We start from the raw sequence: 243793 nt of genomic DNA on the forward strand, positions 1-243793 counted from the left end.
ACAGCAGTTCTGGGCTCAGACCCTTAGGCAGGGGCTGAGCAACCCAAACAGTAATTTAAGCCCGAGCCCTGAGTCAGGGCGGGGCAACAAACAGCAGTTCACAGGCTCAGGCCCTCAGGCAGGGGCTGAGCAAAAACAAACAGTTCAGGGGCTCAGGTCCTCAGCCAGGAGCTGAGCAAACAGCAGGTAAGTCCAGACTTCTGGGTCTGAGCGCTGGTGTGAGGGGGAGACTGCCACCCATGAGTGGGGTGGCAGGGGGGACACAGGCCCACCCACTCCACTGTGTCCCAGCCCGGGGCCCTAACAGCGGCAGTTAGTCTGCTGCTGTGTCGGTGGGGTCCTGACCGCAACACACCGACATCGGCTCGAAATTTGTGGTAGCCATTCTCCCCCTCCATTGGTACCTGTTCATCTGTAGCGTCCTCCGCCGGGTCCCACACCATGGGCTCCTCGGGGTGCTGAGCACTGGATCGGTCGGGCGGCTCCTCCGGACTCTGGGCTAGGGGACGCTCGGGCAGCTCCTCGGGGTACCGGGCTCGGGGAAGGCTCGGCCAGTCCTCCTCAGGGTACCGGGCTCGGGGAAGGCTCGGTCCAGCAGGAGCTTGGGCAGCAGCGTCTGTCCTCTCCGGCGGTCAGGCAGCAACTGAGCGCTGGGGCCGGGCCTTTATACTTCCTGTCCCGCCCCTTGACTTCCGGGGGGCGGGGACAGGCGGTGGTGGCTCCGCCCACTCTGGCGGCTGCTCTGGCTCGGCCCTCTCAGGTGCGGCTGGGAGCCAGGCTGCCTCACTACAGGGAGAAATGGTAAATAGGATGAAATTCAGTAAGGACAAATGCAAAGAACTCCTCTTGGGGCAGAACAATCAGTTGCACATATACAAAATGGGAAGTGACTGACTAGGAAGGAGCATTGCAAAAAGGGATCTGGGGGTCATAGTGGATCACAAGCTAAATAGCAGGTTTCAGAGTAGCAGCCTTGTTAATCTGTATCCGCAAAAAGAACAGGAATACTTGTGGCACCTTAGAGACTAACAAATTTATTTGAGCATAAGCTTTCGTGGGCTACCGCCCACTTCTTCGGATGCATGGAATGGAACATATATTGAGGCGATATATATACACATACAGAGAGCATGAAAAGGTGGGAGTTATCTTATCAACTCTGAGAGGCCAATTAAGTAAGGAAAAAAAACTTTTGAAGTGATAATCAAGATAGCCCAGTACAGACAGTTTGATAAGAAGTGTGAGAATACTTACAAGGGGAGATAGATTCAATGTTTGTAATGGCTCAGCCATTCCCAGTCCCTATTTAAACCTAAGTTGATTGTATCTAGTTGCTAAATAGCAGTCAACCATATAACACTGTTTCAAAAAAAGCAAACATCATTGTGGGATGTATTAGCAGGAGTGTTGTAAGCAAGACATGAGAAGTAATTCTTCCGCTCTACTCCGTTCTGATTAGGCCTCAACAGGAGTATTGTGTCCAGTTCTGGGTGCCACATTTCAGGAAAGATGCGGACAAACTGGAGAAAGTCCAGAGAAAAGCAACAAAAATGATTAAAGGTCTAGAAAACTTGACCTAGGAGGGAAGCTTGAAAAAATTGGGTTTGTTTAGTCTGGAGAAGAGAAGACTGAGGGGGGACATGGTAACAGTTGTTATAAGGAGGAGCGAGAAAAAATTGTTCTCTTTAACCTCTGAGGATAGGACAAGAAGCAATGGGCTTAAATTGAAGCAAGGGAGGTTTAGGTTTGACATTAGGAAAAACTTTCTAACTGTCAGGGTAGTTAAGTACTGGAATAAATTGCCTGGAGAGGTTGTGGAATCTCCGTCATTGGAGATTTTTAAGAGCAGGTTAGACAAACACCTATAAGGAATGGTCTACATAATACTTAGTCCTGCCTTGAGTGGAGGGGACTGGAGTAGATGACTTTTTGACCCTTCCACTCCTATGATTCTATGATTATATATGGTATATAAGAAGACAGGCCTCCCAAAGACCTGTTCATGCTAGAAAATCTCTCTATCCCCTGAAAACTAATATGAGTATAGGAATAAACACTACCTCATTTTACCTATCACTCCTTTCCCCAGAAGAAGATCTGGAAAACAGGTGAGCTTAGCAGCATGTTGTGAAGGTCACCAAATCCCAGCTCTAGTGGATCAGGGAGGAAAATGATTCTCGAAGACCCGTCCTGGTTATAACAGTTGCGTGTGGAGATGGCTACCTCAAGCATCTCAGCTGGTTGCAGTGCTCTGGATATAGTGCAGAGGGAAAGGTGGTCTCTCAAATACCCAGAACCCAAACCACTTAAGACTTTAAAGGGGAATTTCCAATGGCGTTGAATAGAAGTAGCCATAGAAACCCACAGATCACCCAGTTTGTGTGCTGATTGCTGGAATATAATGACTTTCATTAACAAAAGGGTTCTGATCTGATCTATTTCTCCGCAGGTTTTAAAATGCATTTTATAATGAGTATTGGCAATGTTGGTTTTCCCCTTAGATGTGGGTTTTTCTCCGAACTTTTCTCTTGTTTTCAAATATAAATTAAAATATTTTTGATTTAAAAAGTAAGTAGTTATCGGTGGCAGCAAAACTGTAGTTTGGAAGACAAGCTGAACATATAGGGAAAGAAAGCTGCCATGTGCTCATTGTACCTCTGCGGTCCCCTGCTCTGCCCCCTTCCATGGCTGTTGCATGAGCACTGTGAAATGGCGGTGACTGGTGATTCAGAGCCTGCTCGTTCAGGCTGTGCACCTGTGAGAAGATCAACTCCTTATGCAAGTAAAACAGAGAGGTTTGGATACTCTGTGTTTGCTATTCAGCATGCACTCATCCAAGCTGAAATCACAGGGCCGTGCATCCTGGGTTAGGTGCCCATCCTTTGCTTTATTCAATGCACACTTTACATGATGCATAAATAAAATATAGCAAAATTCCATGTGACATCTCTCTCTCTCTCTCTTTTCAGAGGGAGGAATAGCTCAGTGGTTTGAGCATTGGCCTGCTAAACCCAAGGTTGTGAGTTCAGCCCTTGAGGGGGCCACTTAGGGATCTGGGGCTAAAATCAGTACTTGGTCCTGCTAGTGAAGGCAGGGGGCTGAACTTGATGACCTTTCAAGGTCCCTTCCAGTTCTAGGAGATAGGATCTCCATTAATTTAGCCCTCTCTCCCCCCCCCCAATAAATCTGTTGTTATGGGCAAAATTCAGCCCTGGTTTAAGTGGTTGCAACTCAGTTAACTTCCCTGAAGCTGAACCAGAGCTAATCTTGGTTCTTTGTTGTTCATATTCTATTGTGTCTACTATTTTAGAACCCAGATTCTGCTGTCATTACAGTCTGTGGTTTCATTTAAATCAATGGGACTACTCACCATGTAAGGTACTACTCAGTGTGAGTGAGGGTGATGGAACCTGGCCCTTAGGAACTACAGAAAACCAACCAAAAATAAAACCAGCTGAAAATCTATCATGGCTGGGGGTGGGTGGAAAGGGGGAAGTAACTTTTCACTCTGAAGCTGAACAGTGATAACTAACCACATTGTGAGAAATAGATGTTATTGGAATGAGCCTAAAATGAATGAATATTGTTTTGGAAGTTTGCAGCATGATTGAAAACACTTGTTACTGGGGTGACTTTTTACTATTATGATATAGGGCCTGATCCACAGTCAATGGAAGGGCTCCTATTGATTTTGCTGGGCTTTGGATTAATCCCACAGTACCTTATGTGATATGTTGCCATATCTTTACACATGCCAGCAAAGTGGCCCACTAGACAGGACCATAGAATGGGAGTCAGGAAACCTGCTTCAAGGTCTGACTCTGCCATTGACTTGCTGGGCAACCTTGAGCAACTTCATTTCTTCCGTGCCACCACGTTTCCATCTGTAAAATAGGAGTAATTATACTTACCATATCTCAGATATATGGATGAAAAGTGTGACTGGTACGTGTTTGGACTTATTATTACTCCTTTAAATAAAAATGTGTTCAGTTGTGTTTGAATTGTCAATAGCTGTTCAAAATCCTTGATGGATTGTCTGTCACAAAAGTCCTCCAATGTGGAGAGGAGGGGGAATTTACCTGTTGCCAGATTTGTAGTCATCTGTGTCTTAGATCCAGTAATGAAAAAATAGCACCATTAACCCTTATGGAAAATGTAACTATTTCAGGGGAAAAGCTGACTTTCTATTCTGCTGATACTAGAGCTTTTTATATTAAAAAACACTAGGCAAGGTATGCCTCTAGCCATAAACCAGGTTAAATAATATGCTTTTAAGCTTTGTAAGAATGACACAGTGAAAGTAGGTTTAATAAACCTTTCCTGCAACTGAGTAGAATGTTAGGGCCTGAGCATGCAAACCACTACGAACGTGAATATGGCTCGGTTACATATTGAAGTCATATTGAAGTCAATGGGACTGCTGACATTTAGTGAAGAGTTATGAGTATATGAGTTAAGAGTTTGAGTATGTGACTCAGGGTTTGTATTACCAGGGCTTCATATTGGATAATGTTCATTTATTGCAATAACTTTACAATATCTGCCCCCTTAAAACTCAGCCGGAGAACCCACTTACCCAAAGGATCTTGCTTTGCTTATTAGAAAAACACACATCCTAGCAGTAAACTCTACAAACTAGATAGGCTTGTGTTGTGGTATTTCTTTTGTATACAGCTGCTCACTTTGCCTCTGTAATACATGGGAAAAAAATCTTCAGTGTGGTAATTGATTAGTGTAGTTTCCTGTAAGCCAGCTCTTGTGGTTTCTGGTTTCCAGCCAGTTCTATTTTTACCTTCTTTTCTCCAGTTACTTTCTCTTTCTTAAAAGGATACTTCTGCCTGGTATTCTATTAACATAGCATTTCTTACACTCCAACCAATCTACAGTGTGCAAAAAACACGAATAAAGGTGTGAGGATAATGTGTGGTCTGATTAAACTCAACGCAGGTTTTTAAGCCCTGTAATACAAGAGGCATCAGCAGAGCAAAGGGCAGTAGAAATGAGAGGAATTTTGGCCACTCTATTTATAGATGTTGGGCAATGGCGGTGACCAAACAGTTCCGTGTTGTTGCAGCATAAATAATTTTGTTCCCAATCCTGCAGATGGTTATGAACATGCATATTTTTGCTTATATGAGTAAAGTTATGAATGTGCATAAGCGTTTGCTGTATCTGGTCCTCAGTGATGGGCCACAATGTTATCTGGTTTACATTGGTGTAGCTCCACTCAAGGCAATGGAGCTGCACAGATTCACACCAACTGAGGATCTCCCCTGAGGAATGCAGGGGTTGAAAGAACAATGTAAATTAACATGGAGAAGGAGATCTGAATTTACAGAGAAATGAGGAAATGAAAGTAATCCCAAGTAAGAGTTCAAAAAAGTAGTAGAGATGGTGATTTAGGTCAGATCCAACTCCCATTGAAGTCAGTGGGAGTTTTCCATTGGCTTCATTGGTAGTTGGATCTGACTGTAGGGTAGGAGGTGCTGAAAGCCCATCTCCATAGGTTGTTTCTTAGAGAGCTTTAGGATTCTGTGAGCCCTTCAAGAGAAGATTCATTGTCATGCTGGAGTCTGGGACATGGACACTATTTTAGGTTGATTGAAATCTTGCTTGGATAGCACCTTCATTGTCAGAAACATAGAAGACTAATAGAAGGCATATCAATTTAGTGACATGTACTGTTTCCCAGACAGGAGCTACAAACATTAGAGCATTGTGTTTTTCATTCAGATAATAAAATAAATACATAAATGTTGTTCTTTTCTGCACCTCACCCTCCCTGCCCCCATCCCCAGGCCACAGGTTGTTGTTTTTTTAGTCTGGCTCCTAAAGCCACATCTTCAGATGTGGTAAAAGACCCAGTTCATCCTTTTCCATTGAAGTCAATGCATCCCCTTGCACCCATGGTGAATTTGACTCTCTCTCTCTCTCTCTCTCTCTCTCTCTTTTCCAGCCAGACAGAAGATCAACCTTAACATGTACCTGCAAAAACTGGGCCTGTATTTTTGGCACCACAGACAGAATGAAGAATCATAATCTGACATGTAACCACTAAGATATCTGGTTTGCACCCACAATAAGGGAGTTAGATGTGTAATTACTAAGATTTGCAACCATGATAGTGCCTGAACCAAAACCCATTAAAGTCAGATCTGACAACAGTTAAATTCTCCTCCCATCAGATCAGGTCCTTGCACATTATCTGACTTCTTGTAAATATCTGCTAGGCTATCATTTATCTTCTACCTTTTTTAAGCTCTGATCCATCAAAGCTTTTAAACCCATGCTTAACTTTAAGCAAATACGTAGTCACGTAGCTTCAAAGAGACAACCCATGTTCTGAAAGTGCTTATGTGCAATGCTGGTGTGATGCCCTGATGAATAGCTTCCTCATTATTACATTAAGTATTGGCAAAGTTTTTCTGTTACAGTAAAGCACTAGAACTAACTAAAACCTTGGGAGGTTGAGAAGAGAGTGACTTTGAGCTGACATCACAGTATTGCACTATTTTATTTTTATTTATTTGTTTGTTTGTTTTTTGAGATAAAAAAAAGACAGCAGCATTCCCATGTTTTTACCAGGCACAGCGAGAGGGTCCATTGCTGCACCATCAGATTGAGTTGAATTTACAAAGTAGAAAATGCTATAAAGCATGTGATATTTGTATAGTGAACGCAAAATATTATTCATGAGAGTTCCAAAGGGAACTGCTTGGAAGAAAGGTGAAAATGGTGTTTGCTGTGAATCATCCCCAGTGTTAGTAAATTGATTGTAAATTACCTTTTGGGCTGAAGTTTCTCATGCTAGGCTTCAGCCCAGAAGCAATTATTTTGGTATGTGTGGTAAATTTCATAACAACCGGTGGAGCTGTTGTTGAGAAACTGAAATTTACTTCATGCTTTCTAAAGTTCATTTTGCACTCCGGTAGCCCCCCCAATAACTGTTTGAAAATATCAAATTACCCATGTTATTAGTGCTTCATGAAGAATGTTTGAAGGCATTTGTTTTTGAAGTAGCAAAGTTAGTGTATGAATGTATAACAACACTGCACTGCAAATGGACAGTACGTTATTTCCCATCATTTCAGAAAGACAGAGGATCCTGCGGAGCATTTAAGCACATGCTTAATTTATAAGCACAAATAATCTCAGTGGGACTATTTATGTGATTAAAGTTATGCACGCGCTTAAGTGTTTTGCTAGGCTGAAGCCAGAGCGCATTCTGAGTGATGATACTTGCTGTATGTCCAATTAAAAGTCTACCTATTCTGTGAGGGATTTCCTGCTGTGCAGACGGAATTCCATTTTAATTCCACCAAAGTTGTACAAAGAATGTTAACGTCCTTCAGGGCCAGTGGACTTTCAAAGTGAACAGAACAGCACGTACAATGTATTCGCATAGCTGCTATCGGCTGAAGCATCTAGGGCCGGCCACTGTTGCAGTCAGGAGACTGGGCTAGAGGGATAAGTGGTCTGATTCACTGTGGAAGTTCCTACATTCCTCTAATTTGTGCAGAGCTTTGAGACTGCCATATGAATAGTTCTGTATATTATTGATCCCTTTCCTCTTGTATTGGGAAACCCAGATTACATGTCAGTGATGGAAAAAGTATCTAAATTATTACCAGAGACAGGCATTTTATACTCACACAAAGCCTATTTCTTCCCAATTCTAGCACAAACATTTGAAGCTCTGAAATGGTGCAAATGTAACATGCCTGGACCCTTGTCTGTAACATTTAATTTCCGTTAACAAAACAACCCCAGACCCTAACATTTTCCTTGTCCTCAGAAATCCAGTTTTCTTCCATGACTGAAGGTCACTTGAGCTGTGGTGTTTTTCTTTCTTCCGATCATTTTGCACACTCTCCACGAGGGAGAAGAATAAGGAGTGCTGTTTATGCGGAGGGGGAGCACTTCAGGAGATCTCTGTGGGAAGATGAGGAGGGTGTGGAACAGAGTATCTCCAGGTGCTTGAGAAATAATGGATGTTTCAAGGAGCACATTTTTATTGGCACTTGTGTGGATGGCAGCCCATCGTACAAATGCACACAAGGTTGCACTAGTGCTACTTCAGCTGAGTAAGAAACATCAAGGGCTCTCTGGGGCAAATTCTCTGAGGTTCCCAGAAGCTTTTTAAGGAGGCAAATCATTGTCAGGACCAGTAGCAGGAGCCAGCCAAAGCCATGGCTGCAACCTGAATTATGGACCACTCTATCCTATTCACAGCCTTCAACCAGCTACCCGCTAGTTCACCAATACTATCAGTCCCCTAGTAGTCAGTCAGTTGCCTCCTTCATTGCATTTGTACCATGTGGCTGGCAGCTTCACATCCCCTTACCATAGCTTCAAAAGATTCCTTCACATCTCCTCACCCGATGCAAGACAGGAGGAGATGGGGTGAGTCCTGCTAATAAGCTGCGGTGTTCCATTGTGCTGCTTCGACTCCTTCACAGGAAGGAGGAATGTACGGCTGCAGCTGGGCCGTGCATAAAGGAATCACCCCCACCAGCTGACCCACCCACCGGAGCAGGATGGTGGAGGGAATTTTTTCAGGCCAGGCCTCGCCTAGCAACACATTCTCTTTGCTGGGAAGGGACTGGCAGCTGGCAAAGGAGCTGCCTTTGTTGGCTTTACCCATGTTGAGAGTTCCTGCTGAGGGAATGTCTAATTGGCCAGCCTGTGTCCCCTCTGAGCAGTGCAGGGAGGGAGCTGGGACTGAGAATCAGACTCTGGGACTGTAACAGTATCTTTATATGCATGTTTTCCTTTCTGCTCTGCAACTCACATTTCCCTGTCTTTTGTTCCTTTCCCCAGCTCATATATTTCTGATCCTTTCTTTAGCACTCACAGAACTTAGTGTGAATTCTAAAGCCAGCCACTTCCCCATTTGTGCATGAAATTGATGATATCTGCCTTTTTTGTGTCCTTTTTTTATTAGGACAGCGAGTACTATTTAATAAGGATATAAACCACACATTTTTATGAGTCTATAATGAGTTTGAACGTTTTATGTAAGGCATAAAACATCACATGGGAGCATTTTCCATTCAGTGGGCCTCATTCTCTCACTTTTTTGCTTTGCTGCAACTCAGGTGATTTCAGTGGAGTTCCTCCTGATTTACACCTGTGTGAGTGAGCAAAGAATGAGGCCCAATGTGAGCTCACTGAGGGCTGAGTCACTTATTCAGTCACTAGGTTCAGCAAAGTGCTTCCAGCATGCTCCTGAGTATATCAGAGATGTGCTCTAATACACCAAATCCAGATCTGAGTCCAGATTTTGCTTAGAGGGCTTCAGATCCAGGAATTTGCTTTGTCCCATTATAGAGGCCAGAGTCAACTTTTTCAGTTTATCATGGCCTAGCTCTGCTATTAAGTGACATGACAGACTAACATCCTGGAGAGTGTCTAATTTAACTTGACCAAAATCTTATTTTAAATGATACATTTATGGAAAAAATCCATTAAGATGTATGGGTGTGGACTGATGTGTTATCAAGTAGCTTGTTCGGTATTTAATAATACAGAGTTGTAAAATGAAGTAAATTTGCTACAATTACAGTCCTGAAAGCCATGACCTCTCTAATCCCATCCTTTTCTTCAGCTGCCACTTGTTCTGCGGCCTGATCCTGTGTGAGCTGGGAAAGGTTCTCCCCCAAACGTTGCTATCTTGTCTCTGGGGGCTGCCAAAAGGAATCTCTTTTATATTAATTCACTGGCCTCTTCTAGCCAAGATCTGGCCCTTTCAATGTCCCGTGTTGCTCTTTGGGGGCTGTTTGAGCACAACTCAATCACTGCTGCTTGTCCCCCTGGCTCAGGTTCCCTTCAAAGAACAGTTGTGTTGTCATGGTTGCTTTGATGGGTACGTGGGATGAGAGCCACTGAAAATGAAGCATCTCCACTGCAGCCTCACATGGTAGCTAGCATCTGGGGGGAAACAAATAAAAATAAAACAGCTCTCATCTCGCAGAAGTGCCATTATCATCAGGAAATTGACAGACGGTTGGGGGGTCTGCTGTAAATTCCCTGAGGGGGTCTGATATGTAGAAGGGCTGAACACTCAAGCTGGAACTGAAGTCACTGGGAACTGTGCTTTAAACATCTGAACAGTCACGTCCTCTGCAGCTCAAAATGGGCACCCAAATTACTGGACACTTTTGACTCTGTGCCTCATTCGGTCCATTTGTAAAATGGGGATAATACCACCCCTCACCTTAAAGGGTAAATTCATACATGTCCTGAAGAACTCAGGTACTGTAGTGCTGAGCGCCATCAAAAAGCTCAGGGCAAAATAACTAATTCAGGTTTCAGAACAGGGTTTGAACAGTGTCCAGTAAATAATGCAACCTTAATTCTGGCATTTCCTAACTTCTGAGCACTTGACATTGCAAACTCAATAACGTTCTTTTAATCATGTGTGTGTGTAAAACTCTGCACAGAGTACAGTTTTGGCTTGATTTAAAAGGAGTTTGGGGGTTAAACTACCAGTAGCTGACCAATTAATGCCATAGGAATTATCCATACACTTTACTCATTAAAGATCTCGATCAACAAATCTAGTGTTCACAATACAGAGCCACAGTGGGCTGCTACTTAATAGCTTGGCTGAGATCAGCAACTGGACGAAGCTCAAAGCTCAGATGGCTGGTGGGAAAATGGAAGCACTCCAAAGAACTCCCCACCTCTATAAGACTCCTGTCTGCTTTCAGATTGTCAAGACCCTGGACTCCCCTGGACTCCTTGCTGGTTCTAGGCCATGTCAAATGCCCCTTTCCCATTTGTGGCTGCCACTGGCTGCTGAAAAGATTGGTCCCCCTCTTGTCATGTTCCAGGTTGGCCATGGCCATTCATGTACATATGTCCTACAGGTTTGATTGTTGTCATTTCCCCGTGCCTAAGTAAGACATTGGCAACGTTAGCAACGCTACAGTTGATCCAGAACACTGCAGCCCAACTGCTCAGGAGCACAAGCTGCTGGGATCACTATGCTGTGCCCGCTTCACTGGTTTCCAATTAAATACCAATTCAGGCTACTGGGACAGTGGAATTATCAGCCTCCTGGGTGGGATTCATGCTTGTGAGGCAGAGCTTTCTCAGCAACGGGCACACACATTATTTTTATTATTTTATTATTAATTATTTATTTATTGTTTGTTAATGTATTTCTTTTATTAGCCCTGAGTCAGGAAAGTATCCCTATGTACTAAAGTACTTCCCTGAATCAGAGCCATTGTTGTTGTTTGCTATTTGTCTATGGTAGCGCACACTATATGTGCAAGGTCCCTTCCAGACACTCATGAAGGCATGGTGGTGAAGAGCTCAAACTCTCAGGGCAGATTAGGAGACAGAAGTCAGAGGAAAGGTGGTGGGAACAACAGTGGACAAAATGGGTCTGATCCAAAGCCAACAAGTCAATGGAAAGGCTGTCTTTGGATCAGGCCTCTTACACACATTTTTTATGAAAGTCAGCTTGTGTCAGGAACTCACCCTCAGACGTTCAGATAAACCACAAACCTCAGTGCCTGCAGAGAGCAGGATGCAAATACCACTTCTCTAACCCGCAAGAACACCACACTTAAAGAAAAGAGAGAACCCAAATAAAATCAAACCATACAACTTAAACAAAATCCAGTTCATTTTGATTGGAGGCAGCAGGGAGAGAAACACCTCTTCAGGGCTTTTGGAGGTGCTGCTGTGGGGACAGGGATGAGATAACAATCTAGAATGAAAGGAAGAACTCCTACATAATTGAAAAGTATGCCAGAACAAGAGGGTCTAGCATTGCAATTAGCAGGTATACAGATGCATGCACTGTACCTGCTGCTCTCATTAATTAATACACATGTACCTTCAGACTAGGCCGGATTTTTGTTCACTACTCCCTCCCCCCCCAAATGTTGTGAATTTTTCCTGAATGAATGAGAACTCCTAAATAACATAATATATGTAAAATTTTCTTTTAACACCAGCTCAGTGACAGCTGCCAACATCTGATCCCAATCAGCACCTTTTATGTACTGCGTGTAAGAGGTTTATGGATATAATACTCCATTTTATTAACCATTTATTTTCATAAAGCAAGGCCAAGTTTACTGTGAATCTGCCTGTGCACTGTATGATTAATACAGTTTGATGAAGTAGTATGTAACCAAAAGGAAGTAGAATTACAGCCCTGAATCAGCAATGCTTTTACGCATGTGCTTAGTTTTAAGTGCTTTGCTGAATAGGGATGGGCTTAAGCAAGTGCTTGAAGTTAAGGAGTTGCTTAGTGCTTTGTAACTTGGCATCTATGGCTTGATCCTGTAAGTCGCTGGCACTTCTTTGAACTCCAGTTGAAATCAGTAGTAGTTGAAGATATGCAGCACCCCTTAGGAGCTGGCAGGATCAAGCCATAAAAAGAAATGTGTTGATTTTTAACACTCTGGCAGTGTTTTGCTGCTGAAATGTTGTAAATAGAAGGGACTCTTGCCTTTTTTATAAATAATAATAATAATAATAATAAGGAGTTGGGGAATTATGGTAGCTTAAAAAATCCCGCATGGCTCTACCATGCAGGTGGATAGAATTTCCTACACCATCAATCCTGACAAGTCATTAAAACTGTCTGTATAAGTAAAATGAATGGTTAGGTCTTAAAGTAGGAAGCAGAACTCTCCATGGAAATCTCATTTCCGATCCATCCCTTGTAACAATTCTGACTGGTTATAAGCACTCTGGATGGTGTCAGTTTCAGCAGATTTACAGCTTTTCGTGGAATTGTACAGTTTAATATTATACTAACATTTAAAACACAGAGCTACTTTAAAAACCTTTACATGATATAGATCCTCGATCTGTTCTGTGCTTTTGGCTCCCACCAACAATTCCTAGCAATGAATAACAATTATGCATAACAAGATATGTAGTATTACAGAGAGACTGAAGCAACTACAGTTCCTGCATAGAAAATCTGGTAGTTAACTTTCCATGTGAATGATGGGATACTGGATTGCTTTGTTTGTTTAAAGTGTAATCTCTCTGGGGCTGGCTCCTTCCTCTTTGAAAAAGTATTTCCATTTTAGGAATAGCACTGACATCCCCTTCTACCCAATAAACAAAAATAATCAAAGCCCTACCCTAAGCAAAGGTTTTACCTCTAAAAATGAGACATGCCAGAGATTCCATCAGGTCCACTTGGGGCTTTGCTGTTAATTTTATATGAAAAGCATTCAGGTACTCTAGTGATGGGCAGCAGTATAAAACCCATAGACAGATCATCTGTTACTCCATTCTCAGTGGGTCCTCAGGTGGTACTGTAATAAAAATAATAAATAAGGACTATGAGCTACAGTTTTCAGCAGTTATGTGCAATGTACAGTGAGCCGTGTAATGATGATGCCCAATGAAATTAAATCCTATAGAAGGAAATCAAAGAGATTTGGAAGAGAACACTTTCTTTGGCGTGGGGGGAATAGACACAGAGGGAATGTAGAGGCAGGATTCTCCATTGTGCTGTACCATGTTCGTTCATTTACACCAGTAAATCAGAATAGCATTTTATACTGGCTTTGCAATTAGTCTGCACAGGTGTAAATGGTTACACAAGGAGCAGGGCTACAGAGAACTGAGCCGTGAGCATGCAGTGAGAGGTCAGGATCGCCAGGTGGACAGGTGACCATATCTCACAGCCCTCCCTTGCACAGTTGTCTCCCAGATTGGCAGTCTCTGAGCAGATGGAAATGACTGGAGTGTCCAGCAATCCTCCACCCCCAGGCATGGTCTCTGCAAAACAGGGTTCAGTAAGCATGGAGTGTAAGCCTGTTGTATGACTAAAGAGAGGATTTCAGTCCCCATGGTTATCCTTATAGCAGAAAATGATCTAAGGTAGGAAGTGTAACTTCACTCCCACAGAACGGTGATCTAAACAAGCCTATGCAGATGGATCAGAGCCGGGGGCAGCATTGTAGGGAGAGGGGCAATCCAGGGCAGGGGAGAGGGCTAGTCCTGATGTGTAATTAGGAAAAGACTTTGTTCATGTTATTTTGTATAACAACACTGGTGAAGCATATGGGTCGGTGCCTAGTCTGGAGCTAATAGAGGTGACTTTAATCTTTCTCCATGGAGCAAATCATTAACCTCTTCAAAGAATGTTCTTCGAGTCTGTTTGATTAGTTCAGTGGTCCCCAACCTTTTTGTGGCCAGTAGCACATTCATGTTTTCAGAAGAGTGTGGTGGGCGCCAACAATTTTTCAAGGCTTATTTTGTATTTGTACATTAAATAATACGAAAAACATCATATTTAATATTACATAATATATGAATCCATAAGATAAAAAGGGTAGTTTTACATGTAAAAGGTATTAATTAAATTATTCGGCAATTACTCTTTCACCTTACCATGCGAATTTGCTCTTTTTTATCTACCTCTAAGAAAAATTTAGGAGTTTTTACAAAATAAATATCATAAACAGTTTTCATCTTATTTATTTTAAAAAAGTAAAACATTGTTGAACTGCTGGTCCAAATATATTTATTATTCTTACTTTAACATAGAATGAAGCCTGCAGCCCTGGAGTTCTCTGTCCCCGGCAGGCGCGGGGCCGCAGTTTCTCTCCGGCTTAAGCCACAGCCCTGCGCCTGCCGGGGACAGAGAACACCGGCACCCACAGCCTGCAGCCCCAGAGTGCTCTGTCCCCAGCAGGTGCGGGGCCCCGGCTTCTCTCCCCTGCTGGGCACGAGGCGGGTGCACATAAATGCCCCGGTGGACACCATGGCGCCTGCGGGCACCACATTGGGGACCACTGGATTAGTTCAATATGTACAGTTTCAGGAAAGAAATCATTTGGACAACAGTCTTAGTTTCACTGAGATTTCTTGGGTTCGGAGAAAAAAAATGATGGCTGGAAGTTTTTGCGAAGACTTAAATTCAAACGATTTGCATTTTCTTTTCAGCTTTTTCCAGCTCCTGTTGCATTTCCCTTGGACTTGATTAGAACAATAGAATCTCAGGGTCGGAAGGGACCTCAGGAGGTCATCTAGTCCAACCCCCTGCTCGAAGCAGGACCAATCCCCAGACAGATTTTTGACCCAGGACCCTAAATGGCCCACTCAAGGATTGAACTGTTACCAACGTTACAAATGTTCAGAGGAACATGCAGAAAAAAAGACACACATTCCCATTTCCTGATGTCTGCTCCCCACCTCTTCCCCAGTACTCAACTGATCTCTGTGTTCACAGGACTAAAAGAGAGAATTGTTTGCCATCTAACCCTGCTGGAAAACAGGCCTCATTAAACTCACTGCTGAGAGGAGGGGTGGAGGGAATACCAGCATGTTAAATAGGTTCTCTGTCAGAACTTTCAAGGAGCTTATGTAACGTGGCATTTCTACCACATTAGAGTTATGAGAGCGAGGAACCTATCAGCTTTTTAAGTAACCTAAACTTTGAGCAGATACAAATGTCTTGAAATTTAGGGCTATCAAGATGATGTTGTGATAATGTAACTCCATTAACGGATTCACCACTTTGTTAATCCTGTTTTACGTCAGGATAATGGCATTAATTTCAGTTGTTACACCAGTGTAACACTGCCATAACATGGCGATGAATCAGGCTCTCTGTCACTTCGGTTAACTTACGGGTGAGTACTGGGACTGAAACAAAAACTTTATTATTTAATAGTGCCCTGCTATTGAAAAGGGTAAGGCTTTGAGATTCTGTCCAGGTTGCACATTCCAAGTGATGATTCCTATCACAAGGAGGGGGTCAAACACTAATCAGGTTAGGTTCTGCACTAGTGGGGAGGGATAGCTCAGTGATTTGAGCATTGGCCTGCTAAACCCAGGGTTGTGAGTTCAATCCTTGAGGGGGCCATTTAGGGATCTGGGGCAACAAAAAAACAATCTATCGGGGACAGTTCTTGGCTTTGCTAGTGAAGGCAGGTGACTAGACTCAATGACTAAGGTCCCTTCCAGCTCTATGAGATAGGTATATCTCCATATATGACTTTCATTATTGCCAGTACCAAGCATTGCAGCTGTGTGAGTGGGAATGCACTCTACAAGCTGTATTCAGAATTTTTCCCTCTATTGGTTTTAATACTTGAGTCTTAGGGCCTAGAGGACTGGATAGTTCAGGTTTTGGAAGGATGGATTTTGGACACAGAGTCTCTATCCTTAGAAGTTTTGTGGGTGGTGCTTTTCCGAAGTTTCTTTAATCATCTCTAGGTTCCTTTTTCTCTCCTAGTAAGCTTCATCTGCCTACGAGTGCTGGAAGACCTGGTGGTCTCTGACCTCTGCTGAAATGTGTATGTAGTGTGAGGACACAAACATAGAGCCGTGCTTTAAGCAGCAGCTAGAGAACTCCCTAACCCAGAAGATCCTACATTTATTAAGCTCTCTGATGTAATGCATCCTGTTCCTCTCTGGTAACTGTGGAGGACCAGGAATTCTATAACCGTCTCCCTTTCTTTATAATAAAATATTAAAACATATAAACCAAAGTATGTAAACACAACAATTCAGAATAAACTTCAGTTCCTTAAAACTGTTGACACTACACTGCTACCCCGATATAACGCTGTCCTCGGGAGCCAAAAAATCTTACCGTGTTATAGGTGAAACTGCGTTATATCAAACTTGCTTTGATCCACCGGAGTGTGCAGCTCTGCACCCTCCCCCGCCCCCCCCCGAGCACTGCTTTACCACGTTATATCCAAATTCATGTTCTATCGGGTCGCGTTATATCGGGGTAGAGGTGTACTATGTCTCTTCATCAATTGCATGTAAATAGTCTTGAACGGTATTCTAGAAATCACATCTTTCGAGGGCATCTGATTATCTTCCAGAACACTTTCTCACTTCTGTAAAGTTTGTGCGTGGAGTTCTTTTTTGTGGGGCAGGGGAGGGGGGTCATTTCCTGACAGAGTTACCTGCAGATTACATACCTTCTTTGTTGTGTTGGGAAATATTAAAGATGAACCTGATTTCTCCAGAGAAGTCCTTTTGAAATCTCCACTAGATAGTATCTGGGAGTTTCTGCTGAGTGCTAAACAGTTACAAATGTCTGGGAGCTTTTGAGCCAAACTTTGTTCCCTGGTCTCAATTCAGATAGACCTTTTGTTCTGTGCCAAACAGTGACATTTTGTTGCTGCCAAATTTTTATTTCAGCATTTTGTCTTTGCAATTCATTCAGGTTGGGCCTCTTAGGTTTCAGCTGTATCGGTGCCACAGGAAAAGTTGTCCTTTGTCATCTTCCCATCAGAAGTTCTGCTGGAGATGGTCCAGATGCAAGCAGCATTGACCGACATGCCAGGAGTGCTTTATATGGATCCACTTGCAGAAGTCTTTTTAAAGTCTTCACTGCTCTCTCCAACTCCCTATTGTTGTGGGGCTAATGTGGACTACAAGTACAATGTTCAAAATCAAAGTCCTGTGCAAACACTAGGGATATTTCAGAGATAAATTGAGGCCCATAATCAGATATGAGGACTTCAGGAACGCCATGTCTTGCAGATATTGACTTTAGTTTATGGATAACCTGTGCCAATGAAGTCTGTATATCTGAGTCAATTTGTCTGGAGAAGTAACAGGTATAATAATGTATGTGTGCGCTTTCCTACAAAACAAATGTGTGGCTACCTGCTGCCGAAGCCTGTAAGGCAGCTTTTTAGAAAGTAATCGTTCCGGTGACTTGTTTGGGGTTTATTTTTTGTTTTTTGTCTTGTTACATATTTCACAGTCCTTTACTAAGGTCTTAATTTGCCCACTCAGACTGGGCCACCATACAAATTGCTTTGCTTGTGCCTTTCACTTGTTCATACCTTGGAGTCCCTCCTGGGTTTTGGAGAGCATCTCTTTCTGAAGTACCGTAGGGATAAGAATGCACCATCCTTTCAGAAGCAAGCCATCAGCCATGTGAAGGTCATTTCAGTCCTGCCAATATAGTTGGAAGTCAATTTCTTCAACCACACCCTCTTTGGCAGAGTTGAGTCAGTTTCTGGCAAATTTAATCCTTTAGTTATTCATCTCAAACTTGCTAAAATCAGCTGACAGATGCTATAATTTCTGCCAGAACAAGGTCAGTATAGACTTTGATATATTTCACTAAAAACTTTTCTTCTTTTGGCAATTGCTCAGTTAGGGCTGTAGCTAGTGTTTGTTGCTATGAAGGCTTTCCTTGGTATGTATCCAGCGCTGAAAGAAAATCACATCAGCCGTAGTTGAAGTGTTTGAATCCTAGGTGAAAGATCATCCAGTGGTTTTGAACCCAATTATGACACTAATGGCTTGTGGTCTATTTCTGTGTTAAAATTCAAGCCAACAGATAGGCACTGAGCCGGTCACAGGCCCAAGTGAACGCTAGAGCTTCCTTTCCTGCTTGAGCACACCACTGCTCTGTTTCTGCCAGGCTTCTTGATTTGAATGCAATGGGTCTCTCATCTCCTTCTGGCTTCTTTTGTGTGAGCACCGCTCCTAAACTATATGAATATGCATCCTCTGCCACTGTTCTTGGATGTTATTGTGCCAAAACATGTGGGAACGTCCATGGATTTTATTTTATTAAATGCATTTTATCATCTCTGCTATATACCAACATATCATCTGCCTGGCAAGTCTGAGACATTCTTTTTGGAAATGTTCTGGTTCTGAGATACGCCGAATGGAAGATGACTGAAATAGTACCTTTCAAACAAGGTGATGAATGTTGTTAACAGTATGTATTCTTTAACGAGAGAAATTTTGCCAGAAGCATACTGTACCATCTAACTTTGAATTGACTTTAGCTTCTGATAACCAAGCTAATGTCTGGTCTACTGTGAGATGAATGTGTCTTTCTCTGCACATACTTTTTTAAAGCTGTGTAAAGTAAAAACGAATCTGGGTTTTGCCATTGGGCTTTTGTATTACAGCCATCCTGGCACCAATCACAGGGTTCTTCTATCTGGGAAATAACCTCCATATCTTCCATTCGCTTTCTTTTTTTTTTTTTTACTTTTCTTAGCAAAGGTATAGGGAAGCAGTATGGGGTTGCGAGAGCAAAAGAAGTCACTGATGGCACCAGTTTTATTTTGTACTCCCCTGAAGCTCTCCTAGTCCTGAGAAGACAGGTGGATATGCCTCCTGTAAAGCTTGCTTTTTGCTATTACTTCATTCCAGTTTCTCTACTAGGTGTAGCCCTTGTATTGCTGGCAACACTAGTAAGGGAGTTGTCAGGTTCTTGTATTACATATATTCTGTTCTTTCTCCAGTTCCCAAGGAACTGGCCACAAACATCCAATGTATACATCCAACTAGTCCAATATATACAATTTTATTTGGTCTTTGCAATCTCCACCTTAGGATCAATTCTAATTTATTTATTTTTTTTGCTGCTCCAATATCAGTTTCCATACCCGTGTACCAAGGTATTGTAGGTTCTATTGAGAGTGTCCCTGGAAATATAGACTCATTGTCATCTGATAACGCTCCCTCTTGGATTGCTGCCACTGCTCTTGGTGACCTGTACGCTATTGCAAAATGTCCCATTTTGTGGCATCTCCTACATTCTGCCTCTTTTGCATTGTTGCCAACTCTGGCTTGGTGTATTGCCACATCTTCCCCAGCTTTTCCAAGCTTTCCTGCCTATTAAGGTTCGTTGGTCTTCCACTCTCTAGTTGTGCATTGTTCTTATGTTATAAATTTGGTCTGACTTCTCCTTCCACAGCTGTGACTTTTCTCTTTACTGTGTCACTACTGTCTGATGCCCTCTCCCCTATGCTTCTAGCAAGTAAGTCACACTACTGTTTCTTTATGGTTTCTTACATTCTCACTTTGCCTGTACCTTTTGCTAGTGTGAGAGCTGGGTCTAAATGAAGCCGTGCCAATAACTTTGTATCTCTTATACCAGCAACTGTTCTCTCTCCAGTTAGTCCTTCTTTTAACGTTCCATATTTACAATGTTTAAGCAAGACTATGAACTGCAATAATAAAAGTCTCTGCTGTTTTCCCTTTTTCCTGGCATCTCCTGTTAAATTGGCCCTTTCATATATAATACTCCATCTGCCTATGAAATGGGCATCAAACGCCTCTTTCAATCTGAAGTATTCTTTCTTTTCCTCATCAGTGAGGGGTAGGGCACATAGGCTATCGTCAGCAGCATCACCCATGGCAAATATCAGGGCATTTATCTGGCATTCTTGTGCTTTCGCAGGTAAACCAGAAACCATCCAGAAACACTCAGATCTTCGGCTCTAGGAAGGTCAGCTGCCTGAGTTGCCAAAATTAAACTTCTCTAAGAGAGCCATTTGTGCTATGGGCTTCATTGCTGCGGTGAACCCAAGCTCTGTTTCCTTCCGGCTGCTGCTTTTATGTGTCTTCTACCTGATTTTCCACTTTCCCCACACTCACCTCTCTGGAGGTCTCTTCTTTCCTTTATTCCTTCTTTGGGGAGAGGGATTCACTCATTCCTGGCACCAGTAGGGTGAGGTTATAACCCAAAGAGCCAAGCTTTAAGCAGTAACTAACTAGGAAGTTCCTCTGTTTATTAAGCTCTCTGCTGCAACATATCCTGGTCCTTTCTGGTAACTGTGGAGGTCCAGGACTCTATAAAGACTTCAAACTATACACCCCATGATGCATTGCACATCTCAGAATATGAGGTTAGCAAAGAGGCTATACAACTGCTAGACTCAGAACAGAGGGAATGCTGAGGGAACATAATGCTGAGGGAACATAAACTGTGGAGGGGGAATGGTGGTGTGGAGGGGGAATGGTGGTGTGGGTTACTCGAAAATCACAAGAAAAAAGCAACTGTGTTGGAAACCTCTGAAACTGTAAATTGAGGAGTAAGGGATGGGGAACTTGTTTAGTTTGGGTAAAAGGAAACTCTGGGGTTCTATTGTACCATTCCATAAGGTCTCTAGAGTTTACCCTCCATGGTTTTGGCAGGATGTGAGACTCCCCAGACCTCTGGATGTCCCAAGACCCAGGAGGAAATCCCAGGAGTCTGAAGCCATCTTTTGAGTGTCAGGTCATTCTTGTAAGTCCACAGTGACTGCAAATTAGTCCTTGGGTTCTGCACAGCACAGCTCCCTCAGAGCCTCACGCTCTGGGGGTGCAGACAGGGACAGTATGGATAATATTTATTTACTTCACATATTCCCTCAAAGCTGTAAAAGCATCTCCAGGCACCCATTCCTTACCTGGGCATCCACCCTAGAAAGGAAAACATCACACAGTACTATAGAAGGGACATCTCATCCCACCTTACCACAAATACACACCCGCCCAGACCCATCCAGTCCTAAGAACACCCAAAAAACCCTAGAGTGGGGACAGAAGGGCTCTACAGCCTTCCCAGAAGGAAAACAAGTCTGAGCTCTCATGGAGCCAGGGAGGAGCAACATGGAGAACACACAGCCAGCAGTTCCTTTCTGTTAATAGAGAGGGAACATCCGCTCTAGTGCCTCTGCAAATCTCAGCTGCAGCTGTATGGCCTGGTGTGTGTGTATGGGTAGGTGATGCACCTACATGAGCAGTAATTAAACCAAATAGTATCCGACAATGTTTTAGATTGTGTCTGTAGTTGAGCTCACTTTAACAGTTCAGTGATTGCTTAAATCGGAGCTTTTATTCGGCATTGTCACAGACTATCCTCTGCTACAGACTACTTGGAACAAGTTGCCTTGGAGAATTGAATCTTCAGCTACTCCTGATTTAGAAGCCAGATTTTCTGGATGGTGAATAACATGTGCATATCCTAGCTTTGTTTCTGTCAAACTGCGATTTTTGTGTCTGGGCTGGGGGGAAAAGGGGAGATAAATTATTGTTTAATTTAAAGCAGCTACAGTAATCTACTCGAGACTGCCTTTCATTGTAATATGGCTGTTGTAATGCGAGGATCCTATTCTGGCGGACATACGAATGAATGAATAAATTATTGGCATCAAGCGCTTTTGTCATTGTGTAAAAACAAAAAAATGACTATTCGTCCCGTATAACAAATCTAGCTGGACTCCAGCACTAAATCTCTCTCACAGGCAAAGGTCCATGGAGCTATGAAAGGCAGGATTTCTAGTGGTAGATTTTGTGTGTGTTTTGTGTGTGTGTCTGGGATCTTAACTAGTAACTGTATCTAAATGTGTAGGTCTAATATCAACTCAAGATCAGTTTTATCATTAAAGCTACCAGTCATTGTTCCTTTAAATCCTCGCAGTATGTATACACAAGCACACGCATGGTCTATGAGGATTTAAGGAACAATGACTGGTTGGTTTAATGATAAACTGACCTTGAGTTGATATTAGAACTACACATTCAGATACATGTTCAGACTCTATTAGCTTATTGTTTTGTTTTCTAGGTAATTAATAGGTTCTCTCCTATCCAGATTCTTGGAGTGGCAGGGAAATTGCATGGCAAATCTTGCTGTGACTTTAGCATGCTAATTACTGTGCTGTATTCTCTGGGCTAGAGCCTCAGCTGGTGGAAATGATGGCAGCTCCACTGTGCTTGTTTACACAGGTTGGGAGTCTGGCCTTCTGCATTTCTATAACCGTTCATACTCCCAATCTGCGAGTGAGAGAAGCGCAGTGTGTTTCTGGTGCTCAGAATGCTGCAAGAGTTGTGTGACAGTGACTATGGTGATCTGTCACATACAAATACAAGGTGAAAAGGGGGCCACTAAAACAAAATGGATGCTGTTCACTTAGGAATTACACTTGCGAATCCACTGTGTTTGACACCAGTTTTGTGACATTAGGCTTTGAAGAATTATAAGCAGCAGCATCCAATTCAGCAGAATTTTTTTCTGCTCCTACTTGTAAGAATCTTTGTCTTATTTCTTCCTGAAAAACTGGATAACTATTCTATAGCCATTGTATCTCTTGCTAACAGCATAAGATATATGTGACCTGATAGTTGGTATAATGCAGCATGTTTGCTGATCCATTCACCAATTTATGTGTTTTAGTAATAACTGTAAATCTGGCAATCCCCATATCCACATGTAGCACGCACCTGTGGTTTCTATCAGCCCTGGCTCTGAGCAAAGGGATAAGGGAGGGTTGAGAAATGAAATAATAAACCATGAGTGGCTGATTAACAGGCTTGTGTTTCAGTCGAGGATTTACGAGAGCATAAGAAAGCCTGACAGTAAACTTTGAGTGGTTCATAAAACATTGCACTGGAGCTGATTCAGGTATGCAACCAATAAACCACATACTGCTAGCTCTCAAACAATTCAGCATTCTTAAACAACTCTTACACACAATTATTTACTTTAGTAAATCTTCACATCAAAAGCTTATATACATAATATTTAATATATATATATATATATATATATATATATATATATGAAAAGGTTCAGAAAAGGGCAACAAAAATGATTAGGGGTATGGAATGGCTTCCATATGAGGAGCGATTAATAAGACTGGGACTTTTCAGCTTGGAAAAGAGACAGCTAAGGTGGGATATGATAGAGGTCTATAAAATCATGACTGGTGTGTAGAAAGTAAATAAGGAAGTGTTATTTACTCCTTCTCATAACACAAGAACTAGGGGTCACCAAATGAAATTAATAGGCAGCAGGTTTAAAACAAACAAAAGGAAGTATTTTTTCGCACAATGCACAGTCAACTCGTTGATCTCCTTGCCAGAGGATGCTGTGAAGGCCAAGACTATAACAGGGTTCAAAAACGAACTAGATAAGTCCATCAATGTCTATTAGCCAGGATGGGCAGGCATGGTGTCCCTAGTCTCTGTTTGCCAGAAGCTGGGAATGGACGACGGGATGGATCACTTGATAATTACCTGTTCTGTTCTTTCCCTCTGGGGCACCTGGCATTGACCACTGTCGGAAGACAGGATACCGGGCTAGATGAATTTTTGATCTGAGCCAGTAGGGCCATTATTATGTACATACACATCAAATTCTACATGTATCGAATGCAGTGTTTATACATAGTAAGGACTTCGCTGTGGATATGGATTTTGCATAGAGGACGCTCAGATACTATACTGATGGGCAGCACTATAAACCCATAAGACACATAGAATTCAATCCCCATTAGAGAGAGTGAGTGTGTTGTGCAATACATAATGAAATGATCATGTAGATAGCGATACGTAACCTAAACAGCAACCAGCCATTTACAAGGAATTGTGAAAGAGGCAAAAAAGAGCATTATCACTACAGGTGTTGAATAAATTGCATTTAATGTTTAAACATCTAGGGTAAAGTATTGTACTGGCTGTAGGAGTGACATTGCCCTTTGCTGAGTAGCCCGCAGAGAGGAGGATAACCTAATGCAAGCAGCTACTGAAGTTCTTCTTTACTTGAAGTGGTAAAGCCCTGTGGTTTTGGAGCAGAACCACCAGTTAGGGTTGCCAGCCCTCCAGAATTGGCCTGGAGTCTCCAGGAATTAGAGATTAATCTTAATTAAGATTAAGTCTCCAGGAATATGTCCAACCAAAATTGGCAACCCTGGTGCCAGTCCTGGCTTCCCAAGAATGAATGAGTAAGTGGGTGGTAATTGTGTCCTGTGTGTGCAGATGTTTCTTCATTAGATTGGCACCCGACTGCTGTATTTGAAGTACAGTGAACCTCAAAAGTTCAAGATAAGCTTTGTCTAATGGACGGAGAGAGTGTAATTTACTAGCTTTGTGTATATGAGTGAGTAAAAGGTATTCCGTAGTCCCTGGCAACAGAAGATATAGGACCTGCTACTGCTACCAACTACAGCATGCTGAGATTTTAAAGACAGACTATAATCTAATCTGTCTCTCTATAAAACAGGTCGTAGAGGTTCATTATGACAAAGGATCTCTCGCAGAAAAGCATTCAGTCTTGATTTGTCTTTTAAGATCATGTGGTAAAGGCCTAATTTTTGGAATTGAAGGAGCAGGGTTCTAGCCAAGCCTCCACTATGATGTGTGTGTCATTTAGATAGTAGTTGTGTCTGCAGCCACAGCACTTGGATTCTTTATAGTAAGTAAACTCTGGCACTCATGGAGATTGGGGAGAAGGCTGAACTAAATGACTGAGGACATCGAATCTGTCCCAGCAGTCAGATTCAGTACTCTGATGTATTTTAATGTGGTGGTGATCCCATTAGAAGAGGTTTCTTTTGCTTTCGCAGAAGCTTCAATACACACACATACACACACTCACTCATAGGTGCTGACCCTGTGGGTGCTCTGGGGCTGGAGCATCCACGGGGAAAAATTGGTGGGTGCTCTGCACCCACTGGCAGCTCCCCAACCCGCCCCAGCTCACTTCCGCCTCTGCCCCTGAGCACGCCACTGAATCCTGCTTCTCCTCCCTCCCTCCCAGCGCTTGTGCCGCAAAACAGCTGTAAGCGGTGGGAGGGAGGGGGAGGAGGAGGAATGTGGTGCGCTCGGGGAAAAGGCAGGGCCGGAGCAGAGATTTGGGGAGGGATCCAATAGGAGCAGGGAGGGGGTGGAGTTGAGGTGGGGCCGGGGGTGGGGCACGAGCACCTACCGGAACCAAGGAAAGTTGGCGCCTGCTCACACACTTGGTTTATTTCTTATGTATTGTTAAGTCATGCTCAGGTGGGGAAAACAGAAAATTCACAACCACTGATGCTTCAACTTATTGCTAACTCAGATGTTAAAAACAGGTCTATTCAAAATGAGATGCCCTGTTAGCTTGTGCGTTCTCATGCTTCAAGGTAGGAGTAACTCATAGACTTCACTGGGAATAACTTGTGTCCTGTGGTGGAGTGCTAGGGCTTTTCAGTGAACCATTGAATTCTGATTTGTGTGTGCGCGGGTTGGGGGTGTTAGTTCTGTACTGGGTCTTTATGTGAACAGAATGTTTTTTCTGCTAAATAAAAACAACTTTTCCTTCACTTGAGCAGCATATTTCTTTAAAACCAGTAAAAAGCCACAGAGACAATGTCCATAGGGAAAACAAAATATTTCTAGACCTGTTTCTTCCCTTCAGATAACAACTCTTCCTGAAATGCTGTTTAACTAAACTGGGTGCATGTGGGATGCCGAAATTCCCCCTTTTTTCACTATAAATCATTCAGCTTTCCAAGCTAAGTCTGACTGGGGGAAGCATGCATCACCAGTGCGGTATTTCCTGAATACTAATGCTAATAATAACAGAACAGGGCCCAAACCTACACGAAGCCACTCGTGACTTCACTTAGCGGCATAATAGCCAAGTCTGTATAACCTCTGTCTTTATTTTGATACTGCTGACATGATGTCAGAAGGGATGAGAGACTGCCAAGAGCTTCTGAATGTATTCACTCCTCCACCCCTTCTTTCTCCTGCTAAGCAAAGGAACAGCACAGAGCACTCGGTGAGCCCAAGTAACATGTGGTCTCTAGAAGGCTTCGCTAGACCTAACAAAGGGCTCCACTGTGACTTTAGGCACACCCTCGAGTAAGGTGTGTAAGCTGCACTAACCTAGATGTAACCCTTGGAGGTGCTGTGCCTGAGACCCATCTGAGACGCAATTCTTCCCCTGTTTCCAGGAGGTGTTAATTTACTACCGGCCTACACTGGGAGCTAACAGCTATCCTGTTCACCCCCTGACCAAGCTCTGCTACTCTGGCTAGCAATCAGGAACCTGCATCCATTCCCCACCCAGCAGAGGGACGAGTAGCAGGTGAGCAGCCTTTCTTTCTCCTTTATGCCTTGTTCCAAGGTCCAGGTAGCCTGTGTAGGAGTATGAAGGGAGGGTCTTACTCCCTTGGTGTGGCTGCATAGTCCACATCACAATCTAGCCCCATTTAAATACATTCAGATCCATCGATCTGCTGTTATCACAAAGAAAATAAAAATAAGTCTTCAGCACGCAGTGGTGGAGGAGCATGGGGTAACAGATCTGAAGAATGGAAGCTAGAAATGTTGTAGATGCAGAAGACAGGACAGGACCTGGCAGAACTTGGGAGTTCGGGGAAAAGCCATGAGAGCTTTTCAAAGGTTACTGAGCCCTTAGAGAATAACCACGAAAGGATAGGTAGAGATTATTTGGATCTGTACACACTTGAAGTGTGAGATCCTTAACTGCTCGCAGAGCTATGTCATTATTGTTACAATCCTCAGTTCTGCCTATGAAACCGTTACCCTAAGGAGACAGACATGGATATAGTGTATATTAAAATGAAGTAACAGTTTCATGGTAATTGATATTGTTTTGTGACACACCAGTTACAGTTTCTGCCTTGTTAAACACTTTTAAAGCTGCTTCAGTGAGCACAGCTGCCCTTCCAGGACCTCTGGGAACCCTGGGTTTATTAATCTTTGCAGCCATGGTTGGGAATGCTGAATTGTTTCAAATGTCTCATTTTTGCCTAAGCAGTAGGCATCTTCATTGTAAAGTCAAAAAAGCAATTGTGGACGTAATCTTATGAGCTAGTTTGAAAACCCCACACACATTCACATGCATCTTTGTACATATTTGCTGTTCCTGTAATTATTAAATTCAGACTAGAAAGACACAGTGGAGCTTGATTTTAGTGATAATTTGCCTATATAGATTAAAGAAAATTACTCTTCAGTGCCATTTGATGTGCATGCTCCAAAATTATAGGGCCTGATCCAAACCCAGTGAAGTGAATGGGAGTTTTTTAGTGGGCTATGGATCTGTACTGATCAGTGGGGCATCTGGTTGTAAAGATCAGATTAGAAATGACTTCTTTGATTTTTCAAAGGTAGTGGGGAAAAAATCTTGAGAACCACTCAACTACAAATAAAGAATGTTAGAGCTAATGGATGTCCCACTGAGAGCTGCTAAAAACCTACCTGACCTGCCTTGGTTTTACAATGCCTAGCAAAACTTGCTGTGTTCTTGTAAGATGAAGGTTTTGCTTGTGTGTGTGTGTCTGGTTTGAAAAGTTCTCTTGGATCAGATGTTGGGCAATCTGGTTTGATTGTCTGATAATGATCACTAAGTCATTTCCTATAACAGGATTCCACTGTCATATTGTGCGGTTTGACAGGATAAAGGAGCTGTTTGGAAATAAAATTGGGCACTTGCTATTTATACAAAAGGACAAAAATGTGTGCGGATTCTCCTCTTTCTATTTCTTGGGGCAGTACATGATTTATGAGCCTGTCACTGTCCTTTGTCTGTTTCCTTCATCATGAAGATTCCAGTTAATGACACTCCACATGTGATTAATAGAAAGCGTTATGACAATGAAAATGAAGCCTCGACACCCTACTTAGCAGTCACATGGCTACTCCAGAACGATAGCAGTGGGGTGGAAAACTGTAAAGTGATAACTTAGACGTGAAATATTCTTTGCAAACTTTCAACTGAATAACTCGAAAGGAAAATGAGATTTATTTCAGTGAGTACATGAGTGGTATTCAGAGTTTAAGGTTACGTCCCAAGGCTGGAAGTCAGTTTGCCAGAAATAGTGACGGTCCAAGCTTTTAAGACAAACTTAATGCTGTGCCATAGAATCACCACTTTCCTCAATCTGTGTTTAAAAATAGATCCCTTACAGGCTTCTGTTATAGTATGATCCATTCAGTAATTTGCATGGCATTCCATATTTTAGGGTGAGAGTAAGGTGGGAAGAGGTGGGAGGGAGGAAAGACACACTGCCTGATCCGGATTCTCCTGCCTCTTCCGTTCATTTAATTCAGTATGGTTAAAGCATCATAATGCGGACAGATGGGTGTTTCACAGATGTACATTCTCTAGCACTTGATTCTATAGTGCTACACTGAGGCATTACCAGCCACCATCTGGCTGAGTGTGTGAGAAGGGGCAGAGGGCAGATACATTCTGCATGTGGAGGACAAGCAGAGGGGATGAGTGACAGGGGTAGTGTGAAGACCTTGTGCTCTTGGGGTGAAAGCACCAGAATTCCAGCTGTCCTGTGCAGGTGCACAAGAGGAGAGGGGGAAGGAGATGGTTGAATCATCCTTTGTGCAAGGGGCAGGTGGAAGCTGGAACTTTGTTTCATTACCAGTAACAAAACCAGAGCATTCCCTTTAGACTGCTCTGTTTCTGGTTTTGAGCCACTCTGTTTTACCCATTGAATTCTGCAGATACACTTACAGGATTAACTGCTGAGGGCCTGATTCTCACCTTTCACCAGTTTGATGTCACTGGAACTTCACTGACCTAGGTGGAGTTACACTCAGTTTGTACTTGTGTGAGAGGAGAATCGGACCCAGAAATGCCAAACCTTTGTTATAGCACAATGGGGCCCCAGTCTACACTGGTGAAAGTAGCGATATAGCCAGGGGAGGCACTGCTTGGGTGAGTAGAGAGCTGTGTGGGTGTATACACGGGTCCATTCCCACAGGAGTCAGGCAGGCCTTTACTCGCCTATGCTGGGCCTTACTGTCAACACAGCTATTTGTACCTTGGCTAAGGAGGCAACCCATGTACATGGGCTACATGCTGCTGGAAGAAGTGTGCCGTGTAGACATCTCTTTGGCAGCCATTGGTCCTCACTCAGGCAAAACTTCCACTGATGTCCATGGGAGTGTTGCTGAGTAAAGACTGCAGGATTAGCCTCGTTGATATATTCATTTCTTTGTTGCTTTAAATGTGTGTGTGTGTGTGTGTGTATGTGAGAGTAGGTGAATATGCTGTTAAAAGGCCCATTTTCGGCTTTTTAGAAAAGAGTCCTGTACTTTAGTCTGTAATCTGATAAGACCCTTGGAGAGGGAGAGGGGCTGGCTGACTCAGGGGGATTGGTAATGGCAAGTAGTTCAAATCCAGCTTTGTTTGCACCTACTCACTCTTCAGTTGTCTCTCGGAAATTGTTTTGCCATTGGCCCTGTTCTCAGTGCACAGCTGTCCGTACACAAAATTTCAAACAAGCACCGTTGTGCTTTCTCCTGTGCTGCCCCCATGCACAGGAAGAGCTCCCCATAAACATCTGCAAAGCTGCCTCACTGTCCTTCAGCTCCCTCCGTAAAACTCCTTCTGCTGTGATACCTACACAAAACTCAACAGTGGCTCACCAGTCAGAGTGCTGAGACCACTGCTTATCATGCTGATCAGTATTGTTTCCCTGTGCTCCCCCATCTGTCTGTAGCCACCTGTTTTCTCTTGTCTTACACTTACATTATAAGCTCCTTGGGCCAGGGACTATCTTTTTGTTCTGTGTTTGGCAGTGCCTAGCACAATGGAGACCTGGTCTATGACTAGGGTTCCTAGGTGCTACTGCAGTACAAATAATAATAAACCCCATCAGCACTGCTGGCAGTTTTCTTGGACGTTTCAGCAGAGAGGTCAAGAACTGAATGAGCATGGAAACTGGATGACTTTCTCAGCCCTTAGAAGTGGCACCTCCAGGTCATGGTTGAGGCACATTGACAAGGAGATGGTTTGGGGACACATCGTGATCTAGTTAAATTGGGTGATGGACTGTGGGTCAGGATTTTATTCTTAACTCTACCACTGATCTGCTGTAGACCTTGGGAAAGTCACTTCACCTCTCTGAGCTTGTTTCCCGTCCCACCCTCTGTCTGTCTTGTCTGTTTAGACTATAAGCTCTGATTGTCTCTTGTTATGTGTTTGTACAGTGCCTAGCACAATGGCACCCTAAACTCATCTACGGTCTCTAGGCCCAGGTAATATAAATAAATAACAATTACAATTGACTGGGCAGCATGAAAAATCTTCACCCGTCACAACCCTTGTTTTATTATCCCTCTCGATACACAGGGAGAGTCAGCACTTCTCAGAAATGTAAAATTAATACTGAAATGGTTTTTTTTTAAACAAAACCTTGAGCCATGAAATTAAATGGCAACATATGGAGATGTGGTGAATAAAAATAAAATTAGACTGAGAAAAGGCCTTAAGCTTTTCAGCTTATCTAGCTCTTTGTGTGCTCTGTCAGATGGCAAGCACCTGCTCAGTGCATGGGAATCGGGGACAGGCTGTCAGGAGACTGCCTTCTACAAATAACCTTTCCTTTCAGGGTGGAATGGCCGAGCTGGTCACAATTAGCTGTCTTGCAGGTTCCTGTGGTGTAAAATCACTTGCATTCAAAAATGCTGTGTTCTGTCGCCCTCTGTTAAACGATGGAGTCAATCCTGACTGAGTAGTATTTTCTTTAAAAAGGGGTGTGTGTGTTAGGGTGGTGAGAAGAGAAAAGATATCATAGTTTTATTGCAACTGCATAGTTCTCATCTGAAAAGGTATGTTTAAATCTTTCCAGAGCCATTCAAAAGAGTGGTTAGGACTAGCTTCTTTGTGTTCTCTGGTGGTTATTTTTGAAGGCAGTTACACAATAACAGGACTTGGCACGTATGTAGCACCTTTCATCCGAGGATTGAAAATTGCTCTATAAAGCATTAATTAACTGCCTCACAACACCCTTGTGGGATGGCTAAATGGGTATTATAGCTATTTGGGGTAAACTGAGTCATGGAACCATAGGAACTAGAGAGAGAGGAAACCTGTTAGTTCAGCTACTGGATTCCTTCCCCGGCCAGCCCTGAATTTTCCCTACATGACACTTTTTAGGGCTTTAGCCCATGTTCTTTGAAAAGACCCAAGCAGTGAGGCTTCCACTACTTCCCTAGGGAGATTGTTGCACAAACTAACATACTCAGGAGGATTTTCCTGCTAGTCAACCTCCAAAATCCCTTCCTCAGTTCCAGCCAGTTGTTTTTATTTTTACCCTCCCTCTCTCTTGCCACCCCTCTCTCTCTCCTTAGCATTTATACCTTGCAAGTATTTGTAGCATCTCCTCCCACTGCTGTTACTTAGCCCAGGCATCCACTACATATTTATCTCTCTCATTTTTCCTCCTCAGATTATCCCTTATGTCCCCTATTCCTTTGAGTTGATTTTCTTTGAACTCCCTCCACTTTGCCAGCCTTTCTGGTACAAACGGAGAGGTTAAGGGCTCTGGCCAATGCCACAGAGCGAGTCAGAGACAGAACCAGGGACAAAACCCAGGGATCCTGATTAGGCCAAGGTGAAATTTGTAGGTTTCAGGTCATGTGGGTTGTGTAAACCTAAACCAGCAGGGTCCATTGGCGGGTCCAGCCTGGGAGCTTTCCTGGGAGTTTCAGGTTCTGTGAGTTTTTCTCTGAACCAGAAATTCCAAAGTCCCCCCTCCCGCCGCAAACCTCATGCAGGCCTCCAATGCCCCCCTCCCAGCACACAGCAGCATGTGTCCCATTAACCTGGAAATCTTCAGACAGGTTGGATAGGAAAGCACCCAGCCCTTACCCTCCCCCCCCGTCCACCTGCTTTGTGCTTCTGCTTTTCTGGGTGGCAGGGGCGGGGGAGCTCTCCCTGGAGCCCCTCAGGCCTAGGTGCCTAGTGGGAGCAGGAGCTGATGCTGTACACTGGCTTTGCTGGTGTAAGCGAGTACCTGACAGTGTCCTCTCATGGCTGATCCTGCGCAGAGGGTATGTGGCCGATCTCCAGCTGTTCCCTCAAGGGACACAGGCCTGTGGTTTTGGAGCTGGGGGAGCCAGGATTCCAGCCTCGCTCGGTTGTTATGATAGCCGTGCCTGTTGTCTGCAGCCTGGCGCTGCTCCTTACAGCGCCGCTGCTCTGCGAAGCAGAATCCGCCCGCTGTAGCCCTGCCACTTGGGGAGCCTGACCCAACCACTAGGTAGCCCCACCACTGCCCCCTCCTCCCCTTTCCCTGCTGGCTGCCTGTGGGGCAGAGTTTGCTCCTCTTCCCAAGCCTTCGGCCGCAGCAGCGTTGGGCCTGGTCCTCCGACCCATTTCAGACTTGGCCGTGGCCTAGCCATGGTGAGGAGAGGAAGGAGGCAGGTGTGACGGGGGGAGGGAGGAAGGACTCATGGGGGGGCCCTGCAATAAGGGGTCAGAGGAAACGCAGCCAGGGGGCCTGTAACAGGGCTCTGAGCAGGATTCTGGGGTGCAGGGAGCGGGGTGGGATGACAGCAAGAGGGGCTGTCCAATATAGAGCCTATAATAAGATGGGGATGCAGCAGCGGATGGGTCTGTACACAGCATGGTGAGGATGCAGCAGCTCTGGGGGAATGCAGCATGTGGGTCTGGCAGCAGGGCCTGGGTGGGGGCAGCATCAGGGGCAGCTCTAGGTATTTTGCCGCCCCAAGCATGGCAGGCAGGTTGCCTTCGGCAGCTTGCCTGCAGGAGGTCCCCGGCCCCGCGGAATTGGTGGCACGCCTGCGGGAGGTCCCCGGCCCCGTGGATTTGGTGGCACGCCTGCGGGAGGTCCGCCGAAGCCGCGGGACCAGCGGACCCTCCACAGGCAAACCGCCAAAGGCAACCTGCCTGTCCCCCTCGCGGCGACCGGCAGAGCGCCCCCCGCGGCTTGCCGCCCCAGGCATGCGCTTGGCGAGCTGGGGCCTGGAGCCGCCCCTGGGCAGCAGACCTCTCTGGAGGATGTGGAGTTGGCTCAGTAAGGGGGGGTGGGGTGCGTGAGTGTGCGGGACACAGAGCTATTGCTGGGGCGCAGGTGGAAGAGAGAGGTAAGAGGGTGAGAGCGATGGTCAGTACAGGAGGGAATGGGGAGAAGGGAAGGCTGAAAGTGGGAGGGATAGAAAGGATAAACAGAAGGTGAAGGGGATAGAGGGGAAGAAATAGAAATACTACAGCAAACAGACATGGGAAAGAAAGAAAGAAAGACAAGGAAAATCTAGTGAGCTAATATTTTTAAATATAAAGGTTAATGCCAAAATGTTACAGAAAATAAAAATGTAAAATAGGGACTTTCTGCCCCCCCCACCCCCAAGAAAAAAAAAAGCTGGAGTAGAGTTGCCAATTTGGTTGGACGTATTCCTGGAGGGTTTCATCACATGACGTGATCTTTTAATTAAAGATTAAAATTTAATTCCTGGAGACTCCTGGACAATCCTGGAGGTTTGGCAACCCTGAGCTGGAGCCATACAGGGGTTAGAGAGGGAACTTGATCCTATATCCCAACATAGTAGCTACTGAGACAATGTCTTTTCTGCCCTTAACATCCATCAGGAAGTGGAAAGTGGGGGAAGAAGATGAGCAAATTTGATCTAAATGTTCATTATTTTTTAAACATTGAAAGAAGAAGAAGATTGGATTTTATACTTGAAAATCTGCCAGATTTTTAAAGTTAATTTGATGGTGGTGAAAACCATCCTTTGACTCTTAGGCCTGGTCCACACTAGGACTTTAATTCGAATTTAGCAGCGTTAATTCGAATTAACCGTGCACCCGTCCACACCAGGAAGCCATTTAATTCGACCTAGAGGGCTCTTTAGTTCGAATTCGGTACTCCACCCCAACAAGGGGAGTAGCGCTAAATTCGACATGGCCATGTCGAATTAGGCTAGGTGTGGATGCAAATCGAACTTACTAGCTCCGGGAGCTATCCCACAGTGCACCACTGTGTTGACGCTCTGGACAGCAGTCCGAGCTCGGATGTTCTGATCAGCCATACAGGAAAAGCCCCGGGAAAATTTGAATTCCTTTTCCTGTCTGGCCAGTTTGAATCTCATTTCCTGTGTGGACGTCGTGGCGAGCTCAGCAGCACTGGCAGCGATGCAGAGCTCTCCAGCAGAGGAGTCCATGCAATCTCAGAGTAGAAAGAGGGCCCCAGCATGGACTGACCGGGAAGTCTTGGATCTGATCGCTGTGTGGGGCGATGAGTCTGTGCTTTCGGAGCTGCGCTCCAAAAAACGGAATGCAAAGACCTACGAGAAGGTCTCCAAAGCCATGGCACTCAGAGGATACAGCCGGGATGCAACGCAGTGCCGCGTGAAAATCAAGGACCTGAGACAAGGCTACCAAAAAATCAAAGCGGCAAACGGACGCTCCGGAGCCCAGCCCCAGACATGCCGCTTCTACAAGGCACTGCATGCCATTCTCGGTGGGTCTGCCACCACTGCCCCACCAGTGACCGTGGACTCTGAGGATGGGATAGTGTCGAGGGGCAGTTTCTCGGCGATGTTCGCCGATGGGGAAGATGAGGAAGGGTTTGTGGAGGACGAGGCAGGCGACAGCGGTTACAATACTGCTTTCCCCGACAGCCAGGATCTCTTCATCACCCTCACAGAGATCCCCTACCAACCCTCCCCGGCCGTTAACCCGGACTCCGAATCAGGGGAAGGATCAGTCGGTAAGTGCTATAAACATGTAAACATTTATTTCTTAACAAAACTGGAATAAAAACTATATAAAAAGAAGGTCAATGCGTATAGGGATCGAACAAAAATCCTCTTGGGACAGTTCAAAGAAGCTCTCTGAGAGGTACTCGAAAAGCCTCCTTAGGAGGTTCCTGGGGAGAGGTGCCTTGTTGGGTGCTCCGTGGAAGCACACTCTTCCGCGCCAGGCCATCAGGAGGTATAATGGTAGCATCGCCTCGACCAGCATGGCAGCATAGGGCCCTGGTCTGTGCAGGGATTCACGCAGCATTCGCTCTCTGTTTGTCCTGGAGACCCACCTCAGGGTGATCTCGCTCGGCGACTGCTGCATCTAATTAGGGGAATTACTTTAATGTTACTATTGTAAATGCTTGACTTTTCCTTTGCATAACAATGACCGTCGTTTAACAGCCACGTGTTGTAGGCTGCAGAGGAAAAGCATACAGGGATCTTTCCCGGGGACAGCCGCGAGGGGCTGGAACAGGGTCAGACTTTATGCTTTCCAGATTGCCTGCAGCAGGAGGGCCCTGCTATCCATTAACTGTTAAGCAGCCTAAAGTTTCCGGCTTACCAGGCCTGGCTGCTACACGGATTCTGCTGTCCTGCCCCGCTTGTCCGATCTCCAGTGCAAGACCCCAGGCAATGAAAGCGAATGCCGAAAATTCAAACTTGTCCTGAGAGCACATGAGATTAGGTGCCCTGTATGGTCTTGTTCACAGAAACTGAGTAGACTGTGTTCAGTGTTCGCAAACATGTATCTTTGAAAGGAAATCACTTCCTTTTTCCCATCACACAGCTGCGGCTCTTTCCCGAACTGCCCCGGCATCCCCCTCACAGAGGCTGGCGCAGATTAGGCGGCGAAAGAAAAAGACTCGGGACGAGATGTTCTCTGAACTGATGGCCAGCTCCAGAGCCGAGGCGGCCCAGCAGAGCCAGTGGAGGGAGACCCTCTCTCAGCAGCAGCGCTCACACAGCGAACGGGAGGACAGGTGGCGGCAGGAAGACCAGCAGGCGACTCAAACGCTGCTTGGACTAATGAGGGAGCAAACAGACACGCTCCGGCGCCTTGTAGATGTTCTGCAGGACCGCAGGCAGGAGCAGAGAGCCCCCCTGAACTGTATCTGCAACCGCCCTCCCCCGCCACAAAGTCCTGTCCCCCCCTCACCCAAAATCACAAGAAGGAGGGGCGCTAGGGGCCGTGAAAACTGTCACTCCACCCCAGCAGAGCGCTCATGTACCAAACAGCTCTCATTCCCTAAAGTATGAGAATTGCTTGCCTTCCTGGCTCACCCGATCCCAAATCCCAGTTTCATCCCCCAACTGTGTAGTTGAGTATTAAAAATAGTTTGCTGTTCATTACTGTTTCCGTCATGTTTCTTTGCAGAAGACTTTGTGTGTGGGGGGGTTTGTTAATTGCATAGGACAGCCACCATTAACAGGGTACAGACATGGGGGCAGGATCAACAGCAGGTCACACACAGAGTGCAGTCACTAGGCACCCGGGTCACTCTGCAAGGTGTCTGCTGCCCCAGGTCAGTCTGGGAGGTGTATGCTGCCCCAGGGTCCGAGCGCCTGGCATCCACAAATGGCAAGGCAGGCTGCCCTTACCATGCCCTTCCACCCTAGCCATGAACCTCTCCGATGCCCTGAGCCCCAGCCAGAGCCATCATCCACCCACACCTACTCACCCTTCCCACACACTCCTCACCCCTTCCTGCAAACCCACCCCTTCCTGCACACCCTTCGGTAACCGTCTTCCCCCCAGAGACCGCTGTAGGAGCAGGAGCCTGTCATTCCTCGAGTGTAGAAGCGGTCTGTACATCACTGCACACCGTACCCACCACAGTCTGTGTCCCTGTTGGAACCCTTGAACGAGAATTCGTTAGTAAAGAAAACTTTGTTAATTAAAAATGTTCCAATAACTTTATTTTTAAACGTCTGTTGGAAGGGGGGAAACCTGGTGAACGGGGTATGTAACCGCTGAAAAAAGTCAATAGTAACTGAAACAGGGGCAGGTTCAGCTTCTCTGTAAAAAGACTGGACAGTAATAGGTTACCCTGCTCTCTGAGGAACCTAGCTTTCAAAGCCTCCCGGATGCACAGCGCTTCCCGCTGGGCTCTTCTAATCGCACGGGTGTCTGGCTGAGCGTAATCAGCAGCCAGGCGATTGGCCTCAACCTCCCATCCCGCCATAAAGGTCTCCCCCTTGCTCTCACAGAGATTGTGGAGTACACAGCAAGCTGCAATAACAATGGGGATATTGGTTTCGCTGAGATCCGAGCGAGTGAGTAAGCTCCTCCATCTCCCCTTGAGACGTCCGAAAGCACACTCCACCACCATTCTGCACTTGCTCAGCCGGTAGTTGAAGAGCTCCTTGTCACTGTCCAGGGCGCCTGTATAGGGCTTCATGAGCCAGGGCATTAGCGGGTAGGCTGGGTCCCCGAGGATCACTGTAGGCATCTCCACATCCCCAACACTTACTTTGTGGTCCGGGAAGAAACTACCTGCCTGGAGGCGTCTAAACAGACCAGAGTTCCTGAACACACGTGCGTCATGAACCTTGCCCGGCCACCCGACCTAGATGTTGGTAAAACGTCCCCTATAGTCCACCAGTGCTTGCAGCACCATTGAAAAGTAGCCCTTTCGGTTAATATACTGGCTGGCCTGGTGGGCCGGTCCCAGGATAGGGATGTGAGTGCCATCTATAGCCCCACCGCAGTTTGGGAATCCCATCGCGGCGAAGCCATCTATGACGACCTGGACGTTTCCCAGGGTCACCACCTTTGAGAGCAGTAGGTCAACGATTGCGTGGGCTACTTGCATCACAGCAACCCCCACGGTAGATTTGCCCACGCCAAAGTGGATCGCTACTGACCGGTAGCTGTCTGGCGTTGCAAGTTTCCAGAGGGCTATGGCCACTCGCTTCTGCACACTCAGGGCTGCTCGCATACGGGTGTCCTGGCGCTTCAGGGCAGGGGCCAGCAAGTCACACAGTTCAAGGAAAGTGCCCTTACGCATCCTGAAGTTTCGCAGCCACTGTGATTCATCCCAGACCTGCAGCACTATGCGGTCCCACCAGTCCGTGCTTGTTTCCCAGGCCCAGAATCGCCGTCCCATAGCATGAACGTGACCCATTGCCACCATAATCTCCACGGCGCGGCGTACCGTGCTTTGTGAGAGGTCTGTGCCACTCTGACACTTCACGTCCTCACCGCACTGCCGGAGCCTCCTCGCCCGATTTCTCAGCAGCTGACTGTGGAAGAGGTGTTCGATAAGGTGCGAGGAGTTGACAACGGCCATAAGTGCAGCGATGATCGCAGCAGGCTCCATGCTCGCAGTGCTGTGGCATCCGCGCTGTCACTGACCAGAAAAGTGCGCGAACAGAGTTCCCGCCGGCGCTTTCAAGGAGAGAGGGCGGGAGTGACGGTTGAATGACGACAGTTACCCAAAACCACCCTCGACACATTTTTCCCCCAGAAGGCATTGGGGGCTCTACCCAGCATTCCAATGGGAAGCGGGGACTGCGGGAACTGTGGGATAGCTGCCCAGAATGCACCGCTTCCAATGTCAACGCTTGCCCCGTTAGTGTGGACTCACAAAGTCGAATTAGTCTCCTTGGTGTGGATACACAAATTCGAATTCATCAGGTCGAATCCACAAATTCGACCTAAGTTAAATCGAACTACTCCTGTAGTGTAGACATACCCTTAGAAAGCAGAATATTTTGGAAGGGGGCTTGGTAAGAGGTGCTACCTTCGGGATTAGTAAGGTGTTTTGGCATCTGATAGGTAGGGCTTGTGGAGACAATCACTCTTGCCTGGAACATGTTTTGCAAGGAACTTTGATCCCCAAGACATGTGCTTCCTTACCAGTCTGGGGCAGATGCTCCTCATGTGACCTACCTCCCTGCTATTGGGGCTGGAACATTGGAGTCGGGGAACTGAAGCCAGGGAAGGAAGGTGGATGCAGGTAGCCATGGGAGAGAGATAATTTGCTATAGGGAGGGGGGTCAGAGTAGGGTTAATCAGAGAGCCTGGGAGGAGGTAGATCTTGTAAGATGGAGAAGAAGAATCAGCAGCTGAGGGGAGAGAGGCCTTGAAGAACAGAGGAAAAGCAAAGTGTGTGTTTCGAAGTGCTACAATGGTTAAACACAGATGACTGGATATCCAGTGCCAAGATATATTCAGTGGACACATTTTCAAAAACACTTGGCGTGAGTTATTTCTAGAATTCCTAGTCACTTGGTGCTCTAAACAGATGACATCTCGCAGAAAATATCAAATCTTAACAAAGGCTCGCACAGTTTTCCCAAATGTGAATTCTCTTCCAGTGGACTGAGCAAGCCATATCCAACAGGTGTTTGGTGCGCAGTGCTGCTTTGTGTATGTGAAAACCGTTCTCTTGGCATGAGCCTGATTTCAGTGTTTTTAATGAGCAAAAAGCCTGTCCCACTGTCCTTCAGATCACCATGTGTATAGATGAAATACCATTATCATCTATCTATGATACTTATACAGCCATATAAGTCACCATCATGTCTAAGCTTTTCATAGTCTCTTACGTATTTATCTTCATAGCACCACTGGGGGGTAGGGAAGCACTGTTATCCCCATTTTATAGACAAGGCACTGAAGCCCAGAGAGTCTGACTTGTCCAAGGTCACAGAGTCTGTGGTGGAGCAGAGAATAGAGCTCAGGTCTCCCAAGTCACAGCACCCTAACCACTGGACCATCTTTCCTCTCTATTATTTTGTTTAGCACCAGATTCTTCTACCTTACTCATATTATATAGCACCTGGCTGCATTTAGATTGTAAGCTCTTTTGTGGCAGAGGTTATCAATTATTATGTCTGTACTGCACCTAGCACAATGGGGTTGTGATCTAGCTGTGGCCTTTAGGGGCTGTTGCAATATAAACATTAAACAATGATAATAATGAGTTGTCTCTTTGGGTCTATTTCTCTCTTGCCTTGCACTTTGTTTAGTCATTTGGGATGGGATTTGCGCTAGGACCATAGGAAATTTGGCTCTCCTCTCCTATTAAAAGTAAATGGGTGCCTACCTCTCTTAGGTCCATTTGAAAATCACAGACTTACACCATTTTACCAGTCTGATCTGGTAGTATGTTATACCCACTTTGTATTCTCTTTACACTTGTGCAAATGAGTCCACAGTGCGCCTGATTTTCCTTATATTAAGCCTCTTTACACCATTCTGGCAGTGTAATTTACCCTCACTTTAAGGCCTTTTAACCAGAGCTGGAGTGGTGTAAAGAGGCCTTAATGTAAAGCAGAGTCAGGTCCAAGGTGTAGGGTAATGGAGAATCAGTGCTTCAAACTTCAGTGAGACTACTTAGGAAATAAGGTACTATTCAGTGTTAGCAGAGGCATCCAAAGCTATCCCTTTTAATATTAATATAAACAAGTCTCTGCCTGATTCTTCAAGACCTTAGAGAACTATTTACGGTGATGCGGTGAAAAGCTAAGTCTTTTAATCCATGACTTTTTAAAGTTTGTCTCTGAAAAATCAGATGGCGGGACAGAATAATTATTTCTTTTATTCTCCACGTTTCTCATCCCTTCGATAAGTCTCCACATAGTAGAGAATAAGAAATAAGCTAAATTGAGGAGGGAATAATGTTCCTTGTCCATGTGAAAACCTATTCAGTGATTGTGCTTTAAAAACAAAACACATGCAAAGAAAAGAGAATAAATCCTATAATGAAAATGCAATTCTTTCTCACTAATCTGTTGTCCTACGAGAGCTCATTCAGACAGAGGATTTATATGTTATGCTTGGCTGTAAGCAATAAAATGTTTTTAAAATATGTTTCAAGTTGGCCAAATTCTGTAATTTTAACTTACACCACCTAGAAAGCAAGAATAATACAAAAATATGGGTCCAAGCTTGCAACCTGTATTCATGTGTGTAAGGGCTGCAAGATCGAGCTGTATATTAAGGGTCTGATGTGCCACTTTATTGATGTCTTGACTTCTGTGCTTCATACACTATATGCCACATCCAATCTGGATCAGAGTTCAGGTGACTGTGTTGTGATTCCACTGGCATAGTAAAGAATAGTAATACTATATATGCCACTAATTTGAACATATATTTTAATGTAACTTCTTTAAAGGGGTTTGTCTTGTGTTTAAATTTTGAGATCACTGGTGAGACAACAGTGGTCATTTTGGGTCAGAGTTAAGGTCACTGTACTGTATTGAAATATGCAAACTTGATGCGCGATATGAATAATTTTATGGGTTGCTGTAAGATTTACAATGTCCTTGACTATTAATTTTGTTGCTTTAAAGTGCTTGGGGTTTGTAAATAATATGCTAGGAAACTAAATTATCATTCCACGATGTTCATTGATTTTTTTAAAGCGTTTGTTTTTGCTTTTGGAATATATATAATGGGACAGGTTCTCTGGCCCACTGCATGGATGTTGCACTGCTCCTGCAACAGAAAGAGAGCAAAACCCAACCCTAATTTCTCTGCTGGGTATTCACATGGTGTGGGTAAGTCCCCAGAAAGCATAGCAAGTTCTTATACCATTGTTCTAATAGCTTGCAGAGCAAATGCAGAGGTGCACTTCAGCTGCCCTTCAGTGGAAAGGTGGTCCCATAGGGAAATATAACAGTGCAAGCTAGAGCAACCTTCATGTTGCTCTAACATCAGCTGAGGCCAGGGCTGGGGAAAGGATCATGGAGCTGTAACTGGCTCCATGACAGCCTCCATTTCCCTCTCTGCTGTGCTCAGGGGAAGGAATACAGCAGAGAATTTGGCCAAGTATATCCAGGGCAGGGACCATTTCTCCATATATGTTTGTGCAGGGGTGGGTCAGGGCAATTAGCAGTCTTCAGCCCAGCTCTCAGGTTGGGGCAGACAGAGCCCTCTGGGCAGGGCCAAGCAGTAACAGTCTATGGCCCAGCTGCCTGGCTGGGGCAGACAGCAAACACAGACAGGCTGTCTGGCCTAAGGTGGGGAGGCTGCCACCCAAGGGGTGGGGTTGGCAGCACGGGGTAGAGGGACCCAGGGCCCAACTTACTCCACCGGGTCCCAGCCCAGGGCCCTACCAGTGGCAAATGGCTCCACCACTGGGTCAGCAGGGATCCTCCCGAAACATGGTGTCTCCATTCAGCAACACAACCGAACTAATGTCTAGTTTCCCTCTGCTGCTTCCTACCCCTACCTGTTCATAGGACTCTGTTAATTGTGGATCCTCAGTCTCCTTGGCGGCCAGCAGTCCCTGCAGCTCCTTGGGGTACTCGGCTGCCGGCAGTCCCAGCAGCTCCCCTCCCTCGGGGACCCCCTCCAGGGGCAGGGTTGCACAGGTTAGTCCCTGGTGCAGGGGCTAGCAGCAAGGCAGGGGTATCCGGCTCCCTCCTTGGCTCTGGCTCAACTGAACTGGAGGCCTTGCCTCTTATACTTCCTGTTCCGCTCCTCTGCTTCCAGTGTGAGGGCTAGGCCAAGCCTGGCTCTGCCCACCAAAGGGCGGGGAGTGCTTCCTCCATCAGCCTCGGAGGGAGACCACTCTGCCTCGCTACATCTCCACGCCATCCAATCAGAGGGCAGACTTTCAGACTAGCTCAGGGCCAGATTTTCAAGTGTTTAGCACCCACAATTGTGGCCAGATTTTCAAAAGTGCTCAGCTCCCATTTTCAAAATTGACCAGAGTCCAACAGCTTCCAGTGTGACATTTATGGCCAGAATTTGGAAAGAGCTCAGTGCTCAGTGTACTGAAGGTTTTTTGTTTTTTTTTTAAAAAGGAAGGCACATATTTTGGTGCATAAATGGGAACTGAACTGTTCTGAAAATCTGGCCCCAGGTCTGGATGCTGAGATCTTTTTGAAAATCTGGTCTATACTGACTACCCCTCTGGATGCTTTACGTCTCTCTGACTGTCTTTCACATACCGCTCATCCTACCCCACCACGGTGTTCCCGGTCCAGAGATAGCAGACATGACTTAGACAGAACAAAGAGTGCATGGCTTGTGTGGGGAGGAGCTAATGTGGGGCTCCATTCAAAGTTTATTTAGGGTTTTGCTTGGCTGGAAGGTAATAATCTAGCTACTGCAGAGCTTCCAAGCTCTAACCTCGCTGTCAAGAAGCTTTCAAGCCAGTATTGTACATCAGTGTATCATTGAGCTACCTTTTTTAAGAGAGGTCCCCAGATGAAGATTGTTAAGCTTGAGTCAAGATTGTAAATATTTATCTAACTTAACCTCTGAAAGCCAGAAAGTTTAACATTAAATGTATATTAACTAAAGATCCCAAATATTTAAAAGAATGGAAATGCGGAACTTAACTCTGCCTTCTGAAATGTTCAATTCCGTGTGTGATAGTATTGTGTTAATAATTGTACGATGTAGCCAACAGTGGGTTCCTAAAGCCTGTATTCTACCACTTCCCTTTGCCGAGTGCCAGCATGTGACACACATAGTCCCATTGATTTCAGTGGGAATAACCACAGAGTACGGTGCAACTCAGTATGAGTAAAGATGGCAGAGTTGGGACTATAATCTTAATATGACTGTAAATGAATATACTAGGAATAAACATTTATATATTGTCTTTCTCTGTGCTATTTGTTGCCTTTTTGTGTGAAGTTGCCTTTGCATTGTGTTATTGTGTAATATTGTGCATGCTGGTTGCATTTTTTCTCAATTCTTTTAAAAATTACAGAGTTCAGGAAATTCCTCTTGAAAGAGCTTGGTCCTGTTTAATTACTTGAGGAGGGGTTTTCAGAAACACTGAACACTCCTGATTTGTGAACTTCCCCTGGACTTTGATGGGAGCTGAGTTAGGTCAATATTTAATGTTTCTGAAAAATTCCTCTGGTGTATATATTGTGACAAAGTTCCTCCTCTACCTTGGTGGGTCCTGCACTTATTGGCAGATTTGCTCACCTCAGTGATCTTCCCCTCTGGTGGAACCCACAGTCTGGGTTAACTCCTCCTGTGTCTGATCAGGAGTTGGGAGGTTTAGGGGGAAGTGTCATTGTGGGGAACTAGATGGAGTGATGCCTGTGCCATGGTTTCAGAACACCCCACTGGTTTCTCTAAATTGGAGCAGCTTCTAAGGCTACTCTGAAGTTCTGCTGGAGGCCACGCCAGCCCATGTAATATGCAGAATCTGGATGGTGCAAAGATGTCTTAATGCCACCACTGTGCCTTTCTGTTCTGCATCTCTCAGAAGTCTAGTACCGAATCTACCTCCAGGTCCTTTGAGCGATAAGATACTAGCTGCCCCCAGTGTTTTCTTTGGTCAGTTTTGGGATGGAAGGTTTCCAAGGCAATCCCATGTGCAGTGCTGCAGGAAGTGGAATTAATGATTCAGAAAGCTTCTCTCTCTCTTATCTCTGGGTCATTATTCAACCAATGTCCTTGAGTAGTTTTAGGGGTCATTATTCTGCAGAAGGGTGCCATCTTTTGAATACATATAATACCAATATCCAGGCCACTTGTACTAATAAGAGATCTCAAGGCAATTTTTGAAAGAATGGGAGTGCTAACCCTCGTTTCCTGGCAGTATTCAGATTGGGTCCTTTGTCCAAGCCTCAATTAGCCGAAGGACTTCTTTATCCAAAAGAAGATCCTGTTCTCCGATGTATATCAAATACATTCAAAAGTCCCTTACTTATCTAGAACCCTGTTTATCCTAATTATTCTCACGACTCCCATCCCATTCTAATGAATCACGCTTGATTATGATTATGTTTTACCTTCCTAAAATATCCCTATTAATTTCAGTTGGGTACAATATTCTTCACTTCCTCCCCTAAACTCTTGTTGAGTGTTACATCGTGGTGTTAAACAGCTGATGCTTTTCACCCTAGAGGCAACTGTGTTCTGGAGGCAGGTGAAGTCATTCTTATGTACAAATAGCTTAAAAATTATTTTGCTTGGCACTCTGAGAGCATGGGAAATGAAAACTGCAATTAAGTTTTCAGGTCTGGGTCTCCACTCAGATCCATTTTACACTGGTGTAGTTACTCATGATTTCCACATGTGTAAGCAAAAGGGGAATCAGTCTCATTATGTTAATCACAGGAAATTTGCTTTTATGGTGACAAAGACAGGAATCAATCTCGAGAATTTCATGCATTAGCTTGCAGAATCTACTATGTGAATTTCAAAGCAAATGTAACTCCATTGAGATGTAAAGTCCAATGTAAAGTCCATTGAGAAATTTATGCAACGAAGTTATCCATGAAAGGAATCATCAGTAGGAAATGTGAGACTGTGTATATGGGATTAGAGTGAAGTGTTCATCAAGGCACTTTCATAGGGGTTCATGGTGCAGTGGACTGAACATAGGATGAGGGGCCAGGAACTCTTCTTTTTAATCCTTGTTCTACTGCTGGTTTGCTGTGTAGTGTGTGGTTAATTTGTGTTTTCACCTTGAAAATATGAAGTGCTACAGAGAAGCTAATATTTTTATGTAGACATTCACAGAAAAGTAAAGATGAAAGATAAGGGCTGAATCACATTCTAAATTGGAGATGGTCTAAAAGATGAGTGACTTTTTGCGGGGGAAATCAAAACTTTATTCAAAATTTTGGGTCCTCACCCCCCCCCTTTTTTTTTAATTTCCACCATTTCTTGAATTTATTTTGAAAAATTGACAGCAGGAATCAGGATACTGGAACAATTTGTATCATGGGTCTGCTGAGAGCCATTGCACCAAACTGTAAACCTTGTATATGATGGAAACCACTTCAAGCCAGGAGTGCAGCAGAACCCCCAGCACTCCTAGTTCCAGCACCTATGGCAGGAATCAGAATTGTTGATATTTGAAATTTTGAGCTAAAGTTTAACCATAACTTTAAAAAATTCTACTATCCTTAATCCAAATATATTTCTAATAATATGAAATATACTATGGCCTCTGATTAACCCAACTTGATTGGGTGTGTGATAGAATCCAAATCCTTCTCCAATATCATTGCCAGAACTTTGACCAATATTTTGACATTACTGTAAATAAGTGAAAATGGTCTGCAATTGGAACCTAGTGTGGCATCTCTTCCTGGTTTAGGAATAATTTATATTAGGGTTAACTTCTCCCTGGGGTGACTTATTAAATATTTTAAGTATCCTATGAGAGAGGAGGTCAAGAAGTGTCTATGGAATTTGGCAGGGAAGGCATGTGGCCTGGAGGTTTACTCCATATTTCTATTCTTAATCATCTCAATTAACTCATCCTTTGTAAGGGGCATGGCCAGGTTTCAATGCTGGGCTGCAGAGGTCTTTTGTCTTAGGTGGTATGCCAGCAACTTGCCAGCTTTTTCTCCCAATTCCTAGAAGTTCTGCCTGAGCTGAAATATGGCAAATTCAGGGTGCACCGAGTGCAGCTTATTGAGTTCATATCTACAGTTAATCAGAGGTTGCAGAAAATCTGGATATGGGGCTGTGATATGAGACAAATCTGAAGGGGTGTCATTTTCTCCACATTCTCTCTTCTTGGCAAATGCAAAATTATAATTCTATCTCTCAGCTAGGCCTTGAGTGTCTCCCACAAAAACCTGTAAGAAGATGTTGAGGGTTCATTTGTTTGGCGGAACAGGCCAAATTATTTTTCAATAAAAATTCTGAAAGGGGGAATCTAATAAGTGAAGAATTAAATCTCCATCTGCATGGCTGTTTCTTACCTTGATCTGTTGCTATTTGAAAAGTTATAGAGGGTAACTCAGAGACAGAAATTGTGTTTAATGGAGGAGTCAATTGCAGAATTAGCCAAGACTTGAGAGATCAAAAAGAAATCTATATGGGAATAGGACCTACCTACCAGAGAAGAACAGCTGCACTCTGCAGCACGGTATGGGGAGGAGGTGACCAGCTCTCTGTGGAGAAAGAAGTAGTTCGGGGCTATTTAGGAAAGCTGGACGAGCACAAGTCCATGGGGCCGGATGCGCTGCATCCGAGGGTGCTAAAGGAGTTGGCCGATGAGATTGCAGAGCCATTGGCCATTATCTTTGAAAAATCATGGCGATCGGGGGAGGTCCCGGATGACTGGAAAAAAGCTAATGTAGTGCCCATCTTTTAAAAAGGGAAGAAGGAAGATCCAGGGAACTACAGGCCAGTCAGTCTCACCTCAGTCTCTGGAAAAATCATGGAACAGGTCCTCAAGGAATCAATCCTGAACCACTTAAAGGAGGGGAAAGTGATCAGGAACAGTCAGCATGGATTCACCAAGGGCAAGTCATGCCTGACTAACCTAATTGCCTTCTATGACGAGATAACCGACTCTGTGGATGAGGGGAAAGCAGTGGATGTACTATTTCTGGACTTTAGCAAAGCTTTTGATACAGTCTCCCACAGTATTCTTGCCAGCAAGTTAAAGAAGTATGGGCTGGATGAATGGACGGTAAGGTGGATAGAAAACTGGCTAGATGGTCGGGCTCAACGGGTAGTGATCAATGGTTCCATGTCTAGTTGGCAGCCGGTATCAAGTGGAGTGCCCCAAGGGTCGGTGCTGGGGCTGGTTTTATTCAATATCTTCATTAACGATCTGGAGGATGGTGTGGACTGCACCCTTAGCAAGTTTGCAGATGACACTAAACTGGGAGGAGTGGTTGATACGCTGGAGGGTTGGGCTAGGTTACAGAGGGACCTAGACAAATTAGAGGATTGGGCCAAAAGAAATATGATGAGGTTCAACAAGGACAAGTGCAGAGTCCTGCACTTAGGACGGAGAAATCCCATGCACTGCTACAGACTAGGGACCGAATGGCTGGGCAGCAGTTCTGCAGAAAAGGACCTAGGGGTTACGGTGGACGAAAAGCTGAATATGAGTCAACAGTGTGCCCTTGTTGCCAAGAAGGCTAATGGCATTTTGGGTTGTATAAGTAGGGGCATTTCCAGCAGATCGAGGGATGTGATCATTCCCCTCTATTCAGCACTGGTGAGGCCTCATTTGGAGTACTGTGTCCAGTTTTGGGCCCCACACTACAAGAAGGATGTGGATAAATTGGAGAGAGTCCAGCGGAGGGCAACAAAAATGATTAGGGGGCTGGAGCACATGACTTATGAGGAGAGGCTGAGGGAACTGGGATTGTTTAGTCTGCAGAAGAGAAGAATGAGGGGGGATTTGATAGCTGCTTTCAACTACCTGAAAGGGGGTTCCAAAGAGGATGGATCTAGACTGTTCTCAGTGGTAGAAGATGACAGAACAAGGAGTAATGGTCTCAAGTTGCAGAGGGGGAGGTTTAGGCTGGATATTAGGAAAAACTTTTTCACTAGTAGGGTGGTGAAGAACTGGAATGGGTTACCTAGGGAGGTAGTGGAATCTCCTTCCTTAGAGGTTTTTAAGGTCAGGCTTGACAAAGCCCTGGCTGGGATGATTTAGTTGGGAATTGGTCCTGCTTTGAGCAGGGGGTTGGACTAGATGACCTCCTGAGGTCCCTTCCAACCCTGAGATTCTATGATTCTATGAATATGACTAATCCCTACCCATTGGTGATGAAATGTTTGTCACTTGCTGTATTCCATTTCATCCCCGCCATACAGAAGCCCATGAGGGCGGGGAATCTACAGATGAAATGTCTGACACTTATTCCCCAGATTTCTGATTCTCTTGCCACCTGCCAGACTTCCAGGGAATACTGAGGAGAAGGCTCTGGGGAAAGAAGATAAGTTAAAGCAAAAACATAAAAACACACAACCTACATATAAAAACGTAACTTATTACCAAGCAAGGTACATCACAATGAAAAGGCAACAATAATCAAACATCTAACACTAGAAATAAAACTAAACCAATCAGAAGTTCAAGAGTGGATGGGCTGGGGAGACACCATCCAGGCTGGGATCTCCACCAATATCCATTATTTTAATTACGGATTATTTATTTTAACTGGCATCCTATTTTTCCCATACCACAAAGTAGTAACTCCATTGAAAGGACAGAGGGAGCCCACACTCCACAAACGTAACATTTTTTAACCTGGTATGTCAAAGATATGCCTGTGTATTGTCTCCTAACTTGTAATCTTTTTAGTTTGCCTAACCCAACAGCAGAGTATTGGTAATACATCTGAGCGCACTGAGTGGGACATGGTGTATTGTGAGGATTACCTTCCCAGAGCCACATGTCTCCTCCTGCTTCTTGTTTACAACCAAACATTGTTTTCCTTCCACATATTAAACAAATATATTGGTAATAAGGGAGAAATCTAATTGCTCCCACAAATTGCAAATGACTGCACCAAAGAACAAAACAAACAATCCAGTTGTGACTCTTTTGCATTAACTTCATACTTGGTGTTCATGAGCTCAGGGTTTGAGCTTATAGAATGTGTTAGGGTGGGGGGAAGTTGAATGGGGCTGGGGCAACAAGGGGAAAGACTGGGGAAGTAGGGAGGGCAGGGTGGGTGAGGAAGGCAGGAGACATGGGGGGAAAGGGGCAAGAAGGGGCAGGGCAAGTGAGAGGAAGTTGGAGGTGAGAGGGGAAGGTAGAAATGGCTGTCCATTTATCGCCAGAACCTGCATTTGTCTTCTCCCCTACTCCATTGATCCATGGGGGTATAACTATATTGTTCAGCTCCTGTGCAGCTTTCTGTGATGAGAGCAGGGAGGAGAGCTGCCTCTCACACTTCCAGAACAGGGGAGGTCTAGCTGCTGACCTTTGAGCCCCGCTAGCCGTAAGGTTAGGTGGCACAACAGGGTCTCCCACTGGCACCAATTTTTAAAAGTGCTATTGGAACCCTCAAATTTCTACCAAGCCATGGGGAGCTGCAGTGCCACAAGTGATCTCTCTTTGGTGTGCATCGGTGCCAGGCTACCACACAGGCTTCATATAGTCCTGGTCTACACTGCGGGGATCGGTCTAAGTTACGCAACTTCAGCTACGTGAGTAACATAGCTGAAATCAACCTACTTGGATCTACTTACTGTGGTGTCTTCACTGCGGTAAGTCGACTGCTGATGCTCCCCTGTCGACTCCGCCTGTGCCCCTTGCTCCAGTGAAGTACCAGAGTCGACAGGAGAGCACTCGGCGGTCGATTTATCGCGTCGTGACTAGACGCAATAAATTGACCCCGACTGGATCGATCGTTCCAGAGGTAAATGTAGACATGCCCTCTGTCACAAACAAATGGTTTGTGTTCATCCATCCAGTTAGGGGTATTGTCCAATGTTTCATTAATTCCCCAGCACAAATACAGGAGCAAAGGCACTCAATATTTAAATAAATCCTTTCCACAGTCAGTGCACTCCCGTGAGATCAATTTGGATGAGGTGTTCCCTTAATTCCCCTGCTGGGGCACTTCACATTCAACCATTTGATAAGATCTGATATATAAGTCCCAAAAGTTAAAGTATGAGCTTTGAACAGAAGCGATAACCCAAGTAAGTAGGTTAGTCACAGTAACTGGATAAGTTCAGAGCACGTAAGGCAGACGTAACACCTGGGAAGTAAACTTGGTGTAAAACACAACAGGTGCTCAGTTCACTGAAGGCTACCTAAAAACCATTCTGCTTATATATAGATGCATATCTATGTACGTCTTCCTACTGTATTTTCCACTGCATGCATCCGATGAAGTGGATTTTAGCCCACGAAAGCTTATGCTCAAATAAATTTGTTAGTCTGTAAGGTGCCACAAGGATTCCTGTTCTTTTTGCGGATACAGACTAACACGGCTGCTACTCTGAATTCTGCTTCTTGTGGCTTTGGGATCAGATGAACTCCCTCACCAAACTCTGATGTGAAACTGAGCAGAACCCTCCCTGCTTGGCAAGTTCCCTTGCTCTTCTAAAGGCCGGATCTCTGTTCAACCAAATTTTTTGCAAAATCTTGAAAAATTATTATCTTGTTTTGGGACCTCCCCCAAAACTTTTATATCTCTCCCCCGCCCCCTCCCTGTGAACTAGTTACACTATTTTTTCTTTTACAGTAAATCTGATACATTTGACAATCAAGTTTGGTATTTGAGGCTGGCTTAGAAACCAGGGACCTGTGTGTTCTCTAACTGGCTGAGCATTTCTGAAAGGCGCTTGTGGTTCTAGGGGCTGGCTTCCCTTCCTCTGATCTTTCAGGTACTCCTATAATTCTCACATTATTATGGTGAGACCTTCTCCTTGCCACTGTAGATTTAAGAGAAGATAAATCTGTGAGGCTTCTCTGCACTTGGGCAGAAAGGCTTTCTACTTGATCTTCCACAGCTGATACTCTCCTTTCTGCTTCATTTACCTGTCCTGCCAACGCTCATGGAAAGGAGTGCCTCGAGGGAAAATTTAGTTGTGTTGTGGCTATTGTGGCCATGATATCTATCGCTGCAGCAACTATTGCCAGCAAGGCCATCATAGACACAGTGTCCTCAGCATCAGCCATCTTGTTCAGGGGATGGAGGGCCTCCATTCTCTTTGTTTGTTGTTTACTTGTAGAGTTCTCAGTAGACAAATCTGTGCCTGCTGACATTCCAGAGATTTTCAGGTACCTCTTCCTTTATTGGGCGGGGCCGGGGGGTGGGTGGCAGGGTCAGTCAGAGCCCTGGACTGTGAATGGAAATTGATATTAGCAAATGGTTCTGGAGCCCTGGTGTTCTAAAATGAACCAGTTAAAGTAGAAGAAGGAAGCGTTATGATTTACCTTTACAGTTAGTAGAGTACTGACATTGCTGGCCTGCTCATTTTTTTAAAGGGAGGATCGAGACCCGTGGAGAAAGAGAAGCAGGCAGCTTGGTCCATCAGATAGGGCACTGTATTAAGTCAGGAGGCCAGGACCCCAGTTCAGCAAAATACCTGAGCATCTACATGACATTAAGGACCTGAGCAGACCCACTGAAGCTGATGGGACTATTCAGGTTCTTAAAGTTAAAAATGTGCTTCTCTATCTTATTGAGTCGGGGCCCAGGTTCTGTTCATATCTATCACTCTGACGTGGTGTCTGACTTTGGCCTGGTTACTTCTCCTTTCTTTGCTGCAGTTGCCCCACTAAATAGCTGTTGTGATGTTTTTTATTTCAGAGTTGCTAAACTGGAGGCTTCCCTTCTTACACGGCCCAGTTACTGATAATTCTTGCGTATATTTCTACTTGACTGCCTATGTTACATAAAAGTTTGCTAAGTGAGAAATTGTTCAAACTAATTCAAGTAGATGTTACTAACATGTTATTTCAATTTCTTTTGCTGGTTTACTTGGTCTCACTGTCAAGTAAGTCACAAGTCATCTGAACGACCACTTGTTTTTAATCTCTTGAGTGAGCGGGTGGATATGGAAGAAAATGTTGAACTACCCAGGGTAGATACTGTGTCTTAAGAAGGCATCAGTTTAAAGGTGGAGAACTTTGTATCTCAGATTCTCAGCTGCTGAGCTGAGGTTGCCAGCTTAAACTGGTTTATTGGCATAATGCAGTGCAAGATCAAATGCCATGACAAGCTTGCAATATGATCTCCAATTCAGGAGAGCATCCTGCCCTTCAACATGCGCTAAGTCCTGTAATGTCCATTAAGTAAATGGAACTTAAGTACATGCTTGTAGTTAAGCATGTGCTTAAGTGCTGGTCTGAATAGGGATGGACTTAAAGTACATGTCTGTATGTTGTCATGAACCTGGGGATGGAGCAGAACAGATAATGTGTATGTTTTGCATTGGACTTCTTGATCTGTGCTCATTTAAGGTCATGTCAGCTCAAGTATTAGTTTTTAATTGTATGCCATGTGAAATCCGATTTAACCAAATGATTCAAGCTTTTCAAAGATATTTTATTTGTAAATTGGATAGAGAATAACAACAAGCTGGAGCTCTCAGGATGAGGCATGACAAGACAATTAATTAAACATCATTAGGTTACATAGTAAATGAAAGTAACAAACTGAACTGACATTTAAGGAAACAGTTTCACTATAATCTTTGATATCTTACTGCAAACTCACTTCTGTTCTGATTCTTCCTCTAATAAAAGGATTGGAGAGAGAAATGGATGGGGAAAATAAATATATTTGTCTGATAGCTTCAAAGGATTCCATGTGGCATCGGTCACCCTGTGAGAAGCATTTTTGGGAGCGTTTGAGTGTTTTAAATCTTTAGTATTGACTTCGGCAGTAAAGATGAAACAGGAAAAAAATGGAAATCAGAGATAGATTTAAGAAATACCTAGAAAGTTATTTCGTTAACGAGGGTCATCTTGGATTCACAAAAGGGAGCTCATGCCAGAATAATCTGTCTGACAGTTTAAAAAGAAGTAACCAGCTGAGATGTCAAGGAGCAAAGGGTGGACATAGTTTACCTAGATTTTAAGATCCCTTGTAATAATACTGTGCTCAGCTAACAACGAATCTATGAGGTCTGCAGATATTCTCTTGGGGGAACAGAGAACTGGCTTAGAGAGCCAAGGCCAGAGGTCCATGCAGGGAGGCACTGTGAAATGGAGATGGGTGACTGGCGGAGTGCCACCAGGATGAATAATGGTACGAATGTTTTTTTCATTTTGTCAAGAGCTTGTGAGAAAGAGCATGTAAGTACCAGCAAGATGACAACATTTGCTGAGGGTACAAAACTGGAGGGTGTAGTCAGTATAAAGGAAATGGACAACACGAGTCAGAAGGCCCTGGATAGACTGGCAGCATGAGATGGGCAGATAAGTTTGTGCATCGATTCACTGTAAAAGAAATTAAAGTAGGTGGCTAGGGACAAAAACCAGGGCCTCTTTCAATCCTGAAATTTTCCATGAGTTTTTAATCTTCTGCTCCTTGGTACCCGCAGAAGCTGGTAACTCAGGCTGCAGCTTTTCCTAGCTCCCCGTCTCCCATCACTGCTTTATTTCTATTTTATCTGAACTGTACCAGTAACCATGGAGATACCTAGTGATGCTGACTCCTGCCTCAACCTTCCTCGCTGCAGAGCCCCTTTGAAAGGTTTTGCAGACACAGTACGGGGCATACGTATGCCTCTCAGAATTAATTCATTGCCTTCAATTTAGTTTCCTCCTCCTAATGGAAAGAGAGAGAAATCCCAGATCCTCTCCCAAACTGGCCCCCTTGCAGGGCACTGTAAAATGGGCATATTCTAATGTTTCTTACTATGGCAGAGAAACTGGCAGTGCTGGGATTCCAGCTATGCCCTGGAGCTTTGGGGCTGAAACAGCAGCCCCTGAAGCCATCCTTCCATTAGTGCTTAAAATGATCAACCAAAAAGGTGTGAAAACAAAATAGTCAGGCCTGTTGAGGGCTGCTTTTACCACCAAGGTACAATTTCTGTTCACAAGGCATCTTCCTTTTAACTGACAGTCAAAATCATATTAGATGCCACTTCAAGCACCACATAAAATGTTAACCAGATTCACACACAAAAAGGTTAAGGGATGGGTGCAGGCAGACGGCAGTAGTTTGCATGGCGGGATGGTCTTGTGGTAATTGTACCAGACTAGGATTCAGGAAATCTGAGTGCAATTCCTGACTCTGCCACTGACTTCATGCGTGGCCTTGGGTAAGTCATTTATTGTTCTTTGCCTCTAGTCACAGTCTCTAAAATGAGGGAAATAATCTAATGGGAGCTCAGTTGGGGCTTCTAGCTGCTACTGTAATAGAAATAATTATAAAAATTAGCTAAATTTAAAAAAGAAGCTTATTACGGGACATGTCACTTAGTGCTGGTCCAGCACCTCCTCCTGGTTACTCTGGGGATTAGCTTGAGGCTGACGCCCTCCCACCCAGGGTTTGCACACCATCACTCTGTCCCCATTGTCTGCCTGCAGCCCCTCTTGCAGCCTCAGGAACCACAGCATCTTCCTTGTGACTCAGCCCTCCGGCATCACCATCCATGTTTCCGCCTTCCAGGGGTTAATGTCTCAGTCCAATAATCACACCACTTCCCCCGTTTTGAGTGTGGGGGGGGCCTGGGCCCATTACTCTGGGTCCCACCCCAGGGACCCTGTGGATAGCAGCCTCGTGTTGCAACTCCTTAACTTCTCACCATGCTGCTGTGTCTCGCTGGGCCACTTCCCCACATCCCCTGCACCTTCTTCACCCTTGCCTCAGGGCATGCAACTACCCAGTGCCCGCAGCCAGCCCAGAGCTCCCTCTTGCTCCCCTGGTCTTTGCCAGCAGATGCTCTGTCCAAGGTGCTGCAGGTCTCTCCCTGCTACAAACACAGTCCTCACTCTTTGAGCTTCCAACAGCAACTAACCAGCCCTGCCCTGCAGCTCCTCTTATCTGAGCCTGCCGGGCCCGGATTGGTTGCTCCCTGCAGTTCCTTCCTGATTGGCTGCACTGGTGTGGATCACTCGGAGGACTCCTCTCCCCTGCTCCCTACTGAGGTTAACCCTTTACATGCCAGTGTGGGGCGGATGCCCCATCACAAAGCTAAAAACCCAGAAAATGCAGAGTTACGTCTTCACTGAACAAACAAGGCATGCAGACTATCTTTCTTGCTCCTATATGGGGTATGTTTACATAGCAGCTGGGAGGGTGCATGGGTAGACAGACACACAAGCCCTGCTTGAGCTAGTGCGCTAAAAATAGCTATGTGGTATGAGTGGCAGGGGCTAGCCACCTGAGAGCATAGGGGCAGGTCAGGCAGGATTGTACTCAGGTGCCACAGCCATGTACTATACCATGCTATCTTGAGCAGAGTTAGCCTGCTTCTTTCAACCTCTCCCAGATGCTGTGTAGACGTACCCATAGATTGTAGCTTCCCATTTTTCCTTTTTTATGGGTAGGGCACAGAAAATGTGTAGGACAGAACATAGGTTTTCTGATTTGCTTCATATATTTGCATCTCCAATGCTAAGTATGATGATTTATTGCCATGCTAACCTTTGCTCATCTCATTTAAGTGCTCTAATTTCATTATCTTGGGATGCGAGGATCATCTATGGAGACAAGCTAGCTTTATGTCTAATGATATTTGGAGAACTGGTGCATACATGCATCACAGGGCTCGATCCTGGAAGGACATAAGCACCCCCCATGAGATGCTGAATGCCCTCAGCATCTAGTTGGATCAGGTCCATAGTGACTGTGGATGTTATCTGTCTGGTCAAGAATTTGTGAAATTCTTGCATATGTGCATCATATGACTGTAAAGAAAGCTGGAAGGGAGCACACCCACTACATGCTTTATGTGTGAGGCACTCTGGTTTTGGTGAAGACTGATTAAATGAAACTGTCTGCTATGGAGGCATTTAATGGTTTATTTTTTCTCGGGCCTGGGCAGAGTTGAGGTGGTTTGAATGCCTTGTTTGAGAAGTGCAACCTCAATTCTGCATTTCCTGGGCGTCCAAAGGGTTGTATTCTGATCTCTAATTTTCTTTAAAGGCAATAAACACTCACTGTTGATCTGGGCCTACAACCTTAAATTCCCATTCACAAAGGTTCATAATTTTTTTAATAGTTCTGATCTGGAACTCAGGAGCAAAGGAAGCTATAAGTTGCTTGATTTCCTGAGGACTGAAGGAGGGAAGCCTGACTTCACCATGCCTTCTAAAGTCCTAGCAAAAATAGGACACTGCCTGGGGAAATGCATCGACCCTCCACTGAGCCATATGAATGAGGCTTCTCAGAGCCATCTGCACTCAGTTCAGTCTTTAGGGGGGTTTTCAGGGGTCCCTGTTATTCTTTCCTCCATGTCTTATGTTTATGGGACCCCCTAGGAGCTTTGGAGGAGTCTGTGGAGGAGCAGAGCTGTGGGGAGAATTGGAGAACTATGAGGGTACTGCTACTAGCCGATGGGGGCTAGGTGGAGGAGCTGGAGAGCAGCTCCATCCTTTGGGAGAAGGCAACGAAGCACTAGACTGGAGCCTCTCTGGCTTCTGCAGATGGTGAACCTCCTGTAGCTGGAAACTGTGAGACTCCCTTTTGATGTGTCGCAGGAAGCTTGATGGGAAGAGAAGTCAGGAGAGTCCTAGTGCTTTCCTTGTTTGCATCTCTTATGCATCTGTGCTGCTTCAGGGGTTCCCCATCCCCCATAACTCCTAGCAAGACACCTGTTCCACCCCATATCCTCATGCTCTCCCATAACCCCAGTCCCATGCATGCCCTCATCAAACTAGCTTCCTCCATTCCCTCATGCCTCCCTCTTACTGGAGATGTGATTTGTGAGGAAGAAGGGCTTCCAGGAAGGCCTGACCTCTAGGTGTTTTGTTGCCCAGGGTGGAAAATATTTTTCGCCTCCTCCCCCCACCCCCAGTTTGCTTTGGCAACTGCCCCAATCGCCCACCCCTAAGGCCAGCTTTGATTCCAAGAGGAGAGATGGGCTGGTGTGGGCACTTGGAGCCAGCTCATGGGCACAGGAGAATGCAGAGGGGGAAGCATTGGTGAGTGCCAGTTATTTTTACCTGACTGACTGCTGTGACTCTTGGAGGGAAGGCAGTCAAAAGGACCTCGGGGGGGGCCCACAGGGAGTGGGGAGTGGTTGAGAAGAGGGGGTTGGGAGGAGGCGGTCAGGCAGGACATTGCCCCTCTCCCTCTGGACTTCCTGGACTCTGTGGTAGGGGAGACCCCTCAGTGAACCTTAGGATGTTTCTCAGCCCTTTTCAGAAGCTCCAGGCACCATGCTGGGTCCCCCACATCAGCCCACAAGACTTAAGAGGCTTGTTGGGTCTCCTCAAAAACCTTTTTTGGGGCTCAATGGCCTCTGTTCCATTGACCAGACTCCCCAGAGACAGGGCTATACTATGGGGTCTAAGGAAAAGGGACAACAACTTGCTGTTTAAAACTGTCTTCATCTTCCATTTGACATGCCTAATTGTGCGCTTATCCAGCAAAATGCTTAAGCATGTGTGCCGAACTCTGCATTCATGAGTAGTCTCACCGGCTTCAGTGAATCTACCCATGTGCTTAAAGACAGGCATGGGCCTAACTGCTTTACTGGATTGGGACCTCAGTTCGCCTTAATTGATGTTTCAAAAAGAAATTAAACTTTTATCAACTAAATGTTAGTCCTGGGCACTAGATAGCCAGGGGAGTTCAGTCTATTAAGTTTGATCTCTTCTTCTGTCTTTTTTGCTAGGAAGTTGTCCTCCCCTCCTGGAAAACAAGTTTGACAAGTTTCGAAACTCTATTCAACCCTTTTTTCAATTTATAGTGTATCATAATTCAGAAGCGCCTAAACTGATTCTGTTCAAATTTGGCTTTTTAAAAAAATCTACCCTAGCTCCTGATCTAACATATGGATTTTGAGCCCAATATGTAAACTGTGCAGCAGTGGGGGCAAAATTGGATTTTTTGACAGGAGCTTAGTTGCAAGCTGAACCATGGAATATTGGTGACAAAGGTCCCCCACTCACAACATTTTAGCTCTGCTGGAAATTTCTCGTCTTTCTCGGTCGCTGGAAATAAGCAAACCTGGGGCTCAAATAACGGAGCTGACAATGAAACACCAAATAGAAAAATAAAGGGGAAAAATAAAAACACTCCCCCTCCATAATGCAGAAAATGAGACCTCCTTTTCAGCATGTACAGTACGTAAAACCCGTGTAGGATTTGGACTGGTATAGCTACAGAAATACCGCATGCTGCTGCCTGTGTGCAGTGGGTGCATGTGTGTGTGTGTTTGGCAGTGGCACAAAGGAAACCCGTTGATGAAATTCATAGGATTAGAGGCCTGATTCCTGGGGACACACTTGGCTGAATGTAATTAAAATGCCTGTCAGGCATTTGATACCAGAAACCCCTTGACGAACTGCTTAAGCAGACGCAAATGCAGTATCCTATTGTAAGTGAATGATGGCGGAGCTGGCTGCCTTGTCATCCTTCTCGAAAATTCTGTGGCCAGTGAGCTCCCTCTTCCTCTCCCACTCGCCCTCTTTTCCTTTTCACCACTGCAGGGACTTTTTCTAATTTGCCGTTTTCCTTTTACCAATGTACACATGGTAGATGCAAGCTGGTGGCTTGCAGACTGCGTCTGTCTGGAGATAGGCAGTGAGCCGATGGATAATAACGCTCCGGGAGAATGATTATGCATCAATTAGTTAAGGATAGGCTTTTGTGGTATGGCAGCATATGAGCTGGTAATGATTTTCTTTTTTAAAATGTCAGCTTTGTGTGATTTTTTGGAAAATTAAAAGAAAACCACCATTGTGTGGTAGCATTCCGAATTCAGACTGCTGGGTATTAAGTGCTGCATTAGTGCACATTGGATCAATTCAAGATGTGTATATAGTACATGCAGTGTGTGTATATGTATCTATATATGTATCCATGTTAGTATAACAAAAACATTTAGGTTTTTTTCCCCGTTAGCTGAAGAAAATATCTTGTTTCATCAAAAATAAAATATTATCACTTCTTTTTTTTTTTTATTGGCTTATTTTAACAGATTCTCCAGCCTGTTGTCTCTGACGAGACGCACTGATTGGGATCTGCTTATTCCACAGATCAAAAAGGTAAGGCACATTATTTTTTAATATATTTATAAACAGATAGGAGTATGGTGTTAATGCTGATATGATCTTCTAGAAACGTATGTGCTTCTTCATTCTGTCATACTGTGCTACGTTACAGCTTTACTTGGGCATGAAATCTGATCTCAGTGCAGACTGTAAAAGTTACTTTTCATATGTATGTATAAGCTTAGATTGCTTGATCTGTGGTGACTACCTCCTCAGGTCGGTCATTTCAGCCACAGTGGCCCCCAAAGGGGTGAATACTAATGTCTGTTTACCTGCTTACATGGATTTGGAACCCCTATGAAAGCTGTACAAAATCCTCCATCCACACTGAGAGTTAATAGCGTTAGAAAGGGGGTCTTTTTAATATGGGTTTTAGTATAACTGAAAGCTACATATGATACTAAGAATGGGGCTAAATTCATTGGCTTGCTTTAGCCAGGTAAGATCTATCACAGAACTCAGACCTGGAAGCATAGAGATAGCTTAATACTGTATCATTTTCATGGGTGGCAGGGGAAATGGCTGTTAACCCCCACCTTGCTGCCAGAAAATGCCTTGGCTTAGGTTTTGGTGCATGGAATTTTAATGTACCAGGTATATGGGGCAACATTGAAGGAGCACATTCCCCGTTTTTATTAGATACGTCATTCAGCACAGAAGCGGCTCTTCTTACATGTTGCTACAAAAGCAGCAGAATCTGCTATTTATGAATGTTTTCTTACTGAAACTTAAATGAGAATATATATTCTCCTTCTCTTTCTTGTTTCTGTTGTTTAATCCTTTGAGACTGCCTGCATAGCATAGAGGCCTGCTGGAGAAGTCACTGGAGAAAGGAGGTCTTTTGTGAGAGGGCCCTCAGAATGAGGACCTTGCAAACTGTGCGGGATTTTTGAAAGGACCTAAGTGTCTTAGGAACACAAATCACATTGATTTTTCAATGGAACGCATGGTCCTAAGTCACTTGGAAGTTTTTTCAAAACTGCCTGTGTGTGTCTCCTGTTTGGCTGGAGATAATGTGCGTGATCATCACTCATTAACCCCTAAATGTGCCACACTTCTCCCAGAATCTTCCAAAGCCAAACCTCCCAATGGGCATCCACTCAGTTGTCATGAAATTGATCAGGGTCCTTTAAGTCTATATGAATACCTTTCTTTTAAAAAGAAAACAAAAACGAAAAAACAGATGTTTTGGAGAACTCCAATAATCAAACAAAATTCAGAAGCATGTTCATTTTGCTTAACTTCTGCAGTTATATCTCATCACAAACCTACAGTAGCCTCCTAGAAGTAATGGGATTTCATTCATGTAATCTTTACACAAAGTCCATTGTCCTTTTACCTGTTAAGAGACTGGTTATGCCAATATCAGTGCTGATTGAATGACTGAAATAAGAAAGGATCCAAATCTTTGCTCAAAAAAATGAAGCTGAACCAAACCCTGAATCAATGTAGAATTCAGAAAAGTTTAACTTCTTTTAAAAATTAAGCCTCTAATCATGCAAATACTTACACATATGCTTAACCTCTATGGGATTACTCAGGTGCTTAGAGTTAAGCATGTGTGTAAGTGTTTGCAGGGCTAAGGTCCATACTTGCACATATGTCTTCATTATCCTGTTTCATGATGTCTTCTGGGGATATCAGAAGCCCCCCAATCTCCCCCCCCCCCCACATGCACACACACAAAATTCAGCAGGAAAGGGAGTTCTTGTGGTATTTCCAGCCTGGGTGAAAGCAGGAATAATGGAAACTTTGTGAAAAAGCCCAGTCGCCTGCGATTTCCAGTGCAGTTTCCAGGTGTCAGATATTGGGACGAGTCAGAAAACACGTGAACCCAATGGAACTTCTGGATCTTTGCTCTCAACTAACAGCGACCGCTGACGGGCTTCACTGTGAATTTTGGTTTAATGTTTTCATTTATCATGATCTTAATGAAATTGGACTTCCTGTACAATCAAAGTTGAGTGATAGATGCTATTTCTGAAATAAAATGAGTATTTTTTTCAGGCTGTCATCATGCCATTCTGACACTCTCGATAATTATTTTTTGACCAGAATCTTGCCTGTAATGGATATTTTATATAATATACGTATATACATTCTTCTACAGCTCTCTCTGTTCTGAGAATCATATTTCTTCTGTCTTTAGGGGGATTTCTGTTTTTCAGATTTCCCTGGGTAATACATTTCTTCAAGGAAATGTTTTGTTTTCTTATATTTTGCATAGATGGTGTTAATAATATTTCCTCCCTGATCTTTATTAACATGAGAACTTGTTATAACTGAAAGGCGTGGAGCAGCAATGTGTATAAAATTCTTTGATTCATAAAAAATATCTTCAACAACTTGTTTTAGGCTAAACACAAGTCATTTTTCTCTCCCCGCTCCAATCCTTGCAATTTCACTCCCATGATCCTAGGGCAACAAGCCAAACTGCGGTACCAATCTGAATTAATTAACGCTTTCCAAACGGTGCTTCAAGGACTAATGCTGCTTACTAGTCTTGATGTCAGCTTTCAAGGTTTTGCTGCAGTATTGGAGAATTGTAAAGGAATGTTCTCCACCAGGATAAAAATAAAGAAATAGAAGTGAGGTCGTCATTAAGAGACCATGTTTGACTTGCATGGTTTTTCACCAATTAGTGAATGATGAATCAAAATCTCAGATTATGCAATTCCTTTGGATATAAAGCTTTTCCTCTCTTATGGAAATTCTTATTGAGGTGTGCAGCCATTTACCAAATATTTTATGATCTCCTGAATGCAGAAAAAATCAAGTTGCATCTGTTTGTTTATACTTCAGAGAGGAGATGACTTAAAAATAAACTTATATCTATTTTATACCTCCAATTTATGCCGATATAATTCATTTGAACCCTGTAGCTGTAGCCAGCTCCTTGGTACTCGTACTGCAAATTGTCCCTTCTATCTACAGAAAAGAAAAGTAATAGGCTACTATACTATACATTATGTATGCTGTTTCAGTTATTACATATTATATATCATTTATACTGGAAATAATCGTTTGAAAACAATGTTACTTTCTCAAAGCAGCAGTTGGGTTGCTTACTGTATTAGATTTGTGCTAGGTTGACAGGAGGCATTTAACTGAAGTTACAAACCAGTGGGTACAGTGGAGAAATGGCAGAAAGAAGGGAGTTTTGTGGAGCGATAAGAATAAAGAACAGAAGCCAAAGAGTAGAGCGACAATGACCTGTTAGGTTACACTTTCTGAACTCTTGGGCATGAAGCCGGAATTATGTGATATTTTGGCATCTGCTTTATTTAAACAGATGACAGTGTGGCCGCATTCATTGACGGCATTGAGAAATACCTAGTGTCACTTTTACTGGGAGTTGCACCAGTGCTGGGTCTGGGCCTGGCTGAATTGCTGAATTGCTGAAATGGACATCTAGTTCTTAATACTGTTTATTAAGAGGCTTATCATAACATAAGCACAATTCGGATTCTTACCGGGCCCCTTTTTGAAAGAATCGACAATGCTGGCAAGCAGGGCTTCTACTTTAGAATTGTCCCAGGAGGAACCTCCATTTTTTATTCAGCTTCCCAGACAAATTCATTGCACAGTCCACCAGTATCAGTGTTGTCTTTTCTTAAATCATGTGAAAAATATCCAAAGCGGATTAAAGCCAAGTCGCTCTTCTTTAGGACAGCTGAATGCTGAACGTAAGTGTGCAGTTTGGCCATTTCCTTATATTTTAGTGGCAGTAACATACATAGTTCCCTCTGGGCTGATCTTTTTTCTTTTTACCTTTCTGTCCTAGACATTTATATGGCCCCGATTGCCTTGGTATGTAAGCACCTCGCACTCTTCAATGTAGTTATCAAAACACCCCTAGGTAGGGCAGTGCTCTTATCCCCATTGTACAGATGGGGAACTGAGGCACAGAGAAGCTAAGGTCACCCAGGAAGTTTGTGGCAGAGCAGGGACTTGAACTCTAGTCACCCAAGACACTGGTTAGTAGCCTAACCACATTAATCCTCCCGTATTCAGTGGAATACACCCCCTTTCCTCAAGGCCCTCTGGCGATGGGTGAGATGGACCTCTTATCGGACACAGCCCATCGGTAACACTTTCTCAGTAGCTTGGCTACAAAGTGCAAAGTGAGACTGGGTCAAAAACTAAACCCAGATCTGTTGCATGGCATTAGGCACCATTAACTAGAGGAGGAAAGGTGATTAAGGCACAGGCCTGGTAGACAGGAGACCTGGCTTCAACTGCTGCAGGCTGCTCCTTGTCACTTTTGAAACAACACATTATGCGTCTGTGCCACACTTTTCTCATCCGTAAAAAGGGGGATGGTAGCATTTGTCTGCCTCCACGGGGAGCTGAGTCTGAAGTCCTAAAGTTTGAAAAAGGCTTTGAGATCCTCTGGCAGAGGGAACTGTGTAAGTACAAAGTTTACTTAAGGAATCTAGATGCCAAAGTAACGGGAGCCTAGATAGTATATTGACCTTAGAAATGGGTGTATTAGTAATAATAATTAATTAATAGCACAGATACATGAGGCTAAAATTTTATTTTCCCAGGAATCTAGTGGTTAATGACTTGGCTCCATGTAAGTTTCCTTTCAATGTAAATTACATGGTGATCCCACAGTACTGAGTGAGGGTTAAGGTAGACATGATGAATAGAGGTGAGTCAGTTCCCTAGTCCAGTGTTGTACAAGATATTGCTGCTTACTTATGGGGGTGTCAGTAATACTTAGATTGGAATGTGGGAGCAGGGAAAGCCAAAAAGAGATTGCACTTGCAGGAACAAGCAAAGAATACCACTGACTCATCATTTAAAAACCTGTAACATTCTCTGAAAGGCCAGGTACAAAAGCTAACCTCTTCTGCCAGTCCCTCTGATGGTCAGAAGACAGTTTTTTGACTATTTATCACCCAAAGGAACCTCTAAATAGTTGCGCAGTGCAGCATTGTCAGTGCCATTTTGGTAGTTCATTATTGCAAAGCTTGTGAGAAATCATGGGCAATTTATTTTAGTACATTGGGTGACAGTCAACTCTAAATCACAAAAGCGTTTTCTGAGTCATCACAGTTCTTGCAAGGAGGTGACTTTCTAGGTGCATGTGGTTGTTGAGTCAGATTAATTTTTTTTATACTGGCAGCTTGAAAATATTAAAACACTGCTTAATTGGATAAAACAAAAATGAGTCAGATTTAAGGAAGCAACTTACCACTTACACAATGAAGAAATGTTCAGAAGCTACTAGTGGGAAAGGAAAGTAATGTAGGATGAGAGCAAACATCCTAGGGTTGTATGTTATTCACAGGGTAAAATTTTCAAAAGCGCTTAAGTTCCATGGATTCCGAAGTCACTTACGTTTGAAAATATTACCTCAGCCTTTGTGCAAAGCTCTGAGGAATATCACTGGGAATTACATGTACAGAACAAAATGGTTTGATGTGGCCCGTAACTACTAAGGAAAACACTGGAAAGGACAGTTGGAAAACCAGATCAGCAGTTCATGTAGAGTTAGGATACTCAACAGTGTTTTACCTCATTCTTTCTCTGCTGTCTTCTCCCGTGCTAATGTCCAGGGCCGGCTCCAGACCCCAGCGCGCCAAGCGCGCGCTTGGGGCGGCATTTTGCTGGCAGGGTGGCAGGCAGGTCCGGCGGACCTTCCGCAGTCATGCCTGCGGGAGGTCCACCAGAGCCGCGGGTCCAGCGGACCTCCCGCAGGCATGACTGCGGAGGGTCCGCTGGTCCCACGGCTCCAGTCGACCTCCCGCAGGCATGACTGCGGATACTCCACCGGAGCCGTGGGACCAGAGAACCCTCCGGCTGCGGGAGGTCCACTGGAGCCGCGGGACCAGCGGACCGTCCGCAGTCATGCCTGCGGGAGGTCCGCTGGTCCCGCGGCTCCAGTGCACCTCCCGCAGGCATGACTGCTTGGGGCGGCCAAATTCCTAGAGCCGCCCCTGCTAATGTCATATCAGACTATTTTGCTCATTCAGAGAAGGGCCATTAGTTAGGGTTCTTCAGAGTCATTAACACAGACATGTGGCAAAGCTACTCAGTTATCCACCTCTAGTCAGTGTCTTCCATCTCCTAACTTTTTATGGTCACTGACATTCTCCAAAATACTGGAATAAAAGAAGGCAGTTTGCAAAAATATCTCTTGGCTCCAATTCTGTTCTCATTAATCTGCAAAAGGAATCTGATTGGGTCCTATATCAGTCTTCAGATAATTTAAAATGATTTGCACACTTTTTTTTTTTTAATACAAAAGGGTGTTCTGCTAGTAGAACTGTCGTTACACTGGTGACATTACAGCGCAAAACTATATGGCCAGATCTTGATGTGGTGTAAATGAGCCTTGCTCCATTGCAAAAACAGAGCTATGCTGCTTCACTCAGGCTCCGGCCATAGTGTGAGGTTTAAGACCTGGGTCTTGCACAGATTTATGCATGTGTTTATCGTTATGCTCCGTGAGCCGGCCCATTGTCTTTAATGGGACTATTCACTGTGTGTAAAGTTAGGCACACGTAAAAGTCCTTTTTGCAGAACTGGGGCCTAAAATTTTGTTTTGGCAGCAAGGAAGCCATAAGTTAACTAATGATCACTTCTTTCTTGCAACTGTATTTTATATTTTTCTATGAATGCGCAAATGTAATATTAGGGTTTTGTTGTAATTTCTATGCTGCTTATTAGCAGAAGGGGAAAAAGTAGGGTTGACTTCATTTTGTTTAAATGGTGGTTTGAAGCCTTTCTTGTCTGGTAGGATTTTAAATGTCTATCAGATATGGAGAGATTTAAAATGGAGCCATGTAGGAGAATGGCCATTAGGGAGAAAAATGGCAGAACTAAAAAGGTTTGAAAAGTTGTTGATGAGCATGTGTGTTACGGGACAAATTCTGCCCTTGGATTCACTTCACTCAGAGCCACGCTGTCACATCAAGGAGTTTGAACTACAGGATATTTCCTGTCCGTGTAGTATTACCACGGACAAATGGGTAATCTTTGAAAACTGTTATGGTTCTACTTGTGAATGTGTTTGAAGACAAAAGTGCCCCATCTATTCCACCTGAAATCAATGACAACATTCCTTTCACTTCACTAAGAGGAGAACTAAATCATTGGATTATAAATTCTTTAGGGTTGGGCAATGTGATTTAGGATTTGTCTACACATAAGTCAAACTAGCTGCAAAACTCTGCAAGATCCTCCTCATTTGAATCAAGAATGGCTTATTTTTATTTCGTTTAAACCTGTTCCTAATTGAGTTAACTCTCTATAAACCAGGTTTATATTGATTTCAGGGGTCCATGCAACCTTTTGCACTGATTTGACCAACTTGATTTTAAATCGCACCTGTTGTTAAACCATGGCTACTAAGCATGCAGACATGCCATTACTCACAAGGCCTGACTCTGCAAGATGCTGCATGCCTCGCACCAAGTGCTGCACACTCTCGTGTAACCTCATGCACACCCTCATGGTCCTCTCGGGGGTGGGGGGGTGGCTAGCACCTTTCAGAATCAGGTCTTATAGTCACGCATATTCCCTTTCCTAATGAGTTTACAGTCTCATGGCTTTCTTGTGCTCTCAGAGAAGTTAAAGAGAGTGCTGCCATTGATTTCATATGGTTATAAAGTGCAGTGTAAATCTGTAAGGCGGGATACATGCTTTTTATTATTAACAGTAATAAAATGTGCTTAAATTAAGCTTGTTATGGAGTCATAATTAGGAATACATACTGTTAACGTGCATTTGTAGTAGGCAGCTGTCACACTGTATCGTCTAAATATAAGATAAAACACAGAACCGCTGTTACATTATAGTGGATTTATTTATTAACATACGTCTAAAAGAGCTTTAGACTTACTGATTCATAGATTCTAAGGCCAGAAGGGACCATTGTGATCTAGTCTGACCTCCTGTATAACATAGGCCATAGAACTTCCCCCAAAATCATTCCTAGAGCAGATCTTTTAGAAAAATATTGAAATCCAATTATATCCACACTTGATTTAAAAATTGTCAGTGATGGAGAATCCACCACAACCCTTGGTAAATTGTTCCAAATTGTTCCACACTCAAAACAATGTGTCACATTCACACAGTCATTTATTTTCCTTCTTTCTTTTTATAACCACAATTAAAAGTGGAGGAAATTAAAGCAAAAAAGCTACAATGCTCGATATTGTTGCGGATGTGATTGGCATCTGGAGAAGATAAACAACTGGTTCCGTGTGGGTATTGGAGAGATTTCAAACGTTTACCCCACTCATTCAATGGCTGCAGTGGTCTGCTCACGCAAAACTCATTGCAGAATCAGGGCCTTTGTGTGCTCTACCATGCAATGACTCTGATCCAGCAAGCTCGCCATGGGAATTCCATAGTTTATACTGTAAGCTCTTTGGGACAGGGTCTTTTCACTCTGGGGGTATGTGCACACTGCAAACAAAAACCCATGGTAGCTAGTCTCAGAGCCTAAAAGTAGCTGTGTAGATGTTCCGGCTCGGGCTGGAGCGCAGGAACCTGCAAAGGGAAGTGCCCTTCAGAGCCCAAGCCAGAAGATTGACATGGTTGTTTTTAGGCCTGAGTCTGGGCCTGAGACTTGCTGCAGCAGAGTTGGTTTGTTTGGTTTTGCCGTGTTTACAGTGCTTAAAACAATGGGGTCCTTTCCCTTGAATGGTGGCCCTTAGGCACTGCATTAACATAAATAAGTAATAATAATAACAACAGCCACAGAAGACTTGTTGAAGTGGATCCTACAACTATATTTCCTGCAACATCTAGGAATGAAAGTTGGGCAAATACAACAAACATTTCTGCAAATATTCATTTGAGTCTTAAATGTATATACTAGGACTGTGTTCGTGCTCCTTTTCTGTTTGCTTTCCACACACTTATTTTCAAGAGGATTTTTACCAGTGGCAATGATCATGAAAAGTCAATGTTTGGCTCTAATGCTCAATCATGACACCGCCTGAAAGCAAATGTCAAACTGTAACTAACCAACAACAGTGTGACTCTTGGATTGCCATTGTCACTGTTGCAGTTAGATAAGGAAATCAAGATTAGCACTGTAGGTGGATTATTATAGAAGTCATCTGGTCAAGGAATAGAAACAGTACCACAGGATTTAAGTAATAGCTTGCTAACAGTTTACAAATCAGGAATAAACGGCTGAAGACATTTGCAAATAACATTTGAATAATAAAAAAAAAGAAATTTCTTTGTGGACATCTCACAAATAGAAAACAAAGGCAGCGTTTGACAAATAAATTGTTTGTTCTGAATTTTTCAGCCCCCACTAATTCTGAATTTCCTTGACTTAGTGGGGTTATGTCAGACTTGACATTCATAATTGAATGGGTTTAACATAGGTCTGAGTCCTAGATTGGGAGCTCACTGGGACAGGAACTGGCTTTTTTGTTCTTTGGACAGTGCTAGTCCAGTGGGATCCTGGTCAGAATCCTTAGGCATTACCAAGATAAAAACATTTTATCATAATAATCCATCATTAATTTATGCTCAGTGCCCCTGGCGTGCTGTTGTGTCTCATCCCATATACAACAATATTCTGTCTATCTACCAAGGGCATTTGTAGACTTAATTGGTCTCCAGTTTTCTGCCACTACTTTTCATTCACCATAGTTCTAGTCACTAACAAATCAGTAACTGCAGCCTGCATCTCTGTGCATAATCCTGCTTTGGAAAGGAACAGTCCGATCCCCATAAGAGCGTCTGTTGGAAGGCACTAGAGGGGGCCTGAGGAACAGCTCAGCAAGTCTCTCTGGCTGCCTTGTGTTGTTTTTGTAATTGCCTTTACTGGTCAGCATGCACAGGAGGTAGTAGTGGGAGAAGAGGATATGCTAAAAAGACACATTTAGGCCTTGCGCATGTAGCAGGGGGTAATCCAAATATGGGTACCACCAGCATAGATTGATCACCCTAAGGCACTTCTGGTAGTGCCAGCACACAGCCATCTGCTGTACTGACATATTGGTCTAGTTCAGACATGGAAATCAGTGGAGGTTGTAGAATTGAGCCCTGGAACCTCTAGGTTTGGCAGTTCATAGTCCCGGCACTTCTGGGCTTGTTGCATCAGTTATGAATGTAAACAAAAAAAATTTGTTTGAGCCCTGGCACGTAATTGCTTGAGCCCCAGCACCTCTTTCATTACAAATTAAGCACTGTCTACACTGCAATTAAACCCCCAGGGCTGGCCCATGGCAGCTGACTGAGGCTCAGGCTAAGGGGCTGTTTAATTGCGGTGTAGATGTTCGGGTCCCTCCCACCTCACAGGGTTCTAGAGGCCAGGCTCCAGCCCAAGCCCCAGAGTCTACATCTCAGTTGAACAGCCCTTAGCCTGAGCCCCACAAGCCTGAGCCAGCTGGCACAGACCAGCCACAGGTTTTTAATTGCATAGTAGACGTACCCTCTAAGGGTACCAGCGTCAGTACTTGGGAATTTGCACTTGACAGACTGGCAGTGTGGAGAGCAAAGTAGGACTAGTGAGAAGCAGAAGGCAGAAGTCTCTCTCCCCAGTTATATTGTTGCTTTTGCTGCATTTGATTGCACAACGGTTGCATTCATTTATGTCGTTGTTTGCATAAAGATTGGCACACAGTTGAGAGTAGTCTACATCTTCCAATTTATTTATGATCTCAAGTTCATTTTTAGATTTCTGATTTGTTCATGACATTTATTACAGTGGTTCTTAACAAGGGGTACGCATACCCATTGGGGTACGCAGAGGTCTTCCAGGGCATACACCAATTCATCTAGATATTTGCCTAGTTTTACAACAGGCTACATAAAAAGCACTAGCAAAGTCAGTACAAACTAAAATTTCATACAGACAATTACTTGTTTATACTGCTCTATATACAACACACTGACATGTAAGTACAACATTTATATTCCAATCGATTTTTTTTATAATTATATGGTCAAAATTAGAAAGTAAGCAATTTTTCAGTAATAGTACGCTGTGACACTTCTGTATTTTTATGTCTGGTTTTGTAAGCAAGTAGTTTTTAAGTGAGGTGAAACTTGGGGGTTTACAAGAAAAATCAGACTCATGAAAGGGATACAGTAGTCTGGAAAGGTTGAGAGCCATTGATCTAGAGCAGTGTTTCCCAAATTTGGGACGCTGCTTGTGTAGGGAAAGCCTCTGGCAGGCCGGGCCAGTTTGTTTACCTGCTGCGTCCACAGGTCCGTCCGATCGCGGCTCCCACTGGCCGTGGTTCGCTGCTCCAGGCCAATGGGAGCTGCTGAAAGCGGCGGCCAGTATGTCCCTCAGCCCGCGTCGCTTCCCGTCGCCCCCATTGGCCTGGAGCAGCGAATCGCGGCTAGTGGGAGCTGCGATTGGCCAGACCTGCGGACGCGGCAGGTAAACAAACCGTCCGGCCTGCCAGGGGCTTTCCCGACACAAGCAGCGGAACAAGTTTGGGCAACACTGATCTAGAGGCCCCAACCAAGATTAGTGTCTTATTGTGGTGGGCACTGTACAAATGCATAACAAGAGACATTCCCTGCATGGAAGAACTTACAAAACAAAGGATGGGACAAGGAGGTAATTATTATCCCCATTTTACAAATGGAGAACTGAGACACAAAACAGTTAAGTGACTTGCCAAAGGTCACACACGGAGTCTGTGACAGAGTTGGAAATGGAACTCAGATGACCTGAGTTGCAAGCCATGTTTTATCTGCGAGACCATCCGTCCTCTTGTTTTTTCTTAAGTTGCAGTGTGTGAGACTTAGAGAAGGAAATCACTCCATCTGCTGTGGAAAGAGCAGTATATTTGCCTAATTTATCAAGACAATCCATATTAGAATATATGCAGAGGAGGAGCCAGCTCTGGGAGGAACAGGGAGTTGTGACACCTGGTACATGCGATGGGAAGGATGATGTGGGCCCTGCTTCTGAGGCTCCTGCAGTAGCCTTGTTCTGGAGCTGGTTGAAATGTTCTGAATTTTGATTTTTTTTTAAAGATATTTTTCATTGACATTTTGAAATGTGACCAAAAAATAAATGTTGTTGCTTATCAAAAACAATTTGGTCTTTGGGCCTGAAATGCATTTTCCATGAACAGTCAAATGAACAAAACTTTGTTTCCTTAAATATTTAATGAAAGGGCAAACCAGGATGCCTGGCACATTGAAATGTGGTTTTCCCTTTGCCAAAATGTTTGCAAGTGATTTTCCTCCCCAGTGTTCACCAAGCTCCAACTAAATCCACGAAGAAAAGAGATAACAATTTGGAATATACACAATGTCAAACAGTTATATCTGTGACCAAGTATTTGCTTTCCGTATATTTTCTTAGCATTTATGTTTACATTTCTCAGGGCTCTTTTTATGCCCTCAGTAGCCATTTATGAGCCTGTAATAAAACTCTGATTGCCCCACAAAATGCCTTGTGCTGAGGTATTAAGAGAGTCAGGGGACATATAAACACAAACTCTTGATCCTGATAAAAAAATAGAGCAACACTGGAATTCAAATTATTGTTTAAAAGGATGTTGTCAGGATAAAAATCCTGGGGCAAATTAATTCCTGGGGTAACTCAGTTGACTTCAAGTATCAGAGGGGTAGCCGTGTTAGTCTGGATCTGTAAAAGCAGCAAACAATCCTGTGGCACATTATAGACTAACAGACGTTTTGGAGTATGAGCTTTTGTGGGTGACTACCCACTTCGTCAGATGCATGTGACAAAGTGGGTATTCACCCACGAAAGCTCATGCTCCAAAATGTCTGATAGTCTATAAGGTGCCACAGGATTCTCAATTGATTTCAGTAGTCAGCGATGACTTTGGCCCAATGTATGTGTGTACATGTGTCTCTATGGTATGTATTTTCAGGTCTATTTTAAAGCAATATCTTTTTATTTTATACTGAAAATTAAATCACTTAATTGAAATAATTCATCCTGCACTTTGCCCGGCTTAAAAACAAATACAGACTGGTTCTTTTTTAATTGTGCTAGCACCAAGGTGGTATGTTTAAGTTTCCATCACTGAGAGGGACTGTTTAAGTCAGTGCTTTTAAATATTAATCCTGAAATAAGATTGATTAAAAAGGCATGAAAAGGGTTCTGTTGAGCCTGATCCAGAGCCCACCGACTTCAATGGAAACACTCTGATTGATTTCAGCAGGCTGTGGATGGAACGCAGGAGGAGCTGTGATCCCCTTCTCGGGCCTGGCCTCTTCACACCTATGCCACTGTTTATTTAATGTATAAACCTTAATGGGAGGACATAGCGGTTTGTCAGCATCCCTTCAAAGGAAAGTGCTCATTCGGCATTGCAGTCTTCGCTGTCCTCCTTTTAACAAAGTCCTTTTCTTCTTTAAAAGAAATAAGAAATCGCACGATAAATTGCCCCCATCTTGTGAAGGAAAACCATGTGTTTTAACTCAGTACCTCAGAAGGCCTTTACAGATTTGCCGGCCTGTTTGTTTATAAGATTCAAAGACAGAGTGCTTTCATTTCCTAGCTATGTTGTCTACAAAGATCCTAGGAAGACGGATATATAAAGATTACGGCGTGTTGAACATAAATCACGTGTGCAGCAGTCGCAGAAACAATTAGTTGCTAGAAATGCCTGAAATGCTGAACCTGCCGGGTTGGAGTTGCTATCAGTCCTGCTGATACACTGTACAGCAGCAGTGAGGCAATGGCACTCAAACTGTGTGAAGTTTTGCTATAGGAAGGTTAAGCCAGTGGATTGAATATTAAAACCCACATATCCCCAGAGGAGGGCCTGCAGATTGTAATGTGGTGTAAGAATGAAAACTTGCTGAGGTAATCTCTCTCGCTAGCCCTCCTTCAGTTCTCTTCCCCGTCACCCTCCCCTGCCCCACCCCCCAGTTTATCCTGCTGCCCCTTGCTTCTGATTTCTCAGTGTCATCAGTATCTTTTGTCAGTGGTAAGATTCGTCTAACAGCAGAAATATCACTAAAATTGGTCCGAGATCAAGGTTCCTTAGCTGCTTAGTGGGGATTAAGTCTTATCCACATCATTCAAAATTCACTACAATCTGTCCACTCCCACCTCCCAGGCTGATACAGCAAGGTCTGTAGTTTTCTGTTTATTCCTCTCTTTCTGGCCTGTTTCCTTCTCCCTCTGCACAGGAACTCTGCTTGGGGACAGTCTGCCTCTTTGAAGTGGAAGTAGATCAGCAGTCATTCGTATGGCCTCTGCCTTCTACATGGCAGCTGTCTCCTCTGTGGCTCAGAAATCTCTTGACGAAACATTGAGTTTATCGGGTCAGGCACTTTGTGTCTAACTCCATGCCATTCTGCCTCTCACGAACTGCATCACTTAGTCCCGGAGCTCTCGAAGGCAATCAGAATGGATACACTCTTTATTTTAACCAGTTGAAAGCAGCCGTTAGATGCTTTTTGTTAGTTTTGGCTTGTCAGACAGAATAGGCAAATTGTAAATGATAAAGTGGAAGGAAGAGGCATGCCCTTGCACCTTCCTCAGAAGGTTAAGAAGGTTCTGTGCAAAGAGAGCATGTGCTTAATTTAACACACATCCAGAGCAGTGCTGGGGAGACTTATCTATTTAAATAGAGTTGATGGCTATTGTGTGGTTGCCATCTGTCCTCTTTCATGCAGAATAACTTATCTTCTTTTTTAACCACATCTTATTGGACCTCTAAATCATTGGCCAGTCCCCATTCGTTGCTGGATAAAAGAGCTGTCAATTTTTCGACAAAAAATGATGTCTCCCTGTTGTACTTATACATGGCCCCCTTGTTTCCACAGAGTCTTGCACTGTTAGACAATTGTGCTTGGTTTACAACACAACGATCTTTTGAAATTCTGTCTGTCTTCTTATTCACGTTGAGGGAATTTATCACAATCGTTATCAGCAAAGCACTTAGCACGTACTTAAGTCCATCCATATTCAGCAAATCTCATAAGCCAGTGCTTAACTTTTCATTGGGATTTAGTGCTTTGTTGAATTGGAGTGTATAGTGTATTGGAGCTATCGCCATCTGAATTATTATGAATGGAACTGGGAGTCAAAATATATTTTATAATTAAAAAAGAAATTGGTAGAGAAATGACGGCAGGTGTTGGGGGATGGAGTAAAAGGGTAATCCTTTGAAGTGTATTGGAGCTATCGCCATCTGAATTATTATGAATGGAACTGGGAGTCAAAATATATTTTATAATTAAAAAAGAAATTGGTAGAGAAATGACGGCAGGTGTTGGGGGATGGAGTAAAAGGGTAATCCTTTGAAGGTTTCACAGGAAGATTTTGCTAGCAAGGAATGGGAGCATCAAAATAATTTCAAAACAGACTAGCCACAATAGTTAATGTAAAGCAAATGTATAGTGCATTAGACAAAATGCAGTAGTTAACAGTGGCTTAGACTTTGTGGCTAGCACTGTATAAATCCAAATCAGTCAGGGAGCAGTCTATTGACCACTGTCAGCAGGCGCTGCAATTGCACAATCTGTAATTATGCCAGATCGTTACTACCATTGCCTACGAATGGTGAATAGACTGACGTTCTCCAATTCCTTGGGCCAGACTGTTCTAATTACATTCAGGCCGCCCTAATAGGATTGCAGGTGTCACACAGTTGTAGATGACGGTAGGATTTGGTCCATTATATATTTTTATCATTACATTTTTAGTAAAATATTTGCCACATTAACAATAAATGGCGTACAACTCACGTGCTCTAGGAATTGTTTTTGGCAAGTTCTGTGGCCTGTGTTGTGCAGGAGCTCAGACGAGATGATCACAATAGTCCCTTCTGGCCTTGGAGTCTATGAATCTTCCTCAAACATTCAAACTCCCAATAGAAACCCCTCCCCTTCAACCCATGAGATCTTTTCTGAATGCAGGAAGTTGAAAGATTTCAAAATATTTTCCGAACGTGCTTGTAGTCTCAATCCCACTCTGGAGATTAGGGTCAGATTCTCTTCTCAGTAGCAACTGTGCAAATTTGGAGGAATTCTATCGACTTCAGTGGAGTCACTCTGGTTTGCACAGGTATAAATTCAGAATCTAACTTCTTCTATTTTGGGAAAGACAGGATTGCCCTTGGGCGCCTAATGCAGTGTATTGTTTTGTAGACCTTAGAGTCTGTGAATTAAAAATTCAACATAGCCTTTGTTCACTGGGTAGTGAACTGCTGTACACCTTGCTGAGATGACATGCTCAGTGAGAAGGTGTGAGTCCTCCAGTACATGTGGATGCACTTTGCTGGCCATGAAAAGCAGTAACAAGCTCGGGTCATTACTTTCCTCATAGCAGGTGAAAACTGGAAGATGGTTGATGCAAGAGAGGAGTAAGAAAGTAATGGAATTTCAAGCTCTTTACTGTAGTGTGTTTGTATGGTTTCATGTGATTTCTAATCTGTATGTCCCATAGACATCTGAACGCTATTGCAGAGCTTGGGAAAAAGGATTTGAAATGCCCTGAATTATATGAAGTGCTGCATAAATTCATTTCTTAATATAGCCTAGACTAGAGCAGCTGCTATGGAATAGTCTTGCAATCTCCACATTGAATCAGCAAGGTGGTAATCAGCATGCACCGTGGCTCCCTTTCTGCATAATGACAAGTTGCACATAGTGATTTGAAAGCCAGTGTCATCTCCTTATTACTACTGCAGCATGCCAGAGTCCTTCCATTGGACATACCTCTTAGGCAGAGATGAACGTTATGTACAAAACATAATTAGGAGTATGCATGAAACAAAGACTTTTAAAACATTGGTACTTCCACTTTTTGAATTTTGGTTGAGGCTTTCTGTTAGTATTGTTCCATTGCAGCCACCACCAGTTTGATCTTCATAGAAAGCAGGCTTTTAACCCTACTGAATAAAAACACTATGCACATCCTTCAAAAAAAGGTTTTAGGGGTTGGGGGGTTGTTGCAGACTCGTTCAGCCTCTAAGCAAAAATAACAAGCAATTATGCCATTGTAAAAGCAAATGTAGGTAATTATAGTTTGGGTAATTGTACAGGAGAGCTAATGTCTGCAAATCCTGAGACAGAACATTGCCACCCATACTAAAATAGGTTCTGAGGGTGTAAGGTGATAACCATGCAAATGAAGTTAGGTTCAAAGTGATGGAATATGATGGTTACCCAAATAGGTGAAGAGGAAATATATTCCTTCTGGGAAAATGATTTTTTCAACCTACACTGAATTTATTTTGTAAGTTATAACAAATTAAAAACAGAATGTAGGCAAAATCACTATTTGTCAGATCCCTATTTATTGTGAATTTATAGTGCTTTGCATCACAAAAGGTGTGCATTAGAAAAAGAGTTTTTAGAGGGACTTATCAGAAGATTGATGGTGAGGGACAGTTCTGTAAGCTTTGCTCAGGAAGACTGTGCAGCCCATAATATTGGATAGTTCCTCAGAAGAGCTCAGACATTCATGTGTGATTTATAGAAATATCTGGTTGACATAGTGTAATGCTGACAAACGCCGGTCGGCGGCGGGTGGGATCGAACTTGGGACCTTTGGAACTTAGTGCATGAGCCTCTACCGCATGAACTAAAAGCCAGCTGGCTATTAGCTAAGGCTGTAGAGCAGACCCCTTTTTTATCTCTCTCTAAGTCAGGGGTTCTCAAATTGGGAGTCAGGATCCCTCAGGGGGTCACGAGATTATTACACGGGGAGGGTCACGAGCTGTCAAGCTCCACCCTAAACCCCGCTTTGCCGCCAGCATTTATAATGGTGTTAAATATATAAAAAAGAGTTTTTAATTTATAGGAGGGGGTTGCACTCAGAGACTTGCTATGTGAAAGGGGTCACCAGTACAAAAATTTGAGAACCACTGCTCTCAGTGGTCTCGGTGCCACTAGATGGGACAGAACACCACACCCAGAGGGTGTGTGGGTTACAATAGCTCTGGTGTGTCTGTTCAAACCAACCCCTGATGCCTTTCCCTTGTTTTACCACTACTTCACCCATTATAAACAAAACCCCACACCACTAAAAAAAAAAAAAAAGGGAAGAATAAAACTAATATTAAATAGCAATTATTAAACGGATCTAACATTTGCCAGCCATTTCTCTGATCATTCTGCCTGTATGTTGCATCCCCTTTTCTACCTTTTGTTTCATCTTTTTAGGGTCACGTCATACAGCTGATGATCTGTGAGGAGCCCCATTGATTTCAGCAAGCCTGCATGCTATCGGTTGCTGGAATGGAGCTCCTTAGAGTTTAAGCTCTTTGGATCATGAAGCATCTCTTAGCATGTGTTTGTACAGCACCTAGCACAATGGGGCTCCAATCTCATTTGGGTCCTTTAGGTGCTACTGTAGTGTAAATTGTTAATAGATGTGGCAGTGTGAAAGGCAGCCTTGTCCAGTGTATGGAATGTGGAAGTGGGTGTCAGGAGACCAAGCTTCTTGTCCCAGGTATGCTGCTGATTGCTTAGCGCGTTAGGACAGGTCACTTAATCTCTCTATGATTCAGTTTCCCCAACTGTAACACTGAGGTTTCTCTGCACCTTTAAACCACAATTTGAAGACTTCAATAACTCAGACATAGGTTAGGGGTTTGTTACAGGAGTGAGTGGATGAGATTCTGTGGCCTGCATTGTGCAGGAGGTCAGACTAGATGACCATAATGGTCCCTTCTGACCTTAATTCTATGAGGTAACAATACTCTTTATTTTGTGAGGTCCCTTCAGATGTGTGGATGAAAACTACTAAATAAAAAAGCGAAGTATTATTATGTAGCTAACCAAAGCTTGTGCTTCCCCTGTGTTGGCTTAAACCCATGGTGAACTGGCTGGCCTCTTCTCAAGATTGGGTATAGATTTCACAGCTGATTTCAGTTTTCCCTTCAAAGGAATGCGGCAGTCAAAGGTATCAATCACTGTGTGAACACTAATGGAGTAAATGCAAAAGAAATAATTAAAACAGCCTCCGTTGCAAATTAATAATTCCAAGCAGCAGCATTAGGATGAGTTTGTTAGGAAGCACTTGGAAAAGCAATAGCCAATTTTCCTTTTAGTGCTATTCCTAATAAATGTGAGAGGGATCCGCTTGATTGACGATTGCTGTTTTAAAAGCACCAGTTCTAAAGGCCTCCATTGGTGCTGAAGAACTGTTGTCTAGTGTCTGTTATATTAAAGTGCTGCAGGCATCTTGGCTCATGAAGCTGTTAGGAAAGCCACTTCAGAGGTGGATCTTATTTGGGTGTTTAATAACTTTAAAAGGAAAGGCAGAATTGCCAGGATGTCTGCAATTAGTAGTTTCCTGGCACAATAAATGGCAAGTTGTTCGTACTGAATGCTGACGTGGGGGGAAATATTTCTAGTTTGCACAATCAAAATCTGGATTCCAGAGAATGAGCTCATGGGGCCATTTACGGATCTGTGGCCATTCAGGAAGGTGGGACCTAACTCCTGGTATTATTGTCTTAAAAAGCAACCTCATTCAGCCATCTACAACCCTAATTTGTCTAAGACTTAGAAGCTACGTGGCCACGTTCAGTGATGATTTGCAATCCCTTTACACTAATTAGACTCCCTCAAGGCACTTGTCTATGCACAAAAGTTGTATCACTTTAAATATACTGGTACAGCAAAAGTGGTCCAACCCCGCAAGCATGGATGCAGTTATGCTGGTATAAAAGTGTTTATATGGGTATAGCCTGTCTGGCAAGGGGGATAACCTATACTGATCTAAGACACCTTTATACCAGTAGAACTGTACCTACATTAATGGTTGTACTGGTACAGCTAGTTTGGTAAAAAATCACCCCCTAACCAAAATAGTTAGAGTAGAGCAAAAATGGTGTATAGCCCAGGCCTTGCACTCCCCTAAATCCTACTTATTCCAGCTTTACCAGTGTGTAAGGGAGACTATACTCATGTCACTTAGGGTATGTCTACATTACCTGCTGGATCAGCGGGCAGCGATCGATCCAGCGGGGATCGGTTTATCACGTCTAGTCTAGATGCAATAAATCAACCCCTGAGACCTCTCCCGTTGACTCTTGTACTCCAGCGCCATTAGAGGTGCAGGCAGAGTCGATGGGGGAGCGGCAGCGATGTTAGGGTAGGAGGCGCATACATTTTTCAGCCGACTGTGGAATTTCTGTTAAAAACTGTATCACTCATACTAGGGCAGAGTGACCCAAATGTGATAATGTTACATGCTTGGTGTGTGTGGTTTTCATTAATGCACACAGATCCTCTCTGCTATGTGATCCAAGAGACTCTGAAGTTTCCTTCATTCTAGAGCCGATTTCCCGCTTACTCCTTTCCACCCTGTGGAGTTGCTCAGGACAAGGTGTTTTCATGTTGTTGTCCGAGTTCCTGTTTGGGATTTTATTTCCGAGGGTGTATTTTCCCCTTGATAAGTAATAGTAACTCCTATGGCTGCCAATGGGAGGTACACCAGTGCACTGATTGGACAAATGTTATACCAATATAATAAAAACCAGCAGGGTCTTATAAAGAGGGATAAGGCAAAGATGCCACATTTATTGTAAATATAATAGTAAAGCAAAACACAAAAGCAAACAACGTTGTTTTACTACTTATTTCTATGATTACTTATATATATATATACACACGCCCACACACATATATATATTCATTTACACAATCATTCATTCAGGTTCTGTATAGGTGTTATAGTTACCAGCCTAGATGTTGCTCATGCCAAGTTACTGGCCAGGTATCTTGGTCATGAGGATGGAGCTGAGTCTGTGTCAGATGCATCTGATGCTCCTGGAGGCTGGCAGCAGAACCATAGACTCAAAGTCCTCAGTCTTCAGCGTCCAGTTTTATAGGAATTTATTCCTATGTCAGTCCATGAGAGTTGCTTCATTCTACTGTTGCTAAATCAATCAGCAGGTGGCTGGCTTCATGTTGTCAGATGCTTGTTTTTGCCTTCCTTTGAGGTGTGGTGGGGTGGATTCCAGTTTGCCCTCCGGGGGTCATCTGGTTGATCCCACTTGACATCTTCTTCAGCGGACACTGAATTCTTCAGGATGGTAACTCCCTAACCATTCATTTATTATTTAAACTAGGCACTCATTCACATACATTCTTTATCTTAATTACATCTATTTTACTGTCTTTTTACCTTTTGGGGTGTTACCAATTTATGTGAGACTCCCTGTCTTTTAACAATTAAAAATAAAGTGAGATGAAAACTTACAGAGGGTGGGGGTCTCTATCTATATACTATAACAGCTATTGTTTTGGCTTACTTAGAGTCAATTGATGTCAATTAACCACTTAACAGCTTACAGCCGCTGTTACAAAGTAAAGTAGCGACTACAAAGTTTTACTTAGAGAACAGGCACTAATTGACGTTTAACAAGTTTTATACAAAGTATTTTTTTGAGCAGGCTTCACACAGACACAGCTGGTGGCTTGCAGGTTGGAGGCTAAATGTTGGGAATCACAAATTTACTTCTAACATAAACCTTCAGTTATAAGGTATCAATTAACAATAAATCATTTCTAACAATAAATCATCACAAATTTACTTCTAACATAAACCTTCAGTTATAAAGTATCAATTAACAATAAATCAATAAATTATTTTTCATATAAACCATGTCTAATATAAACCTTCTTTAATATCCCTACACAAGAGCTCCATTTATAGCTATGGGGACCCATTCTCAACCCGCTGCAGCTGCTATGTGCTGCTTCAGCAGAGCCAACCAGCCAGATCTGGCCCTCTGAGGATTCACCAAGTATAATTCCCGGGTGCATACAGCCACCATAGCATCTCAGTCACCATTCAGCCTCTCTGCCCCTGGCACAGGGAGTGTTCCTTGGGGAATGAGGGCGTGGATAGGGAGGCGTTATGCCCTAGCAATCTCCAAGTGCCAGAATGGCCCTTTGGGATGGAGGGCTGGGCATCCTGTAAGGAAACATAGGGGTAGTTTAAAGCCACCTTCTATCTCTGTCTCTTGTTCTTACGTTGAACACAGCTCATCCAGAGCAAAGAATCAGGCCCACAATGCTTATCATTAGGGCCAGGTCCAATGCCCAGAGAAGTCAATGGAGTCTTTTGACTTCAGTGGGCTTTGAATCAGGTTCCTACCAAGCTGTTTTAAGCAGAAAGGAAAACATAGATTGGCTCCGTAAAGGTTTGTCTGATAAGGTGAAGGGGAACTAGTATTACTGAAGACTCTGTATTCTGTTGTGGTATTGATCCAGTACAGGAAGATGACTTCTCTGTGAGATCATTTGCACTGCTGAAAGAGGCAGCATTCCTCCAGGGCGACAGGTAATTTGGTCTCTATGTTCCAGCAGCACCCAGGCCGAGTGATGTATTGTGCGGTGAGTGCATGCTGTATCGGACAGACAAAACTGAGATAACTTGACCCACTTGACTTAGAAGAAATCTTCATCCACGTTGCTCCGGATCATGTTCTGAAACAAGACATAGTAAAATGTATTTTTAACAGGTACTACTGTGAAGTGTCAGATTATTTGAAGAAAGTTAATTAAAGCTGTCACTGCAGAGCCTCTTGCTAGTGGTAGTTGTTTTGTTGAATTTTGATACCCTTTGTGATATTGTCAGCATGAAACATTTTACTGCTAAATATTAACCAGTAAAATTCCCCTTCTGAGTAACTAGTGTTATGCTGGTAAAGCTCTGACAGTTATTTTGGGTTCCTTAGTTCCCAAACTGCCAGTTTCCACTAACATGCTTACATTAACTACAGATGTGCCTGGAATAAAACCCCCAGAGCCAAAGAACCCTAAACTTGGCAAATTTTAGAAATCTGAAACCAGTTCCAAATGTTGTAACCCATGTGTATATTTCTAAGTCTAGCTCCTCAGCTGGGGTAAATTGGCTTAGCACCAGCTCCACTGGTAGCTAAAATGTAGTGGTGTTGTGTATGTATATAGTTAGTGACGTGTTTTGGGGTGAAAGGTTCCTTAATAATGTTTTGCATGTATATAATTATCATTATTATGCAGGCAGCTCTTACGCACTTTGCTGAATGTTTACAGTTAAAATGATAGGCCACAAATAGAGAAAAGACTGTCTGGAAAAAATAAAAGCACACATTTTCTTCTTTATGGTTTAATAACAGCCGACAAATTGTGTGGGCACAAACTTAGAATTTGGACTGCATTTATTTCAACGTTAAAACAGATTTGTGTGGTTTTATTGTCAGGGTACAAGCATTAAAACATATGCCACCAAAAATGAGGGCAACATTTCCTATAGTGCAGCTCATCTGCATATGATTTACTCCGGTCTTCAAAAATCCCATTGGCATAAGTCTGTGCATAAGTTCCCATAAACCGCACCAAGGATGTGGGTCTCATCCAGCATGGATCACTCTGATGAGGCTAAGCCCCTATCACTTGCAAGCCCAGGGAAATCACCCAATTACTCAGGCTCCACACCTCAGGGATGAGTAATTGTATAAGTAGACTGAGGGAGGTCAGTTGTGGAGCAACTGCTCAGGAGACAGGCTTCTGTGATGGAGAGAAGCCCTGGGCTAGTGTTTAACAGGCCGGATACAAAAAGGGAACTACGTGGAGCCCGGGAGCGGCAGAAGAACTATTAATACGAAGCTACAGAAGAACCTCAGACTTACGAACACCTTGGGAATGGAGGTTATTTGTAACTCTGAAATGTTCGTAACTCTGAACAAAATGTTATGGTTGTTCTTTCAAAAGTTTACAACTGAACATTGACTTAATACAGTTTTGAAACTTTACTATGCAAAAGAAAAATGCTGCTTTCCCTATATTTTGTTAGTAGTTTCATTTACTGTATTTGCTTTTTTTTTTCCCCTTCGTCTTTGCTGCTGCCGTATTATATACTTCTGGTTCCAAATGAGGTGTGTGGTTGACTGGTCAGTTCGTAACTCTGAGGTTCTACTGTAATTTGAATCTTTATTTGGACTTGTTTGTGCTACCCCAGAAGCAGCTTAGACATTTATGTGTCTTGGCTGGGAATCAAGCCACAGCATAGCGCCAGGGGGCATTGAGAGTGGTCATTGTAGCTGAGAAAGTAGTCACCACAGGGGGTATGAGAGGCAAATCCTTTGCAATGCCATATCCAGCGAGAAGGAGGCACCCTAGAGGTGCAAACACATGTTCACAGTCTCATTAGCGCAGTGAATATACAGCATGTGTTTTTGAGCTGGCGTTTAGCCTTGTTAAATGCATTTAGGATCACAGAAGCACAGAAATTAGATATGATTGATTCATATTAGGTCATCTTCTGCACTAGGATAGGATGCTGGGACTTCAGTGAGACTTGCCAACATATATCCAAGGGCAGAATGTAGACTTCCCTAAGGGATTAAATGGCCGAGTCCCATTTAAATTTACTGGGAGCTGGATGAGTAGCTCCGTTAACAATTCAGTCTAAGGGCTTGTCTTCACTACGGAACTAAATTGGTGCTGCTGCAATCAATGCAGCGGTATCGATTTAGCGGGTCTAGTGAAGACACGCTCAATTGATGGGAGAGTGGAAGCAATGTCGGCGGGAGAGCATCTCCCATCGACATAGCATAGTGGGGACTCTGCAGTAAGTAGATCTAAGCTACCTCGACTGAGGCTACTAACGTAACTCAAATTGCGTAGTTTAGATCGACCGGCGGGTATAGTGTAGACCAGGCCTGAGTGTAATTCAGGTTGGTAGTAGCTTCCTTGTAAACTCTTTGTGTCACATTCAAATCCATCATTAGGATCTGCAAATAATAATAAATATTACAGTCGTGAACATTTATATTATAGTAGCCCTTCTCGCTGGAGGCCCCTTTGCCCTGGACACTATGCAAGCATAATTAAGAGGCAATCTCTCAATCTCATCTGCTGCTCCTGCCTCGGATGGGTAGAATAGCAGCAATCCCATTGTGCTACATGGACAAGGATGGCTCAAAGTGAAGGGGCGTGAGGAGATCCATGGAAGGAAGTGGCTACCTTTGCTGCGTTCCTTTCACCTCAGGATAGCTCATACTGTACATCATTGCTGGGCACCTGACCATGCTCCTTGAGGCTGTGCTGTGCTAACAGTGGTGTAGTAACAGTGGCTTTCTTGTACACTAGATAGGCACCTATCTGTGTATCTTTCTCTTAGGGACTTGTAGGACCACAGTTGCCATAGTGTCTGGGAGATTATCTATACTATAACCCTGTATGCTATGTAACGAAAGAGGCTGCCCATACTTACCTCCTAACACACACCTCCAAACCAGGGCAAGATTTGGCTTTTACTATTCCAAAACTCCATTGGTGAGGTGAATGAATTCAAAATGAGTGAATTTCTTCCACAAGACATTGTACCCAAGTATCAAAGGTAACTTTCACCGTTTGACTTATTTTTCTTAGTAGTAATTAGAGTTGAATGAATAATTCACAACAAATAACCTGTAAAACAGATTAAGGACCCCATCGATCAAAGCACTTAGGCAGGTGCTAAACTTTAAGCTCTGGTCACTTTGCAGGGTTTCCCACTGAAGTCCTGTTCCTTGATCATGGGATGAGAAGTGTGAAGACACAAGGCTAGGAGTAACCTGACATCAGTGAGAAACCTCTTAAAGTTAAACACACACTTGAGTACTTTGCTGCATTGGGGCCTTTGAGTAAAATTTCCAAAACTACCTAAGTTATTTAGGAGCCTAAATCTCATTTTCCATAACGACTTAAGTTTTCAAGTCACTTAGCAACTTTTGAAAATTTTACCCCTAATTTCTTTTTGGTTCATAGGTGTTTCCTGAGCAGCTCATGATGTCATCAAACTTATTCATAATTCAGAAATGTCTGACCAATTTTTTTTTTAAACTTGGGGGATGATTGCAAACATTTCTCCAGTAGTATTCAATTTGAACTGTTCAAGCTTTGTTGGTATGTTGGGATTGGGCAGGTAAGTCACATGTAACTGTTCCTTTCCCCTGATTGGATGAATCTGTACTGTAGGCATTACTGTCACAAATACGAATGATTTTGATATTCGCTTTCTGAGAACATCTGTGTCTGTAAAACTAGATCATCATGTGAATGTTCATGGAAAGTAAACACAAAAATTGAGCGTTGCTGAAGGAAATTCATCACAAATACTTTAAATATATATGGGAAATTTTGTCCAGCATTCACTTGTCTAACAATACATTTCCTTTCCTTAAATAAATGGTTTCATGCTGGATGTGTGATGAATCCTTAACATCCCCACTGTGGCTCGTGATATTTGTATGGCTCATCCTTTCCCTCCCGTGATTTTAGGCTGTTGCTTGTTCTACTATTCCATGTAATTCATAATATTCCATTCCCACCCTGCATTAAAAGGACATGATGAAAGTTGCAAAGTGAACCACTCAGACATTAGGACATGCCAAAACTGAGGTTGCATTTAATAATCATTGATATGGAAGCGTGCCTGCTTCATTAATTTTCAAGATGCCAGGAATAGGATTCTTCTTTTTTCATACAAGATGAACTGACAGCAGGCGGATGCCGTCAAGTTAAGATAAATGAAACTAAATTGATTCTATATCTTTAGATCTTTGACTCCAAGTATTTCTGCTATCTACCTGGGTTATAAAAGTAACATTTGCCTCTGCTTCCCAAACGGTATGACCATGCTCTGTGACCCTTACTCATGTTGAAGAGCATTTAACTCCATAATGGTCCCATTGACTTCAGTTGGACTATTAGTGGAGTGAGGTGCTACTGGGAGTGAAAGTGAATAAAGTCATCAGAATCTAGCCCTAAATAAGTCAGATACTAATCGTCGGTGGTATTATTTCATTATTTTCATACCAGACAGCTACTTCTTACCCTGTTCAGTTCCTGTGGGCATAAAGACTATTCCAAAAAGTTGGGGCTATGCAGAAAGTTCTTCCCGGGGAAAATACTCCCATGTTGGTGGGATCCTACTTCTGTCCTTTAACATTACATTTCATTCTGTTGTTTGAAAGGTTCAGTAACCATTTTCATTTTACACTTATTTTTGAAGCATTTAACTTTGCCTTTAAAAAATCCACTCCTGACTGAAATTTGAGCTATATTGTGATTTTTAAAAATTAGCGCATGGTTATGGGTTTTATATTTCTCTCTCAGCCATAGAGAGTGCAATATGGGGGAGTTGTTTTGTTTCCTTAAATTTCACTGCTATATGTCATTTTTTTAAAATCACAATTATACGAGCTATGGTTACATACTGCGAATGCTGTGCCTCCAATCCATTTGCACAGTGAGAATTAAAACCAGTTCCAGTATCTTGGAGAAGCACCTGCAGTGCAAACAAATGGTGACCCTTGAACAACTGAAATTTCTTGAGGTCTTTTTGGCCTGTATGGGATTGCCAGGCATGTGATCTAAGGTGTGCCTAAGTGCTCTCTAAAACAGAGCCCTTATGACCAAATAGGTCAGTAATCTGGGTTTTCTTTAAATCCCTTAACAGGGATTTATATAATACAGCACAGTGCTTCTAACAGCGCTATTATGCCCTTCTGAGTAAAGAACGCCCATTTTAAAAATCCCTGCTTGATTTGCATGATAGATTGTAATAGCTCTGGAAAAGATGTCACAATCCATTGGGTAAATATGACATGTTTCTCAAAGTCCCTCCATACTCATTTTAAGAATTGCCTAAATAAAAGTTTGACCTATGTGCCATGAAATTTATCTGCTCAAGGTCAAAACACTATTTTTGACTTACCTTTTTCTGTCTACATGCAAATACTGCAACCAGCACTGTCGGTGGTTGGAGAAAGCAGTGCGCTGAAAAGGTATAAGACGGCCCATTACATAGGCAGAACCAGGCCAGCTTCCAGCCTTAACTGACCAATTTCCTAACTTGGGTCAGTTTAGTAAAAGCAACGTTATCTTAACATATTCTGATGCAAATGAGAAGCACCGCTTTTGGGCGGACATAGGGTATATAATGCTTTCCACTTTCTTGTGCCCAAGCTTCTTATCATCATAGACATGTCTGTTTTTGCTTACCTGTAAACCAGTTAAAGTATAATAACAGAACACTGCTGAACTGAATACAAAGAGAAGGAACTACTATAAAACAGCATAGTAAGAGACCAAGGGGGGAAATTGCCAACATTTCAACAGGCACACGATACATTTTATGCTGCCTATTTGGGTTAGGACATAGGACTGGAAGGGAACTCCTAAGTCATTGAGTCCAGTCCCCTGCTGTCTCAGGCCACCTCATCACATAATCCTATTTGTTGGGAGGAGGGAAGTTGAAAAATGGAATAAATATAAATAAAAATCAGGATCTAGAACATACATAAGCAATAGGGATGGGCAAGTAGAGCTAGAGATTTTCCAAAGCACAAACAGCAATGAACAATTTAACATACCAGGCTGAATGAGAAATATAGAAAAGGTTATTGGGGATAGTTAATGGGGGAATGGGGAGAAACATACCGGTCCATTGTAACGAACAGTTGATTCCCAGAAGGAGGGAAAAAACTATTTGAGTTAATAACTGCTCTTCAGCTGAAATTTATCCAGGGTCCTGTTTTTGTTGAAGGACTGTAACAAAACAAAAACTATAAAACAAATGGTTTGCAAAATGTATACAGTATATATAATTCATATTGTACCTGAAGAGTTAAATCATTTTATATTTGCTTTTTTCCTACATTTTTTCTTTTTGGTGTGCAACAATATGATGGCTGTTTGCCATTGGGTTTTCACTGTTCCTTGTTAGCTTTTAACCTAGAACCAAAGATAAAGAGATCAATTTACTTTACCTTTGCAATTTACTTTACCTTTGCAGTTTAAATGTTTAAAATCATCACAGAATTGACAATTAAGGTAAATGGATTTTTAGCGGAATTTTTTAAAAAGCCAATTCCTTGTACACATACCTTCCCCTTTAATTGGGGTTTGATGCTTCTGGGAGTTTTTCCTTTATATTTTGCAGATGCTGACACATTTAAGCTGCTCACATTTCGAAACAGCAGTTTCACTCAATCATTTTTTAGTTTCTAGCACAAAAACTTAACAAACATAATTGTATTGATCCTGGTGGTAAGTGGCATCCAGCACCTTCCATAACTTAACACACAACTTTTAACAGAACAAGTCAAGAGGTCCCTAATCATTAGCATTAGCAATGACAGCATTTTATCAAGTGGGTTTGTGGGAGTAGGGAGGAATGCAAATCAGGCTCCTGAAAGAGACGAATTGGGCAAGTCCACAGTAGTGCCCATGCGCTTACGTCTTCTTAAATACTCTATAGTTTGATTTCACATTATGTGTGTGCACAGATCACCATTTGTTTTGTCTTCCCATAACTGCATATTCTGTGTTGCTTTTGGTTTCTCACTGTCACAGCACAGTGATTGATTTTTATCAAGAGCAAATACTGCCACAGCCTCTGTTTTTAACTTGTCCCACTGCCACAAAACCATTAAATAAATATTTTCCATACACAATCCCCTTTTTTGGGAGTTTTTATATTTTTTCTTAACTTAAGAATGGCCATACTGGGTCAGATCAATGGTCCATCTAACCCAGAATTCTGTCTTCTAACAATGGCTGGTGCCAGGTGCTACAGAGGGAATGAACAGTACTGAAGAAAGTACCTGGCCACGGCCTGTGGCCAGAGGTCTCCATGGCTGTACATTGCACAAGCACTAAATTCACACAACACATTTATAAGGAAAGGGGAAGAAAGTATTTTCTCAATGAGAAAACTCTCCTGTGTGTGAATGATGGTAACCAGTATTTTTCAAAATTGGTGATTTGGTTACAGCTTACATGGGACCTAGCCTGCCTGCAGAAAATGGGGACTGCGTGCGAATGACACTGAAGGGCTTGGAGGATGAAGCTCGCTGGTCCCACCTTCGCAATTGCTCATTTCTCCCCTAAAACAATTTATTTCTAACCTACTTTTCAGCAGTACTGGCACTATGGGCTCTTCTTTCAGCTCTTCCAGGGTTCCTCTTCTCCTAGGTCCTGATTCAGCCAGGTACTTAAGCATGTGCCTGACTTCAATCAATGGCACTACTCAGATGCTTAAGTTTAGGCATGTGCTAAAAAGTACCTTGAATGAATCAAGGTGTTTAGCTGAGCCCGGGCTCTGGACCTCAGTTCACAGCTGATGCTCATTTCATAATAACGCTATAGCTATGCCAAGCCCCAGTCTTATGACCTACGTTCCATTGTACGTCACAGGCTGGGCATGGTTCAATGGGAGGCAGTGTACCCTGGCTGATAACACTGACAACTTAATCTAGTGAACTGTTACAGTTGCCCCAAAACAGGTGGGAGCCCTGTGCCAAAGCACAGCGTATCTGCCTCCTGGGCTTTCTGAGTCAGTGGATGATGGTGAATCAAATGCAGGGAAAGGTGACCTTCATCAGAGGCTCATCTTAATAGCCCAGGTGGCTGTAAAGGATGAAGAGTTGTTGATGTCTTAAGCTCTTTTAGGCACTGAAGTCATTGGAGATTTTTCTGAAACACAGTGACTGCAACACAGTTTGTGTTTTTTAATATGAAAATAGTTTCTGTACTTCTTAGCATTGCATTGCACTGAATGGCAGAAGGGTGTGGCCCTGATTAATAAAACCGAAGGGCTAATGTTTTCCTTGTTCTTGCAAATCCCAGTTATTTCAAACCATGTGGCATGAATACTTTTTTTTTAACAAAACAATCTGAAATGAATACTATAAAGAGAAAACATTCCTGATTTTTCAACATCCCTACGAATTGAATAAGGACATGTAAAAATGTGCATTCCTTATGGAGAGGCTGGCCCCAAGTAATCAGCTGGAAGCCTACTTCTTAATACTGTATATGCTGCTGAATTTAGTTAAATTATGGCTTTCGCTGTCAACTACTGATCATTCAGTGCCACAGGGACTGCACAGTTTTTAAATAAACTGCATTGCATGAGAGAGAGCGTATATAGTAAGCTCGTCTTTTAAATGAGAGAGGGCAAAATTCTGCAGTAGTTTGCGTGGGAGCTGGGTTTAAAAATGAGTTGGGGCTGCATCTCCCAGGACTCATGAAGGCTAGCAGCACTGAGGAACTAATGTTCTTGGTTCCAAGGGCATGGGTGAGGGAAGGGAAGAGACAGAGGTACCTGCGCTGAACTGGGACACAGATGCTTTCTTATGGCCAGTGTTTTAAAGGAGATCAGATTAGGTGATTATAATTGCCTTAAAATCTATGAATAAAAGAACTGTACTTGTCTTTCTCTCACTGAAGCTGGTGACCCTTTCAGTCAATGTTCAAAGCCTTACCCAGCCCGTTTGATGGGTGTGCATACTTTACAGCGAGAATCCAAGCATTTGTTTGTGAGCCTCCCAAAAAGCACTCTGACTGCTTTGGAGGCGCTAGTCCCTGTTTGAAATCCTGTTTTACCGCAAAATTGTGTCCGATCCTGCCAGTATATTTATAGCTTTGTATAATTCCTCCTATACCTGCCTATGATGAGAACATGTGAAGCTTGACGTTTTCCTATCAGCCCAAATGGGCTGGCTTCACTGTCATTTGGGGGAAATGTATTCGCCAGTATTTTTTCCAAATAATGAAAATTCAAATAAGGCTCCCTGTTATGCAGATTCAGGCCAGGGTGGGTCTCAGGGATTCAGTGACTGTCTTTCTGCAACCTGCCTGGACAGAGCTCACCTCTTTTCTTCCTCAACACCACTTACATCGGTGCAGTGACTGTGTGCAGAACCCACAGCCGTGCTGCTAATAAAAGTCCAGCGATTTTGGCAGCAGTGTACTGGGAACCACCCTAAAAAACGCATATGGTGGGACTTTCATTGGCAAAAGCTATCAAAATGTTCCCCTCTCTCCACAAGCCTATCCAGTGGACATTAAGAGGAACTTCATTGTGTGGGTGTCCTGGCAGCAGACAGCCGACACAACACCACAGGCGAGGGAGACTTTTTGCTAGCATCAGCCTTCAACAACCAGAGAATAAAACAACATCATTTATCCTGATCCTCCCCCAAAATGCTTGTTAACGGACTTTATGGAGGCATCACTGGCAGCCTCCGTGCCTTTCACCCACAGTCTCCTGTCAGTTTCCTCAAGTGCACAGAGCACTGGGGACATTCCTTAGCAGAGGCAATGGAAGTGCATTTTGACAAGTGCCTTAGCAGCATGTACTGTGTCTGACTGCTGCGCTGCATTTGACTGCCTTTATGATGCTTTTGCTGTGGGCGGCCTTACTGAGACTAAGGTCACCTCCTTTTGTACAGACATCTGTCCTGACCCACACACTTGCCTCCTCAAAAAGGCCCAGCTATGTTTCTCCTACCTCTGCCCTGTTCTGGGTTGTCTCTCCCATGAAGCATTCTCACTCCAGGTGTTAGGCTCACTCGGATGGTTCTATGAGGCAGTCACAGCCTCTGGGTCTTCCAGTGGTTTTGAGATCCCTCACTCAGCCTCTTGAAGTGTGGATGGTAGGTCAAAGAGATCTTTGCATTAAGGCCAGTCCAGTCTGCCAACACAGTGTCTAGAATGGGTCAGGTACTCTTTTTATTGAATGCAAACATTGATTTTCAGCCTAACATAAAAGGAAGCCAGCAAGCTCTTCTGTCAAATTCCTACCTGCTATCTTCCCTGGTCCCGTAATGGAGCACAGCGAAGAAAAGTTCAGAGGAAGTGTGGGATTGTCAACACCTCCTAGATTGCCGCAGTACCGCACACCTGAAATAAACTTTTATGCAGTTCCTCAGCCAGGCAATCAACTCCAGCATAAAGGAGATTACTCCAAGTCTGAGGACCAGGACACAGTGTCTAAGACATCATTTGGGAAGGTCTCTACATTCCAGAAACTTCTCTAAAGGTTTCTGAAGTGTTTAAAATTGTGTGCACTAGGATGTCCGTTCTTACGCAAGGTGAGACACACTTGGTCAGGTCCTCAGCTAGTGTAAATTGGCCCAACTCTGTTGCCATCAGTGGAGATACATGGATTCATATCACCTGAGGATATGGCCCACATCTTTTAACTGGTGTTTCAGTTGTCAGAGGGGATAAAGCCTGGCCATATTAGTTGGATTTCCAAAAACCCAGAAAATTCAGGCAATTCTATATCAAAGAGATAAAGAAGGGAGGTGATATCTTGAGACCCTATGGGCCCTGCTTTGAGCAGGGGGTTGGACTAGAAGACCTCCTGAGGTCTCTTCCTACCCTAATCTTCTATGAATCTATGAAAGATCCACAGACCTGGAAAAAAACAGGAGGCTACAGTTCTTGGCTCCCAAAGAGCCTTTCCTTTGATTAACTGCTTTGTCCCATGGCAGAGCCACTCCCCCGTTCCAGATTGCTAACGGAGACAAACACTTTGAAGGTGATTTACAAGCTCAGAGATTTAAACCCTCTCAGCTTCTCTGCAGTTGCTAATTTACGTGTAGGTAATATATGTTAGTGTGATGTGCTATGGAATGAGTACATTATGTAGTTCCTCTCAAGTGAACTCAGTAAAACCTGTGTGTCACACCACATTGTGTTCTGTATCTGCCACATATTTTACAGAAGGAGGAGCTTCGGGCTAGTCTACACTGGCAACGCTAAAGCTTGCCATGGCAGCGCTTTAACGTGGCGTGTGTGGTCGCGGCGCAGTGCTGGGAGAGAGCTCTCCCAGTGTTCTGAAAATACCTCCACGAGGGGCGCGGCTCCCAGCGCCGGGGCACTGTCTACACTGGCACTTTACAGCGCTGAAACTTGCTGCGCTCAGGAGGGTGGTTTTTTTCACACCCCTGAGCAAGACAGTTGCAGCGCTGTAAAGTGCCAGTGTAGATCAGCCCTTAGATGATGTGTAGAGAATATTAGAAATATTTTTTGTGTTCCTCTACCTCTAAGCTGGGTGTCTTAGGCTTTGCCATAAGTATAGCTGCACCAGGGCGAACCTGTAATGTAAACATGGTGAACACTGCTGCAGTGCAGTTTGCCCAGGTGCAGCTCACCCTGGTTTTACAGTGGTGGCTAATATCTGTGTAGACAAGACTTAATTACCATAAATTCCGCACAGGCCTTTGGGTGTGAGAAAATATATAGCCAGATGATTTTAAAAAAGCTTTAGGTATTCCCTAATTTAGCTTTCGCACATATTCCCAAACCTGTTGAAGATTAACAGTAATTTGTAAATGCTTATTAATTCTATAGTGCAGACTATAGTATTGTGTATTCTCTTCTTCATAAAATGCAGTTTGCATTAATGCACACGCCAGAAAAGACTGAGTTTGGAATTATACACCGCATCGCATAAGAGACAACTATGGGGTTGTGTATGTTAGCCTATTGGTAAGAGCAGGGAACTGAGCGTCAGGAGATCTTGATTCTAGCCCCAGCTCAGACAGTAACTCACTGTGTGAGTGAGTGCAAGTCACTTAATCTTTCTCAGTTTACTCACCCATAAAATGGGGATTTTTATGTTTTCATTACAGTCATCTTGTAAGACTTAATTAATTAATTCTTTTAAATTGCTGTTGTATCCTTCTGATTAAAAAAATAAAAACATCTATAGAAGTACAATGTATTTTTACCCTTTCTTACCATTTGGCATGTATGTCAGGTCACTGAAATATTGTTCTCAGTGTGATATACAGCAATCCGAAGAGCTGCCTACCTTTAAAGTCGGAGCATAGGAATCTCTGGAGAGAAGAAGAAAAGGATGCTCAGGAGAGGGAGCCAAATCAATGAAGCTTCTGTATTTCCCCTCTGAAGTAGTCTTGCCTTTTTCTCTGTCTTCTCTCCTTCCTCCCACCCTCCCCCCCCCAGCAGAAGAAGCCTTCCCCCCCCAAATGAGTCTCCTCCCCCAATCTTTCTTGAGAACCTCCTGCATCCCCAGGCATTGACAATGCTACTGTGAATATTCAATAGGTTTGGGAATAGATGAGAGAGCTAAATTAGGGAATATCTAGCATTTTTGAAAATCAGCTGGCTATGTATTTCCTTTTACCCCAAGGCCCGTGCAGTTGGATTTATGGTACTTCTTCCCTGTATGAGTCAGGGGCAGGAGCCACAGGAGCAGGAAAGGGAGCCAGCATCTTAGGATACGTCTGCCCAGCAAGCAGGATCCTGCGGCAGCCAGTCTCAGAGCCCAGGTCTCCAGACTGGAGCTTGGAGGGGCTCACGCTACAGTGCTAAAAAGAACTGTGTAGGCTGCAATTGGGCTCAAGCTGGAACTTAGGCTCTGAAGCCTAGGGAGGAAGGTAACCCTGGATTGTAGACTTGGGTTCTGAGACTCGCTGCGGCGGGATCCTGCTGTGTAGATATATCCGAGACTTGTTAAAAGAGAAAGGAGGGTGATTTCCAGCTAGATGGGAGGTAAGGCTGGGAGTGGCACTGCCCAGAAGTCCCCGTTCATTTCTTCCCAATCATAGATCTGTTCTCTTTCCCAGCACAGCACCCCCTCTTGGCGTCCCAAGATGTAGTCTGATCTAATCTACTCCATCTCTGGACCTCCTGCAGTAATTACCATGCTATCTGAGATGGCAACCGTCCGTCTTGAAAGACAATGATGTAAGCACCAAAGTAGTTTGGTTGCTGCGTGTCACGCTGCAGCATCACAAGTGACTAAAAAGTCCGCTTCTCAAGTGACAGTCCTTGCCACGGCGGGGGCGAGGCACAGGGCCAGAAGATGAACCAGGCACATTCCTGGTGCTTGAAGCCTGGTGCGTCTTCCTCTTTGCTCACTGAGCTTTTCTCTCTCAGGCACCCCTCTTCAGCCTCTTTGATTCCCAGGCGCAGCACAACCCTCCTAAAGGCTGCTGCACGTTCATGAAAGTGGTTGACATTGGCGTATTTTCTTTGCTGCTGATGTCACTCACGGCTCAGACAGCGAGAGCCCTGGCGCATCGCAGCTTTATGCACCAGACAAGCTCTGTTTAAGAACTTCCTCATGTCAGCGTGAATTTTGCTTTAGCAGTCACAGCCTCACCGAGGATTATCATATTTCAGAAAGGGTTCTCAGCCCAAGGAAAGATTAAATATGGTATTTAAAACTTCTCTAGCACAGTTATTCTCCCAGACTTAGGGTTCTTACCTCCTTTTTAATTATACAAATCGAACATGTATGCACTCATTTCTCATTAACCCCTTGGTACTGGAATGTTGGGAGTATTCGGTACTGAGTGGTAATGCAAAAATAAGTGAGTGGCCAGACATGAGGAATGCCCACAGCCCTGAGGTGGGGTTTCTGGCTCCAGAAGTGGAAGCAAAGTCTTTCCAATGTGTGGCTCTGAGATAAGTACAACATGGCATTCTGATGGTAGTGATTACCCAGATTTCTCTTGATAACCTAGTCTCAAATAATCACTTCCTCTTCCTGATGCTGTCAAGAGGAATCCAAATACATTACTTGAAAAATCTGCCACCTGCTATTTTATTTCTAGAATTTATTGTATAATGAATGCCTATAAATTCCTATGGTAGCTCAAGAGTCTAGTAAAATGAATTGCTGACGCTTTTTTTCTCTGTTCATCAGCAAACCAGGAAGAGTTCAGCTCACTTTAAGCTCTAGTCTACAGCACTACTGTAGGGATTCATTTTATGTGTGTGTGTGTATCTCTCATTCTTCCTCCCCCCCTCCCCCTGAAAAGGAGTTTCCAGGGAATTTTCTCTTTCACCCTATGGAGTTATGCTTTCCTGTGAGATTTCCATGGATGTCGGCACAGTACAGCCTGTATTTCCTGGGTCAGGGAATATGAAAGTTTACCTTAGTCCTTTTTTTTTGGTATCCTTCTGTCAAGGTTTCCTCCCCCACTCTGAACTTTAGCGTCCAAAAGGTGGGGACCTGCATGTACCCTTCTAAGCTTAATTCCTAGCTTAGATCTGATAGCGCTGCCACCAACCAGAAGTAGTGTCTGGCACACTCCCTGTCCCCCCAAAACCTTCCCTGGGGAACACAGACCCAAATCCCTTAGATCTTAACACAAGGAGAAATTAACCATTCCCCCCTCCCTTCCCCCCCACCAACTCCTGGTGAGTCCAGACCCAACTCCTTGGATCTTAAAACAAAGAGAAATCAATCAGGTTCTTAAAAAGAAAGCTTTTAATTAAAGAAAAAGAAAAGGTAAAAATTATCTCTGTAAAATCAGGATGGAAAATATATTACAGGGCACTTAAATTTATATAGCCAGAGAAATCCCCCCTAGCCTCAGGTTCAAAGTCACAGCAAACAGAGGTAAAAATCCTTTCAGCAAAAGAAACATTTACAGGTTGAGAAAACAAACATAAGACTAACACGCCTTCCTGACTAGGTACTTACAAATTTGAAACATGAGACTGATTCATAGAGGTTTGGAGAGCCTGGATTGATGTCGGGTCCCTCTCAGTCCCCGAGAACGAACAGCCCCCAAACAAAGAACACAAAACAAAGACTTCCCTCCACCAAGATTTGAAAGTAACTTGTCCCTTCATTGGTCCTCTGGTCAGGTGTCAGCCAGGTTTACTGAGCTTCTTAACCCTTACAGGTAAAAGAGACATTAACCCTTAACTATCTGTTTATGACACCTTCCTTGACTCGCTTTCCTCTACCCCAGATAGATGCCACCAATTTCATGGCCATCTCAGGTAAGCTAAGGCTCCTAAGAGTGAATGGCAAAAATTGCAATCCACTCATGTATCAGCAGTGGCACTCAAGTGGCAGTGAAAATCTTATGATACTTTTCTCTAAGAGACCAAACATATATTGGGACTCCTAGTGCGAATGTTTTTACTTTGTCTCTGACCAAGGATTTAAAATGACTTAAACTCTTCCTGGTTTGCTGATGAACAGAGGGGAAAAAAAGTCAGCAATTCATGTTACTAGTCTCTTAAGCTACCATAGGAATTTATAGGCATTCATTATACAATAAATTCTAGAAATAAAATAGCAGGTGGCAGATCTTTCAAGCAATGTACTAAAATCCCTCTTGACAACATTTGGAAAACAGTCCCAGACCTATGCTGGCTACAAAGGGGAAAAAATTGAATGTTAATGATCCATCTACCTTGCTATACATTGCAAAAGATTGCAAGTACATTTGTACTAATTATCATCTTTACAATTTCCTTTGCTCCTCGTTATAAAAACTGATATACACCTCTACCTCGATATAACACCACCTACTATGACACAAATTTGGATATAACACAGTAAAGCAGTGCTCCGGGGGGAGGGAGGGCTGTTCACTCCAGTGGATCAAAGCAAGTTCAATATAACACGGTTTCACCTATAACGCGGTAAGATTTTTTGGCTCCCAAGGACAGTGTTATATCGAGGTAGAGGCGTACCATTTGTAGAAAGCAGACACCCTATAGTTTCATTTACTGCAGCAGTTGTCTGTGTCTCTGTAACACAGTGAGCATTTCCTAAAAACTCCAGTCCCCTCGGAGTCCTAGCTGGGCTGTTTAGGCAAGCTGTGAAAAAAACTGATGTACTCATTTTACCCTTTGCCATCCTCTTCCTTCTCCGTTTCATTTCTTTGCTACTTTCTCATGGGTTCCCACTAATGTAGCAAAGTTATTTCCTGCCAAGAGGATGAAAAAAACCATTCCCCCTGATGCCAGTGTCGCTGATGGTACTAGCCTTCCGTTCGATAAATGATTAAACACTGTCTGCAGCATATTTCAGGCTGCAGCTGAGGGATTCTTGGGTGCCAAGAGAGCTTTGAATCTTCCACACCATTGCAACCAAACTCTGCTTCAGTCTCCTTTGCAGACTCTCAGTCACTATGTGGTCAGATGAATAGTAGTGGTGCAGAGGTGTCTTTTCACACCAGCAAACTTTTCTCAGGTTTCTTGCCTGATGAAGAATTTTCCATGGATCACTTTAGGGTAAAGGGGATTTTTAGACTGTATCCTTTTCCCGTCATTGGACAAGTGGTGCTGCTTCACCACTGGGAATGAAAAAGTGTTTGAGTAATCCAGTCATTTGTAACACAGAAGTAATTTAATAGCTTTTAGAATAAATAGATTTATATTGGCAAGTGTTGCGCTGCTTGTTTTCGGAGCATTAGTGCTTGAATAAATTGGCTGAACAGTGAGTATTTTCCAACGGTGTTAACAATCCAGCTCTCAGTGGCAGAAATGTTGGTAACAAGGAGAAGTGCACTGAATTATACACCCTTCATAAGCCAGTAGAGTAGATTTGCACAGCAAATGGGTGACAATAGTTTCCTTGTAGATCTGACTCTTTCTCAGACTGGATGGCACTTGGCACTGATCTTTGGTTCAGAAGTAGAACCGAAGGTCCCACTGCAAACCTTTCCAAAATTCAGGGCCAGCTCCTCAGCTGGTGTAAATCTGTGTATCTCTCTCAATTTCATTTGAACCTCGATTTATACCATCGCTGTCTGGACTCCAGGTCTAAATCTTTTGCTGGAGCTCTCATCAGCACCAGCTGAAATTCAGATGTGTTTGACCTTCGTTTTAGTGCACTTGGCAAATTAATTAAAAATAACCGTTTATCCTAAATGACGTCCTGCAGGTATAGGAAGGTTTTTACATTCTGTTTGAAAACGAAGTTTTTCACCTCGGTCTAAGCTCTCTGCTACTGTGAGGAAAAACAACAGCGCTATTGCAATCAGTCTGTACTCTGGGGAGGATATGATGGAAGCTTCTGTGTTAATGGATCAGAGCCCATTTGCTGCCCCACTTTATAAAGTATTGTTGGATAAAAAGTTATAAGATAAGCAGTAGTGATTTCATGTTTTTTATTGTTACTTATTTGTATATCACTCTGCAGGTGGAGTATATACAATGACAAAGTCCCGGCCCAGAGGAGTTTACAGTCCTAACCTGCAGTACTGCAAGCAGCTCTGTGAAGTTAATGGAGCTCTGCAAGAGTGCAGAGATCCAGCTGTATGGAGCAGCTTGCAGGATGAGGGCCTAAATTAGACAAATAGACTAGTGACTAATGACAACACACCATGTTTCCAAGGGGTGCAAGGGGAGTAGTGGGCAGATAAGAATAAACAGCCTGTGTAAGCTGCATTATGTGTTTGGGTACTAGGTAATTCTGCCTGTTCGTTGTTTGTTGAAAGGGGTGTTACAGTAGTCCAAGCGAAAAACAAATGTAATGATGTGTTCAGTATCTGTAGCAAAGGATAGATGCTCTTTTTTTTATTGAATGAGCACATCAGTGGATTTCAAAGTGCCATAGAAACGAAATTAGAGAGACAAGATGAGTGAGCTTGTATCTTTTATTGGACCAGCTTCTGCTCATGAGAGAATCAAGCTTTTAACCCACACAGAGCTCTTCTTCAGGTCAGGGGAAGGTACTCAGAATGTCACAGCTACATGCAAGGTGGAACAGATTGTTTAGCATAAGCAGTTAGCACATATTGTAAAGGGACCATTCAAGGTAGAGTGGCCCATTAACCCCTCTGCAGTCATAGGACAAAAAGGGGGTTAGTGGGTTACAGATTATTGTAATAAGTCATATATCCAGGATCTCCGTTTAGTCCATGATTTTTAGTGTCTAGTGTAGTAGTGAATTTTAATTCCTAGGCTTGTCTTTTGAAAGTGTGCAGATTTCCTTTGAGGATGAGGACTGATAGGCAACAACTACACTGCATTAGAAAGGAAGGATCATTATTCTCATTTTACAGATGGGGAAACTGAGGCACAGAGCTGAAATGACTTGCCCAAGGCCACACAGCAGGGTGGTGTCAGAGCCAGGAACAGAATACAGGTTTCTTGAGAACCGGTCCAGGGTTCTACCTACTACGCATTATTCAGCATTATGCTTCACAGGCACACAAAAATAATCTGTGTCAACAGATCATCTGCTCAGTGTACTGAAATAAAGTTATTGCATTATTTGCAAGCAAAACTTTGGCAAGGTTTATTTCATTGTGGTAAGTGAGCAAATCTTGATAAAGGAAGTTTTCATTTTCAAGGTCATAGTGACAGCAGGTCATGAACTCTTTGGGGTGGATCATCAGCTGGTGTACATGGTCACAGCTCTATTTGGAGCTGTACACCATGTACACCAGCTGAGGATCTGCCCCATTGTGTTCAAAACAAGCTTACGGAATGGGTTTAAGGGAGGTGGGTGATAAATTATAGCCTGGCACATTTTTGCAGTCCAGGATTTCCACTGTTCTGATTCAGACAGTTTATCAGTGCAGTAAATATTTGCAAGTGGCAAGAAATAATATGGACTTCATACCGTTTAGGGCATTTAAGAGCATATGTCCAACTCTGGCCTTAGGGACAGCTTGAAAGTGCTAGTTATTTAAACCAAAAGCCTGTTCACCTGCCATACTAATTTTATCGTTAATGCCGTCCCGTGACTCAATTTACAGGTTACAGATCTGTCCCTGCTTTAGTTTATATCCTTGTCTAATATCTTGGTCTACCGTTTATAGCTATTCACATAGGTATATATTCCCCCTCCCCCAGATCAGACCTTTTAGCCTTATTTTGCATCAGCCGTGCATCAGAGTGCCTAGTAGGGCTGTAAGTGCTGACTGTGCTCATCTGTCTCCACAGCATCGATTGTTCTGCCAAGCCAGAGCAAATTTAATTAGTTTATTATAAAATTCCTCTGCATCCAGTGGATGGGTAAAATCAATGCAGGCTGGAGCCTTGTTTCAACGAATTCCGCTAATTCCACCCAGTCGAACAGAGAAGTCTCTTGATATTAACTTGCTGCCTAAGTTTTATGAAACCATCCTCTTCAAGGTATAATATTTAAGAAACCAAACCTGTCAACTGCTGGAGACCAAAGCTAAAAATTAATTAGACCAATTGGTATAAAACTGTAATTGACACAGACCTGTGCCAAGAACATGAAACAAAACCACACACACAAACCTACATTAAAAGTGCATTGAAGATGTAGTCAAGCACTGAAAAGTTAGGAAACGCCCAAATTAAAGCTGCCTGTGTGGCTTTATTTCTGCCCCTTTTTATTTTACGATATTGTCTTTAAGGACGTGATCACATGCTATGAGGCAGACATCGGACATGGAAGATTTTAGCGTGATAAAGTTTATTTTAGTTTGATAAAGTTATAAGCAACTGAAAACAGGATCTTATCATGGGAAATGTTGGCCACCGGCTGAGGTATGGCCCAGAATGTCAATAGGCATAAAATACAGGAAAGCTGACCCCAATGCCAGGAGCTGCAGAAGAGAAGGCGGTAACGGCAGTAGTGGTGAGATAGTAGCAAGGGAGAAAGAAGAAGCAGGGGATAGGTGGGCAAAGGGATGGTGAAGGAGAGAAAAAGAGTCCCGGAGGATGGCTAAGGCAAGTCCAGGGAGGAATTAAGAAAGAACAATGGCAGCTGTGGATGTGGAACCTGAAATGAATGGGAGAGCTGGTGGCAGTGGTCAAGGGTGGGGGGTGATGTTTTCATCCTCACTTCTAGTATTAAAAAATAACAGGAATCGCAGCAGGCATCCCCTGCATCAACAGGACCTTCAAGAGTAGCAAACCCAGTCAGCTGTTCTACACTTCAGGTTTAACTTCGTACCTGGCCAATGTAATGAGCCACATACTAAAGTCAAAGTACAACAGATCTGCGACCAGTCCTGGGTGGTCTTCTAGTAGGACAACCCAGACCAATAGGAGTTATGTGAATCTGAGACCTCAGCCTGATCGTTTCCTTCTGTGCTCTGCTGAGGAAGCAGCACCATGCTCAGCCTCCTGTAGGGGTGAGGATACATCTCAGATCATTCTCTCAAGAAGTCTAACTAAGCAGCAGCAGGACTGGACCCCAGTGGGAACTCTCTCCGGCCCTTCTCAGCCAGCAGGCTAGTTAGTGCAACGTGAGGATTTTGTGAGTGGAGGAGAGTAAAGGGATAGTTGGGAAAATGATCCTTCGGCTTCTGAGAGATTGCAAAATATCAGGCCAGGATGTTGTCCTCTGCCACTCTTTCTTTGCACCATAAAAGGCTGTATTGCCACTGCCCAAGATTCCCCTGAGATGGGAAAATCCTCAGACAGGATAGACAGTTCATAGGCTCCCCAGTGTAGGGGCATGGCTGGAGCATGCTGGGCTGCAGCCGTCCCCATCTGACAGATGTCTTTTTGGAGACATTACCAACTGGCTTCCTTTAGAACAGCTCTTAGACGTCTCTACCAGAGCCAGTCTACAAACAGCCCCTTGGTGCTAACCCCACTTGCTGCATTCAGAGAAGGCTGGGCACAGCGGAGGATCTGGGTTATTGTATCTTAAATTACCAATCTTTGGAAAATAGTGGTGGGGAAATGGCCTGGGCAGGGAAATTATTAAGCGTATATAGTATCAGACACCCTGTGATGTCATCTGAGAATAACTGGAATATATCGGTTTATATTTCTTCACAGGAGCCAGAGAGCCTTCCTGTTTCTTTAACCACAGGACACAGCAGCCTTGAAGCTTTCCCCTCTGCTTAAGCAGGTAAGACCTTTTCACTTATTAACTGGGAGTCCCACAGCCCTGTTCTGTTCTGTTCAATATACTGTGCTCATCACCGTAGGTCTGAGCCTGAGTGGCTTCCATTAGTACATGGGTAATGTGACTAACTCCCATCTCGTTTGTTCTCATGGTTTCACAGGAAGGGAAAAATTGTGAAAGGAGGCAGCAGAAAACTCCTCATGGCTTCTGGCATATTTTGTTTTACATTGGTTCATCCCTGCCTCTCTGCCCCCTCCATTTTATTTTACTTGAAAGACCTTTGATATCTTGCCGGTGGGAGGTGTCGTCACACCCACTGCAGTCTGAACACTTATCTTCCCTTCTTCAGCCTAGCAGCAACCTAGTTTACAGATCTGCAGGAAGAAAACATGAGACATCTTTATTCACAAGGGCTACAATACAAAAGAGGGGGCACTGTTACTGCCTATGGCACTTGTTTAACCTATCTGGAGTGCCCTATCCAGCGGTAGAGACCAGTCAGACCACAGAAAGGATTTCAGTTATTCTTGGAGAAGGCAGAGCAAGGACAATGGATGTTACCTGATCTCAAGAGTTTAATAACGAGGCTAATTAAATGAGCTGCACTTATTCTCCTTCTTGGAAAAGAAGAAACTTTGAGGCCAGTTTTTAGGATAATGAGGATATATCCTATGCTGCATATGTTCTGTGGATAAGTAGAGACATTAGATTTCTAGTGCTGCCACCCTACATGACTATCAGTTCAATTTAGATTATGAGCAGAGAGAGGCCTTGTTCACACTCGCAAATGGGATCAAAATCCAAGGGACAGAATATTAAACTTTAGGAAGTGGAAGAGGACTTGGACTGAATGAACAGCCATATGCACCTGTGCCAAGCAGGTGCAAAGTGCTGCCATTCTGTTTAAGTAGCATTTTGCACCCCCGTTGCCCTTGCTTCGTGCAGGTGTAAATGATGGCATGAGGTGCCTGGCAGTGGAGGAACAGGACCCAGAGTATAGAGGTGTTTGAGATGCCTGAAGAAGGGAACACTTGGGCATGTTGGGAAAAGCAGGAACATAGAATGATCCAAAGCAAGGCTGGGCTAGTTGGTACTTTCCAATGCCTAACACGTCTTGTTTTTGCTCAGGAAGGTTAGAAACCCGTGTACTCTAAATCCTTTAAAAAGTCACAGTAAAAACAGGGAGCCTGATCTTCAGCTAGGAAAAATAGTCATAGTGGCATTTACAGTAGTGAAGTTATGCCCATTGATTCCAGCTGACGACCCAAGCCAGAACACTGGACATCTCTTTGTGAAGTTAAACTTAATAAATTGTTGTAGTAATTAACAAAGAAGAGTTATTCAGGGGTCTGTAGAACAGAGACAGCAAAGGCAAGCTTGGTTTTGCTGAAAGCTGATGGGTTGTGTTTTGGCCATCGTCTCGATTTTGCCAAATCCAGCGTAAATTGAGTCTTCAGTTGATGGACTATAGGATTATGGAGTATTTTATGTCTTGCAAGTTTTGTCTGCTCACTGGTGACTGAAATAACACTTTCCTACTCCCCGTTAAGTAATCCATGCCCTACTTCTCAGACTACCGAGAGAATTAAAGATTCAAAATGGCAAACAACAGCTCCAGCATTAGAAAAATGCAAGTATGGTATTGACAATAAAGAGTGAAAACACTTTAATAACATAAGAGCCATTCAATATATATATGGAGAGAGAGAGAGAGAGAGAGAGAGGAGCCTAGTTGACACAACACCAGACTCAACATTGCAGAACTATATTGAAGAACAGACAGAAACCCAGCCATTTGTTGAACAAAAGAAGCAATCCCCCTTTGCATAGTATTTTTTCTGAATCATTCCCATCCCTTCAAGTTCATAGGTGGCATCAAGGCACAAATTTGGCTCATCTAAGTATTAAGGGATTTATTAAACTGATGCACAAGGAAAAGACAAAATCTCTCTGCATTCCCTGACTCCTCCCTCTGAGCCGCCACAGTAAATGAAGCAATGGCCCCTGACATCCTCTGCACCATCCAGTCCTGTCTCCTTTTGTCATAGTCCCTGCTGGAGCTTCCTATGGGGCGTGCAACTCCACACCTCTCAAGATGCACCTGTGCTTCCCTGGCACAATCTAGCCCTAATGGAGTTGGAGCTTTGTTTTGATATCATCATTTTCTGTGTCCCAGGTTCTAGGATTCTTTCATTAATATGCTGTGGGGAAGGTTCTGTGCTACAGCTCCTGAGAGGGGAGGAGGGGAGATGCGTCCTCTGGATTCTGGGTTGCTGCAGAAAGTGCAGCTGAAACTGCTCTCGGCATAAGCTCTAATTTCTGACAGTCGCCCCAGGGCTGCCAGTGGGCTGCTCACAACCCAGAATTCCCATAGACTGTGCCAGGGGTAAGGGCAGCATACGGCAGCTTACACTGGTCCTACACTGCTCCTGTCCATGGTAATTCTTCCTAGCCCTGGCAGATCCTGTCACTGGAGTAGTTTATAGGGACTGGAATGAAGGCCAGAATCTGCCTATAAGTGTTGGTATTAAAGTAAAGAACAGGCAGGTTTATTTCATGCATCCTTCTTTCGTCGCTAATAATCTGCACAAAATAAACTCCAAAAGTGTCCCATCCCAACCTGCACTGGTTCTCATACTAAATCTAAATATGGCTCTTCAGATACTAATTGATTGCTAGTCTGGAATGTAGAAGAGATATGGCCAGAAATTCATAGCATTCTCATTGAAAAAGATGCCATTAACAGGAGGCCATTTAAATAGTACACAATTGCTTTTCAAAACGTGGAAAGAACAGTGCCACAGCACTTACCCTTTTTGCACAGGTCACTGTACCTGTGTTAAAGAAGAAATAATGGAGCTCAGACAATTTATAGCAGCTGAGATCTCATTTATGAAACTCTCAGGCCAATTTAATCTCGCTGAACATCTTTTTTGTTATACTTGAAATTGTGCAGTGTTTTAGGTATCTTTTGTTCCTGTAGTAGATATTTTAGTCCTGACAACAGAGACAGCATCCTACAGGCAGGTACTTGAGAAAGCTTGTGGAAAAGAGGCTAAAAACCCAAAGAAAGGACAGTATGTACTTGGATATTGTACAAGGGTAGCCCTGGTGTTGGGTGATAGCAAGATGGGGGAAAACATAGCGAAAGCAGAAACGTAAGTGTCTCTTTAAGTCACAGACCTTTCAGCATGGAGACTCAATGCAGAATCAAGTTCTAGTAAGTAAGGATCAAGGCTTTCCTCAATAGGGAGAGTGAAGGGTTTTAAATATGATGACAACTTACTTACCTAAATGTAGGCCAGGTACCCAGCTGCCTGCAAACCATTTCAAGATAACAAGAAGAATTGTAGCACTTTCCAAAGCTATGTCAGGTTGACACTGCTAATGTCTTTGGAAGGGATTATACTTTTATTTATGTATTGCTTATACATGCATATCTTTGTTCCTGTCTTGCTGAGTATTAGAGTCACAGGAGCATTGATGGAAAGGTATTAGCAAAAGTTATTCTGAGTTACAGGCTCCAGAACACCATGCGGCCAAGATGTGTCCAATTCCATCCTTGAGTGAGGGTTTTTATGTATCATATTTTTGTCTGAGTTAGACTGTAAACTCTTTGCACAAGAAACATCTCTTTTTTAGTGTTCTGTAAACTGCCAGGTACATATACAGCCTTTAAGAGAAATAAAACATAACTTTCATTACCGGTCTAGTGGTTCCCCTTCTGTTTGATTGGAGTGATGCGGCTGTCAGAGAGGATTTTATGTCGAGTGGTTAGAGCTGGTTGTCTTGAACTTTAGTGAAATGACGCTGATTCATGCCAGCTGTGGATCTGGCCCATAGTATCTATATAAGTTTTCCTGATTTTTAGGGAAAGAGACTTCTTGAGCCTTATCCCACTGTGCCTTAGGTTGTACTCGTAAGCATTCAGTGTCTCTGCCACAGTGTGATGGGAGGTGGGGAAATGACATTGAGGGAAGGTGAAAAAAGAGCACAGAGCAAAACATAAATTATTACTAAGTTTCTGCTACCAACATTTTTCATGCATTTCCCACCACCCCAAGTGTCCCCAAACCACCCTAGGGCAAGTTACTGGCAGCAGTACCCCTCTGGCATGTGTTACTTGTATTTATCAGCTAATAACCCATCTGCCACACTTTGAGAAGGAATCACTCATAGTTGTCGAGAGACAGAAAGGAGGAGGAGTACCTATGTCTGCTGATTCTAATAAATAACAACAATAATGATTATAACTCTGCATAGTAGGCTGAGTCACCATCGTATTCACCAAACTTATTTACAGCTGGGAAGCAAGGTTGTTTAGGATAGAATTGTACAGGTAGAGGTGGTACCACTGCTGCAAGTTCTTCAGTAAGTGCCACAATAGCTGATAGAAAAAAATACGTCCTTGGGTGACAGCGGAGAGGGGGGGAGCACTCTCTTAACCCAGTGTAATCAAGAGAGGAATTTGGCTCTGGGTCTTGTAAGAGTTTTCAGCTGGAGGGTGGGGTGGAAGGGTTGTTTGATTGCTGGTGGTGCCTTCAACAACAACAGCTTTTGTCAGAGTAGGCGGTCAGCTGCTGGGCAGTCTGCTCATGGCACTGGGTAGAGAAGCAGCAGAAATTGGCTCAGGACTGGTTGATGTATTAGTCTTATCTACTAGGACCTACTGAATCTGTGGTTTCTTGTTTTGTTTTTGCATCCTCGCAGGTGAAGTTCACATAATGCTTCATGGAAATATGATAACCATTTGCGACATTAATAATGGGGTTTGCACACACAAAAAATACAGTGGTTTAGGATGAAGTTCTGGCTCTGCTGTAGTCAGTGGGAGTTTCCCACTGACTTCAGTAGGGCGAGGATTTCACCGTTAGTTTTTAGAAGAAATTCTGTGTACTTTGAGGCTTTTACAGCATCAAGAATTGGGTTAGAAACTTATAGAGAAAACAAGGTTATTCAGAAATAATAGTATGAATTTAAGAACAAAATGCACTAATTTTGGAAGGAATACAATGCCGCATGCTTCAGGGCATAAGCCAACCACTAACTGCTAGGAATTAGGAGGTATCTTTGCCTGAAGGCAGGTTATCCTGTAACTGACCACTGCAGGGTTTCTTGCCCTTTTCTCTGAAGCAGCTGTTATTGGTGGATACTGGGCTGCTCTAATTGAATATGGCAGTTCCCATGTTACTTTGTTCTTAGCAGGAAGCATCATGGTGTAGATGGAAATAATTATTATCTGGAAGCAAAGCAGAAAAAAAAAACCATGGAAAAGAAGTGGAGTTTTTATTCCACTTTTGAAAAAACTTGAAATGGCTTTTTATATTAAGATATTCATTCAGTAAACCATACAAAGAAATCTATTCATTGTAGAAAATGTGATGCTCTGGACTAAATCTGAATTTCATAGGGTTAAGCAGGTATATTAGGAAGTACCCCAAATAAATGGGTAGCAGTAGTGAGAGTTGTTATAGGTGTTCTCTTAACCTTCCCCCATTAATACAACATATTAGAAGAACAGATGTCTGAACCCTAATGTTCTTTCCAGAATAGTAGATGAAAGGAAGCCCTTCATAGTCATGACAAAAAGTCATAAAACCATCCCTCTTAAGACCAGTTATTTTCTTCATTGTTAATACCTCCGAATCTTTGTTGGTCCCCTCTTCCTATGTAGGAAGATGTGGGTTGGGCCAGTTTATGGTTAAGACAATTTCAGCAACCAGAGAAGGAAAATAAAGGCGGGGCGGGGGGAGGGAGGACATCATTATTCTGTTTCAGCTGATATCTACACCGCTTTCTGCCACACTGACGTTAAGGCAGGTTATTTGCCTGAAATTTTGCTTCTTAACGAGTAATCACATCCCTCCCTAAGAAGTTGAACTATAGGGCTTTGTGTCATTCTTATACGAAAATTGCATGTCTGGATGATGATGAACCCTTCCCTGTCCCCTGGCATGATGCAGAAGATCTCAGATGGTTTTCATGATGTCTTGGATCATCTACCCATATAAACCACAGGCCATTCATTCCCTTTCTCGCAAATTGATGTGTGATATTATTCACTACCATACTATCAGCTCTCTCTGCAGTACTTCACTACCAAAACCTTCTCTCGTTTGCCCCCATTTTTTTTTTAAATGATTGAGCCCATCTTTTCCTGGGGATAAATATTTGTTTGTTTTTTACAAATATTGCCTGACTTCGTTTAAGCCACTTATACAAACATAGACTGCCTTTACTTTGTTCTGTGTGATATTAATTAAAACAAAACCAAAAAGTAGTCCACCAGATTAATCACGGTGAATCAGAAAACCGGCTACTGTGAACCTTTCCCCATATTTTTTATTATCCCTTATGATTTATTGCTGCAATAGTTTTATTATTATTATTATTATTATTATTATTTGAATTGTGGTAGTGCCTAGGAACCTCAGCCATTCAACAGGACCCCATTGTGCCAGCTGTTGTACAAGCACGGAACAAAAAGACAGTCCCTGCTCCAAGGAGCTTACAGTTGAAGTATAAGGCAAGAGACAGCAGGTGGCAATAGAGAGACCAATGGGCCAGCTCATGTCCAGTATACCTGCTTCGGCTTAAATTGAGTTACCTCAGGGATTAGTTAGGTCTAATGTCGCAATGAGCCAATTATTATCACAGCTCCAGAATTTTGCATATTGACCAGATACATTAATAACTAACCTAAAGAGTGACCCAAAATTTGAATCAAAATGATTTTTTTGAGATTCAGCATATTCGGTGAACTCATTTCCACTAGAAATGAAGGTACCAAAAGGGGCCAAGAAAGGCTGTTCTTGTGCTATTTTTGGCTTGAACAAAACATGACAGTAGTGGTAAGGTCATGAGAAAATCTCAACAGAATGAGCCTTTCAACCTGCTTTCCAGCTCAAAGATGTTCAGGTAAATCTGTGCCGCTTGCAAATAAGCATCTGTATTGTTGAATGCCTGAGTCTACAGCTTGGATTCAAATCCAGTTTGAATTTATCCCAGCACTAGAGACTTTGGTGCAAAACATTTAAACACATGACTACAATATTTGTGGGCAGATAGTTTTTGACTCCTTGTATGTGCAAAAACGTATATATCTTGGAGTGTGGATCAAACAGGAGACTCAAACCACCATTAATAAGACTCGTTTTAAGGTGATGAACAAACTTTGAAAACCTTTTATATAATTGTGGTGAAGGAGTGGCAAAAGGGAAAGTTCCATAGAGACAGTGCAAAAGGAGCAAACCAGTGGGTCTTGATCTAAGGAACAATCAAGAACCCTCTCAAACCTGAAATAAAAATCATTCTTACTACTTTGTATTACAGTAGCATCTAGAGGCCTCAGCTGAATTGGCAGCCCTAACACACACAGTAAGAGACAGCCCCTCCCCCAAATAGTTTACCATCTAAAGAGGCAAGACAGACAAAGTAAACATTATTATCCCCATTTCCTCAAATGGGGAACTGAGGCATAAGGAGACTTGGGGCTTGTCTACTTGAATGTTTAGTTGGCAGCAAGCTTGGGTGTAAATCTACCCTGCACAGGCCTCCCGTGCTTTAGCTGTCATGTGCACCCTGCCGATGTGCATTAACAGTTCATTAATGCACTTTGATCTAGACCTATTTCAAAGACAACTAGATCAAAGTGCATTAACAGTTTCAGCAGGGTCCACATGGAAGGTTAGTGGGGGTAGATTCACACCCCAGCTTGCAGTTCGTGCAGACAAGCTTTCAGTGATTTGCTGAAGGTGGCATAGCAGGTTAGTAGATGAACCCAGATCTCCTCAGTCCTGCTGCAGGGCTTTAACTATAACTTTATCCTTCCTTTTCTAAAGATAAAAGATGTGTATATTGTATGGATGAATACAGTAAATATACAGTGGCGTAAGTGGGAGGAACACCTTGCAAAACCTTCCATTTAAAAGTGACAATCTTGAAATCAATTTAATAGGTGCAAGGCTTTCAGCAGAGGATGAAAATACTCAGTTGTCTGAGAATCCTTTGGCCAATTTTGGTCAATTACATCCGGCTGACGCCTAACAGAAGAAGGCAAATTACCAACAAATCATAATCTCAACCATCTAGAGATAACAAAGGGGAAACCTCTTTAGACACGGTACCTCAAAATTGCTAATGCCATTAATCTCCTGGAAAATCCATGGCTAAGAAAAACAGACTGGAGGTTTTTTCCTTGACCACAAGAGAGAAGAGAACTTTGTCTTTAAACATGCTGAGGCCCTGGGAGATTGTAACATTCTCCTACCTATCGTTAACCTAATAAGGGCCTGATCCAATGCTCATTGAAGTCAATAGGAAAACTCCCATTGATTTCAGTGGGCATTGGATCAAGTTTTGATTATGATGATAGGGCCCAATTTTGAACCCAAGTGATATCTGGGTGTAAAGCCTTTAGAAGTCAATGGAAATAATACCTATGTGTAGCTGAGGGCAGAATTGGGCCCATACTGTAGTTACAAGTAGTAACCTGGTTCCAGATTCTAAGCTGGTGTAAATCAGGGTAGCTGTATTGTCTTCACTGGCTCTGCATTGATTTACACCAGTGGAAAATCTGGCCCCAGAGTTTACTACATACCAAGAAGACTGATGGTGGAAGTGTTAAAAATTGTCTCCTAGCTGCATAATTTATAATCTTGCCTAATTTAAAGGGTTCCCATTATTTTGTAGACCATCAGAGTGTAAATTTAAAAAAAAAGTTCACTAATAAATACTGTACTTTCAGTTTAAAAAACAAACAAAAAACCCCAACACAGAAAAATTAGCAAATAGAATAGAAACCAGAATGCATCATACCTATGACATAGCTATTGCATCACCAAAAAAAATACGTGTGCCGTTCTGACTGGCTGTCGGATTTGAGAACACCATTAGCATGAGCAATAGCCCTTTTGTTTTCAGATCAGATCCTCCATGGAATGTGCGTGTCTGTGTATATGCCTCGTAAATGGAATATTTTGTGACAGCATTGGATGAAAGCTGTTCTGTCAGCTAAATATTTTCCAAAAGAAGGTATTCAGCAAAATAAATCTGTCTCGGCATTTCTTCTGGCTGTTACTGCAGAATGTTTTGGAGCTTATGAAAATACTGCAATGCAGCAAGTGTACTATCACTGGCTTTTCCTTAAAGGTTAAAAGTGAATTTTTGTTGGTGGTTGTTGTTTTTTTCTCTACAAGCACGTGGGTGGCATTTTAATCAAGTTCTCATGGTAACCAACATAATTTAAAAGTGCTGGATCCAACAGAAAATTGGTCTTTTTCAATATGTTTAAAGCGAGTGTTAAGTCAGTGTTGTCATTTATTTCAAGTGTCTCTGGTACAGAGATGATAAGAAAAGGAAAATGGGATAAAGTGTTACTGAATGCAGAAAATCTTGATGATCTGTTCACCAGGTCTTATTGTCACACTTTTTTAAAGAGCGTGTGGTTAAAAATAAAACGATGTGCTACTTAAGTCTTTTCTTCTCGATGGATTCTGGCACTACAGGTACAGCATACAGTAGGTCATGTCATGTCTTTTAATTGCTAGAACAGGCAACTTTATGCAAAGGTATTTGCGTTCGCTACTTGAGAATATGGGCATTCATCAAAACTAATATGTAAATGCTTGGAACCGGAGAACCCTACTTTAGAGTATCTTTTTATTATTTTTTTTTTAATTTTTTTGCTGTTTATAAACAGACGCACACAGAAGCAAATTGTTGTGAGCAGTTAAAAAAAACAACACAAGAATTGGAGTATGCGGCACATAATATAAATGTGTTAAATGTCATTCTGTGCTCTATATGTAGAGGGAAGGGGTTAAACACTGATGTTAAACATGTTAGTTATTCTGCAGTGAAAACCCACCCTTTTGGACAAAGCCTACATCTTCAGAAAATGACCACAAATGGGATTTACAAAGATATTAGACTAGAACAGGGGTAGGCAACCTATGGCACATGTGCCAAAGGCGGCACGTGAGCTGATTTTCAGTGGCACTCACACTCCCCAGGTCCTAGCCACCAGTCCGGGGGGCTCTGCATTTTAGTTTAATTTTAAATGAAGCTTCTTAAACATTTTAAAAACCTTATTTACTTTACATACAACAATAATTTAATTATATATTATAGACTTATAGACAGAGACCTTCTAACAACGTTAAAATGTATTACTGGCACGCGAAACCTTAAATTAGCGTGAATAAATGAAGACTCGGCACATCACTTCTGAAAGGTTGCCGACCCCTGGGATAGAAGATGTGGAAGAATACAGCTGGTTAGGGATTGGGGAGGGACACCACCTGTCTTGAATTCAAGGAATATAGCTCCCCACACCTGCTTGGGCTCCTGCATAGCAAACACATCGCTTTTCTCTGTGCAGCAAGACCCCAGATCCATTACCACGGGTAATCCATTATCATGGGTCATCTGCTTATGGCTCATAAGGCAGAACCAGATCTGTCAGTCACTGGCAAGGGAGGAGAGATCCAACCCTCCTGAAAACCTCCACTTGTTCTGTTCCGCCTCTGCAGCGACGCATGGGCTTTTTAGACCCTTATCTAACTGCTGTTTTTTAACAAAATTTTAAATGGGAATTCCCCTGTCCCCACTCACCTGTTCCAGTTTTCTCCTTAGCTGTCAGTTTGTGCCTTGTGGGGGGATGCCGTCCCCATTGATCTGCAGAGATGGGCACTTAGCAAATAATAAAAATACTGAAGCACTTGTCATGCATATTGTACAGTAGTTCTTTACTAGAGACCTTTGTGCATCCAAGGTGTGGTGTCTTGTGTCACTGGAAAGAATCCCTCTATAAAAACTAGCTAGTTGGGCACTTTTTCTTTGTGATGGAAACGGAAAATATTTCTTTTGCATTTAGGAAGCTGCAACTGGGCCTGCACTAAATAACACTGTGGCCATGGCTGTGCGGCATGTCTACTTTTAAAGTCTGTACAGCCAGCCTTACAGCCTTACAGCCTTCAAAGCAAAAGCATTTGGATGGTTGACATGTGAAACCCAACTATGTCTGTTATGACTTCGCAAGAAACCTCAATCCCCTAATAAAACAGATGTTTTATGTCAAGTCTGGAAGGTGTGGGTTTTACGTTTTTGGTTACCCTGAGCTTGGCAGAGGACTTTCATTTCTTTACCTGAAACATGTGTCACTTCCCATTCTACCCAATGAAAATCTCCATACATTGCTCTGAACCAAAAGAAGCCTGAAATGTGATGATGGCTGAAGAGTTCTGGCCCACCTGCATCAAATGAGGTGACTTTTTAAAGGAATAATAAGGAATCACTTCAAGACAAAACTTCTAGCTCTTGGAACCTTTTCACAGAACTCTCACAAAGCACCAATTTAAATCCTAAACCCAAATTGGAAGTGCTCAGCTTGCATGGAATGAACTTTGATGTCCACACTGCTTCAGAAACAGGAGCTTTACATTTTCATTCACCCTTATGTTTAGTGCTATGCATTATATAGTTTGAATCAACCTACCTGAGAAACAGCTATGGAGACCACATATGTGTATATGTACTTTCCCTCATTCTGAATGGGGTAGCGATATGCTTAGTGTAGGGTCCCACACAAGGCCATGATAGAAAAATGTCCTGCCACCCTCCAGCTCTGTTTCCTCTGAAAACCTCCCCAAGCTTAAACTTAGGCTAAGATGATACCAAAAACAGGTATGGAAGCAGTAAGACGAATTTTGCAGTCTGTAAATTGGGCAGAAAATTGTGATGCTCATCTCTCTCACCAACAGAAGTTGGTCCAGCAAAAGATATTGCCTCACCCCCCTTGTCTCTCTAACATCCCGGGACCAACATGGCTGCAACTTGCTCCTCTCCAGAACAGCAACCCATAATTCAGATGGTGCAAGCTCACAGTAAAACAGGGCCATACGCTCAGGAAAATAATTGTGCTGATTTGTTAGCCCAAAAAGAAGCCTGTGGTGGGATTCTATGGAAAGAACCCAGGCAAATGAATCCCATAGCAAATTCGAATTTAACCCCAATAGAAGCAGCAAAAGAGGAATTCAATGCAGGGGTACCAAATCTAAAAGCTTTGCAGGCAAAGAATCAGAAAATAATGAAAATCATCAGATAGTTGGTAAAGAATTGTTAATAAGCAAATTAGCATACTGCAGGTTTGTTTTCTTTTCAGGCATTTCATTAGATATTCAAGCTGCAGAAAGTCTATTATGAAATTCATGCAGTGATTCGCCTTCCCGTTGTTTTATGTTAGCTGCCAAAGTAACTTCTGCCTGGCCAGGGTGCATATTTCTTTCTCACAGCCACATAGTATTCCTGAATGATTTTTCCCCTTCTTGAAATTCTGGTGGCAACATATTCCATAAGGCTCTGTCTACAGTTAACTGTAAAATCTTAACCAAATCCTCTTTATCTAACTGGAACAACTTCACTACTGTTTCTAAATGTGCTGCATTGGAGCCACTGGATCTCCTTTTTTCCACTGGCCCTACCATTTTTGCAATGGCTTCCGAGGTTTTTACATTTGTCACAATGACTATTGGAGAGACATGATTACTGGATTTTACTGGTTTCACATTAGAAACTGATTCTTTCTTCTCCTTCACGGTTATATTGGGGAGTCTGGGTATCTTTTCCTCTAGAGGAATTGGAGTCTCCCAAGTCTGGGCAATTTTAACAGTAGATAATTTAAGTGTAGGGTTTTGCCGTAACCCTTTACTGGGATAGATGCCTGTACCTTAGGACAGTCTGGCATTGGCATGGGTTTCTGTGGAGATTCTGGTTTTTGCTCTAAAGTGGCTTGGGGTATCAGATTCAAAATGAATTATGCCACTTGTTGTTATTCCTTCTGACTTAATTGATTTAGAGAAAGCAAAAATACTTGCTGGAATTTCAGGTTGGCAAAGACTTTCGTCTTTCCTGAGAGCTACTGATATTTAAGATTGCCTTCTTACAGGCCTTCACAGCAACTTCTGTAGTTTCCTGAGTTTCTTGTAACAAACGGCACAATTGCGGATGGGTTTCTGACATGGCTGGCTTACTTATTCTTTGTCCCTCTTTCTTCTCACTCTCACAATAGCTACTCATTGCTGCTTGTTTCATTTCTAGTCTTAAACCGGCAATATTTAATTTCTTACCAAAACTTCCATCAAGACAGTCTACGACTTGCTTTTTCCCTGCTTCACTACTGTCAGCTTCTTTAAATTTCCCATTCTCTTCCCCCGAATTTTCTGTGTCTGTGTCTGATACTTCTCTATTCCTAACCCTCCAGATTGTTCTTGTTTGAGTTTAGCTCTCAATCTAGTAAGTGGGGGTGAGATTCGACCTCCACTTGTGGGTAGTTCTTCCCCGGGTCCCACCATAGCTACTGGAATATCTGGAATTATATTTACAACATACACATGTGGCAGCTCCATCTCCATACAATTATCCTCCTCGTCTACTTGAGATATCCGCTTATTCTCACCTTCAGTGTCTATTACCTGACAATACATATTCTCCAGAATGTCACAAGTTTGTTCTAATGCCTGTGTTCTCTGAGCTAGCTCTGCTATTCTCGCTTCTTCCCCAAATGAACATCCCTGCCCCATTGCTCTGTCTCTCCATATCTTGTTACTTGTTGTAGCTTAGGTTTCTTGCCAAACTGTCCTTTGATCAAGGAGTATGGAATTTACCTCTCTTGTCCTGCTAAGCTGTTCTCTCAATGTGTTATTAGTTTCCTGCTCTCTGGACAAGACTTGTCTCGCCTCTTCCAGTTGCTCAACCTTCCTCTTAAATCTTCTCCCCAGGATATTACATGCCATGTGTACGCGATCCATGGCTATTCCTTTCATCTCTTGAGATTTTTTCCTTTACTTTTTTCTTCTCAAAGAAGGAACACATTAAATTCCAAGGATCTCTATGGGCCCACAGGATGCCACTGCTTGGTCTTCTAGCTAATCCTCCCCCATGGGTTTTGATGTAGTCTCACACAAAGGCCTCCAGGGACGTTTGTGGGTCTGTTAAAACACGTCTGAATGGATAATTTATTCTGTTCCATACTTTCCTTAGAAAAATAATAGAAGGCATCCCTGACTTGCCCCTGATAAATATCTTATAGTGATTTCTCGATTTGAGAAGGGCTTATGGTGCTTACTTCTCCTTCAGCTGTTTTACTGCTGGAGTATACCAAGAGGAGGGGCGGTGACCACGGTAACCCCCCAAAGTTTTCTTTGATCCTCCATCAGTGGCGCAGTCCAGAGAAGTCTAAAATTCGGGGAGCTTATTAACAAATTTGGGGAGCTTATTACTGACAGATGACGGTGAACCATCTGACTCACTCTGCCATGCCTGATAGGGTTTCTACCTGTATGTGAGTGCTCAGATCCTTTTACACAATTGCGTTCTTCCTGTTTCTTTCCCCTGAGCTCAATTCTTACAACATCACACAGACACACAAACAAAACAACATAAAATGCAAGCAAGCATAAGCGAAAGCAGGAACTCTCCCTTTTAGTGCACTATAACTTTTGACCTGTATATATATTGTTTTCCCTTCAGACCTTTGTTTCTTATTGGTTTCATGTGTTCTCTATGGTCCTGCTGTCGGGCACCAAATCTGTAGTCTTTTATTCTATTTAATGTTAATCATACTTTAGTGAGTTCAGCTCTGGCAGCTACAGTCTCAAGTTCAACAGAATTATCTCTGTTGTTCTGGATCTAGAGTTAATAGGAACACATAAAACCATGAGCAAATAACAACACGCAATTATCAGAGCATCTATTTGTAGTAGTTTTATTAAAGTTACCGAGAAAGCTATAAATGTCACAGCATATACAATTCCTAAAGCTAAATACAATGTACCAGTTATACCTACAGACATACTCACATCCTCCTAGATGGTGTTAAAGTCTGTTTGCCCTCTTATGGATTGATCATCAATATGGGAGTGGTTCCTGCTGGAGTTCCACCCCGGAAGCTCAATTTTCCTGTTCTGGGCACCCTTTTTTATACTGTGAGTCTGTCAATACCTACATTCTGTGCATGTACTCAAAAGTGTCAACCCTCTCTTTCTTATTGGTTTGTGTCCGCTGGAAACACAAGAGACCCTGAATTTTATAGGCCGGGTAGGTTCTTATGAACATTGACGTACCACCTTTATCCTGCGGTTAGGGCACATGTTAGAGACAATATTTGTTGTTACCGTATTTTATAATTTAAATTTAATTTTTCCAGATATACTTTCACAATATTACTGGTTGGTACCTCTTTCCCATCGGGTTGTTTCTCGGTTATTGACATGCACCATCATTTCTTGTCTCCAAGGCCTAAAATAACTAAGCTAAAGTCTTGCAGGCCTCACCCTACAGAATTTTGCATTTCAGCTTGTTTTACTTATGTCTATTACATAGTTTTTCTAAATACTGATCAATGTTATACTTTTACAATTCTACGAATCAACTCTGATAAACATATTTATTGATCATAACATCACACGATAAATGAATACTAAACTAAAATCATTGGCTACAGGGAAGAGGGAGTTGGCTGCTGTAGCAGCTGGAGGGGATGCAGCCTGTGATTGCTCTGTGTAGGACAGGGTAGAGGTGAATCACATTTTCTTCCCTGTGAAAGGAGCATAGACATCCCAAAGCACCCAGCTTCACAAGGGGCTTCGTACCTAGCTAGCCCTCAGCAGAACAGTTCCTCCAGCAGAAGGTAATGGGAGGGGAAAGGAGCCGGAGCACCTGTCCCAACCATCCATCAGCCAGCAGGGAACAGATTCAGCCAAGGTGCCTAGGTCTGGACAGAGAAGAGCAAGAGTGTCCCAACACTCCACAATCCAGAGGGAACTATTATCTACGAGCCTCACCGCCCAGGTTTCCCTTTCATCAGAAATGAGGGGAAGGTCAAGGTCTGAGCAACACAGGACCTTCTAGAGAAAGGAGGAGGAGAAATCACACTGAATACTGTGTGCCCTACTCTGTTGGTTAGGAAAGAACTCGAGCGTGAGCAAAGATCCAGCCTGAGGGACTCAGTTATGGTTGGGCCCAGACAAGTGAAGTATTACCCAGAGTGAAGAATTGTCAGGCTTGCTACCATTATCAGAGCTCCAGTGCAAAGCAGAGGCTGCATATCATCCATCTGAGATTTGCAGGTAGGGGTGCACCTGCTTTTTTTATCCTTGTGGGATTCTCATGCGCGTTAATGAACTTCCACATGAAGAGAAAATTTAAAGACTGGGCCTCTTTCGAGAGGAGAGGAGTAAGAGGTCATAAGATAAAGATATAAAAATGGTAGATGGGAAACTTCTAATCACCCTTTCTCACAATACAAGGAAAAGGAGGCATTCAGTGAAACTGAAAGGCAGAATATTTAAAACTGCTAACAGTGGTACAGCACATCAGCTGGGTCACCTCTGCTGAGAGCCTGCTATGGAATCTTGGTCACTATTTAAAACATTCCCCTGGACTTGAACCAATGCATCCCTGGAAGGTGGATCAGGTCCTGAGTATAAAAGTGAAAAAATGCATGGGCATTCATCTTGATCTTCCACCTCTAATGCAGAACAAGTCTTCCTAGAGTTCTTTACACCTTCCATTTCACATCATACTGATAGACTCTGGTCTGCAATATGACTTCCAGAGCACTGCTAGTAGTCACCATGGTTCCAAAGATCTTGTCGGAATGTGGCAAAACATTTACCTTCCATAATTATCCATGAAATAAAAATACTGTATCTCTCTCTCTTCCATTCTGCCTTTTCATGCTTTTCCGAACATACTCGTCTATTCAAATACTTTCCATGAACTTAACATTGCTTTGTAAGTGGCCCAATAGCCCTACCTATTTTTAAGGTTGCTCGACACTTCCTATTAGAAGACCCTGTTTTCAGTTGCTTATAAATTTGCCCAACTTTAACTGTTTGGGCTGAAATTTTCCATACCAGTGTCTGCCTCAGATTGATTTTTTTTTAATTTCATCAAAAACAACCCAGCTGTTTCTGAGACTGAGGCCAGGGGAAACTGTCACTGAGGAGGGGGAGACTGGGTCTGGTTGGGGGAGAGGGGAGTAAAGACTAGGATCCGAAGCTGATGAGGAAAACAGGGAGGGGACTGGGAGCAAGTTAGTTTGTGGGGGAGCACTGAGATGGATGAAGCACCAGGGGTCGGGGTTGGGGGGGGGGAGATCTAACAAGGAGCTGGTTGCAGGGGGAGAACTTGGACGGGCTGGGTAAAAAGATTGGGACAAGGAACCAGGGAAAGGACGGGGGAGCCTGGGAGGTCAGGGGAGGGAGACACAGCTTAGACGAGGGACAGGAGATGGGAACTGGGACAGGCAGGACAAGGAGACTGGAAGTGGGTGCAGGGAGGGGGGAAAGCACTGGGGGTTGGGAGGGAGGGAGGTTAGGACTTGGACAGCAGACCTAGGTGTGTATACTAGGAGTAGCTGGGCAAGGAGATTGGGACTGTGATGAGAAGCCTGAGGAGTGGAGACTGGGACTAGGTACGCAATGAGAGTGGGATTGGGGCAAGGAGGTAGAGAGATGGGGAAGAGACAGGACTAGGACAGGGACAGGTTTGATGGCAGGGCGCAGAATGGGTCAGGCTTGAGCAAGATGGGAAGAAGAGTCTGTGCCCACTAGAGCGCATTCCCCTCCAGAGCCACACTCGGCACCCAAGATCCCCAAGTCCCACCATTCCTCTGCTGTCAGCGAATATCTGTGAAACCCACCAGCGAAATGTGTCCCTCCCTCCCCAATGCTCGTCCACAGTGAGGATGGCAGCCTACTATTGTTATCATTTACACCGGTGTCTCAGTTAGCAGAGATCTGTGTGGTGGATCTACAGATTCCAACCCTTCTGATGACATGTGTGGGCATCATATGATAACACATGATGGAATTGTTCTGTTTTTTCAGTTTGCTTTTTTCATAGAAAATTACACACCACAAATAACAATGCCTCAAATTGTGCCCTGCCTCAAATTGTGTGTCCAGAAAAGGCAGGGCACACAATGAGTGACCAGCTGTGAAAAGTTTGGTCTAAATGACTTCCCAGTACCACACAGGCAACCTTCATTCTGGCATTTCCTAACTTTTGAGCACTTGACTTTGAACCTTAATAATGTACTTTTATTGTTCATAGATTATTATTGTATTAATTATATTATATTATATTTATTATATTATATTATTATAATCTATGAACAATAAAAGTACATTATTAAGGTTCAAAGTCAAGTGCTCAAAAGTTAGGAAATGCCAGAATGAAGGTTGCCTGTGTGGTACTGGGAAGTCATTTAGACCAAACTTTTCACAGCTGGTCACTCATTGTGTGCCCTGCCTTTTCTGGACACACAATTTGAGTCCCTGGTTTGTAAAACTGAGCACTCACAGCTGCAGGTGAAGTCAATAGGAACTGTGCTTAAACTTTCGAAGTGCCATATAATGCTAAATACTCTGAAAAATCAAGGCCTAGGTGTCTTACATTGGGTACCCAAAATTAGTGGATATTTTGATGTTAATCTTTCCATGCCTCAGCTCCTCACATGTTGATAGTATCAGCCTCCCATCTCACATGGGTGTTGGGAAGATAAATTATTTAGTGTTTGTGAAGCACTCAGATATTATAGTTGTAAGCATCCTAGAAAAGCCCGTGAGGAAATTAATCGTTCTTTCTGCAGGATTTGGAAAGTGTGAAGGAAGTAAGGCCTGGGGCCAAACAAGGAACAATGATGAGAGAACAAAATATTGAATAGCTGCTCATTAAGTGAACACTGTTCACCGATGCACTGAATGAGACAGGGGGTTCTGTGGGGAAAAGCGTATGTGACCACGCTATAAAAGACTGCATCATAATACATGCTATTACTCCTGAGGGGAGTCTGTGCCAAAAAATAAAAAATTCTGCACACACTATTTTAAAATTATGCAGATTTTATTTGTCAGATAAATGTGGAGGCTCCAACATGGCACTGGGGAGCACAGGCCACCGGCTGCACAGAGGTGGGAGATCACTCTGCAGCTCCCCACCCCCTGCCCCCGGCACACAGACTCAGCGATGAGGCTGCACCCAACCCTGACACAGCGCAAGGACTGGGCCTGCCCCAGAACACCCCAGGGCCCTGCCCCTCCCCCCGTGCTAAGTGCACCAGGTGTGGGCAGGCAGGCTCAGCAAGGCAGGATCCAAGTATGGAGGGGCTTAGTGTGGGGGGATCCAGGTGTGGGTTGAGAGGGTTCTGTGTGGGGCAATCTGGGTGCAGGCAGCTCAGTGGCGGATCCAGGTGCGGGGGGAGATCTGGATGCACAGAGGCTTGTTGGGGGATTTTGGGTGCAACAGTAATGGGACTCAGCAGGGGGGTCCATGTGAAGGTGGTTGGGGCTCAGCAGGGGGGCTGGGTGTGGGGGGATAGAGCTTGGTAGGGGGGTCTGGGTGTTGGGGTTTCAGTGGGTAGTCCAGATGCTGGGGGAATGGGGCTTGGTGGGGTGGGGATCCAGGTGTGGGTGGCTCATGAGGGTGGTCCAGGTGCAGGTGTAGTGGGGCTCATTGAGGGGGTCCTGAGTGCAGGGGGGCGGTGAGGCTTAGTGGGAGGGTTTGGGTATGAGGGGGTCTGGATGCATGGGAATTGGGTGGATGGGGGAGCAGCTCCCTGTACAGAGTTCTCTTCCCCTGCAACCGAGGAACAATGGGTGCAGGAAGTGTGTGGGGGGGGAGTTTACAGAGCTTCCTGCAGCTGGGGAGAAATCTGGGGGTGGGTCTGACCCAGCCCCAGATGTCGTGCAGGGGAAGAGGAAGAAGTCCTGTCCTCCGCAGCCCAGCTGGGACTAGCAGCTGAGCCCAGCGCAAGGGTCGTAGCCAGCAGCCAGTTCTTCCCCAGTCCTGCCCCCTGCCCCGTGGTGATTTGCCTCTTTTGGATGCCCTGGGAACTGGAAACATACTGCTGGGGAGGGTCATATGACTGCTCTTGTGGCTTCCCTTTGCTTCCCCATCAGAAAGTCATTTTTTCTGCAGGGAAGCAAAGAAATCTGTGGGGGACATAAATTCTGTGCTTGTGCAGTGGCACAAAATTCCTCCAGGAGTAATGACATACACACAATGTGGCTAAAGTAAGGTTTCACAGGCAGCCTGAATTCTAGCATTTCCTAATTTTTGAGTGCCTGACTTTGAAACCTGAATAATGTTCTTTTAACATAATCTTTTGTGGGCATAAGTCAATTAATATTAAGAATACTAATAATATGTTTTTACATTTATGTTTGTCCTTAATGTTCCTGATCAACAAAAAGAATAGCAAATATTTTCTTTTGTAAGTGAATAAAGTTTAACACTGGACCGATTTGCATGCTTAAGTGATTGCCACAGCTGGGTTTTGCAGCTAGATGGTGATTAATTTTGCAAGTTTTGTGCCCAGAGCCTTCAAGAAAACTCTATGTCTCACCCTGAAAGCCAGCAGAAGTCTAGCATTAATAATTAGCAAGCCATAAAAATCGACCTGATTTGTGAGAACCACTGAAGGATGCAAAGAGACATTTCTGTTCAAGGATATAGGAACAAAAGTGCATGGTTACTGACCCAGTCATGTCAGACCTGAGTTTTAAGGGAATCCCAACTGATAAGTGTTCCACAGTCAGAATACTGCCTATTCATCCAACACAGCTAACATAGTGCATGAATCATCTTTGAACCAGAGACAGTCCCTTTGGGTCATAGTTGAGGTCATTGGCAGGGCAGTGCTTCAGATTGCCTGCCGTCGGTGAAAAAGAAAATATACACGAGAGTGCTTCCATTGCTGCAGCTTCAGGCTTTGCAGATATAAAACATTAGCATTTAGCGTCTCATCACAGATCTCTTGCAAGTAGCAGCTTGGGTTGCATAACCTAGACCTTCTGGAAGGGTTTCTTGCCCATCTGTCTACCTACGTTTTGTCTTTACAAAAGACATTTTTTTCCATCAGCTGATCTTTTTAATATACCCAACCAACTAACTACCTCAGTGCCTTCTTGAATTGCATTGGCAGGATGAAAGCAAGCTGTGTCTGCAGCACATCGTCACGCCTGCTGACACTGCCCTCTGTCTGAACTGTCTGGAACTCAAGCGAGAGAATGTAGTCTCTAAAGTGCTCTTTTTCTAAAAATCCCAAGACAAACAGTGGGAGGAGAAACTGAGGCATAGAGAGGGGAAGTGATTTGCTAAGGTCACCCAGCAGGCCTGTGGCAGTGCCAGGAGTAGAACCCAGGTCTCCTGAGTCCTTTTCCAGTGTCCTTTCTACTAGTAGACACAAATTTAATGCCTGACTCTCATGTACTCTAAGGCCTTTTTACTCTTGTGCTGGCAGGGTAAAGGGGGCTTACTGTAAATGAACACCAGGCCCTCCATAGCTGCTGAATACTATATGACTTGACTTTACTGGCCACAACTAAAATCACACAGCGTATCTGAGAATGAGAGTTTATAATGCACTGGAAAGCTAGCCATGAGAAGAGCAGCGTGGTTTAGTATTTGGCTGAATAACAGTAATTTTACCATACTACTCTAGACACTTTAAACCAAAACATGAAAGCTGTTAAAGAACCCCACGGAACAAAAGATAGAGAATAAAACCTCAAAGATGAATAGACTCATGGTATGCTTTTTAAATGATATAGTCTTTAGAGCAGATTTGAAACAACTCAGATCCATAGCACCTCCCAAAGCATGTGTCAAAACCACCTCTATTTATACATGCCAAAGTGAATTACCAGGATCAGACAGTGCTCTGCATTCACCACCTCTCGCAGTCTCTTTCACTCACTGCTCAGTGACTCAACTCCTTGTTGAAGCTCTAACGCCAATGAGTGCAAGGGCTACCTTAGGTATAGGAAGCGCTTGCTTTCATCGGGGAAATGGTCTTGACTGATGGCTTGTGGATGCACAGCATATGCTGCAAGGGTATAATGGCATTGGATAAAGACTTGTAAACATGTTGAGAGTAGGCTGCCAGTTCCACCCATCCTCTGCAGAGCTTCCTGCACCTTCTTCCTGTGAAGCAGGTTGTACTGGTCATTGTCAGAGAAAGTATGCTGAACTCCTTGAACCACGGGTGTGATCCAGCCGGGCAATTCCTATGTTTCCTCCCACTGTCTGCCAGTCTCGTGTTCAGAAAAATACATTTGATGGCTTGGGTATTTTTTCAAACCTGTTGAACAATATTGCTGTCATAATATATTGTGACAAAGTCCCTCTTCTACCTTGGTGGGTCCTGCGCTTCTTGGCGGATTTGCTCACCTCAGTGATCTTCCCCTCTGGTGGAATCCACAGTCTGGATCAACTCCTCCTGTGTCTGATCAGGAGTTGGGAGGTTTGGGGGGAACCCGGGCCCACCCTCTACTCCGGGTTCCAGCCCAGGGCCCTGTGGAATGCAGCTGTCTATAGTGCCTCTTATGACAGCTACAATTCCCTGGGCTACTTCCCCATGGCCTCCTCCAAACACCTTCTTTATCCTCACCACAGGTCCTTCCTCCTGGTGTCTGATAATGCTTGATTGTATGATAATTCCTCAATCCTCCAGCAGCACACCCTCTCAGTCTCAGCTCCTTGTGCCTCTTGCTCCCAGCTCCTCACACGCACTTCTCTCCTCTGGCTCCTCCTGCTTGACTGGAGTGAGCTCCCCTTTTTATACCAGGTGCCCTGATTAGCCTGCCCTGATTGGCTGCAGGTGCTCCAATCAATGTAGCTCTCTCCGGTGCCTTCTAGAAAGTTCTTAATTGGCCCCAGGTGCCTTAATTACCCTGGAGCAACTGCCATTTTGGTTCCCATGGTACTAGGGATTTGCTTAGCCTGGGGCTAACATACCTGTTCCTGAGTACTTTCCTGTAGCCATCCGGCCTTGCTCCATCACAATATATATATATATAGAGAGAGAGAGAGAAGATAATATATATGTCCCGGATAGCCGCACCCCTGCTCTCGAACTTCTGAAGATTATTATATGCAGCTCAGAGGGTCCGTAAGTTTGGCCACCCCGATATATATATTAGTCTGCATTAAGGACAAATGTCATAGCACTTATATAGCCTAAATTGGCCTATACATTTATTGTAATCCTGTTCTCCTGTGCTAACTATCCCATAACACCTTGGCTTAAATAGATAGGAAAGCTGTCAGGATCAGGACTTATGAGTATTTTACCATAGCAACAGATAGGGGGTTATTCTCACCGGCCAATACTGGAATGTCCCAAAAGAAGAATATGATTGTTCTGCCCTAGAACATACCCAAGAAATGCCTTCATGCTCTTTGATACCTGGAATGCATGTGTTCAGAATAAAGAGATAAAGGGTATACTATGGTGCTAAGTAGAAAGCTGATCAGTTAAATCTTGTTTCAGATGATACGTACAGTACCTTTTCTTTGTAAACAGGTAGGGTATAAAAAGATGACTGCAGGGGTGTAACTTTAGGAGAACACTTTCTGCGTAAGGTGATTGTAACAACAGTGCATGAGACCACTTCCTAGAGACTGGTATCACATTGAACCTTTGTCCTGTACTGTAGACCTGACAGATGTTGATTTATTTGGTCTCTGGAATATATTTCATAGAAAACCCAAATGTGGTCAAGCAGCTGACTATAACATTTATCAACAAACCTGTCCCCACTTTCTGAATTTGTTTATCCATCATATTGTATCATTTGTTTGTTTGTTTCTTGGACATTCTCTTCTTTTTTCCATTCTGTGCAATTTTCTTACTCTTTCCCTCTCCCGTGCCCCAGGCTCTCATTTTCCCTCTCATTGAAAACCCAATAAGAAAGCCATTTACTACCTATGTGAATGTCAGGTCTTCAGAACTGGGGGCGACAGGTGCACCTTCAGAAAAATAGAGCTGGTCACAGAATCCCAAATGGCTACACAAATCAGGTAACTGCCTGTGCAAATGGGAACGTACAGGGAAAGCCTGCAAATGCCCATTGGAAAGGCTCAATGTTGTGACAGTGAGTGCTGCTTTGACCAGGCAGGTGTGATTTAGGAGAGGTCATATGTCTCCGATGAATTAGCTCAGGTTGCTCAGCAGCACCTCTGGGCCTGAGATGCCCAGATTTTCTTTTTAAAAATCTTTACTAAAGATCTGAGAATGACAACAAAATTACAGCAAAAAATGAATCATCAGAGTGCAAATATAAAACCAATTGAACCAACAATATGATCCATGTAAGCATAGGCTACTCCATTCCCAATACCCATCTGAGACCTGATCTTCCAGTCTTAGTTCAGGTAAAGCTCCCATTGAGGATGAGGACTGCAGGATCAGCCACCTCCATTTCAGATTCCTCTTGCTTAATTATCTGCTCTCCCCCCACATGCACACACACTTCTGAAACTAACTAGAAGAGAAACTAATTTATTTGATTTTTGAGCCGGAAGTAAATATGGTGGGAAAAGGTTTGTCAGGGGAGAAATACCACATCATAGAATATTCAAAATTCTATGCTTGTTTGCTTGCTTTTCTTTTTTAAAGGTTTTGTAGCACAAAATATCTACAGATACTTGGTTACAGTTATAAAGATATGAGAGTTTGTGCGTGTGTCTGTGTACAGACATGTTCACAAGTGTGTGCATGTATATATGTGTAGCTTATAAAAAGTAGTTTTTCTTTAAGTGGATGTTTCCTGTGTGCTTTTGTTTGTCAGAGATCAATGGGTGGACGTGTTATGACCCCACTGTTTTTATAAGATCAGAATGTCATGGCACAATTATTGCTCAGTACATTCCCTAGAGAAGAAAATTCCAGTACTCACTCATTGTGCCAAGTTTACTGTAAATATAGACGCATGCGTGCTTTGCAAATGGTTTCTTTCCCTTCAGTTTTCCAGGCCTTCATCTTGTCTCTTTTTTAGATTTTTAGACTGCAGTAAAATAGTCTCGGGTTATTGTTCTCCCTGCCTTTCAGGTTTTCCAATAGCGTAACTGAGAAGCAAAGATGCTTGTGATTCTGGACATAGAGACCTGAGAACAAGCTTCCTTCTGTTGGATGCCCTTTTACAGCATGAATAAACAATAAATCTGTTAGACAGTAAGACATTTCTGCTTCCACTGCTACCCCTAGAATGACCGCCCAGCGTGGCTGAGTATTGCTAAGTGCTGCTGAAAGCATTCTCAGAAAAAGGGCCTTTGATCTGGGTGGAAGTCTCATTGACATTAGTGAGAGTTTTTTGCACCCAGCAAGGCAGCGCACATGCCTTAAGGGTCCTTTCTTGATATCACGTACATACCTCATCTCTGAGCTTTTAGTAAAACTATAGGGTAATTGCCCTCAGTCACTGAGACAAGGCCTTGTTTGTGAAACCCAAGACTGGCAGGAGACAGGAAGCCTAGGAAAAGATAATCATGTCACGCTCTTTGTCCCTCAGTTCTCCTGCCAATATTTTCCCCAAAAGTGTTGGAAGAACTGCATGACTAAGCTTCCTAATTAGCTGTGGGAGTGTCTTCACTGCAGAGTTAACCTGGGTGTTCAGCTCCCGGATTAGCCTGGGAGCACGCAGCCACACTGCAAAGCCCTACCTGAGTTACTGTGTGCTCACTGGTGCTGCACTCCCCTTTGTGTGTCATACGGACTTCTAGGGGCACAGCCCATGTTTCATTGTGCTGCAGTAATCTGAGTCACTGTGTGATTCTTTTCCAGTGAATTGTGGGAGAACGTGTCTGTCCTGGGCACACAGGGGGGATGGTGGGAAGGCATTGGGGGATTATCAGCATCTGAGTGATTTAGCCTGCATCCTCACAGCAAAATGGGGTGGGTTATCATCCCGAGTGAAAGTAGAACCCAGGGTCTGACCCACACCCCCCAACTGTGTCAGCTAGGTCAGGTGGAAAGCACCATCAAACTCAGGTGAGAGGTTTCTGTGTGTAGAAGAGAGGGGCATTTGGGCCAGCACAAGTATGAACCTGAGCTAACTGCTGCAAAGACATACCCTGCATATACAGATTGAGAGACTGGCTCATGGGAATTATGTGTTTGACAGTTGCAAATTGAAATCAGGTACAAGTGTAAGTTACAAAAGAGAACTGAGCAGGGTCTGTTGCTCTCTTTGGTGTCACCATCTTGGATTTTAATCCAGAGTGTGACACTATGAATAATGTTCAAGGCGATCTGTCATTTAAGGACACATGTTGGTGTTTACATCTGTAGAGTCTGCTGTGGCGCTCAGGGGAGGTAACCTGCCAGGTGCGTGAGGGGAGGCGAAACTGTTTAAAGAGTTGGGAATGTGGCTCACGTGAGGGAGTTGTTGCTCTCTAAAAATGTTTCAAACCTTGTAATTATATATCTGAAGTGGCTCCTAGGTCTAATTAATTTTAATTAACGTTCATGCATTAATTTCATGGGCAACAGATCACCCGGGGTCCCATTTACCAAAGTGATACTTTCACATAGAGGAAATATACTTAAATATTTTTTTCCAGCATGTTGGGCTCATACAGACTCTCCTTCAGGCTCTCTTCCCTCTAAGCCCAGAAATATGCACAGATTCATGGTGCAGAAGCAGTAGTAATGTGAACTTCTATCATAACCAGCTAGAGTCTCATGCACTGCACTCTCTCCACAGCCCACACTAAGCATTCGCCCAAAGGGGAGGAGTAATCTTGGGGGACTAGGTCAGGGAGTGTACCCCCAAAAATGCTGACCGTGCCCTTGACTCAGGCGTCTCTCACAATGTCCCACAGTAGTCCAGCTGCCATGGGATTTGTGGAGTGTTAGATCTATAGGTTTGCAGGGAAAGTCTGGAATGAGTGAAAAAGTTGCACATCAGAATTCTGCTCTGGGCTTATGGTTGCAAGGTGTCTGCACCCTGAACACCTCGGCCCCACCCCGGAGCCCACTCCCATACCCCAAACCTCTCATCCCCAGCCCCGCCCCAGAGCCCGCACCCCCAGCGAGAGCCCTCATCCCCTCCCACACTCCAAACCCCTCAGCCCCACCTCCTAGCCCCCTCCTGCACCCCAATCCTCTCATCCTTCCCCCCACCCCAGAGCCCACACCCTAACCTCCTGCCCCAGCCTGGTGAAAATGAAATATATTGTGTACAGTGAGACCTCATTGGAACTGAAGGAAATTAATTCACATAAACAGGGGGTTGGGTAAGAATTTTCAGTGTAGTTAATGTCCTCATTTTGGACTCAAGTAAGTGAGCATTTGCTTATCATTAGAATATGCAGCAGATCTGCAGCAGTGGCCCTGTTTGCCTTCCCGAGGAGAGAAATAGCTCCCACTGAAGTTAATAAGAGTAACTCCTGTTCTGCAGGGAGAGAGCGGTCACTGGAGAATATATATTAGCGCAATTAAACATGTTCAGAGCAACCAGACCCAAGCTGCTATGGATCCTGGAGCCTCTTGAGTGAAAAGACACAAAATCAAATCAACATGCCTGAGAAAAAACAATGAAAATCAAATTTTCAAGAGCGTGTTCCAAAGTGTCACCCTTGCAATTGTTCATGCTCCCCCTCCCACGCTCCATCTTCACAAATATGCATTTGCATATGTAAATTGCAAAGCTGCACAGCTATTTAGCTAATGTGCATATGCAAATGTAAATACAATTTTGTTGGCACCATTTCAGAGGCCACGCTGGAAAATGTGGGCCTGAATGTTAGCAGGTACTAGGCTGGGAAACTTGTACAACTCGTGCCTACTGTACCTGTCTGGTGAATAAGCAGAGGACCGTTATGTCTCCAGGGTTGTCAGTGTGGTAGCTTTCACAAGCACTAAATTCCCACGAAAAATTGTAATCAAAATATTCTTTTTGAAAACCCAATTTATGTTCACTATTTCTTAACAAGCTGATGTTTGTTTCAGGCAGGATTTCAGCTGGCAAAAATGTTGAGATCTTGGAAGCCAGACAAAACATTTTGCTGTTGTTTTAAGTGTAATGTATTTGTCAATATTTCTAGAATGGTGAAAAATGTCACCTAATTCAAGATAATTAGTGGGAGGCACAAATTATAAATACAGGGCCTGATCCAAAGCCCATTGACTTCCATGCTTTTCAGACTCTTGAATGGTTTTTCTATTGATTTCAATTGGCAAGGCATTAGGCCCCAAAAAGCATTTGATGTAGGCTCTTAGGGCACTCTCTTTTATGGAACGGTGGCTGCCCAGTTCAGTTGTTACTGAGTCAAGCAGTTCACTTTAAGAAAAGGGGGCAGATCCTGAGCCGGTGCTAATTGTCACAGATCCATTATGGTCAGGGGAGTTATTACAATTTGAAATAGCTGAGCATCTTTCCCAAAGTGTAAAATGCTTTATCACGTTGATGGTGAGCAAGAGAATGCAATATTGATGAACGTCATGCAGTGCTGAGTCAGGTTCTTTGTAGCAGCATTGCGCTTATACAGATCCCAGTTCTGTTCCCGGAGATGTCAAGTTTTATCACTGAAAGATTTGCCATTGATTCTCTTGAGAGCAGCATCAGTCTGGCCATATGCTGAATTGTCCCTTGATTCCTAGATAGGCTCCTGGACAAAGCCCATGTAATAGGGTTTTGTGCAGGGTGTGGTAGGGAGGTGAATTTCACTCATAGAGAACTGCAACTGAATATCAGTTTTCTCTGTGAACAGAGAATGAGACCTTCTCGTAACAAAATACCTTTGCGTTTTCCTATGTGAGTCTAGATATTTTTCCGCAGGTTTATTTCTGTTGTGAAAGGGGCAAGAACATCTCAGAACATCCTTATGCTCTTTTCCAGGGCGGTAAAGAAACAGCTTATTTTAAGCATTTTCTTTTATCTTGCATATCCCATTCTAAAGGATACCCGTACCTGAAGTGCTGCTGTTCAGGGGCTGAGGCTCAGTTACGACATTGAAACGGAAAGTATAGTTTCTCCTTGCCAATGTCCTAAAGTGACCATTTGGGGAGGATGGAGGCATGGGAAAGCAGAGGGCACAAATGGCACGGGGACATGCTCTCTGACTGGGATAATTGGATCTTTCTTTATGGAAACTGGTAAATCTGTTTAAGTGAAGGGGTTTTGCTCATTCTTCCCAGCTTTTTGAAAGCATACTTTACAGTAAAGGAAGCAGGAATCCTTTATAATTACATCAGTAGTGAAAAACAGCCAAACTGTAAAATTGCAAATAAGGACTAAGTCATCAAGACACATATTTATTTAACTAAGACCTTAATGTAGAATTGAAAATCTCCATGTATTCATTCTGTACAAGAAACCAAATGTACCAGGTAGAAAGATTTAATTTCCAATTAGACTATTCCAGTACAGGCAAGTGGGGAGTTAGGCAAAGAACACTAGAGCATTTCTAATCAGAAAGTTCACGTCTGGGCTTCTAGTCCCTTTCTGGCTGAGCTGTACTGTATAGCAAACTGGTTAAGAGAGCTTCTTTCCCATTTCAGTTATTGGTATGTAACCTTTTTGTTGTGTTTGTACAGCCCCTAGCACAGTGGCGGTCCTGGTCCATCACTAGGGATCTTAGGCACTATTGAAATTCAGATGATGGGGAAGAATAATGAATAAGTTCAGATTAACTAAGAACCAACCTAAGAATCTTTCACTGAATTTGAATCCAAATTTGATGCTGTGGTCAAGGGTTCTCAACCAGTGAAAGACGATCTTCATCCCTTCTATTCTCCCCTTGGCACCCACCGTTCATTTTTTGCGGATGCCTGGGTTGCAATTACCACCAAGCACTGACTCTTAGAAATCATCTGTAAAGGATATTCCGTATAATGTCAGTCTATGTCAACTCCCTGTCAGGAGTTCTTGTTTTAATAATGATTGGTTCACTTACAATTTGTAGTTTTATGCCCTTTTTAAAAAACAAACAAACAAACAAACAGACAAGTGCATCTGTATTTCAGGTGCTCATTGCACCTGATATTTCCACCATAAACAATAAGTAGGTGAGCCATAAATATATGCGGGTCTGATTCCCATTTACAATACTGGCAGTGTAAGTGGGCCTTAGTGGAAATGAGACTTAGGACAATGTAGTGAATCACAGAATCGTAGAATCAAAGAGCCAGATTCTGCTCTTACACCAGTGTAAATCCATAGTAACTCCCCTGACATTAATGGAATTACCATGTTGTAAAACTAGTGTGAAATCAAAATAAGGCCCCTAGTAATTAGATTTGAAGGACCTTCTGTATTGGGGGGAAAAATCAAATATAGTCTCCAATTTTGTGCCTTTAATTTTGTGATTCGGGAGGAGGACACTTTGACACTTTGCCTAGGTTTTAATGTTTGGTTCCCTGGTTTCTATTTTTGTGCTTTTCTGTACAAGGGGTATACTCAGTTTGGGCCTCATCCAATGCCCAATAAGAATCTTTCCTTGGCCTTCAATGGACTTTGGATTCGGCCCTTTGTACTTGAAGGAAAGACAAAATAGCTAGTCTAAAAGAACAGCTCTGATTGTTTCTAAGCAAGCAAATGAAAAACAGTAGATTATATAATGTAGAGCAAACACACTGCACAGTGATTAAACTCTGTACCTCATCAAAAGATCAACAGAGTATTTAATGAACCAACACATCCAAAACCCATTAAAAGAGACTTTTTTTAAAAAGCAGTATGATTTGTTTTCCTTTGGTTTACATCAACTATTTCTGTCTTTTTAAAAGGGAACAATCTTAATTGGAAAGCTGACTTTTATTCCTTCATTGGCAAAAAGTCTGACTCCAAGTCAGAAGACTAGAGCAAGTTCCACACCTCAAGTCCATGGCTACGCAGACCACATAGATAGAAACACCTGTGTGACACTGACCCCTCCTCTACCTGCCTTCATGCACTGCTTTCTAGACCCATAGAGAGAAACATAGGGAGGGATTTAAAGCTTAGGATGCACTAAGAGGATACCTCTGAAAGAAGGAGAAGAAAATCACTAGAAAATGAGTAGCAATTTGTTTGGCTTCCTAACTGCTTACTGTAGTGCCTATTTACAGGTCTCATAAACCACCTGGGAGATTTGAGCCATTCCTTGTTTTCAGCTCTGGTAAGGATAGAAATTGCAGTAAATGCTCTTGGTCTTTACACAATGAGGTTCTTTTCTTCAGCCCACAATTCAAGCATCTCTGCATTTTTTTGCATTTATGTTATAGTCAAAGGAATAGTAAAAATAGAGAATATTTTAAGCATAAAATAGTCTATGAGACATGCACAGTTATTGGTTAACTGTTTACAATTACAATTTCTTTGAGGCAAAACCCTCAAAGAAATAATCATAATTGAAGCAGCAAAGAATCCTGTGGCACCTTATAGACTAACAGACGTTTTGCAGCATGAGCTTTCGTGGGTGAATACCCACTTCTTCAGATGCAAGTGGTGGAAATTTCCTGGGGCAGGTATATATAAGCAAGCAAGAAGCAAGCTAGAGATAACGAGGTTAGATCAATCAGGGTGGATGAGGCCCTGTTCTAGCAGTTGAGGTGTGAAAACCAAGGGAGGAAAACTGGTTCTGTAATTGGCAAGCCATTCACAGTCTTTGTTTAGTCCTGAGCTGATGGTGTCAAATTTGCAGATGAACTGGAGCTCAGCAGTTTCTCTTTGAAGTCTGGTCCTAAAGTTTTTTTGCTGTAGGATGGCCACCTTAAGATCTGCTATTGTGTGGCCAGGGAGGTTGAAGTGTTCTCCTACAGGTTTTTGTATATTGCCATTCCTAATGTCTGATTTGTGTCCATTTATCCTTTTCCTTAGAGACTGTCCAGTTTGGCCGATGTACATAGCAGAGGGGCATTGCTGGCATATGATGGCATATATTACATTGGTGGAAGTGCAGGTGAATGAACCGGTGATGTTGTGGCTGATCTGGTTTGGTCCTGTGATGGTGTTGCTGGTGTAGATATGTGGGCAGAGTTGGCATCGAGGTTTGTTGCATGGATTGGTTCCTGAGCTAGAGTTACTATGGTGCGGTGTGCAGTTGCTGGTGAGAATATGCTTCAGGTTGGCAGGTTGTCTGTGGGCGAGAACTGGTCTGCCACCCAAGGCCTGTGAAAGTGTGGGATCATTGTCCAGGATGGGTTGTAGATCCCTGATGATGCGTTGTAGGGGTTTTAGCTGGGGACTGTATGTGATGGCCAGTGGAGTCCTGTTGGTTTCTTTCTTGGGTTTGTCTTCCAGTAGGAGGCTTCTGGGTACACGTCTGGCTCTGTTGATCTGTTTCCTTATTTCCTCGTGTGGGTACTGTAGTCTTGAGAATGCTTGGTGGAGATTTTCTAGGTGTTGGTCTCTGTCTGCGGGGTTAGAGCAGATACGGTTGTACCTCAGTGCTTGGCTGTAGACAATGGAACTTGTGGTGTGTCCGGGATGGAAGCTGGAGGCATGAAGGTAGGCATAGCGGTCGGTAGGTTTTCGGTATAGGGTGGTGTTGATGTGACCATCACTTATTTGCACCGTGGTGTCTAGGAAGTGGACCTCCCGTGTAGATTGGTCCAGGCTGAGGCTGATGGAGGGGTGGAAGATGTTGAAATCGTGGTGGAATTTTTCCAGAGTCTCCTTCCCATGGGTCCAGATGATGAAGATGTCATCGATGTAGCGTAGGTAGAGAAGGGGCGTGAGTGGACGGGAGCTGAGGAAGCGTTGTTCCAGGTCGGCCATAAAAATATTGGCATATTGTGGGGCCATACGGGTGCCCATAGCGGTGCCACTGATCTGGAGATATATATTGTCAGCAAATTTGAAATAGTTGTGTGTGAGGATAAAGCCACAGAGCTCAGCAACCAGGTGTGCTGTGGCATCATCAGGGATACTGTTCCTGACAGCTTGTATTCCATCAGTATGTGGGATGTTTGTGTAGAGAGCCTCTACATCCATGGTGGCCAGGATGGTGTTTTCTGGAAGGTCACCAATGCATTGTAGTTTCCTCAGGAAATCAGTGGTGTCACGGAGATAATTGAGAGTAACATAAACATTCTTTGCAGGTTTTACAGATAAGAAATTATATTTAGGGGCATAGTCTTGCTGGTATTGTAAAGAAACAGGGAACTAACTGCAAACTAGTAATCTGAATGGTGGGAAAGGAAGAAGTATAATATAAGTCTAAGTTACTATAGGAGCCAGTTTGTCCCCGGTGGTGCTCGAGATGAAGAGGGTCTCAAATTGTGAGCAATGAATAATTCTACCCAACAACATATTTGTTCACAGAGTCCTGACGTCCTCTAACTTTAGGATCCACTGGTAATTTTGTTAATTAGCTTGCTTCTTCTAGATCGTGAGCAGAGTTAGGCCAACGCTGTGTGCTTTTGGAAATCCCACCCTGGAAAACTGTTCTGTTAGGAATGTGATCACAGAAGACATTTTAGGAGGGGTAGCATTGGGAAGAACGAAACCCCGAGTTCTCTCTGGCTCTGCACCGTGTGCTTTCATTACGCATTTGTCACATGCTGGGTTCAGAGCACTTTGGTTTGATAGAGCTTGGTGAGGAGACTGGGAGTAGGTGTCATGTCAGAAAATATATGGGGCAACAAAAATATATACACTCACGTTAAAAGATGAGATTGCTGCAAAGCACCGTGTCAAGCCACTAACTCCTGGTGAGTTTCACTCTTTGTGTTAAGTGCAAAATGTTTAAATTTCTTCCGCCACAGTGCTGATTCCGACAGATATTAGGGTGGTTATTTATTGCCATAATTTGTGTTACAAGGCCAAGGTTTCTCCTTTAGATGGTGTGACACCTAGCTCAAGGCCAAATAGCTGGGGCATGTACTTGGGTCCGTGAAGAGCGTCGCCTTGGCCACTACTGTATCTAGGGCTGCCTTTGTGGTTGCATCATGACCGTTCCATGGGTGGATCAATCAGAGGATCCATAGTGGTGTATCAGCTGACCCCACCTTGCCCATTCTGTCTGCCATCCGTGCTCCTCCCAGTAGTCAGTGCACAGGGCATCACTGCTGAGATCTGCTCCGTGTCATGCAGGAGATGCTGTTCTCACAGGTGGACTCTGGTGTTACTGCTCCGCCCTGTGTAATGGCACTGTGACTCCTTTGTTACTGCTGTGGAAGGATGGGAAGGTTGACCCTACAGCTGTAACTTGCTCTGCAAAGTTGTCTTTAGTTACCGTTTTAACAGGAAACATTTAATTAAATACAAGTGTTATATAATGCTGCTCCTGGTACAGTGTGTCGCTTACCTGACCGAGCAGAGCTCCTAAAAGGGAAGGATTATACTCTTGTGAGATGAAGCCCGGATTGCAGGAGGGTTGGAATTGCTTTGGAGTAAAAGCAAAGCCTTTCACCTCTGGTTTCAAACACAGCTGAGGTTAGCAGTAGCTGAAAGTTGTTGCCACCCAGTAGCTGTTTGATATCCTTTGAGTGTGGTGGGCTCAGTCCATTTCCTTGTGGAAAAACATCCACTTCACAAAAACTACTATCACAAGCAGCAATAATCAGCAATCCCTGCAGATAGGTGAGAACCCACTGGCCACAGAGACTACAATACACTCTTTTCCCTGGAGATAGTTCCTTCAGGTGAGGGTTGAGGCACACTGGTGTAGCAGCACGAGCCAGCTTCTACAACCACCAGGGCTGTACCTAGTCCAGGTCATTTAGGTGTATTACAATAGTGCCTAGAAAGCTTCAGCTGAAATGGGGCCCCATTGTGCTAGGTGCTGTACATACATATAGGATAAGAGAGTCCCTGCCCCAAAGAGCTTATATTTTAAACAGACAAGGGAGACAAAGGACATAAAATTACCTTCATGTTATGAATGGGGAATTGGGTCACAGAGCGATTATGTGCTTTGACCAAGGTTACACAGGGAATTTGACAGAGCTGGGAAGTGAACCGAGCTCTCTTGTGTCTTATTCCAGTATCCTAGCCACCCCACCACTACCTCTCCCTCTCTCTTTCCCACTCCCAGACAGCTATTCTGTGGGGAAACAGAGGATTTAAATAGCTAATTCTGTCAATCCAGACTCTTCCACCACCAATACATTCACCTGAGGGAGCAGTGGGGGAGAGAACATGCCCTTAAGATTGTTGTAGCATATTACATCATAATTAGATAACACTGGAATCAGAAAAGAGTAAGGGGTGATAAATGTCACAATTAATTTTAACCATGGAAGCATGACATTTCAAGAGGATGCTCTGTCTGTCTTTGTAATTTTCAAAGGCCTTCATAGCAGTTCAGAAAGGAAACCAGAAAACTATAGTGGAAAAGGCAAAGTGACTTAAAATTTCTAGCAATGATGTGTTTTAACTATATGATTGATGGACCCTTTTATTCTTTTCATTTATTTACATAACACTATTTAAACACTGCCACAGTGATTAACCACTTTGCACTTTTTCTAGGCTACTACTTGAATTAACTAATTGAATAATTAATTTGCTATTGAATTAAATACATTCAATGGTAAAAGCGTGATAAAAAGTGCACGTGGGCATGATGGGATCTCTCCTGGGCTCCATTTGTCTAAGGGGTACAGTGTGTACATTGGGGATAGTAGTCATCCCTGAAGTGAATACAAAGACGTATTGTGACTCACTCCCAGTGTTTCTACTAGCATTATAAACTGTGAGAGCACTTTATGAATAACAGAGTCTAGAATGAATTCATCAATGTTTCACTCTCTAACCATCTATTATGCATACCGAGCCAAGTTCTGCCCCCAGATACACATAATTCCCATTGAAACCCACCCACTATATTTACTTTTAAAGATGAAAGCACTTCTGTTACTGTCATAGAGGACTTTCTGTAGCATGGATAAGAATGCAAATACCCTTCCCACAGAAATGGAAGAGAACAAAGAAGTGTGTAACTTAAAGGGGAAGCGACACTTGGAGACAACAGCATTAGGAATGTTGTGCTGTGATTGTAACCTTCACTTTTATCAAAATGTGCTACTGTATACATTTCCCTGCGTTTGCTATTGTATAAACCCCTCTCAACAAGATGATTCTTGGTATCGTCTTCACTTTTGGAGACAATAACCTCTGGAGTTAGAATGTGATATATGGGCCGGATCCAAACCCCTTAGAAGTCAATGTAAAGACTCTCATTAACCCCCAAGAGCTTTGGATCTAGCTCTAAATGCCTTGAATGGATGGATGGAAACTTTGAGTCAATATTTCTGTTAGCTTTTGTTCAGTTTAATAAAGGAACACAGCTGGGTATATACTTTTTTTTTTTTTTTGGACAGAACAGGCTAAATTCTGCCCTCAGATACATGACCCTCCTTAGTGAAGTCCATTGATTTTTGCAGTGCGTTAATGTGTTATCTCCAGAGGTCAGAATTTGCCCCATGCTCTCATGTTTCTGGAAAGAACTTTGATCACAAAATGTTTTTAATTTCATAGCATGAAAAGAATTAAAGGCAGATGACTGCCTGAAGTACACGAGGGCACCAACCTGTACTTTCTCTTCCTCCATTCCACCAATAACATTTTCCAGGCTGCTGGTTGACTTGAGATGACTGCATCATGGCTTCCTGGCACTCATTGTATGAGCTGAAATCTCTTAAACAAGAAACCTAATTGATATGACTTACAATAGAGAATAAAGGAAGAGGAGGAAGCAGTGGTGGTGCTATCCCATTGGGGGCCCTAAGCAGGAATATTTTTGTGCGCCTCCACACACATACAATACTAAAACAGAGAAATTCTTATGAAAATAATAACAACAACAAATAAATTGGGAGGGGCCTTGAGATGCTTGCGGCCCTAAGCAATTGCTTAGTCTGCTTAGGCCTAGCACTGGCTCTGGGAGAAAGCACAGGGCACGGACTAGTTAATATAAAACAGTATCATATTTTTTGTGGCTGACTGAGATGCATAAATCCTTCTGTCCACCCCAATGTACCTTGTGATTTTGCTAAGCTTCCTATTTTCACTACAGCAAAGAGAAAATATTATAGGGTCTTTACTCAGTCCAATGTTCCCCAAAGAAGTATGCTATCTAGTACCTAATATACACAATGCTATACTTCTGCAGGTGAGTATATATGTTAGTCACTTTTATATGGGAGTTAAATAGAGTGACTGATATTTTTATTGTAACTGAACACTAATATTCTTATTTCAACAGGATTTTTCATTACAAGAAAAATTAGTAGCTCAGAAAGTCAATATATGAGTAGAGTGGAGGAAATTATTTGCTGGGAATAATTTATCAGACAATTTAGCCTTTTGTTCTGTTTGCAAATCAGCTACAAACTGATCCCGATTCCTGTGAATACGTTTGTTTATCCTAACTATCTACAGAATAGTTTTGACAAGCAATTTTCAGCCTATCTGTTGTTCGCAAACTGCTTTCTTAGACTGTTCACTCTTTGTGATTGGCCAACTATGGCTTTGTCTTCACTGATAAAAAAATGTGTGTTCTTTGCATCAAGATTTTACATCATAGTGGAGATAAGGCGCAAGTAATCTTTAGCCATAACGTAGCTGGTTAGCTAATCAAGGTCAGCCTGACGCCCTTCCCACCTGGGGCTTAGCTCGACTAGCTGTATCGAGGTTAAAAACTACTGTGCCTTGTTGTCGCCGCTAGGATTGTCCATTAAGATCGCTAACTCTTGATATAAAACCACACTTTTTTGTACAGTGAAGACAGAGCCTAAGTCCCATGGTACTTTTTCTGCTCCCTGATGGGATGAATGAAGCATTTTTAAACAGGAGAATAGCACATGAGGAATAGTGTTATATTATTTGTGTTCATGCATAAATACCTTTATTCACAAAGGCTTGTATGAAGAGCAGCAATTCCCCAAACATTTATGTGAACAGAAGAAATGTGTGTGAATGTTTGCAAATCATGAATAAGAAGGGATCTAAATGTGGTAAAGGCAAACATAGGGTCAGAATCCAAATGAATGTTCCTGAATATTGTTTCTGCCATGTCTGGCAGTATATGGGGGCAGGGAGCATCTTTTTGTTTTAGCACAGTGGGGTCCTGGTCCATAACTGGAGCTTCTAGTGCTACGGCAATACCACTAATCATTAATAATAATAGCTGTAGCTAGAGTCATTATCACATTCTCCTCCTCCCTCACCAGGAGGTGTCATTGTTTCCATGAGGAATGAGTCATTTGCCATTACTTATGTCCAAATGTTTTTGAACTCACTGAACCCAAAACTGATTCATGAAAGATCATCCATCAAGAAATCAGTGGCAGAAACCAGCGTAATCCATTGAAGTCAATCTGAATCTGGCCCGTACAGTTTAATAATCTTTTTTAAAGCAATTCAGTCATGTGCAGAGTGACCTTTGATTTACTTGTAAACCCCTTGCCTGGCAGTGGTTTGGGGTCCCCTGACAATGTAGTTGAGAAATGTGTATGTGCTATGCTAGGGTTGTAAACAATGAGCTGGGGAAACCATCCCCGGATCACTGCTGATCTATCTTACTAATGTAATTACAGGACAAAGAAAGAGAGGAAAAATGGCCGATGATAGGAAGGATGAAGCCAAGGCACCGCACTGGACTTCAAGTCAACTAACAGAGGCTTCTTCACACCCGCATTCCCCTGAAATTAAGGAGCAAGCTGGGGCAGGTGCCGGATTGGTCAGAAGTGCCAATGGATTTCCATACAGAGAGGATGAGGAAGCAGCATACGGTGAACGCGGGCAACAGGGCACATACTCTAGAACCAAAGAGAATGGGATCAATGGAGAGCTATCCACGGGAGACAGAGAAACAGCAGGTGACAAAGCCAGACTCCAGCCCACCCTCCCTTTCTCCTATAATATCTTGCTTTGAGGTCACTTTGGTCTGAAGGTGAACACACTGCATTTTCCCACGTGTGCAGTGCAAGCTCTCAGAGGGCAAAGCCATGGTGTTTGCTTTTTATACGTACTTTCTTTGCTATCCTTTTAATTGCTCCACTGCAGAAAAGAGACTTATAACATAAAGCTTTGGGCTTTGACGGGGTAGCCCAAACCCTTCATGATAGGGACCGTGTGTTTTTCATCTGTGTAGGTACCGTGCTCACCATAGCAGGATCCTGATCCTAATTCAGGACAGCTGGCAATGCGCTATATAAACATTAAATAATATATGACATTGGGCCTGGTTTCTGACCGGTGAAAGTCAGGTGTAAACCCCAAGGAGCTCCGTGGATATTCTGGTGTAGGGGAGATGAGAGTCAGGCCTATTGTGATATCATGAAGCAAAAAAACCAATCAGTTGCTGTGTGATAATGTTCTCCTTTTCCTAGGGGAAATCCTGAAGTCTTTTCTCAGGAAAAGTCACCATTCCATTGAGTAGTATCTTACTGAAATTCATGGAGAAAGGGACTACTCACATTAGTAAGGGTGCCATATTCTGGCCCTCTGTGTTTTTTCTGTCTTTATACAGGCATATCTGCCCTTGCAATCACTGGGAGTTTTATTGGTGTGTAAATTGGATAAGGACTTTAGGATTCGGCCTGATGAAAAAAAATCTGATAGTATCAAAATTAATGAAATATGCAAGATGGGCTTCTTATTTTCGAAGCAAACAGCAATCTTTCCTTTGCAAAACTCACAGTTTAAGCCCTAAATGCACAATACACGGGAATTTCTCTCTTTTACAGACACTGCTGCCCTCAATGCATGCATCCATGCATGCTAAGAAGATCATTTTAGTACCATTTACTGGCCGTTGACAGCACTTTATGCCACCCATAATTTCTCAGCAATTGGACAGTTTTTAATCTCCAGACCCTAAAGTAGTTTCATAAGAGATTGTGCTGGAAATGATAGGTCTGTTAAAAATATATAGATTTAAATGTTGAAAGATTATCCTTATGGTTAGCAGCAACTCAGAAGCCCGGAGATAAAGTAAACCTGATGTGCAAGCACTAGTGCAGACATGTTCATGGTTGTCCGTTGGGTAGAAGGATCCCTTTCCCTTCCCAGTAATCTAACTTCCTTCTATACTTAGCGACAAATAGTCATAATGTAGTCAGGGCCTGTCAAGGTTTCCTCCCCCACTCTGCACTTTAGGGTACAGATGTGGGGACCTGCATGGACCCTTCTAAGCTTAATTCCCATCTTAGACCTGGTAACACTGCCACCAGCCAGAAGTTAGTGTCTGGCACACTCCCTGACCCCCCAAAACCTTCCCTGGGGAACACAGATCCAAATCCCTTAGGTCTTAACACAAGGAGAAATTAACCATTCCCCCCTCCTTTTCCCCCAGACTTTCCCCTCCCTGGGTTGCCTTGAGAGGCTTCACACAGATCCAAAACTCCTTGGATCTTAAAACAAAGAGGAATTAACCATCCCCCCTCCTTTTTCCCCCCACCAATCCCTGGTGAGTTCAGACCCAATTCCCTGGATCTTAAACCAAAGAAAAATCAATCACGTTCTTAAAAAGAAAGCTTTCAATTAAAGAAAAAGAAAAGTTAAAAATTATCTCTGTAAAATCAGGATGGAAAATGCATTACAGGGTACTTAGATTTATATAGCCAGAGAAACCCCCTCTAGCCTCAGGTTCAAAGTTACAGCAAACAGAGGTAAAAATCCTTCCAGCAAAAGAAACATTTACAGGTTGAGAAAACAAACATAAGACTAACACGCCTTCCTGACTAGGTACTTACAAACTTGAAACATGAGACTGATTCAGAAAGATTTGGAGAGCCTGGATTGACGTCTGGTCCCTCTCAGTCCCGAGAACGAACAACCCCCAAAACAAAGAACACAAAACAAAGACTTCCCTCCACCAAGATTTGAAAGTATCTTGTCCCTTCATTGGTCCTCTGGTCAGGTGTCAGCCAGGTTTACTGAGCTTCTTAACCCTTTACAGGTAAAAGAGACATTAACCCTTAACTATCTGTTTATGACAGGGCCAGATTTCCAGTTAGGCACAGTAGACACGTGCCTAGGGGGTGTCTGCATTCTAGGGGCACCTGCCCTCTCTAAATCGTGTGTGACACAAAGGTCAGCTGTAGGTGGGGGCGGGGGCACTAAAGATGGTGTGCCTAGCGGTGCATACGGTGAAAATCTGTCTCTGTACATAATGCTTTTCTAATCACCCACAATCTCCGCTCATTATATTTATTATATTGTATGCTTGGCACTTTACAACAAGTACTAAAAGAAGGATGGTCCAGTGGTTACAGGGCTAGTCTGGGACATAGAATTGTAAAAACGTAGGGCTGGAAGGGACCTCAGAATGTCCTCTACTCCAGCTCCCTGCACCGAGGCAGGTCGATGATCCCTGACAGGTGTTTGTCGAACCTGTCCTTAAAAACCTCCAGTGATGGGGATTCCACAACCTCCCTTGGAATCCTGTTCCAGTGCTTAACCATCCTTATAGTTGGATAGTTTTTCCTAAGATCTAACCTAAATCTCCCTTGCTGCAAGTTAAGCTGATTTTTTGTTGTCCTACCCTTGGTGAACATGGAGAAGAATTAATCATCAGCCCCTTATAACAACACTATACCTATTTGAAGGCTGTTGTCAAAGGCTCTCTCAGTCTTCTCTTCTGAAGGCTAAACATGCCATATTCTTTCAGCCTTTCCTGATAGGTCATGTTTTCTTGGGAGGTCAGGGTTCAGTTCCCGGCTCTGTCATAGACTCCCTGTGTGACCTGGGGGAAGTCACTTAGTTTCTCTGTGCCTCAGTTCCCCATCTGTACAATGGGGATAATACCACTGCCCTACCTCACTGGGGGGTTGTGAGGATAAATACATTGAAGAGCATGAGGCATTGAGACGCTACAGTGATGGGAGCCGTGTAAGTACCTAAGATAGGCCATATAATCTAATTGTACAGTGTCCAGATGGGGAATGAGATGGGACGAGGCTCTGGCAGTGCAGAGCGGCAAACATCTTGCTAATTCCGTGATTTCTCTTATATTTTAGGTAATGCTTTCGGAGGCAAGGGGTTGGCCAATAAGGCATTTAAAGTTGAAGCGGTGTAGTCCAATGGCGGGAGCATTAGACTGAGGGTGGGAGACCAGGGTTCAAGTCTTGGCTCTGCCACTAATCTGTGTGAGGTTGACTGGGCCTCTTTACTTCCCTGCACCGCTATTTACCCTCCCATGCTTTGTCTATCTAGGTATTTACTTTGCAAGCTCTCTGAGGCAGGGACTGACTCTTGTTACATGTATCTACAGTTTCCAGCACAATGGAGCCCTGAGCTCAGTCAGGCCTTCTAGTTGCTACTATAATACAAATAATTAATAATAACCTAAAATACAACACACTTCTAAGAACTTATAGTTGAAAGTGCACAGGGAGCCAAGATAAAGCAATATAATTAAGCCAAACTGGGGCTTCAGATTTATTTATAGTGTTTTTCTCTGGGGCAACCACGGTAACACAAAGCAGAAGAAACCCTGGCTGTGCTGTCTTCATGCTGTAGTCTATAAGTACAGGACAAAAGATACCTGAATGGAAGCATAAGTACAAACAGGACCTCTCTTCTGGTCACTAGACACTTGCCTGATCTTTTCTGAGAAGAGCTCAGTTCCATTTTAAGGCTTTCAGCCTAACTAGGCTCACCTGCCTCTGATTAACTCAGGTGCCAATAAGAAATTGAGATGTCGCCCTCAAACACCTGTGACACTGCCTGGCATGGTGTGGCCTCCCTCTGCCATGGCTGTGGAGTCTCCTCCACTCCTGCACTGCCCCCCATCACAGAGCTCATGCTGTAAAACTCAAGGGCTGAGAGGAAAGCCAGCATTAGAGATAGTCAGCTCAGACAAAGGCACCTCACCCAACTCTGAAACTGAAGGGGGGAACAACCGTTATCACTGAAGCATGTATAATACCTCACCACAAGTGACATTCTTAGGGTTGCACCGTTAAAATTTACTGTTGTGTCTCTCTTTTAGCATCTGCCTAAGATTCACTGAGCCTGACCTCAATTTTGGAATCCCCTGTGTCAGCCTGTTGCAGTGGCTTTGATTAATCTCCCTTGGTATCGTACTGGCAATGGCTGAGTTACAAAGCAGGATCCGTGTCCCCCTTGTAAATGGAAACAAAATCAACAGAGGGGAATTTCAGTGAGGGTACTGCAGCGGGGTGGACTCAGGGCCTGATCTTGCCCCCCATTTAAGTCAGTGGCATAAGACTGAGTGGGGCAGGATCCAGCTTTAAGCTTGTGGAATAGTCCTTAGAAAGTCGTTTTGTTGTAGAAAGTGTAAGGAAGGGCAATAGCATAGCAGATCCCTTGAATATAAAGGTGTCCACTTCAGCCTTCTTTCTTTTCTCCCATTTAACACGTGCTTCACTGATACTCTGTAGTGCTTATTTTGTAATCAGAAAGTCATGCAATACTAAGCTACATCTAAACTACAGCCGGAATCAACACTCTGAGATCGATCCACCAGTGGTCGATTTAGCGGGTCTAGTGAAGACCCGCCAAATCGACAGCAGATCACTCTCCAGTCGACCCCTGTACTCTGCCCCTGACAAAAAGAGTAAGGTCCCGTCGACCCCCCCGCAGTGTAGACCCCGCAGTAACTCAACCTAAGATGCGTCGACTCCAGCTACGTTATTCATGTAGCTGGAGTTGCGTAGTGTAGGTTGACTTACCGCTGTAATGTAGACATAGCCTTAAAAAGTCTATGTATAATACGTCTATACAGAAACCTTTATCAACCAAATTTGTAATCTAAAGAAAGAATGAAATCAGGCTTGGTTGGCCAGCCTTCGTGTTGAGAGGAGTGATCATAATGATGAGATACTGTGAGAACAGTGCTGTGAAAGTCAGATGTTCTGGCAGTCCAAGAGCACCGATTACCCCACTCGTAACCAGCACAGAGTGCAAGTGTTGGCAGTGATATTTTATGAATTATTTCTGTAAAATGAATGCATTCTTTCATTATCAGTTATTGAGAATAGAATAGATCCAGAGATCCCTGATTTATGTATATTCCTGGAACACCCAAAATATTCATATAAATCAGTAAGTGTGTGTGTGTGCACACACACCCCATTAATTTCAAGGAATATATTGGGTGCTCCAGGAATACAGGATCAGAACTGTAGCTCTCATGAAGCTAACTGTTGTTATGTGAAATATGTGTTCTAAAGGGAGTATTACTGTATAAACTTTATAAATATGTACTTCACTGTCGAGTGGACTGACTTCAGTGGGCTTTGAATCAGTATCTGCACCTTCCTGAATAATCTTGGAGTGTCTTCTCCCAGCATGCACATGACTCATTGTAAAATCTGTGATAGTAGCATTTGGTCACTGAAAAGTCCTGGTCAGGAATTTGGAAGGGATAGCTCTGGAATCCTGTTGATGCCTCACAACACCATCAGTAGGTTATTAATTCAAAATCCAACACATATTTAACTTGCAAAGGACTTTAAATGATCAGGCTTGTTTAGTATGTTTAAAATGTATTTGTTATTGAATTTCTTTTTTATTCAGTAATGTGATGACTAATCTGGCCAATTTATATAATTGGAGGTAAAAATAGCTGGATTCATTGTAAAGTCTTTTCCTTATAAGCCATTTTAATGTGTCATTATGTATAATGACTCAGTTAATTGATCTCTTTCTTCATGATATACCTAAAGTAGGGCTATGCCGTAGGGGGTTTGGATTGCTCATGTAGTTACCTGATGAATTACTTTTTAACAACTCGATAGAGTTCCTGGAATGACATTATCAGAACCACAGGATAGTGGCCTGAGCTGGGGTACGTTGTTGTCTTGTCCCATGTCAGAGAAGAAATGGCTGTTTGCCAATGTGCCGAATGCTGGTCCTGGCAGACTGACAAACATGGAGTGCTTCATTGATCTGCACAACCCCCAATATTCGGGGAGAGGACAGGCTGCTGAAAAATTGCAACGGAGACCATGGCCCAGCAGTCAGACAAGGGACTAGCCCAGCCTCCCTCTTCAGAGAATATAAATCCACCGGAGAGGTGTATGGGAAGGAGTACATGACAGGTGGTTGGACTCTGCGGTAGGGAGTGTTTTGGTGGGGCCCAGAGATTGGTAAACTATAGGCACTGGGTGACACAGGAGGAGAAGGGGAGTGTAGAACTATTAGGGGAAATTGGGGAGGTAACGGGAGGGAGTGAACTTGGGGGTCGAGCGGAGAGTGAGGCTGAAAGGAAGGATTAGGAGGGATACAGGGCCTGTGGTAAGGGAATGGAGAGATGAGCATAAAAGAAAGGGACAGAAAAAGAGTTTGGTGGCAGAGCAAGGGGGCAAGGAAGAGGCAGAAAACAGTAGAAAAACAGACGAGAAACACACAAAAAGGAAGTAGTGACAGTAAAAAGAACGGGATGAAATAACATCTGCCCTGCTAGAAACAATGAGCACTGCCTCAGGGGAGCTAATTCAGGGCAGTGAGGGCAGAATGGCCTGAAAAGAAACCTGGAGAGAAGCAAGTCCTGTTACCCTCTGAATTCACATACTCCCTGATTGGGCTGTTCGTTTTATAGAGCGGTTAATCGTGATCACTGCTGCATGGAGACATTTAAGAAATATGTTTACAAAACTCCTCCCTGACCCATTAGTCTGTAAACAGGCATTAACTCTCTCCAGAGAAGCAGCTGGGGATCCTGCACCGAAGGGCCGTCCTGGAATAGTTACTAAATCTGAGGAACAGAAACAGTGCGTACCTGCAAGTCGGCTTTGAGACTCGCATTTCCCAAGGAGAGAGACGGTGATCGAGAGCATGCTCACGCTCACTTTAACCACCATACAGTATCACACGGCCAAAGCCCCCCACTGCCCTCGGTTGCTTAGGCTTCACAATTCACAGATGTCAGGCCACAACCCCCACGGAAAGGCACCCGTAGCCCGTTCAGCATTCTAAGGGCCTGCAAAGCGAATACACCATGCTGGGAATCAAAGCTGGGTCTCCCACATGGCAGCACTCCATGGGCACGTCTACCCAGCCTGCAGCAGTGAGCCTCCCAGCCCATCAGTGGACTCAGTCTCCCAGGCTCACGCTATCATTCTAAAAACAGCTGGGTAGATAGATGCTCAAAAGCTTGTATGCGCAGCCACTTTTACAGCTGTCGTGGGCTGTGTAGATATACCTGTCAGGACACTGAACCACCAGTCTGCCTGGTAACACTGTACTCCTTGGGTCAGAAAGAATATCACCGCAATAGAACTAAGTATCATGCAGTGTAGGGTCTCATGTCTGTGCCTGGCCCCGGCACTCCCTCCTTATAAACACTGTAATCTTCCTCCAGGCAGTGCTGAGCGACCGCACTGCCACGTGGATTCCGAGCCCAGTCAAGTGGAGCGATTGCTTGTGCTGACTCTGCAGTACAGGGGGTGATTCAGAGACTTGCTCAAGTTCACTAGCACTTAGTACTCAGCTGGGGCCTGACCCAGCTCCCACTGAAAACCAATGGGGAAACCTTCCATTGACTTTGATGGGAGCTGGACCAGGCCAGCACCCCAAAGAGAGCCAGAGCATCCTCTCCCCACTTTGTCTCAGGCACCTCTGCAAACCTGCTTCCAAAAGCTGCTGCATTTGTCAGGCCTAATTGGGAGATTTTGGGGGCTCCCAGATGTTATACAACTCCGGCTGCAGCCTCATGAGCATGGTAGGATGTGTATACCAGCTTCCTTCACACTGAAATTGCCTCAGCCTGGTAATCAATTTGTCCTTGATACATTCATACTTTTTTCTCTCTGATCCCTTCCCTAATTTAATCTTCCTTTCTCCTGCCCCGTCTCTCTCTCACTCTCTGAGACACACACACACACACACACTCTCTCTCTCTCTCTCTCTCTCTCTCTCTCTCCATTGCTGGTACTAATCATGATACTTCCACAGCACCAGCAAGCAAGATAACGGGGCTTTTGTTGGCATGAGCCTTCTGCCCTCCAGGGGAGCTTGGACAGTGGGAGTTGATGACTTTGGCAGTCCCGCCATTACTGCAGCATTTCTCCTCTTCATTCAGCTATTCACACTGCACCACAGCCCTTGCAGTTTTGAAGCTGACATAGTGTTAATAGAATTAAAACAGCATCTTCAGGCTCCAGCCGGAGTTGTATAACATCTGGCACGCGCAGGGCAGGGGGTGGGCCTCCCTGCCTTTTGTTTCAACTTTGCATTTTCAGTTGGAATACATTTAGATCAAAGTACAAGAGGTAGGAGAAGCAAATGAAACAGCTTGGAAGAAGGAAAATCAGTGAGATCTAAAGATAAATCTGATTTTTGTGTTTACTCCCTTTCATTCGTTATTTTTAAAAAGCTCAAAGAATACTTCTTATCATTTCATTGGTAAGTCCCACAGGGACGAAGCTTTAATTAAGCATGCCAGTCTCTCTCCTTTTCCCCAGGAAATTGTGATAGTAATTACTATACACCGTGCATCTTGCTTGCTGATAGACACTAGCAAACATACATTGCATTTCACAGATCTGAAATTCATGCACTGCATGTTAGAAGTAACATGAATCTCATTCTCTGTGACATCTTGTCTGAATATATCAGACGTGATCAGATTATGTTGTTGGAGAAGGCATAGACAGAAGCTTTCGAGTGCAAGCTCTCTGGGGCATTCCTTGGGAAATACTTTTCACCATTCTCTGTTAAGACTCTTGTATAGCCCCTCCTCAGTGGTTCATTTGGAGGAGACTGGGAATGAGGCCAGGGTAATTCTCCCTCCCACCTTCTAAAATAGCTGTCCCCTGGCTCTGTTTGTTTAATAACTGCTGCAAATGCATTTGCCGTTGCCTCGGTCTATTTTTTTGTGGCTTTCATGATCATTTGCTAAGTTTGGTAAGATGCTCAATCCTCACCCATGTCTGGTTTTCCCCCTTCCTCTGAGGAATTTCATAAATCAGTCACTGTCTCGTTTAGTATTTGGGGAGCTGTATTTTAACTCTTTCCCACCCCTTTTCATTACAGAGTGCAGTTTTTAAGATCATGTCTCTTCTCTGAGCTGACAAGCCTGCCATGCTGCCCGGATGCTGACTCTTCGTCTGCTTCAATGTTTAGAAAAGCGTTGAAGCAGATTTTCGAAAGTCCTCAGCCAGACTTTTAGAAGGGGTTCAGCTCCCATCTAGGCACCTACAAGAAATGTCCAGATTTGCAAAAGAGCTCAGCACCCAATAGCGCCTGTTGAGAGCAGCGAGAGCGGCTGTGTGATGAATGCCTGCTTATTTAGGTTCCTACATGGGAGCTGAGCTCTGTGGAAAATCTGGCCCCAATGTAGGTACTGACGCTTCTGAAAAGTCTGCCCATGAATGCCTAAGGGAAGGATTTTCAAAAGCTCCTAAGTGTCTTAGGAGCACGAATACTTTTATGGCTGGGATTTCCAAAGATGCCTGAGGGAATTAGGCACCCATTGAAATTCACCTGTCAATCATCTAATACCATAAAACTCCTTTTAAAATTCCACCCTATGCTCCTAATCATTCAGGCACTTTTGACAATCCCATCCTACACCAGCCTTCGTAGAATAACTCCACGGAAGTTACAGTCACATACATCAAGGTTGAATCTGGCTGGAAGAGACAACGAATGAGTTGTATCAGTTAAATAAATAAATAAATTGGCCCCATTTATTATTTTAATTAGTTGTAATGTGTTCTTTCTTATAATGTTAGCATAATAAGAGAACCAGAAATAAATAGCTAAGATTCTTTCCGGATGGAGATGTGAGCTGAATACAACTCTGTAGTCATGGCAACAAGAGGGCTAACTTGTTGCCGTTGATGTTCCCAGATAACATCATCAGTAATGGCATTGGAGAGCCCATTGATATAACAACTGGAATAGCAAGACTGACGTGTGGCTGAAAAAACTTTGACAACATATCATTCCAACCACGCTCTTAATGCATGATGTATCCTAAAACCTGTATTCACTGAAACGGCCTTTTAAAAAATTTCTAATGATGCTCTTATCATTCTGGTATAGCCAGCTTCTACTGTGAGGGATGTGAAATTGACAGATCGCTGCTGCTTTTGATTCTGTGCTTCATCCTTCACTTCTTGCGTGAAGAAGGAATATCCTGTCCATTAAAGTACACTCAGCAAAGGCTTGGTCTACACTGGAGGAGGGGGTGTCGATGTAAGATACGCAACTTCAGCTACGGGAATAGCGTAGCTGAAGTCAACGTATCTTATTTCAACTTATCTCCCGTCCTCATGGCGTGGGATCGACGGCCGCGGCTCCCCCCGTCAACTCCGATACCGATGCTCGCCCTGGTGGAGTTCCGGAGTTGACGGGAGCGGGTTCGGGGATCGATATATTGCGTCTAGATGAGACGCGATATGTTGATCCCTGATAAATCGATCGCTATCCGCCAATCTGGCGGGTAGTCTGGATGTACCCAAAGAAGCAGACCCTGGCTATAGTCACTACTGTGGGCTGATTTGTTTATTGCTGATAATTCCCATCATCCCTCCTTGGACAGAACTCTGCCTTCCAGTTTTACTGCCTCTGTCCCACATTAGTGACTGGTCTAGTTGGAGTTTTGAGACTCTCCCCTCATTATGTGCAATGGGCCAATGTGCTTCTGCCATTACTAGAGTATCAGAAGTAGTATGATTGATATTACAGTAGTGTCTTGAGGCTTTAATCAAGGTCAGGGCTCATTGTGCTAGGAGCTGTACAAACACATCGCAACAGACAGTCCCTGCCCTGAAGAGTTTAATCTAGGTAGACAAGACCCACAAAGGTTGGGAGGGGAAATTGCAGCACAGAGAGGTGAAGTGACTTGCCCAAGCTCACATAGCTGTAGTGGCAGAGCCAGAAATAGATTCCAGGCTCCCAGCGCTCCATTTGCCAGGTCACCCTGCCCCCCCACAAGAGGTGTCTCCATCTCTGTCTCTTACAACTGTCTTGCTCATCGTCTGAGGCCAACAGCAGTGCTCCTTAGTGGTGCCAAGAGCATTTGTACTGTGAACGGCTACCTGTCTCCCTCCTCAAACCCCTCTGCTCATCACCTGAGCTCAAATGACCAAGGAGCAGTAGCGCTGACGGTGCTCTTACTCAGCATCTCCTGTACAGGGCATACTGCCAAGTCACTTTGCTGATTCTTCACTTGCATAAAGAAGGCTGAGAATTTTATAGTGATTATTTTTAAGTTGTAGCACAGCAGCAGCCAGGGCCTCGTGCAGTTGACCTCATCAGAGATGCCCTTTGTGCTACATGCCACAAAACACATAGGAAAATGCCATCTCCCACCCTGAACTTGCAATCTAAGTTAGGGCAAGATACACAACAAGAGGAGGGGAAGGGGAAAGGTCACAAGGATACCAGAAATTAGAAAAAGTAATTATATAAACCAGCTGTGGCCCTGATTCAGGAAAGCAACCCAATTCCAGAAGGGCACGTAAGCATGTGCTCAGTTTTAACTATGTGGTTAAGTCCCTTTGGAGTCAAAAGTTAAGCAGGTGTCTAAATGCCCTTCCTGAATCAGGGGCCATGTGCATAAGTTGGTGGTGAACAAAATGTCATCTGAGCCTATTATGGCTATTTTAGCTTATTTAGCATTCGCCACATGCCGCTGAGAGAAGCTGAGGCTGGAGTGACTTGTCAGTTCTCCATCAGACGTTGCTAAATTGATGGCTGCCGGTGGCTCCAAATGACACAGCTGGCTCAAGCAGGAAATATAGCTGTCATGACGCACCCTCACTCCCACTGTACCAAAGGCAATGTCTTTTGTTTCTCTCATTCAAGCAGAACGAAACCTGTTTGCTTGGCAGCATGGCAAAAACACAGGTGTGCATTACAAAGTTCAGCAGGGAAGGATGGTGGCAAGGGGTCTTTAGATTATCATTAAACTTCATTATCATCTTGGGCCATGCTAGGGTATAATCTCCCATTCAAGTGCAGATCTGAGGCCAGAGGATTTGGCTGATGGTCAATTAAACAAGCCTAAAGCTTTGCTTTGCAGTGGTTCTGACAGTTCTTCTTGTAATCTGAGTTAAAATAGCTAGGTGGGTGAAATATTGCAGGTTTTCCTTTATGACTCCTTCCAAAGAAGCAGGCAAATTCATCCCTGGAGTAACTCCACTGGCTGATTGTGCCCCAAGAGGGTTTAGTGTATATTGCTTGCCTCATTTTAAAGTTTCCGTGTCCTTTGCTAGCAGCCTCTGGCAGTTATGAGCTTTGTGGTCCCCGAGGATCCTGGTGGGGGGAAGTTCTGCCAATGTTTACCACCGCCCCTGGGCAGGGCATTAACCGAGTCACCTATATTCATTTCAAATCACTGTCTCTCATTTTCCTTTTATGGTGACTAATGCCTGTGGTTTTGATGCACTATTAATTCACTGCTAACCACAATCACAAACCCAAATGCAGGGCACTGCGATTTCGACCAGCCTCTCTCCAGCACAGCCAGCTGCACATACTCCCCCTCCGCCCAGCCCAGATGTGTGTCTAGTTAAATGCAGGTACACCATGGCATGCAAAGATTAACTATATGCCTATTCATACAAAGCAAGATATGCTCCCTAATCTCCCAAGCAGAGAGGGCTGCCATCAAATCGTTTAAAAAATAACAAGTCACATAAACAAGCTGCTGTTGCATCTAAGAATGCCGGGGGGTGCAGATTTTCTCTTCCACGTTGCCATGCCAACATCTCAGTGCACTGTCTGAGGTTTCTTTTTAAGCTCCGCTGAGAGCAAGTATGTAGTCCAGGAGCTTATTTAGCATTCAGAAGTGAACAGCCTCTCTGCAAAGGTTCTGAGCTAGATTCAGACCGTCTGACAAAGGAAGTGAGAATCTTTTTAGACGTTTGCTTCTCAAGGTTAGGGGAGTCAGGGTAGATGAGGAGAGAGATTGGGTAAGCATGGCCATTGACTCCCTGTGTGACCATGGGCAAGTCACTTAAACCTCTCTGTGCTTTGGTTTCCCATCTGTAAAATGATAATAAGGGCATTTTCCTCTCAGAGTTATGAAGCTAGGTTAGCTGTGTTTGTAAAGCACATTCAGATCAGGCACTGCAGAAATGCAAAGCCTCGATTTATTTATTATTATTCCATGCATGAATTGCATAGAATATGCCAAACGCACTGTCAGGTGCAAGGAATTGTTTGTGGACGTGCACAAAATCAAGACACCAGGCCACAATTGTGTAGATCAGATTGTGTGAATGAACCTCCTCCTATCTTTGGAAACACACTTAGTGAAAACTTGAAAGCTATCTGCTGTGCAGGCAACCACACAGAGGGATGAGATATCATCATCTCTAAGAAAGAAAACTGATAACTGCTTTCAGAAAGTCATTTTCACTGGGCACTGAGTAGATTCAATACTTTACAGAAATCAATTTCACTCAGAGCCAGTGTATATTTTAGCAGGGTGGGGGCTGGGGGAGGAAACGGGTCACGTTTCATTCCTTGAGACTAACTCATGCCAGTCCATGATCACTTTGGTGCAGTTTTCAAGTACAGTGCTGTCTAAAGTGTTGATAAAACTAATTTCAGGTTCCTGCTTCCATACAGTGCATGCTTCTAAATAGAAACATTACTAAAGAACAGCAATTTCTGCCGCCTGTGCTATGGAGAGGTGCTGGTAGAGCTGACTATCGAAACGGTTTTCATAAGTGCAACAGGTGTGTTAGACTGTACGCTAGAGACGGGGTCAGTTCAGCCACAATGATTGCATCATGTCAGTGCTGAGCCCAGTGCAATGGTGCCCTTGCTGACTGCCGGGCAGCTGTAATGTTAGGAGAAACCAGGCAGGAGAAACTGTTCTTATCTGTCTATTCCCTTGATACAATCCCCCCTTTCTATTTAAATATACATTGATATTTTAGTTGGTTATCATGTCAGCCCCTCACTCTCTTCTTTTCCTCTCAGTTTTCTCTCCTCCCTTATCACCTGTTACTCCCTGCTTTGTATCCTGGGGCTTTCATAGCTCTTCTTCTCTTTGTTATTCCTTTCCCCCCCTCTAATATCAACATTCAAAATGTCCCTCTAGGTCAACATCTCCCACTGCTCACAATGAACCAAATCCCGGTCTCAATAAACTCCATTGTACAGAGCCCTCCTAGGCACCATGGAGATTGAATCTAGTGCAAATCCTGGGTGCGTGGAAGAAACGGTTCTGCCTGGGAGGCATGAAGAGTTGCTTAGATTTGGCACCAAGGAAGGGAGATTTGCACCTCCCCTCATGGAATAGATGCAAATCTCCTTGCCTTGTAATGGTGCAGGACTCACCCCTGTGGCGCCCCCTGCTGGTCATTGGGAATTTGCTCTTTTTCCAGCCCCTGAGCACCCTCTGCAGGCCGGTTTCCCACTGGCCTTCATGTCCCTCCCAGACTCCAGTGCCCCTTTACCTGGTGGTTTCCCCCTGGCAGTACCCCCACCAGTCTCTATGGGTCTCCCCTCCCTGGGAAACCCCCAGTCCTCTAATCCCCACCTTGCCTCAGTCTGGGCTAAGCCCCCGCTCCCTGGGGCAGACTGCAGTGTAAAAACCACTCCTCATAGGCCAGGGGGTTCAGACCCTCCCCAGCCCTGCTTCACTCCCAGTACCCTTTCTGCAGGCAGCCAGGCCCTGCTCTCTCCCAGCCCGGAGAGAGAGTTCTTGTGGGCCTCTGGCTCCCAGCCTTTTTATACAGGCCAGCTGGGGCCTGATTGGGGCATGGCCCAGCTGCCGCCACTTCCCCCATCAGCCCAGCTTAGCAGCTCTCAGCCACCACCTTCTCCCAGGGCTGACTTTAACCCTTTTTCCTTTGGAGTGGGGGAGCTGCCCCACTACATGCCCCTATCCACACTGGACCTGGACCTCTTCGGGATCAATCAGCTGTGTGTGAAGCTAGTTACATGCTGTCTGAGGTTTATATGCTACAGCCTGTCAGATTAAACAAACTCAGAATTTGACCCAATGTTGCTTTTATTATTGCCTTGGCTGATCAGCCATTTCCCCTTCATTTGCCATACAGGATCCCCTTTATTGAATCAGGATCATAAATTATTTCTCATGGTCCCTTTACATTGGTTTTAATCTTCTCTGATCCTTTTTTACTTAGGGATGGGCGTCAATTGTACTAAGCCGCGGGCTGGGAAACGGCATTGTAAAAAGTCTGGGATCAATCTGGGTCAGGGATAATGACCTAGCAGGGCAAACTCCTTAATGAGTCCAGTCTCGTGTGGACAGAGCCAGCACAGAGAGACAGTACAGAAAACACGAACAGGACAGAAACCTCAGAAGGGAGAAGAATTGCTCTATAACATACTCAACTCCTTGTGACTTTGGATTCTTCCATGGGATTCCAATAATTTGTATGCAAAATTCTGATGGAATCTGCTCTGCTGGATCTACCCTCTGTGCATGCGTATAAATATGCAACATCATTCCTTGCAATCAGTAGGAGAGGGACGTCTGCCTTGATGCAGTTAGGGTAGTACTATGGGAATTAATTCTCAGAGCCGATTAGCTGTGCAGCTGGTGCTGCATTGCAGGGCTAGTTGCTTACGCAGTGTCTGACTGGTAGTGTGAGCCTTAAGGGGAAAAGGGCATTCTACTACGGCATTTACATGTTACCATACCTCTAATGGGAAGTGTCAGAATTATGCTGCATTGACAGAAAATGATTTTCAGTCACTGAAACAAGGGATAACAATAAACCATGTGTGCTGGGCATTAATGTCAATGTTACCTTTTAACCTAAATGCAAGATGGTTTGTGTGACATTCTTTTATATATTTTTTAAAAAGCTTGTAGGAAACAACATGAAATGTAATTATATTATCTATGCAGGATAGTGAAATTGAGGTTTAAGGGTCAAATAATCTGCTCAGGTAAATGGCTGCAAGTCCAGTGACTTCAATGGCAGTTCATCCATTTGCATCAGGAGACAGTTTGGCCCTAGAAATCTGTTTATTTCAATAAATTAAAATTCACCGAGGTTCAGAAAAGTAAGTGTAAAAGCAAGATGTTGGTTTCCCATATTTAATCTCCCTCAATGGATTAGATATCAAATTCTGTATCAGATTTGCTGTTTTAAAGTCAAAGCATTTTTTCCTTTGTGATTACTGAAGGCTGGTCTTTGTATAGAAAAATATAGCTGTTTTCTTATATATTAATGACACCTTTAGCTAGCATAAATCAACATAGTTCTGTTGAAGTCCATGGATCTGTGCTGATTTGCACTTGCTGATGGTCTGGCACGAAGTGTTTTTGGTATCACACTTCAGCTGGAAATTGTGTTGATGATGCATCAGACAGAATAGCATACAACTTGTTTTTCCTGCATTCGTATTGGCTCTGGAGTGCTGGCGATAGTAAAAATTTTGTTACAGACAGTAAACTTAAGAAGATATGACTCAGAAGACACAGGGAACAAAATATGTACAATAATGAGCAGCTATTTTTAAAGCATCATTTTATTTAACTTTTATTTGACCTTTGTATTTTAAGGAGATGGTAAAGGAACTAACCCTGTGATGTTGTTTTGCAGCCAATAGACAACGTTCTGGGGGCGTTTGATTAATGAACATACATTGTGTGTGTTTGGGGAGATGGGAGGCGTGGTTAATTAAAGCTTTCAAGATGGTTCCTGGCACACAGGATGAGTGGTCTTTTGTGTATTTGGCCACTTGTGTGCCTTCAGATTTGGAGTTTCCATTGTAAAATCTTAAAATAACTGTTAAAGAGTCGGACATTGATCAGGGAAACACACAGTATGGGCAGTGAAGCTGAAACACACACTGAGGAGAGCCAATAGAAGATGATGGAACCAAACCAAGGAGAACTGTGATCACAAGGAGTTCAAGTTGAACGAGAGGGCAACTCACTTGAGAGCAGAACTGGAGACTTAGAATTGAAGAAGTATAACTGGTGAGAAAGAAAGGAAGGGAGATTCTAATATAGGAGGTGGGATGAACTAAACAACAGAACAAAAGAGAGGGAGTGGAACCAGGACTGGAGCCAGGACATATATAAGAGAGAGAAAGGGAAGAAGTGGCTGGTGAAAGGCAGACACTGGGAAAGGAGATCGGGTGTGGGCGATGGAGAGGTGGGCAGGAACAAACTGAAGAGGATTGTGACTTCAGGAAAGGAGAGCAGTAGGGCAGGAGATGAATCTTGCAAGAGAGACAGACAGAATGTCCGAGACTTCGGGGAGAATGGAGGAGATTTTACCAGAATGATTAATTAGGTTTTTAGGCAGTGATCCCACATATTAAGATTATTGAGATCATAAGGAGAGAAAGTTAGGGTCAAGATTCTTTCTTCAGGGAATCAAAGTCTGTCAGCCTCAGGAAGTAAACTTCAAGGCATCCAATAAAACCCCGTGATACTTTCACCGACGTCAATTGCAAAATATTTAATTTATCGATAAGGGCCAAGAACTCTGAAGAGCAGCGTAATTCATGTCGACACCTCCATCAAATGCGAGACACAATATCATCCTTTTATAAATGCTATATTGTATGAAAATTGTTACATTGTTACATCAGTGTCTAAACCGTGTGATGGGCAGTATCCCACACAGTCTAACCCAAAAGGGCCGGTTCTCTGCCAGGTTCATCTTGCAAATAAAGTCAAAAGCCTTGGAGAAGTCATCCAGTGCCTCCCATTAAATACTGTAAAATAAAACATGGGGTGCAAAAAAGAGTCACCATTGCCCTGCATCTTGTGCCGTCAAATAGTTTAAAGTGTTGATTAGGGAGGGGAGGTTTGTTGTGGTGCTGTTTATTAACAAATAAAAGTTCTAGTTTAGGAGGCTAACTTGAAACCCTACATTCCCATTATTTGCCTTTCACATCCTCCTGCCAATTATTGTGTATGTTACTGACATCAAAATCGAGGACCTACTTATAGATACGTATTTGCTCCCACTAAATCCATTTGAGAGCAAATATGTGAATTCTGTAAAGTTATGTTAATTTATAAAAAAAATTAAACTCAATCATGTAATATGAAGGAAATGTTGGGTTTTGTGTTGTCTGAGTAATTTGTACTCTTTTTGAATGCTACTCTACATTTGTTGTTTCAATATAACATCAGAACAAAGGGGCATATTCTCAGTTGGTGTATATCAGCATAGCTCCAGTGACTTCCCCAGATCTATGCCCATTCTATACCAGCTGAGAATATGGCCCATTGCTTTAAAAAAGTAGAAGCAAAAAAGCATTCTTCATCACAAGGTCGGGGAAAAAACTCTTCCAGCAATAGGACTAAAATAAACCATGGCATTCTAGGATTTTTTTCCATAAGCACATTACAGGGGTGTTTCTTTTGTGTGCTTGTCTGGTTGTTTGTTTCTATTAGAGTCCTGGACTGGAAGTCAGGAGGCCCGTGTTTTATTCCTGGATCTGCCATTGATTCTCCAAGTTAGGCAAGTCACTCACTGTAAAATTTTCAGAAGTAGCCTCTGGTTTCAAATGCCTTGATTTTTGGGTGCTCAGCTTGAGACGCCTTGTGGCATGGTCTTCAGAGACCTGGAGCACCTGACCTGCTGATTCCATTGCCTCCACTTTGAGCGCTGGGTACTCAGCACTAATGAAAATCAGGCCCCAAGTGTCTCTCTCAAAAACTGAGGTGCTCAGAATCATTGGCCTCTTTTGCCCTCAATCTTCCTGCACCTCTGTTCCCTTACCTGTAAAATTGGGGTAGTATTTCTTACCTGTTTTTGTGATCTATGAATGAAAAGGGCTAAGTATTATACACCCAGAGACAAAGATAAATGGGTAAAACTGCCCTTTACACTATCTTAACTTTCCTTTTGCTAGCCTGTGGCATAAGACTGGTGAAGTCTTCATTTCAGTGTTTAATTCTCCCCTTCCTGCCTGTGGCATTTTTTTCCTGATGTTTTCCCTCCGCTGGAGGCGTTGATAGGCTTTCGCTTTTTTCTCTGGAACGGGACATTATATGTCACATAGCTAATTCCAAATATCACTCATTTTTGAGGGGGAAAATAGCCTTTAAAATTAATTAGCTGGCAAAACACTTGTGCTAAAATCAGTCCTTTGGGGCAAGGCTTGGAGCAGTGACTGCTGAAGAGAGAATTCCTGTGAGGGTGGCTTCCTGAAGACCAGGAGGTTAGAGACAGAAGGACAGCAACTGAAAGGAGAGTCCCTTATTCAGAATTCCAGCAGTGCAGTTAGTCTGTGAGGTTTTTTGAGTGTTGCTTTTTAATCTGAAGATACAGGGAAGCTGAATTCCCAACAGGACAAAGTCAGTTGTCATAGAAACTGAGCACAGTTGCAGAGATGACTGGAGGAGTGAGGCTGCAGGCACTCCAAAACCGGAGGAGGAGGAGGAGGGGGATTACATCCCATGAGGAGCACCCTCTCACTAAATCCATTTACTCTGGATTATCATAGGGGAGAGGATATTGCCCTTAATATGGAAAAAACCAAGGTGTCTGGAGTCCAATATTTATCCACAGCACACGCAGTCCAGCATGCGGCCTTTCCCACAGCACCCCACTAATATGTCTAACCACTTAGCTCAAGGAAGGAAAGGCTAATTCAGACTCTAAACCTGGTCAGTTCTTGGCTGCTCTGGTGACATTGCAGCCAGGGATGCCCATTAGCATATAGTGTTTATCATGATGTGAACGCTTGACCTCTAGGAAAGAGACTGAGGCAGGCCCCCAGTTTATTTGTCACAGGCCACCAAACAACCATCAGATGGTAACCACCTTCAATCACCACCATCTGGGTCAAGATTAAATCAATGAGTTAAAGGTGAAAGGCTCGGTAACCTATTTCCATCCCCCTGATCCATCCTTTTCCCTGGTCTGTTGCCTCAATGTGTTTGAAGCCTCCAGGATGTTTAATGCCATGTTGTATTTTCACATATTACAGGGTCGCTTGATGGAGTTGCAATAACTTATTTTGTAGCCATCAACTAGCAGGTGAAAACATGGGGCCAGATCCTCAACTGGGTAGATCAGCATTGCTCCTTTCAAGTCAGCAGAGCTAGGCTACTTCACAGCAACTGAGATCTGGCCTGTGATTCCTATTTCCTGTCTGTAAATGCTCCTACCAAAAAAATCTTTAGATGAAATCCTGATCTTTTTTCACTGTTTGCTCAGTCTTTACTCAGGCAAAACTCCCACTGACTTCAGAGGGAGTTTAGCCTGAGTAAAGACTTCAGGCTTAGGCCCTGGGTGAACGTCTAGTAATGTTGGGTTGCTAAACAGACTAGCTCTCTGGTCTTTAGGCCTTCACTGTGAATTGCAATACAGCAAAATAGGAATTCCACAGGCCCCATTTACATTTCAGATTAGTCAGAGACGGCAAATAGTAACTTTTCTTCTTTCCTTATTCAAGGAATTTATTTAGGATGTTTGCTTAGCTGAGAACTGCAAACTACTCAGTCCCTTCATTGTTGACTTATTTCCACCTTGGCAGTAATTAGCGCTGGTTACCTAGGAAACTGTTCTGTACCCTATTGAGATTCTTGACAGGAGCATTCTGTCTGAAATTTTTTGTTTCCCCAGTTTCACAAGCACACATACAGCTGATTTCTTCACCATGCTTTTCTTGTGTTTGCCTAAAATTTAGCAAAATTGGGGGGGGAAGGAGGGTGTTATTTAATTCTTTGTAACTATTTGCATCGTTCCTTAACCCTGTTTTAATTTCTTCTTGCAAATTATCAGCATGAATTCTCCTTCACTTTAATCCAAACCACTGTTAATTTCTTGTTGGTGGCATTGTGAATGCATATGCTATCTGACATAGGCCTCTGTCTCTTTCCGTAGAAGATCAGTTTCTTTCCTAACCTTCCCTCCTAACATCCCTCTCTTCCAGTTTCTTCCTAGAGCATTCATCGTGCCTTGCAGCAGATTAAATTTAAACTTCTGCACACACCATAAACAGGTCATATTTCTATAGAAGCTACATGGAATAGTCCACTGGTACTGCAAGCTCAAGATCCATTTTCATCACACTAGTATAAGATAGACTTGTGGATAGAAAGAATAGCCAGAGATGGTTCTTCTCTTATATGAGGAGCCTAAGACCGCACACTGATAGCTTTAGAATGATCTGAAATACTGCTGGCATATGGGAAGATCCACCTCTCAGCATCTGTGCTACATCCCTGCTTTTAAAAGTCTCTTGGAGGAACCCTTTCAGTGTCCCAAACCCACAAGGGGTGTCACTCTTCCTTCAGGGTAGGCCACGTGCAGGGGTGCTGGAACAATTTATATCATGGGGATGCTGAAAGCCACTGAACCAAGCTGTAAACCTTGTCTATGATGGAAACGCCGGACCTCTGAGACTAGGACGCTTACCTCAGAACTGCCCTGTACGGACTTCTACAAAGACAAGTTCCAGCTGCAGCCACTCCCGGCTTTCCTGCCCAAGGTGGTCTCACAGTTTCATATGGGCCAGGACATTTACTTACCTGTCTTTTTTCCAAAGCTGCATAAGTCAGAGGAGGAGCACTGGTTGCATTCCCTAGAAGTCAGGAGGACCAAGCCATTCTGCCATTTGACGCAATTGTTCGGCGCAGTGACCGACAGGACGAAAGGTTGTCCAGTGTCCGCTCAAAGAATTTCTTCTTATATCACTGCCTGCATACTCTGCTGTTACGGTCAGGCAAAGGTGCCCCCTCCAGTGATTGTAACCACTCACTCAACCAGGGCGCAAGCCTCTTCAGCAGCTTTCCTAGCACAAGTGCCTATTCAGGACATCTTTAGGGCAGCCGCCTGCTCATCCATCCATATATTCACATCCCATAACGCACTTATCCAGCAGGCCCGGGACAATGCTGGCTTTGGTAAAGCAGTGCTGCAAGTTGCTAGGCTGTGAACTCCGAGCCTACCTCTGAAGATACTGCTTGGGAGTCACCTAGAATGGAATCAACATGAGCAAGCACTCGAAGAAGAAAAAATGGTTACCTACCTTTTCGTAACTGTTGTTCTTTGAGAAGTGTTGCTCATGTCCGTTCCATTACCCGCCCTCCTCCTCTCTGTCAGAGTTGTTGGCAAGAAGGAACTGAGAGGGCATAGGGTCGGCGATGCCTAACATACCAGCACATGGGCATGGCTCTCAAGGGAGCGCCACAACCAACCCTACAGATACCGCTATCTGTAAAAAATCATGGGTGCGCACACACCTAGAATGGAATGAACATGAGCAACATCTTGAAGAACAACAGTTACGAAAAGGAAGGTAACGATTTTTTTCTAGCCCAGCAGCACAGATCCCTGACTCAGTTGAGCTTTAATTTTGTTTTAAATGAATTTGAATTAAATAAAAGTGCTCCTGAAACACACCAGCACAGCAGATTGGAGTTCTGTGTTTGCTATCTAGAGAGCAGCTACAACATCATCGGCAGCAGCCGTGCAGACTTCCTCACGGTGACCTGGCAATATGCTTCAATCTGTATGAGAAGTGACAACTCTGAGGGTGAGAAGGAAGTTCAGTCCTCATGCCTATTAGTTCTTGGCCTCTCTGCTGAAACTGCTAGTTGTCAAGTTGGTTTTTAAAAGAGCCATCAGAAGGTAATTCATAATGTTGTATATTCACTATTGAGTCCATGATGGAGGGCTATGTATTAACCGATGATATTGAGGTAACGCTATCGCAGTCCCTGTCTTCTGTATCCTCCATGCTCCATTTAGCTGTTTCATCTCTTCCTTAGCTAAATATATTCTGGACCCGCTCCTCAGCTGGTGTACATCAGTGTAGCTGCATTGACTTCTTCTCAGTGCTTTTTTCTTTCGTGAGCCCATCGTTTCTGTTGACATGTTCTCAAAATTCAAACTTAGAAAGTTTACAAAGAGAAATTCTAAATCAACATCCCATCAGCATGAGCATCCCTTCTCCTAATAAAAAAGGGAAGTGGCTGATTGAGAGGAAAACATTCTGAAGCTGTGTTTTTGCTGTTCCATTCAAGTAAAGTCACACACTACGCTGGAATCTTTAGTGCCTTTGAGAAACTCATCTTCTGCATCACTCGGTACCTGTTGCTGTCATTTCAGTGTCAAAAAGTAGAGGAAGACAATGTGTTTCTAGTTAAACAGGTGGGGGAAAAGATCTCTGAAGAAACAAAAGCTCTAACAGAAGCAAAGTTCTCATGATGCCTGGCATCCTGACGGGAAGGATGGACTCTTCTTTGTTGTTGATATTTATCATTCCTCTTCCTTGAACTTTCACTGAACCACGAGGAAATGATGAAGAGTCTCAATAGCTACCCTCCAAGTATCTGACTTACCCACTAGATCTGCTATTTATAGGATCCATTAGTACAAAAGTGTCTGTCCTTTTCCAGCAGTCGTTAACAGCAAAAATACTGTTCCTGCTGAACTGCCTGTATCTCCCATGTCACCAAAAATATCCATCAGTGGAGTGCTGTGAAGTGAGCCTTACTTGATAAAATCCTTGGAGGCAATTTATATAGTTTGGTTATTTATTTATTTATTTATTTGGGGGTATGTCTGAAATTAAGCTTCTATTATTCAGAAGGGCAGTCTCTCTCTCCCTCTCTCTCTCTCTTTTCTCAGTATAATACTTGCCTCTGGGAAATGGAATGAGAATAGGAACTGAGATGGTAGGAGCTACCTGCAGTCCTTTGGATGATCCCTTCACTCTGTTGAGAAAGATTAAATGCAAAGAAGTCTAAATTTATAGCAAGGAAGGTAACTTTTAATAGGGCTTCAGCTTATATTGCTGGGAACAGTGCTATGCTGGGTGGGAGATGGACAAAGAATGACCTGTTAGGTCTTTCCTCTCTCCAACTTTTGTGCTTTGCTGATTATAATCCACAGTGCCAGCTGTGTATTCATCTCACTGTGTGCTAGTGTTTGCATCTGAAAAATTAATCTCTTGTGGTCTTTCCTTAAAATGTTATTCTGAAAATAGCTCCTGTTTTCTACCCTGTTTTCCCAGAATAAGGCATGCAGCAGCACCCTGAGTTGGTTCTCTGTGCAAACTTTCCCAGTACAGGGATTGATTTGAGCTAACAGCACAACTTTGTAAATGACTCAGTGATGTTACTTGCTTCAGTGGGATAGTAATTACTGAGAATTGCCACTTCATGAAAACTCCGGACAAAGGAATTTCTTCCTGGGCTAAAACCTGTAAAGGGGTTAAAAAAACAATCAAATGGGCCAGGATTTACTGCTCTGTGTTGATGACTGAGTAACTGGCTCGTTTATGCAGTGGAACCCAGGACACTATCCCCCCGCACTCACAGATCGATGGGTATCTGTAAAGCTCCATGCTGCTCTTCACACCCACCAAGTCCCTTGAAGCCTGGCTCTTTATTGGTGTCATTAATTTCCTACCCCGAAAAGGTAGGCAGGGGAACATGTAATATAGAATGGATGTTCCCTGGTCCCTGCATACCCAACCTACCTATACAAAGTATCCCAGAGCCTCAACCATATGCCATTGTGATGGGGGGGCTACCAGAGGTTGCCAAGAAGCAGGTAGACTGTGCAGTTGAGCTACCACTCCCCTTTTCCTGTCTTTTCTGAGCAGTTCTTCCACTTTGCACTCTGTACATGCTTCAGAAGGGAAATCATGGGCTCCAAATTAACAATCCATATTCTCTAGTCAGTGGAAGCAGCTATGTGCAGGGGTCAACTTTGGAAGATGAGTTACTCTCATAAACACACACACACAATATTCATAGAATCATAGAATCTCAGGGTTGGAAGGGACCTCAGGAGGTCATCTAGTCCAACCCCCTGCTCAAAGCAGGACCAAACCCAACTAAATCATCCCAGCCAGGGCTTTGTCAAGCCTGACCTTAAAAACCTCTAAGGAAGGAGATTCCACTACCTCCCTAGGTAACCCATTCCAGTTCTTCACCACCCTACTAGTGAAAAAGTTTTTCCTAATATCCAACCTAAACCTCCCCCTCTGCAACTTGAGACCATTACTCCTTGTTCTGTCATCTTCTACCACTGAGAACAGTCTAGATCCATCCTCTTTGGAACCCCCTTTCAGGTAGTTGAAAGCAGCTATCAAATCCCCCCTCATTCTTCTCTTCTGCAGACTAAACAATCCCAGTTCCCTCAGCCTCTCCTCATAAGTCATGTGCTCCAGCCCCCTAATCATTTTTGTTGCCCTCCGCTGGACTCTCTCCAATTTATCCACGTCCTTCTTGTAGTGTGGGGCCCAAAACTGGACACAGTACTCCAAATGAGGCCTCACCAGTGCTGAGTAGAGGGGAATGATCACATCCCTCGATCTGCTGGAAATGCCACTACTTATACAACCCAAAATGCCATTAGCCTTCTTGGCAACAAGGGCACACTGTTGACTCATATTCAGCTTTTCGTCCACCGTAACCCCTAGGTCCTTTTCTGCAGAACTGCTGCCCAGCCATTCGGTCCCTAGTCTGTAGCAGTGCATGGGATTCTTCCGTCCTAAGTGCAGGACTCTGCACTTGTCCTTGTTGAACCTCATCATATTTCTTTTGGCCCAATCCTCTAATTTGTCTAGGTCCCTCTGTATCCTATCCCTACCCTCCAGCGTATCAACCACTCCTCCCAGTTTAGTGTCATCTGCAAACTTGCTAAGGGTGCAGTCCACACCATCCTCCAATATTGTGTAACATTGGTGAACGGTCAGTATTTCATTGCTATGGTTATGTAAGAGGTTGGGTGGCAAAATGGAGCTTTGCCTGGTATACTCTGGATGCATTTTGGGTCTGGCGTACTCTTCCATTGTCATTTACTGCTGGCTGCAGTCAATAAAACTGTATTATCATCAGTTGCCCTTCTGGCTACCAGTCAAGAGGGGAATAAATTCTGTCAGTTATGAAGACCAACAATTGTGAGGGAAATATTCCTTGCCTGCAGGTGTCTTGATACCTCATTGCATATGAAGTTTCTGCAGTAAAGAAATTAACGTTGGCTTTGTCCCAGCATTTTTTTAGACTCAAGTGACTGTGGAAGGCAGGCAGCCATATCTCTAATTAGACTCATAGACTCATAGACTTTAAGGTCAGAAGGGACCATTATGATCATCTAGTCTGACCTCCTGCACATCGCAGACCACAGAATCTCACCCACCCACTCCTGTAACAAACCCCTAACCTATGTCTGAGTTATTGAAGTCCCCAAATTGTGGTTTGAAGACCTCAAGCTGCAGAGAATCCTCCAGCAAGTGACCCGTGCCCCATGCTGCAGAGGAAGGCGAAAAACCTCCAGGGACTCTGCCAATCTGCCCTGGAGGAAAATTCCTTCCTGACCCCAACTATGGGGATCAGTTAAACCCCGAGCATGTGGGCAAGACTCACCAGCCAGCACCCAGGAAAGAATTCTCTGTAGTAACTCAGATCCACCCCCTATCTAACATCCCATCACAGACCACTGGGCATACTTACCTGCTGATAATCAAAGATCAATTGCTAAATTAATTGCCAAAATTAGGCTAGTTCTCAGAAGAAACTCAGTCTTGTTGAAGGAAAAACACGGAGAAAAAATGATTATTTTAGAAACCTTTTGGAATGTTCATTTGAACTTTAAAGGTGACAGTAGGTCAACTGTAAATCTAATAGCCTGCATTACTTGCCCGTGAAAGCAGTTGCTGTAAAGTTATGTGCAGGGCATTGACTTAAATATACGCCCTCTCCACCTGCTCACCCATGCTAAAGGAAATTATATCTGGTGTGCTATCATCCTTGCCCTCACTGGATGCTCCATGGTGTCATCATCATTGGCAGGGCCGGTGCAAGGAAGTTTTGTGCCCTAGGTGAAACTTCCACCTTGCGTCACCACCCCCCCAGCTAACCCCGCCCCCCCACCCCGTGGCAGCTAACCATGCCCACACGCCCCTCCCACCCGAGAAGTCCCCCCCACGGCAGTTAACCCCACCCACCGTGGCAGCTAACCCAACCTGCCCCCCACCTGGGGAGCCCCCCCACAGCAGATACACCCCCCCCTTGAAAGCCCCCACTCCATGGCAGCTAACCCGGCCCGGGGAACCCCCCGCCCCGTGGAAGCTAACACCACCCACCGTGGCAGCTAACACCGCCCGGGGATATTCCCCCCCGCGGAAGCTAACCCGCCCCCCTCCATGGCAGCTAACACCTCCCGGGGAGCCCCCCCACAGAAGCTAACCCCGCCCCGGGGAGCCCGCCCCAGCTCTCTTCCGCTGAGCACGCCAGCGCTGCTCTAATTCTCCTCCCCTCCCAGGCTTGCGGCGCCGATTGGAGGAGACTTAGAGCGGGGGCTGTGTGCTCAGCGGAGGAGGCAGAGTGGAGGTGATCTGTGACAAGGAGCGGTTCCCCCGTGCATAACCCCCCCCCCCCGTTACTGCGGGCGGCCCTCCCCGCACCCCCCCGCCGCAGCTCACCTCCATTCCACCGCCTCGCCTGAGCAGCCTTTTAGCCCCCCCCCCCCGCCCCACAACCACTAGACACTCTAAGCGGCCGCCTAGTTTGCCTAAATGGTTGCACTAGCCCCGATCGTTGGACACTGAGGGATTGCATTTAATTTGTAGTAAAGCAATTGGCATCCACAGCAACATTGAATTTTATGGGTGTATAGTGCAAATGCTTGTATTAGTAAGGCTCTGAGGGGCAAGTCTGGGCCATGCATATAGTGAGCCTGAAGCTGCAAGGCATTGAGTCTGCTATGATTTCAGTTGGCTTCAGTGCGTGTGAGGGCACTCAGCACCATGTAGAATGGCCCTCAGTGTCTGAAAGTAATTCTCACCTGCCGACAGGAATACCCGGGGAATACAGTGATTATGGCTGTAAGTAGAAAGGAATATGGATGTGAATGAGCCAGGGAGTGTAGATGTATGCAGATGTGAAACCCACAACTTTTCTCTGAATTGTATTTTATTGATTGATTGTATTTCGGTCACACCTAGAAGCCCCAGTCAGGAACCATGACCCCCCTGTGTTAGCTACTGTACTAACATAGAACAAAAAGACAGTCCCTGTCCTAAACTGTTTACAATCTATGTATAAGACAAGACGAAACAGCTGGAGAGAGGCATATGGGGAAGGACAAAGAGACAATGAGACAATATTCATCAGCACACCAGAAGACAAATCATTCTCAAGTTTTTTGTAGGCCTCACATGGCAAAGTCAAGTTTCAAGGAGGGTTTTGAAGGAGGATAATGAGTTAGTTTTGCAGATATTTATGAGAGCTCCTCCCAAGTTTGAGGGGCTGCATGGCAGAAAACATAACGGTTTATTTATTTTGTAAATGGTTCTTCTGCCATTGGATGCATGAACTATCAATTTGCTATTTCATTAAAGGCCAGATTTTTAAACATATTTAGGCATCTAACTCTCATTTATTTCAGTGAGATTTAGGTGCCTAAATACCTTTAAAATCTGGCCCTACGCACCTAAAACGGCAACTAGGCAGATCTTCCTGGCTGTTTCCATATGTAGTTGCATGCCTGATTACATCCCACTGCACCCCTGTCAAGGTTCCTCCCCGACTCTGAACTTTAGGGTACAGATGTGGGGACCTGCATGGACATTTCTAAGCTTAATTACTAGCTTAGATCTGGTAACACTGCCACCATCCAGAAATTTCAGTGTCTGGATCACTTTCTGTCCCCCCAAAACCTTCCCCTCCCTGGGCAGCCTTGAGAGGCTTTTTCACCAAGTTCCTGGTGAACACCAATCTAACCCCTTGGATCTTAAGACAAGGAGAATTTAACCATCCCCCCTTCCTTCCCCCACCAATTCCTGGTGAGTCCAGATCCTGTCCCCTTGGATCTTAACACAAGGAAAAAATCAATCAGGTTCTTAAAAAGAAAGCTTTTAATTAAAGAAAGAAAGGTAAAAATTATCTCTGTAAAATCAGGATGGAAAATACTTTACAGGGTAATCAGATTCATATAGCCCAGAGGAACCCCCTCTAGCCTTAGGTTCAAAGTACAGCAAACAGAGGTAAAATCCTCTCAGCAAAAAGGAACATTTACAAGTTGAGAAAACAAAAATAAGACTAACATACCTTGCCTGGCTATTACTTACAAGTTTGAAACAGGAGACTGATTCAGAAAGATTTGGAGAGCCTGGATTGATGTCTGGTCCCTCTTAGTCCCAAGAGCGAACAACCCCCAAACAAAGAGCGCAAACAAAAGACTTCCCTCCACCAAGATTTGAAAGTATCTTGTCCCCTTATTGGTCCTCTGGTCAGGTGTCAGCCAGGTTTACTGAGCTTCTTAACCCTTTACAGGTAAAAGAGACATTAACCCTTAACTATCTGTTTATGACAACCTCTAAGGCCAGGTTTGAGATATCCGTACTCACAGTCAGTAGTATTAACTCCATAGATAGTCCCATTGACCTCAATAGGACTTCACGTGGAGTAAGGTGCTATTCACTGTGTGTAAGAGTTATCATAAGACAGCCTTTAACAAATCCTTTGCAAATTTAGGCCTGAATCCTGCAGCTGCATTTACAGTTGCCATTTCAGTGTTGGGCCATTAGCCTAAGAAGTATTATAAAATCTTCATGCATATTAGCACTAAATTAATTAATAGGCAGCAGATTTAAAATAAACAAAAGGAAGTATTTATTCACACAACGCACAGTCAACCTGTGGAACTCTTTGCCTGAGGATGTAGTAAAGGCCAAGACTATGACAGGGTTCAAAAAAGAACTAGATAAATTCACGGAGGATAGGTCCATCAATGGCCATTAGCCAGGATGGGCAGGGATGGTGTCCCTCACCTGTTTGTAGGAAGCTGGGAATGGGCGACAGGGGATGGATCACTTGATGACTATCTATTCCATTCATTCCCTCTGGGGCACCTGGCATTGGCCACTGTCGGAAGACAGGATACTGGGCTAGATGGAGCTTTGCTCTGACTCAGTATGGTCATTCTTATGTAAATTCATTGGGTAATAGTGTACCGTCCTCCAGGCCACATTTTTACCAGATGTGGAAGTCTCATGGAGTCCATCTAAAAGCACTAAGTTACAAATAGGAGAAGTTTTTGCAGGTATTAAAGTGACTTGAGTGTGGTGTTTTCAAAGCTGCATGAGAATTGTCAAAGATGCATGTAGGCTCAGTTCCTCTTCAGTTGAATAGGAATTGGGCACCCAAATCTCCGAGATGGCTTGAAAATCCCATCCTCAGTCACTAAAAGCAAAAAGGAAACATCCGTGCTGTCAATTGCACTGAACGGATTTCTTCACCATTTCCTTGTCGCTGCGTTGTACAAAGCAACAGATGCTGTGCTTGAAAAGTACCCAACCAATTTCTCTTCAGTGATCTTCGTCCTGTGATAGCATCGGCCGTTCAACCAAAACGAATGTGCCTTATGTGTAACCGTATGGGCGTTCATAGTGGAATAAAGTTCTGATCCAAAGCCCTTTGAAGTGGAAAGACTTCTGTTGACTTCACTGGGCTTTGGATCAGTCCCTAAATCAGGGTCATGGCCCCACCTCAGCATCCCTCCACACAAGTCCACGTAGCATGCAGCATCTCATCAAGGAGTGCAGCAGCAGCTCTGCTCCTCCGGGGGCAGTATAGGCCCTTAGTTTTGGATGAGCTTTGATGGCACAACTGAGTGGTCAGGAGGCAAAGTCTGCACCTCAAACACATTGCTATGAACCTCCATCATCCCAGACAGTGGTGTCCCATGGAATACATTTGCATGCTCTCAGATCTGTGATTCAAATGTAGAGTTGCCTGCATTATGCAGCCCTGAAAAAGGTGAAGTGGATAAATTATACATCTTAATGTTGTCGAAATGTCATTGGCCCTTCTTTCTTAAGTCCCTCATCAGCATACCCTTCAATGGCTTCAGGTGCAGTGCCCTGAATGCATACTAACTGTATGCTAATGAAGGAAAAATGCAATCCAAAGCACTTGTAAAAATAGACCACTCAGTATATTAGATGCTAGAAAATCCATCTCAGCTTGTGTCACAGAGTCCCCGGGCGATGCTCTGGAACTGCTCCCCACAAAGCCAGTCAGGATTTGGGGAGCCTCCTCTCCCTTGGAGCAGACTGTCTTCAGGGCAAGAAGCTAACATGGCTTCACCTTCCTGGGTCTGACCTTGGAGCATTCAGCATATGCCCCCTCCGTGCGCTTCCCACAGCGAGTCCGTCCAGGCGAGGTCCTGGGGAAGCCAGAGGGTCCTGCACCCCCCCCCCCCCACTTCACAGTCAGACGTGACTCTTAGCCAGCCAGTAAAACTGAAGTTTATTAGATGATCGGAACACGGTCTAAAACAGAGCTTGTAGGTACAGAGAATGGGACCCCTCAGCCAGGTCCATTCTGGGGCCCAGTGAGCCAGACAACCCCATCTGCCCTCACTTCCCGTCCCCAGCCAGCTTCAAACTGACCCCCCCCAACCCCTCCTTTCTGGCCTTTGTCTCTTTCCTGGGCCAGGAAGCCACCTGATCTCTTTGTTCACCTTTAGCCATCCCCTTGCAGGGGGGAAGGGGCCTGGCCATTTGTTGCCAGGAGACAGAGTGTCAGCCATTTATGCATGCTGGAGACTTAAGAAATGCATAGGGGAAACTGAGGCACACACACAGTATTCAGAGGAAACATTAAGAACAATCCCACTTTGTCACAGCTTGTCATCCTGGCCATGTTTGGAAAATGCCATGGTCACAAAATTGCACATGAAAAATCTTCCTAGACAGTTAATAAACTCTCACTTTAAAATTCTGCCATTACTGCATATATCTCCCATACCAAAAATGAGAAGCAGTGATTAATAGTAATGTCTTATACTGTCCTCGCTCCAAGGAGTAAGATTCAAAATTACTTTTACATTTACAGATTCAGGGACAGATTTTCAACACCCAACAGTTCCCTCTGAGAAGAATATGAGTGCTGGGGCTTGAGATCTTTTGAAAATCTGGTCCTTTAATTTCATTTGTAATGATTTCCCTAAATATTTGAGAGAAAATAATTTTTTTAAAAATCTGAATGAGTTTTAGCCAGACTCAATTTCATTTTTTTAAAAAACCCTCTTTTTAACGCACCGTTTTTGTTTTGTTAATTTTGCTACTATCACAGAGGAAGTGTCTGCAAGGATAGTCCAAGTAGTAACAGCTGAAGCTGTAGCAGTCCTGAAAGGTGAACAGGAAAAAGAAGCCCAGCACAAAGATCAGCCTGGACCATTACCTTTAGGTAAAACGAAGCATTTGCAAGAGTGCTGAAGGTATCTCTGTGTGTGCAGATGTATATACATATAATTATTAATATCAGGTCACAATATATAATGCATGTAGATCACAAAGGTGGTGCTGATATTCATGGATAAATTGTAGAACCCTGGAATAAATTCTGTAACCAGATAATAAATAAAATATCACATTTCCCCAATTTATCATGCACCTTTGACTGCCTCGCTGACCCTATCTCCCACCAGTCTATCTCCCACCAGGCCTGCATTACATTCTCCGAGCAACTTCAACCATTATTATTATTATTGTGTTTATTATGCTAGTGGCTCGTTAACTGAGGTAGAATTTTGCCTGAAAGTCCCCAATTCAGCAAAAACACTAAACACATGCTTGACTTCAAGCATTTGCTTAAGTCCTATCAAGATCTATGGAATTTAAGCGCACACTTAACTCCTTCGCTGAGTTGGGCCTAAGTGAGGGCAGAACTAATTACACATCCTGGGTGTTGAGACATTCTTCAACATACTCTGAGAAACAACGTATGTGTTTGCAATGATTTCTGTTACAGCGTCTGTAGGTACGAAAGTACATCTGTGAGTTATTTAAATGTGGTTGTATGATCTGCATTGGGATCAAAAAGCCAGTCTGGAGAGGAAGTATTCAAGGCACTGGGCCTGGTCCAATATCCATTGAAGTCAATGAAAGTCTTTCCATTGATTTCATTGGTCTGGGGATCACGCCCTAAATCATAAATTGAGACCTCATTGCTTGCTGGAATCATTTGCAGCCCAGGAAATACTGTGGCATAAAGTTTAAAAAACCCGATAGATGCCAGTACTAACTCTGAAGAAATACTCAAAACTATTTCTGTGAAATCAGATGAAGAATCTGAGTATACTTAAGAGAGACCTTGTTTAGGGCTTAATCTTGCTGCTACTGAAACCATTGACAAAACTTCCTCTGACTTCAGTGGGAACAAGATAAGACCCTTAATTGGGAATTAATCTAAAACCTTAAAAGATTAGGCTTCAATACAGTGCCTTCCTCTGTTGAAATACCATGATCAGATGGCTGACAGAAGTTCCCCATTGACTTGTTTTCCTTCCTTGATGATGCTTCCAGCTGGTACCTTTCATACTTTGACAAGGAACATTTGCATATATTATGTAGCTAGCCCTGAACTCAGCAGAAACAAAAAAAATCCAGGTTGTAATAATGTAAGAACCCAACAAAGTGCTATTTGTCCAGCTACCCAAAGGTAAACTAAGCTTGGGATTGGGTGCCTATTTATCCCTTTTCCAGATGATCGAACTGAATCTTTAAAATCTCACTGATTTAAATATGTTGCCATCATAGGTTTGTGAATGAAGCTTTCTCAAAATCACGAATGAACAATAGTATTGATCTGGCTAACAGATGGGACACAAACACAAAGGACTGATACTTTTTTATTTTATTTTATTTCATTTTGCTGTACCCTGGGACCAGACTCTTGAACATAAGGCAGGGCACCTGAAAGGAAATGTTTTCCTTTCATTATAGGTTTAAAATAATCCATTGAAAAAGGGAGTATATCTGAAAATCCATTAGGCACAACTTCCATTGAGGTATTCTCCGAACAGGCCAGAATTGCAGCTTGTACTCAGCATCTAATGGTTTCACAGGAATTAATTGCTGTATCTCATTTTCTCCTTTGTATTGTTCAATCTCTAGCAGTTGAAGAATCAGCTAATCTGCCTCCTTCCCCACCTCCATCACCAGCCTCAGAACAGACTGGAACACTGGCAGAAGGTAAGGGTCCACTGGACATTTCAGAGTATATCTATCAAGGAAGGGAACAAAAGCTCAGATGAAGAGGTGGGGGAAATAGTGAATGGAAATACTTCCTGCCAGCTTCAGCTTAAAGAGTAAGCATTCTCCAGCAATGAAGTGCCATCTGCAAAGTGACCGTAACACACAAATGAGATATATACATAAACACAGGGATAATTGGAAATAAGCAAAAATAAATACGACATATATATATATGTATGAAAAATAATCATTAATAGATATTACAAGCCAAGATGTCTAAATAGTGAGACTTCCCAAGTGTGAGCCTAGAACGTGGTGTTAAAGATTGATTACTACAGTCTGTTAAGAGGCGTTTAGTTGGAAATTAACCAGCGTTAATGTTGTTTCACAATCCAAGTCCATGCAAGCAAGGAGATTCAGAGTTTGATTATTCCTTCTGCTTTCCAAATTTAATTCACATTTCTGTGCCTTGGTGTATATGGGGATTCTGTACAAGGGTGCCAAAGTGAAATTCTACTCTTAAAGCAAATTATATTCTCTGATCCAAACAGTAGTACTCAACGTCAGTAACCCAATAATGTCCACATTCTTCTGTCCCTGAAGCCACAATTCAGAAAGCATGTAATCATGTGCTTAACTTTAAGCATGTGGTTAAACCCCATTGAAGTCACGTGCCTAACATTAAGCCCATGGTTATGTGTTTTGATGAATAGAGGTAGACTGTTGAATCAGGGTCTGGGTGTCTGAGTCTCCCATTAACATATGGATCTGAGAGAAAAATTCAGCCCTATGAATTCCCTTGTCTTTGTGAGCTAAATCAGACATTTGACATTATCATTATAGTATGAATATAGTTTTCATATATCACCTTCTTTCTTGTTTTTTAAAAAATAAATATCTTGAAAATTAATGTGTCATAGTAATAAGCTATTACTGTCTGTTGAGTACATACTGTGTGTAATTTATGCTGCACTAGTGTTGGAAATGTGTATTTTTTATGTGATGTCCCAATATGTGCTAGCTCTCAGTTTACCATGACGTTCTGGAATGAGACACTTTTTTTATACCTGATCTCCCTGCGTTTTGGATCAATCCATCTCCTGTATACATTGACAAATGTCACATCCTTGGGTACTTTGTATTGAAAATACTTACCTGGCATGTGCGGTAACCAATATGCAAACTTTGATTTCGTTGTCATTATTATCGTAACATTCACATTCCTGTTGTTGAGCAAATACTACAATGTCTACTCAAAAGTAATGGTAATCAAATAAAACCACTCAGGGAAAAAAAGGAAAAAAGAAACCAGTACTACACTGGCAAAGATTTTTAGGATTGCTAGAGGCATTTTGATTATTTCACTGCTCTTTTTTGTGTTGATTTATTTGATTATCTTACTGTTCAGGGGTGTGCTTTTTGATTTTTGGTAACAGAATGAAAAAGGGGCTTGTTGATCTGCCTGAGACCAATTTTAAGATCCCTTTACCTTGGGTTTGGCATTGGCTTTGCCCAATGTTTTCACTAACCGTATTATTGCTTATTACTTTGTGGGTTTTATACAGTAGCAAAATTGATTAACTGACAGAATGTTATAGGTTAATCACGTACCAAATGTCTTTTAAATGGAAGCCATTTTGTTAGTTGTATCAATGCAAAGAAGTGACAGAACAGTAGCCGTCTCTTTGGCCTAAAAGTAGTTCCCAGCTCTGCAAATGACTCAGAAAGTCACTTAACTTCTTTGTGTTTCTCTTTCCTCATATGTAAAAATGAAATAATCTTGCTTGCTTGCCTACCTCACAGGGGTGTTGTGAGGACTTCAGAGTCAATGATGGTAGAGTGGCTGGAAGATGTAATGTATTATATACTTGCTAACTATGATAGTTTTACAGCATTCATGTTGTTTGCTTTAAAGGTTGGATTTAAAAAAAATGTTTCTGTGATAAACTTTTCTACTAACTTTCAGTTTGAGAGCAAACTTCATTGGACTCATTTATAACCTCCTGCAAATACAGGTTTATAAGGGAAACATTGTCAGAGCTCCTGTACTGTAGTTCCTCAGTCACTGATGGCCAAGGAGTTCCAAAGTGCTGTAAGCGTCTCTTTTATGTTTGGCTCTTGGGGGGCAGTTCATATTAGAGTTAGTTGAAAAAAAACAAAGGAAATAGTAGTAAAAAATGTCACCAATAATTTTGTCTAGTTGTTCATCGAAATTTGAAAAGTTTCAAACAGCTCTAGTTAATATTATCTTGTGCTTCTTTCAGAGAATAATTCCTTATTCACCTGATCAAGGCCTTATAGCTGGAAGCTATATTGAACTTTTGTTGCTTGGAGTCAGGATTGCCTGATAACATTAACTGCTAATAAGCCAAATCCTGCAGTAGTTAGTCAGGAAAACTCCTATTGACTTTAGTGGGAACTTTGCATGAGTAAAGACTGCAAGATTTGACCCAGTGTGTACAATACCTGTTTAAACCCTCAGCCCCTCATGCTACTCAGTTGTCTGTGTGTACCTTTTTGTGTCTGTCCGTCTGTCTGCTCTGTGTAATGCAGTGGTTTTTACAGAATTTAATCCAGTTCTGAAGTTGTTGAACAAAAAGTTCTGTATATATACCTTAGTTTTCCTTTTCGTTGTTGTTGTTTTCCTCTTGAATGTTTTACCAGTGCTGTTGTCAGTGCCTTGCATTGCTTTGAAACCAAAGGAGATTTCCTTCAGTCATACCAGGGTGGAAATCACTGTGTTGTAGATATGACAAAGGTAGATGTGGCCAGCCATGCAGCAAACACAAATTAAAAAAAAAAAAAAGATGAAGACAGAGGAAAGAGAAAAGAGGAAGGAAGAGAGATTTCTGGGTCAAATATATTTCAGGAGAGAAAAGAGTCAGTGAATGTAGGTTTGATTCTTTAATTCAGCCACAGACAAACGTTCAGATGAGCAGGTCTCTTTGCAGTGCTGCTGGAGGTAAGATAACTAATTTGCTCTTATTGAAATTATTTTGGTGATTGCAAATATTGTAATGTGATTTTTTTTCCAGGAGTTGAAATTTTCCCAAGTGCTGTCTTAACGTTTTATCAAATGGATCTGGACAAACAGTGCTGCTGCTGCCTTGTATTCCCAACATGGCAGTTTCTGAGCTCAGATCTTTGTAAGATTGGCCCCTAATTCCATTGTCCTGTGTAAAAAATGAATCTAAATGCCTTTGATAGACTAGCTTACATTTTAAAGTATGTATTTTGGGATAAGCTTTTTTAAACCAAATAAGTATATTTTAAAAATTGAAAGGAACTAAGTGCTGTAAACAGAGATTATTTCCAGTTAAAAATGACTTTCTAAAAGGTATTTTCAAAAGATACCCAGAAGCTAAAACTGAATTAGCCTTTGTGTAAAAAAATTGTATCATAGACTTTAAAATACATTATCTTTTTGCCTGAGCATGTTTAGAAGGGACAAAAATAATAACGATTACATTTTTGTTATAGAAATAAAGAAGGAGGCGAATCAATCATATTAACATTTAAAGACATTATTTCCTTTCTTAACAAATTGTGTCATAAAGCTGTTATGAATAAACAATACAAATCTACCAAAAAACAAAAACTAAAAAACAAAACCAACAATATAAGACATGACAGACCTTAATAAAATAGTAGCAACAAAATAATACATATGAGCCAGGACCATTACTGTGTTGTCTCCTCCAGTTCCATTAATATTTCAGACATACTCTAAGCAGGGCCTATATTTTCTTGCCTATAACCAGTTAACAACCTATAAAGTAGGTGTTCTCTGTCTTCTTTGTGCTTAACAGACAGATTGTCACCTGGACCATTCCTGCCCACACTAATCCGTGGTCATGCAGGCCATTTCCCTTCCCATTCATGATTATGTAACATCCCTATATGGTAACGACAGCGATTGCTTACATAGAAAAATAATCTTAGGAAAGTGTTTGGTAAGGGGATTTTCAGCAGTGCTCAGCATTGACCTAACTGCTTCCATGGGAATTTTACCAATGACTTCAGTGACAGTGAAGTCAGACTCATGCTGAGCGTTTTTGACAAACTCACCCTTTAATGTATTTTTGATGCCTTTTCAAGCATTTTAGCTGTTAAGTACAAGGAGAAGGAGCCATCACCATGTGACCAGCCAGCTTTCTTTGGACTACCAGGAAGTGCTCTGTGTACCACCTGTGATGCATGAATCATTGTTTGAGAACCTCTGCCATAAAGACTAATGGCTGGTATTGTCAAAGTTAGGCAATCATCTTCCATCGAAACTCAATGTGAGTTGGGTCCCTAACATCCCAGCCTGTAATCTAAAATCACATAACTAACATACTCAGTTTTAGCCATGTCAGTCACTTCCCTCTATCTATTTCTTATCACTAGAATGTAATCTCTTTTCCACCTTCTCAGAATCTATCTTGTGATTCAGGAGAAAGTAATAGCAAAACATTATCTGAATATTTTACTGATTGTATTTGTCACTGAAAAATACTTCAACAAATATTACTGAAATATAGATGCAAATCTCTTGTAATTTGACATTTCCTCTATTTTGCTCTGTGCCCTCTCTCAAGTTTGCTGTTTTGAACATCATCAATTGTTACAGCAGTGAAATTCTGGTTACCTTGCATAATAACCTATGAGTTGTTTTGTTATTCCCAAGCAGGCCCCGATTCAGGAAAGCACCTAAGCATTCACTTAAATCTAAACCTGTTAAGGTAAGAAAAGCAGTTAAGCACATGCTTAACTTTAACTTGACTTCAATTCAGACTTAAGCACGTGCTTAACTATATAATAAAACGAACTGGAAATACAGAGTGAATTAACTGGCTTAGCAGTTAAATTAATACACACATCACAGTAGTGTTCATTAGCAGCATCCCTTTCCATCGTGCAAATAAACCTTTGTAAAGACATCAAACATATTTCTTCTTTATATCATTTGAATACTACAGAAACCTACAGAAATCTGGAATCATCATTAGCTCCCATCAAACTGGCATCTTAGATTTGAGCTCCTTTTACTTATTGTGCTATCCGTATATCATCTTTTGAAGTTACCGTGGCACAGAGTTAACATCACCACTTCGGAAAGTAGTTTTCCAAGCAAGTAGCACTGCCCACCATCACAGCTGATGTTCTGATTGGTTGAAGCAATGTTTCTTTGGAAAGTTGTTTTCCTGAAAGTAGTTCAGATTTTTTCTTCAAGGTGGTAAGCGGGTTCAAAAAGAGCAGCCTTTAGAGTCAGATAGGCATCTTGCACCATATTCATCCTAGGTGTAACTCAATACACTTACAGCAGAAGTGAATTTGGCCCACCTGAATGTAACCTGCCAGTAGGTTAAGTCATAGATACTTGCAGAGTCTTACAGCATTTGGCATATTCAGAGTAATTTATTAGTAGGAAATACATTTAGAAGAATCAGCAGCCAAATAATCCTAAATATTTTACCCTACTGTTGATTTTTAACTCTCTGGTAACCTATTTGCCCTGATGAAAGAATATATGTTAAAACGGTCCATTTAAAGCAAACTCTGTGGGAAACAGACAGACAGATAGATATAGTCACCTCAACAGAGACTCCACAGGATGCAAATAACCTGACATTATATTGTGGACAGTTATATAATACAGTATGCCACAGAATCTTAACCCTGGATAATCTTCCTATCAGATGCAAAATACTGCAGATTGGAACTAACGGTATTGTGATCAATGAATAGTTTGTCCTCCCATTGTGAGAGAATAAGCATAAATGGGTCCACATGCTGCATTCTTCCTGCAGCAGGAGGGAATAAATTTCATTCTATCACAAGTCAGTTGCTACTACTTTGCTGCAGAAAGCAAAAAGTACCTCACTGAAAATAACAGACGTTGGGTTCTCATGGTGTCCTGTAAAAGGAATCCTGCATTTGAATGCATTGTTTAGTGCCTAAAATGTTTACTAGAAAAGAGATTCTTCAACTGCACCAAGTTAGGCATTTTACATTTCAAAAATAGGTGCTTGGAAAATTAATATAGATGGCTGCAAAACATAAGTTTATGGAGACAAGGAAAGACATTGGAGACCTTGCTCAGAATCTAAATCCCCAAACCTGCCAGTGCTTAAGCAGGTAAGTAAGTATCTGGAGAATTAGAGCCTATGATTCTAAATGAAGTGCAGGCGGCATGACAAAGTTCTTACATATAAGTTTTTTTTCTATTCTGTATATACACAAATCTGCAAAAATATTCAAGAATTTTAAATACAGGTCACCGTTATTAGCCAGATTGAAATCTACAAATGAGCTAAGGATCTTAAGCCAAATGACTGACTAGGATCCTAAAGCCGGAAGAAGATTTATTTAAAACTGCCTAGTACTTGCCAGGAAAGAGCCGTGAGCAATTACAAATGGAAACCACCACATTTTATTATTATGCTACTAATAATCCCCCCACAGATATATGGAAGAACTAGGTCATAATAATAATAATAATTTCTTGTTTTAAAAATGTCTGTGTATATGTATGCATGTATATATGTACATATGCATACACAAAGTATCTTTTTATCTTTTTTAGTAAGAAGAAAATATATCAGCCCTCTCTAAAAAACACCAGAACATTAGCCTGGCATTATCTTCAGAGGTTTCTCTTTGTCCACACCATAATATGCAATGATATTTCTTCCCCAATGTTCCCCTTATGCGATTGTAGTTGCATATCATACACTGAGGTAGTAGCTGCAGCTCCAAGACACATGCTGTTGATGGCATGTGATAGTTTGATGAGCAATACGCATTTCATAAATCAGCAAGTGTAACCTCCCCATTACAGAATACTTGCTGTAAGAGGCACGGAGAGGTGCAATTAATGACAAAACAGGTTCTCTTTGTTCTTTATTGACTATAGTCTTTGAATTAGATTACCTCTGAAATGCTGTGTGATAAGTCAACCATTTGATGAATAAGTGAGATTTGAATGACCTTGAAAAATGGAGTAACAGAGGTAGGATGGAATTTACTAGTGCCAAATGCAAGATCAGCCATTTAGGGACTAACAATAAAAATTTTACTGTAATCTGGGAATTTACCAGCTGAAAGTCACAGAGGAGGAGAAAGACCTGGTTGTATTGGTTGATCACAAGATGACTATGAGCCCTCAAATGGATATAGCTGTGAAAAAGATTAATGCAATCCTAAAATGCATCAGAAGAGTATTTTCTGTAGAGATAGGGAAGTATCATTACTATTTTACAAGGCACTGGTTAGACCTCCTCCAGAATACTGTGTGCAAGTCTGGTCTCCCATGTTTAAGAAAGATGAATTCAAACTGGAACAGATGTAGAGAAGGGCTACTAGGATGATTAGAGGACTGGAGAACCTACCTTATCAGAGGAGAATTAAGGAGCTTGGCTTGTTTAGCCTAACAAAATGAAGGCTGAGGCTGATGGTTCTCTATAAATACACTGAGGGGCAAACACTAGGGAGGGAGAGGAGTTATTTAATTAACAAATGGATATAAACTGACCATCAACAAGTTTAGACTTGATATTAGGCAGACAAAGGTTTTTAACCATCAGAGTAGTGAAATTCTAGAACAGCCGCCAAAGGAGAATAGCGGGAGCAAAAAACCTAACTTGTTTCAAGACTGAGCTTGATAAGTTTATGGAGGGAATGGTATGATGAGGTTGCCTACAATGGCATATGGCCCATTTGTGTCTGCTCTTAGGAAATCTCTCCAATGTCCAGAGATGGGACACTAGATTGGGAGAGCTCGGCGTTATTACAGAGAATTTTTTCCCATGTGTCTGGCTGGTGGGTCTTGCCCCATGACCAGGGTCTAACTAATATTTGGGGTTGGGAAGAAATTTTCCCACAGGTGAGACTGTCAGAGACCATAGGGGTTTTTCACCTTTCTCTGCAGTATGTGTCGCTTGCTGGTTTGAACTAGAATAAATGGTAAATTCTTTGTAACATAAAATCTTTAAATCAAGATTTGAGGACATCAGTAACTCAACCAGAGGTTATGGGTCTATTACAGGAGTAGGTGGGTGCAGGAGGTCAGACTAGATAATCATGATGGACCCCTTTGGCCTTAAAATCTATGAGTCAAGGAATATGTTAATATGCCTTAATAAAGCTATATGGGGCAATTTGTGGAAGACAACTTTATTATGTGTTTTACAGTTGATGGGCTAAATTTTTATCTTGGTTCCATGGATGCAATCATTCTGACAACAACTGCTTGCACAGATGTAGCTGAGAGCAACATGTGTTCCAAGCTGAGTACCAGGTTGGGAAAACTCCCATTGTAAGAGAGTCTGGAACAACTAAAAACTCATGCAGACAAGAGAAATGTAATTACTTAATTCGTGCCAGACAAGCTGCTAACTAGCATCTCAAAGCTCTGCATACATAGACAAAGAAGCACATCCAAACTGAGACTGAAAAAAGCCCCTGGAATCCCACTTCATTCCTCATCTGGGTCTGCTTAGCCAGATGTGTCCCATCCTGCAAGTAGGGAGTAGTGCTGATTGGGCATGTCATTACTCCAGAGGGAATTCTGCACCAACAAATTAAAAATTCTGTGAACAATATTTTAAAATTCTGCAAAATTCTGCAGGTTTTATTTGTCAATAATTAAATGTCGATGCTCCAGCCTGGCAGAGGTCAACAGGGACCACTGGCTGCACAGAGGTGGGAGATCACCCTGCAGTCCCCACCCAGGATATGGTGAGGCTGCGCCTGACCCTGGTCTGCCCCAGAAACACCGGGGGCCCTGGCCCCTCCCCGTGTGCCAAGTGCACCAGATGTGGACAGGCAGGCTCAGCAAGGCAGGATCCAAGTGTGGAGGGGCTCAGTGTGGGGGGATCCAGGTAGGGGTTGAGAGGGTTCAGTGTGGGGCAATCTGGGTGTGGGGAGTCCGGGAGCGGGGGGGGATCTGGATGCACAGGGGCTCGTTGGGGGAGTTCTGAGTAAAAATGGGACACTGCAGGGAGTCCAGGTGAAAGTAGTTGGGGCTCAGCAGGGGGGATCTGCATGTGGGGGATGGAGCTCGGTGGGGGGCTCAGTGGGAGGGTCTGGGTGCTGGGGGAGTGGGGCTTGGTGGGGTGGGTGGGAGTCCAGGTCCAGATGGTTGGGGCTCAGTGGGGTGAGGGTCCAGGTGCACAGGGGTTGGGCTCAGCAGGGGGGGTCTGGTTGCAGGGGAGCTCTGGATGCAGGGGTGGGGCTCAGCAGGGTGGAGGTTCAGGTATGGGAGGCTTTGTGGGGGTTCTGGGTGCGGGGGATTGAGGCTCAATGGGGGATCTGGGTATGAGGGCTCTGGGTGCATGGGGATTCGGCGAATGGGGTAGCAGCTCCCTGTGCAGTGACCCCTCCCCACCAGCTGAGGAGTGATGGGGGGGCTGCAGAGCTTCCTGCAGCCAGCATAGGTTTCTGGGGGTGAATCTGACCTGCAGGGAAAGAGGAAGTCCTGTCTTCCCCCACCTCCAGCCCAGCTGGAAGTAGCAGCTGAGCCTGGCACAGGGTAGGAGCCTCCAGCCAGGGAGTCCCTAGCCCTGTCCCCCACTGCCCCATGATGATTTCCTCTCCACTGGCTGCTCGGGGTGCCTGAAACGACATGCTGCACTGCTGGGGAGGGGTGTGTGACCGCTTTTGCGGCTTCCCTTTGCTTTCTCGTCAGTCATTTTTCTGTGGGGGAAGCAAATAAATCTGCAGGGGGCATGAATTCTGCATGTGTGCAGTGGCCCAGAATTCCCTCAGGAGTTGCATGTGCTGTCTCCAAAGCCCATCAAGGAAGCATCTGCTGTTCGGTAGCATTCACTAGCAAATTGAGTCAGGAGGCAATTTTTATTCTCATGGCTTAGCTGGGATACCTTGGTCAGTCCATGATTTTTTAAGTGCACGTCCTATGAGATTAGTAGCTTGTTGCCAAATGGGGGAAGGTTTATGCAACCCTTCCTCATGTCGCTGAGACCTCCCTTATGTGAGCAGACACACCAAAGTCAATGAGGCTAGTGGTGTGCCTAACTGTTCACCAATGTGAGTGAAAGCCGCACGGCCTGGCCTTTATAACTAACTTTTCTGTACCCACTTACTCATCTCCATATAAAGGGAGTGATATACTGTAAATGGAAGGACACAGCTTGTTCATGATTACAGCGACTGGTAAATTAATATGCTACAGCCTAAAATGGAATAATAAGTGAGATCGATATCTGGGGGTGGGTCATGACTCATGCACATTCCTCTGTCAGATTTTCTTTTCTTACTTCAGGTGTTCACCTAGGTTAGGTTTCATTGCTCGAGCTAGCACTCTGCAGCCACGGTGGTATTGCTTTCTACAGTGGGATGCTCAGGTACACAGATCTGGAAACTTTCACTGGCTTGATTAACTTCTTTGTTATTGAGGTGGGGTAGGTTCAGGACCCTATATCAAAGAAGGAGAAGAAAACGAAATTATTTTGCAACTTTCATGCTGACAGAAAACCCAACAGGTAATCTACACTTACAGATACTGACTGAAGAGTATATCCTATGAATAAAGTGGTCAACAAGTCACTAGCTATCACACTCAGAGGATGGTCAACCCGAGACTTAATTTCTAGTGGTCAGAAAACTAACATTTTAGTTCTTCATGAGTTCACTCAGGTTCATTGTGCACCACAAACCATGTGAAATCTCAGATCACTCCTGTTCCATTTAATAGGTTGGATAGTTGGCTATTTTTTATTGCAGCTGTGTTATTTTGTTAACCTGTGTTACTAGAAACTGCACGAATTCTCCTCTTGCTATCAGTAGCTGAGCTAACCTGAGATGATACACTAACTTTTCAGTGGGAGATGAATAAAGCCTTCATTACAGTGCATTGGAAAACTCCCAGCAGAGAGCCAGGTAGGCTACAGGAACATGGCAAAGCAATATATAGGGCAGGAATGGACACTAAAAGAAACTGCTGAAAGGCAGCTGTACGTGGGAGGATTTTACCACAGAAAGGATAGCCACCAGCTTAAAACAACTGTCTTTCTTTAGGTTAAATTGTCATTCATTGATGTGTAGCTGAAAGAAGTTACAGAGGTTGAAAAAACAAAAACAGCATCTACCAAAGTACAGTAAATGGATTTCTTTAAATGCAAGTAGCTTTTTAGATTTTGTACTTTCAAATGTTCCAGCTATTTCTGAAGGGATTATTCAACTCAGTCCTGGGATGCACCAGGGCTATCTTCTACCCTCTATCTATGTTTGTAACCTCCTTTGACTTCAATACAAGTTGTCAGTTTTGGATTGAGTGCAGCATATAGCCCTTCTATAACTAAGAGTGATTTTGAATTCATTGATATGTTTGATGCTTGGGTACTGTTACTATAGGCACTAAGAGAGACAGGAAATAAATATATAAATGATACCTTAAATGAATGTAAACCTCACGTCTTCCATTGCTTAGCATGGCTGGTTTCATCTACTCCATTGTATGACATAGTACAGTGGTTTTCAACCTGTGGTCCATGGACTGCTGGGGGACCCGCAGACAATGTCTAAGATTTCCAAAGGGGTCCACACCTCCATTCAATTTTTTTAAGGGTCCGCAAATGAAAAAAGGTTAAAAACCACTGACATAGCAGCTTGATGTGTCTGTGCATGTGTCCATCCTGTCTTGTCTTATCTTTGTCTGTCCAGTTCTCCCTGCAGTTTCTTCCTGTGTGTGTCTGTTTGTAGATGAAGGGGATGAGGAAAAGGTGGGACCTCTACACAGCTGCCCATGCTATAGGTCTGCCGCCAGTGGGGAGAGGCGTAAACAGCTAGCACCCTCCATTTCAGTGTCTGTGCCCGTTGAGGACCCCTGCCATTCAGATGAGGAGTACTTTGAGCACCCTCTGTTCAGCTCAGAGTGGACTGATTCTAGTACATTCCCCAGTGCTACAGCGCAGAGTGCAGAGGCCTTGTTAGGCCGCGATGAAGGTGAACCAGGCATGGTGCCTCTTTGTTCTTCCTCCTTTCCATCCTGCTCCATGATATTCCATTATTGTGCATCAAGTAACTTGTTTCTGTGGAAGAGAGCCCTGGGGGTTTGTTTGTTTTTCCACATGGAGGTGAAGTATCTCTGGAATCCACACACCCCGAGGGGAGGCTGCAGCTGTAGAGCCAAACGCAGCACTGCTGTAAATGGACCCAAGTCCATGGTGGCCAACAGAGATGCAGCCACTTCCACCAGAGTTGAATTTAGTCCATAATTTGTAGTAAAATGGCCTTGGTTATTGCAGTGAAAGGAGCAGCTAATTAAAAAAGCATAAATTGTTCCCTCTTCTTTTGGGAGAGGATCACTGCCCAGGAAAGTGTGGGAAGTAGGGCGATCATTTGATACCTGAGTTAAGCCAGTTGTTAATGCTACAGAAAAAAAACAACACCCATCCACTGGGACAGCAGTAGAAAATGACTGATCACCTTTGATTCATCAGGTAGGGCAAAGGAGGCCAGATTCATCCCTAGTGTACCTCTGTTGACTTCATAGGGATTAGCTTGACCTATGTGTCTTTACCAATATTCCACGTGTCCAACTGACAATGTGTTTACCTGGTCATCAACAAGATGGCATGTAAGACAGACATTTAAGTAAGTTTGTTGCAATCATTCTGCGTCCCATCTCTTATTAGGCTGAGCCCCTTATTGAGTAAAATTAGCCATATTATTTTATCAAGATGGTTGAAGAAGGGTGGAATGAATTTTGTGGAGTCTTTTCACTATCTGGAGTAGGAACTGAGTGTTGGCTTCTTAGTCAAGACCAAATAGACAATGTCACACTCAACACTGTTGTGATAAATCAGCCTGGGACTTAAACTGGATCTGAAGAATGGTTACAATACAACATTCTACAGAGGTTTAAGTCACAGAAGAATAGCCCTGAATATCTGTAATTGTTCAGTAAAACATATGAGAAGAACTGATGAAATCATGTCAGTGATGAGCTTACCACACTAGAGAATTTAGCTTGATATTGAAGAGTGTATTGAATAGTATAATAGTATTGGATCAGACAGGGAAATCTATTTCCTAGAAAGGGGGGAACTTAATAGAAAAGTCAAGTGTTTCATTATATTTTTAGGTGGAATTAGTATTTGACTTTTGTGTGTGTAGTTATTGACATCTGAAGATACAGTTGCTTGTCCGTTCAAGTAGAAAATCTTTTTTTTCTGCAGCTATAATTAAGACGGTATAAATGTTTCCATTATAAACCTCATGTTTTGGAGATTGTAACCCAGTGGTAAAATTTTGCTCAGCAGGAAAGCAAAAATCTATGATCTTGGTGAGTAGGGTGTTTTTCCCCAATGTAAAAACATATGAGAAGATATGTCATGTAACTTTTGTTTTGGTAGTGTTTCTTTTTTAACTGTATACTCAAAATAATATTGGTATGATGGGCTGTAATAATACTGAAAGAGCCATTATGATCTATAATTTTGACATTTATTTACAACATTTAGCAAATTATACTTTCTTTGGACCCAATTGTTCACTTTATTCCACCAGTTCTGCAGCCGTGTTATTTGCGTGATAGCAGTGAAGTTACACCAGCACAAAAATGGGATAGAGAATTGCATTTTTTATCTAAAATTTTAAAAAGAGGTATAAATGCAAAAGAAAATGAAGCCAAAAAAAAGTTAAGTATTTAAGCAAGGAAATAAAGATTTTGTAGTTGAACACCGTCACTAACTTGCCCTTATTGTGCCAGTGTATTATATTTTTATGTTAGATTAAACCCACCTATGCTTAAAGATCCCTGTAACACCTAGGCACCATGATCTGGTGAAAGACACAGTTACAGGTCAAATTCCAAATCTTCTGGCTTCTGTTAATTTGAGATGAATTACGTAACTAATTTCATTGTTATAGTTTAATTAATAATGCTCTACTTTGGATAACTATTTTCTCAGTACAGGTTAATGAACACGTTCCTTCTTGTGATTTATAAAGGCGTAAATTTAGTTATTTTTACCAAACCAGCCTCAGGAGAAAAATCACATCTTTACAGAGAGGTTTAGCATCAATAAAACAGAGCCAGATACAACCACTGTTATTCAGGTTCACTAACACCTAACTCCAACCTGACTCAGTGAGGGACTTAAGCCTGGGCCTAACTTTGAGGCACACAGGTACTCCTGTTGACTTCAATGGGACTACTAAGCATGTGCTTAAGTACCTTGCTGAACTGAGGCCTGAATAATCCCAGTTGTTATCATTGGGAATGCTCCTGGGTAAAGTCAAGATTGTGGCACAGGGATTTTTATTAAAATTCACGGGCAAGATGTGAGCAATAAGCAATAAATCGCAGAAGCCCTGGGCCCCAACACCCGAGGCTGACAGCCGTTGCCCCACAGCTGCGGGGGGCTGACTGCCTGAGCGGGGGGATTGAAGCTGAAGGCAGAATTTACAGTGATCTGTTAAAGTCACGGAATCTGGGACTTCCGTGACAAAATCGTATCCTTACTCATGGGGTAAGGTGCTATTCAACCTGAGTATGAGTGCCAGAGTCCGGCCCATAATGAACAGTTCATTAATCACTCTTCAATGTTCTTCTGCTGTGGCAAGAGAAGAACCAAAAATATGCTTAATATTAATATAATTATATTAGCACCACGCCAAACTAGGTGCTTTGTAGTAGGTTAACTTACTGGGCAGTTAGTGCTCAATTTCCTCAAGGTCAGGGAGAGGAGTTACTTTCTGCACTGGAGAAAAGAGCACATTTATAAAAAATTTCAATGCACTTTGTGAGTACATGGATGCATCAGACTTTTCACAGCCATTTACCACAGAGCACCATCTCCATTTCCCATGAGTATTTGGGATGTTTGATCTACAGTCATCTCCGTGTTGCAAGGGCAGGTCTGTAAAACACTTTCAGCTCTCATTGTACAACCTAAACATGCTTCTCAAGGAGGGAAACAATACCGTTAAATGTTGCCATGCAAAGCGCAATTTGGCAACCAGAAAATAATTCATCCTTTTTCGTTCTAAGGCAAACTCACTTGCGCCCCTCCCCCCCCCCCCCCACACACACACTTGAAATGGGATGGAAGCTGACTCGGCCTTGAGGTTGGCAACCTAGCCCACCTTTAGAGCTGAAAGTGTTACTGTAAGAACAATCCTACTGAACTTTGTACTTTGTGTTGTCTGCTGGTGTTGATGTCACCTCCTTTTCCATCCCCCAAGAAGAAGAAACAGTAGAGAGTCCAAATGCAGAGGGAGCGAAACCAGCAGCTCTTCCTGGAAAGGAGCTGGGGAAAGACAGTGGGTCTGCTAAGCCTTCAGAGCAGGCAGAAGGCCAGCTGGATTCTGGTTCGGAGGCCAAAGTGTATCATGAAGACAGTGTGCTAAGTGTGGCACCTGGCGGGAACCGCATAACAGTTGTCGAGGAGGTGCCCCTGAAAGCAAATATACCTTCCTTGGCTGAGGAAGGTGTGTGCTCCTTAGGATTGCATGTGTTTGCTGCAAATGGAGTTCTTCTCCTGCTTTCTCCAGTGCTTTCCAAGGCTGCTCCATTTCCTCCTCCTCTCGTTTATTATTATTATTGTTCTTGTTATTATGCTTGACGAGTATGTATCGGGTAACCCAATTTGCATAGATGCTGTATAACAAAAGATTTCCCACCACTGCAGCTGATTCCTGATTTTTTTTACTTTGCCATGATACAATGTGCTTTGCAGCTAAGCTGATACTGCCACATCAGCCTTTTTTTCCCCATCTCAGATGTGTTTGCCAGTCACATTGCTAATCTATGTATATACTTTTTTTCTTTTTGGTGCAGAGATTCATCTGCTTTTCTTTTTTTAAAAAAAGGAGATTTATTGACTTAGACTATGACATAAAGAGGCTTAAACTATAGAAATATTTTTGCTTGCTGTGTGCAGTGTTATTATTTATTTATGCTTCAGTGCATTCTGGTTTTGTTTCCGTAAGGCTATTGCTTCTTATGTCATATCCTCACCATTCATTGCAATCAGCTTCCCTTCCCTCTTTGACCATTGCCAAAACTTTGAATTTTCATTTATTTTAGCTTATTACAAGTTTATGGCCCAACCTGCAGTCCCTGCTCAGGCACAATTCCCATCGATCCCAATGGGATTTTTGCCTTCGTAATGAAGTGTGGAATTGGGCACTTAGGGTAAAATCCTAAGGTGCTCACTTAGGCAAAACTATCAATAGTTTTGATAGTTTTGATCAAATTGAAATCAATAGTTTTGCTTGAGTAAGAAGTAAGTAAGTCTTCAGGGTTTGTCCTTTTGACAGTATTTCTCATCAGTTGTTTCAGAGGGAAACGTAGAGGTAATGATGAGCCATACACTTCCTAATTAAGAGATTTTGGGAGTTGGAGGCTTGTGTTTACAAAAAAGCCTGTCCTAGTAATTTTATTTGGCCCAGCTGAGCAAGATGAAATTCTTTTGGTGTTGTGTCTGCTAATATCATGTGGTATGTGCATCAGCATTACCAGCAGAGGTACAGTACTATAGGTGAAGAAAGATGGCATGTAACTAATTTGTCTCAGTGACGCCACAGTGAAATAAGCTAATGGGCATTGCTTTTGCATATTATATAAGTTGCAACTAATCACCACCATCACCAAAACACCACAACAACTTTAAAAATAGAGAGGAGGAAGAAGTATAACAGTTGTCGATGTTTTTATTTGCTACTTACAATGTTTAGAAGGGTGGTTAATATTTTAAGCTGAAGATAGCCTATCTAAATATTTTAAATAACGATGAACAGATTAATTCAAATTGCTCCAAAAATGATAATGGGCCCAGACCTGTGTGCCATACTCACACAAACGGTTTCATTGGCTTCAACTGGAGAACTTCTGTGAGTATGGAGATCCAAATTTGTTTGCCCGAGATTTGTTGCAGCATGTTTTGGAAACATGCATAATTTATTTTTTTAAAGAAAAACTGACTAAACAATGTTATAACACATTTTGGCATAGATTTCATTATTCTTGTCTTATAATGCACAAGGGGAAGATCAATCTATTAACTACTAATAAATCATCTATAAATTATATATTAAAATGTTACCAAAGAATATTAACTATGCTAAGAATATAGCAGTAACAGGTGTCAGAGTAACATTTTGATTAATTTTAAAATAATCCAGGCCCTCATTATTCAGTGATGCTGAACACCCGTGGTTTCCACTGACTTCATTTGGAGCTGTTAGTGCTCTGCATTTCTGAAAGCTAGGCCTCTCAACTTTGGAAATACAAACAGGTCCATATCCCGTGCATGTTGTGTGAGGTCAGTTTCATGAAAATAACCTGCTTTCTGCTTTTTTGCTAAAAAGCAAATGTAAAAGATCAGTGATATTAGTCAATGAGCTCCCTCGGTTTACACTTAGCCCATGTACTGTGTATTTTAATATTTCCTTTGATTAAGCTAGACACACAAAAGCTTGTGATTTAAAAAGAGATGTAGCATTACGTAAATGCATATATTGTGTATTTCAAGCACATATACAAGGATACTGTTACTTGGCCAAATCTTGCAGACAATTATCAAAGCAAAATTTGTATTGACTTCAGAGTCTAGCAAAGCATTCAAATATTAATTGAGGGATATTTATGATTTTACTGTTACAAGTAATGAGTATGAAGAAATCACATGAAACAAAAGGGTATATTTCTCATTTCAGTGGAGACAAATTTACATGTGTAACTCATATTATCATTAATGCACTTATAAAAGCTTGTGCATCAAGATGAGAGGAGTGTGCAACACTTTAAAACAAATTTCTAACTGAATAGCCTTGCTGCATGGTTGCATATTTTCCCCTCTCCCTTCCATTAATCATACCAAGATATTGTTGTAAGCTAAATGACTGTCTATAAGTACTTTAAATAATTTGTCATAAAACCCAACCAAACTACTTCAGATTTACTTACAGCCTCGAAGATGGAAATCCGTGACCAGGAGGGCACAGGCCCTTTCACAGCTGAGCCATTAGACACAAAGGAACGTGAGTCAGAGAAAGACAGTAAGACTGGTGAGCAATCTAAACATGATGCCTTAGTTCCACAGCCAGCAAAAACTGAGACTCTAGATAAAAAGGAGTCATGGAGCAAAGAAGAAGAGAAAATGCATCCAACTGTGTCGGGACAGACTTTGGATGCAGATCTGCAAAAGAAAGGGGAAGTAAGTTTTGCAGACCCAGGTGCTGATTCAGCTGCAGAGCCTCTTATATCTCAAGGACACAGGGACTTGTCATCTGACCTGCAGAAGGAGAGTAAAACAGATGAAAGGAGTCCAGATACCCAGATACCATCTAACCAGGCTATACCCCTGAAATATAAAGATGACTTTACAGAAACCCAGAAGAGTAATCTTGCTCTTTTGCCTTCAGAATCTAGAATTGATGTGTCTAGTGCTGCCAGAAGTGAACCTCTTTCAGAAACTCCAATGACTGTCTCACAGAAATCACAACTTGAAGACAGTTGCAAAACAAAACAAGAGTTCCCTGACAAAGAGATTGCCAAAGATCTTTCGAAAGATGAAAAGATCCACAAAGACCAAACAGAAAAGCCAGAGGCAGGAGAAGTCTCAGCAATGGCTGCAGATGCCCCCAAACCAACTACAGAAGAAAGACCCATCCAGAAAGTTTCTACGTGGGGGGAAGAAAAGGACATGACAAGGGACGAGAGTGATGAGGAGGAAAGATACGGCTTCCTGGATTGGCAGCCTTCCAAAGTATTAGATGATACTAAACTTTATGCAGAGCAGGAAGATAAAATAGTTGTTCCAGACAAAGCAGTTGTTAGTGAAACTAAAAAATCATCTGATGGTCTCAAAGCAGAAGAAGAGACTGATCGAACTGGAGTCTCAACAGTAGTAGATGCCAAAAAGGAAGAGCAGCAGAGCACAGAGACCCCCACTGGCAAGTTAAGCCATGAATCAGTTCCTGAGAAAGCAAAAGAGCCTATAGATACAGATCACTTATCTAAAGCAACAGAAAAAGCTCCTGATGCACCAAGGTTAACAAGTGAAAAGGGCCCAACTCATGAACTTTGTCAAGACAGAACTATTGAAAAGGATGCTAAGGAGGATACATTCCATATCTCAGATTCAGCTACTCATGAAATACAGGTAGAGGAGGATAGGTCAGGAATGTCAAAGTATTTTGAAACATCTGCTTTGAAAGAGGAAGCAACAAAAAGTGACACACAGCAGCAAGGCAGTGATTACTATGAACTAAGTGACACTAAGGAAAGTGCATATGAACTTTATCATGCAGATCCTCTACTATCTAAAAAAGAAGACAAGAAATTACAGCCAGAAACAGATCAACCATCCAGTGACCCTGCTCATGAAATAGGATATAGTACTCTTGCTCAGAGTTTTCCCTCAGATAAGTCTGAGGAACCTAGCTCTCCACAGGAAAGGATGTTCACTATTGATCCCAAAGTGTATGGGGATAAGAGACAGATCCATAGTAAAAATAAAGATGATTTAACTCTAAGCAGGAGCTTAGGACTTGGGGGAAGATCTGCAATAGAACAGCGGAGTATGTCAATTAACCTGCCAATGTCCTGTCTAGATTCTATAGCACTAGGATTCAGCTTTGGCCGTGCACAGGATCTCTCTCCCCTCGCTTCAGATATTCTAACAAACACTAGTGGGAGCATGGATGAAGGTGATGATTACTTGCCAGCAACCACCCCGGCATTAGAGAGAGCCCCTTGTTTCCCTATAGATAGCACAGAGGAAGATGAAAACGATGAGGAGGAAAAAGCAATGGAAGAAGAAAATATTCAGGTTGAATCCTTGTGTGAGTCGCCCTTCCTGGCTAAGGATTATTACAAAAATGGGGCTGTAATGGCCCCTGATTTGCCTGAAATGTTAGACCTAGCAGGCACAAGGTCTAGATTAGCTTCTGTGAGTGCTGATACAGAGGTGGCACGAAGAAAATCGGTTCCTTCCGATGCTGCTGTAGAAGACAGTGGTGCGTCCCTGCCTCCTGTGACTGATGAAAACCACATAACTCTAAAAGCTGAAAGTCAGCTAGAAGACTTAGGCTACTGTGTTTTCAATAAGTACACAGTCCCACTACCTTCTCCAGTCCAGGACAGTGAGAGCTTAACGGGTGAAATCTGCCCCTTTTATGAAGGCGATGAAAAAATGAGAAGAGGACTGGCAGCTGACCTCTCTTTGATAGAAGTGAAGTTGGCAGCAGCTGAAAAGTCTAAAGAAGAATTCAGCAGTGAAAAAGACTTGAGTCCAAACATCTCCAGTGACACAACGGTTCTGGGAAGGGAGTTTGAGCAGGAGAAAAAAGTCTCTGATAAGCTAGATACCGTGCTAGAAAAAAGTGAGGAACAAGTTGATTCCAAAGAAATCCATTCCCTTGAAGATACAAAACATGAGAAAAAAAGGCCTGATGCAATTTTAGAAATGAAAGAAGAAGGTACAGTTGATAAACTTCATGTAGCCGGACCAGAGAGTGATACTGCAAATGACAAAGCATTAGAAAAAGAGGTAACAAAAGAAAAAGATCTTGTTTCTTTACTGACTCAGAAGGAGGAAAAGTCTCTTAGCATTATACCAAAGGTAGCTGAGATAGAAACACCACACAGGCCAGACTACGATGCTATAAAACACGATATGGATGTTGCTGCCAGGACAGCTGACCAAGAATACCAGACTCAGCTGCATACTGAGATCAGTGAGTTTGCTGCAGCTGGTTCAAAGCAGGACACAGATTCTGTAAAAAAAGCAGAGCCTGAAGCCCAAGAAGCTCAGCAGCAGCAAAAGGACCAGGCCTCTTTGCCCAAAGAACCAAAGGAGGCAGATGTTCTTTCAAGAACTGAGCCTAGTCAGATGAAGGACAGCACCAAACTATCTGAGTCTGAAATTAAGGAGAAAGTGCCTAAGCCTGATCTGGTGCATCAGGAAGCAGTAGATAAAGAAGAATCTTACGAGTCTAGCGGAGAACATGATCAAATCCAAGAAGACTTAAATGGAGAATCTTTGAAACCTGATGACGGCAAAATAGAACCTCAGAAACCACCTGTATCAGAAGAAGAGATTACGTCACAGTTGCCAGTGGAAGAACCTTCCATCGAGCTTGCCATTTCAAAAGCTGATTCTGTACAAGAAGAGACGGCCGACATCCAAATGGAGAGCATACCACAGCCTAAAGAAGAAATTAAAGAGATGACTCCAGACATAACTGTGAGGCCCGCAGAAACCACGGAGCAGCTACTGTGTGATTTAACTCCTGAGTCTGTAGAAGGCAAAGAGCATGAAGAAGATGATGATGATGATGATAAGCATCAACTCATGTCAGACATGCACCAAGAAATAGAGTTGGAGGCGCCTGCTGGAGAAGAAACATCGACTGAGGCTGGCCCAGAGGAAATGCCTGAACTGAAAGGGGTTATTGAGTCTGTTGTGACAATTGAGGACGACTTCATCACGGTGGTGCAGATGACTGTGGATGAGAGTGAATCTGCCTCTCACAGCGTGCGCTTTGCTGCTGCACAGCAGGAAGAAATGGAAAGAAGGGACTCCCTGCCTGAAGAGGAAGTGGAGATGGAGATGGAGGAACCCGCTGACATCCAGGCAGAGCCCAAAGAGAGCTCGCTGCAAGCTCCCTCTTCACCCGAGAAGGAGGAGATCCTGCTAACCGATTACAAGACAGAGACATATGATGATTACAAAGATGAAACAACTATCGATGACTCCGTCATGGACACAGACAGCCTGTGGGCGGATACTCAAGGTGTGCATTATCCTTTTTTAAAAAAAATGTTTTTGCTTCCCAACAAACCATGATTAAAAAGCATAATAATAATATAATAGTAATAATAATTTCAGCACATTTCAGAAATGTTATAAAATAATCTGCCATTTATTTTAAACAATCTGCTGTATTTTCAAATTTCTTTCCCCTCCACCAAAGCGTTGTTAACATTTGTTACTAATTTTCTGTTTGTTGTTATAATTTGCTCTGACCCTACAGATGATGATAGGAGCATCATGACAGAGCAGTTAGAGACTGTTCCTAAAGAGGAGAAAGCAGAGAGAGAATTGCGAAGATCATCTCTTGATAAGCATAAAAAAGAGAAACCTTTTAAAACTGGGAGAGGCAGGATTTCTACTCCTGAAAGAAAAATAGCTAAAAAGGAACCTAGCACACTCTCCAGAGATGAAGTGAGAAGGAAAAAAGGTTCATTTAACACTCACTATTACCATATTTTTGCTGTTGTACAGTACTGCCAGGTTACTCTGTTGTAGAAGTTGAATGTTGTGATAATACTAACTAATACTATTTAATCAGACATTGTACAATTACGTCAAAACAAAGTGCTAGGCTCACCCCTCTGTTACTCCAGCTTTATGCCCATATGGCGGACAAGGCAACACATCTGGGGTTAATGCACTACTCCTTCGCCTCTGCAAACTAATTAATTCCTCAATTCAGTCCAGTGCAACCTAAAGCATCAAACTGGAATAACAGAGCAGTGTGTCTGGCCAATGGTTGATTTGTTATCATGTAAAACTGTTTGGGCTTTTCTCCTGATTGTGTGCTTTTGTGTTTTCTTGTCCATAGCAGTGTATAAGAAAGCTGAACTTGCTAAAAAATCTGAAGTTCAGGCCCACTCTCCCTCCAGGAAAATCATTTTAAAACCTGCTATCAAATATACTAGACCAACTCATCTCTCCTGTGTTAAACGGAAGCAGACAGGTGACTGTGCTGTGTTCAATTATGCAATGTGGCTGGCAAACATAGACACTTTTTTTTTTAAATCTCATTGCTATAGCAGCTTCTCTATTTTTTTTTTTTTATTTTTCCTCCGAGAATATCAACCTTCATGAATATTACTACTTTTCGGTGTTTTGTATCATTCTTCTTTTTCGGTATTTCTTTATTTCTCTATTTGTTTGACAGAGGCCATGATCATGTATGCTTGTCATTGCTCGGCCTTCCAAGTGCCGTGATTGTATCTTGGCATTGTGCTTGAATGTGGTGTTGTAGGAATCTCTATTTTCATTATTTGTATTTGTTTATTTATTTTGTGGTGAATTTATATGGTGGGAACGTGTTGACAGCTTAAACCATGGTATACATATCCATTATTTTGCTTTTTTCTCTCATGCATAATAAGAAGACTTGTATATTGCTCATTTATACTTATCTGCATTGGCGCTTCCAAATCTGTTACTGATGTTTATGACTTCAAGCCAAAACCCACTGGGAGAATCTGGAATGCAGAGTACGACGCTGAGAGAGAAGAAATCTGGGGTCAAACGACGAATGCATTTCAAGCAAAAATGGTTTTCAAAATCTTAGTATTTGATAGGGGAAGAAAAGAGAGAGACAATCAGTGGTTCTCACAGTATCTAAATAGATATATCATTATACCAGAATTAGAACATCTTCACTCCAGTCTCTCAGTACCATTCTTGATAGCACTGTCAGATCAGAGTGGAAAGAGAAGTATTGGACTTGTCTGTTAATTTTTTTTTAAAGGGATGGGACATGATTTTCCTATAACACAGTTTGACACCTCCATGTACTGCAATGCAGTTGCTCCTTATTTATATCGGAGTAAAATGAGAAGAGAACCATGCCCCACTAGTTTACATTCAGGGTATAATATTCTAAAATGGAAATGTTTTTATGTTTCTTGGCTCAGAAGTTAAAAACGATGTTTATTACTTTGGTTAGCAAGATATAAATTAGAGTAGTCTACAGTGTGCTCCAGCTAGCTCCAGACGACAACTGGGAGAGTAAAGGTGTCTTAAACCCACTTCTGCCTCCTACCTCCTCTGCTCTTTCACAAAGCACAGCTTAATGAGACCAGAAGACCATAATTCAAAGATTCTTCAAAGAACCCAAAGTGTGTTGTGGGATTAGGGAGTAGGTGTCACAAATTGGTTTAATGCTTTAGTCCTTCACCTTTGCAGACCAGGTTTCATATCCTGCATTGGTCATAAATGAATTTTTAAACTATTTGGCATGATTTGATTGCAACTTAGGGAGGCTTAAGGCTAAAACAATGAGATGTTTCTTCATGGCATAAATTATTGGCTTTACAGATTTACAGTCTTGCTAATATCCACACCTCTTTCTTATGTATACTGCTATTGTTCCCTCCCATGGGCTACCACTACTAAACCTCTAAATATTTTTGCTTCCTATAGCCTTCTAGTCAGAATTGAGGTGTGCCAGTAGAAAAACCTAGGGAAGCCTGCCCATCGCTTAGACACACTCATCCTGGCTCTAGGTAGTGCTATCTGTCCCTCATTGTAATGTATAACGGAATTCACTCAAATTAAAAACAAACCCAAAAGGTTGCCAAAGTGTAAAATATAATTTAAGGATAAACTCCAAATTTATTCAAGCAGTAAGAGTTGAGATCAAATAAAAACCCCTCGTCCAAAACATCAGCAAACTTTGAGAGAGTTCTGAATCAGATTAAATTTCGTGCCCTTTATAATGCGTGGAACCAAAACCCCGGATCTGAAATTTGGGATAATTTTGGTCTGGAACTGAACTTTGAGGTTTGGGCTCATCTGTAAAGCAGACTAACATGAACCAAATCACTGAATGAACAGAAAGTCCCCACAACCTAACATTGGCATATCCTCAAGACAGCTGAAAAATCAAAAAGTAGCACACAGAAAGCCTGATTTCCTTCTTCCCCCCATTTTCTGTATCAGCGCAGTCATTCCAGTGATTGCTGCTACAGAGGGTTAGGGGACATAGAAGGATATTTCATAGAATTGCCCGCTGGGGTGTAGGCATCCAGGATTAAATATGCACACCCCTCAGGTGGACATAACCAACACAGGGACTGGACCTGTCCCCAGGCATCTTCAGGATCTGGGAGCTGGAGGGGGAGGTATATTTCCTAGCTGAATGGTGTAAACCAAGAAGCCTGTTTTCTGTTCTTCCTTCTTGATGAATGTAAAACCATTTGTTTGAGGCAGCGTCTACTCCCATTGAAATCAATGTGAGCTTTCTTTTTGGTTTCAGTGAGAGCCAAATTGGATACCTAGCCACAAATGCCCCCAGAGTGTATTCTGTATAACTCTGGGCACATTCCAAGCAGCAAAAACTTCCATGTTAGCCTTTTTTGTACTTTAAAAATGAAACTTGTCCAAAGAGCAACCGTTTGGGACACAGATGTCTCCATTAAAAAGTCAAAATTTTGTCTACATTTACCATGCAGTGAGACAGTAAATGAGATATCACAGTATTTCCCTATAATCTCAAGGGACAGAAAATAACTCGTCACTATGTAGTAACTGTGGGCAGAAGCTGACTATTTTAATGGCAACCACAGTCTCCTCAAGAGTGGGATTCTCAGTAATTATGATTATTAAAAGATGCCCCTTCCTTGGAACATGAAAAGAGAAAGAAGGCAGAAGGAAAAGACAGTTTTATTTGATCATCTAAACTTTATCCTAATTTTCATTGTGTTGTTTGATTGGCTGAAGTTAGACGACGCTGCTACCTTTGTGACATCACATCATGGATGTCAGAGGGTTGGCCAGCACAGTTGCTTAGCCTTTGAACTGGGGCAAACATGCATTAGGCTTGTCTTCCTTGTCTTAAATATGTTTATTGTGTGATTAAACTGGTAGCAGAGCACGAAAGGACAGTGTGACGTCATGATCCAGGTATTTTGCTCAGATGGAGGAGTTGTTATGCTTTCAGGTAAGTCAGTCACAGAAGCACAAAACTGTGCTCTTTACTTCATAGCTGCAGGCAGTTGGAGTTAAATACCAAAGGAAAAAGGAGAAACGTTTAAAAACCAAAAAACAGCAGTAACAGATGTGGGAAAAGGTAATGCAGGAGGGTTTTATTGAGCATGTTCAGCTATAAATGCAGAACTAAACTGTCAGTTATCTTTCCCTCTCTCTCTCTCTCTCCCCCCCCCCCCACTCCCTCAATGTAAAATCAAAGAAAAAGAACAAGACAAGAACATTATTTAAGAGGGCAAAATTATTGAGTGGGAAAGGCAGCCTTGTTCACAATGGAGATTGGTTGCAGAATACCAGGATTTCATCCCACCCGACTGTTCCAGGCAAGGGGATGTGCTGGGACAACTGCCAAGGCCAAGGGGAAACCCATCTTTGCTACCCTGGACAAAGTTTCGGGGTTGGTTTCACAGGTGGAAGAAAATCAGGATTATAGCTAAGAGACCTCGGCTGTGACCACCCAACCTTCCTCCTATGCCCACTCAGAGTCCAGTACTGTGCTGTTGCAAAGGATTTCACTAGTAGTTAGAGTTCGTACAACACATAGCTTCCTGAATAACAGCATGGTGAACACTTAGTACACAAGTTTCTGAAAAGCTCCTCAACTTCCAGACTTTCCCCTAGGATGGAGTCCAAGTCAAACGATATCAGTCTCACCTCAAATGTAACTCAAATCATGTTTCATCAGACAAGAACCACAGGATAAGACTGAAAGAAGATAGGTGCCAGTGCTTCAATAATAGATATTAAACTAAAGTCTCAGGGTCTGATTGACCTCTGCGTCACTCCGCTTTTATACCAGTGTGACTGTATTGACATCAGTGGAGTTATAGCAGTGTATATTGGAGTGAATACACAGCAATGAATCAGTTTCTTTTCATTTAGGGTTCTTGGCCAAGAGTTTGAAAGGTGGCTAGTGAGATTGCTTGAGATTCCTTAAAGGGGCCTGATATTCAGAGGGCTATTGTTCAGTATTTTCTGAAAATTAGGCCCCTTTAAGGTGTCTCATTTTGGGCTCCCAAAATCACAAGTCACTCCTCAAAAATCTTGGCTCTCAATCCTAGATCACTAGGAAGAGGAGGACATAATTCTGATTTGCTGGCTAGAATTAATACATTAACTGGAACTATCACAAATATGGTAATATGTATTCTTTTATTTCTTAAGGCAGCTGCATATACTGCATATAATAATTCACCAGATCATTGCTTTGCACGGTGCTTACAAGACAATTGATTATACTAAAGGTGTCCAGTAATTCAAAATGATTATTTTTAACCATCAAGGGTTTTTTTTTTTTTTTGGGTCTAACAGCGGCAGGTGGTGAAACAAACCAGGCTCCAGGTGTATTTAAACAAGCAAAGGAAAAACTTTCAGTGAGTAAAATAATCCTCTTGTCATTCATCTTTCTGAAAACTCCTTTTTGTCCTGTCTCGGGTGGTTTTGTTTTAATTTCAGTAGATAACTGTGTCTTCCCTTTAGAATTAATTTGTCATATTCATTTTTTTTATTACAGCCATTCTCCCCTATAGATAATTATACAGTTTTTGATAATTTTATTATTATTATTATGTATTGTTTGTATTATTGTATCATCTGGGGTCACGGACAAGGACGTCATTGTGCTAGGTGCTGTACAAACACACAACAAAAGACAGTCCCTCAATCCACCGTTGACACACAGCAGCTGAGTTACAATAAAGTTTAATATTGTGAAGCATCCAGGGCCAGGCCCTCAGCTGGTGTCAATCAGCATAGCTCCACTGCAGCACACTGGAGCTGCACTGATTTACCTGATCTGATTTTCTGGCCGTTGTTGTCATCTTGCTGGATTGTTACATACAAGAAGAAAATCCTGCCTCATGATTGGCTGAAAAGAGTCTTGTGATGAGTCATTACATTTCTATTGCTTTTCTCCTCAGAGGTCACAGATTTCTGGAAAATGTTAACCAATGACATCTCATATGCAAATGTGCCTCCTGATTGGCTTAGCTGAGGTCATGTCCTGGACCACTCTCCACCTTAGAATGTTAGGTTTAAACAAAATTGTCAAACTTCCCGTCCTCACCTTCAAGGCTCAGCACAGCCTACACCACCACTTACATCTCTGCTGTCATCCACGCCACACCTCTGACTCCCTCCAGCCCGTCCGTGAGTATTGCCCCACCTCCCCTTTAGTCATTCTCACTCTCCCTCCCTTCTCACATGTTGCCCATATACCCTTCCCACCCCAGCGCTCCAGGTGCCCAACTTATTTTCTTTCAAATCCCCACTGTGTAACTCTTTTTCCAAGAAGTCCACACATGCTAGCTCACAACTGTAGCACTCTGGTGACTTACCCCTTATTGAACAATGACCACAACAAAGTCCTCCAAGATTGAACCGTACCCCTGGATCTCCAAGTGTGTTTTGTGCCTGATTTGTGTTGTCTGTCTAAATAGATTATAAACTCCTTTGGGGCAGGGACCATGCAACGTGCTAACCACACTGTCAGTGCTTATCCCATAATATTAGACGATACTATAATCAATAATTTGAAGATGATGGCAACAGCTTATGTAATTTGTGGCCATCATGAGTGATGTGCCAGTTTAGATCCAAATCCAGATCTGAACTCTCCCCAAATGAGTATTTGATCCAGTGCTACAATTTTGGCCTATCTCTAGCCACAACTGAGAGATCTGTAGATATTTCTCAATAAAACATCCAGAAACATAGGTGACAGTGCATATACTGACTTCCTGTTTGGGTCAACAGCGAGGTTCACTTTCCTCTGAGGTAAATGTCTATAGTCACCTTAGCAGAAGTCAGTATCTGTTTGTTGCCAAAGTCTTCGGTGCCCTTGGAAAACTACTGGCACAAACAAGCAGCGTGCATTCTTCCTCTGGGTTCATCTCCTCTCTTTGTATCTTCTTTATTCTTCCTGTCAGTTGTTTTAGGGCAAAGAGCTGAAATCTATCCTCTTCTTGCTTCCACTGTTGTCTTTCTTCTCAGTCCCCAGTCCATTCCCTTCCAGAAACACCCCTCCACCTTCTGCCTTTTCTCCTTATTCCCTGGAGCAGTCCACATCCTGACCTTTCAAGCACCTGTCCCCTATTACTGTTGCATTCCCTCCTGCTTCACCGTGTATTATGTTGCGCAACCCTCCCAAAGTGGCCTTCTCATAACAGTTCACCAACTCCTTTCCAGCTGTCATGTCAGGTAGCATCGCAGCTGAGTACACTCATCGTCTGTTTGCAGAGCCTTAATACCTGATTGCAACGTACATGTTGTACTTCTGAACAATGCTCAGGAAAAGCTAAGCAGTTCTGCCCTGCTGGGGAGGATCATGTCCCCATCCCAGCTGTGTGTTAAGAACACTGGCTAATTCATATCAGGAAGTATGGATTGTGACTGCCTGCCCCCTCCCTAGCTGGCTTATGGTATAAAATGATGTTTCCACGTTTCATCTTGAGCAGTCTCTTAACCATTGCAAGCGCTCACGCTTATTGTAAGGGCCATGTATTGCTCGGTCCCACATAAGCAGCCTGCCCTTGCAGCAGTAGGAGTTCTGCAAGAGACTGAAGGTAGCATATGGCCCTAAATGGGCATTTGTTTGAAAGCAAAAGTACGATCAGTTTGGCCCTCAAAAACAGATAGGACAGGATTTTGCAAAATATCTTCCCATCTTGGACAGGGTTGGTCACCATCGCATATTTCCTGTGCAAATCAGTTAATCTCTTTGGGTCACATTTTGCCACCCTTCTTCATGCTAAGTAGTACCGCACGCCACCGTGCGAAAGGAAGTTTGTAGCAGAGTGAGGAGTAGACCTCTTGAGTCCCAGAGTGGTTCACAAGACCATCCTTTCTCCTTAACTGCCGTAGCCTTTTAGAGACAGGAAGATATTTTGCAATACCCTGTCCTGGCTGTGTTTAGGATCCAAATTAGCTGTGCTTTTATACAATGCAGCTACTCATGGAGTGAGATACTACTCAGTATGAGTAAGAAGGGCAGCATCTGCCTCTTTGCGCCTTCCTTGCCCAGCTGTAATATCTTCCCTACAAAGGGTGTTGTGAGGATAAATTTATTAGTCTTTATGAGGTGCTCAGATACTACAGTGATGGAGGGAATAAAAGTACCAGATTAGATTGTAGGCCCCAAACTGCTGGTCCTCAACCCTCTCAAAATCAGGCACAGGGGCCAGATTTGCAAAGGCATTTGGATGCCTAAAGATATGTTTAGTGGCTTTAGAAAAGTGCTTAAGTGAGTTAGGTGCCTAACTCCCACAGGCTTTCTGCATCTTGAGTCACCTAAATACCCTTTGTAAATCTGGCCCAAAGTATCTCAAGTTGGGCACCCAAAAATGGAGGCATACCTAACTAGGTGAACACTGTACTATGATGGAACAGTTTTATAAAAATTATTTAAAGCAGACATGCCATTGATCAGTTATATGCCTCCCATTACTTTAGATAGCAAAATAATAAATATTTAACAATGAATAATATGTGTACATAAAAGTGGTGTTTTTAGAAATACACTCACAGTATTGAACTGAGCTCGTCTCCTACGATAGAGACTGCCAAATTATCGATACTTTCTACAGAGGCCCAGTTTGATAATGCAGCAGGACTGAAATGATCGCTTTTGCCATGAGAAGGCATTAGAATTTTGAGCATTCCCAAGCTGTACCTTTATTTCATTTTACAATTTAAAAATTGTTTTAAGCAGTATTAACGTGCCTGATTCTGATCTCTTTTAAACTGGTGTAAATTAGGAATAACTCCACTGTAGTCGGTGGAGCTACACCAGTATAAAACAAGAGTAGGGAGAAGAGATTCAGGCCCAGTGTTTCGTAAGTGATAACTTACAGTACCCTGATTTCTTATGGTGTCTACTGGTAAAGCTGATTTTTTTCAGTCCTACTATGCATTGTTAAGAGCCCAATTCTGCAGCTCTTGCTCGTGCTGAGTAGTTCTTACACATATGAGTAGTCCCACTTGAGTAATTTCACCTCTGTGTGAGTAAAGTGTTGCAGAATCAGGCCTTCGTTGCCACGATAATAGCTTCCAATTATTCTTTTTCATTATACCTTATACCCTTTAAGGGGAAAAAAATAGAGCCAGATTGCAAACCCCTTACATTGGTGAGGCATTACTAAGCCAAGTAGTCCTAGTGACTTCAGTGGAACTAGGTGTGACGCTGCTTGCCAATGTTCAGTGAGGGACTCACAATCTGCCCATCTTTCTAATGGAGTGTAATGAGTACAGAATATTGCATATTATCCTGGATTTTAAGGGTTAATACGGTAGAAGAGGTGTTAGTATCAAGTCATTTCCCCATTTTGAGTAGTACCGTAAAAAAAATTTCTAAATCTCCTACTAACATTTTATTGTGGAACATTCCCAGAGAGGGAGATACTTCATATTCAGGACTTGGTTTTAAAAAAGCAGGCTCCATCTTTGGTCCTGCAAATTCCCACCTGTAGTAAATGCTTACGAACTAGCCTTTGCGTCTGCACTTAATAGAGGGGGCAAACTTGCATCTGCAAAAAAGGAGGACTGGATTGAGGCCCTTCAGAGGGTCTGTCTACACAGCATCTGGGACGTGATTCCCAGCTTGGGTAGACATACACCTACTAGCTCTGCTGTGGCTCGTGTCTAAAAATAGCAGCGTGGATGTGGTGGCACAGGCGGCAGCTCAGGCGGTGGCACAGGCAGCAGCTCAGGCTAGTCACCTGAGGACAATCCCACTCCACCTCTGGGATGCATACTGAGGCAGCTAGCCTGAGCCACTGTGCGCACTCTGCTATTTTTTAGGCACTAGCTTGAACAGAGCTGGCATGTGTATGTGTACCCGAGCTGGGAATTATTTCTCAGCTGCTGTCTGGATGTACCTGTAGAGTCAATTCTATCTCAGAGCCAAATGCTGCATTTCACAATACCTACTTGCATGTGTGTCTCAGAATTTTACATGTGCTGATTGGAAAAAGGAAGTGTAATTCATAGCTTGGCATTTTTTCATTTATCCATTTTGCATGTGTTTTCCTTTCGTCTCATTGCTCAGCTTCATGTTATGTTTCTTCTGTTTGTTTTCTCATGACTAGACTTCCTCTTTGTCAAAGATTCCTGCCTCAAAGTCTAGAGTGAAGTCATTGCTTCCTCCAAGACCCAGCTCAGCTTGCTCACTAACTACTAAAAGGGCTACTTTTCTCGATACAGACAGTTACTATGTACGGCCCTCCTCGGCGGGCCCAAGAGACTGCTTTCCATACTCAAAATCAGATGCTAAGGTAAGGTAGCAGAGTCAGAGAGAGGTAGCTCAGAGAGGGGCATTTCATGGATCTTATTCTCTCCCTGCTGAATCTAAGTAAGTCGCAGTGAAGTTACCTGGGTTTGTCGTCTCATACAGCTGCATCGCTGTAGCACTTGAGTGAAGATGCTTCAACACCAACAGGAGAGCTTCTCCCGTTGGCATAGTTAATCCGCCTCTGACAAGAGACAGTAGCTATGTCGACAGGAGAGGCTCTCCCTTAGCTCTAGCGCTGTCTACATCAGGAGTTAGGCTGGTATCACTACATTGCTCGGGGGGGTGGATTTTTCACACCCCCTCAGTAACATAGTTATACTGAGATAGGTCTGTAGTGTAGACTGGACCTTACAGCAGCACAGCTGTATTGCCACAACTGTGCCACTGTAAGGTCTCCCATGTATCCTCTCTTTGCCGGCGGGAGTTAACCTACCCCCAACGAGCAGCATTAAGCAGGAGAGCCTCTCCTGTCAACATAGCGCCATCTGCATCAGCACTTTTGTCTGTGAAAGTTATGTAGGTCAGGAGGGGTGTTTTTCTCACACCCCTGACCGACAAAAGCTTTACCAACAAAAGTGCTAGTGTAGACAAAGCCTCAGTGAAGTTACTTGGAGAGTTACTCAGATCCAGTGGCAGGAGACTTGAGCTCCAGGCAACAGAGCTTGAGACACAACCTGTAAAGAAACAAAGGAGATTATTATAGATCCTTCAGGATAAATTCAGCTGTATTGTAAAGGACATAACTTTGTCCTACGACTGTAGAGGTGTTAACTGCCCACTTCACCTGGAATGGTCTCTTGCAACATGTGTTAACTCTTTATCTTTTCCACCATATAATTAGCTGTGACACTCCAAGTACCTTTCCCAGACCTGAAGAAGAGCTCTGTGTAAACTCAAAAACTTGTCTCTTTCACCAGCAGAAGTTGGTCCAATAAAAGATATTGCCTCATCCACCTTGTCTCTCTAATATGCTAGGATCAACGTGGCTAAAACAACACTACAAAAACCATAAGGGCCAGACCCACCCTTGGTGACATGGACAGAGTTCCCTTGACTTCAGTGGAGTTGCTCCTATTTACAAAAGTAGAGTAGCTAGCCCCGGTGTAAGTTGGTCATAAAATAAATGTAAGTGGCTAAGGACAGCAGCACCAACAGGCCTTTCAGTAAATTTGTAATTTACACTCATGCAGTAATCTGCGGGGACCAAATGCAATCCCTAGCATAAGGGGGCACAACTTGCAATGAAAGCTGAGACCAGTTACGTTAGGGGCAAAATTTAGCCCTACGAGTGTTAAGGATGCTACAGGGAGAGAAGTCTGCTTTGTCTTACACTTCCCTAGTGAGGGCTTTCTCTTCCAGCCCCCCTGTGCACACATTTCACTTGTTTTACACACCCACTGAAGGCCAAGTTGGTGAACACGACACTGCTTAGCCACTTTGCCCCACTTGCAACCATTTTCCCACCAACCCACAAAGGTGTTTCTTGCACCAGTTTGGATAATTTTTGTATTTGGCCCTGGGATTGCCATGGGAGACAGCTGCTTATGCCAAGCTGCATTTGGCTACCCATCTCACAAGTGCACAAATACTTGAACATACTCAGATGTACACTGATCTAAGCGAAGTAAAGAAGCAGACACACACAGATCTAAACATGGAAAAGATCAATAAAGAAGAAAACAGGCTAAGGTTCCAGTAGCTAATATCCCTGCTTTGAAAATTTAATCAGCAGCCTAAATTCTCCAAACTCTCATTTTGGGGGAAAATATAACGTCTTGTAGAGCTTCAAAAGGCAGCATTTCAGCACTCATGTTACCTAATAATGTAGAGTCTGAAACATCCTGGGGGCCCGATCCTGCAATCCCACTGCAGGTGGAATCCCCTGGGACTTCAGGATTGGGCCCTGGATCTTTGCTTCCACTTGTATAAAAAAGCCCATTAGACTAAATGATCTTTCAGGATTTCTTGTTTCATGACTTCCTAACCAGAACGCCTCTTTCACTAAGAGCCAGAGCCCACTGAAACTGATAAAAAGACTCCCAGATTTGGCAAAGCTCAGACACTACAAGCTCCCAGGGTCCATTTTTGCCCCATTGAACTCACATCAGGTTTTGACATTGACTTCAGTGGGAGCAAAATCAGGCCTCGATACATTTTGGTCAGATCAGTGAAACAGCATATATATTTAGGGTCTATTCAGGGAAGCTAGGAAATAAACAGAGGGGAATTTCCCCTGAAATAGGCAACCAGACGTTTAAGGAGCCTTGTAAAAATGAGTTCAGCATTGTCTTAGGCAAACTGAAAATCTAGAGTGGGCTTTTCAAAAGGATTCAGTATTGACCGAACTCAGCTCTCATTGAAGTCAGGGAGAGTTTTGCCATTCACTTCAGTGAGAGCAGAGTTCAGCCAATGCTGAGCACTTTTGAAATTTCGTCCCCTAAGGGGCAGCCAATCTAAAAGCTAGATGTCCAAAGTCAGTAAATCCCAAGGGAGTTAGGTGACACATCAGACCTGGGTAATCATCAGAGCGTTCTGCATGAAATGTAAAGGAACTGGGCGTCATTTGATCTCAGTTGCACTGGTCTGAGTCAGAGGCTACCATGAAATTGCACTTGTGTTAAACTAGTGAGAGATCACAATCTGGATAATTATGTTTACTGTAAAGCCATTTTTTTCCTTTTTGCTCCTATCAGGATGGAATAACCAAGAGTCCAGAAAAGCGTTCCTCTCTACCAAGACCTTCTTCCATCCTCCCCACTCGGAGAGGTGTATCAGGAGACCGAGATAGAGATGAGAATTCTTTCTCCCTCAATAGCTCCATCTCCTCTTCAGTACGACGGACTACCCGTATGTTTCTCTACAAACCTAACTCTCCTGGGGCCTGCACCTGCCCTTGCTATATATTTCACACACTTGCTAAATCCATCCTTACCTTTCCTTTGCCTTTAAGAAGTAGGCCTGAGTTGTACTGCTGGGACGAGAGATCTGTACCCCAAATTTGGCCATGTTCAGATATGGGGTGCTGTTGTGACCCAATATAGCGACAAAGGGTTGAGTCCAGATGTGGGACCAATCTTTCCCAAAGTCTGGCTTGCTCAGACCTAGGGCTGCAGTTGAGACCCTTCTCTTGTATAAAAAAAAATCCCTTCACGGGGGTTTCCCGGTGGTGTGACACATTTAATATAGACCATTTATAAACAAACAGAAAAAAGAAACTCACTTAGTCTGAGCAGTATAATTTAAAAATAATAATAATTCTGATGATCTCATGAAAATGGAAGGCTTATTTAATAAATACCAAGATTTGTTAATTTGTTGGTTTGGTTTAATGGTCTCCTGGTGCATAGTTAATGCCAAGCCAGAAAGAAGCTTTGCCTAAAAATAGTTGTATGTAAGTTATTGGGGTGACTCATCAGAAGAAAGACACAGCAGTTAACCAGCAAGGTCATCTTATCAGAATGTTGGAGTGCTGTTAGCAGCTGTAAATAGGGCAGCACTTAGCACCCGGCATACTGGGTGTGGTTAAGAGGAGGTTTGGAAGGTTAGAAGGGAGCACTTGCATCAGAAAACTTAATGGCATCATTAGCTCACCAGTTGGATAGCAGGGAGAAGAAAGCAAGCAGTATAAAGGGCTGAGCCAGCAAGCGGGCCAACAGTCAGGAAAGGGGGCTGCTTCTAGCTGCTGCCATGTCTGTATTGTACCGGGGGGCATAAGGGAGAAACAAGTTACCCTAAGACCAAGGAAATGTAACCACCCCTCTCTCCAGGCATCCCCCCATGCCAGTCTAGCATTCAGCTCAGGCCTCAGAACCTGGCTTGGTACTCTCCTGTCCCACAGGAATTCTTCTGTCTCTGCCTCTTCAGAAACTATTCTTGCAACCTTTTTCAAAGAAGCCTAAGAACATAAGAACGGCCACATTGGGTGAGGCCAAGGGTCTATCTAGCCCTGTCCTGTATCTGATAGTGACCGTTGCTGGATGCTTCAGAAGGAATGAACAGAACAGGGCAATTTTGAGTGATCGAGCCCCAGCTGTCCAGTCTCAGCATCTGGCAGTCTGAGGTTTAGGGATACCCAGAGCATGGGGTTGCATACCTGACCATCTTGATTAATTGCCACTGATGGACCTATCCTCCATGAACTAATTCTTTTTTGAACCAAGTTATGTGTTTGGCCTTCACAACATCCTCTGGCAAAGAGTTCCACAGGTTGACTGTGCGTTGCATGAAGAAATACTTCCTTATGTTAGTTTTAAACCAGCTGCCTTTTAATTTCATTGGGTGACCCTTAGTTCTTGTGTTATGTAAAGGGAGTTAGATACCCAAATCTCACTGAAAATCCTTTGAAAATCCCAGCTTGAGTATCAGGGGTAAAGTGCAGCCCCTCTCAGTGCATAGTGACCCCTGGGTGGCATAGCAGAAAATGAACAACTTGCCCATCCTCCTGGCTGGGGCAGATGTATACCAGAGTGTGTTTGTCAAAAGGGGTGGAAGCCTGAGGGGAAAAAAGTAAAGGCTGCAGGGAGGCAGGAAAATCCCATTCGCTCTCCTGCACAGTCAGTGCAGTGAGCGAACCCTGATTGACGGTTGGTTGGGAAAGAAAGAGCCCAATCTGGGAACAGTGGAGGTGAGAGTAAAGCGTGATTAATCCATTTAACGTGTCATGTTCAACAAAGAGGCTTTCTCCTTAGCCCCGGGAGCACCGGTACCTTGGGTCTCATCCATCCCCAGTGAAATAAATAGAATGATTCCGATTGACTTCACTGGCCATTAGATCAGTCCCTTTGAGTGCACTAAGAGGACTCCTCAGCAAACTCAGTGGAAGCCAAGGACATGCATCCATACAGCAAGGAAATTACCTAGGGGCAGATCCATAGGTGGAGTAAATGATCATTGCTCTCTTGAAGTCAATGTAGCTATGACTGTTTATGCAAGCTGAGGATCTACTCTTTGGATTCTACTGTAGATACAAAGCTACTAGCTATGGTACATGACCGAAAGCAGCCAAGTATTTGAAATCTGCTGTTCAAAAGTTTACTATTGAAACCATCTCTACTGTAGAGACTACATTAATGCCTAATCCTAAAGCCCACTGAAGTCAATGTGTGTCTGTCCATTGAGTTGGTGGGCTTTACTTCAGGATACTTATCATTATAGGTGTCATAGTCTGTGGAGACACAATATGAAGAAAAGAGCGATTTATCCATGTGGTTTTAACGCTGTTGTGTCTTCACTATAGGATCGGAGCCAATTCGCAGCAGGACAGGAAAGAGTGGCACTTCTACACCCACTACCCCTGGATCCACTGCCATCACTCCTGGTACCCCACCCAGCTACTCCTCCCGTACCCCAGGCACTCCTGGGACCCCAAGCTATTCCAGAACCCCTCATACTCCAGGCACTCCCAAGTCTGCTATATTGGTGCCCACTGAGAAGAAAGTCGCCATCATACGCACTCCTCCAAAATCTCCAGCCACACCTAAGCAACTACGACTTATTAACCAGCCTCTGCCGGACCTCAAGAATGTCAGGTCCAAAATTGGATCGACAGACAACATCCGGTACCAGCCGAAAGGGGGACAGGTAAGAATTTACTCTAAATGCACAGTGACGGTATTAATGTGCTGGGAAGGTTGCAATTTTGAGATGCCCCATAAATAACAGACAGAGCATTGCATCTGTTGTCACAGTTAGATGCTTTTTATTTAAATGATTTTAAATTGTGAGAGCCTGGCTTATCTTCAGAAAATTGTCTTGTAAACTGAAAATTAACTCTGGGAAAGATTTTTTTTCATGCCTCACTGAGATCAGTTGAGAGGTCTGAGGTATTTTCCAAATCAGAGGTGTGTTTTATCCTAAAAACCAGAAGCTACTGCTTATTCAGTCCACTGTTTAAACAGCAACGAATTAATAAGCTTAACAGACAGATAGGTAGTAACCTTAATTAGAGGCAAAGTGTTTTATTATATTTAAACCACTGTAAAATGCAGGAGATGAATATGAGGAAATAGAAGTATGTAGAATAGTGAATGGCATAGAGAAGATAGATTGGGAGTTTCTGTTCTCCCAATCTCAGAGCAAGAACAAGGGATCAGAGAATAAAATTAAAAGGGGACAAATTCAAAAGCTATTAAATTAAATACTATTTGACATGTTGCATTATTATATTGTGGAACTCATTGCTACAGGAAGTTGTTGAGGCCAAGACTTTAGTGCAATTCAAAAAGGGATTGGACATTTATATTGGTAACCAGAATATCTAGATTTATTATAGTTAATGCTTGCAACAGTTTTGGAATATTAAACCTCATGCTTTTGGCCTTAAGCCAATCTCTAACTATTAGAGACCAAGATGGGATCTAATATGTCTGCCTACACTGGAGTTCTTATATCTTCCTCTTAAAGCATCTGGTACTGGCCACTGGCCAGGACTAGGTGGACCTCAGGCCTGGTTCAGCCTGGCAGTTCTTATGTTCCTAGACAGTGTATTGTCTAAAATAATTACATTATACTAATGCACGCTTTGTTAGCTCACACTTCGCTTTCAATGGCTATCACCTTTGGGTCATATATTGGTCTGTGTAGCTCTACGTTTCCATAGCAACAGCTACTCCTGTTCCTTATCTCCTTTAAGGGAAAGGGGAAATGTCTGTACATATATCAGTAGAGGCCAGAATTATTTGCAACCAAGGAAGCTTTCTGCTCATAAAAGGCCATTGCTGTATCTTGTAACTTAGAGGCAGTGGCAATCAGTTTTATTAGTTATATTGTTTCAGAAAGGAAACCAATTTCATATAGGACTGGACAAGCTGGATCAGTAAAACTAAAACCAACCAGACATATGCCTAAAACCTGGACCAAATTCAACCTCCTTTTGAGGTTATAAAAATTTTGGTTACTTTATTTATCATAAAATGTTCGTCTGCCCTTCATGTTGACTCATGATCCAAATTTGCAAGGGTCTGAGTGCCCTTTACAAAGCACCCTGCATCCTTAGCTCCCACTGGCTTCATTAGAAGTTGAGAGTACTCAGCACCTCACAAGAATAGCATACTGAGTGTCCGCCACTCCAGCAGTTTCTGGGTCCAATTCTGCAGCCTCTAATTGTGTGCAGGATCAGAACATTTGTTTGTCCCAAGAGGGCAGATATCAAAATGCTAAATATTCATTCTTATACCAGAACCTGCTGGACAATCTTGCATGAAAGCTAGTTCTCACCAGGTTTCCAAACCTGAGATTCAGATAAATATACAAGCTTTTGGATATTTATCCAGACCTCCAAAACACTGAGGTTCACCCTTCATTCATTTTAAAGAAAAGTTGGATCTTAACATTTTAACTTTGCATATCCATTCATTGCAGGTATTTGGGAGTGAAAAAATGCTTAATGATATATTTGATCCCAATGCAACTCTCAGTATGTAGACTCTGATCCTGCCAGGTGCGTTAGAGTGATCAGCCCCTTGCAGAATCAGTAGCCAAGTATTCAAATAAGCCCAATAAGGATAGTGCATCACCAAGTGTATTTTTTTCATTTATTTTGACATGTCTTTTTGATTATTTCTGATATTACTTCATCTCGCCCTTTATGTGTTCTGTAGTACATGTAAAAGCTACATAAGACCTCTTTACAGCACCCTGACAAACTTTTACTCCTAGTAAATTTCACGCTGCATAAAATCTTTGCTAAGCTGTAAGAAGGGACCTGAGAATAGTTGTTTTTGTGTTTGTTTTATAAAGAATTTATCAAGTGGATTATTGCAGTGAGGATTACCAAGCTTTACAGTATTGTATGTATGTATACGAGTGTCTCCGATCAGTGATTGTACAAGCTCTTACTTACAATTTTACCTTGTTTTTCTGCCAGATATTGTGGTCCTCATATGCTGAGATTTTTTTTTCTCAAAGTAATAAGTATTTTTTTTCCTTCAATGATATATAGCAGCTGGCAGTTCTTTCTTCTGGGGATCACAGGGGAAACTTGATGGGTGAATATAAAAAATAGGATTTAAACTAAAGGATTTTGATACTTTATTCCTCAGTGGTTTGTGATCATTATATATGGCTTGGGCAAAGAGAATGACTCACTGAGTACTTCTTTGTGCTTCTCTAATTCATCCTTCCTCGGTCTAAACAAGAGTTCGGGGTTGTTGTTTTTTTTCTTTTCTGTTGTTCAGTCTTACAGCATCAGCCTATCATGTTAAAACATGAAAACAATTTTATTTTCTTTGTTGTTTTCTTTGTTGTTGCCTGGCAGTGTATATATTCCAGCGGCTGAAATGAGCTGCTGTCTGCTCTCTGCTTTTACTGATGATGTATGAAACAAATAGAAGGCAGCCTGAGCTTTATAACCTGAGCTGAAGTTGCAGTACTGATAGTAATAACCATAGGAAAAAAACATCTGGGCATGTAAGCAAACATGACAGGGAAATTATATCAAGAGTATTGTTACGCAACCCTAAAGTGTCATTCAGAGACACAATCTTTTGTTTTGTGTTAACCTATCACAAAGTCCATTCTTGGCTTACTGCGGTCCTGGGGAAAGCAGTTGCATCGCAACAGTGCCAGAGTTTGATGTGCATGGTTGAAGAAGCAGGAGGTATTTGAATGTTAAATAAATCAAGAAAGAAATACAGGGTTTCAGCCTTGAATCTCTTCAGAAGCTCATTAGCCAACAAATTAATTTAAATTCAGCTCTGTCTCATCATTTAAAAAAGTTTAAAAAGGAAAGTGGCTTTACAGGACAGAAAAAAACATACTTCTGGGGAAAAAACAAGGTCATGTTGCATCATAATAGGTCCTTACTAGTAGCATGCAGTATGAGAAGTATTTAATGGGTGTTCTGCAGTAACGTGAACTGAGGGGGTTCTGTACTCTGTGATGTTAGCCGCTGGGCAGTTGTCTGGTTTTCTCCTTATAGAAAAGTCTGATGAAATGTATGATTCTTGGCAAAGCTCAGACACTACGTGCTTATGGGTACATCTGTTGGGCATCAGATTAGGGTTGCCAATCCTCCAGTATTGTCCTGGAGTTTCCAGGAATTAAAGATTATGTCATGTGATGAAACCTCCAGGAATACATCCAAACAAAATTGGCAACCCAACTTCAGATAGATTTTAGCACTGCTTCAGCCATGAAGGAAATACTGTGCTTTCAGAAGGATCCAATTTGCATATATTCTTTCTAAGATGGCCTTTGGGAAGAATGGTTGAAAAAAATCTGTTACAGATATCAAGTGTGTTTTTACTATTTTGATGGTTTCTTCTTGGAATTATACCCATGGAAGTGAGAAGATGTTTGTAAAGGTACTAATTGTACCAAAGAACATTGATATAATCACTGACATGGGATATATATTAAGTGCCACATGCCAGCAATCAACGATAAATCCAAATGATGTTTAAAAAAATATTTTAAAAAATGCTAAAATCAAATCTAAGACATGGGCCAGAGCCTCAGTGGTGTAAATCAGCATGATTTCAGTGAAGTCAATAGGGTTACACAGATCTACCCAAGCTGAGAACTTGGTCCTAAGTATTATTAGCATCACTAACTTCAGGAATAGCCAAGCAATTGGTAATGAGTAATGTGGCAAATAGAAAAAGTGTGTATCCAAACCCAGTTGTGAAATGGAGTCTCTCCAGAAGCTTTTTTGGAGATCAAGACAGAAATTCATTGTCTGCCCAAAGCCATTGAGAACAAATTCCATTCAGCCACATTTAAAAAAATCTGAAGAGCATAAATATGGTACCATGTTATATGGTGACCAGCCCTTTTTAAAGGGAGATAGCGGTCTCAGTGCACTTGTCCTGCAGCCGATTTGCCTCCCCAAGTGCAGAGATGGAATTTAGTCACATGACAGATTGAACCAGGCCTCTATCGGGGTAGAAAACAGGGGTCAGTGGATAGCCAAAGGGGGACTGCAGAGTGGAAGAGAGAGACTGAGACGGACTGACAGTCAGTCAGTCTCCTGCAGTGGTCCCTGAGGAAGGGAAGTGGGGCTGGGAAGAAAGGCCCAGCTGGACGTTTTGGTTTCCTTCTGGGGAGAAGGCAAAGAAGGCAGGCCAGGCCTTGGGTCTTCTCTAGAGACTTAGAGAACAGAGGAAGAGAGTCCCTCCAGGAGGCGGAGCTGTGCCCAGGGTAAGCCTGGAATGGAAGACCTTTTTGTGCTTATTTTGGAACTTTGTGTTAATAAAACCAGACTCCAAGAAGCGCTGTTATTGGACATGTGAAAGCCTCTTTGGGGGTTATTGAGGAATCGAGAGAGAAAATGGAGGCAGGGTGGCTTCTGTCCAGATGAGGGGATGTGTGTGAGGTGGCCACCCCTGTGACATACCAACATTCAATAGAGGGTAAAACCTGCCAGAAACCACCTGAATTTTGTGAAAATGAACAGTGATCTGCTAATAAGTGCTACAATAACAACTGCAGAGAAAGAAGAGGTCTGATGTAACTAAGCATCTCAGAGTGGGGAGGCTGTATAGACTAAGGGTTCTATCCTGCCTTCTATGCTGCCACATAAAACTCCCATTAAGGCCCTATTGATTGTGTCCAATCTTCTTACTTCAAGAGGAGTTGTGAGGTCAGAATCTGTCCACCAGGGGCTGTATTATCATTGAGATGTATGCACAGGAATGCAGAGGAGAATAGCCCCTGAGGTGAGTTTGAATTTTCAAAAAGCCTTCAATGGGCTGCGTATCTCAAGATCCAGCTTTGGCGACAAAATCCAGGGGTGCAAAGACAGCACAGTGAATAGACAAGGAGCTGATTGCACAATAGAAAGCAGAGCAGGTATTTGGAGGAGTTGCCCAAGTGCAGAGGTGTTCAGCAAGCTCCTTTTATAGCTAGTATTCTGTGACTAGGGCCTTCTGACTCAATTGTCTTTAAACCTGCTCTGAAAAAAATTTACATGCACTAATGACAGGAGAAAAATAAACACTTAGGGCCAAATTACATGCTGCTTCGGTATTTATATGCTAGCAGGTAAGACGTGCAGAGAACCCCTTCCCTCCTCACCTCAGTGCTCCCATGCAGGAAGCAATCCTGCAGCTGGGGTTCTCCAAGTGTAATGGGATGGGGAGCCGCTGACAGCACTGAACATGGTGGAGGGGCGTATCTGGGTGGGTTGTGGCTATGGCTGCAGGTGAGTGTGTTCCCAGGAGCAGCCCTACCAACAGAGACATTGTGCTAGATTCAACGCTCAGTTGCATAAATGTAAATGGGAAGTAAATCCACTAAAGACAGTAGAGAAGACTGGTGCAATTCAGACCAGAATCTGGCCCATTATGCCCATTCCTGCCCTACCCGAGCATAATATCTCAGTCACCTCTTGCCCCCACCAACCCTCCTCTGGCTCTGGGAGACATAACTGAGCCTTAAGCATCTGAGCCTCGATTCAGGAAAACATCGTATGTATATCTTCAAGTATGTGCTTAAAGTTAAGTGTGTGAATAGGTGCATTCCTGAATCAGAGACATAGCAGGCAAATTTTAAAGGGTGTAGATCTACTTTGAAACTTGGCTATTGCCAAAGTACTTAGCTAACACGTCACTATAAGGTAGTTGTGTCCATATAGTTAGACCTAGTTCATCTGTCTCAATTTGCATAATTACCAAGGCAACAGTTCATAGCAGTGAGATAGTGTCACACAATTGCATTTCCATCATTAAGGGTCTGTTTTTGTGGATTTACAAAATAGATGGAGAGATTCATTCCAGGCTGAAACTTGGAGAAGATGTCTGAATCCAAGAGAATTTTTTTATTTGAAAATCAGAAATCAGTATATCCTCTGTTAAACAGAGGTCTGCAAATGCAGAGATAAGTAAGATATTTCAGGCACTATTTGAAAACTCTCCCATAGCTCAAACAACATCTTCTTTTAAGCTTTTTTAACTTTGGAAATTTTGCCGACTGTTAATGGTTTGTACAAAAATAATGATGGTGGCCCCATCCTACAGTCCTTTAAAAAGCTTCCATTGATTTAATGGAAGGTTTGTTTGAATAATGACTGAAGAGTTAGGTCCTGAATGATTTTAATTATTTTGGACATGAAGACGGTTACTGCTACTTGTACATGTTTTTTTATTTTATTTTTTAAAAAGACACTCTAGCAGGCAAGTAGAGGAGTCTCTTCTGTTTGTGGGATGGTGGGTGGGTAGGTTTATAGGAATGAGCATAGGGTTGGGAATCAGTATCCTGATCTGCCACTCACTTGCTATGTGACATTGGGTCAGTCACTTCATGAATAAGACTTAGAGTCAGATTGTGAACCACTTTACTCATATTATCTAGCTCCATTGACGTCACTGGAACTATTCACATGAGTAGCTGCTACCCAATGTGAGATCCTCAGCCCATTGAAGTCAATGGAAAGATTCCTGTTAACTTCAATAGGTTTTGGATCTCACAGAGGCATAGTGAGTACAAATGAGTTGCTATGTGTTTGAACACGAGAAATGCTCCATGCATACTACGTATGTTATTGTGTAATATGATTTCAGTAATTCAAGGGGAGCAGCTATGCCTATTAGTGAGCATATGCAATAGCCACACTGATATGTCTCCCCTTGAAAGTGTAACTCAGACCAGGGCCAGATTTAGGCACCAGCTAAGGAAGCAGGTGCATGGGGTGGCAAATCTGAAGGGGCAGCACTCCGTCCATTCTTGGGGCGGCACTCTGACTTTTTTTTTTCCCCCTTCTTCGGCGGCAGCTTTTCCTTTCTTTTCTTCCTCGGCGGCAGTTCGGCGGCAGCTTTTCCATTTTTTCTTCTTCCGCGGCACTGCTGCAGCCGGGTTTTTTTCTTTTCTTTGCTTCGCTGCTTGGGGTGGAAAAAAAGGTAGAGCCGGCCCTGACTCAGACAGGCAACAGGATGAGCTGAGGATGCATGTTCAGCCTTGCTCTGGATAACCTGGCTTGTGTCAATTTGAAACGAAAATGGTGGTTCACAGAACGTGTTTCTGCTAAACAAAAACATGCGGGCACAAACAGGATCAGATTTGTATAGTTAAATGTTAAATACCATACTCCATTCTGAGTCAACGGCGATGAAGTACATTTATGTTGCTAAAGTGGAAAAAGAATATTCTGTTGGGCGCTGTTTTCATTTTAAAATTGTAGATTTGAAAGGGAATGATCGACACCAAGGGTTCGTCTAGATTGCAGCGAGTCTCAGAGCCCGGGTCAACTGATTGGGCTCACGGGGCTTGAGCTCCGGGGCTAAAAATAGCAGTGTAGATGTTACTGCACGGACTGGGGCTTGGGCTCTGAGACCCTCCCTGATAGCCAGGTTACAGAGCTCAGGCTCCAGCCCAAGTGGGAAGATGTACACTGCTATTGAACACCGTGAGCCCAAGTCACTTAATCCAGGCTCTGAGGCTTGGTGCCGTGGGGATTTTTTGGCAGTGTAGGCATATCCTCAGAGACTGATTCTCCATTCCCTCACCTTGGTGACACAAGCCCTAAAGATTGAATATTGCTCCCCTTAAACATGCTGGGCCTAACCTGTATGCCTAAATCCATCCAAATGCAGATACTTAAGATCTTGAAGTCAATGGTACTGTTTGCATGAAGATTATTGGTAAAGTTTGTAGGGTCAGGCCCTTTATTTATGCAAACTTTGAATCTATTTTTGAAGTCCAGTACCAGAAACAAGATGTGCTGAATCACGGCTTTTATTTTCAGTTGGTTTAATTCAGATCTTTTTTGTGTGTGGAGGGGAATGTTCTTTAAGATTTATTTTTTTACCATTTATTTTATACCTATCAGATACCCCGAGTTACTGATAAAATGAGCAGAGAATACCGATCACAGCTATCACAGTGTGACTTTGTGCTCCCCTGGTCTGTTCGTTAAATCCACCTGCTGTCTCTTTACTTATACTTAGATTGCAAGCTCTTTGGTGCAGAGACCATCATTTTGCTATGAGTTTTGTACAGCACCTAGCACAATGGGGATAAGGCCTCTAGGTGCTGCTTTAATATACATTATAAACAATCAAAATAACTGTTCTAGAGGTTGGGTTTAAAGATAACAGATAACAGATTTTTGTTCCCAGCATTAAGAAATATTTTACAATTCCCACACACACTTGTTAATTTTGGGGGGAGAGCTTTTCCATATGATACACATGAGAACACCATCTTTTAACTCTCTTCCATGTGATCTGGGCAGTTAGGAATTTCATGGGTTTGTGATGTTTACTTAATGTCACAATTTAAGCATTTAATTTTCTTTGCTGCATAAAGAGTATTAGTACTTAAAAGATTTATACTCCCAGTAGTTATTACTTTCCCTGTTGTATTCTGCTGACATGGGATATTTTTTGCTGTTAAGGGAATAGCTGCTTCAGTGATGTGACCATATGATTAACTAGATAAATGCCATGATTTGGTTTTAGCTATAATGAAGCTTTGCAATAAGCAGTAAAAGGAATCCTTCAAAGATGTAAATCAGCGATCATTATGCTTAAAAATTGATCGTAGGCAGGGCTGGTAGTACTGCCTGTTACTAAGGTTGCCTGGCACATCCCATTATAAGACTCCTTTCCATTGCTCATAACTTTGCCAAACTTTAATTGCTGGGGCTAAAATTCTCCATGCCAAGTGTCTGTCTCAAGCTGATCTTTCTTTCTTTCTTTCTTTCTTTCTTTCTTTCTTTCTTTCTTTCTTTTAATTTCAGCCAAAACAGTTCTGCTGTTTCCAAGGATGAGACTAGGAGAATAACACATTGGTTTTCCCACAGTAAAAAATTAACCCCCCCTTTGTTGGAGGCTCCATAGTGGGATTTAACTTATGCAGAAGCCTTGTGTTATCCCTCTACTCAGGGTGAGTTCACCCATTGGTTTTACACCAATCACTCCACTAGCCTCCGTGAGGCGAGAGCACAGTCTAGTCCGAAGTTCAGTGTGTATGTCTCTGAAAAGTGCTGGTCACAGTAATTCTGTTCAGGTTCTTGCCCATACAAAAGAACCAAACCCCTTTGCATAACCTCTGCTAAAAGCCCTGAAAACTATGAGATCAATGGTCATTTCCAGCACACATATTTGGTCTCTTGCTTGGTGCTGATCAAGTTTTCATTCACCCTTTTTTCCCCCAAATGAGCCTGATTCTGATCTCACTTAACACCAATGTACATCAGGAATCACTCCACTGAAGTAAGTATAGTTACACTGGTGAGTAACTGATGTAGGTAAGGAGAGAATCAGGCCCCCTATTTTGATTAACTCTGTGGGGTGCCTAAGTAGTGTGATTGCTCCTAGAGCACTTTCCGAGACCCCAATTCTGCAAGTTACAGGGACATGGGTATAGTTTTAAGTATGTAAGAAGTCTCGTTGACCTCAAAGGAGCCCAAGTCTGAAGTACAAAAAACCTGAGCAGGAAATATGGCACAAAGAATAATAGATCCCAAACAAATCTCACAAAAACATATTAAGAGGTGGTAGGACTAGGATGTAAACACCCTAGGGAGAAAATCATGAACAGTGGCTCAAAATACATGAACATTTTCTCTTTTCACTGAAGAGTACATTAATGAAATGAAGCCAAGCTGGAATATTTTTAAATGACCTAGCTTTAGTGCCTGTGGGGAAGCTTATGAGAGACCATGCACAGCCATAATTACAAGGTATGGAATTTGGGGAGAACATAAATGATCAGTTTGATGGAAAATGTATTCACAGCCTGTAATTTCTTCTGTATCTCACTTTTTCTTCTTTGTTTCAATGGGCATCTGGGTGGTAGGGTAGGCCAGAGAAGTCAGTTATGAATAGTCTGCCCAGCGGTTGGAAAGTAATTTGAACGTTAGGCAGAAGGGTTCTCAGCAGTCTTGTTTTTGCTGTGAATGGCATCTGAAGAGAATTAACATTGGCGAGAATGAAATGCGGTTCTTCTTTTCACCAGCTGTGTACAGGCATGGACACTGCCTTTGGCTGTGGAGCAAAACTGAGCTCGAGTCTGTCTTCCAATTCTTGGTCTTCCACACTGTACTTCTACATACACATGCTCATTGTGAACGTAACTCTCTCTTGCTGGCAGAGATGGGCATGAATGAAAATGCCAGGTCCGAGCACCCTTGCACATTGGGATGTGTGAAATCCAGATTCAGATTCTGTGACGTGAGCATACCCCTGTGTAGGAGCAGAACTAACTCTTATGCTGGTGGAATCTGCAGCGCCAGTGGTCCTCCCTACCTCTCTCTTGGTCTTCTCCTGACTCCCCTTCTTCTCCTACTCCTGCTAAGGAAACTCAAAACACACACACATACCCCTCTTCTCCCCCAGTAGAGATGGTGCCCCCTCAGGGCCCAGCTCCTTGCTATTACACCTGCCATTCAGGCCCTCCATATCTATGGAGGAGGCTTAGGTTTTACCTCCTAAAGTGCCGGTCTCAAAATGTACTGAGTGAACTAGCAGTTGTAAAACTACTTTAGGCATTTTCCCTGCCATGAAGCTTTCCAGAGGTGAACCACATCCTCAGATGTTCAGACAAGTGGAATTCAAACTCAGCAGAAGCAGCTAGAACTTACTGGCAAATGTCTGCCCTGATCTACCTACGATGCAGTGCTACCGAAGTCAAGGGAGGTGCCATGAGTGAAGCTGCCATGAGAGTTTAAGTCAGAGCAGAATTTGGCCCAATGCCCTTTTCTGGAATAATATTTAATGCAGAACCTAGAGAATCCAATCAGCCAGGTTTTCATTCAGAAACCTGTTCTGCCATGAGCTGTGCCCTCTCTGTGCATTATCCGGGAATTCCTGCTTCTGATGAAGCCAGGACTTGTGGAACTCCGAAGTGCAAGAGCAGGGACAGGGAACAGTGTAATTCTATGGCAGCTCATTGGGTTGCGAGTAGCTTAAGCATAATGCAATGAAACGCTTTCCAGCCACACAAACACAGGGGGCCATTGTCAGAAAAATTTAACTTTGTCAATACCCTTCATTTGGATGTTACTGTTAAGGGGAGTGCTGAAGGAATCTCTCCTCCATACTGTATGAAATATTTACTCCTCCATGCATTCCTAGATACCATGGTAATTTAGTGTCAAAAGAATAAGAGGGAACCCAGCAGTTTCAATCCAGTGGGGGTACTGTAAAGGTTATGAAAAAGTATGCTGCCAAATCTGTGCAGCAGGAAGCTGGCACATTAGACGAATGGTGCTGTTCTCTGGTTCACATCCAGTTTGGCCAATGGCTAATGTCAGCATCACACCAGATCTCAGGTAACCAATCACATATTGCTGTGACATAATTTTAGCTATCAGGGAGAAAACAGACATGGAGAGAAGATTAGCAGACAGGAGTCTGCCAAAGTTGAGGCTGCTAATATCAGAGGCTCTTAAATGCTTGTATGATATTGTACATAATCAAAAAGCTGTAGAAGGAGTTTCTGTAGATGAATCTTAACGTCCTGCTTTTTCTTTTCTGCCTTCTTGGTACTTAGGTTGTTGCTCCTGACCTGAATAATAACTCCCTTACACTCCTTTGGCAATCCCAGCCCTAATATTCATATTGTATATTTGTATTTATTGTGTGTTTCATTTTGTGTTCATTTCTATTTTTCATGCTACAAAATCTCATAATCTTGGGGGATTTTTGATGACGGTGATGTGGGGTGTGATCCTGTTTCTGTTGCAGAGCATGATGCCAATTGACCTCAATGGGAGCAGGAGCAGGCTAAGAGAGCACACTGCAGATGAAAGCTTTAATCTTCTTCTGTGTGAAACAATTGAAGTATGTGACAAATATATCAGTCTATTTTAGAAGAGACAGACACTCACAGACAGCCAGTGAAATTCAGCCTTGTGCAGAGAGCCAGCAGAAGGCATGCACACCACTTAAATCTCACTTCAGTCCTCAGTATAGAACATAATGGTGCATAGACCTTATGCTATCCCTCTGCACCAGGGTGAGTTTTACCTAGTGAGAAGATAATTATAGTGATTGTTTCTTTACATCTCTGCTAGCAAGGCCTCAGGCAGTGGGGTCCCTAGTTTCAGTCTAACTCATGAGGGGGTGTCAGCCTAGAGGAGACGCTTTTGCTACTTGCTTTCAGATGGCTTCTCAACTTTATCACCTTGGCTTGGTTTTATTTAACCTAGATTTCATAAGTGCCTGCGCCAACACACATGCCCCACACTGCCCAGTCCACACCCTGAATCAGCGTTTTCAGAGCTAATTCTTCCTGCCGGTCACTGCTAAGAGGCCCTGCTGATTCTTTACTGTGGGGGGCGGGTGCGTGGTCAGAAAATACTAAGAGGGCTTTGTGTTTTTCCCAGCGCAATATCGGCTTAGGTGCCAGGAGTCAGGCCCAGACTGCTCATCTGACACACATTCCTCTAACTGATGTGGCACCTGTCTTATATATTAGAGGAGTTTTTAAAAAAAAAATAGTGTGTTGAAATAAACTACAGAAACATAAAACTCCTATGACAGTTGGCTTTCATGTTTCAGTAAACATCTATTTAGTTTGATCTGCTGACAAGAAAGGAGAGAGGGAAATGTAGAAATCATTTCGCTAACCACAGACATACTTTCAGGAAGCTAAACATGACAAATGATTGCAGGGGTTTCTGAAGCTATAGAGGTGCTTACTAGTATCAGTCCTCTCACCATGGCACCCACTGACACAGATCTTTCTTCAGTCAGTGCAGTGGGCACTCAGTGTCCTGATGTTCTGGATTAGCATAATATCTGTACAGAGGAAGAAAAATCCATGCAACAAGCTCTTCATGCTGAACAGCTTCCACTTAGCTGCCAAAATACGACCCAGTGGAATATAACAATAGCCAGGTGTCAGGCTGTCTAGAGTGGCAACCTCAGGGCAGATTGTCAAGAAACAGGGCACAAACCCCAAACTGGTTGTGAGTTCTATACTTAGATTTTATCAACCACGTAACAAGTGTGAACTCCTCGGGTACTATAGCAGCCTTAAATGGAATCACAGACGGTGACCTTGGGTACTCCGGTCCATCTTGCCACCCAGGCAAGCCTGCCTTTGTGATAGATGGTTCCTTACACCAAAAATCACATCAATATTCAGGTTACTCCCAGTCCCAAAGGACCAAAAGATGATAGTAGCTGCTATAATATGCAAACTTTGTACATCCTTTAGGGCTAACCCAAGCTAAACAGTTGGGGACCCCTTGCTTACGCTTAGAAATCTTTGCCCCTCAGAGTTCAAGCAACACAGGGATACAATTTCTCCTTAACAGGAGTCCCTTGGGGAGCCAGCTGAGGTCACTCAATTAGGGTGAACTGAAAAGAATGGGGCATAGAATCCCCAAAGCTAGTGGATATTCCAATGCTTAGATTTACCAACCAGGGCCGGCTCCAGACCCCAGCGCGCCAAATGTGCGCTTGGGGCGGCATGCCGCCGGGAGGGCGGCATGCGGCTCCGGTGGATCTCCCGCAGGCATGGCTCCGGTGGACCTCCCGCAGGCATGCCTGCGGAGGGTCCACTGGTCCCGCGGCTCGGGTGGACCTCCCGCAGGCGTGCCTGCGGATGCTCCACCGGAGCCGCGGGACCAGCGGACCCCCCGCAGGCACGTCTGCAAGAGGTCCCCCGGAGCCGCGGGACCGGCGACTGCCAGCGCGCCCCCGGCGGTGTGCCGCCGTGCTTGGGGCGGCGGAATTCCTAGAGCCGCCCCTGTTACCAACCCAGCACAAAACAGCTTCTTTATTACCTCACTGATTACACACTAGTCAACAACACAGTTCCCTTAAAGTAACTCAGCCTCAGGCCTCCACCTAGACACCCAAGTCAGATATGATGAGGATTAATGAAAATCTTATTCATCATATAAGAAAGTTCTACCAATCCCAAAGGATCAGACACACTACCTCCCAGGTTAATGAATATTCCAGATCCTACCCAAATAAATGCTACAGCCAGTTCTTATTAACTAAACTAAGATGTATTGAAAAAGAAAACAGTGTGAGGATTGGTTAAAAGATTAATATACATACAGACATGAGTTCTATTCTTGAGGTTCAGTTTCATAGCAGAGATGGTGAGCTTTGTAGTTGCAAAGAATTCTTTTAGAATTTAATCCATAGGTTATAGTCCAATGTCCAATATCATATTCAGGGTGTTCCAGATTACCCAGGATCTCAATCTTGTGACTCAAACTTCCCCTCATGAAGCTTAAGCAGATCTGAGATGACAGGATCAGGACCCCAGGGTCTTTTATACAATGTTCTAGCATCCGCTTGACCAGACAGTCCTTGGTAAATAATAGGCGATCAGGGTGACTTTGAAGTAGGTCTATTTCCTAAGCATTACTGGTAATTATTCACATAGAATCCTTTCTGGTCATGCGTCACACAGGGATTTCCCCCCGCAATCAAACTGATGGGCCGGGCGTTTGGGGCACGTCTCCTCTCCCTGGGTGTTGGGGGAACAATCAGCAAAGTGTTTTGTCCACTGATGTTGCACAGTGGCTTGTCTGATGTCTGTAGACCTTCTTTTGTGAGGAGGAGATGACACCTCTTGTGGTAAACTAGTATTTCACACTTGATGATGCTTCTCCCCTGATGGTGGGGTTCAAAGTCTTAGCAAACATTTTTATAGTTACAGAGCAAGCGTTTGAACATTATCTTATAACATGGGATACAGATGTTATAAGTAGGATTAATATGTGCAGCCTCCTACAAGCATCCCATAAAGTCTAAACACTAAAGACATTCTTATAACTCTAATATCTGTTTTAATAATAGTAACACATAGGTGAGGCAGACCGGTTTCCAGCTACGCATTTGTCAGTGTTTAGTGAGGCCCAATTGCCTTGACATGAGCTGGCACCAGGTCTGCCAGCATCACACTGGGGAAGGAAAAGAAATAGCACTAATGTTGTACTCAGGTACAGGAGCACAGACAAAAGACCTGATTTAACGATGCACTCCAGCATAGCTATCTACTAAGGTATTGTACTGACATGGCCACCATGATTCTAGTAATTGAGAGCCTCACAAGCATTAATCCTGGCAACATACCTATAAGGCAAGGAAGTATTATTGTCCCTAGTTTTATAGATGGGGAACTGAGGCACAGGAAGATTAAGTAATCTGCCCAAGGTCATAAAGGAAGGCTGTGGCAGAGCTGGGAATTGAATCCAGATTACATATGTCCCAGTGTAGTGTCTTAGCCACAAGACTGCCTTCCTCCCACTGGACAGTTAAGCAGGGTTTGTGTCTGCTTTGTGTTACCAGATCGACAGTAAGCAGCTAGAGGGTACCAATGAATCTGTCTCTATCAATCTATCTATCTATCAGCTAAATATCAGTCAGTCAACTTAGCTTTTCCTATTCTGCCTGTCAGCTACGTTACAGATATGACTGATGAATGCTGTGTTGAAGAGTGATCTAGAAATGCCTATCAGCAAGCCTTACAAAAATATAAAACTTGCATGGAAAGACGCTGTAAATTCAAAGTACATTAGTATTATAAACCAAATCCTGAGGTCCTTATTTTAGTCGGGCATAGTTGAATAAATATCATGCAGTATTTGAGTAAAGACCTTAGGATGTGCCCCCCAAGGAATTACATTGGGTCACACCAGGCATTCAAGTTTTAAGCAGAAATCCCTCACTGGGGATGCTCAGTTGGTTCATATTGGCATTGAAGTCAATGGAACGACGCTGATTTATCCCAGCTGAGGATCTGGCCCATAGAGAAAAACATAACAAAGAATATGACACTACTCCACCCCCGAGACTCTAAACACGGGACCCTAGCCACCATTTGGATGCAAGGATGCATTTGGTGATCAGGTGGGAGAACCATGTGGCAAGCTAGTTTATGTGCCTGCGGTTTCATGGTCTGATCAAGCATGAGTCAGGAAGGAGCACTGTCAAACACATGCTTTTCCCCATCTCCACATTCCCCAGAGGGACTTGATTTTGTGTGATACACCAACAAGCTATGCCACTGTGGCAGCTTGACCCAAGTAGAAAGGAACTTCCTCGCATAACCAGATCCCTGATCAGGTAGGCCTTTATATATTAAATCGGCGCCTTGATCTCTCCCTGGAAACATAGCGGCATGCAGTGCAGCTCTGTGGAGCATTAATGTCATACACTCCCTGCAGGATGGTGTATTGCTCAGCCTATGGTCAGCTGCATTCTGTGTAAGCTTATAAGCCTTGGTCCCAGTGTGTGGCCCCAAGTAGAGCTCATTGCAGTCGCCACCTCTTGAGGTGACCGGTGTGGATGAGGCTCCCAGGGGCCATTTGGAAGGAAAGGTTGCATTGTCCTACACAGGTGCAGGTGGAAACTTCCTGACCTTTTTGGCTACAGCTGTTATTTGATGTTCCAAGAGCAGCCCTGGAGGTAGTAAAACTCCTTGATTGCAAACCTGAGTCACTGATGGCAGATGCGCTCCCTCAGCCTCAGGTGTGCTTCTTGCCTGTTCTTCTAGTGGTTCCGCCCCCCATCCAGCAACATCATCTTTCTCTTATCTGCAGGAAGTCAGCCATCTTGTCTTCATTCATGATTTCATAGACTCTGGGTTTTCTGTTCCACTGCACCAGCCAGACTATGTATCTTATCTAATCTGTATCTGTTTGAGGCTGTAATTCACTATAATATCAAAGACCTGTGTGCGACAAGATTGCTTGTCACTGTCTTACTCTTAGGGCTTTGTTTCAGGCATACCGGGGTACGTACGGCTTGTGTGATCAGAGGTGCGCTGCAGAGGCTGCAATGCTGTACCTGGGTGATTGTGGCTGGAGGCATAATGATGGTGTAGGACAGTCAGGCATAAGACCGCCAGCGAAGCGAGTGGGAAACATGTTCAGAAGTTGCATTTGCTACTCTTTTTAAAAGGCGTGGTGAGGGCTCCGGGCACCGACAGAGGCCTGTGGAGCCATGGGCACGCTCCAGAAATGTCTGCTCACGTCCCCTCTGGGGAGCTGAGCATTGGCAACACTGGTCCCCCCTCCCCGTGTGCTCAGGGCTCACACAGAGGAGCACAGGGCTGGTTGATGCAGATGTGAGCCTTTGGTGGGATGGATCCTGCACCCCCTCGCCCCTGGGTGGGGGCACCCACAGTTTTGCCGTGCATTGTTTATTGGAAAAACAGAAGCACAGTTACCAAAGCAAAATTATTGGTGTCCCAATAAGCTCCTCCTTTTGCCAGGTGGAGATGCTGCTGTAGGGGGGATCTGAATGGAGCAGCTGTGGTCCAGTGGGCTGAGTGTGGCGCTGGGTGTCTGGAGATCTGGATTCTAGTCCCAGCTCTGTCGCTGGCTCACATAGAGATAAATGATGACCACTTGAGTGTGTGAGGGGATAGGTACAGGGATCCCTTTTCCCCCAGTGATGGGGAGCACGGAGGAGCAGTGCTGGTGGTCCCAGAGGGGTGTATTGTCCATATGGCGAGGCAGCACTGGTTACACTTTACACAGGTGTAGCAAATCTCACTGGCTGTCATTCTCCTCCCAGTGACGAGGAAACTGTGGCAAATGCAAAAAGCTCCCAGGACCAGGTGGTGCACCTTGTCCTCTTCACTGTCACAACTTAATCTGATGAGAGGTATAAGTGAGCCCACAGCCTCCCCATAGCTCAGTTTTCTCATCTGTAAAATGGCAATAAGTATCACTGGTTACCTTCATAGGCAATCTGAGGGCTCTTTAGGAGTAAGTGCTAAGCAGGAGACCAGAGTCCAACTCCTGACTCCACGCTCCCTGGCTGGCCGGATCTGGTATTGTTGTACAGGAGGCACAGTCCTCTGTCCCAGGTCTCTCTGCATGGACTCCCTCTGGCCAACTTAAGAGAGGTGCTGGCAACCTCCCAAGAGCATCCACTCCAGTCTTTCTTGGCCAGGAGGTTAATGGCTATATAAATTGGAGACAAACTGGGATCCTTAGGACTAACAGGAAGAACGCCCAGAATATAACCATCACTGATTAAATTTCATTTTACCAGCAACCAGCTTGGAAGGAGGTGAAAAGAGCAATAGATTTATTTTAACACTGAGGCTGCTTTCCACAGCTGGCTGTATCCATTTGGCCAACGTTTAAACCTAAGTGCCCACACCAGCAGTAGCAGTCACAGCTATCTTGGGTCCTCTAACCTGCAGACTGAAAGAACATGTGTACAGCATAGTAAGTTACCTCCAATTCCTTTTAGGTTAGAATTTTAAACAAGAAGATCGATTTTAGCGATATTCAGTCCAGATGTGGTTCCAAGGATAACATCAAACATTCTGCAGGGGGAGGAAATGTAAGTAGTGACGCTACTTCAGAAGGCGTCCTGACTGTGATGACCCACCTTGCACAGCCAGCCCTCTGTCTCCCCTCCTTCCAAGCACTATTTCCCTTCTTGCTTATGTTTCACATGTTAACTTGGTCTGATAGTCTGTCAACCCTGTGTGTTCCGTGGTGGGCTTCTGATCCTTCCCCACAGACCACAGCAAATGTTTAGGATTCAGCCAGGAAACGGATTAGGAGGCAGAGGATGAGTGCATCTTTACAACCACGGGATTAGTCCTGCAAGGAGCTGAGTGTCCTTAGAGGTGTTAAGCAGCTACAGCTTCCACTGAACCCCAAAACAGGAGTCCAAAGAGAGCTGAGGTTGCTCAGCTCTTACCTGATCTGATCCAAGGAGACTAATTTCAAGAAAGTGACAAACACACTTTTCACTTATTACATTTTTCTTAAACTATAACGTTCTGTCTCCCTCTGTCCCTGGTGAAAAGGCCAGACTGTCTAGATGCACACTGCTGCAATGTGGCTTCATTCACATTTGCTCACAGTTCCACAGAAATCAGTCATTCAAGCTCCTGGAAGTACCAGGGGAAGCCCTTCCTGGCTGTACAGCAGATCTGTATATTGCCTTCTTTAGGTCATCCCAGACAAAGTAACAGAAAGACTGAAAGCATAGTCCATCTGTCATTTAAGATTGGGTGTGCACTTCTGTCCCAGAGAGTCTCTCTCTCTCTCTCACTCTCTCTCAGAAGACTATATAAAATTAACAGAGTTAGATGACAGATAGATAAAAGAAATACAAAATCAGGATAAACAGGGTTTAGACAGAAGGTCTGATTAGCCATTGTGTTACTCCCATTTTATGCCAGTGTAACCCCATTATGGATTTAATCTGATGTAAAACTGGAGTAACTCTGTAGTGAATCACGCTCAGTGTTTACACTGTACTTATGGGAACAGAGGGACATGGGAAGAGATTTGAATCTGAAAATCAGGATAAGCCATATGAAAGGGATAGTATTAAAAGCCCAGATTCCCAGGAAATAAGTATTCAAGAAAGGAACAAAGAAAGCAGACTAGAACAACCATACGTATCATGCTGCACACAGCGCTTAGAGGCACTGCCTTTCACCACAAGAGGAAAGCTCAGAAGCTTCTTAGGAAATAACCCTTGTTTATCTTCTTGATTCACATCTTTGTTTTACTAATGAAAAGACTTAACACACCACTGTCAGGTTCCTTGGTGGAATGGAAGCTTGCTGTATTAATCCAGATGTTTCTCACCTTTCTGGCATGATCTGTTCTCTGCTAACTATTTCTTCTTTTCCAGTGTTTTTCGAAGCTAGTGCTCTTCCTCTTTGCCCGTTTTCCTTCCTAAAATGTGTTTTGTGCACTTTCAACAGATACAAATTGTAACCAAGAAAATAGATCTGAGCCATGTCACTTCCAAATGTGGCTCCCTGAAGAACATCCGTCACAGACCAGGTAATGTAGGAATTATTTGAACTAATATGGCATATTGGGGGGAAATCCTGCTTGCCTATCTCATGTAAATGGACCCACTGAAGCAACTTACTACTCATGCAAGTAATGTGAACAGGATAAGTGGAGGTTGTCTAATGTACCTACTTCTTAGGGGCTGGATCCTGCAAGATGCTAAGCACTCTGGCCTAATCTAGCAAAACCCTCACATGCTTAAAATTCAACATGTGTTTACATGCATTGCTGGTTCAAGACTAGAATGCATGCAATGCATGCTCAAACCCACAGCTCAAGATGCTAACTCGTAGGTACCTGAAGTAATGATAAAGATACTGCTTGCAGTCCATCATGAGGTGATTATTAAGTGATAGCATTCTGGAACCTTAAGAGCTCTATTCCAATTTCAGATTCGCATATACATAATCCCAGAAAGAGTATTTGATCACCCAGCATCCTCCCTACAAAACTTTTCTCCTCTAGAAAGCACATTACCCAAATCTAATAAACACACATCTAATGTGCCTGTGCTCAAAGTGATGAAAATGGTGCATGATTCAACCCCCAAATGGGATGTTTTTACCCTTACATAAGTGGGGACTAAATTCAAGGATATAAGTAGACTGTTGAGGTCAGTGAAATTACACTTGCTTACACCAGATCTGAATTTGGACCAGGCTAGTTACATACTCCTGTCTGAGGTGGTTCTATGATCTTCAGTGCCAAGAGACTTCGGAAAGTAAAGCCAGGACAGATGGGAGAAGGGTGATAAGTGTTCCCACAAGGACAAGAGGGAAATTTCCAACTTCAAACCCTCTAAGAAGAGGCAGAAATCCCCATACTGTACTGAACCATTGGGAACTTCATACTCTGGAGGATTCTCTGCAACTTAGGTCTTCAAACCACAATTTGAGGACTTCAGTAACTCAGACATAGGTTAGGGGTTTGTTATAGAAGTGGATGGGTGAGATTCTGTGGCCTGCATTGTGCAGGAGGTCAGACTAGATGATCATAATGGTCCCTTCTGACCTTAAAGTCTATGAGTCTATGAAACCAGAATGTGAAATATTTCAGATGCTCAGTATACTGGAATATATAGTGTACACAAGCTTCATACCGTATATGCAATCAATAAAGAACTAAATGATCATATATATATATGTGTGTGTGATTTCACATATATAAGCTAACAAATGTATTCAGATGCAAATCCCATGTGATCCTTAGGACTTAGAGTCCATATAGCAATGAACGTGTTACAGGCCTCCACACGTTGGGTTTGTTCATCTACGAAAGAAAGATAGTGGTTACTAATCTTCACTTCATTAATAATCCAAGTACAAATCACCACAAGTTACTAATGGAAATAATATAATAATAATAATCTTTATTTTATTTAATTGAGACATTTTCATATAAGAGAGATTGAAAAACTTTGGGACTGCTTAGTTTAGAGCAGGGATAGGCAACCTTTGGCACGCAGCCCGTCAGGGAAATCCGCTGGCCAGCCGGGACGGTTTGTTTACTTGCCGTGTCTACAGGTTCAGCTGGTCGCAGCTCCCACTGACCGCGGTTTGCTGTTTCAGGCCAATGGGGGCTGCGGGAAGCTGCGTGGGTCAAGGGATGTGCTGGCCACTGCTTCCCGCAGCCCCCATTGGCCTGGAGCAGCAAACCGCAGCCAGTGGGAGCTGCGATCGGTCGAACCTGCGGACGCTGCAGGTAAACAAACTGGCTCGGCCCACCAGTGGATTTCCTGACCGGTTGCATGCCAAAGGTTGCCAATTCCAGGTTTAGAGATAAGATTAGTAAGAGGGGACATGATAGAGATATACAAACTAATGATAGAGGTGCAACTATTTAGCTGTTCTCATAATACAAATACAAGGGGAATGCTCCATTTAAACTAAAAGATAACAATTCTCTGTACACAGCTCAAATTTAATCTGTGGAACTTACTGCCACAAGATACCATTGACTCAAGTGGGAGTTGCAGGTTCTCTACTGAGCCTCACTTCAGCAAAGTACTTAAACACATAGAATCATTGGATTGGGAGGGACCTCGAGAGGTCATCTAGTCCAGTCCCCTGCACTTATGGCAGGACTAAATATTATCTAGACTATCCCTGACAGGTGTTTGTCTAACCTGCTCTTAAAAATTCCCAGTGACAGAGATTCTACAACCTCCCTAGGCAATTTATTCCAGTGCTTAACTACCCTGACAGTTAGGAAGTTTTTCCTAATGTCCAACCTCAACCGCCCTTACTTTAGTTTAAATCCATTGCTTCTTGTCCTATCCTCAGAGGTTATCATGTCCCTGCTCAGTCTTTTCTTCTCCAGACTAAACAAAAACAATTTTTTTCAGTCTTCCCTCATTGGTGATGTTTTCTAGATCTTTAATAACTTTTGTGGCTCTCCTCTGGACTTTCCCCAGTTTGTCCACATTTTTCGTGAAATGTAGCATCCAGAACTGGACATAATACTCCAGTTGAGGCCTAATCAGTCCAGAATAGAGGAGAAGAATTACTTCTTGTGTCTTGCTTCCAACACTCCTACTAATGATCATCCCAGAATGACGTTTGCTTTTTTTGCAACAGTGTTACACTGTTGACTCATATTTAGCTTGTGATCCCCTATGACCTCCAGATCTCTTTCTGCAGTACTCTTTCCTAGGCAATTGTTTCTCATTTTGTTTGTGTGCAACTGATTGTTCCTTCCTAAGAGGAGTACTTTGCATTTGTCCCTATTGAATTTCATCCTATTTACTTCAGATAAGTTCTCCAGTTTGTCCAGATCATTTTGAATTTTAATCCTATCCTTCAAAGCACTTGCAAAGCCTCCCAGTTTGGTATCATCCGCAAACTCTATAAGTGTATTCTGTATGCCATTATCTAAATTGTTGATGAAGATATTGAGTCCATCCCTATTCAGCAAAGTACTTGAGCAAGTGTTTAAATCCCACTGAAGTTATGATTATAGTATAGTATAGTGGAACCTCAGAGTAACAGACACCTTGGGCATGGAGGTTGTCCGTTAACTCTGAAATGTTCGAAACGCTGAACAAAGTTCAGTTTGGGCTCCAGTTCCAGCAGCAGCTGGATTCCCTCCTCAGTGCCAGCAGCTTCCTTGCAGGCAGTTTCTTTCCCTAGATCGGACTGAAACCATGTCCCCCTTCCAGCCGGGAGGGTGGGGTGAAAACAGCTTGTCCCTCTCCCAGCCAAAGGAGGGGGGCTTAAAACAGTGCCCTCCCCCCCCCAGGTCAGTGTGTGAAAACAGCGCCCCCCGCCCCTAACTGGGGGAAGGGGAAAGCAGGGCAGACCCCAGCGCCGCTCCTGCTCTGCCGGCTGCTAAGCTGGCAGCCCTAGCGTCTTCACTACTAGATGTAAGTGGCTGCCCCACACATGGGGTAGGGGTAAGGACAGGCAACCCAGATGTGCCGACCTTTAAGATAGAATACAGGCACGGTGCAGTATTTGCTTTTTTGTTTTTTTGTCTCTGCTGCTGCCTGATTGGTTTCTTCACATGCTGTTCGGTTGGCCGGTCAGTCAGTAACTCTGGCGCTCATATCTTTGAGGTTCTACTGTATTGAAATGCTTTGCTGAATAGAGGACACAGCGCTCTTCACCTCTCAAAATCTGGCCCTTTATGAATTATTAGATCATATTTGACAGAGAAGTAATAAATGTCTGTGCCCAGACAGAACTGGGAGGGTGGAAAAAATAAGGCCCTAATAGCTAATTCTGTCAGTTGATTTGCCTCGTTGGCCCTCAAGCTACATTTCCAGGAAACAAAACAAAGTGTATTTGAAATTTAGGACTACTTTATTTTCTTAATTTTTATTTTATTTTGCTTGAATAGGTGGGGGACGTGTGAAAATTGAGAGTGTGAAACTGGATTTCAAAGAAAAAGCTCACGCTAAAGTTGGTTCCCTTGAAAATGCCCACCATACACCTGGAGGTGGCAATATCAAGGTGAGAAATCAGCCTGATGAACTGAGCTTCTCCCTTTGAGAATGCACTTCAGCCCAAAGTTAGCAGTGACATGAATCGTGGTGTAAATTACACAGCAGGTATACGTGGGTCAGAAAAATGAGTGTCACTTATGTACAGGACTATAGAGGTGAGAGCAGGAAAAGCAACTAACAGGAGAATAGAAGGTAGAACAGGTTACTTTTCTATGGTTGATCCTCTCAACCTGGAGCCAGTGACTCCCAGTCTGCTCCTCCTGATGCCCAATGCTTTTCCCTTTCCCCAGTTGAACTTCTGTTTTGCCTCCAGATCTCTACCTTTGCTGCTATTCCAAATCCACACTGGGATTTTAGTCAGTCTAGTAATCCTGACCCAATGGCTGTCTTCAAACTTCCCTTGTTCCAGGGCCCTCTGGGTGAATAGTACTGTAGATCATATTACATGCCTCTGACCCCAGAGTATTTGTAAAGTGCATGAAATTTGAAAACAGAAGGCAGACCAGCAGGATCTGTTTATATTTTACCATGTATTTTTTAAGATGCCAGGAAACTCAACCAAAGTTTTAGAAATTTGGAGTTTGAGTTTTAAGATTGGGCTGAAATTCAGTCCGGGTATTTATTCTAAAGGTCACTCCTGTAAGAAACACAGTTAGTTGTGCAAAACTTACTCTTCCACCTAATGTCATTGAATCACAGAGGGCCATTGTATTGGCATAAAAACAGAGAGAAGGACTTTCAGTGAACATTAGGTTCCTAAGTGCCTACGTCACTTTTGAAAATGGGGCTTAGGTGCTCTTGAAAATGTTACCTCAACTCCAATTGATTTCAATGGAAACTGGACGCTAATTCCCTTTAGAGACCTTTGAAAATCTCAGCCACTCTGTATTGACTAGCACTGGGTGACTATTACAAAAATGCTCTAGGTATATTCCTTTCAGCCATGCTCACTGGCCTTTTGTGTATTCTTCCTGTGAACATTTGAACGACATTCAAACAATGCAAATATCAGAATCACATAAACACGTGCATATTCACTTTCCACAAGCAAGTACTTACACTGGCATTGCTTGTGTGATCAATTGTGTTATCACGACAATTGTAACCAACCACAGCAAACCAATGCAACTCAAATAGGGTGAAATTCACGCCTGTGCAGAGGGCCAGCTCAAGGCCTTTGCTCCACTCAAGTCCCACTTTAAACCTTGGGATGATGCTCTGCACAAGGGTGGATTTCACCCATTACAGATACTGAATACTCACAGAGGTACACACATGTTCAATCCTTACGAGGCTTTTTTTAAAAAAGAAAAGACATTTCAGACTAATAAAATGTAGAATAATGTATTAATTCAATGAAGACATGATATGCACGTGGATATTCAGAAATAGAGGCAAAAGATGGGATTTTTCAGTCCTGCCTAAGGGAGTTAGGTACCCAAATCCCACTGAAAATCAATGGACATTGAGTGCCTAATCCCCTTAGGCACCTTTGGAATCCCAGCCTAGATTTATTAGATAAAATTTTGTTGTGAATTATTCACTCGGCTGTCGCCTTGGTGGGAATCATTGGCAGGCTCATAGGACAGGGCCCGTCTGCTACAGCAGTGGTTCTCAAAGCCAGGCCGCCACTTGTTCAGGGAAAGCCCCTGGTGGGCCGGGCTGGTTTGTTTACCTGCCGCGTCTGCAGGTTCGGCCAATCGCAGCTCCCACTGGCCGCGGTTTGCCGTTCCAGGCCAATGGGGGCTGCAGGAAGCAGTGTGGGCCGAGGGATGTGCTGGCCGCCCTTCCCGCAGCCCCCATTGGCCTGGAGCGAGAACCGCAGCCAGTGGGAGCCGCAATTGGCTGAACCTGCAGATGCGGCAGGTAAACAAACCGGCCCAGCCTACCAGAGGCTTTCCCTGAACAAGCGGCGGCCCGGCTTTGAGAACCACTGTGCTAGAGGACGTGCTCCAGCAGTGGTGGCCCAGGAAAAGGTGGTGAGTGACTCCTGTGTCCAGTGCTGGGAGGCTGTTGATCACCTCCTGGCAAGGGCTGAGCTCTCTCAACTCCCGCTGACTTCAAGAACTGAAGGTGACCAGCACCACACGGTAACAGGCCCTGTGTAGGAACGAGAGAGTTGGCCGCACACTGAAAAGGTGGGATGGTGTATGAATAGGAAAGGGTGTCACCACAGAAGACAGGAGTTTCAAATCAAAGCAGCAATAGAAGGTCATTACTTAAAAGCAAAAGGTTTAAATGCATTTTGCCTTTCTTGAACAGATTGACAGCCAGAAGCTAAACTTCAGAGAGCATGCTAAAGCCCGTGTCGATCACGGGGCTGAGATCATTACGCAGTCACCAGGCAGGTCCAGCGTGCCTTCACCGCGCAGACTCAGCAACGTCTCGTCCTCTGGAAGCATCAACCTGCTGGAATCCCCTCAGCTTGCTACCCTCGCTGAAGATGTCACGGCCGCCCTTGCTAAGCAGGGCTTATGAATTTGCTCCATTTAGCAGTGTATGAAGTAATAATATTTAGACATGAGCTCTTGGCAGGAATGGGCTCAGAGCAGGTGTTACATTCATTCTTTACCATGTCTAAAATTAAGTCACATCCCAAGACTGTAGCAACCATACAATAAAAAAAAAAACCCAAAATAATTAAATAGATGCAGAAATTGGCCTGATCTCCATTTACAGCAGGAAGACACTGGCTTTACATGGGTATGCAATTGCAGTGTATGACATTGGACGATTATTGTTGCTCTGCTCTGTCTTGCATGGAGTACCGTACTATGATAAAACACATTTTTACCTTTCCATGTGCCTGAGGGCCATTCACCTCTTTCTGACTTGTTACTATCCCAAGTTGCTCATTTCACGGTTCTGTTGACGGGTGGGAGGAAAAAAAAGTCACCCATTGTAACTTATTACAGGTTAAATTAAACTGAAGAGCCTAGTTACCGGATGGGAAGGGCATATAAAGGAAATCAAGTTTAATTTTAAAAAGTGTTATTTTGTATAAATGGGTAGAAGGAGAAAGACTGGATTAAGTTATTAACGTTTTGGGGCCTGGATAATTATGTCAGTGTATAGCTGATTCCAATAAATTATTTAACTAATAACTAAAAATAGTAGTTGAAAAACATTTGAATTGTGCTTGAGGAAGTGGCATTTTTAAAACAAAAACGCTGTTGAAAGGAAGAACTTCCATTTCAATGGGCTTGTGTCTGATTAGAATGTCGGTTAAGCGGCTAGATTTGTGTACACACTACCGGTTTCACATCCTTTCCATCTGTTTGATACAGTATTATAGATATATATATTTCTCTGTGGCCATTTGTGATATGCCCTCATATACTTGAATATTATACTTCTTTATTCACAGTATCTGTGTCTCTTGCACCCTTTGGTGTTGCAATTTTAGGTATGTAAAAGTAGATGTTAGCAGGGTTTTTTTTCCCTATTCAGAAAAAATACATAAAAAGACAAAAACATTTAGCATGAAATTGCTTTCTGTAACAACTAAAAGCCGTGACCCTGTTTTAGTGTCAGATGCAAGTCTCTTCTGTGATGCTAGAAAAATTATTCCTTTTCCCCACCCTCCCTTTTTCACCAAGACTGATTTTGTGAGTTACAGATGTTTAGAAAAAGGGTTTCCAAAGAGGTGGGTTTGGATTCTGGATTTTTTTAAATAAAAAACAGTTTGGTTTTAGCTTTTTTTTTAAAAAACTTCTGTAGTAACAATGAATGTTGGATTTATTTTATTGATTTTTTTTCTTTTGCTAAAGTTGAAAAAAGTATTTGGATGTCATTCCATACCTTCAGTAGTGTCTTATGTGTACACTCGGGCACTCTGGTAGTATAGCAGTAAACACTGTAGAGATGCTGATAAATTATAATTAATAAATTAAATAGATAGATAAAATGAACTCCCTAGCCTGGATCACCAAGGTGACTGAATAGATAAATAGGGCATCTTTAAATCTCAACAAAGAAGCAGCAAGTGTATGTTGACTATAAAAAGTATAAGAAAAGTGTGCATAAACTTGCAGAGACACATAAACATCAGATCTAATGGAGTTACTTGTGAGAACTCCAACAACATTATGGACACTAAGAAAACACTGCTGAAAGTAATATGGTGGTATTACTCATCAGTGGATAACAAATCTGCTGATGCTATGTACAGTAGACATTATAAAATGACTAATTTACACACTTGCAGATTGTTGGCTCTCTTCCTTTTGAAATCTCTAGCTAATCTTTACGCTGTCAACTGAGCTAGACATGAATTGTGTATTAAGTCAACCTTGCGTATTGGAAGCTTTTGAGTACTCTGTTCTTTTTACTGTGTGCGTATGTGTGTGTGTTGGGGATTGATCTGAAAAGAATATAGAGATGATGTTGGTGTCTGTGCAGAAGATTCTTATAATTAATAGCAAAGGATTCCACAGAATTCAATTCATAGTATTAAACTGCACAAATACTAAAGAGTAACTCTTCAGTGTGGTGAATGGAGATTTTGGCCAACCAGTTGTTCCCCGTGGCATTAAGATGAATTATACGGCTCAAACTCCATGCACCTTACTGAAGATGAACTCCTAAATAGCCCCACACATCAACTCTGCAAAAAGCTTTTTCACACACTAAAGCACAGAATGCTGTTTATAAGTCAGTTATTTTATACAAAAGATAGCGAGTTTAGCAACCATGTTAAGTGGATCAAGAGGGTTCTGATTTCTGCCTTGTAATTGCTGTACTGTTGCTTAGAATAACCAATGGGAATTTACTTGGAAATAATGTTTGGTGTGGTCCATAAAAATGTTTTGCCATTGTTTAAGAAAAACAAAAGGAGGAGGAAGAACAGTATTTTTGATCATGTTGCTCTCCATCAATTAATGCAAATGCACCTTGCAATGTTTTTATTATGCTTTTTGCCAATTTTAGGAAGAGCCTATGGTACTCCTGAGCCTCAGCTTCACTGAAGTTGAACAAGCTGGTCAGAACAGTATTTAAACTGTGACTCAAGTACTTTTTATCCTGCTTTTAAATAACAAAAAAAAACCCACATTCTGTAGATGGTGAAGTTTAGTTATTGCACGTACACGTCCAAAGTCAGACTGATGTAACACACCAAGTCATTTACTTCATGCTTTGAAATGAGCTTTCTTGTCTTAATTCAAGCAAAGTCCTTGTAATCAATAACTGTCCTTCATAGAGTTCTAGAACTTTTGTGAGGAGCTTGATGAAGATAAAAGAAACCAAGAGTTTGTGTTAAATAAAATGCGAGTTACGTTACACAACTCTAGATATTCACTGAAAAAGCTCATAAGAATCTTAACTTCTCAAGAAGAGTGTCAGTTTAAAAACTTTGCAAGCACTTAGTGGCCATGTTCCAGTTTTCTGGAACCCACGTCTTTAACAGTTCTATTCTATTGGCAAGTTTAGCCAGTCAGTGACATCTAAGAGCCAACTTCTCTCTGTTTGTAACAGTGAATAAATAGAAAATTTAAACTAAGCCAAATTGGATAGTCATGGGAGAATCAAAACTGAGTATATTTGTTGAGTGATAGCACAATGGAAAAGGCACTCTGGGTGTCTCTACATCTGCAAAATATCTGTTTCTATGTAATCCTAGGTAGGAAGAAATCCAGTAAAAGTTGAGCAGGTCTTGGTCCAGCAACAATGAAGGAGAAACTAACAATGATGAGGATACTCCTGTGTCCACTAGACAACACACATTTTCACTGTACAGCAGTAAATGGTATTAGCCAGCTAACACTATGTTAATGTACAGTAGCAACATTTCTTTCCTCATTATGACTGCTTGCAAATATATATAAACTGGCCTATCTACACAACCCAAAGGGAGTTGAAAGGCGGTCTATGTGGACTACCGTATATGAGAAAAGTTTTTGCTGGGCTGGACCAAAATATTTTCTGAAAATCAAGTATGAACATCTCTTCAAAGACAGATGTCTTTGAGCGTAGATCACTTTTGTTATATAAAATTAAGCAGATGTAATTTTAGCCTAGGTGTGTGTACAGCTCACTCGCTCTTAGTAATCTTACTCAAGCAATGCCCTCTGCGGGAAAATAATTTACTTTAAGACTTGGAAAGGTCAGGCAAAAAAGCCACTTCAACTTTAGCAAAGAGAAAAAAGAAACAAAAAAAATCATATTCTGTATGCTGGGATTTGGAGGAATACGGTCTGCTGTTACAAACCTGTGTTTTTTCTGATAATTCTAGAGCCTGTTACCATAAAGAGACATTTCTTGAATGGCTGGTGGTAGTTAGTTCATGTTTTTCAATCCAATTTGCAATTGTATTTGTCGCTGTATAGTGATTGTTTTGCAAAATAAAATTGCTTGTCATCTAACCACTTGTATCTTTTATTTGTGATGCACATTATATCCCCATCCACTCACTTCATATCATTGTACTGCCTTTAAGAAAATATAAAATAACATATACCTACTAGCAATGCATACAGTCAGTCTTAAGACGAGTCAGAGCAGATGAAGCAGTGGCTCTCGCTTACTCTCCATTATTTCTTGCCAAAGTACCCAGCTTTACAGCCAGCACATCAGTCTTTAGGGAAATATTTCTCTGCTTCATATGAATGAGTTATTTTCTTGTTTATTCTGGATTTCTAGCCCAAATATGAAGTTTAGCTTGACTGTGGATTGAACAGTTAGGTTCCCGAGATAAATAACTGACCTCATGAGTAAATCAGCTTTCCTCCGTTCTTCAAAATTTTTAGACGGACTTTAGTACTTTTGAAGATGTCTCTGGAGGCTGAAGTCATCTATTGCACCCCAGAACAGGTACAGCACAGACAGTGGCTTTACAAATGTCCCTGTACTGCCCCACTAGTGTAC

At 43.1% G+C, this 243793-nt stretch overlaps 1 protein-coding gene across 2 annotated transcripts; it reads left to right on the forward strand.

Annotated features, from left to right (window-relative positions):
- Positions 1–26495: 26495 nt before the first annotated feature.
- Positions 26496–243234, forward strand: MAP2 (microtubule associated protein 2). 2 transcript variants are annotated; one of them, XM_045033128.1, is made up of 17 exons: positions 26496–26608; positions 59312–59378; positions 102594–102666; positions 140978–141259; positions 173365–173478; positions 175188–175265; positions 193176–197018; positions 197259–197465; positions 197850–197984; positions 202322–202383; positions 207094–207279; positions 209990–210143; positions 212533–212876; positions 231413–231505; positions 232893–232974; positions 236824–236936; positions 239192–243234. In XM_045033128.1, exons 4-17 carry the CDS (start codon positions 140998–141000, stop codon positions 239405–239407), a joined length of 5889 nt encoding a protein of 1962 aa, XP_044889063.1. In that variant the 5' UTR covers positions 26496–26608; positions 59312–59378; positions 102594–102666; positions 140978–140997; the 3' UTR covers positions 239408–243234. The 2 variants fall into 2 exon arrangements, with proteins under 2 accessions (XP_044889063.1, XP_044889064.1); XM_045033129.1 differs by lacking the exons at positions 26496–26608; positions 59312–59378; positions 102594–102666; ... (2 more) ...; positions 197850–197984; positions 231413–231505 and having other exon boundaries at positions 140983–141259; positions 239192–240503.
- The last annotated feature ends 559 nt before the right edge of the window (positions 243235–243793 follow it).

The sequence above is a fragment of the Mauremys mutica genome, chromosome 10 (assembly GCF_020497125.1).
Source record: "Mauremys mutica isolate MM-2020 ecotype Southern chromosome 10, ASM2049712v1, whole genome shotgun sequence".
Classification (NCBI taxonomy): Eukaryota; Metazoa; Chordata; order Testudines; family Geoemydidae; genus Mauremys; species Mauremys mutica.

Coding starts and splice junctions, on each gene's coding strand:
- MAP2 (XM_045033128.1), top strand. CDS start 140,998: ATGGCCGATGATAGGAAGGATGAAGCCAAGGCACCGCACTGGACTTCA. Junction 175,266..193,175: donor GACTGGAACACTGGCAGAAG/GTAAGGGTCCAC, acceptor AAACTACTTCAG/ATTTACTTACAGCCTCGAAG. Junction 197,019..197,258: donor CCTGTGGGCGGATACTCAAG/GTGTGCATTATC, acceptor CTGACCCTACAG/ATGATGATAGGAGCATCATG.